The 271,249-nt window shown below is 41.8% G+C and overlaps 3 protein-coding genes and 1 pseudogene across 7 annotated transcripts; 2 read left to right on the top strand and 2 right to left on the bottom strand.

Annotated features, from left to right (window-relative positions):
* The first annotated feature begins 12,879 nt into the window (after positions 1-12,879).
* LARS1 (leucyl-tRNA synthetase 1) lies at positions 12,880-88,638 on the top strand. Of its 2 annotated transcripts, XM_030320745.2 has the most exons (32): positions 12,880-13,057; positions 24,536-24,654; positions 27,392-27,479; positions 28,123-28,203; positions 31,488-31,625; positions 35,792-35,953; positions 36,501-36,613; positions 37,297-37,360; positions 38,780-38,847; positions 38,952-39,177; positions 41,597-41,684; positions 41,770-41,846; positions 44,653-44,706; positions 45,471-45,611; positions 47,176-47,253; positions 52,515-52,600; positions 52,694-52,759; positions 52,858-52,940; positions 53,545-53,683; positions 54,728-54,940; positions 55,796-55,853; positions 57,844-57,907; positions 65,746-65,929; positions 67,687-67,777; positions 68,978-69,118; positions 70,179-70,319; positions 70,571-70,681; positions 74,239-74,349; positions 76,734-76,838; positions 79,208-79,303; positions 83,441-83,573; positions 88,241-88,638. In XM_030320745.2, exons 1-32 carry the CDS (start codon positions 13,052-13,054, stop codon positions 88,444-88,446), a joined length of 3,531 nt encoding a protein of 1,176 aa, XP_030176605.1. In that variant the 5' UTR covers positions 12,880-13,051; the 3' UTR covers positions 88,447-88,638. The 2 variants fall into 2 exon arrangements, with proteins under 2 accessions (XP_030176605.1, XP_030176612.1); XM_030320752.1 differs by lacking the exons at positions 12,880-13,057; positions 27,392-27,479 and having other exon boundaries at positions 24,582-24,654; positions 31,549-31,625.
* Positions 88,639-98,978: 10,340 nt separating this feature from the next.
* On the top strand, positions 98,979-118,490 carry PLAC8L1 (PLAC8 like 1). The gene is made up of 4 exons (XM_030320732.1): positions 98,979-99,103; positions 104,058-104,191; positions 117,041-117,177; positions 118,304-118,490. The coding sequence occupies exons 1-4, from the start codon at positions 98,979-98,981 to the stop codon at positions 118,442-118,444; spliced, it is 537 nt and encodes a 178-aa protein (XP_030176592.1). The 3' UTR covers positions 118,445-118,490.
* Positions 118,491-123,987: 5,497 nt separating this feature from the next.
* SH3RF2 (SH3 domain containing ring finger 2) lies at positions 123,988-251,049 on the bottom strand. Of its 4 annotated transcripts, none has more exons than XM_030320690.2 (11): positions 250,921-251,049; positions 249,311-249,800; positions 197,472-197,741; positions 194,195-194,290; positions 186,019-186,342; positions 154,339-154,430; positions 152,905-153,075; positions 145,386-145,621; positions 141,461-141,822; positions 138,417-138,725; positions 123,988-124,874 (listed from the first exon to the last, which is right to left on the bottom strand). In XM_030320690.2, exons 2-10 carry the CDS (start codon positions 249,686-249,688, stop codon positions 138,450-138,452), a joined length of 2,205 nt encoding a protein of 734 aa, XP_030176550.1. In that variant the 5' UTR covers positions 249,689-249,800; positions 250,921-251,049; the 3' UTR covers positions 123,988-124,874; positions 138,417-138,449. The 4 variants fall into 4 exon arrangements, with proteins under 4 accessions (XP_030176550.1, XP_032449021.1, XP_030176532.1 ...); XM_032593130.1 differs by having other exon boundaries at positions 250,838-251,027; XM_030320672.2 differs by lacking the exon at positions 123,988-124,874 and having other exon boundaries at positions 138,366-138,725; positions 250,921-251,040.
* A 10,485-nt stretch (positions 251,050-261,534) lies between these two features.
* LOC115517708 lies at positions 261,535-267,641 on the bottom strand (annotated as a pseudogene).
* Between the last annotated feature and the right edge of the window lie 3,608 nt (positions 267,642-271,249).

Here is a 271,249-nt window from a genome sequence, read left to right as displayed (position 1 = left end):
TCTCCTCCCCTTCTTTATGCTTATCCACAGGTTTCCTTCACTTTTCTTCCTAGTACATAGATGAAGTATTATCCAAAAATGACAGAAAAAAAATTTTGAAGTGTAAAAGTGATATGATTAGGCCTAAGGCTAGGAAAGAACCTGATAGTGTGATAGAAATTTAACAGGAATTGCTTTCATCACACAACTTTGAAAAGTTATATCCATTTATATGGATCCAGCCTTTTGGGAGCTCACATTCTGGTAGGCTAACAGTCAGGTATTGTAAATAATCATCTGTAGCCACGGTTGTTGACTGCATACTCTATGCTGGCTCTGTGCTAAATATTTCCATGTGTTATTGCTTCCCATCTTCACAGTATCCCTATATAGTAAACACTATTCACAGATGAGAAAATTGAATCCCAGAAAGATGATGAAACTAATGAATGGAAAGACCCCGTCTTGACCATGTGTATTTGACCACAAAGCCCACACCTATAACCTTCACTTAAATATCTCACTAGCAAACACTGAAATATTCACCATGTGGTTCATTCAAAATTCATTCAACAAATATGTATTGAGCCCTTTACCACCATTAGGCACTGTTCTTGGGATAATAGAGAGCAAGACTAATATTACATAAACGTTTTTTCCTTAGTTAAGGTGGATGCTAAAATGGATACTTAACAAAGACTGACTTTTCTCTCAGTTTTATCTTCACAGGAGGAGAAAGAGATGCCAATTTATCTAAGAAATATTATTGATATAAGACATTGAAAAGAAAGTGACTACAGGAAGAATACACGTGTAAACCATCCTTATTCAAATCAAGTTTGCTTTCTTCGCTTGAGGGTAACTGGGCCTCAACCAGGAAGAACTGTTAACTATGCAATTTCACATAAGTGTTGACAGAGGGAGATGGGCCTTCCATAATCAGAGTAGATTTGTCCACAATTTTTTTTTGTCTTATTCCCTATCCTGTGGTTAAGTGCTGTCCCAGATGTATGATAACAGAGGTTGAGAGTAATTTTTCAGATTTAAATTTCTGTGAAATTTACAATCATGATATTTCCCTTAAATGCAATCAGACAAAGCTTTGGTAGAATTTCAAACAAGGAAGTTCATAGTTACAGACAGACTCTCTCATTTCTATACATTTATGGTGATCATCTGATTAAACAACACACCCATCAAAATATCAGCGCCTCCTGAGTCTGGATCCCCATTTGCAGTCCATCTGGCTCAGAGAAAAGTCCCTTCAATAAAAGTCACTTGGGGGCACCTGGCTGGCTCAGTAGGTGGAGCATGCAACTCTTGATCTTGGGGTCATAAGTTTGAGCCCCACGTTGTTCAGGTTGTAGAACCTACCTAAAAGTAAGTAAGTAAGTAAGTAAATAAATAAATAAATAAATAAATAAACAAATATCATTTGAATCTTGTTTATGCAAAGGCAAAGGTAGTTAGCAGAAAAATAGCAAGTCAATTGGAATTGTCTCTCTTCATTATGGAAATGTAGATTTGTTTTCTTAGGAAAACTATGTTATAAGGGTTTTTTTAAAAAGTTCTGTCACACTGCATAGCTATAAGAATGGCTAATATAAATGGCAAAATGGTACAACCACTCTGAGAAACAGTTTGGTATTTTCTCTAAACACGAATGCAGCTACCATATGGCCCAACAATTATACTCCTGAGAATTGATCCCAGAGAAATCAAAACATGTTCATGGACGAAAACCTGCATACAAGTACTTATAGCAGTTTTGTTTATAATAGCCCAAAACTGGAATCAGCATCAGATAGCCTTAAATATGTGAATGGTTAAACACATTATAATACATACGTACCATCATGGAATGCTACTCAGCCACAGAAAGGAAGGAACTATAGATATGGGCAACAATTTGGATGAATTAGGCTGAGTGAAGAAAAAGAGCCAATCCTCAAAGGTTATATATTGGATGGTTCCATTTACATAACATTTTGAAAATAACATAATTTTAGGAGCAGAGGACAGAGATGAGGGTGTGGAGGTAAAGTTGGTGTGGTTCTTAAACATGAGGGATCCCTGTGGTGTTGGAAGTGTTCGGTATCTTGACTATGGGGGTAGACACAGAGGTGATAACATTGTATAGAATCAAGTTTATATGTGGGGCACCTGGGTGGCTCAGTTGGTTGAGCATCTGACTCTTGATTTCGACTCAGGTCATGATTTCATGGTTCATGAGTTTGAGCCCCACATCAGGTTCTGCACTGTCAGAGCCTCCCTCCCTCCCTTCCTCTCTCTCTCTCTCTCTCTCCCTCAAAAGTAAATAAATAAACATTAAAAAAAAAAGAAGAATCTAATTTATATGTGTATGCCCATGTAGACATGTATAATGAATAAGCATAAAACTTGTGTTGATGTAAATATTCTGATTGTGATATTATACTATGGTTTTGCAAATATTACCTTTGGGGAAAATTGGGAAGTGTGCAAAAGTTCTATTATTTCCTACATCTGTATATCACTCTACAAGTATCTCAATTTAAAAACAGTTGCTTTTAAGGGTGGCTGAATGGCTTAGTCAGTTAAGTGACCGAATCTTGACTTTGGCTCAGGTCAGGATCTCACGGTTCGTGGATTCAAGCCCCACGTTGGGCTCTGTGCTGACAGTGCATAGCCTGCTTGGGATTCTCTCTCTCTCCCTCTCTCTCTGTCTCTCCTCAGCTTGTGCTTTCTCTCCCTCCCTCCCTCCCTCTCCCTCTCTATCTCTCTCTCTCAAAATAAATAAACTTAAAAAAAAAAAAAAAGATTCTCTCTCTGCCTCTCTCCCAGCTCATGTGCACGCTCTCACTCTCTGTCACTCTTTCTCTCTAAAATTAAAAAAAAAAAAAGTTTAAAAGAGCTTTGCTAGAAAAAATAAAATAAAAATAAAACCATGGGCCTGGATAAGATCATCTAAGAAGTAACTATATCTCGAAAGGCCACTAGGGCATTCCCCTATTTAGAAGGAAAGTGAGTTATTCAGTAAAATAAACGGAGAAGGCATCGCCATGAGGCAGCAAAACAAAGAAGAAATTTGTCTCAGGAAAGATGGAGTTTTCAACTGTGTCATATGTATAGTTCTTGGGTCAAGTAAGATGAGGATACAGAATTGACCACTGAATTTGGCAGCGCGGAAATCACTGATGACCTACACAGTTCCATGGAGGGGAGAGAATAAACACCTGACTGGAGCAGATTCAGGAGAGGAATTAGAGACAGGAAGACAGTTCTCTTGAGACTTTTACTCTAAAGGGGAGTAGAGCAATGAAGGTACTGGAAGGCATTGTGGAATAGAGAAAACAGAGTCAGCTTGCACGGTGTTCTGTTTTTCTTTCTCTTGTTTGTCTGCTTTGCATTAGGTGAGATGGTATGTATGAATTCAGAGGAGCATGATGTAATGGAGAAAGAAAATCTGAGGATGTGAGAGGTGAGGTGAACAACTGTAACAAAAAAATCTCTTAGGAAAAAAAATGGGATTTAGTGTACAAATATTGTGTAGGTCTTTTTTTTAATTCAGCTTATTTATTTATTTTGAGAGAAAGAGAGAGAGAGCACTATCAGGGGAGAAACAGAAAGAGAGGGAGAGAGAGAGAATCCAAAACAGGGTTCGCACTGTCAGTGCAGAGCCAGCAGTGGGGCTGGAACTCACGAAACTGTGAGGTCATGACCTGAGTCAAAGTCAAGAGTTGGACAGTTAACCTGACTGAGTCACCCAGGCGCCCCCATTGTATAGGTCTTTTTTTTTTTTTAATGTTTATTTAGAGAGAGAGAGAACTTGAGCAGAGTAGGGGCAGAGACAAGGAGACACAGAATCTGAAGCAGGTCCCAGGCTCTGAGCTGTCAGCACAGAACTCAATGCAGGGCTCGAACCCACGACCCATGAGATAATGACCTGAGCCCAAGTTGGACACTCAACCATCTGAGCAACCCAGGCGCCCTGTGTAGGTCTTAATAGGAGCTCTGATTGTGCTACATGGAGAAAAAAGTACATGTTGATAGAGGTATGGTGGTAGATGTAGTAAATGTAACTCACGGATGTTCTTTACTGATTGCTTCCATGTTTTTAGTGAATTAAGAAGAACTCAGAATTCAATTCAGAAGAATATGGGGGGGGGCATGCTGACTGTTTGAGAAGAGAGGAGTGAGGACAAAGCATCTTTGGCTTCTCAACCATTTCTTTCTTTTTTCTTTCCTTTTATTTTATTTATTTATTTTTTTTAATATATGAAATTTATTGTCAAATTGGTTTCCATACAACACCCAGTGCTCATCCCAAAAGGTGCCCTCCTCAATACCCATCACCCACCCTCCCCTCCCTCCCACCCCCCATCAACCCTCAGTTTGTTCTCAGTTTTTAACAAGTCTCTTATGCTTTGGCTCTCTCCCACTCTAACCTCTTTTTTTTTTTTTTTTCCCTTCCCCTCCCCCATGGGTTTCTGTTAAGTTTCTCAGGATCCACATAAGAGTGAAACCATATGGTATCTTTCTTTCTCTGTATGGCTTATTTCACTTAGCATCACACTCTCCAGTTCCATCCACGTTGCTACAAAAGGCCATATTTCACTCTTTTTTTTTTTTAATGTTTATTTTTGAGAGAGAGAGAGACAGAGACAGAAACAGAGAGCAAGTGGGGTGGGGGAGGGGGGACAGAGAGACAGGGAGACACAGAATCTGAAGCAGGCTCCAGGCTCTGAGCTGTTAGCACAGAGCCCAACATGGGGCTCGAACACAGGAACTGTGAGATCATAACCGAGCCGAAGTTGGACGCTTAACTGACTGAACCACCCAGGTGCCCTAGGTTTCTCAACCATTTCAAGCTCCTTCTCACCTCGGGGCTTTTCTGGTCCTTTTGCCCAGAAATCTTTTCCATACATATTTGTTTCACTGACCTTTTCTTGTCAGCTCAAATAGCCCTTCCTTAGGAAGGCCTCCCCTGACCATCTCATCTAAATTAACACCTTACTTCCCTCCTCTAGTTATTTTCTAGCATATAATTCTGTTTTATCTGCTTCATAGCATTTTTCACGGTCTGACATTTTTTTATTTATTCGTTTTTTCTACCTTGTCCTAACTAGAATATAATTTTTCATGAAGTCAAAGATTTTGTCCTCTTTGTTCCTTGGCACTGAAAACAAAACCTGACATGTAATAGATGCTCTGTAAATACTAATAAATGACTACTACAACATCAAAACAATATTACTACCTGAGTACTATTATCACCAACTTCCTGGCTCAGACAAGCCAAGTGATTTGGAACACAACAAATTTGGAATAGAGGAAATGGGGGGGGGGGGGGGGTCCATGATTCATGATTCAAAGCCAGGCTAACACTAGAGCTCACATTCTCAGACACTATATGGAAGAGCATATAAGGAAAGATACTGCCTTCTGGCTACCTAGATGTTGAGAGCCTGACCAATGTTTTAGAAAAAAGAAGAAGAAGGGAAGAAGAAGAAGAAGAAGAAGAAGAAGAAGAAGAAGAAGAAGAAGAAGAAGAAAGAAAAGAAAAGAAAAGAAAAGAAAAGAAAAGAAAAGAAAAGAGAAAAGAAAAAAGAAAAGAAAGAACCTGGGTAGCTTAGTCGGTTGGGCATCCAACTTTAGCTCAGGTCATGATCTCACGGTTCGTGAGTTCAAGCCCCACGTCCGGCTCTGTGCTGACAGCCAAGAGCCTGGAACCTGCTTCAGATTCTGTGTCTTCCTCTCTCTGCCCCTCCCCCACTCATGCTCTTTCCCTCTCTCTCTCAAAAATAAACCTTAAAAAAATCAAAAAAGAAAAAGAAGAGTAGGACTATGATTGTGCCATTAATTTATATAGTTTACAGTAGTCTAATTTCATTGATAGTGTAAAAATAGGGATCTTAAACATCGTAAATGCACAAAATAAATTTAAAAATATAGTCCTTAACACTGAAATCTCAGTAATATGTAATTACTTGTCTTTAGCTCTTTCTTTGCTTTTTCTCCTCCCTTTCTTTCTTCTTTTCCTCCTCCCTCCCTCCCTCCCTCCCTTCCTTCTTTCCTTCCTTCAGTTCCTTAAGGAACCCTAGGACTGCTTCACGATGGTGATGGTAATGGTGGTGATAACATGGATAAGTAGGCTATTTAGGAACTACAAGCAGTGTTTTGATGACTCAAGTGTCACGTTTCCCATATGAGCCTATGACATGGTTAGCAATGCTCTGTGGAATGTTGACAAGATAGCAGGCTGAAGCTTGTGGGTCCTAAGTCTGGAGTGGTGTAGCATGAGTGAACTGTTACTAATTCCTGAAAATCACAAGTATCACTGCTTGAAAAGAAATCTAATTTTTTGAGGAACCTCCACACTGTTTTCCACAGCGGCTGTACCAGTTTGCATTCCCACCAACAGTGCAAGAGGGTTCCCATTTCTCCATATCCTCACCAGCATCTATAGTCTCCTGATTTGTTCATTTTAGCCGCTCTGACTGGCGTGAGGTGATATCTGAGTGTGGTTTCGATTTGTATTTCCTTGATGAGGAGTGACGTTGAGCATCTTTTCATGTCCCTGTTGGCCATCTGGATGTCTTCTTGAGAAAAGTGTCTATTCATGTTTTCTGCCCATGTCTTCAGTGGATTATTTATTTTTTGGGTGTGGAGTTTGGTGAGCTCTTTATAGATTTTGGATACTAGCCCTTTGTCCGATATGTCATTTGCAAATATCTTTTCCAATTCCGTTGGTTGCCTTTTAGTTTTGTTGATTGTTTCCTTGGCAGTGCAGAAGGTTTTTATCTTCATGGGGTCCCAATAGTTCATTTTTGCTTTTAATCCCTTGCCTTTGGGGATGTGTCAAGTAAGAAATTGCTGCAGCTGAGGTCAGAGAGGTTTTTTCCTGCTTTCTCCTCTAGGATTTTGATGGTTTCCTGTCTCACATTCTGGTCCTTTATCCATTTTGAGTTTATTTTTGTGAATGGTGTGAGAAAGTGGTCTAGTTTCATCCTTCTGCATGTTGCTGTCCAGTTCTCCCAGCACCATTTGTTAAAGAGACTGTCTTTTTTCCATTGGATATTCTTTCCTGCTTTGTCAAAGATTAGTTGACCATACTTTTGTGGGTCTAATTCTGGAGTTTCTATTCTATTCCATAGGTCTATGTGTCTGTTTTGTGCCAATACCATGCTGTCTTGATGATGACAGCTTTGTAGTAGAGGCTAAAGTCTGGGATTGTGATGCCTCCTGCTTTGGTCTTCTTCTTCAAAATTACTTTTGCTAGATCTACCCTATGACCCAGAAAATAGCACTGCTAGGAACTTACCCAAGGGATACAGGAGTACTGATGCATAGGGGCACTTGTACCCCAATGTTTATAGCAGCACTCTCAACAATAGCCAAATTATGGAAAGAGCCTAAATGCCCATCAACTGATGAATGGATAAAGAAATTGTGGTTTATATACACAATGGAATACTATGTGGCAATGAGAAAGAATGAAATATGGCCTTTTGTAGCAACGTGGATGGAACTGGAGAGTGTGATGCTAAGTAAAATAAGTCATACAGAGAAACACAGGTACCATATGTTTTCACTCTTATGTGGATCCTGAGAAACTTAACAGAAGACTATGGGGGAGGGGAAGGAAAAAAAAAAAAGGTTAGAGAGGCAAGGAGCCAAAACATAAGAGGCTCTTAAAAACTGAGAACAAACTGAGGGTTGATGGGGGGTGGGTGATGGGTATTGAGGTACCAACAGGTATGAGCACTGGGTGTTGTTTGGAAACCAATTTGACAATAAATTTCATATTAAAAAAAAAGAAAAGAAAAGAAATCTAGGCAACAGAAATTTTAACAGAAAGCTTCTGTTGAGAAACAGAAAGTTTCTCACAATTTTAGTGTCCGAGAAGTGCAACTTCTCCGATTTCGTTACATTTGTCTAAACATCAAAGTGTCCCTAATTAACATGGCTACTTGTCCCTAGCTCATGTCAGTCTGATTTAGAATTTCCATTTATTAAATGACTATCTTAGTCCATTTGAGCTGCTCTAGCAAAATACCACAGATTGGGTGGCCTATAAACAACAAGTTTATTTCTCATAGTCTCTCATAGGAGACTAGAAGTAGGAGATCTGGGTGCCAGCATGGCTGGGTGAGGGCCCTCTTCTGGGTCCCACATTTCTCTTTGTTTACTTACAAGGAGGAAGGGTTTCTCTTTTTTGTTTTGTTTCATTTGGGTTCTCTTTTATGAAAACACTAATCTCATTCAAAAGGGCTCCATCCTGCTAACCTAAGCACTCCCCAAAAGCCCCACCTCTTAATACCATCAGATTGGGCATTGGGATTTCAACCTATGAATTTTAGGGGGGAAACAAACATTCAGACCATGACATTGATCAAACTGGCTTCCAGTATTCTCTTCCTTCCTTCCTCCTTCCCTTCCTTCCGTTTAGCTTAATATTTCTTGACATTCACTTAGTATGAACCAGGTATTGGGCTAATCACCTTGCTTGGTGTAGCTCATTTTATTCTCACAGCAAGCTCAACAAGTAGGTGATCCCAGTCCACATTTTACATACGGCGATCTAGAGTCCCAAGGTTGAAGGAACAGAGCTAGCATGGGACAGTCTCAATTTAGACCCAGGCACTTCAAAGCCTTTAAGCACAACCACCACACACACTCTTCCTTTCCTGCCCATTCAATGTCAAAGACTGCACACAGAGCAATCCCAGGATCAACTAAGCCCATAAGTCCTAGAAGGAGTCTTCCTTTTTCTCTTTATACTCATTGCTTGCATCATTACAAGCAAACAAACAAAACTGTTCACCATTCAGAAACCATGAAAGTAAAGATACAACATTAATGTTGGAGGGGCGCCTGAGTGGCTCAGTTGCTTAAGTGTCCGACAAGGCCCAGGTGAACCTGATCTCATGGTTTGTGGGTTCAAGTCCTGCGTCAGGCTCTGTGCTGACAGCTCAGAGCCTAGAACCTGCTTCAGATTCTATGTCTCCCTCTCTCTCTGCCTCTCCCCTGCTCATGCTCTGTCTCTCTCTCAAAAATAAATAAACATTGGGGCGCCTGGGTGGCTCAGTTGGTTAAGCGGCTGACTTCGGCTCATGTCATGATCTCGCGGTCCGTGAGTTTGAGCCCCGCGTCGGGCTCTGTGCTGACAGCTCAGAGCCTGGAGTCTGTTTCAGATTCTGTGTCTCCCTCTCTCTGACCCTCCCCTGTTCATGCTTTGTCTCTCCCTGTCTCAAAAATAAATAAAACGTTAAAAAAATTAAAAAAAATAAATCAATAAACATTAAAAAAAAGAAAAAGAAAAAAGAACATTTATTTAGGAAAAAGCCAATTTAAGTACAAAAGATGTTTAATAGGGTAGAGAACTGACAACCATGTTCTTTGAGAGCTGCATGCCCGTGAAACAGAAGTATCAAAAGAAGTGCCCTGGGGTGCCTTGGATGGCTCCGTCGGTTGGGCTCTTGATTTGGGACACTTTGATGTTTAGACAAATGGCCTGGCAACATGGAACCTGCTTGAGATTCTCTCTCTCCCTCTCTCTCTGCCCGTTCCCTGTTCACTCTCTCTCTCTCTCAAAAATAAATAAACTTTAAAAAAAAGTGCCCTTAATTCCTTCCTCTGACTCTGCCATCTCAAGATAGGGTAAATATGCATGAAAAACAAATACAAAGGGACTCAGAGACAAGCCAAGGCTAATTATAGCTTTATGGATCTAAATTGAGAAGTGGTGATTCAGTTGAGTTTAGTAGAGTGACTGATGGTGTGAGTTTAGGGGGGAAAAAAAACACAGGAAATGAGTTCTGTTGTGGAGTTTTAAAGAATGACCAGTATGGTCCGACAGTCGGAGAAGGTATAGCACAAAATTATATGGTGATAAGTAGCTCAGTGACATTAGGGAAGAAATTAAAATGGGGCACAGGTAAGCTTTTCTATTTTAATCAGGCTAATGCTTATAGACCAATTTTCCTAAAATAATAATAAAAATAGCTGACATCTTAAAGTTCTTACCCTTTGCCAGGCATATACATAAATATGTACATGTGGTTTATACGTGTATTATTATATGTATACATATTATTTCTTTAATCCTCATAGCAATCCTATGAGGTACTTACTTTTATGACCCTTTTATAACCACAAAGTGGTTAATTGAATTGCCTGAGGTCACCCAGCTGGTAAGTGATGAATTTGGTCAGTCTGATTCAGAGCCTGAGCTCTTATCCACTATGCTACCTTTCCAATTTCATCTGTCTAGAAAGGGTATTCCATATGGCATAGCAAAGAATCAACAATTCTCAATTAAAAAGTGATATTACTACAGTGTAACAAATTTCATTCTCCTAATATCTCTTGAATCTGTTTCTCTTTCTCTCCCTTGACTGCCACTGCCATAGTCCAAACCATCCTCACCTCTTACCTGGACAATCGCAATAGCCTCCTGCTTTTACCTTAGCTTTCTTCCAACCCTTCTTCAGAATGATCTTACAATACATAAATAGGACCGTGTCTCATGTCCTCACTTAAAACCCTTCCATGGGCTCCCATATCTCCACTTGTTTCAATGTTTTCCTCTTCCACTGGACTGCAAGCTCTGTGGTGGAGGCGACTGCTCCTGTCTTGTCCAAGTGTTGTTATCTCCAGCATCTAGCATAGTGACTTATACATAGTAAAAGCTAAATAAATCTTTGTTAAATGAATGGAATCTAAATGACCCTTTAAAAAATATATTAGTCATTTAAAGAGGAAACAGGCTAATAGGGGATAAGGGATGGGGGCATTTAATTAGGGGATAGGTTTTCCATAATTCTCATAAATTGTAATCACATAACAACTTGTTTATTCTCTTCTTCTCTGTCTTGTTCCCTGCTATATCCTAGCTCTATGTCAGGTTCACAGGAGGTAACCAATGAATATGTATTGTATGAATAATTTCAGTTACCAATGTGAATTGGAAGCTGATGAATCAAAGATGACAAATAGTACTGATAAGGACAGAACTGGAATTGGAACAGGAGACTATAACCATAGTTATGGGAGCTGTGGAGGATTAGGATTCTTTTTTCGTTTTAATTAAAATTCTTTTTGGACGTTTATTTATTTTTGAGACAGAGACAGAGTGTGAGTGGGGGAGGGGCAGCGAGAGAGGGAGACACAGAATCTGAAGCAGGTTCTAGCCTCTGAGCTGTCAGCACAGAGCCTGACGGGGTGGGGCTGGAACCCATGAACCGCACGATCATGACCTGAGTGGAAGTTGGACGCTTAACAGACTGAGCCACCCAGGAACTCAGGATAAGGATTCTTTTATTCATTCAATGAATATTTATAAGTCATCTATTATGCGCCAGATTCTGCTAGGCAGCCTCTGCTGTAAAGAGCTTACAGTCTAGTGATAAATAAATAGGCAATTAAATTCAAGGAGAGAACTTTCCTAAGGGAAGACAGGAAGAGTGTGCTTCAGGGAACATTTAGGAGGGGACATATAACCCAGACTTGGGTTGTCAGAAAGTAAATGTCTAAATTGTTAGTAGCTAAAGTAAGAGGGTATGGAAAGTGATGGAGAGGATTTGTATGGGAAAGCCCTGAGGTAGGAGAGCCCTGGTAGTTTCTCCTTAGCCTAAGGTTTCTGGTTAACTTTCTTCCATCCAACAGATTTTATTGAGTTCATACCATGTGCCAGGCATTGTTAGGCCATCATTAAATTTTTATTTCAAAAGTAGTTGTTGTGCTTTATTTTAAAAGCACACACACATATAATTTTAAATTCATTAATTTATTAAACTTCTTATTTAAAAAATGTTTCTTTCCCTTAGTCTTTTAGGAAGACACAATATTTAGCTGGGCACCCCTCTGACCCCAAAAGTGCTTTGCAGATGCTTTATGAATATTTACTGAATTAACAAATAAATGCATGTAAGAGTATCTAATCTGACTCCAGAAAGTAAAAGCCTTGCATGGTTGCTTGTCAGTACATCTTTCTTCCTATGATGGAAACGCTCCAAATCTCCACTGTCAGATGATATGGTAACCACTGGCCACACAGACTGCCAAGCACTCAAAAAGTGGCTAGTGCAATTGAATAACCAAATTTTAAACTTTTTTTTTTTTTTTTTTTTTTTTTTTTTTTTTTTTACTGTTTGTTTATTTTTGAGAGAGAGGGAGCAAGCATGAGCGGGGGAGGGGCAGAGAGTCCAGGCTCTGAGCTGTCAGCACAGAGCCCGTTCCTGGGGGCTCTGGGCTCCAACCTGACTCGAACCCACAAATGGCCGGATCATGACCTGAGCTGAAGTCAGAACCTGACCTGAACTGGGAACCTTAACCCTGAGCCACCCAGGCGCCCCTGAAGAACTGAATTTTAAATTTTACTGAATTTTATTTTAAACTTAAATAGCCACATGTGACGTGGCAGCCTTAGATGGTAGTACAGCTGAAATAATGCGCTTGGCACTGGAACCCGGTAGGTTACCGGCCTCACGCTTAAAAATAGAGATTGTTCATAAATGGCAATAAAACGTCTGAATTCTGGGCTGTTGAATGCCACAGACAGCACTAAATATCTGTGCACAATAGCAAGCCATAATTAGCACTTCAATCACTGAAGACTAATAAACCTTGCAACCTGGCATCCTGACAAGACACCTAACCCAGCGCCATGGGGGTGAAAAGGTTGAAGGCCAGGGAACTGGACCGTAGGCGCGTTCGCGGCAGTCTGAGACTTCGAACAGCCTCATGGACTTTGTAGTTCAACATGCCCCTGACATCACTACCGGTGTCACCACAGCGTGACCTAGAGGTTCAATTTCCGGTAGCCTGTTGCTCTATGGGAGTTGTAGTCAATAGGTGACTGCTAGACTTGGGCTCTAGTGGTCTGGAAACTACAATTCCCGGCGGGCTACGGAATGCACAAGGCAGTAGTTAGCTGTGAGCGGGCGATTGCCTCATCAGGTGTAAAGTGTGTGCTTCAGTGTATTGGGAGGCCTGGCTACCCCCAGACGGAAGGGAAAGGTTGGGATCACTGCTTTGAGAGGATCGCCGAGGTCACTGTCGTGGGTTGCAGAATTGGTTGGGCGGTGCCATGGCGGTGAGTTCTGGCGGAAAGAGAGTCTGCTCTGCCCGGCCCTATAACTAGCTGATCTGTTTGCTTTTGCCAGAAGCTGGCGTCTCCATGTGGTAGCCGTTGTCCTGAAAGGAAAAATCCTTATCTAAACACAGGGAATGCCTTGACCCCCACGTTAAAGGTGTGGATGTTGTGAGGATGCGCCTTTTCTTGCTATCTGTTGAGCCCGGAACTGGTATCTTTAACTTCACACACTACTTAATGTTACGTGTGTTAATTTCACGACGTGTCTAAAACCCATGTGGAGAGAGGGAAGTAGGTAACCTTGTTCCTCCTTTAAAAAAAGTTTTTTTTTTTTTTAATGTTTATATATTTTTGAGAGACAGAGACAGAGCATGAGCAAGGGAGGGGTAAAGAGAGAGAGGGAGACACGGAATCCCAAGCAGTCTCCAGCCTCTGAGCTGTCAGCACAGAGCCCAGTGTGGGGCTTGAACCCACGAGTGCTGAGATCATGACCTGAGCCCAAGTCGATGCTCAACCCACTGAGCCACCCAGGCGCCCCCTTTGTTCCTTCTTTTAACAAAAAAAATTTTTTTAAACAGACAAAAATCTCTACATTCATGGTGTTTACGTGTGTGTGTATGAGAGAGTTACATGCTAAAATATTTGGTAAAATATGTCTGGTGCCAGAAAGTCCTATTGACAAAAATAGAGCAGGAAGGGGAGACTCTTAAGTGTGAGGTGGGGTAGGATTGCAGTTTTAAAACTGTGATCAAGGGGCGCCTGGGTGGCTCAGTCGGATAAGCATCCGACTTCGGCTCAGGTCATGATCTCACGGTTTGTGGGTTCGAGCCCCGCGTTGGGCTCTGTGCTGACAGCTTGGAACCTGGAGCCTGCTTCGGATTCTGCATCTCCCTCTCTCTCTGTTCCTCCCCTGCTCTCACTCTGTCTCTGTCTCTCTCTCAAAAATAAAGATTAAAAAAATGTTTGTTTAAAAAAAAAAAAACTGTGATCAACAAAGGCTTTTCTAAGAAGGTGGCATTGTGGCAAAAAGGAGGTAAGGGAGCAAGCTATGCAGCTATATGGAGGAGACGATATCTAGGCAGAAGCCACACTGAGTGAAAAGCAAAGAGGGTTGTATATCCAAAGGACAGTGATACTGGAAATGATGATAGTGTATGTGATGGATATTGATGGGCAGATGGATGTAGGTCATGTAAGGCTGCTGGGTTCAAGAAAGAATGGGAAGAGATGGACTGGAGATCATGAGTATGGATAACTCTTGAGGAATTTTATAAAGGAGAGCAGAGAATTGGGGTAACAGATGAAAGTCAAAAGAGGACTTTCTTTTCTTTTTTTAAAGGTAGAAGAAATTACCAATACTTGTATGCTCATGGGAATTACCCTGTAGAAAGGAAACATTGATGTGGAAAAGGGATGATTGCTGAAGTGCTGTTCCTGAATAGAACAGAAGGGATGAGATCCAGTGCATCAGTGGAAGGGTTAATAATAACAGGAAAGAAGACAGACTATATAGGTACACAGGCATGTGGGTAGGTAGATGTGATGAGGGAGGCTGTGAAAATTTTCTGTTCACTTCTGGTTTCTTTTTTTTTTTTTTTAATTTTTTTTTCAACGTTTATTTATTTTTGGGACAGAGAGAGACAGAGCATGAACGGGGGAGGGGCAGAGAGAGAGGGAGTCACAGAATTGGAAACAGGCTCCAGGCTCTGAGCCATCAGCCCAGAGCCTGACGCGGGGCTCGAACCCACGGACCGCGAGATCGTGACCTGGCTGAAGTCGGACGCTCAACCGACTACGCCACCCAGGCGCCCCTGTTCACTTCTGGTTTCTAATTCAATTAAGAACCAAGATTAACAGCTAGAAATGAGGATGGAAGAGGAATTGTTGGAGGATTGAGGAGAGAGGAGAAAGCATAAAACAATTGTCTAGGACATTGCCCTCAATAGAACTTTTTATATTTGCACTAATTTGGGAGCCACTAGCCACATGTGGCAACTGAGCCCTTGAAATGTGGCCAGTGCAATTGAAGGACTGAATTTTAATATAACTTTAAAATTAACAAGTCATGTGTGGCTAGTGGCTACTGTATTGCACAGTATACACATTAAAGTTGAGAAGCACTAGTCTAGGAGAAGGAGTAACGAAGTGGATTTCAGAAATTAGTAGTGTGGCTGGGCATCACTTGATATTAGTGGACATGAATTTTTTTTATTTTTTTTTAATTTTTTTTCAACGTTTATTTATTTTTGGGACAGAGAGAGACAGAGCATGAACGGGGGAGGGGCAGAGAGAGAGGGAGACACAGAATCGGAAACAGGCTCCAGGCTCTGAGCCATCAGCCCAGATCCTGACGCGGGGCTCGAACTCCCGGACCGCGAGATCGTGACCTGGCTGAAGTCAGACGCTTAACCGACTGCGCCACCCAGGCGCCCCTAGTGGACATGAATTTAAATGGAGGCCAGTCAGCATGGTTGAGTGCTTATCTCTTGCCATTTTCAGCTGCCTAGGTGAAGGAACAGAGCAGTTGGATGGGACGGATGGATGGAGTTTTGCCAGGCAAGAATGGTAAAGGGAAAACCGAAGAATTATACAGATGGATTTAAGGGACAGAAATGAGGACATGGGGTGGTAGGTGCCTAAAGATTAGTGAAAAAAGGTCATGATCAGTAGGACCCAATGGGGTTGAGGAATTATTAGAGTTGGAATTCTAGCAGAGTTAGGATCAATAATATCAATAACTGACATTTCTTATGTGTCATGCTTTTTCTTTAGCATTTTATTTGAATTGTCTTATTGAGTGTTCACACTAATCTATTTGAGTTAGGCACTCTTATTTGCAGTTTACAGATGAAGAACCCCATGCTTAGAGAGCTTACCTAACAGGTCTGATTTCTTATAACTAGGACAGGATGAAAGTGATCAGAACTCAAAGGGATTGAATCATTTTTCAGTCACTATGTCATCCTGCTTCCCAGGAAAACACATGCCTTCCGACTCCTGGTCCAGAGCTTTTTCTTCTGTCCCAAGTTGCTCATTGCCTCCCACCAACCCCTCTCCCCCATGATGATATCCTTAGCTGATGTGGAATTTGCAGGTCTTTCTTTCTTTTTTCTTCTTTTTGGTGTTAATGGGAATGAGCTTTTTCAGTTTGGAAGACTTTAGTACATTTTTATTCTTTTTATGTTTTGTATAAGGAAACTGGCAATATTTCTGGTAGATCTGATTGTTTTACTTTATTCACTTCGTGGCCTCTGCAGATATTCATGTTTTACACTGTCATGGTACTGGGCTGACATTAAAGTTAGTTTCATTGGAAGAATCCAGTAAGAACTCCCTTTAGAAAGAACAAGTAACAATAAAAATAATAAAATGTACCAATTTTATTTTGTGTTTTAAATGTACCGATTATTCTGTGCCATGCATTAGTGTTTTACAAAAGTTTTCATCTGCACAACCCTATAAAAGTGGGTGCTTTATCCCCATTTTATTGATGGGGAAAATAAGGCATCAGGTCTACTCAGGAAGAATTAGAATTCATTTGGTCCCACACTGGAGTTCATTCTGTTAATCATTGTGTTACCCCCAATTGCAAGCTAATTAGGATATTTTTTTTTTAATAACTTGTTTTATTTTTTATATATTTTTAAATTTATATCCAAATTAGTTAGCATATAGTGCACAATGATTTCAGGAGTAGATTCCTTGGTGCTCCTTACCTATTTAGCCCATCCCCCCTCCCACAACCCCTCCTGTAACCCTCAGTTTGTTCTCCATATTTATGAGTCTCTTCTGTTTTGTCTCCCTCCCTGTTTTTATATTATTTTTGTTTCCCTTCCCTTATGTTCATCTGTTTTGTCTCTTAAAGTCCTCATATGAGTGAAGTCATACGATTTTTGTCTTTCTCTGACTAATTTCACTTAGCATAACAGCCTCTAGTTCCATCCACGTAGTTGCAAATGGCAAGATTTCATTCTTTTTGATTGCCGAGTAATACTCCATTGTATACATATACCACATCTTTATCCATTCATCCATTGATGGACATTTGGACTCTTTCCTTACTTTGGCTATTGTCGATAGTGCTGCTATAAACATGAGGGTGCATGTGTTCCTTTGAAACAGCACATCTGTCTCCTGTGGATAAATACCTAGTAGTGCAATTGCTGGGTCTTAGGGTAGTTCTATTTTTAGTTTTTTGAGGAACCTCCATACTGTTTTCCAGAGTGGCTGCACCAGTTTGCATTCCCACCGGCAGTGCAAAGGAGATCCTCTTTCTCTGCATCCTCACCAATATCTGTTGTTGCCTGAGTTGTTAATGATGGCCATTCTGACAGGTGTGAGGTGGTATCTCATTGTGGTTTTGATTTGTATTTCCCTGATGATGAGTGATGTGGAGCATTTTTTCATGTGTCGATTGGCCATCTGGATGTCTTCTTTGGAGAAGTGTCTGTTCATGTCTTTTGCCAAATTAGGAAATTTCTTTTGCAAACATCTTCCATAAAGAAAGTTTTCTGTTTCCAGAGGAAATCTTATCAATAATGAAGTGTGTAAGACAATGAACATGTGATAGCATGGATAGGATATTAGTTTTTATTTTATAATTGAATTTATAAATAATAAACTAAAATTTTCTTCATATCAGAGTAGTATTTATTTTAAAAAATGTGTTTAATGTTTATTTTTGAGAGAGAGAGAAAGAGACAGAGACAGAATGCAAGCTGGGGAGGGGCAGAGAGCGAGGGAGACACAGATCTGAAGCAGGCTCCAGGCTCTTAGCTGTCAGCACAGAGCCCGATGTGGGGCTCAAACTCACAGACCATGAGATCATTACCTGAGCTGAAGTTGGATGCTTAACCAACTGAGCCACACAGCATAGTATTTATTTTTTAGAGCTTTTGACAGTTCTATTTTTATTTTTGTGTATTTAAAATTTTTATTTGTGTATTTTTGAGAGAGAGGGAGAGAGTGAGAATGAGAGAGAGAGAGAGATCTAAAGTGGGAGAGAGAGGTAGAGAGGGACGGAGACAGAATCCCAACCAGCGGCTCAAGGTCAAGCCATTAGATTATGACCTGAGCTGAAACCAAGAGTTGGACACTTAAATGATGAAGCCACCCAAGCGCCCCAAGCTTTTGACAGTTTTAATCTCTTCTAGTTACATATCAGACTTTTAGAGGGGATCTGGCGATGTGATATAATGAACATAATAGCCAATCTAAAAAAATTATTGTTTTTAAACTTTCATTTGGAAAATTTAAATAGTCAGCATAATAGAGATAATAGTATTATGTACTTCCATGTACCCATCACCCAACTTCAATAATTGGCAGTTCAGGGCTATTTTGTTTCATATATCCCTTCCTGGGACCCTGCCCCTCCACCCCTCAGGATTCATTTTAAGCAGATTCCAGGTACTGTACATACATATTTGACATAGTTTAGTGTAAGTTTTTACATCGATACATATTTTAATATTTTTAATGTAATGATAACTTCTCTTAAAACATAATCCCAATGCCATTTTCATACCTAATAAAATCACATGATGTCTAGATGTCTCTTTGTGGTATTGGTTAACATTATCGTGCATTTACCATGAGTCCAGCCCAAGGTTAAGTCCTTTGTCTGTATTAACTCTTTCTTTTTAATGTTTGTTTATTTTTGAGAGAGAGACAGCATAAGTGGGGGAGGGGCAGAGAGAGAGGGAGACACAGAATCTGAAGCAGGTTCCAGACTCTGAGCTGTCAGCATACAGCCCAATGTGGGGCTCGAACTCACAAACTGTGAGATCATGACCTGAGCCAAAGTCAAACACTTAACCGAGACACCTAGGAGCCCCTTAATTAACTCTTTTAATTTTCATACTAATACTATAATGTTAGTATAATTTTTATTCTCATTTAAAGATAAAGAAATAGAAGCTTAGAAAGCTTAAGGAATTTGTCTAAGGTTCTATAGCTAGTAAGTGGTGGCAGCTAGGACATGGCTAGAGTACTAGGAGGGAGCAGAAATAGAAGCCAGAAGATGAACATTTTTGTCCACCTTGACTTTTTGCTGACACAATGATCTCCGAACTTCAGATTTATTATTTATCATCTTTGAAATGGTAATCACTGGTCTGCCTCCTTCTTAGGGTTATTGTTAAGATGCAAAAAGTTAATGTTCATAAAAGTTTCAAGAACTGCAGAATATTATGAATATATGGAAGAGCTTGTTATCTTTTTTAGTGGTTCTTTACTGGGGAGGGTCTTGTCCTCCTGAGAACATTTGGTCTGGAGACTGTTTGGTTGTCACAACTAGGGGATTCTCCTGGCATCTAGTGGGCAGAAGCCACGGATGCTTCTAAGCCTCTTACAATGCACAAGACAAAACACAAAAAATTATTTAACCTAAACTGTCAAAAATGCCAAAGTTTTGAACCTCTGACTTGTCAAATAACCTTTTAACTAATTATTATAACCAAATGTCTAGTTAAATAACCAGTGAAGAAATTAAGGCTCAGATTGATCAAGTCACTTCTCAAGGTCAAACAACAGTTGGTGGTGGGGCCAATATCAGGTTTCATTACAATTGACGTTGGATGTTTTGATGGACAAGTTTTTCTGAGAAGCAGAAACCTCAAAGAAGAGACTTTGTGCATTTAATGTGCTCAATAACAGTGAAAAAACACATAGTTCTTAGTAATTTGTGGAGACTGTTTCTTTCATGTCCTTTACAGTGGGTGACCTGAGTGGTGCCTGGATGGCTCAGTCAGTTAAGCCTGTGAGTTCGGCTCAGGTCATGATCTCGCAGTTTTTGAGTTCGAGCCCCATGTCCGGCTCTGTGCTGACCGTTCAGAGACTGGAGCCTGCTTCAGATTCTGTGTCTCCCTCTCTCTCTACCCCTCCCTTGCTTGTGCATGCTTGCGTGCATGCTCTCTCTGAAAAATAAATAAACACTAAAAAAAATATATAAAAAAGGAAGGAGGGAGGGACTTGGCAGAAATGAGACAAGAAGGGCCTTAAGTGCCAGGTTTAACAGTATAGACTCTATCCTGACCGCTATAGAGATCCTCTGAAAAGGAATTGACTTGATTATATTTGTGTTGTGATATCATTTCCACTCAGCAATCCGGTAAGGATTTATAGAAACAAAATATTTCCTTGTCACTTTTATTTTCCTTTAATTACTGGAGGAACTTGTTATGTCCATGATTTTTCTTTTTCTTTTTTCTTTCTGTCTCTTTTTTTCAAAGAGTTTATTTACTTATTTAAACTTTTTTTTTAATGCTAATTTTTGAGAGAGAGAGAGTCACAGTTTGAGCAGGAGAGGGGCAGCGAGAGAGGGAGACACAGAAATTGAAACAGGCTCCAGGCTCTGAGCTGTCAGCACAGAGCCCAGTGTGGTGTGGGGCTTGAACCCATGAACTGCAAGATCATGACTTGAGCTGAAGTCCGATGCTTAACTGACTGAGCTACCCAGGTGCCCCTTTAAGATTTTATTTATTTATTAAAAAAATTTTTTTTTTAATGTTTATTCATTTTTGAGAGACAGAGACAGAGCATGAGCGGGGGAGGAGCAGAGAGAGAGGGAGACACAGAATCCGAAGCAGGCTCCAGGCTTTGAGCTGTCAGCACAGAGCCCGACATAGGGCTTGAACTCACAAACCATGAGATCATGACCTGAGCCAAAGTCGGACGCTCAACCGACTGAGGCACCCACGTGCCCCTTTAAGATTTTAAGTAATCTCTACACCCAGCACAGGGCTAGAACTCAGAACCCCAAGGTCAAGAGTTGTGTGCTCCACTGACTGAGTCAGCCAGGTGTCCCCAGGACTTTTCAAAGTAGGGAATTCTTTCTCATTTCTTCTCTGCCTCTCTGGCAAGGTTCTTCCTTTAATCCATCATTTACCTCCTCCTTGTAAGCTGATATTTCATCTTTCTGTTGCTTGTCTTTGTCTCCTGTTTTTAAAAAATTTTTTTTTCAACGTTTATTTATTTTTTTGGGACAGAGAGAGACAGAGCATGAACGGGGGAGGGGCAGAGAGAGAGGGAGACACAGAATCGGAAACAGGCTCCAGGCTCTGAGCCATCAGCCCAGAGCCCGACGCGGGGCTCGAACTCCCGGACCGCGAGATCGTGACCTGGCTGAAGTCGGACGCTTAACCGACTGCGCCACCCAGGCGCCCGTCTCCTGTTTTTTTTTTTTTTTTTTTTTTAAGAAAATTGCCTTTTTTTTTTTTTTTTTTAATTTTTTTTTCAACGTTTATTTATTTTTGGGACAGAGAGAGACAGAGCATGAACGGGGGAGGGGCAGAGAGAGAGGGAGACACAGAATCGGAAGCAGGCTCCAGGCTCTGAGCCATCAGCCCAGAGCCCGATGCGGGGCTCGAACTCACGGACCACGAGATCGTGACCTGGCTGAAGTCGGACGCTTAACCGACTGCGCCACCCAGGCGCCCCCGTCTCCTGTTTTTTAACTACGTTAAAACTACGTTTAACTACGTTAAAAAATAGGAAACCATTCTTTGGTTTAAAATATAGAAAACTGAAAATAATACAACAGAGCTGATACCTTTTAGTAGATTTGTATTAAATCTTAATTTTAATAGTGTTGGTTATTTTATTACTTAATACACAAAGTATATTTAAGATACTTATTGGAGAAATAATGTTAAGTTTGGGGTTTTTTTATTGCACATAATTCCTCTTTGCAAGTGTTCAAATTTGTGTAACCATTTAAAAGTCCAGTATATTTGTGATACAAATAGAAAGCTTATTGATTGATAGATTCATTGATTGAGAGAGAGCAAGAGTGTCAGCTGGGGATGGTCAGAGAGAGAGGGAGAGAGAATCCCAGGCAGGTTCCACACTCAGCACAGAGCCTGATATGGGGTTTGATCCCATGAACCATCAGATCATCACCTAAGTTGAAATCAGGAGTCAGGTACTAAACCAACTGACCAGCCAGGTGCCCCAAAAGTAGTTTTTGTAAGCTCTACATACAATGTGGGGCTTCAACTCACAACACAGAGGTCAAGAGTCACATGCTCTACTGACCGAGGCCACCAGGCGGTCCACTTTTTTAAAAAGTAGTATAAAATATATGTGTGTGTGTGTGTGTGTGTGTGTGTGTATATGTATTAATTTTTTTAATGTCTATTTTTATTTTTATTTTAAAAAAAAAATTTTTTTTTTCCAACGTTTATTTATTTTGGGGACAGAGAGAGACAGAGCATGAACGGGGGAGGGGCAGAGAGAGAGGGAGACACAGAATCGGAAACAGGCTCCAGGCTCTGAGCCATCAGCCCAGAGCCTGACGTGGGGCTCGAACTCCCGGACCGCGAGATCGTGACCTGGCTGAAGTCGGACGCTTAACCGACTGCGCCACCCAGGTGCCCCTTTAATGTCTATTTTTGAGAGAGAGACAGAGTGAGCGAGGGGGAGACAGAATCCGAAGCAGACTCCAGGCTCTGAGCTATCAGCACAGAGCCCAGTGTCAAGCTCAAACCCACAAGCTGTGAGATCATGACCTGAGCCAAAGTTGCATGCTTAACCAACTGAGCCACCAAGACGCCCCTTTTTTAAAAATTAAAAAAAAATTTTTTTTATTTGTAAATTTAAAAAAAAAAGTTTATTTTTGAGAGAACACCGGTGGGAGAGGGGCAGAGAGAGGTGAGCAGAGGATCTGAAGCAGTGTCTGCACCACAGCAATGAGCCTGATGCAGGGCTCGAATTCATGAACTGGGAGATCATGACCTGAGCTGAAGTTAGATGCTCATTCGACTGAGCCACTCAGGTGCCCCAATGTTTTTTAAATGTTTGTTTATTTTGGAGAGAGAGAGAATACTTTTTTTAAATTTAAAATTAAAAAATTTTTTTTTAATGTTTGATTATTCTTGAGAGAGAGGGACAGAGTGTGAGCAGGGGAAGGGAGGGAGACACAGAATCTGAAGCAGGCTCGAGGCTCTGAGCTGTCAGCACAGAGTCCAGCGCGGGTCTAGAACTCACAAACTGAGATCTTGACCTGATCTCACGTATATACATATGTGTGTATATACATTGTGTATCTATTTAAAGTTTATCTGAGAAAGAGAAGAGATAGAGCATGTGGGGAGGGGACAGGGAGAGAGGGAAAGGGAGAGAATCCCAAGCAGGCTCCACACTGTCAGCACAGAGCCCGACATGAGGCTTGAACTCATGAGCTGTGAGATCATGACCTGAGCTGAAGTTGGACGCTCAGCTGGCAGAGCCACCCATGCACCCCTAAATACATATTTTTAAGTGAATTATATGCCCAATGTGGGCTTGAACTCACGTACCCAAGATCAAGGGTTGTGTGCTCTCTGGACTGAGCCAGCCAGTCGCCCCAATGGAAAGCATTTTTTACATTGTTGGGTGAAAGGACAGAGAGAGGCACTCTTAAAGGAGACTGAGTTGCAGTCTTTAGGTAACTTGGCAAGGTCGTCTTGTGTAGTAGGTTGTAAAAGTATGAGTAGAACCCAGAGGCACCTGGCTGGCTCACTTGGTAGAACATGTGACTCTTGATCTTGGGGTTGTAAGTTTGAGCCTCATGTTGGGTGTAGAGATTACTTAAAAAAAAAAATCTTAAAAAAAAGGTATGAATAGAACCCAGGTATTTTCTCATTTGAAAATGCTGCACAATCTGGGAATGTTTGCACATAAGAAGGGGGTAAAATCCAATTTCAGTTCAGATAACTATACCAGAAAATACATTTTAGAGACTAATACTAAATTTCAAAACAGAATTAGATTTGTCTATGGTCCATTAGTATCCAGCTTTCATACTTGTCTGCTCTGTGTTTCATTCCACGCCAGCTTTGGCTTACCTGCTTTTAGCATCTGTTTTTTCACACAGTCACAAACTGAGAAGGAAGCTCTAGCTCTTCCTTTTCAGAGGTAGAATGATCATACATGTTTTTTTGCTTTCGCTTTCATCCACAGGCAGCTTATGGAAGGATGGCAATGTTGCTGGTACATCTGATATATTAGAGACATCCTTGCCATTCTGTTTCATTTAAATTTCATGTTAATAGTCTGTTAACCATTTTGGAGAGGAGTTCTTCATCAGTTGCCTTGAAAAAAAACATGTAGATTACTAACCCTTCCTCAGCCTCTTCCCATTGGGTCTCAGCATCCTTTGATTGAGCATTATTGCAGCTTGGCCATCTTGTACTTTTCTAAGTATTTGTGCATCTTAACTAAATAGGAACAGTATCTGTTTTAGTGTCTCATTTAATAGAAGTATTTCAAAGCCCTTTATATATTTTAGTAATTCATTAACTATCCCTTTGGTGTTTAAAGTAGACAGATTGTGATAGCGCAGATTTTTAATCTTGTTTGTTTAAAGTTCATGATAACCATGGAAAAATTGCCTATCAGTAAACAGCTTGTTCTATGTGAATGTATTTTTTTTTCTTTTTTTAAAGCAAGACTGTCCAAGTATAGAGTGGATTGTTGTATCTCTTTTGTGTCCAATAGGAAAGAAAAGGAACAGCAAAAGTGGACTTTTTGAAGAAGATTGAGAAAGAAATCCAACAGAAATGGGATACTGAGAAAGTGTTTGAGGTTAATGCATCTAATGTGGAGAACCAGACTAGGTGAGTAGTACTTTAAGAAGTTCTACACCTTGTGTTCCCAAAACTGTTGGCTACAGAAACTGCTTTGTGGAAAGGATAAGGCAGATTGTACTTATACTGTCTGAAACGGGCTGAAGAAGGTAACTTTTATTTTCTCAATTTCAAAGTAGGATTTTCTTTCCAATAGAATTCTTTTTTTTTTTTTTTTTTTAAGTGAGCTCTGTGCCTAGTGTGGGACTTGAATTCACGACCCTGGGATCAAGAGTTGCATGCTCTCTGAGTGAGCTAGATGCTCTTCCTATAGAATTCTTAAAGGACTTTTTCTACATAGCTTTTTTTTTAACTAATATTTTTCATATTTAGACAAAAGAGAATGTTTTGAAGTTTTGTCTTTCCTAACTGATAAAATGAGATTATTCTAGTAGAGATTCATATTATGGTGCTAATTATCTTCAAAGACACCAAGTATTAAATTTTGAAGGGTTTCAGGGGCACCTTGGTGGCTTAGTTAAGCTTCTGACTTTGGCTCAGGTCATGATCTTGTGGTTCATGAGTTGGAGCCCCACATCGGTCTCTCTGCTGTCAGGGTGGAGCCCTGTTCAGATCCTCTGTCTCCCTCTCTTTGCCCTTCCCTTGCTTGCTAGCTTGGGTGTGTTCTCTCTCTCTCAGAAATAAATAAATGCTAAAAAACAAAACAAAACAAAAAAAACAACAACAACCCAACTCTTTAAAAAATTTTTTTTCAAGGGTTTCTGTATTTTAAGATCTTATTTCATAAATACTGTATTGCCTTGGTTTTAAGCGTCATTTATAAGACAAGCCACAGGTAATGATATGGTACTAGGGAAAAACAAAAACAAAATAACTGCCCCCAAACAGTAGTGTAATAAATGTATGCATCAATTATAGGAGCATCTCAATTTCAGATATGTTGAAATGTAGAAAAATGTTCTTGTTACAATGACGAAATACATTGACAATAATTAAAATAGTAGCTAATCTTGAAAACTTATTGGTTGTTATGCAAAGGCTTAGGAAATATTCCATTTTTAGTATGCCTATTATCATTTAATCTTTTTAATAACACTTTAAGGTTAGCAGTATTTTTATCCTTATTTTATTTTATTTCTTTATTATATTTTTTAAGCATTTATTTATTTTTGAGAGACAGAGTCAGAGCACAAGCAGAGGAAGGGCAGAGAGAGAGGGAGACACAGAATCTGAAGCAGGCTCCTGGCTCTGAGCTGTCAGCACAGAGCCCAACATGGGGCTCAAACCCACAAACCGTGAAATCTTGACCTAAGCCAAAGTCAGATGCTCAACTGACTGGGCCACCCAGGTGCCCCTATTCCCATTTTATAGATGAGGATACTGAGGTACAGGGAGGCTAAGTAACCAGTTCAAGGTTGCATAGCTAGGAATTGACAGGGCCTGGACTACTTTTTAGGACATTCTGATTTCAAAAGGTACTTTCCTTGCTACTAAGCAACATGCTAGTGGAATCTTCTTATGTTTATTTTTGTGAAAGAGAGAGAAAGCGTGCATGTGCAGGGGGGTACAGAGAGAGAGGAGGACAGAGGATCTAAAGCAGGCTCTGTGTTGACAGCAGAGAACCCAATGCTGGGGTCACAGGCACAAACTGCAAGATCACAACCTGATCTGAAGTCAGACACTTACTGACTGAGCCACTCAGGCAACTCTGAATTTGGACTTTTTTTTTTTTTTTTTTTAAAGAAATTAAGAGTGTTGCTGTAATATAAAGTCTTTGATGTTATACTTTATAGCTTTTGCTGTTTCTAGAATTTTGGCCAACTTCAGGTAAAGTTATCGAGAGTGAACTGAAAACTTTGTTCCATGAAAGAAAATGAAGTGAGGGAACTTAGAAATGTAACATTGAATGAAAAAAAAGTTTTTTTCAGTAATATCTCCACCCGACACGGGACTTGAAATCACAACCCTAGAGTTGCTTGCTTTACCGACTGAGCCAGCCATGTGCCCTGGTGTATAATTTTTAATGAAGCCCATAGGCTTCATTGAAGCAAAAGTAAGTGATAATATTGTTTAAGGACACAGACAGAGATATAAACTATTCAAAATGAAGGAATGACAAAAGTAGATTTCAAGATACTGGTTTTCTCTGCGGGGAGAGGGCTGAGGAGCACACAGTGTAGATTCAGTGGGCTCATCACTTGGATAGCATGCTTACAGGCATTCATTTTATTGTGCTTTGTAACTTTTATAGGTACGTTATACATTTGATTGTAAGAAAAAATAATATAATAAATTAAACAGCTTTAGAGAGACCCTTCTTAAATTAATTTTCCATGTGTCATGTAATACTGAAGATGTTTTATTATAGCTGATGGACTTTGAATTGCTTTATATATATCAAATGAAGGCAAATCTCATTTAATCACTAAAATATGAAATTAATCCAGTTTCCTAAGAGTATTAAAATTATCCTCAGCAAATTATCTTTACTCAGCATTTTTAAGTTAAACCTCCAGTATTTGCTGCAAGGATATTTATTTCTTTAATATCTAACCATAAACATTTTATTTTTTCTAAATCACAATTAAGTTTCAATTTCAGAGGGCTTTTAATTTCCACATTCATATGTTTACTTTTAAAGGTCTTTTAAATAATAAAATTTAAACAAGTTGTTTGTAATAAGCTTTCCCTTCACCCTACCTCCTCATTTTAAAAGGAACTTAACATTTTCTTTTCTGTACTTTGTTTTTTCATGATTGTTTTGCAGCAAGGGCAAGTACTTTGTAACCTTCCCATATCCATATATGAATGGGCGCCTTCATTTGGGACACACATTTTCTTTATCCAAATGTGAGGTAATGTTTCCTCTGTGGTTAACATAATGGGATTGAGGGTCTTTGATAAATACTATTTTGAAGAAAATGGCATGTATGGGATTTATTTCCTGTTAAGAGAACTTAGAATTCCTTCATTTTAAGCCTAAATTTTATATTTTTACCTATATTAAATATTCTTATATTTAATTTGTATATGCTGTGTGTATGTGTGCAGGGTTCTAATTATTTATGCATGGTCATAAGTAATTCCTTTTTGGTGAAAAGACAGGAAAAAAGAACAATGGGCCAGAATTTTGGAATGACTTCCTTCTTTTCTTTTTCTTTCTTTCTTTTTTGTTTTTTTTTTAAATATTTATTTATTTATTTTTGAGTGGGGCAGGGAAGGGCAGACAGAGGGAGACAGAGAATCCCAAGCAGGCTGCACATTGTTAATGCAGAGCCTGATGTAGGGCTCGTTCTCATGAACCTGATATCATGACCTGAGCTGAAATCAAGAGTCAGACTCTTAACTGACTGAGCCACCCAGACGCTCCAGGGAATGACTTCCTTCTAAAGCAAGAGAGGAAGAGGAAATCTGAGCCCATGATCTTCATGAACAGTGAACATTCTGTATTCATCTAGCATTTAAACTTACAATTTAAATTTAGTTTTCTTTTTGTAGTTTGCAGTAGGATACCAGAGACTGAAAGGAAAAACTTGTCTGTTTCCCTTTGGTTTACACTGTACTGGAATGCCTATCAAGGTAAGATTGCTTTTGGGATTGGTTCCTACTCTTTTTAGCTTAAAGCAGATGTAATGTACAATTTAAGAGCTTGAAATAGTATTTTCAGATATTTGTTATAATGCAATGTCTTGGCATGAGCTGAATTCATTATAGTGAAAACTATTTTTTTCAATTAGAAACAGTTAAAAAATATTTTTTTAATGTTTTTTTAGTTTTGAGAGATAGAGAGAGCGTGAGCAGGGCAGGGTCAGAGAGAGAGAGACAGAGACACAGTATTCGAAGCAGGCTCCAGGCTCTGAGCTGCCAGCACAGAGCCCGATGCAGAGCTCGAACCCATGAACGGTGTGATTGTGACCTGAGACGAAGTTGCACGCTCAACCAACGGAGCCAGCCAGGCGCCCTGAGAAACAGTTTTTTAAAAGTTTATTTATTATTTATTTTGAGAGAGATAGAGAATGAGTGGAGAAGAGGGGCAGGGAGAGAGAGGGAGAGAATCCCAAGCAGTCTCCATGCTGTCAGTGCAGAGCTCAATGCAGGGCTCAAATGCATGAACTGTGAGATCATGACCTTGAGCCAAAGTTGGAAGCTTAACTGAGTGAGCCACCCCTGTGTCCCATGAAAATTAAATTTTAAAAGGCATTTGAAGAAGTACTTAAATAAAGGGTACATGTTAAGGTCTAAGTGATTTCTTTTAACAAAAAAAAAAAATATTTTTCCATTTTTTTTAAATTTTTATTTGTTTATTTATTTATTATTTTTTAATGTTTATTTATTTTTGAGACAGAGAGAGACAGAGCATGAACAGGGGAGGGGCAGAGAGAGAGGGAGACACAGAATCTGAAACAGGCTCCAGGCTCTGAGCTGTCAGCACAGAGCCCGACGCGGACGCTCAACCGACCAAGCCACCCAGGTGCCCCCCCAAAAATTTTTTTAACATTTATTTATTGTTGAGAGACAGAGACAGAGCATGAGCAAGGGACAGGCAGAGAGTGAGGGAGACACAGAATCTAAAGCAGGCTCCAGGCTCTGAGCTGTCAGCACAGAACCTGATGCGGGGCTTGAACCTACGAACCGTGAGATTATGACCTGAGCCAAAGTCGGGCGCTCAACCAACTGAGGCACCCAGGCGCCCCAGGTCTAAGTGATTTCTCAGTAATTTTTGTATCTCTATTGGTGACCTTACATATTGATATTTCTGTTTTCAAGTTAGATAATAACTATTAACAAGTATTCATGACATACATAGAGTAATAAACAGTTTTTTAAATGTATAATACTGTTTGTTTTAGTTGTATCATATTTTGATCATGTTTGCAAATGTCTTCGTTTGTCATAAATTTATATTAGAAATAATTCTCAGTAAAGAAGGGGCCAGACAATTATTGTCAAAAGGATTCCTTAAATGTAAGAGGGTTGGGAAATTTAACTTCCCATTTCTTTTGCTTCTCCAACCTTTTATTTTGAAAAATGTCAAACCTGCAGAACAGGTAAAAGGATAGAATGAACAGCCATATACCCTTCACTCATAGTTACCGAATATTAACATTTTCCATAATTCCTTTGGTTCTCTTAATGCACATGTAATACATGCATACTTTCTTTTCTCTGTTTCTGTGAACTCACTGAAAGTAAGTTACGCATATCATGCTGTGTTACCTCTAACTACTTTAGCCTGTGTCTTTTGAGAACAAAGGCATTTTATACATCATCACAGTTTCATTATCCCCTCCAAGAAATTTAACATTGATGTAATATTAGCATCTTCATCTTATCTCTAGTCAGATGTTTCCAGTTGTCCCAAAATGTCCTTTCTGGCCTTTTTTTTTTTTACTTTGTGTGTTGTCGGTCACACGTTGCATTTGGTCATTAGTTCTTTTTGGTTTCTTGTAGTTTGTCATGACGTTGATGTCTTTGAAGAGTGTATGCTAGTTATTTTGTAGAATGGTCCATAGTCTGAATTTTCTGATTGTTTCTTCATGATTACATCTGGGTTAAATATTTTGACAAGAATACTACATTGGTGAGGCGTAAACCTCCCAGTGTATCACATCAAAAGGCATAGAATGGCACTTTGTCCCATTTTAATGATGTTGAGCTAGTAACTGTCAGATTTCATTCTGAAGGTGGGTTAGTGAAAAGTAATCTGCAGATGATACTTTGGGAGCCTCTGAATATCTGGTTATCCAATAACCCAGTGGTTTTAGCATCATTTGATGCTTCTTGTCTGCTTCACTTATTGAATAAGTGTTTATAAAATGGTGACTTTCTAGTTGTGTCATTCTTTCCTTATTAGTTAACTGAAATTCTTCTGCATGGAAGAGTCCCCTTCGTTTTTAAAAGTCATAATCCTATATTTGCATTTTTCTCTTAACTTTAACTTGGTGTCATCTTTGTGTGTGTATATATATATTACATATATATATATGTACATATGTATACATATACATATATAATACATATACTATATATGTACGTGTATATACACGTACATAATATATATACATATATAATATATATGTATGATACGTGTTATATGTGATATTATAGTGTAATTGAGAGGAGCTGGGGTGGAAAGCCAAAGTTCATGTGTTATCTCTGTAGGTTGCTAGATTTATAACTTTTGGATAAACCCCTTCATCTCTCAAGTGTGTGTTTTCTAACTAAATACCTGTCCTATCTACCTCGGAAGGTTGTGATGATGATGGTGATATAAAATAGTAATCTTTAAATTGATAAATGCTGTGATTCATATTGTTATTCAAAATGATAACGCTATGTCTTACGTTTTTCTCTTAAAAATTTTTTTTTTTCATGTATATTTTAGTTTTGAGAGGGAGACAGAGACAGAGTGTGAGCAGGGGAGGGGCAGAGAGGGAGACACAGATCTGAAGCTGACTCCAGGCTCTGAGATGTTAGCACAGAGCCCAACGCAGGTCTCAAACTGGTGAACCACCAGATCAGGACCGGAGTTGAAGTCGGATGCTCAACTGACTGAGCCACCCAGGCACTTCATGTCTTATGTATTTTTGAACTTTTAATGTCTAACAAAGTACACTACATTAAGAACTTTGAGTGTTGAATAAATGCTTGCTGAATAAGAGCAGTAAAATACTAATGTACAAATTAGTGAATTTTGAGGTACATGAATTTTATCATGTGAGTTTTCTATTGTGATCCACATGTGTATAGGTGTATTGCAGAAAATTTCAGAGTCAATTTTAGTTGGCTGTAAAAATATCAAAAAATTCAAATTGTTTCTACCTCAAATTTTGAACTTCACTCTAATGTTGTATTTGTTATAGGCATGTGCTGATAAACTGAAAAGAGAAATAGAGCTTTATGGTTGCCCCCCTGATTTTCCAGATGAAGAAGAGGAAGAGGAAGAAATCAATGTTAAAACAGAAGATGTAATAATTAAGGATAAAGCCAAAGGAAAAAAGGTTTGGTGGTTAATAATATTTATTTTGGTTGAAATTTAAATTTTTTTTTGTTTTCAACGTTTATTTATTTTTGGGACAGAGAGAGACAGAGCATGAACGGGGGAGGAGCAGAGAGAGAGGGAGACACAGAATCGGAAACAGGCTCCAGGCTCTGAGCCATCAGCCCAGAGCCTGACGCGGGGCTCGAACTCCCGGACCGCGAGATCGTGACCTGGCTGAAGTCGGATGCTTAACCGACTGCGCCACCCAGGCGCCCCGTGGTTGAAATTTTATATTTGTCTGATTTATATTTGTCTTTTTTTTTTTTTAATGTTTATTTACTTTGAGAGAGTGTGCATGGGGGAGGGGCAGAGAGAGGCAGGCTCTATGCAGTGAGCACAGAGCCTGAGGCGGGGTTTGATCTCACAAACCATGAGATTACAATCTGAGCCGAAATCAAGAGTCAGACGCTTAACTGACTGAGCCACCCAGGTGCCTTGTCTAATTTATCTTTGTATTTTCAGGACTTAGCACATAAAAAGTACTCAGTAATTTTGAAAAAGTAACAAAGCCAGAAGTTATTTTTCTGACTTTTCGATGGCCCTTCCCCCCCTTTTGCTTTTTTCGGCAATAAATTTTAGATTTAGAGAAGAATTGCAAGGTAGAGCGGAGTTCCCTCATGATCCCCTAAGTTCCCCTAAGGTTACATCTTATATAACCATGTACAACCCTGAAAGCTAAGAAATTAACATTTGAACAATCCTATTTACTGAACTACAAACCTCATTTGACTTTGAACAGCTTTTTCATTAACACCCTTATTCTGTTTGCAGGTCTAATCCAAGATTCCACATTGCATTTACTTGTCACATCTCCTTAGTATGTCTCCTTAGTCTCTTCCATCTTTGTCTTTCTTGATTTTCACACTTCTGGAGAGTGCTGGTCAGATAATTTATAGAATGTCCCTCAATTTGAGTTTGTTTAATGCTTTCTCATGAGTCATGAGTTGATTGAGAGGTGACATGTCCTCCTCATTGCATCGTATCAGTGAGCGTATGATATTGGTATCTCATTACTGGTGATGTTAACCTTGATCATTTGGTTTAGGTGGTGTCTGTCAGGTTTTTCTACTGTAGGGACTCCATTTTCCCCCTTGATTTGTATATATTTTGAGAGATACTTTGAGGCTATCGAAATAGTACTATTTATTCATTTATTTATTTATTTATTTATTTATTTATAATGTTTATTTATTTTTGAGAGACAGATCATGAGTGGGAGATGGGCAGAGAGAGGGGAAGACACAGAATCCGAAGCAGGCTCCAGGCTCTGGGCTGTCAGCACAGAGCCTGACGCAGGGTTCGAACCCATGAACTCTGAGATCGTGGCCTGAACCGAAGTTGGACGCTTAACCGACAGCCACCCAGGCGCCTCAATATCTTCTTTTTAAATATTTTCTCATTAATTTTAGCATTCATCTGTGGATCTTGCCTACTTGCTATAGTTATTACTGTGTTCTTTTTTTTTTTTTTTTTTTTTTTTTTTTTGTTTATTTTTGAGAGAGGGAGAGAGAGATTTCCAAACAGGCTCCACACTGTCAGTGCAGAGCCTGATTTGGGGCTAGAACTCATGAACTGTGAGATCATGATCTGAGCTGAAATCAAGAGTCAGATGCTTATTTGACTGTGCCACCTAGGCACCCTATTACTGTGTTGTTCTAATAGTGATTTTCCATTTCCCTCATTCTTTCTCCATTTATTACCTAGAATTCTTCTGAAAAGAATAGTTGTCCTCTCTTCCCCAGTTACTTATTTATTCAGTCCCTTTTTATATCGGTATGGATTCATGCATATTTATTTTATTCTTTGGGTTATACTCCAGTACTCTCCAGTGTTTTGGGGGTTGTTATTGTAATTACTCAACTTGTTCTGATTTTGGTCATTGAGAGTCTTTTATGCTGGCTCCTGTGGCTATCTGATATGCTCCCATCTTTTTTCTTTTCTTTTTGAAGCCCTTTATTATTTTCTGGTGCCAATATACTACAGCTTTGTCTTATATTTTCCCTGTTCCAGCCCTGGAATCAACCACATCCCCAAGGAGGCCTGTTTCCTTTAGTTGAGAAATGGTATTTAGAAAACTAAGTTCTGAATGCTAGGTATACTCATTGTAGCTCCTTTCAGTAGAAAGAGGAAAGAAATATATGTATTAACCCTGGTAACCCACATATATGCACCTGTCTATAATAGTTCTTTATCTCTATATATGTTTGAAAAGTTCTTACTGTGAGGCACCTGGCTGGCTTATTTGATAGAGCATGTGACTCTTGATCTTGGGGTCATGAGTTTGAGCCCCACAGTGGGGTTAGAGTTTACTTAAAAAAAAAAAGAAAAGTTCATACTGATAACTTTGGCTCCCTGTTAGCACCATAAGGCTCATTCTAGCATTCTCCTTTTGCCAATTTGTGACTTCTTTCTCTGACATTGAGAAATCTGGCCCTCATTATTTATAGTATATGATTTATTTAATCCTAGTCTACTGGTAGTTCAGAACTGCTTAACCCATACTCCTGGGAGGAACAGTTTTACCAACTAAAGTACAGTGTTTGTATATACTTTTTGTCCTTAGAATCTAGTCAACATATTCTTTTCCAAAGTTACTTCTTTTTTTTTTTTTTTTTTTTTTTTTTTTTTTTGTAAGCTCCATGCTGAACATGGGGCTCTTGAAGTCAAAGTCCCTGAGATCAAGTTGCATGTTCTACTGACTGAGCCAGCCATGCACCCCCCCCCCCCAAGTTGCTTTTATTTATTTTTTAAATTGTTTTTATTAGTTATTTTAAAAACACATTTTTTTTTTTTAATGTTTATTTACTTTTGAGACAGAGATACAGAGAGTGAGCAGGGTAGGGGAAGAGAGAGAGGGAGACACAGAATCTGAAACAGGCTCCAGGCTTTGAGCTGTCAGCACAGAGCCTGATGTGGGGCTTGAACCCACGAACTATGAAATCATGACCTGAGCCAAAGTCAGACGCTTAACCGACTGAGCCACCCAGCTGCCCCTTTATTCGTTATTTTTGAGAGGGAGAGAGTGTGAGCAGGGGAGGGGCAGAAAGAGCAGGGGACAGAGAATCTGAAGTAGGCTCTGTGCTGACAACAGTGAGCCTGATGTGAGGCTTGAACCCACGAACCATGAGATCATGACTTCAGCTAACGTCGGGTGCTCAATCGATTGAGCCACCCAGGTGCCACCCACTCCCCGACAAAGTTACTTCTAAAACTCCTTTTTTTTCCACTCACTTCAAAGTGTGGTTGTATCATATATTAATAATACTGTTTGATACATTTGTCACAGTCTGCATTTCATCTTTGGTTCCTCCCATATCCTGGTTGATTTTTTAAACAAATGTATATACAATAAAATTCAATCTTTTTAGCAGATAGTGGTGTTGGTTTGACAAACACATGGAGTTGTGTTTCTTTTTTTTACTTTTTTTTTAAATGTTTGTTTAATTTTGAGAGAGTGAGACAGATTGTGAGTGGGGGAGGGGCAGAGAGAGAGGGAGACACAGAATCCAAAGTAGGCTTCAGGCTCTGAGGTGTCAGCACAGAGCCTGAAGCAGGGCTCAAACCATGAGATCATGGTCCAGCCGAAGCTGGACTCTTAACCGACTGAGCCACCCAGGCGCCCCTGGAGTCGTGTTTCTAACCCCACAGTACCATACAGAGCAGTTCTATCACCTCCCAAATTCCTTCCCTGTCTTTATAGGTTTATAGTTCAACTCCTTTACCCACCTCCAATGCCTGACCTTTGGTTGCCTTTTTGATATTGGTAAATATTAGAAGAGGACAAAACTCTTGTCAGTAGCTTATTCATAACTAAAAAAGATACATATGGCATTAGGAAGAAGGCAATCGAGCTTGGTGCTGACATCTTATCTTTGATGATAATTCTTTATGGTTTCAACGATTTAGTTACCTCTGGTGTCAAGGTCTTAATATCAGACTGTTCGGTTTGACAGACAGAATAGCACATCTCAATTCGTTAGTAATCTGACATATCAACAGTATGTTTTGGAATAGAAAAATTACTACTAAATGGGATTATTTACTTAAAATGATTGTGGTCCTAGAATTTGGTAATCATTTGTTGGTTGGTACTTGATGGAGTTTGTTTTTACTGGTTATTTTCAGAGTAAAGCTGCTGCTAAAGCTGGATCTTCTAAATATCAGTGGAACATTATGAAATCCCTTGGTCTGTCTGATGAAGAGATAGTCAAATTTTCTGAAGCAGAACATTGGCTTGATTATTTCCCACCACTGGCTATTGAGGATCTGAAGAGAATGGGCTTGAAGGTATGTCCATCACCCCTATAGTTTAAGAAAATATGAAGAACACATTTGTATTTATGTGATTTCTGTGAGTTTGGACCATCTCATAATTTAGAATAATTTATTCCACCTGTATTCCAGTAATGAATTAGTTCTGTTATTGTTATGGGCCTTGATGTAAGCAGCGAAGTACTTTAATATTTGTTGTATTGAAAATGTTTTAATATGTTAGCAATTAGTAGAAGGGAATTCTGTTCAAAGACTATGAAGAAGGCAAAGGTTAGTTTGTATATTTAGGAATACACAAAGGTGTTATTTAAATGTTCCTTCTTAACTTATTATAATTTCTATATGTTATATGAATGTGTGCTTAAAAACTTAAAAGTTAAATACAAGTTAATATAATTATAATATATATTTAATAGGTGGAACCTGAATATTGTTTTCTTTTTAATGTTCGATATAATTTTAAGTTGGAAAATAAAGAGTGGAAGAATAAATAATTGGTGGGAGTTTTTATTCATAGAAACTATACACATTTCTCAAAAATCACGTATTTTCTTTTCTGTAGGTCGACTGGCGTCGCTCCTTCATCACCACTGATGTTAATCCTTACTATGATTCATTTGTCAGGTGGCAGTACTTAACATTAAGAGAAAGAAGTAAAATAAAATTTGGGAAGCGGTGAGTTTGTCGTCCTTCAGGATAATAAAGCAAAAATTTCACTCTGCATTGTAATTCAGTGCCCGATAGATAGCTTCTTTTTTTCATTATCCTTTCTCTTCTTATAACTTTTTTCCTTTTTGTTCTCATGTCTCCTTTGTTTTTCTTTTTGTCTTACCAGCATTTTAGTGTTTTACCAGTGTTTAATGTCTCTGAGCTGCTAAAAAGAGGGAGAATAGGAGTATTGGCTGTTATGATCTCCCTAAAGATTCTTTTCAGTATTTTCAGTCAAGCAGAAAAAGAATTTTATATATGTGTTAGTTTATCTACTTTTTCTATAAATTGTTTAAGATTCTTCCTTGATTCTATGGATTAATTAAAAACTATGTGTGCTTCATAACTGAATTTATATTTTAGAATCTGTTTCATACCTACCGGCACAAAAAGAGACACTTCGAATCTGTTTCATACCACCAAGCCAAGACCGGTGCATAGTTTTCAGGGGTATTACCTTTAATGAAGGCAGAAAGCTTTCATTAAATAGGCTGGCCACTACTCATAAAAGCATAAATAATTGATGTAGACATTTGTTCAGTTAAAAGTTTTAGTTAGAAGAAATATTGTAAGATATTAGCAATAAAGGCAAATACATTAGGATAAAACTTGTATATTATAATATTTGTCACTTACTATTTATTTTTTAGGTACACCATTTATTCTCCAAAAGATGGACAGCCTTGTATGGATCATGATAGGCAAACTGGAGAGGTAATTATTTGTGACATAGAGTAGCTATTATAATAATTCTCACTATGGCCATAGAGTTTACGAAATAGATCAGGAACCTAAAAATCATTTTATTTCAGTGCTGAGGTGTATCTGGTGGCTGTGAAGAGGGAAACAGAATGTTACTGTAAGATTCTGTGTCTTGTCTAAGACCTTGTTACTCCAAAGGTGGTCCTAGGACCAGCTGCATCTCATCTGCTTGTGAGAGAAAAGCACATTCTTGGGCCTCATCCCCAAATTGCTGAATAAGAAGCTCTGAGGGTGGAGCCCAGGAATCTGTCTTTAATAAGCTTTCAATATGACTCGCATGTAGGCTAATGTTTGAGGAGCGCTCCCTGGAGAATACACTGCTCTAAAAAGAGAGATGGGGCAAGGTAATGAGATATGTGGCTAACTGATGTACACAGATTCCATTTATACTTGCTTTGATCATGTGCTTGCTTATTTCTAAAGTACTTCTAGCCATGCATGACATCAGTTCATTCTACATTCCTTAGTAACATTATTCTTTGTAATACTTGAGTGAAGCCAGGGTCATTTGCCTAAAGCTGTGGCACAGTAAATCAACAACAATGCCAGAATCTGAACTTAGGATTCCCTATGAGTGCATCTTCCTTTGTTACCATCTTTGAATGCATTTGTAGTCTAGCGACTACTTTTCGAAGTTTGCTTTCAATTATGGTGTAACTTATCTAACAGAAATGAGAGTTGATCAAAATTTTGAATTCAGAAGACCCAGTTTACTGACTGTATTAACTTTTAATATGGTCAACACCAGCAGTATCCTAAATTCCAGTAGTATGCCATAGTTTTTCAAAGCATTTTACTATTCATTTGTCTTATGTGTTCTTTGGGTAAGTCCTGTGTGAGTCACAGTACGGTTATATTACAGTTGAAGGAATGAAGTCTCAGAGAGACTTTGTCTCCCTTGGATCAAGATATTAGTAACAGCCCAAGCTAGGTTTTGAATGCTTGTGCTCTGGCCCCTGGTCCAATATATTTCTATGATGCCTGCTCTGGGGGATTGTTTGATTACATATTCTGACTCCCATTTTGGTAAACACCGTTTTGGGTGATTACTCTAAGTCACTTTTTCCCTCCTCATTCTTCACTCTCAAGTGCATTCTTAGCAAACTGTCCTTACTTAGTAGAGTCTGGGGCTCCTTTACTAGTTCTGATTTGGTGTGGAGTGGGAAGGTGGTCTTTCAAGTCACTTCTTACACCTTAGACATTATGGGAATACAGTCAGCTCCCTACTGGCTGACTCCTCCTTGTAAGAAAGAATTATTCTAACAATGCAAGAATCCATCTAAGAAATTTGAATCCGATCTCTCACTTCTATGTGTGGGTTTAATTCAAGTCTTTTTTCTTCTTAAGGTTTGGTTTTGTTTATTTGTTTAGGGTGTGGGACCTCAGGAATATACTTTAATCAAGTTGAAAGTGCTTGAGCCGTACCCATCCAAATTAAGGTAGGTTCGCTGCAGAGTTATTGCATTATCTTTTTGAAGTAACAGATAGATGCAATAGAATTCACAACACTTTTTTGCGTAAACATATATTTTTTTCTTCTTAGTGGCCTGAGAGGGAAAAATATCTTCTTGGTAGCTGCTACTCTCAGACCTGAGACCATGTTTGGACAGACCAACTGTTGGGTTCGCCCTGATATGAAGTACATTGGGTTTGAGACGGCGAATGGTGATATATTCATCTGCACCCAGAGAGCCGCCAGGAATATGTCATACCAGGGCTTTACCAAACACAATGGAGTGGTGCCTGTTGTTAAGGAATTAATGGGAGAGGTGAGTTGGGTAGCAGATTTTTAATTTTAGTGCTTAAATTTAGAGGAACATTTTATCCATGACACTTGAGAAAAGAGCATTGGAAAATTCATTTTAATTGAGGAATACATGCAATGTGTAAATCGTTAAGTTCAGTATTTTGGTGCAGTTTTATTACATGTGTACACTCCACCCTAATCAAGATACAGACCAGTTCCAGTAGTCCAGAAGGTGCTCCCACGTCCATCTTGCAGTCAGTACCCACCCCTCTTCCACAAAGGTAACCACCACTCTGCTTTTAGTCATCAAAGATTAGTTGCTGTTCTTGAACTTTACGTAATTGAATTATATAATCTGTACTCTTTTGTGTCTGGCTTCTTTTGTTCAACATTAAGTCTGTGAAATTCATACATGTTGTGTGTAGTAGACTTGTTCTTTTTTTATTGCTGTGGAATATTCCTTGTGTGACTATATCACTATAGCATTTTTGACTCGTATGTTTCAGTTCAGTAAGTATCTGCTTGAAAAATATAGACAGTTCTCCCCGAGAGATTTAATGGTTGCAGTGGAATATAATTACCTGTGTTTCTGGTATAGAATTGCAGCTGTTTGTTTTTCTGAAGAATCTTGGTTGATGGTAACTAAATCTGGACGATTATATAGCTTTTATTCTTACACTTTATTTACTTACCAAAATTTCAGAGTATATTTTATTAAACCCTTTAATAAATGCTAATCTTAGGTATCTTGATAAATCATATTTTCAAATTTTTTTAATGTTTATTTTTAAAAAAATATTTATTTTTGAGGCGAGACAGAGTGTGAGCAGGGGAGGGGTAGAGAGAGAGGGACACACAGAATCCGAAGCAGGCTTCGGGCTCTGAGCTGTCAGCATAGAGCCCAACGCGAACCGTGAGATCATGACCTGAGCCAAAGTCAGATGCTTAGTTGTCTGAGCTACCCAGGTGCCCCTCTTCCTCTTTTTAATATACAGATGGCAATATATTTTGGGGCGTCTGGCTGGCTTAGTCAGAAGAGTGTGTGACTCTTAATGTCAGGGTCCTGAGTTTGAATTCTGCACTGAGGGGTAGAGATTACTACAAAAAAACCCAAAAAACAAAAAACACAAATGGCAGTATACTTTATCACATTTTTCTGCATCTTGCTTTCTTCTTTTTTCTTTTCCTTAGCTATGTCTTGGTATTTGCCTTGTGGGTGCATAGCTTCCTTATGTCTTATGTTTTGCAGCCACATAAGTAGTCCATTGTGTGGCTGTACCACAGTGTATTTAACCATTTTCTATAATGCACATTTGAATAGATTCCTGTTGTTTTCTGTTACAAGCAGTGCTGCCACTTCTCATCAGCTGTTGGAGTTGTGTCTGAGAAGTTTTTAGGAATAGTGTTAATAACACAGATTTTTCCTGTTACTAGTGCAATTTCTTTCCCTGTAAATTTGAACAGATTTTGGAGTGAGGAAAATGGGTGATATAAATTAAAAAACAGCTTTTAGCCCTTAAGACTGTTACGATATTTAGCCTTCACCCACGTGACTGTAAGTTCCATAAAAGCAGTTTCTCTTTGAATAAAGTGGGCCGGTGGGAACTGTGTGGAATTGAGAACTGCAGTCTTTAGCTTAGTTTTGAGAGTATGGGTTCAGTATTGTTGAACGTTTGGATTTTTTTTTAAGAGAAACTAGATGTATGTTTTTCATACAGTTTGTCTTCCTAATCATTGTTGTTTTTTTTTTAAGTTTATTTATTTATTTTTATTTGGAGAGAGAGCTAGAGAGCAAGTTGGCGAGGGGCAGAGAGAGAGGGAGACAGAATCCCAAGCAGGCTCTGTGCTTTCAGCGCAGAGCCCTATGTGGGGCTTGAACTCACTGTGAGATCATGACCTGAGCCGAAGTCAAAAGTCGGATGCTCAACCAACTTAGCCACTCAGGTGCCCTGCTAATCATTGTTTTAAATGGATATACAGTATTTTATTTTGTTTATATCTCATATTTTGTTAAATGCTTTTTCTATCATTTAAATTTTAGCTGTTTCCAGGTTTTGCTGTTGTAGTTAACACAGCATTGGGTAGACTTCTCAAAGAAAAAACGTTTTTTTCTTTTGAGGTAAATTCCTAGGACTGGCTGGATCTAAGTTGTGTGAATGTTTTTGTGTCTTGCTATGATTCTTACATCGTTTTCCTCAAGGAGTACAATGCCACCAGCAATGTATTAGTGTGTTAATTTCCTCACCACCTTATGACATCACGTTTGGGAATTATAATTATTTACAACTATTTTTAGTCTAGTGTGTATAAAAGAATGAGTTTGTTTTACTTCATGTATTTTTTAATGTTAGCTTCTCAGGGCTTAAAAATATTAACACTTTTAAATTTGAGTGAGTAAAATAAGTTTTTTCACCTTTTATGCTGATCTTTTTGTTGCACAGGAAATGCTTGGTGTGTCGCTTTTTGCACCTTTAACATCTTATAAGGTGATCTATGTTCTTCCAATGCTCACCATTAAGGAGGATAAAGGTAAAGAGTTTCTTTCTTTCTTTCTAGAAATACTTTGGTGATTGCATTCTGTTGTATTAATTAATTCCATACTTTCTTGTATAAGGCACTGGTGTGGTCACAAGTGTTCCTTCTGACTCCCCTGATGATTTTGCTGCCCTCAGAGATTTGAAGAAAAAGCAAGTGAGTATCTGAGTTTCATGTTGTTATTAATTCTTTATCATCTCATTATGTACCATTGAACCAACTATGAAATGAAAAAGCTATCATATCTTGGAACTGTTATCTCCTTGTTTCTATATGTGTATATATTTGAAACATAATATTTCACAGAATTTTTAAGACTTCTAGAGTTTAGGTTTACAATAAATTGGAGAAGAAGGTAGAGAGATTCCCCTTGTTCCCACACATGCACAGCCTCCCCCCTTATCAACATCCCCCACCAGAGTGGTGCATTTCTTACCATGGATCAACCTACATTGATGCATTATAATTCCCCAAAGTCCATAGTTTACCTTAGGGTTCACTCTTGGTGGTGTATATTTGGGTTTGGACAACTGTATAATGACATAGATTCATCATTATTATATCATATAGAGTATTTTCGCTGCCCTAAAAGTCCTGTGTGCTCTTTTTGTTCATCTCTTTCCCCTGTGACCATGCTGTCAGTGCAGAGCCCCATGTGGGCTCGATCTCACAAACCATGAGATCATGACCTGAGCTGAAATCAAGAGTCGGATGCTTAACTGACTGAGCCACCTCGGTGCCCAATGTCTTTTAATTCTTGGTACTGTCTGTTGCAGAGCAGCTTTTAACTTTAATGAAGTTTGATTGTTATTTCTTTCACGGATTAGGTCTTTGATGTTGTATCTAAAAAGGCACCACCATACCCATGGCCATTTAAGTTTTCACCTACGTTAGCTTCTAGGAATTTTATAATTTTATGTTTTACATCTAGGTCTGTGATCCATTTTGAGTTAATTTTTATGACAGTGTAAGCTCTATGTCTAGATTCATTTTTTTTTTTTTTTTTTTGCACCTGGGTGTCTAGTTATTCCAGTAACATTTGTTGAAAAGACTATCTTTGAATTATTGTATTGCCTTTGCTCCTTTGTCAGAGATCAGTTGACTCTCTTTATGGGCTCACTATTTTGGTGCACTGAACTATTTGTCTCTTCTTTCCAGCACTACACTGTCTTGATTACTGTAACTTTATAATAAGTCTTGAAGTCAGATAGTGTCTGTTCTCCAATTTTTTTTTTTTTAGTACTGAGTTCACTATTCTGGGTCTCTTGCTTCTGTATAAAGCTTTGCGATCAATTTGTTGGTATTCATAAAATAACTTGTTGGGGTTTTCATTGAGATTGTGCTGAATCTGTAGGTTAAATTGGAATTGGTAAGAATTGACATCTTGGCAATACTGAATCTTTCAGTCCATGAACATGAAGTATCTCTCCATTTATTTAGTTCTTTGATTCTCTTCATAGAGTTTGTAGTTTTTCTCACGTAGATCTTATGTATGTTTTGTTACTTTTGTACCTAAGTATTTGATTTTGGAGGGGATGCTAATATCAGTGGTACTGTGTTTTTAGTTTTGAATTCCACTTGTTCATTTTTAGTATATTGGAGTGCAATTAACTTTTTTTTTTTTAAGTTTATTTACTTATTTTGAGCAAGGGAGAGAGAGAGAGAGAGAGAGAGAGAGAGAGAGAGAGAGAGAGAGAGAATGTGAGTGGGGGAGGGGCAGAGAGAGCAAGGGACCGAGAGAGACTCCTAAGCAGGCTCTGTGCTGTCAGTGCAGAGCTTGATGTGGGGCTCAGGCTCACAGACTTCGAGACCATGAACTGAGCTCAAATCGAGAGTTGGTTTTAATTGACTCAGTCATCTGAGGTACCCCTGGAATGCGATGAACTTTTGTATATTAACCTTGTATCCTGCAACTTTGTTACAATTGCCTATTAGTTCCAGGAGTTTTTTTCCCTTCATTCTTTTGGATTTTCCTACGCAGATGATCATTCCATCTATGAACAAAGACAGTTTTATGCTTTCCTTCCCAATCTGTATACCTTTTATTTTATTTTCTTCCCTTATTGCATTAGCAAGGGCATTCAGAACGATATTGAAAAGAAGTGATGAGAGGAACATCCTTGCTTCATACCTGATCTTAGTGGGAAAACTTTGAATTTCTCATCCTTAAGTGTGATATTAGCTATGGGTTTTTTGTAGATAGTCTATCAAGTTTTAGAAGGTCTGCATCTATTCCAGTTTACTAGGATTCTTTATCAGGAATGGGTGTTGGATTTTTTTCAAATGCTTTTCTTGCATCTCTTAATAGGATCATGTGATTTTTCTTTTTTAATGTTTTGCTGGATTCCATAAAACTTTAGAAAAAGTTGTGATATTCATATTCACATTTTCACTGCAACCTAGAATATGAACCTCATTTTCAGTGGTGTATGTGTGTGTGTGTGTGAATTTTTGCTTTTGGCTTGCTCTTTCTTTTTAATTTTTTAAAATGTTTTTATTTTATTTTTTTTTTTTGAGAAAGAGACAGAGCATGAGTGGGGGAAGGGCAGAGAGAGAGGGACACACAGAATCTGAAGCACAGATTGTCAGTCTGTGCTGGCAGTCAGCACAGAGCCCTACGCGGGGCTCGAGCTCACAGACCATGAGATCATGACCTGAGCCGAAGTTGGACGCTTAACTGACTGAGCCACCCAAGCACCCCATTTGGCTTACTATTTCATCATTTAAGCAATTCACTGTAATTTAAACTGTTGAGTTTTTTAGTGACATAGATCTCTTCTTGAGATATTTGGAAAAATTAAAAAATTTCCATATGAAAGGGAGAACAAATAGTTTATATTTTAAATTCTATTTGTTTATTTAGGAGAACAAATATTTTTTAAAAAGTTTTGGAGTTTGTTCTCTCAATGATTATGCCAATAAAGTGTTGATCATTAGTGTTAATTTGCAAAATTTTTTGTAGGCCTTACGAGCAAAGTATGGAATTAGAGATGACATGGTCTTGCCATTTGAGCCGGTGAGTACACTGAGGACTCAGAATATTCATACCCATCTCTTTGTCATTGAAAAAAAGAGCTAGCATTTTCCTTGTAACAAAATTAAATAATTAGTGGATATAAAAATAAGAGGGAGTTTGCTTAGAGTTTATTTACTTTAATTTGCTATCTGTTGTGGCACTTAAGAGTGAGAGAAAAACCAAGAGTAAGTATTTTCTTAGCACCTGGCACCTGCAGTTCTGAAACAATGTTTTTAGCATCACCAGTTTTATAGTAGCTTATTTTGCTAGTAGGGCCAACTTCCAAGCTTCTAAAGACAAAATTTTGCCATGTTAGCCATGAATGTTTATGTTTTCATATTAGTGCCTGGTGAAGAAAAAAAAATTTAGTTACTAGCAAATAACTTTCATGAAGAATCTAGAAGACTTTTTATAAGCCAGAAGTAAGACCATCCTTAGATTTAGTTTTTTATATCGTTTTGCTAGTTTTAGAATTATATGCCAGTACAGGGTTGTGGGCTGGAGAAGGTGTGTTATATAGTGAGGGAGGGACAATTTAGGGGTTGGTGCAGAGAATTTGGGTAGTTCCTGTGGAGGAGAGTAAGAAGACAAATTCACATCTGGATGTTAGTCACAGTGATTACCTAATGTGTGGTGCTGTGGTAATGATATATAAAATCTGAAATGACTTCATTGGACAGTAGAGGCAAATGAATTATGCACCACAGGGCCGTTTTTATGATCATTCAGTGTGAATAAGGTCCTGAAATTGCTGTTCTTTACAGGTGCCAATCATTGAAATCCCAGGTTTTGGAAATCTTTCCGCTGTAACCATTTGTGATGAGTTGAAAGTTCAAAGCCAGAATGACCGAGAAAAACTTGCAGAAGCTAAGGAGAAGTTATATCTAAAAGGGTTTTATGATGGTGTAAGTTATAATTTTTTAGTTTTGCTCTGTGTATTTTTCAATGATTTAGAAGAAAATAGAAAGATTCAATATAGTTTCACCTACATACTGATTTGAGAGATAATATGAGATTGTGTTCTTCTGTTTCCAAATTTATTTATTTTTTGTTCAATGGCACTTACAGAATTATATATTTGTGTCTTTTAGGAATGTCTAAGAAATGAGTTTCTTGAGAAGATTATTTAAAGTTAGTTCATGTTATTATGGAGTCAATTTCATAGGTTTATTGCATGGACAATACCTGGTCCCTTTTGCTCTTTTAATTGAGGAGTTCATATTTTAAATAAGCAGTTTTTCTCATTTAGTTGTTAATGTCCACTAAATGCCAGGGGAGTGCAACAGACGTGTTTGGAACCTCTCTTTTCTCCTTAATTGTGCATGTGTTAATGTGGCTTACACATTTCCATGGAAAGAGGACTAGGCTAGAGAAAGTAAAAATCAAGCCAAGTTGCTAGTGTCTTGAGGTTAAAATGAAGATTTTTAAGGCTATAAATGGGAATTCTTTATTTTTACCTTCACTTTCATTGTTCTGGATAACCAACAATTGGTTATGTGTCTTTTTTTTAAGTGACTTACACATTTTGGGTGGTAAGAAAAGTTACCACTTATATAGATAGCGCTTAAGTGTTAACTTATTTAAATCTCAAAATAACCTCGTGAAGTAGGCACTATCATTCCTGTTTTACAGATGAGGAAATTGAGGCACTAAGACATTAAGTAATTTACCCAAGATCAGCAGATAGGTAGCCAGTGGCAGAACTGGTCTAGGGGAGCTTGGCTCCAGGGTTTGTGCTCTTAACCACTTTACTAACATGATCTATAAGTATAATTTTATAGTGGTCAATTAAATTGATATAAAACACTTCAGCATGTTAGAGGATTGGAAGGTCAGAAAACATCTTTCTTTTCCATTTAAGATAGAAACTATTTCAGAGAGAAACAGGAGTCACATAGCTGGAGGTCAAAATATGAGCTGGAAGGGACTGTGTGGATCTGTGACAACAATGGGCAAGCTAATACCTAGCCCTAGGATTAAATTTCCTCACTACGTTAAAGGCAGAGTTGAAAAACCAGCCTTCCTATAAGGGCCAGGTTTATCACATGGCCAAGCTAAGGAAAATGCTTGCTGGCAACAGGCAGAATTGGAAACAGAAGTCTAACTGGGGCTGAGCTGTGTGAGCTCCGTTCATTTTTCCAAAGACATCAGGAATGAACTGAGTGAGCCTATTGAAATTCTCTCCCCATGGAAATCTGAGAAGTGGGAAGGTAATGAGGGATCCTTCCTCATCTTGTTCGTGATAGCTATTCTAGTCATGGCAAAAGAAAAACCAAGTGTGTTGTATATATTAATCACCCAAGCTCTGGCAAAATAAAAACTTAAGATTACAAATGTGATAGATTTCACACTAAAAATATCTTAGTTGTGGATGGAAGTAAATTTAGTTAGGGAAAAATTTGGAGGGAACGCAAGGCAAATTTTAATTGTTTTGTCTGTGTTTTGTCCCCCCACTTCTCATCCTTTTAGGTAATGTTGGTGGATGGATTTAAAGGACAGAAGGTCCAAGATGTAAAGAAGACTATTCAGAAAAAGATGATTGACACTGTATGTGATAGGCCATCCTCTGAAGGCTGTTTTAGGAGAAAACCCTTTTTTTAAATTTATTTATTTATTTATTTATTTATTTATTTATTTACATTTATTTATTTTTGAGAGACAGAGTGAGACAGAACGTGAGCTGAGGAGGGGCAGAGAGAGAAGGAGACACAGAGTCTGAAGCAGGCCCCAGGCTCTGAGCAAGCGTTCAGCACAGAGCCCGATGCGGGACTCAGACCCACAAACCGTGAGATCATGACGTGAGCCGAAGTCGGACACCTAACGGAATGAGCTACCCAGGCATCCCTTTTTTTTTTTTTTTTTTTTAAAGTAGGCTTTTAAACCAGAGCCCAAACCGGGGTTTAAAGTCACAGCCTTGAGATCAAGACCTGATCTGAGATCAAGAGTGCCCCTAAACTAAATTTTGATTTCTGACAGTTATATATGGCTTTAATACAGAGAGACTGTGGTCTGTAAAGCTTACTAAAATAAAAAACCAGCAGTTTCCTCTCCATCCTTCCCACATTCTCTTCAATTTCTCTTCCTTGGACAGGATTACTTTCAGCTGTTTTGGTTATTTCTTTTAATATTAACCTCCATCTCTCAGATCTCTAATGTAAATGCACATAGAGTAATTTTTAAATTTTGATTTTTAGTTTTAGACATTAGCCATTGACTTTCTACCTTGGAAAACCAAGATTTAACTCTTTCTTCTACCTTGTGTCTTTCTTTCTGACCTCACCACATTTGTGTGCCCTTCTCTACCTCCCATCTTTTTAGTATAGGTACATTATAACTTACATGAGAGCAGTAATTGCGTACATTAAAAAAAATATTTCTTTTCATATGTTAATGTGGGATTTCCATGTTCAATTTGCTAATCTCTTTTTTTAAGGTCTTTTAATTTATTTTTGAGAGAGAGAGAGAGAGAGAGAGCTAGCGCAAGTGGGAGAGGGGCAGAGAGAGAGAATCCCAGGCAGGCTCTGCACTGTCAGTACAGAGTCCGATATGGGGCTCAAGCTCACAAACCATGAGATCACGACCTGAACCAAAGCCAAGTGAGCCACCAGGTGCCCCCATTGTATACATTTTTGAGACATCACTGATGTACAATGAGAACTTTTCTTCCTCAGCTTTTGTTTTTCCCTGGTGTTAATAATTGTCCTTCTTGTTTTTTAATTCCTTTTTTAAATTCCTTACTTTAAATACAATGCTGTATTCCCAAACTCTGTCCCAACTCTTTATTTCTTCTTTCACTACTTTAACACGTCAGTATGCTGTTGGTTCCTTCTTGGAGAAAGCTCTTCCCCTGCCTTCTGGCCTGTTTTAGTCTGGACTGGTTACTTACTGTCCTAGTGCACAAATATCATCTGGGATCTTCTTCCATTACTAAGAATTTTCTTTGCTTCTCTTGAGTTGGATCTCATGTTTCCTTGATCCTGTGGCCGCTGCTTAATTATTCCCTCTCTCATTTGGGTTAAACTCTTACTCTAGTAGCTTTCCTGAAAAAGGGTACCTGGAAGGTAAATTTTTGTAAGCTTCCATGTGTGAAATATCTTGTCTATCTTCATACTTGGTTGCCTGGGGACAGAATTCTAGATTGAAAGTAGTTTTGCCTTAGAATTTCATGGACATTACCCACGGTGCTCTGGTTCAGAATGCTGTTGTGAAGTCTGAAACCATTTTGGTAATAACTCATTTTTTTTATAAATGTCCTGTTTTTCCCCTCTCCTTCTCTTTGTATAGAATCTTGTCTTTCTTCCTGATGTTATGGAATTTCGTGATTTACTGTGGTGTAGGTCAATTTTCATTCATTTTTCTGAGTGCTTAGTGGGCTCCTTCAGCCTGAAGACTTAGGTGCTTTAATTTTGGGAAAATTTCTTGACTTTTTCTTTGATTGTTTCATCTCTTCCTTTCCTTATTTTTTGCTTCCTGAATTCTTACTCAATTATGGGTTCTCTTAGACTCTGGAAGTCTTTTTCTTTCTGGGAGAGTCCCTCAACTTTTTCTTCCTGAGATTTTGTTTGTTTATTGTGCGTTTTTTATATCTGCTATTTGTATGTATGTGTAAAAAAATTATGTTTGGTATGGAAAATTTCAAATTAAAAAAGTGGAGAGTAGTGTGTTGAATTCCTGTATACTTATTATCCAGCTTCATCGTTACCAATGCAGGGCCTTTTTTTTTTTTTTTTCAATATATGAAGTTTATTGTCAAATTGGTTTCCATACAACACCCAGTGCTCATCCCAAAAGGTGCCCTCCTCAATACCCATCACCCACCCTCCCCTCCCTCCCACCCCCCATCAACCCTCAGTTTGTTCCTAGTTTTTAAGAGTCTCCTATGCTTTGGCTCTCTCCCACTCTAACCTCTTTTTTTTTTTTTTCCCCTTCCCCCTCCCCCTTGGGTTTCTGTTAAGTTTCTCAGGATCCACGTAAGAGTGAAAACATATGGTATCTGTCTTTCTCTGTATGGCTTATTTCACTTAGCATAACACTCTCCACTTCCATCCACATTGCTACAAAGGGCCATATTTCATTCTTTCTCATTGCCACGTAGTACTCCATTGTATATATAAACCACAATTTCTTTATCCATTCATCGGTTGATGGACATTTAGGCTCTTTCCATAATTTGGCTATTGTTGAGAATGCTGCTATAAACATTGGGGTACAAGTGCCCCTATGCATCAGTACTCCTGTATCCCTTGGGTAAATACCTAGTAGTGCTATTGCTGGGTCATAGGGTAGGTCTATTTTTAATTTTTTGAGGAACCTCCACACTGTTTTCCAGAGTGGCTGCACCAATTTGTATTCCCACCAACAGTGCAAGAGGGTTCTCGTTTCTCCACATCCTCTCCAGCATCTATAGTCTCCTGATTTGTTCATTTTGGCCACTCTGACTGGTGTGAGGTGATTTCTGAGTGTGGTTTTGATTTGTATTTCCCTGACGAGGAGCGACGTTGAGCATCTTTTCATGTGCCTGTTGGCCATCTGGATGTCTTCTTTAGAGAAGTGTCTATTCATGTTTTCTGCCCATTTCTTCACTGGGTTATTTGTTTTTCGGGTGTGGAGTTTGGTGAGCTCTTTATAGATTTTGGATACTAGCCCTTTGTCCGATATGTCATTTGCAAATATCTTTTCCTATTCCATTGGTTGCCTTTTAGTTTTGTTGGTTGTTTCCTTTGCTGTGCAGAAGCTTTTGATCTCATAAGGTCCCAGTAGTTCATTTTTGCTTTTAATTCCCTTGCCTTTGGGGATGTGTCGAGTAAGAAATTGCTACGGCTGAGGTCAGAGAGGTCTTTTCCTGCTTTCTCCTCTAGGGTTTTGATGGTTTCCTGTCTCACATTTAGGTCCTTTATCCATTTTGAGTTTATTTTTGTGAATGGTGTGAGAAAGTGGTCTAGTTTCAATCTTCTGCATGTTGCTGTCCAGTTCTCCCAGCACCATTTGTTAAAGAGACTTTTTTCCATCAATGCAGGGCCTTTTTTATAGGATGCTATGTTTCATGAATGTGAAATCTTAATCTTTTATTTCTCTGAGGAAGATTGTTGATATTTAAGAGTAGGTACAGAAAGATGATTGGAACCTTTTTGGATGTGAGTAGGGCTTCATTGGGGGAGATCTAGAAGGGCTTTTTGGGTCTTGGGGAAGCCTTTATATTAGCCCTGATGTCAATTAGTTAGAGCTTCTTGGATTTATTAGCTTCCTCCTAGAAGATTCTTCCACTTTCTAGCTTGAGAAGTCTAAGCTAACTGGGAGCTGAAAAAATTGCTAGGGGGAATACCAAAACCCATTGCGCTGACTTTCCACTGAATCTGTCTCTTCCCACTGTGATACCCATATCCTTAACTCTGTCTTTGGTTGAGTGACTCTTGTATCCTTTCCAGAGCATAAACCTTCATTGTTCTGCTGGCATAGGGAGGGGCATTTGCCTCTCTGCATAGTATGGGATTAGGGTATCTGGGGTTCTGACCTCTTCTTTAGAAACTTCAGTTAGTCCTCTTCAGCAGAGTTTAATGTCTGTTTTTAATTTCCCTTCTTTATACCAAAGTCCTAGCTATTTAAGTTCAGTATGAAGAATTGCATTAAAAACAAAGAACAATGAATCATTTTATGAATAATTATGTTGGATTTTATCTTAAAAAATAGCCTGACAAGTGTGGGACCATAATACATTAAGAGGTATTTATATTTGGTAAACAGTTACATTCATGGTTAGTTTTCTAGTGGACGTTTTTCATGACACTATAAATCTTTAGCAACAATGTTTTTCCTGTTTAGTTTTTGTGCATCTAGTTTTTTAAAAGCAGTGGTTCTATGTGTTTAATTTCATATTTTCTTTATATTTTTTTTTATTTTTTAGAGAGAGAGATCGAGCATGAGTGGGGAGAGAGGCAGAGAGAGGAGAGAGAGAGAATCCCAAGCAGGGTCTGCGCTGACAATGCTCACATCTCCCCCTCTTTATATTCTTACTATAACAAGGATAGGGACGCCTGGGTAGCTCAGTCAGTTAAGCTTTAGACTCTTGATTTCAGTGCAGGTCATGATCTCTTGGTTTAAGAGTTCAAGTCCCGAGTCGGGCTCCATGCTTATAGTTCGGAGCCTGCTTGGTGTTCTCTCTCTCCCTTTCTCACTGCACTCACTTGCACTCACTCTCTCTCTCTCTCTCTAAATAAATAAATAAATAAACTTAAAACAAAAATAATAAGGGTAGCTTCCATAGGCAATCTAACCTTCAAACCATAGAATTAGAAAGTATTGAACATCATTCATGTTCCACTGACAAGGAATAATCGATACCTAGGAAAGATGATCCATTTGACAGAGATACACACCTTTTCAAAAGCAAATGATGTATAGAAAGAACGGCAGGGGCGCCTGGGTGGCTCAGTTGGTTAAGTGGCTGACTTCAGCTCAGGTCATGATCTCACGGGTCATGATCTCACAGTTTGTGAGTTCGAGCCCCGCGTCGGTCTCTGTGCTGACAGCTTGGAGCCTGGAGCCTGCTTTGGATTCTGTGTCTCCCTCTCCCTCTGTTCCTCCCCTGCTTGCACTCTGTCTCTCTCTCTCAAAAATAAATAAAGATTAAAAAAAAATTAAAAAAAAAAAGAGAATGGCAGATAACTTATACCGGGAAGACATACTGAAGATGTGGGGTTTTTGTTATTGGTGGTGTAACATTTTTTTTTAAAGTTGTTTTTTTATTGTCCCTGAGTAATAGAGATTGACTTGACATAATATCTGATATATTTTTATTTGCTTTCATGTAGGGAGATGCCTTTATTTACATGGAACCAGAAAAACAAGTTATGTCCAGGTCTTCAGATGAATGTGTCGTGGCCTTGTGTGACCAGTGGTTAGTCTCTCGTACAGCAAGACATTTCCTTCAGTCATTTTACTTATCCTTTTGAATTTTATGTTTTTTTTTAATCAATCTGTCCACTACCAGGTACTTGGATTATGGAGAAGAGAACTGGAAACAACAGACATCCCAGTGCTTGAAGAACCTGGAAACGTAAGAAGGGAAAAAAGTGATAAGGGAAGGGAAAGGAGATCAGAAACATGGAAGACAGTGAGGATGAAGAGAGACACTGTACCTTTTACTCTCTCCAGATTCTGTGAGGAGACCAGGAGGAATTTTGAAGCTACCCTAGGTTGGCTACAAGAGCATGCCTGCTCGAGAACTTATGGTTTAGGTAAGCATGCTTCAAATTCTTCTGTTTGAATGACTTGGCCAGTTACCTGGCAAATTAACCCTTTTACTTTTTCTCTGTCTCTCCTAGTATTTTTCTGAATTGAGAGGTTTTGGTTTGAGGGTGAGGGAAACTGGGATGTGGTGCCCTACCGTCTATCTACCTGCTGGTAGAGTATGACCTCTCAAACCCACATAGCTTTATGGATTTTTTTTAATAGAAACTTTGTAGTGCTTCAACCATTTTGCCTTTTTAAAAAATGTTTATTTTCAAGCAGGGAGGAGGGGGGCAGAGAGGGAGGGAGGGAGAGAATCCCAAGCAGGCTCTGCACGGTCAGCATGGAGCCGGATGCAAGGTTCTATCTCACGACCTGTGAGATCACGACCCGAGCCGAGATCAAGAGCCGGACACTCAACTACTGAGCCACCCCAGTGCCCCCATTTTGCTTTATATTTACTAGTTCATTTTGTTAATTATTTAAGCAAATTTAAGACCTTCTTAAATAAGTAGCTTTGTAAATGCTATAGACCTTGAAGATATGGATTCTCCAGATGAAGTATCTCTTTTAAGTTCCTCAGGAATTAATTTTCTTCTTTTTATCTTGCAGGTACTCGTCTGCCATGGGATGAGCAGTGGCTGATTGAATCGCTGTCTGATTCCACTATTTACATGGCATTTTACACAGTGGCACACCTGCTGCAGGGGGGTAACTTGCGAGGACAGGCGGAATCTCCACTGGGCATCAGGTTGGTGAATGGATGCGGCAAAGAAATGTAGTTTATTAGCAGGAGGTGTGATCTTTTGATTTACACATTGAAAGTTCCTTTTTTAAAATTATTTTATTATTTTATTTATTTTTTAAAACTTTTTATAATGTTTATTTTTGAGAGAGAGAGAGAGAGAGACAGAGCTTGAGACTGGGAGGGCAGAGAGGGAGACACAGAATCTGAAGCAGGCTGCAGGGTCTGAGCTGTCAGCACAGAGCCCAACGCAGGGCTCGAACCCACAAACCATGAGATAATGACCTGAGCCAAAGTCGGACGCTTAACTGACTGAGTCACCCAGGCATCCCTTTATTTTTTAATATTTATTTATTTATTTATTTATTTAATTAATTTTGAGACAGAGAGTATGTGAATGGGACAGGGGCAGGGAAAGAGAGAGAGAGAGGAAGAGAAAATATTCTAAGCAGGCTCTGCATTGTCAGCACAGGGCCTAATGTGGGGCTTGAACTCATGAACCGTGAGATTATGACCTGAGCTGAAGTCACATGCTTAACTGAGTTATTTTTTTATTTTTTAAGTTTATTCATTTTGAGAGAGACAGAGACACTGCAAGCGGGAAAAAGGTAGAGAGGGAGACAGAGAATCCCAAGCAGGCTCTGTGCTGTCATCATGGAGCCTGACCTGGGGCACCATCTCACGAACTGTGAGATCATGACCTGAGCTGAAACCAAGAGTCAGATGCTCAACTGACTGAGCCACCCAGGAGCCACAAAAGTTCCTTTTTTTTTTTTTAATATTTAGTTTTCATAAGAATTCATTTAGCAAATTTTGCTAATGATGTTGTTGCTTTTTTGCTGTTGAACTGAGAAAAAGTAATAAATTGTCCCTCTATTATTGTTACTGTTCTTTATTCTTAGGGGAATCTATTGTCATTTGTTATGGTAACTACATTAAGACAGAAATATCTACTTCATGGTTAGATGAAAATACTGATTCTTTCATGGAAAAATATATATTTTTTTGATGCTGGTTTTTTTTGTTTGTTTGTTTTTATTTTAATTACAGACCACAACAGATGACCAAGGAGGTTTGGGATTATGTTTTCTTCAAGGAGTCTCCATTTCCTAAGACTCAGATCCCAAAGGAAAAGTTAGATCAATTAAAGCAGGAATTTGAGTTCTGGTATCCTGTGGATCTCCGAGTCTCTGGCAAGGATCTTGTTCCAAATCATCTTTCATATTACCTTTATAATCATGTGGCTATGTGGCCAGAACAAAGGTGAGTGCTAAAAAGGATGCAGACTAAACTTATGCCTTGTGGCTTCAAATATTTAAGAAGTTATCGTGCAAGGTATAGTTAGATTTGCCAGTCACTTTCTTTTTCTTCTATTGAATGTATACTGAAGCATAAAGCACACCTTCTCCTATCTAGTGCATCCAGAAATCCTCCTACTTACTTTAGGCTCCCTCCCAGAGAGAGAGGGAGACACAGAATCAGAAGCAGACTCCGATTCTGAGCCATCAGCCCAGAGCCCGACGCGGGGCTCGAACTCACGGACCACGAGATCGTGACCTGAGCTGAAGTTCGACACTTAACCGACTGAGCCACCCAGGCGCCCCTCTAAGATCTTTTTATAGCCATACTTCTAGCCCTGCCTGTATTTTTTTTTTTAATTTTTTTTTTTAACGTTTATTTATTTTTGAGACAGAGAGAGAGCATGAATGGGGGAGGGGCAGAGAGAGAGGGAGACACAGAATCAGAAGCAGGCTCCAGGCTCTGAGCTATCGGCCCAGAGCCTGACGCAGGGCTCGAACTCTCGGACCGGGAGATCGTGACTTGAGCTGAAGTCGGACGCCCAACCGACTGAGCCACCCAGGCGCCCCCCTGCCTGTATTTTTTAAATAGTTACTGCATAGTATTTCAGTGTATGCCTGCATCATAGTTTATGTAACCAGTCCTTCACTTAACGCACACTTGTTTTTATTTTTTTCGTTATGAACAGCACTCAATAAATATCCTTGTACATTTGTCTTTGCAAATTTTTACAGAGCTTTTAGCATTTACCTCAACTTTTTAAGCTTAAACTAGAATGTTTATGTTGTGTTTTCTGTCTTTGAACATTTACCTGTAAAGTGACAAATGGCCTGCAGCTGTGAGAGCAAATGGACATCTCCTCCTCAACTCTGAGAAAGTAAGTAAGGCTTTTGGCCTCTCGAAAGTTTAAAATTCTGCAGAAAACTTTTCAGATACAAGAAGTTGTATTTCTTAAAGAAATAAAGAGTATAAAAATCAGAGTTAGTCTTCCATTTAAAATATATAGGAAGGACTACCAGCATAAATTAGGGAGTAGAGTGAATAGTATTAACTGAGGGGAGGGAGTGGGAAAATTTGTTATGTTATGTTATGTTTTGTTATGTTACATTACGATATGTTAGAGAGAAGGAGGGAGAACGTGAGCAGGGAAGAGAGGCACAGGGAGGGAGAGAGAGAGAGAATCTTAAACCCTTAAGCAGGCTCCACGCTCAGCATGGTACCTGATGCGGGGCTGCATCCCATGAGCCAACTGGGATCGTGACCTGAGCCAAAATCAAGAGTTGGGTACTCAACAGACTGAGCCACTCAGGTGCCCCAAAACTTACTTATTTTAACATTTGTGGTTAGAATGACAGAAGGTAACACAAATTGTGACTAGAGGAGAGAGAGATAGATAAGAAACATAAAGATCCTAGCATTGTGACCCTAGAATATCTTTCTCATTAAGTTGAGAAGATCATTTGGTGGGATTTGTTTTATATTATGACCAGCCACTGAATTATAATAATAGAATTTTGGAATTGCCAGGATTCTTAACAGTCATGTAATATTTCTTCCCAGGCAATGTAATATTTCTGTTTATACTAGTACTGCTTCCAGTATTGTTAAAACTCTTAGTATATATGATTTTTAATAGGCTACGTAAGACTTTATGTCTCATTAATCAATATCTTCAACAGGAGGTTATGCAAACCTCATAACCAAGCCCTTGTTTGCTCCTGTGATGCTTTTGTTCACATTAGAAAGGGGTACCCCTCCTCAACCAAACCTGAAATTAAGTTACTATGTTATTTCTTAGTAATGACAATTGTAGCAAGTTGGATTTGTTACAGTTAGTGAATTTTGCTGCTCCTGTTGGAATATTAATGGTAAAACAGTATTCTTTGCTATAAATATCTGTCATAATGAGAATAGACATAGATTTAAACAAATAATAGATGGTCTGAATTGTAAAATGAAACATCATTTAACCAGTGTTCTAATATTGAAAGGGAATAAAAAAGTTCATTTAAAATAATCTCTATATTAGACCGAAAAACAGCTCTTTGATTAGAAACATGGGCTATTGGATACGCCTGGCTGGCTTAGTCGGTAAAGCATGTGACCCTTAATCTCAGGGTTATGAATTCAATCCTCATATTGGATGTGGAGCCTACTAAAAAAAAAAAAAAAAAGCATGGGCTATTTATAGATTTTGTTAGATCAACAAGGACTTTTGATTCTTAAATTCATTTTTACTTTGTAAGTCAAAGTGACACTATGTATGTTATATATTTATCTGTTTGTATATATGTGTATATATGTATATGAATGTAAATTGTGGTATATCATGACATTCTCTTTGGTCTCAACATTGTTGTACTCTACACTGTACTGAATTTCTTAGAACTAGATACTTTATTGCCATGTAGCATAAAACTGGATAATCACCTCTGTTTGGTATCAGCAAAGTTATGATAAAGATACAACATTCTTAAATAGTAAAGATTGATAGGCTGTGCACAGTGCCTCCTTTGATGTGGTGCCCTCAGGTAGAGCACAGCTTGAAGAAACAATTATTGTGACGCCATTGACAGGAAGTTCCCTAAAAGCCTAACTCTGACTTCATACACTAGTCCTTTCATTTCTGAAGGTGTCTAATTGCTGTAAAGCTCTTCTTTATAAGCAGCTGAAATGAAGTCACTTAGTAACCGGACTTTAGTTTCTATGTCTGGAAAATTAGTGCAAGGTATCTTTTCCATTCCCTCTTTGTAATATTTTTTGTCTGTGTTTATCTGATTGTGGCTAACCCATGTATTTTGATTTGGCTGATTTGGTTTATTTTACTTATATGCTTAATAATGCCTGGTCATTGATTTTTATTTCAGATGTCAAAGTCCACAGGCAACTTCCTCACTTTGACCCAAGCTATCGACAAATTTTCAGCGGATGGTGAGTATGCTTTTTTATTATTGCTATTATATAGGGTCTGATTCTCTTCAGATTATAGAAAACAAGTTAAAATTGTTTCAGTTTTACTGCCTTTTTTTTTTTTTTTTGGCTTTTACAGTAGTTTAAAATAGTCGTGTTTTCTTTGTGTACAAGCAATGTAATATTTAAAATGTAAGAATTGCTGACATGATCTTTTTAGGAACAGATTTGAACTAAGACTATTAGAGTCTTTTTTAAAAAAGAAACTCACTGTAATTGCTACTCGGCTTGCTTCAATTTCTTATTACTTGAAAGATGAAAGAATCGGTTTGTAGAGATGTTGACTGTAAAGCTTTTCCAAAGTATTTGCTTCGTACTTGATATAAATATGGGTCACTTAAACCTGGGAGCATTCATTTTTTAGAACAGTCTTTTCTCCTTGGCCTCAGTACTGTTCCATTTGATCATTACTTTGTCAAGGGAAGACATGCACTGTGTAACCTGAAGGAACCATTCATTACTTTGGTCATCATGGCACTTGTTTCTTCTCATCATGGCTAGCACAGTTTGAGGCCATACTGATGGGAATGGGAAAGAACTAACCTAATTAACTTGGAGAAACATTGCTTTGACTGGACACTGTAAACCAAAAAGAACTGCACATCAGTACTGTAATTGGTAAGACTATTTCTTGCGTGAGGTATAGGATAGCAGTGTGTGCTGGGATTGAACAAATAAATCTATTGTAGATGAGAGCTCACTGTCAAAGAAGATGGAAATAATAAAGGGGGAATGCTAGAAGGCAGCCTGTGGTGTTGGATTGGAATTGGCAATATCTAATGGTTTTAATTTTATATATAGATAGATTAATGCAAAAATTAACATTGGTGTGTGCAGTGGGTTAGTGCATGTGCACACATTTCCCTAGCTGTGTGTGCCAAGAAGGCTTATGAGCAGTGACACCCCAGTGGCAGAGGCACACCTGGCATTCAGATCTTGGTTTCTAACTACAGTTTTCTGATAAGTGGAACTGGGGTGCCTAGGAGAAGTGACTGATTTGCAGGCTGGAGTAGGGAAAATAACAAGATGAGCATGGAACACATTGTTCCAGAAAATAAGGAAATGTTTCAATAAGGATGGGGACATTTGAAGGGCACACAGGTACTGAAGACAGAAGGTGGCAGCAGAGTAGGAGGATTCTCACTTGCCTTGTCCCATGAATACAGCTAAATAACTATCAGATCGTCTTAAATAGCCCAGAAATCTATATGAAGACTGGCAGAACACACTCTACAACTAAAGATAGAGAAGGGGCCATATTGAAGAATGTAGGAAGTGTGGAGACATGGTTTGGGAAAGAAACAGATCATGACCGCTGTTGGGGAGAGGGAGCTGCAGTCATGGAAAAGGATAAGACACAAACTAGCACACAGGGGAGCACATGGGGAAAACAAATCCCTATAGCAAAGGGCTTGGAAAGCGAGAGAGCCTGAATTTTTGAGTACTTGTATCCAGTGGGGCTTAATTAAAGTTTGGAGTTTTAAAGGTCACTGTGCTTGGCTCTGGAATAGCCTGGAGGACACTGGGGCTGTGTTTGGAGAGAAGGCAAGCAAACATCATGCAGACATATGGCAGGGAAACAGTGATCTGAAGAGCACCCGGGACACACAGTGGAGAAGTTAGTTGCTCATCTCATAGCATGTTCTGGAGTGGCAGCATTCACAGAGGGACCCCTCCAGGAACAAAGGAATTGGCAGGTGCCGTTCCCTTCCTCATCCTTCAGCATAAACGCAGGGCCGCCAGTAGGAACTAGTTCAGTGCTGATACTTGCCACCTAACTTGCTTACATCAATCCCCACCACTCTGCATTTTGGTGGAACCACACCTCCTGGTTATGCTTGCCTCAGTCCCAGTGCAGCAGGGCCCCTTCCTCAGAAGACTGGCTCAAACCCCTGCCCACACCATGTCTCTCGAACTGAGAATTTTATGAGGCCTTAGTGCTGGAAGCACCAGGTTTCATTTCACAAGCAGACCAGAGCACACCTAGTTTAAGTGCACCACATTCAGGGACCAAACACTGCCCACAACAGGCAAAGAGAACATCTGTAGATGACTGGCCTGAAAGATAAAGCAGCCAGGAAAAACAGCAGAGCACACGCAGCATACACTGGAGATATTCCTGGGAGCAGCAGGTCCTGGGGAAATGGGGATACTACACAGTAGGACACTATAGGCTTTTCTTCATAAAGCCTTTACCTTCAAGAACAGGAGACATTAGCTGACTTTCCTAATGCACAGAAACAGGCACAGAGACTCAGACAAAATGAGAAGACATAATTTGTCCCAAATGAAAGAATAAGACAAGGCCATGGCTGGAGATCTAAGCAAAACAGATATAAATAACATGCCTGATTAAGAATTTAAAGCACCGATCATAAGGATACTCACTGGATTTGAGAAAAGAGTAGAGAACATCATTGGGACCATCAACACAGAGATAAGGAATAACAGCAGTAAACAAAGTGCAAAACACACTCGAAATGAACAGAAGGCTGGAAGAAGCAGAGGAATGAAGTAATTACTAGATGACAGAGTAATAGAAAGTAATCAAACTGAACAAAAGAGAGAAAAAAGAATTCTGCAAAGTGAGAGTAAACTTAGGGAACTCAGTGACTCCATCAAACATAGTAACAATCGTATTATAGAGTCCCAGAAGAAGAAGAAGAGAGAAAAGCAGGCAGAGAATGTATTTGAAGACATAATAGCTGAAAACTTACCTAATCTGGAGAAGGAAACAGATAGCCAGATCTAGGAAACACAGAGAGCCTCCAACAAAATTAACAAAAGCAGACCCATTCCAAGACATATTGTAGTTAAAATGGCAAAATATAGTGATAAGGAAAAAATATTAAAAGCAGCAAGACAAGGGTGGGTCATTTGGTTAAGCGTCCCACTCTTGATTTTGACTCGTGTCCTGATCTCATGGTTTGTGGGTTTGAGCCCTGCATTGGGCTCTGTGCTGATGTGCAGAGTCTGCTTGGGATTCTCTTTCTCCTCTCTCTGCCTTTCCCCTGCTCATGTGTTTTCTCTCTCTCTCTCTCTCTCTCTCTCTCTCTCTCTCTCTCAAAAATAAATAAATAAACATTAAAAAACAGCAAGACAAAAGAAGATGGTTACATACAAAGGAAACCCCATAAGTTGATCAACAGATTTTTTAGCAGAAACTTTCCAAGCTAGAAAGGAGTGACATGATATATGCAAAGTGCTAAATGGGAAAAACCTGCAGCCAAGAATACTCTGTCCATCAAGGCTATCATTCAGAATGGAAGAATAGATAAAGAGCTTTCCAGACAAAAACTAAAGGAGTTCATGACTAGTAAACCAGCCCTGTAAGAAATATTAGAGGACTCTTTGAGTGGAAAGGAAAGACCAAAAATGACAGTATGGGGGTAGCAAACACAAAAGCAATAAAAAAATGAATATATCTGTAAAAAAAACAGTCAAGGAATTCACAAAATAAAAGGATGTAAAACATCATATACCTAAAACATGGGGAGGGATGGAAGTAAAGAATGGGTTTAAACTTAAATGACCATCAACTTAATACAATACAGACCATGATATGCAGAAGATATTATGTATAAATCTAATGGTAACCACAAATAGAATACTAATAAATATACAAAAAATGAAGAGAAAGAAATCAAAATATATCACTAAAGGAAACCAACAAACCATGAAAGAGAGTAAGACAAGAAACGATCAGAGAAAATTTTCAGAAACAACACAAAACAAGTAATAAAATGACAACAAATACATATCTATCAATAATTACTTTGAATGTAAATGGACTACACACTCCAATCAAAAGACGCTGCATGACCTAATGAATAAAAAAAGCAAGAGCCATTTATATGCTGCCTACAAGAAACTCATTTTTTTTAAGATTCTATTTTTAAATAATCTCTACACTGAAGGTGGGGCCCCAAATCACAAACCTCAGATCAAGAGCTGCACACTCCACTGACTGAGCCAGCCAGGCACCCCCTACAAGAGACTCATTTTAGACTTAAAGGCACCTGCAGATTGAAAGTATGGGGATAGAGAAACATGTCTTGCAAATGGATGTCAGAAGAAAGCCAGAGTAGCAATACTTATATTGAACAAAATAGACTGTAAAACAAAGACTATAACGAGAGGTAAAGAAGGACACTGTGCACTAATAAAGGGGACAGTCTAACAGGAAGATATAACCATTATATCTGCACCCAAATACATAAAACAGTTAATGGCAAACATAAAGGAACTGATCTATAATAATACAATAATAGTAGCGGACTTTAACACCCCACTTACATCAATGAACAAGTCATCTAAACAGAAAATCAACCAGGAAACAATGGCTTTGAATGACACACTGGACCAGATAGATTTAACAGATATATTTAGAACATTCCTTTGTAAAACAGCACAATACACATTCTTTTCAAGTGCACATGGAACATTCTCTAGAATGGATCACATATTACGCCACAAAACAAGCCTTAACAAATTTAAAAAGATCCAAGTCGTAACATGCATCTTTTCTGATCACAACATTATGAAATTAGAAGTTAACTACAAGAAAAAATCTGGAAAAACCACAAATACATGGTGATTAAATACCATGCTATTAAACTTGGAATGGGCCCTGAGGTGCCTGCGTGGCTCAGTCAGTTAAGTGTCCCACTCTTCATTTTGGCTCAGGTCATATCTCACAGTTCTTGGGTTTGAGCACCGCATTGGGCTCTGCACTGACAGTTTGGATCCTGCTTGAGATTCTCTCTCTGCCCCTCCCCACACCTCTTTCTCAAAATAAATAAACCTAAAAAACAAAAAAAACAAAAAAACCCAAAACATTGAATAGACCAACCAGGAAATAAAAGAAGAAATAAAAAAGTACATGGAAACAAATGAAAATGGAAATAAAATGGTCCAAAACCTTTGGGACACAGTGAAAGCAGTTCTGAGAGAAGTTTATAACAATCCACTTCTACCTCAAGAAACAAAAAAAATCTCAATCTAACATTACACCTAAAGGAGCTAAACAAAGAGCAAGAAGCAAAACCTAAAACGAGCAGAGGTTAGGAAGTAATAAAGATTAGAGTAGAGGGGCGCCTGGGTGGCTCAGTCGGTTAAGCGTCCGACTTCAGCTCAGGTCACTATCTCACGGTCCATGAGTTTGAGCCCCGCGTCGGGCTCTGGGCTGGTGGCTCAGAGCCTGGAGCCTGCCTCAGATTCTGTGTCTCCCTCTCTCTCTGCCCCTCCTCCGTTCATGCTCTGTCTCTCTCTGTCTCAAAAATAAATAAACGTTAAAAAAAATTTAAAAAAAAGATTAGAGTAGAAATAAATGATATAGAAACTAAAACAAAAACAAAAACCCCAGTGAAACAGATCAATGAAACTAGGAGCTGGTTCTTGGAAAAAAATCAATAAAATTGATAAACTTCTAAGTAGACTCATCAAGATAAAAAGAGAAAGGACCCAAATAAATAAAATCATAAATGAGAGAGGAGAAATAACAAACACCACAGAAATACAAACAATTAGAATATTATGCAAAACTATATGCCAACAAATTAGGCAACCTAGAAGAAATGGATAAATTCCTAGAAACATATAACCTCCGAAAGCTGAAACAGGAAGAAATAGAATATTTGAACACACTGATTACCAGCAAAGAAATTGAATCAGTAATCAAAAAACTCCCAAAAAATAAAAGTCCAGAACCAGATGTCTTCAGGGGCGAATTTTACCAAACATTTATTTATTCAAAGATTTTATTTTATTAAAAAAAATGTTTATTCATTTTCAGGGAGAGCGCAAGCAGGGGAGGGGCAGGGAAAGCAGGGGAGGAGCAGAGAGAGGGAGGGAGAGAGGGAAAATCCCAAGCAGCCTCTGTGCTGTGAGCACGGAGCCTGATGTAGGGCCCAGTCTCAGAAACGTGAGATCATGACCTGAGCTGAAATCATGAGTTAGATGGACGCTTAACCAACTGAGCCACCCAGGTACCCCACCAAGATGTTTTTTAATCACAAAAGGAAAAACGATTAAGTCTATAGTGGAGAAAAGTCGGCAGACACTACGTCAGTGATGAAAGCTTGCAATACCAGTAAAAAGTCGTATCAGTATCTTGCACCTCCCTGATAGTGATGCACTGAGAAGACACATAACATCGCTTCTGCCAGAGGTTTATAAGCTCAGTCTAATCATGAGAAAACACCAGACAAACCAAGTTGAGAGAAATTCTATTAAGTAACTGATGAGTACTCATCAAAAATGTCAGGGTCATGAAAGACAAAGACGAAGAAACTGTCACAGATATGAGGAGACCAAGGAGGTAAAATGATTAAATGCAATGTGTTTTTCCAGATTGGATCCTGCAGCAGAAACAGAATATTAGAAGAAAAACTGGTGAAATTTGAATAAGATCTGTAGTTTCGTTAATACTATCGTACTAATGTTAACTTCCTGGGTTTGAAACTATGGTTAGGTAGGTTGTTAATGTTAGGGGAGCCTGTTAAATGTCTAATGTTTATGTCTATTCTCTTGCACCTTTTCTTTAAGTGTAAAATTATTTGAAATAAAAAGTTAAAAGTTTAGAGCTTCTTGTGTATTATAATGTATATTTAATGCATACGTAACTTAATGTGACATGTTCTCATCTCCTCCTTTGTAGGCATAGATGGTAGAAAGCAATACCTACTCTTCTGAACTTGTACTTTTTCACTTAATTGTTCATATTTGAGATCATTCCATATAGATACATATCGAGTTTCCTCACTCTTTTGCAGCATTATAGTATTCCATTGTACAAGGATATCCTGTAACTTAATTAGGCTGTTATTAATGTTTTTTTTTTCAATATTTTAGAATAAAGATTCTGGTTGGAAAGCAAAATTTTGTTAGAAAGCTTAGAAGAATCGCTTTTAGAAATAAGAAATTAAATATATTTTTGTACATGGAAGGCACCAGTGTGTGTACTCATGCATTAAAATATAGTGTTTTGCTCCCTCTAAATGAGCCTTAGATGCTGATAGGGATCCCTATTGCCAGTTTATCATTTTTTTCCCCTGCTTCATTAAAGACCACTTTATCTCATTAACTCAGCATGCCTGAGAAGAAACAGCTATTGATGCTAAGTGTATGCAAATAAATACATGTGATTCAAATATTTGAACAACATTGTGGATCCTACTTTTGGTGATTTTTATTTTTGTTTTAGATCCATGGCAGTCCTTTATTATTTTTTAAATTTTTTATATTTTTTTAATTTTATAAAGTTTATTTATAAAAGAGAGAGAGAGGGCACAATCAGGGAAGGGGCAGAGAGAGGAGAGAGAATCCCAAGTAGGCTCTGCACTGTGAGCCAAGAGCCCGATGTGGGGCTTAATCTCACAAACTATGAGATCATGACCTGAGCTGAAATCAACACTTGGAAGCTTAACCGACTGAACCACCCAGGCGTCCCCATGCAGTCCTTTAAAGCATCTGCTATTTCTTAATTTATATGTAGGTTTGCAGTATACCAAATTGGATACATCGTTGATATTTAGTAACCATATTTTGTTTTTAAATTATTTTTTAAAAGTTTATTTATTTACTTTGAGAGAGAGACACACACAGAGCGTGAGCATGGGAGGGGCAGAGAGAGAGAATCCCAAGCCCCGCTTGAGGCTCAGTCTCAGTAACGGCAAGATCACGACTGGAGCCAAAGTCAGGAGTCAGACGCTTAAGTGACTGAGTCACCCAGGTCCTCACCAACCACATTTTAAAATCATCAGTGATCTTCCTTCTTTTTCTTTTTCCTCCTCCTGCAGGAATGCGTTTGGCTCTGGCTGATGCTGGTGATACTGTTGAAGATGCTAACTTTGTGGAAGCCATGGCAGATGCAGGTATTCTCCGTCTGTACACCTGGGTAGAGTGGGTAAAAGAAATGGTTGCCAACTGGGACAGCCTCCGAAGCGGGCCTGCCAGCACCTTCAATGATAGAGTTTTCGCCAGGTAATTTGTGGACTCTGGCCACTTTGTACTTCAGAGTTGCTTAGTCCTTGTGCATTTTTAAGTTTTCTTTTTTTTTTCCTCTCCTAAAATAAATTAGATGTTAATAATAGCTACTATTCACTGAAAGCTTACTATTCACTGAAAGCTTACTTGTTCTAGGTACTCTGCTAAGCTCTTCGCATCTATTATCTGATTTTACCCTCACAGCAACCTTATGTGATAAAGATATTACTAGCTCTATTTTAAAGAAATCGAAGCTTAGAAAAATTAAGTATTTTATTATAAAGTGCCTCAAAACTAATAGTTTCAGATGGAGGATATGAATTTGCTTTTTTCTCCAGAGCTCATTCTCATTACCATTTTACCATGCTGTCTTGGCATTAGAGTAGGACAGAATGGTTAAATGAAAAGTAGATTAAAACGGTAAGAGAATGTCATTTTTTTTTTTTCTTTCTAAAAGCACTTACCATCATCTTTGCATCAGGAGCCATCTTAAGAACTGGTGTTACAAAGTTGAATAGGACTTGACCCTTCACTGTAGTCTAGCAGGAGAAGAAAACACATATCCAACACATTACAAGTGCGATAATATAGGTAGAGGGAATTCAGAGGAGATGGCTTGTGAGTTCTGGGTTTTCTTGAAAACTACATGGATTTTTACAGAGAGGAGAAAGCCATGGAGAGCGTGGTATTTATGTGAAGCACCATATATGGGGGGAGAGTAGAAGATCAAACAAGTTGGGGCCAGATTAGGCTAAATTAAGAAGGGCCATAGGTATGGGAATGCAAGCTGGTGCATCCACTCTGGAAAACAGTATGGAGGTTCCTCAAAAAACTAAAAATAGAATTACCCTACGACCCAGCAGTTATACTACTAGGCATTTATCCAAGGGATACAGGTGTGCTGTTTTGAAGGGACACATGCACCCCCATGTTTATAGCAGCACTATCCACAATAGCCAAAGTATGGAAAGAGTCCAAATGTCCATTGATGGATGAATGGATAAAGAAGATGTGGTATATCTATACAATGGAGTATGACTCGGCAATCAAAAAGAATGAAATCTTGCCATTTGCAACTACATGGATGGAATTGGAGGGTATTATGCTAAGTGAAATTAGTCAGAGAAAGACAAAAGTCATGACTTCACTCATATGAGGACTTTAAAAGACAAAACAGATGAACATAAGGGAAGGGAAACAAAAATAATATAAAAACAGGGAGGGGGACAAAACAGAAGAGACTCATAAATATGGAGAACAAACTGAGGGTTACGGGAGGGGTTGTGGGAGGGGGGATGGGCTAAAGGGGTAAGGTGCACTAAGGAATCTACTCCTGAAATCACTGTTGCACTGTATGCTAACTAATTTGGGTGTAAATTAAAAAAAAATAAAACAAGTTAATAAAAAAAAAATTACTGACACAAAAGTCAAAAAAAAAAAAAAAGGAGGGCCATAGGTAGCATGAGAAAAATTTTTTTAACAGCCAATGTTAGTTGTTTAAAATGCAGCAAGTAAATCTGACTAGCTCCTTTGTTAAGCTGTTTAAATATTGTATTTTGGGCTTCATGATAAAGTTTCCATCAAGAAATTGTTAAACAAGGACATCGCTAACTGCTGTTAACTGGTTTTGTGGTTGAGTGGTCTTAAATGTTTCAGGCGTTCTCATTATACTGCTTATTAGTATACGCAGCAGTTATTTATATTTTTGTGTACTTGCATTTAAACTCAGTCATCTTTTTTTCCCTATTCAATAGTGAGATGAATGCAGGAATTATAAAAACAGATCAAAATTATGAAAAGATGATGTTTAAAGAAGCTTTGAAAACAGGGTTTTTTGAATTTCAGGTAGGCCTTTCTTTTAGTAGCTGTAAGCTGTGTTAGTATGAATATGATGTATTTCACCCTTTTTCCCTCCTGCTATAACATAATAACTAAAATAGAGACTGACGGGGTGCCTGCGTGGCTCAGTCGAATGCATCTGACTTTGGCTCAGGTCATGATCTCACAGTTCGTGAGTTCGAACCCCATGTCGGACTCTCTGCTGACAGCTCAGAGCCTGGAGCCTTTTTCGGATTCTGTGTCTCCCTCTCTCTCTGTCCCTCCCCTATTCATGCTCTGTCTCTCTCTCTGTCTCTGTCTCTCAAAAATGAATGAATGGAGACTGAAATTGTTCCCAAGCAGTTTTTAAATTCCTAAGTAATTGTGATATTAAATATTTCTCTTTGATATTCTTTCGGTTGTGTTCATGTAATATAAGTATTTCTGTTTCTAGTAGAGCTGTGAGTTAATAAAGAGGTTAAGTCTAAAAACCAGCCACATTTTGCAGGAGAACATTTTAAATTGATAAAACATAAAGGCAAAACTGTAACTAATTGCCATTGGTTTGAAAACAAGCGTGTTCTGATGTTTTCCACAAGGTGTCAGTATTTCCTCAAGTTTGGCAGTTCAAGTGCTTAAAGTAAAAATGTAGGTTTCCTCAATCAGTTTTGTAAAATATCACATTGGGATTTATGTAACTTGCTTTTCATAGATGTGGTTAAATAAGGATAAGTGCTGAACATAGCAGTGTGTCGTATTTATAGCCATTTTTGATACTTAATATCTTTCTTATAGGCTATTCAGAGCATCGTCAGCCCTTAATATGCAGTTTAAATTGTGCAGCCTTTATGTCTGTTAATATATTTTTAAAATGTCTTAAAAATTTTTTTTTGAGAATCATTAATATAAAACCATAATATTTTTTGACAATGATTGGTACACATTTAATTGCAAGGTGTTAGAAATGTAGTAAAACTGGGGTGCCTGGCTGGCTCAGTTGGTAGAGCTTGTGACTCTTGATCTCAGGGTCATGGGTTTGAACCCCACATTGGGTGTAGAGATTTCTTTAAAAAAATGAAGTAAAACTTTTATGAAAATTCATTATGGAATTTGGAAAGACTAAAAGCTTAAAAATGCATTAAAATAGAGGTACTGCATTTTTTCTTTTATTGTTTTTTTTTTAACGAAGTATGGGGAGAAAATGATAAATAATTTCAAATTTTGTAGGCTGCCAAAGATAAATACCGTGAATTAGCCATCGAAGGGATGCACAGAGACCTTGTGTTCCGCTTTATTGAAGTTCAGACCCTTCTCTTGGCTCCATTCTGTCCACATCTCTGTGAGCACATCTGGACACTCCTGGGAAAGGTATCTGTATACATTTAAGATTTGGGCAGTTTTGATTTGGCCCTTTTTAAATAAATACAGAATAATGTTACTTAAGAGGAGAAGACTGAAAAAGAATATTTCAAGGCTAATGTTGGACTCATCATCTCGTAATCATTATAGCAAATTAAACCAAGCTACCTTCTGTTTAGACAAATACATCATATATGTGCCTTTATTTATATACACGCAGTGTGTATATTTTAAAAACATGGGACTACGCATCTTATCACCTAATTCTTGTTAGGAAATTCTTGTTATCACCTAATTCTTGTTAGGAAAATACATTTTAATATATTTTAAAAATACATTTAATTTGAATACATAGATAACTAATTCTGTTTTTTCCAACTGTTAAAAGGTGAAAATCCTGAGAAATATATATAAATGACTGTTATGAGCAGCTTTTAACAAGATAGAAGTGTCTCTTTGCATAAATTTTTTTGTTTTATATAAAATTTCTGGCATATGTAGGGCTGCATATTTAGGGCTTTATATTAGCATCCTTACTTACTGTGAAGGTAAATTCAATTATTTCTCCTAGGCTTGCAGATAAACCGATTGGATGGTTTAATAATTTCTTTTCAACTTTATAAGCCAAACTCCTTTGTATTTTTCTAACGCATGAACAATGCAAAAATGTGCTCATGATATATATCCTGAATAGCCATGCTTTCAAAACTGGGTGTATTAATAGGATAAAAACTGAGAGTTTGTATAATTTATGTAATAAAGATTAAATTTAGGCAAATTAGCATTACATAATTTTCTTTGAAAGTGAGCATCTGTGTGTGGGTATTAATACGCTTGTACAAATGGATGCTAATTAAGAATGTAGAGTCAGACTTCACAGCTTGAATTCTAGGGAACATTAGATCAGGGGCTGTGGAAGTGTGTTATGGGTAGTAAGGTTTGAACTTCGAGCACGCAATTACAGATGGTAGCCTTGGTATGGAAATGTAATCAAGAACCATAAAATAGTTGTGTTGTTTAATCCCACTGAACTGTTTTTTTGTTTTGTTTTTTTGTTTTTTTCTTAAAGCCTGACTCAATTATGAATGCTTCATGGCCTCTGGCGGGTCCCGTGGATGAAGCCTTGATACGTTCCTCACAGTATCTCATGGAAGTAGCACATGACCTTAGATTGCGACTCAAGAACTATATGATGCCTGCTAAGGGGAAGGTGAAGTCATTTTTTTTTTTTTAAAGATTATTCTTTAAAAGTTATTAGTTCAGTAACATTTGCTATGAATGGAACTTAAGACAATTATTGTTCAAATGTGTCAGGATATCTTTACTGCTAAGTCCGTTTTGTAGTACGTGTGTGCTTGTTAACGTCCGAGGCAGTAGTGGTATGTACCAGAAGAGGGTTCTCTCATCTTTGATTTATACAAAAGTGATGAAATGTTGTCTTCCCTTTCTTTTGCCCCGTAGAAGACTGACAAGCAACCGCCTCAGAAGCCTTCACATTGCACCATCTACGTGGCGAAGAGCTATCCTCCTTGGCAACATATCACCCTGTCACTGCTCCGTAATCACTTTGAGGTGATGCTCTCTGCAGACTTTCCCCCTACATTGTTGGGTGCTGCCTGTGCTGTTTTGTTTGGAGGGTGCTGACAATGTCCGGGAGAAGGAAGACGGGCGACTTTGTCTAATTGTCTTTAGGCACGGAAAGTTTTTTGTTAGCCTTGCTGTCTCTTAAGTGGATCCTGAGGGAAAAGTTACTTTTTTTTTTTTTTTTATCATTTCTGAAGCTTTCTTACAAAAACAAATTGGATCTAGTCATATGTAATTAAAAGATAATGAGACTTTCTCATATGTGGTTAAAATTATGAAGCCAAAGGACTGAGTTTGCCTTTTGAGTTGATTGTGGCTTGAACCCTGGGATTCATGAAGCCTTAACTTAGTTATGTTTTAAAATAATCTGAAGCTTGGCTCTTGAGTAATTTAAAACAGAATGGTTAATTTGCTAATTACTCGTAGAAATGGAGAGCTCGTTGTTTTTGGCTCCGTCCGGTAAATAGCTATTAAATATGATTGTCGAATTTAAAGGAAACTCAACACTTAACACTTAGTTCTAAGTTTCCCTAAAGAAAAAAGTTCATCTATCTTTTTTCTTTCACATTGGAAAAATAGAAACTAAGTATATGTTGTTGAAGTTTTGCTCAGGAACAGTTATTGATAGACACAGACTGTGAAGGTACACTTAAGAGACAAAAATAGTGATTATGGCCAAAGCATAAAGCAGTAACATGAAGGGAAAATTCTTAGCTTTAATTTTTGAGAATTTTATTGAGCTTTTATTTCAGAAATTTCCATACTTAATTAAAAATTTGTAAAATTTGATGGAAAGAGAAGAGCAAGTGTTTTTGTACTCCTTGTGAGCCTATTTTTATGGAGAGCTGCCTCTTCATTTGATTGTGTGTAATGGAAATAGAACGTGGTCTGTAGAATTGCTTGCAGATTTTCACTTACGCTAACTAAAAAAGTAAAAGCCATTTTGGTAGGTAGAGAAATGAAATTGCATCTAGTGGGTTACATATTCATACCAGCATTTTCAAGGAGGCAGGAGGAGAGCCAAATACAGAATGTAATGTTGCAGATATTGAAAAATGCATCTTTTATTAAAAACTGCTATTCTTTGGGGCGCTTGGGTGGCGCAGTCGGTTAAGCGTCCGACTTCAGCCAGGTCACGATCTCGTGGTCCGTGAGTTCGAGCCCCGCGTCAGGCTCTGGGCTGATGGCTCAGAGCCTGGAGCCTGTTTCTGATTCTGTGTCTCCCTCTCTCTCTGCCCCTCCCCCGTTCATGCTCTGTCTCTCTCTGTCCCAAAAATAAATAAACGTTGAAAAAAAAATTAAAAAAAAAAAAAAAACGGCTATTCTTTGAGAGGTTAATATTTTTATTTAGTAATCAGTGACTAGATATCATATGGTTTCATCATCTTTGGGCATTATTTGGAATGGTCAGCTTTTTAAAAAATGTTTGTTTTCATCCAAAAGAGCTAAATATTAGTTTTTATAATAAAGGAGGATGTCCTTACGTTGTATACGGTACCATTTTGATGACATAAGGGAAAGGAGTGTTTCGTATCCTCTTTTCTCTTCTGTACGTATTTTAAAACAGCACATTGACAAGTGGAGAAAGTTTTTTTCCCCCCTGTACCTTAGTAAAGGTTAGAGTTGAAAGTAAATAGATTATCAGAAATTTTACTATACACTACTTTTCATTTAGATTCATTCCCAACTCTTGGTTTTGATGCCATGCTTTTGGAATAAGGAAAAAATAAGTCACTGAAAATTCTGAAAAGGCTACTTGCTTCATTTGTCACTCTGTAGAAGGGGCTACTTGTGTTTGCAGAAATGAAATGAAATTCAGACAGCACATTTGGGACTCTGCTTATTAGTGATATATGATATAGGCATTTATTTGTGAGTAGATAGAAATGATACTGTTTTTATTTTTATTTATTTTTTCAATATATGAAATTTATTGTCAAATTGGTTTCCATACAACACCCAGTGCTCATCCCAAAAGGTGCCCTCCTCAATACCCATCACCCACCCTCCCCTCCCTCCCACCCCCCCGTCAACGCTCAGTTTGTTCTCAGTTTTTAAGAGTCTCTTACGCTTTGGCTCTCTTCCACTCTAACCCCTTTTTGTTTTTTTCTTTCCTTCCCCTCCCCCATGGGTTTCTGTTAAGTTTCTCAGGATCCACGTAAGAGTGAAACCATATGGTATCTGTCTTTCTCTGTATGGCTTATTTCACTTAGCATCACACTCTCCAGTTCCGTCCACGTTGCTACAAAGGGCCATATTTCGTTCTTTCTCATTGCCCTGTAGTACTCCATTGTGTATATAAACCACAATTTCTTTATCCATTCATCAGTTGATGGGCATTTAGGCTCTTTCCACAATTTGGCTATTGTTGAGAGTGCTGCTATAAACATTGGGGTACAAGTGCCCCTATGCATCAGTACTCCTGTATCCCTTGGGTAAATTCCTAGCAGTGCTATTGCTGGGTCATAGGGTAGGTCTATTTTTAATTTTTTGAGGAACCTCCACACTGTTTTCCAGAGCAGCTACACCAGTTTGCATTCCCACCAACAGTGCAAGAGGGTTCCTGTTTCTCCACATCCTCTCCAGCATCTATAGTCTCCTGATTTGTTCATTTTGGCCACTCTGACTGGCGTGAGGTGATATCTGAGTCCGATATTTGTCTGATATGTCATTTGCAAATATCTTTTCCCATTCCGTTGGTTGCCTTTTAATTTTGTTGGTTGTATCCTTTGCTGTGCAGAAGCTTTTTATCTTCATAAGGTCCCAGTAGTTCGAAATGATACTATTTTTAAAGTTTATTTAGTTAGAGAGAGAGAGACAGAGAGAGAGAAAGAGATCAAGCGTGGGAGCGTGCAGGCAGGGGAAGGGCAGAGAAAGAGGAAGAGAGGGAATCCCAAGCAGGCTCTGTGCTGTCAGTGTGAGAGATCACAACCTGAACCAAAATCAAGAGTCGGACGCTTAACTGAAATGATACTATTTTTACTAGGTTGATAGCCAATAGTATCAACAGGCGTTCCTAAATGATAGTCTTTTTAATAGGTTGATAGCCAAGGATTTTATTTTTTTTTCACATTTGTGGTAACAATTTATAAGGAGTGTTGAAAAGCAGACATTATATAAGTCTTGTATAATGGTTGTGCAGTTTTCATTTTGATATGACTAATGACATGTTTTTACAGGTTTGGAGACAAACAAGATCTTTATAAGACTATTTTGTTTTCTCACCAGATAAGATCTAAAGTTACAATCATGGAGGTGTTTTTAAGTGTAAGGGAAAATTAAATGTTCAACAGGATGCACCTATTTTCTTTGCCTTCCCAAAAAACATATATCCTTTAAATTTAGAGGGAATAGGAGACTCCCTTCCATATTATACATTCATGTTTCATTTCCCCATGATGCTTGGGGCTGCACCATTTTCTACTGTATTCTAACAGACTAGTAGAGGCCACCATCCTATGGCCAACTTCCTGCAGGTACATGTACTATTTCGCATTATTTAAAAAATACTTTTCTCCACATTCTTCTCCAACCTATTTTTTTAGGGCAACAGCAGAAAATTGCCTGATAACAAGATCATTGCTAGCGAACTGGGCAGTTTGCCAGAATTGAAGAAATATATGAAGAAAGTGATGCCATTTGTTGCCATGATTAAGGTAAGCTGTGGACCTCATGTAGCAGTGACTATGTGAGTAATGGTTAGATGGTAGAAGGAAGGGGGAACTTTGAGTATAGTCTTTCCCAGGAAATCTGCTAAAATAGCACTTTTCAATCAGTGGTTGTGACAAATGAGCAATCATTTTGGGGGTTTATCTGTACAATTGCTGAGTATATGAAAATATGCATTGTGGAAGAAAAACTAGTTTAGAATTGTTACACTAAATGATTCTCTTCATGTTCTACCTTCTTTTCTGTTTAGGGGGGAACCATATTGTTTTTGGCTTACATTAGGGTGTTTTTGTTAGCTCCTGTTGCTGGAACCAAGGTAGTACATTTGGATAGGTTTTGCTTAAGAGGATAAACATTGATTATAGTGGTTAGACCAGAGTTTGTCAACAGTGGTCTGTTGATACTGTGGGCTGATAGTTCTCTGTTGTGGGAGGCTATCCTGAGCATTATAGGATGTTTTGCGGTATTTTTGGCTTCTACCCACTAGATGGCAATAGAACATCCTCCTCACGTGCTCAAGTTTGGACCCCAAAATGTCTCGAGACATTGCCAAATGACTCTTGGGGACATAATATGCTCCACCCTCCCCCACCTCTCCTGTTGAGAAATCATTGCATTAGACTCTTAGCTTTCTTCAGAGAAATAACTGATTTATTGCATTAAAAAATTTTTTTTTAACATTTATTCATTTTTGAGAGTGAGAGAGACAGAGCGTGAGTGGGGGAGGGGCAGAGAGAGTGGGAGACACAGAATCAGAAGCAGGCTCCAGGCTCTGAGCTGTCAGCACAGACCCCAACAGGCAGCTCGAACTCACAGACCGCGAGATCATGATCTGAGCTGAAGTTCGACGTTTAACCAACCGACTGAGCCACCCAGGCGCCCCTGATTTATTGCATTTCTTAAAGAGAAACAGATGGCTGTATGTTGCTGCTGATCTCAGGCTCTGGGATCAGATAGATCTTGGTCCAAATCCTTTTTGTCCATCACTTCTTAGTTTTGAGACCTTAGATAAATCACTTAAATTCTCTGGGCCACATGGTTTTTCATCTGTAAAATGAGGAAATTAATAAAACCTACATTTTAGGAATGCTGTGAGGAATACATGAAGTAATATACTCAACACACTTTAATACTTTCTGTCAAAAGGTAGGCTTAGTAAATTTTTTTAATGTAAATTAGTATATTTCACTCTGCTTGGAACATGGTGGTTATTCTTATAGCTTAGATTAATTCTTTAATCTTCTAGGCTACAGATGCCTGCGTGATGGAGACCAAAATTCTAGATTGTCCTGTATTGGAGTAGATCGTATTCTTAGGAAAGCCTTTTCATTCTCCTAGACCAAAATCAACTCTCTGAGCCTATGGTCTTTGAAGTTTCAGAAATAATTTAGAATTTTGGATTGACCTACACCAATCAAGTTATAATATATATGCTGATATGTCCCTAATTCATTGGTTCCCTACTTAGCTAGTGCCACTGGTCAAAATGCCAGATCCATTGTCAATACGTGGATCCAACAAAATATTTCATTATTGATTGCAAAGGCAATTAAGTTTGATGATGTGCTTTAAAGAATCCAGTAAAACTCATTTGACAAGTTCTGTAGTTAAATGATACTAGATCCAAGAGGTGGCTTTTTAGAAAACCAGTGTTAGATTGTTTCAGTAGTAGTATTTTTTTTTCCAGTAATATTGGGGACTTGCCAGGCAAATTAATGGTTTGAAACTTTTTCGAAAAGCGTTTTGTAAATCTGAGAGCTTGGCTCTCGAGGGTTATATTTTGAGTGGCAGATATTTTGTTTCATGTTCAAGAAAATTAAGAATAAATTGTTTTTCATGTGCTATCAGATTATCTCAGTACCAATATAACCTAAATTTTTTTTTAATTTGTAGAAATTTTTTGTTTGTTTATTATTAATTCACTATTCTCTGAACTAGCTTTAAAGATGTATTATTTTAGAAAATTAAAAAAAGATTTTTTTTTTCATTCTTTTCGGTTACCTGAAGGGATATTTCCACACATTTGTTTGATTCCTTGTCAAAGTGAATTCTTTGGGCTTGCATATTAAGTCATTCTAAATAAACAATGATAAAATGCTATTTCTTTTATAAATCTGAAAACCTTGTCCCTCCAGGCTTTTCGGTGTTGCCTTAGTCTTATCATACCTCAAATGATAATTATTCTGAGCCAATAATTTCATTAACGAACAAACATAGATAAGGGAAACCATGAGTCCAAGGCCTTTCCTTCAACTGTTCAAATTTGAAGATTTTATCAGTTGAGAGAAGAATGATTGCTTTGGAGGAAATGTATTCATTTCAACGTATTCTTAATGTGATTTTTATTTTTCAAAACTGTTTTGGCTATTAGGAAAATCTGGAGAAGATGGGACCTCGTGTTCTGGATTTGCAATTAGAGTTTGATGAACAGGCAGTGCTGATGGAGAATATAGTCTACCTGACCAACTCCCTGGAGGTACAAGGGGCCAGGGATTGTAACAACTAGTTCACTGTAGTAAATATAGTCCATTTTTGTTTTATATATATTTTTTTAATGTTTAATTTTGAGAGAGAGAGAGACAGAGTACAAGTGGGGGAGGGTCAGAGAGAGAGGGAGACACAGAATCGGAGCAGGCTCCAGGCACTGAACTGTTAGCACAGAGCCCGATGCAGGGCTCAAACTCACAGACCGAGAGATCATGACCTGAGCCAAAGTCGGATGCTTAACCAACTGAGCCACCCAGGCACCCCATCTTTTGTTTTATAATAAACCTTTTTATAAACATCTTCTGTGTTTAGTACCTTTGCCAAATATACCTGTCAAAAATATTTTTGGAGGGAGGAGAATGGATGGGTATAGAAGTTGCAGGAATTAAAAAATGATTGTGATCTTATTCCATTTCTCAGTTACTTTATTTTTAATTAATTAATTAATTTAAAAAAAAAATTTTTTAACGTTTATTTACTTTTGAGACAGAGAGAGACAGAGCATGAATGGGGGAGGGTCAGAGAGAGAGAGGGAGACACAGAATCTGAAACAGGCTCCAGGCTCTGAGCTGTCAGCACAGAGCCCAACACGGGGCTTGAACTCACGAACCGTGAGATCATGACCTGAGCCGAAGTCGGACGCTTAACCGACTGAGCCACCCAGGAGCCCCTATTTTTAATTTATTTATTTACTTATTGAGAGAGAGAGAGAGAGAAAGAGCAAGAGTGGGGGAGAGGCAGAGGAAGAGAGAGAAAATGCCAAGCAGGCTACACACTCAGTGCAGAGCCCGGTGTGGGGCTTGACCCCATGACCCCAGGATCGCAACTCCAGCTGAAATCAGTATTCGTTTGCTCAACTGATGGAACCTCCCAGGTGCCCCTATCAATTAATTTATACATAAAATACTAATTGTATGTGCCTGGTTTTTCCTCCCACAATTCTCCTTAAAAAAATGAGGGCAGACCTTATGTTTATATTTAAATGCTTTCAAAGTCTCTCATATTATGAGACACACTGAATTGCTTCTTTTTTTTCCTCTCTCCCATTAAGACCTCCAATTTACAGAATTGGCTTAATTAGAATCCTTTGTCCATGAGATAGTATCAAGGTCCATGCCTGGTCCTGTTTTGGATTGTTTTAAAGTTAATAATGTAATGAATATTCCTGAATTTACTCCTCAACTCAGGAACTAAGACACTACCAATAGCTTTCACCTAATTGTGAGTTTCTCCCCATTCCACCTTTCTGCCCCAGTCACTTCATATATAGTTTCTAAAAATGCTCTCTCTCAGACAACTTAGGCAGAAGGAAAGATAATTTGCCCTAGAAAACTGTGTTTGAGGACTCAAAAAAGTGCTTCTAGTGATAATGAAGACATTTGAGTTAAAACATGCAAGTGTAGATTTTGAATGAAATTGTTCCATGAAATATGGTAATAAAGTTATTTCTAAATAAGCACTTTATGTCATATAATTACAAATGAGTTAATAATTAATAATGGTAGTCATTTATTTTGTGCATATTTCTAAATGTTCATATACCTGGAGGTCAAAAAAGTTCTTGTATTTTTTTCATTGGGACAATGGGGACAGGTTATATTGAAGGTCATCTTATATTCAGGCATATACATTATACTACATTTCTGAGGTTTTCCAGAAACCTCTGTCTTTTATCCTGTTTTTCATTTTCTCTGATATAGCAGGTAGATGCTAGATTTCACTATAGAAAATGGTAAACATGACTGTCAATAATACCATGAGACATTTAGGAAGAGTTAAATAATTGATTATAGATTATAGATGTCATTTAATGTTTATTTGAAATTAATAAAGTCTAATGGTCTAATAATTAAAGACCATGTTCTTAAGAAAAAAATTTTTTTGATGGACATAAAAATGATTTAGTCTTTTTCTTTTATTTTTCTTTCTTTGTTTTTTTAATGTTTATTTATTTTAGAGAGAGAGTGTGAGCAGTGGAGGGGCAGAGAGAGAGGGAGACACAGAATCCCAAGCAGGCTCCAGGCTCTGAGCTGTCAGCACAGAGCCTGACTCCAGGCTGAAACTCACAAGCCATGAGATCATGACCTGAGCTGAAGTTGGACACTTAACTGACTGAGCCACCCAGGAGCCCCATAGTCTTTTGCGTTTGAAACAATGTTATCTGTGGGAGCATTTGATCCTGAGTTTCAGAGCGGTCTCTTAGTCCTGTCCTGTGCTTGGCTGGCTTCCTGAGGAATACACAGACCATTTCACGTTAAGTGGAGAAGCTAGTTTTCCTCTTTGGTGAAATGAGGTGATGATTAATTGCAGCCATATTAAGTGATACTAATGACTTTCATTTTCCCTCCTTGTATTTAGCTAGAACACATAGAAGTCAAGTTTGCCTCCGAAGCAGAAGATAAAATCAGGGAAGATTGCTGTCCTGGGAAACCACTTAATGTTTTTAGAACAGAAGTAAGTTGAAATGATTTCACTGAATCATTGTATTTTAGAGCTAGAAGAGACCTTAGATATTATATCCAAGCTCGTCATTGAAAGATGGAAGGAAATGAGGTGCAGAGATGCAAAGTGATTGCTTTGGTCTAAGCCACAGTTTGTTAGATATGAGGCTGGATTTGAGCTCTTCTAATTCCCTGGTTGATGCTGCGCTCACTTTCCTTCACTCTGCTCTTATGGGTGGCATCAGATGTTACATGTGGGTTTAAAAATCAAAATGTGATTTTCTTTTTTTTAAAATTAATTATTTTTTAAATTTACATGCAAGTTAGTTTATAGTGCAACAGTGATTTTAGGAGTAGATTCTTTACTGCCCTTTACCCATTTAGCCCATCCCCCCTCCCACAACCCCTCCAGCAACCCCTCTGTTTGTTCTCTGTATTTAAGAGTCTCTTATGTGTTTGTCTCCCTCCCTGTTTTTATATTATTTTTGATTCCCTTCCCTTATGTTCATCTGTTTTGTATCTTAAATTACTCATATGAGTAAAGCCATATGATAGCTGTCTTTCTCTGACTAATTTCGCTTAGCTAATACCCTCCAGTTCCATCCACGTAGTTGGAAATGGCAAGATTTCATTCTCTTTGATTGCTGAGTAATAACCATTGTATATATATAACTGTTAGGGTTAGGCGTAAGGCAGGGTAAAGATAGGAGTCAGAGGCTAAAAAATTTTAGCAGTCAAAGGCTTTATTTGGGAACTAAGGTCTCTGGCGGGCGAGGTTCCCTGACTCAGGGAGAGAGAGAGAGGAGTCAGGGAAGTCGCACCCAGGTGTGGTGGGGTGGGGTTTTTAAGCTGCAGCGGTTCCGGGTTTAGGTCCGGGTGGGCCTTTTTCGCATTAGGTCGTGCTGTCACTCGGTGATTGGTTGACCTCCAATTTGTTCTGGCAATTTTTCGTTGGGTTGAGCTGGCAAGATGGCCGTCCCCTCTACTGTGGTTCCAAGGACATCCTAACATACACCACATCTTCTTTATCCATTCATCCATTGATGAATATTGGGGCTCTTTCCATACTTTGGCTCTTGTTGATAGCATTGCTGTAAACATTGGGGTGCATGTGCCCTTCAAAATAGGATTTTCAAAACCTGATTTTTTTAACCTTTTTTTTCTTTTTCTTTATTTTATTAATTTTAATTCCAGTATAGTTAACATACAGTGTTATATTAGTTTCAGGAGTGCAATACAGTGATTCAATAATTCTGTACATTACTCAGTACTTGCCCTGATAAATGTACTCTTAATCCCCATCACCTATTTCAACCATCACCCCCAGCCACCTCCCCTCTGGTAGCCATCAGTTTGTTGTCTATAGTTAAGAGTCTCTTTTTGTGTTTGTCTCTTTTTGCTTTGTTCGTTTGTTTCGTTTCTTAAATTCCACATGTGAGTGCAATCAGTATGGTATTTCTCTGACCGACTTATTTCACTTAGCAGTATAATCCCTATATCTGTGCAAGTTGTTGCAAATGGCAAGATTTCATTCTCTTTTATGGCTGAGTAATAGTCCATTCTATATATATTTATATATTTCTATTTATACACACACACAGACACCCCACATCTTTATCTATTTATCAATTGATGGACATTTGGGCTGTTTCCATAATTTGGCTATTGTAAATAATGCTGAATAAACATATGGGTGTATGTATCCATTTAAATTAGTGTTTTCCTATTCTTTGTGTAAATACCCAGTAGTGGAATTACTGGATCATATGGTAGTTCTATTTTCAACTTTTTGAGGAACTTTCATGTTGTCTTCTAGAGTGACTGCAACAGTTTGCATTCCCACCAACAGTGCATGAGGGTCCCTTTTTCTCCATGTCCTTGCCAACACCTGTTGTTTCTTGTGTTGTTAATTTTTAGCCATTCTGACAGGTGTGAGGTGTTCTCATTGTGGTTTTGATTTGCATTTTCCTGATAATGAGTGATGTTGAGTGTCTTTCCATGTGTCTGTTGGCTATCTCTACATCTTCTTTGGAGAATGTCTGTTCACGTCTTCTGCCCATTAAAAAAAGTTTTTTTTTTTATGTTTATTTATTTTCAAGGGGAGGGGGGAGACCGAGACTGAGTGAGGGAGGGGCAGAGAGAGAAGGAGACACAGAATCCGAAAGCAGGCTGTCAGCATAGAGCCTGATGCAGGGCTCGAACTCATGAACTGTGAGATCATGACCTGAACCGAAGTCGGAAGCTTAACAGACCAGCCACCCAGGCTCTCCTGCCCATTTTTTAATTGGATTATTTGTGTTTTGGGTGTTGACTTGTGTCAGTACTTTACATATTTTAGATACTAACCCTTTATCGCATATGTAATTTGCAAATATCTTCTCCCATTCAGGAGGTTGCCTTTTAGTTTTGCTGTTTCCTTCTCTGTGCAGGAACTTTTTATTTTGATATAGTCCCAAGAGTTTATTTTTGCTTTTGTTTCCCCTGTCTCAGGAGACATACCTAGAAAAATATCGTTATGACCGATGTCAGAGAAAGTGCTGCCTCTGCTCTCTTCCAGGATTTTTATGCTTTTAAGTCTCACATTTAGGTCTTTAATCCATTTTGAGTTTATTTTTGTGTCAACACCTGACTTTTATTAAAAAATAAAGTGGAAATTGATATATAAGATTTTTTAAATAGTGAAAAGGAGCTTTCTTACTTTAGATGAGTCTTGGTTCGATAAGGTTATTTAAGATTTTTTAGCTTCTGGCATAAACCAGATTGATGAATCATCTTACATTATACTAGAAATAACTTTTTTTCCCTTAGTTTTTGGCCAGTATTGGTGAAGATAAGCAAGTTTTAGAGTTTTGGGAGATTCTGTTTATTTGCTCTCAATCCATTGCCTGGTAGAGTGCAACTGTGGGAGTCCATAAAATGCCCTACTTTTCTTGATAAGTATCCTGTTACTTTTACCACATTTAATTGAAAATGCAACAAAGAGAAAAAGCCTATTTGAAAGGATGAAGGCCTCATTACATTAAAAATATGTGGTTATTTATTTATTCATTTATTTATTTTAAAGGTTTTTTTCTTTTTTAAGTTTGTTTATTTATTTTGAGAGAGAGGGAGTAGGGGAGGGGCAGAGAGAGAGAGGGAGACAGAGCATCCCAAGCAGGCTCCGCACCATCAGTGCAGGGCCCGATATGGGGTTTGATCCTGTTAACCATGAAATCATGACCTGAATCAAAGTTGGACGATTACGTGACTGAGCCACCGAGGTGCCCCCTATTGTTGCTTTTTAAAGTGCAGTCCTTTTGGGGCGCCTGGGTGGCTCAGTCAGTTAAGCGGCCGACTTCGGCTCGGGTCATGATTTCGCGGTCTGCAAGTTCGAGCCCCGCGTCGGGCTCTGTGCTGACAGAGCCTGGAGCCTGTTTCAGATTCTGTGTCTTCCTCTCTCTGACCCTCCCCGTTTGTGCTCTGTCTCAAAAATAAATAAACGTTAAAAAAAAATTTTTTTTAAAGTGTAGTCCTTTGGCCCATTGGATAGGTACATGAAATAGAGTTCCCTTTACAAATATGTTTCTGTCAAGCTACTTTCAAGCGTTCCCTTAAGCTACTATGTCTTTAAGTTTTTCCTAAGACTCAGTTGACTTTTTCCACTTAAAATAATGAGCAAAGTCTTTGGCTATATAGCTTATATAATGTAGGAAATAGTATGGTATATGATGGGGTTTAATCCGGGCTCTGCTTCTTACTAGCTCTGTAACCTTGTTAATGTTTCTGGTTCTCAGCTCTTATCTGTGAAAAGAGGTTTTAAAGAACTACCTTTCAGCTTATAGGAATCATGTCTATAAAATGCTTAGTACAGTGCCTGGTACATAGTAGAAATTCAATAAATGATGGGAGTTGAAAAAAAGAGAAAATATAATTATTGTTCTCCATCATCGGTATTGATATATATAGTCAGTCATTTTCATCTAGGCATTTGGTTGTAAGCATGAGCTTTTGTACATCTTTTATTTCATATTTGAGTATCCCTTGGTCTTGATATTAGACTACCAGAATTAAATTTTTCATTGAGCATTAAAACTTTTATAGAGATTTTCCCTCCCTCAGCAGTATTCAAGTTTGATTTTGTAAAACAATCATTTTCTCTTTATTTTCCTAGCCTGGTGTGTCAGTTTCCTTAGTAAACCCCCAGCCATCCAATGGCCACTTCTCAACCAAAATTGAAATCAGGCAAGGAGATAACCGCGATTCCATAATCAGGCGTTTAATGAAAATGGACCGAGGAATCAAAGGTAAATGGTTTTCCTGAAATGCACATTTGGCAGTAGTTTGCAGACATGAGTTTTTTTTTTTTTTTTAAATGTTTTTTAATGTTTATTTATTTTTGAGAAAGAGAGAGAGAGAGACAGAGCATGAGTGGGGGAGGGGCAGAGAGAGAGGGAGACACAGAATCTGAAGCAGGCTCCAGGCTCTGAGCTGTCAGCACAGAGCCTGACACGGGGCTTGAGCCCACGAACTGCGAGATCATGACCTGAGCCGAAGTCGGGCACTTGACAGACTGAGCCACCCAGGCGCCCCTGGACATGATGAGTTCTAAGCAGAGGGAAGAAAGGAGCATCTGGTCTGCTGAGGGACAGCAGTGGCATGTTATGCAAAGAGTATTGGGCTCAAAATCAGGAAGCCTCTATTCTCTTTGGGATGTTGTGGCTATGCAGCTTGGTGACTTGGCCATGTCACTTAAACTCTAAACTGACCTCTTTTTTAGTAAAAAGAGGACAGTTGGATTAGATAGTTTTCCAAGACTCCGCCTAGCTTTAAAATTGTAGCAAGCAATTTCCTTCTCTTAAAGGTTTTCAGACGGAAGGTGTACATACACGTAATATTTCAAATTAACCTGCTTACTAGGTCTGTTCCTGGGGAAGGAAGAGAAACAGAGTGAAACTTATTGAGCATCTTCCATGTATTAGCCATTTAATCCTTTTACTGCCCTAGAATGTAGAGGGTATTATTATTCCCCTTTTGCAGATGATGAGATGGAGTTCCGAAAGGCTAAATAACTTGCAGTTTCATTAAGGTAGTATCCTTGAGTTGGAATCCAAACTCAGGTCTGTTTGACTCCATAGCTTGTATTCTTTCTTCTAAACAATATGCTTCCAGTTAAAATATGTAATTAATCTTAATTTCTTACCAAGATTAAGTCTAGATCTTCTATGATTAGATTTAATATAATAATTTACAGCTTCTTGTTCTATCACTCAGCCACGTTTAAGGGGGAGCAGTGTGAAGGGAGTTAGTGTGTCTTTCCATTATTTTTCTTCTAAATTATAAAGACAAATTAATCTCCAGATTCCCTATTTTGCATTCTCACTCTCTCTTCTTGATGGCAATCAAGAGTTGATTGGGTTACATTCTATCAGTATAGAAATTTTCTGAAAAGATTTCGAAATCTAAGACAGTGACCTAATTTATGGAACGATATTCAGGTCAGCCATATCACATTTACATAGAAGACTTAAAATAGCTGTTTGGAATTCATCCTACACGTATTTTTTGTTCTTTTGAGGTCATTCGTTCATCTTCTGTGGACATTTCTTGAGAGACTATGAGTAGAGTGTATGCAGTATACATGTGGTGGCTCGTGTGTGTGTACCTGGGGCTTTGAGGAGCCCACAGAGTGCTGCTCGTTAGGCGGCTGTGTCTAGTGAAGGAGCAGGGTGCGAAGCTATTCACATACATGATCATAACCTAAGGACGAACTGCTGCATACCATAACGGAGGTGTAGATAAAGTTTATAGCACAGAAAGCAGTGAGATTATTTCCAGCCCTGGTGATCAGGGATGAATTTACAGAGAAAACACTGTTTGGATGGGACCTTGGAAGTTACATCCAAGAGGGCGAGGGGAAAGGGCATGCCAGCAGGAGGGAAACACTAATGTCTGCCTGTATAGCAGCAGCGTGTTAGGGCTAGGGAGTTTTCATTTGTAAACATTTAAAAAAATTGTGGTGAAATATCCATAACATAAAATTGGCTGTTTTTGTGCTTTTTGAACGTACAGTTCAGTGGCATCAAGTTTACTTACATTGCTGTGCAACCGTCACACTGTTCATCTCCAGAACTTTTCCATCATCCACACTGACACCCTGTACCTGTTAAACAGGAACTCCCCGTTCTACCTCTCTCTACTTCTTGGTAACCACTGCTGCCCTGTCTCTTTGCATTCGACCGTTGTAGGTACCTTGTAGAAGTGGGATCCTACAACGGTGTGAAGAGATGGTTTATTTCCCTTAGCAAAATGTCAGGGATCGTTCATGTTGTTACAGACATTTATCACATTCCCTCAGTAAACCAGGCAGTGCCATCCTTAGAACTCACGGGCCACAAAATGCAGAACTTGAAAACTGTGCGATGTTAACGTCTTGGGAGCCTTCCTGTGGCCTTCCATTTGGCTGTTTTGTGTTGCATATATTCAGTCACGAGAAGATTTGGGGAAAGGCAGAACTCTTACCTTTGAAGAATAATATGGTGGCATTTAAAGAAAATAGCTGTGGGGACCCACGCGATAGGATTACTCTGAAGTTGTACTGTGTGAGAGGATGTATTCCTCTATTGAACATTGTGTTTTGTAATGTTAAAATTGCCTCCCTTTAAAATATGCTCAGATACAGGGCTGACTAGTTTCTTCAGCATTGTGCTGAAACGTGTTTTCTATATCTTGCTTCTCGCTGGGCCTCTGGCATGATTCTTATATCCTTTGTCATACTGGCTGTGAATAATATTATCATAAAGTACTTTAAGTTTGATGTTTGTAGCTGCTGTGAATTTTTGAAAATGGATAGAAACGTTAGGGTGGAGTTAGAAATGGATATTCCTTCAAGTATCTGCAGAAGAGCTCTAACCTTGAGACTTTTCCAGGAGCCCTCAGGATGCTTTGATACCCAAAGGAGCTGAGTATATTGAGTGTATGAGATGGGAAGGGAGTGAAATTCAATAACGTATTTCTCACTCTGCTGCATAGCCAGTAAGTTGTCCAATTAGTGCCAATTGCATTGAGGGTGATTATAATCTAGGTCCAGGAAGAACTGGAGTAAAACCATCATTTCTGTCCACAAAGGCCACTGAGCAACTATTTGAGGATAATGACTTTAAATCACTCCCAGCCCATGCCCCATATGAACTGATACCATGGAGGTGAAAGGCTCCATTTCACATTATCAGTCCCTAGGGACTTTCAATCACTCTCATCTTTTCTCTAAGTGCCTTAATTCTTGTGTAGTTGCAGACTTAAATTTCTACATTTGCAGTGACCAGAGAGGTCTGGGATAAGAAAAGATAGTAAAATCGCTCCAAGAATTATTGGCAGTAATGAGCTGCATGGTGAAACATCAAAGCAAATAATGTTTTGTCACTTAGATGCCGGATTGAGTATTAAGGTTTCTTTGAAATAGTTTGATTCAGAATTGCTTGGAATGATAAGGGAGGTCTGTTTCAGAGAGGAAGAGAGAGAGAGAGAGAAGGAGGAGGAGGAGGAGGAGGAGGAGGAGGAGGAGGAGGAGGAGGAGGATAGTGAAGGGCGGGGGAGAGGGAAAAAGTGAGAGCGAGAGGTGGGGGTGCAGACCTACAGTATTTCATGTATTTTATGCCTCATGCATAAAACCTGCTGGTAGAACTTCTCACCACATCCGTAGCAAAATATTTAGTATCAATGTGCATGTTGAATTGTAATAGCTGTTAAGATAAATTGTACTCTCTCCCCCAAATAGGACTTGCAGGCAGGGTTTGCCTTCATGGTAGTCTGAGGTAATTGTTCTGTAAGCTTCACTCTCCCTATGCTAAACTTGCCTCCTTTCAGTCTTTGTCTCCCAAAGAAAACATAATGCCTGGATAACTTGTACTCCTGGCATAGCCACCAGCTGCATTAATGTCTGCTTTTATCTCTTATCCCTCTCATGCTAAGCTTCATACTCTCAAGGCAACATGAGAGAGTGTAGCTCTCAGACCACCTAGCAATCTGCTTTAGAGAGGGGTAGGAAGTAAATCAGAAAATATCTTCTATTTCTGTTGATCGGGTTAAGTATAACTAGCCATGCTACACTTAGAATGAGATATAAATGCACAATCAGCATTTGTAGTCATTTGTGATGTTTTCCCACTATATAAAATAAAAGCATTTGATGTTGGGACATCTCAGAATTGCTGAAATAAATTTTTTTTCAGGCTCAGTTGTTGGCAGGATTTTTGGATCATAAATTTGTTCGAGGGACAAGTGCGTTCTTTGCCAGGAGCCATCTTATCAGCTTGCATAAGAGCAGATCAGGAAAATCGCAAGCAGGGTAGGGCTGGAGCTCATCCAGAAGCTCAAACCTCTGAGAGCTGTGCCCTTTCCCCTGTCCTTCCCCGTCTCTCCTTGTCTCTCATCAGCTTGGTAATACAAACACTTTTCATCCTTTGAGCAAAACAAGAAACTGGTAATGCTATTTCTTAGAGTGGTAATTCTTCCTCTAAAAGTATCTTTCCAAAAAAGCTACAACACTTGCAGTTTTAATGTATCCCAGGAGCAAGACAAGAAAGAGAAATAAGTTTTGGACTGATTGATATTTTGAAAAATGGTTAATTGAAGCATATAAAAAGTGATTTGAGAAACCGTATAGGATAGTGCTCAAAAATATACTCCATCCTTCCTCTTGGTTTATAGTTCGAGGAGATGTGTTATGTAGAATCTCTGTATCTCTGAATCTTTGCTCTGAGTAGAAGCTGACAGGATGGAGATGTGTTAGATTTAGCTTGGCTTTCTGAGATGGAGTCTTATTTAATAATCTCATGCAAATATCTTTTAGGTAAACAACCAATGTGTTTAAAACATGAATTGTCAGGTTTAGGCATGGGTTTGAGTCAGTGACTGTAATTAAATGCTCAAATTGATTTTCTTTTTTTTTTTTTTTTTTTTTTTTTTGCTGTAGACCTTTCTAAAGTGAAGCTGATGAGATTTGATGATCCACTCTTGGGGCCTCGGCGAGTTCCTGTCCTGGGAAAAGAGCACACTGGGAAGACCCCCATTTCTGAGCATGCTGTTTTCCACGTGGACCTCATGAGCAAGAAAATTCATCTCACTGAAAATGGGCTAGGGGCAGATATTGGTGATACAATTGTTTATTTGGTTCATTAAACTCATGCAAATTGGAGATATATCCTGGTTTCTGGAGATATGACTATTCTGTGTCTACAGATTGGCTATGAGAACCTAAGACTGAACCTTGATAGACTCCATTTCTAATGATCAAATTCTGCATGTATTCATAATTACACCAAGTCATCTTGGGTTCCTAGACCTAATAAATTATTTTTTTCCTCCTTGGGACTTCTGAGAGAAGTAGTTTGTATCATTTTTTTATTTTTTATTTTTTTATTTTTTGGTCTTTTAACAAATTACTGCTATTTCCTAGAAGCTTCCTTTTTTAAGTTTATTTATTTATTTTGAGAGACAGAGACAGAGACAGAGAGCAACTGGGAGAGGGGCTGAGAGAGGGAGAGAGAGAATCCCAAGCAGGCTCCACACTTTCAGTGCAAAGCCTGGTGTGACTCACCAACTGTGAGCTCATGACCTGCGCTGAGACCAAGAGTCAGACGCTTAAGCAGCTGAACCACCCGGGTGCCCCCAGAAACTTCTAGTCTTTCAGATTAACACAAAAGTGTCAGTATGTTTCTTTCATGAAGGGTGCTTTATCTAGCAACTTTTCATATTATATCCATTATGGAGTTAGCGGTAAAGAGAAAAGTGAATTAGCTTGTTTTACTGTTTTAAAAAAAACAGAACTCATGATGATTTAAAAAAACACATGAGAATATTTTGACTTAATTATGATCACTAAGTATTTTGTATAAAGAATAAATAGGTCTTGTATTTATAAGGATTTTTTTTAACTTTAATATATTTGATTAACCACCAATAATATTTTTTTCAAGGCTAATATCAATGGTTTAGAAGCAGTTTATGTAACCATCTACACTAAATTTAGGTATTTTAATATTTATTTTTTTAAGTAGGCTCCACGCCCAGCACAGAAACCAATGTGGGGCTTGACCTCACAACCCTGAGATCAACACCTGAGCTGATATCAAGAGTCAGACATTTAACTGACTGAGCCACGCAGGTGCCCCGAAATTTAGGCATTTTAAGAAGGATTTTCCCCCAGAAATCTTCATTTATCAAATTTGTCTCAAGTCCAATTGTGTTTAAAGATCATGCCCACTGTATTGCAGATTTATTCCTTTATTCTCGCTGGAATGTCTTGATGATATTGTCTGTGCCGTTCCTTGTCATATGAGGAAAAAATATTAGGTATTGAATGACATTGGAGAAAAACATTTCCATTTCTTGAAGGGCTCAATTTGTGCAGAGACCAATTCTGATAACCCTAAGAAACCTGAATTCTAATCTTCAGGATATGTCAAGAGATTTTACTGAACTTCTTTATTTTGCAACATTTTGACATCACTGGGCCAAAATGAATGCTGTGTCATAGAGTCATTGAAGTAAGTCATAGAGTGTTAGAACTGAAAGATCCCTCAGAGATCAAGTGTAAGTCATTATTTATCTGCTGAAGCCCGGCAGCATAGCCTGGCAGGTAAGCTTACATACTGTCAAGCTAGATAAACCAGGTTAGTTTTCCAGTTTTTCCATTTGCTTCTTGGGGATCTTGTCCAGTTACTCAGCCTCAGTTTCCTCATCTGTAAAATGGAAGTAATAATGTGTCTACTTTCTAGTCTTATTGTGAGATATTTAGATGAAACAATCTTAGAAAATCCTGTATATAGCATAGTAACTGGCGAGTGGTAAGCCTTCAGTAGGTGTTACTTATTAATAATTAATTTAAAAAAAGCCCCAGGATATATTGGCTTAAGATTACTCTCAGCTATAATCATGTCCTTAGTATTGGTTTCTGTGAGGCCACCATCGTGTTGTTTGTCCTCCTTTAGATTCTTTTGCTGCTCTCAATCTGCACAACCTTGATTATTCCCCAAGAAATTATTCCTCAAGTAATCTTTCCTGGTGCCTAAATACAAACTCACTTATGTTTAACTTAACTTACAGGCAAATTAAACTATATGTGCTTGGCAAAAAATCAAAAAGCAAATGAGGAAGGAAAATAATTTTACTATTGTGCATGATTATGCCTATTTTATAAAATGAGCCTGTGAACTTGTGTTGCCTTGGATTAAGTGTGAGTTGGGATTCATGGACCCTCTGTTCCTGCAAGTTCATTTCCTTGGTCTCTCTTAGAATGAACATCTTGCTGGGCTGAACATGCTTCTTGTGTTTAAAGATATCTAAGTTTCATACAAGGAAGCCTTTAAGCATAAGCCCATTGCATCACCTGGTGCTCCACTGAAGGAACAGCAATTAGTTGAAATGCCAAAGTAAAAACAGGTTGCTTTGGGCTAATGGCATTGATAGGAAATTGATACCTTCCTAAAGGATTTTAATTCTTTTTAAGTTGTGAAATATGCCCAGACACAAAAACTGAATAACGATAAGAAATATTTCACATACACACAAAATATTAAAAACATTAAAAGTTAAATTCACAAAAATATTAGCAACAGCAAACCGATCTGCCAATAGATCAAAAACCTATATAATCACCACTCAAAGAACGGCACAATGCTGGCACTTCAGAAGCCTACCTAGTGCCTTCTCGTGGAAAGACAAGCTTGCGTCCCGTTCAGTATACAATCGTTTCTATACATGTTCTATGTGAACCTGAAAACAGTGTCTATTCTGCAGTTATAGAGTTCTGTATATGTCCTTCAGGTCATAGTTGCAGACTGAACTGTTCAAATGTGTACCCTACAGTTTTCTTGCTTTGTTTTTGAGAGGTGTACTAAAATCTACCAAGATCATGGATTTACATTTTTCTCCTTACAGTTCACATAGTTTTCGTTTCATATATTTTGATGCTGTGTCATTAGGTGTGTATCAATTTAAATTGTTATCTTCCTGGTAAATTGGCCTTTTTCCTTTTTTAAAAAAATGTTTATTTTTTTTGAGAGAGAGGGAGAGAGAGCACCAGAGAGTGCGTGTACAAGTGGGGGAGGGGCAGAGAGTGAAGAGACAGCTGCCAGCACAGACCCCAGTCTGGGGCTTGATCTCATGAACTGTGAAATCATGACCTGCACCAAAACCAAGAGTCACATGCTTAACCAGCTGAGCCACCCAAGCACCCCAAACTTTTAGGAAGTGTTCCTCTGGTTTTAGAAGTTTTTTGCCTAAAGGCTATGATATTATCATAATAACATCAGTTCCCTTTTGGTTAGTGTTCCAGTGGAATATCTTTCTCCATCCTTTTAACCTTCTGTAGCTTTATTTTATTTTAACATTTTATTTTGACAAATTTTAAACATACAGAAAAGTGGAAAGATTGACCAACAAGTAGCCATATACCTGTTACCTAGATTTACCAGTTGCTAACATTTTGCCACCTTTGCTTTCTCTCTCTCTCTACATATGCAGTTTTTAAAGTTTATTTATTTATTTTGAGAGAGACAGAGAGCATGAGCAGGGGAAGGGCAAAGAGATAGAAATAGAATCCCAAGCAGGCTCCACTCTGTCAGCACTGAGCCCAGTGCAGGGCTTGAACTCATGAGACATGAGACCACGACCCGAGGGAAAATCAGCAGCTAGATGCTTAACCGACTGAGCCACCCAGGTGCTCCTCTACGCATTTTTATTTATTTATTTTTTATTAAAAAAAAATTTTTTTTTAATGTTTATTTATTTTTGAGACAGAGCATGAATGGGGGAGGGTCACAGAGAGGGAGACACAGAATCAGAAGCAGGCTCCAGGCTCCAAGCTGTCAGCACAGAGCGTGACATGGGGCTTGAACTCACAGACCGCGAGATCATGACCTGAGCCGAAGTCAGATGCTTAACCGACTGAGCCACCCAGGCGTCCCTAAATATGCATTTTTATATAAAGCTTTTATTTTGGGATACTTTTAGATTTACAGAAAAGTTACATCTATTAAACAGAGTGTTCCTGCACACGCTTCAGTTTCTTCTCATGTTAACAGACATCTCATATAATAACCTTGGTTCTGTTGTCAGAGGTGAATAGTTAGCATTGGTATTTTACTATTAACTACATTATAGGCTTTATTTGGATTTCAGCAGTTTTTCGACTGATATCATTTTGCTATTATAGGATCCAACCCAGGATACCATTTTGCATTTAGAATATACTTTTAAAAAATTCTGAACCATTTGACGCTAAGTTGCACACACCATGACACTTTACTTTTCGATACTTTAGCACATAACTCCTAAGAACTAAGACAGTCTCCTGTATAATCACTATATATACACACACATGCATATATTTTGCTCAAGAAATTTAACGTGATGCAATAATGTTAGGTAATAAGCTTTCTTAATAAAAATGAAGTAATAAAATTTCCCGATAACTCATTAATAATTTTTTTAAAACTCTTAGGATCTAATTAAAGATCAAGCATTACATTTTGTGATCATGTCTCTTGACCTCCTTCAAACTAAGAAAATTTCTCAGCTTTTCTTCTTTGGTCTTTCATGACTAGCATATTTGAAGACTGTGGCAGTTATCAGTACTTTGTCTCACAATCTGGATTTGACTATTTTCTCATTATTAGATTCAGATTTAAAATTTTTGGCAAGACCGACTACATGGGTGACATTTCCCATTGTATCACATCAGGATGGCTATATTGATACATTGGTGTGTTTCCATTACTGGTTAAAGTGGTGTTTTCAGGTTTCTCCATTGAAAAGATCCCTTTTCTTTTTTATAATGAGTAAGGTGATATTTTGAGACTTACATGAATATCCTGTTTACCTGCAAACTTGCATGGAATGGTAGCATTCATTGGTCATGTTTTCTGCCATTTATTATTACATTGGTAGTTGTAATAAGTTGATTCTTTTTTTTTTTGTTTAATGTTTACTTATTTTGACAAGGAGAGAGAGGGAGAGGGAGAGAGAATACAAACAGGGGAGGGGCAGAGAGAGAGAAAGAGAGAATCCCAAGCAGGCTGTGTACTGTCAGTGCAGAGCCTGATGCTGGGCTCGATCTTGAGATCATGACCTGAGCTGAAATGAAGAGTCAGACGCTTAACCAACGGAGCCACCCAGGCACCCCAGTAAGGTGAGTACTTAATTTTACCATTTCTTTTACATTTATTAGATATTGTTCTTCTGTGAAGAAGAGTCTTCCCTTTTGCTCTCAATTTTTTTCTTTCATCATTCTTTTCAAATCACTATGTACTGATGGACTCTTTCTGTTCATATATGCTGTAATCTCAATACATTTACTCATTTCAGAATTACCAGTCCAATAACCACTGTTGACAACACATCTACTAAGTAGAGGTCAGGTTTTTTTGAGTAAGTAAAATAGAAGGTTCGAAAAGTCAAAACTTGATCCACTTAGAGAATTTTTACTCTGGTTGAACCATATTCCCAGCTAACCATTCTCATTAGTTTCTGCATTGTCTTTCCTGTGTTTCTTTTTCCAAAAATAAGCACGTGTTCATATGTACTTTTTAAAAACTGTGGTAGAGTTGACACACAATGTTACACTGGTTTTAGGTGTATAATAGAGTGATTCAGCAAGTCTTTATGTTAGGCTCTGCTCACAAATGTAGCTACTGTCCCTGACCATACAACACTGTTACAGTCCCACTGACTGCCTTCCCTATGCTGTGCCTTTCATTCCCATAATGCATTCATTCCATAACTGGAAGCCTGCACCTCCCACTCCCCTCCATCCACTTTGCCCACCCCCCCAATCCTTTTCCCTCCGGCAACCACCAGTTTGTCCTCTCCGTATATGTACTTTATTTTCTCTTTTCTCATGCAAAAGCAGCATGTTATATATAAGTATTTTACACCTTGCATTTTTAAGTTAACATAGCTTGGATAGTTTTTCACTTCAGTTCATAGCGATCTTTTTCTTTCCTTCTCCTCCTCCCTTTCCTCTCTCCCCGCCTCTGTCTCCCCCTGACCTTGTGTCATACTATTGTAAAGGTGTACCACAATTTATTCAACTAATCTATGGTTGGGCGTTTAGATTGTTTCTAAGCTTTTGCTATTTTATAGACTTTGTATAGAATTATATAGTGAGTAACTTTGAGAATACATAGTAGTTTTATATTTGTGGAGGTCTACCTTTTTTTTTTTTTTTTTAAGATTTTATTTTTAAGTAATCTCTTCACCCAACGTTAGGCTCAAACTCAACCCCGAGATCAAGAGTTGCACACTTCACCGACTGAGCCAGCCAGGTGCCCTTATGGAGGGATATCTTAAGAGTAGCTTTCTAGGGGCGTCTGGGTGGCTTGTTAGCCTCTGACTCTTGATTTTGGCTCAGGTCATGATCTCAAGTTTCATGAGAACTAGCCCCATGTTGGGCTCTATGTTGACAGCACAGAGCCTGCTTGCGATTCTCTTTCTCCCTCTCCCTCTGCCCTCCCCCCTCTCAAAATAAATAAATGAACTTAAAAAAATGTCTGTTTAAGAGTAAATTTCTAGAAGTGAGCTTGTAAGTCCAAGGGTAAATGCATATATAGTTTTGTTAGCCTATAATCCGGGCAAAAAGGCATTTTAGGCAGAAGTTACAGCAGGTATAAAGGCTCTGAGGCAGGGGCATGTAGCTGCTGTGCTGAGGGAATAGGCAGAGTCCCCATGAAGCAACAGGGATGAAAAGTGACCTGCTGAAGATCTTTGCACCAGTGGCAGAGCTCAACTGGGGCCCTGGCTTCCATATAGTCAGTCCATTGCAACACACTTATTTTGTTGGTTTGTTTTTTTAATGTTTGTTTATTTTTGAGAGAGAGACCAAGAGAGAGCAGAGGAGGGGCAGAGAGTGGCAGACACAGAATCCAAAGCAGGCTCCAGGCTGTGAGCTGTCAGCACAGAGCCTGACGTGGGGCTCAAACCCACAGACCCCGAGATCATGACCTGAGCTGAAGTTGGACGCTGAACCGACTGAGCCACCCAGGTGCCCTGCAATGCACTTACTAAACAAAGAACACATGCGTGCAAAACAGGAATGTATTTGACCAGAGCCCGTGTTGTCAGGGCTATCAGGGAAGAGTGGAGAGAAGTTTATATGGACCAGAGTCCAGTAAGACTCCAGAGATGAGGCAGAACATAATGTTTAAGATTGGAGTAACAGTTGAAGCAGAGCAGGGCCATATTCCTAACTTTTAGAACTAGGTGTGGATAAGGGCTTGGAGGTAATGCCAAGAGTGGAATCTTTATCTGAGAGGAATGAGAAGAAAACTGGAAACAGGTGAGTAAACTGGGCCGTACTATAAAGACTTTCAGATTCCAGGATGAAATTTGAAGCTGATTTGTCTGGAGAATTACTGCCACTTTTTGATGTGTGGATGAGGTGATAAGTGTCTTCTCTAGTTTGTGGTCGTTTTGTCCATCTCTTTTCACCGTGAAACATTCATTCATTTAGTTGTAATGATTATTTAGGAGACATCTATGTGCCTGGCTCTGGTAGGGTCTCATTATTAGCTGATACTTCGTCACATTGTTTTCTCTCCTTGATGTATTTGGACGTAATTTCACATCAGGGGTGCCTGGGTGGTTCAGTCAGTTAAACGTCCAACTCTTGATTTTGGCTCAGGCCATGATCTCACGGTTCTGAGATCGAGCCCGTGTCAACATGGAGGCTGCTTGGGATTGTCTCTCTCCCAGCTCTCCCCTCTCTCTCCCCTTCCCCTGTTCTCTCCTTCTCTCAAAATAAATTAAAAAAAGGAAAAAAAAAAAAAGACTCAGAGGCCACCTAAGACTTGCAGCATCAATTAAGTTTTCTAATTGCCCACTATTAGGCTTACAGCTCGATTGGTTATAAGGTGGGAACACCTTCTTTAACTTCCAAAAAAAAAAAAAAACCCAACAGGCTAGGACGTGATCCTTGCTCCTAAGGGCTTAAGGAATGTACTGCATTTTCACTTTGGAGGAGCAGGTGGTATTTGTTCTTCTGTCCCTCATTCTCCTTATCCTGGGTCCTGTTTAGAGCTGTCCTGTGCAGTAGTTGAGCTACTAACCACGTGTGTCTAGAGTACTTGGAAGGTTGCTGGTCTGAACTGAGGTGTGCTGTAAAAGTGTAGAACATGCTTTTCATTTCACAGACTTAGTATGACAAAGAGAATATAAAATGTCTCTGTAATAATTTCCTTTGATATCAATTACATGCTGAGACAATGCTTTGGGTAAATTGTGTTAAAAATACATTAAGGGACGCCTGGGTGGCTCAGTCAGTTAAGCGTCCGACTCTGGGTTTCAGCTCAGGTCATGATCTTGCAGTTGGTGAGATCAAGCTCCAGGTCGGGCTCTGCCCTGACCGCATGGAACCTATTTGGGATTCTGTCTCCCTCTCTCTGCCCCTCCCCTGCTCGTGCTGTCCCTCTCTAAATAAATAAACTTAAAAATACATTGAAATTAATTTCATATTTTTTGTTTTTACTTTTTTAAAAATATGGCTACTAAGAAATGTAAAATTGCGTATGTGGCTTGCATTATATTTCTATTGGAGAGTGTGGTCTAGTAACTTGATGAAATTTAAGGTAAACATTACATCATATTGCATCATATCAAGTGGTACATAGGATGAGCTTGTTCCACTCTTAGTAATACTAAATTTGGTATTTTTCCAAACTCTCCATTATAAAGACACATTTTGATAACTTTCAGAACTTTCCATTTTAAAGGTATATATATTTTAAATCACTTCCAGAATTTTTGTTGTAATGATACTAAAAAAAAAAAAATAGCAACACTCAGAACTTTCCATTTTAAAGATAGATTTTGAGTATTTCTGGAACTCTCCAGTGTTAAGATATGTTATTTTCTTTTGCAATTAGAAATCTGTGGAGTGATATTTTGGCACCTTGGGAACATCCTGTTTCCATTCTTTTTTACCTAGTGGTTTTAGTACCCCTTGAAGATCCTTTCCTGAATAAGTTATGTTAGAAGCTGTTCAAAATGGTGTATTATTTCTTTTTCATAAACAGTTGTCATTCTTCTGTAAAGAACACTCCTTTTTCTTTTTTTCATTTTATTTTTTGGTGAATCAGTTATGTGGCATGTGGATTAGTCACTTCATATAATCGATGTTTGATTAGAAAAGTTAGGTACAAGTGAAATTTTTCTTTAATATAATTTATTGTCAAATTGGCTTACATACAACACCCAGTGCTCATCACAACAGGTGCCCTCCTCAATGCCCATCACCCATGTTCCTGTCTTCCCCAGGCCCCATCCACCCTCAGTTTGTTCTCTGTATTTAAGAGTCTCTTATGGTTTGCCTCCCTCCCTCTCTGTAACTTTTTTTCCGCCTTACCCTTCTCCCCTGGTCTACTGTTAAGTTTCTCAAGATCCACAGATGAGTGAAAACATATGGTATCTGTCTTCCTCTGACTGACTTATTTCACTTAGCATAACACCCTCCAGTTCCATCCATATTGCTACAAATGGCATGATTTCATTCTTTCTCATTGCAGGCACATGTACCCCAATGTTTATAGCAGCACTTTCAACTGTAGCCAAATTATGGAAAGAGCCTAAATGTCCATCAACTGATGAATGGACAAGTGAAATTTTAAAATACGGAATCAGGGGCACCTGGGTAGCTCAGTTGGTTAAACATCTGAGTTCGGCTCAGGCCATGATCTCACAGCTTGTGGGTTCGAGTCCCATGTCGGTCTCCATGCTGACAGCTCGGAGCCTGGAGCCTGCTTCAGATTCTGTGTCCCCCTCTCTCTCTGCCCCGCTCATGCTCTGTCTCTCTGTTTCTCAAAAATAAATAACCATTAAAAATTTTTTTTAAATATAAAATATGGAATCAGCTTACATGTACAATGGTTGTTCACTGTTTAAAGGAACCTTATTGTAAGTCTTTTTTCGCAAAGCTAGTAATCACCCATTAATTTCTGCTATCCTTACAAACTTTAATTTTCATGTATAACACATTTATTCAACAAATTATTGAATGCTTATTATGTTGCAGACACTGTGTTAAGCATTTAGAGTGGAGTGGTTAGCAGAAGAAGCGCGGCTGTCCTTCGTGGAGGATGCATCCTTCCAGATCAGGAGAGACAGAGTTGCCCAGAACTCAGTGAGTGAAGGCGAGTAGGAAGCTGTCTCTGCAGCATCTTGATTCGGGAGGTGTTATATAGGCTTTGCCTCACAACCCTGCTTAACAAATGCTTTGAAATTCAGAACCTGCAACAGTCATTCTCCATGGGTTTGATGAGAAGGGTATATAGCAGAGCTGGCAATTCCCTCCTGTTGTCTTTCTAATGTAACGCTGAACTATGATTGTAGACCTTTTCCCTCAACTGCACTTTTTTCTAATTTTCTTTTCTCTCTGGACATTTCCCCAGCATTGCTGGGGTCCACACCTCCATAAGGCATGTCTCAGAGGCTTACTTCGGAGACTCTTAAATACCCTGAACGTGGACATGTCCAGTTAGATGTGTACCTGTCTTTAAAGAAATAAGATGTCTGTTGTTACAGTGCTATGACCTCAGGTTCCAGAATATCAGTGCAACATTCTTTAGAAGGGATGTTTCACTTTGGATTAAGTCTACGTTTGGAATCAGCCTATTGTCAAGGGGAGAAGGTTAATCCCGGTGACAGGAAAACACCCCACTATGAACTGGTTTGGAAATTACTTCTCTAGATTTCCTGAGGATGTTTCCTTACTCAACATACACTCACCTCTGTTGCTTTCACTCAGATCATCCGAAGATGAGCAACATTTTATTTCCAGCACGAGGTAGAGAGTTTGGTGATACCCTTTTCTTCCAGGTTTTTCTCTTTGGGTAGTATGTCAAATCTCTCTCTCTCTCAATCTCTTTAACAATCAGTCTCTTCTTATAAGGATCCAGAGAGAAGAAAACTGGGCTTGAGAAGAAAGTAGTTGCTATCCTTTTCTATGGGTACTTGAAAAGGGACAACCGATGAGTTCCTTCAGGCTGTGCTTGGCTAGTGAAAAGAGAAGGGCTGGCTTGGGTGAAAGAGTGTCTCTTTACCCTTAAGTTACAATGTCGAACCCTGACCAAGTGAAACTTTATTTCTGGTGGCTGCTAGTAATTTCTACCCTTTTGAAATAAAAACTCGAGGGCTTTGGCTTCAGTTAAATTTGAAGTAATCAAGGAGGCCTGAATGGAAGGTGGAATGAAACCTTAGAATTGCAAGTTTCATCAAGGGAGAGAGAGAGTGACAGGAAACCCCCTTCAGGCAGAAGCACCAGGCAAGTGGGGCCATGGCCTGGGGAATGTGTTCTGCTTCGAGAAGAGGAGAAGGACAAAGTGAGGTCAGAAAGGGGGAAGGGTGTGCACCTTCAGTAGGAGCAGAGAACTGGAATGACTTGAGTCAGTGTCCTGCCTCCCACCAGATGAAGCCTCCCTCTGCTTCTGTCTTGGTTCTCCTGGGACTGTCCTGAGGTTCGCACTGGAAGTTCTCCATCCTGGGAAAACTGGGATGATGGGTCACCGTGGCTGAAGTTTTAGGTACTTGGGCAGCACACATGACATCTGGGAAACTGCCCCAGTTCTCTTCCCTCTGTTTTTTCTCAGAAAAGGGTACAGAATGCTCTCGGCTAAGTGCAGTGTCACTAAGCGACAATAACAACAACCGCCATCAACTGCATGTCTACTATGTGCCAAGTGCCTGATCTTGTTTCATCCTCCAGGCAACTGGGGAGGTGAGATGTTTTTAATCCAGTTTTATGGAAGAGAGGCCAGAGCTGAGGGCTCTGACAGGGTGTGTTTTCCGAGGTCAAACAACTAGAAAGCAGCTGAGCCACGTTTGAATTTTAGGGTGCCTGGGTCTAAAACCTGTCCTCTTCCACTAAATAAAGAACTTGCTCAATTTGATGGCAAATGGACCGCTGCTCTGATTTAGCAAAGCTCTGTCACCATCGGCCTCATCTTCTGTTTCCAAACTCTTTCCTGTTCTTAATGGTAGTCGAAGATTCCCCGGGATATGCGGGGAGCTCAGAGATGTGCAGGAAGCTACAGTAGGTGCTTTAGTCTGATACTTGTAGCAGCCCCTGATTAATTATTCAGTTTTTAAAGGACCTACTAAGTGCCTGGCACATAGAAGGTGCTCAGTGAAGGGAAGCTATGCTTGTTGTTTTAATTATGACACATGAGCTATAATCTTGAGCTGCAACTTTTTAGTGAATGCATATCAATTCAAACATTTTAATATTAAAATCACCAAGGATTCAGGGTATTAAGACACTCAGTAATACACTTGCTGAATTCAGAATTAGGCAAACACACAAAAAACAACTTTTTCTCCCCCACCACGGAGAAGGTGCTTGCTCTCTTTGCTGTTTGATTTGGAATAGAGGACAGCCTTCCTTGCCATCATAAAAGCTGTTACACACAGAATGCTGAGATGGAAGCAGAAATTGTTTTCTAGGGCTGAAAGCTGTAAATGGTTCGTTTCAGGGAAAAACCTAATCCAGAGGCTTAGGCCTATGAAATTCCTTTACTAATATCAGAGATAATTGGAAGCTCCCAGTATAAGGACAGAAGCCCCAAGTTGTGAGCGTCACATTGAGAGATAAATGCCTTGGCCTGTATAGAGGGATGCGGGGAGCTCTTAGGCCAGTCTCTGCTTTTATTTCCTCTTTCAACACCTGAGAGTTGTACATTTGCTAGAGAAGGAAACACAGTTAAGATCACATGATTTATAACTAGATTTGAGGAGGACTCAAAGAGACATGGGCATTCAGTTTGGTCCGGTTCAACAAATAACCAACCACATGGCCCTTAGGTGTCAAGGTCGTGTGCTGGATTCTGGGCTTATATGGAGAAGCAGGATGTCCCTGCTGACCCCAAGGAGCTCACACGGAGACGGAGGAAGTAATAATAAATTAATTATAAAGGTGGTTTCCTCAGGGCCAATTTGAAATCTTCATGGTTGTCTTAATCTGCTTGGGCTTCCGTATCACAATACCGTAGACTGGGTGGTCTAGTGGACAGAGATGCATTTTCTCACAGTTCTGGATGCAGGAAGTCCAAGGGTAAGGTGCCAGCAAGCTCAGCTTCTGGGGAGGGCTCTCTACCTGGCTTGTATCCTTCTCACTGGGTACTTAACGTGGGCTCTTGACATGGCACTTCTATCTGACTAGGGTCCTACCCCTATTCCTCACTGAACCTTAATTACCTCCTAAAAGCTTTCTCCAAACAGTCACACTGGGGCTAGGGCTTCAACATAGGACTTTGGGGGAACACAGTTCATATACCACAGGCCCTAACCCACATCATTAAAATGTTTTAAAATGTAACTCATACCATAGGTTATATCCACATCCACATTTTTTTTTTTTTTTTGCTGTCCAGTAAGTGAAAGGATTTTTATAATTACTTCTGAAATTATTTGGCTAGCAGTAATTAATTCATTTTATGATTGGCACTTATTTCTTAGTAATCATTCATACTTGGGATTTTCTGCAAAATGAGAATTCTAAATTGTTTCTCAGTGTAATGAAATATTCGTGGGTTTGTAAATTTGACGGTTAATGAGATCGGCATCATGCTAGATTTTTGTGTTTAGTTGAGCATTAGCTGATTTTGCAGTCTGTCTTATAGTTTTTATATTTTGGAGCCACTATTTTTTTCCAGGTCTCAAATACTTTTGCAGGCTCTTGGAAAGTGTGTTAGCCTCTAAGCATTGCCTATAAATACCTAAGGGATAAAGGGGCTTCTAGCCAGGGAGCTCCTGACCTTAAGCTCTCTTCCAGGCTCTCATGCCTCTCCCAGCTCATGTCTCACGGGCCCTGAAGACTGGCTCTGTTCCAACCGTCCTCTTCCCCGCCAGCCTACCTCCTATTCAGTGTTCCTTGCCATCTCTGTTACGTTGACATCACCACCCACCTAGTGGGAGACTCAGAGGTTCCCGCGGTCATCATCAGTGATCTCCATATCCACCTGTATCAGGTTTCAGGATGGTGTCAGGAGACTGCATAGGTATTGCCTGGCAACTCTGTTATGAGTACTGATTTCTGTACCTCATGTTTGGAGACCTGTGCTGTTGGCTTGGGGCGAGACTTGGGCATTTGTGTTTTTAGCAAGCTCATGTGCTTATTAAAAAGCACACCAGATTTGGGAAGGTGTGGACGTGGGTAGCGTTGGTGGGATGAAACAGAGATATAGATCTTAACAAGAACAGTGCACCCCCGTTGCATTTATTGCCCCAGTTTAGAGATTCTCAGAGGGCCCTTCTGCTGTTTCCAAGATGCCCTGAGGGTGTTGCCTTAAGGGTGCTCAGGAATGTTCCGCTCTGGCCTCCAGGCTCTAGGTCCCAGGTGCTGAGCGTTGGTGACTAGTACCGCAACGACAGCTGTTACGGGAAGAAATTCTGCTGTCTCTTGTTTATTTTGTCTCAAGGATGAGGCAGGCTCTTTAATTCTTCACAGCACACCAGAGACAGGTACAAACTGTTAATGAGGCTTGCCAAAAGGGAAGCACAATCTAGAATAATTACTACCATGTACAGGCTCCCTCCTCTCCATCTGCCCCTTCCGTAAGGCTAGGTACAACTTAGCCTTCACTGTGGGGCTTGCCCCAGGTATCCCCATGGTAGGAGCTCAGGTCAAACTGTCTCCAGAAAGAGAAAGACGTTTTTCCACCTCACTTTTAAAGCCCATCCCCACCTGTTGGGATGAGCCCTGGGTGTTGTATGGAAACCAATTTGACAATAAATTTCATATTAAAAAAAAAAATAAAGCCCATCCCCTGGGCCCATATTTCCTACTTCAGAATGATAGAGTAGAATATCTATTCCCTTCAGTGAAAACGAACCCAAATTGTACTTTGTGGGCCCAGTAGGACAATCTTACAGTACTTTGATATCAAGACATCTTCTTTTTATTTTATTAAAATTGTTTTTAAGTTTATTTATATATTTTGAGAGAGAGAGCAAGCCGGGGAGGGACAGAGAGAGAGGGAGGGAGAGAATCCCAGCCAGGCTCCGTGCTGTCAGCATAGAACCGCATGTGGGGCTTGAACTCACGAACCTGAGTTGAACCTGATCAGACTTGAGTTGAAATCAAGAGTCAGACACTTAACTGACTGAGCCACCCAGGCGCCCCTCAAGATGTCTTCTGAAGTCTTGGTTGTTCACTTAAATGATACTGCATGTTCAACTTCCATAGCCTAGTCCCGATTTCCATGTCTGATTCCTTATTAATCTCTTCAACAAAGGCTCAAAACCCTTGGGGTGTATGTAGCCTCACTCAGGTCACCTTGTTACATACTCTCTGGGCATAGCAAACTAATTATATGTCCTTCATTTGACATAATAACCCTATGAGGTCATTTTTCTTTATCTCATATTTGGATAAACAGAAACAGGTTAAGCGACTTCACCAAGGTCACTTTTCCTGGAAGTGGCATGCTGGGATTTGAACTGAAGCCTCTTGGTTCCAAATTGTGAATTTAGCTATTAGGAAACACTGAGGAAATAGGCTGGGCATTAAGGTGGAGTGACAGGATCTGGAATAATCATGCCATTAACAGAGATAGGGCACAGTCAGTGGAGAAGGAGTGATGAAGTAGGAGGGGAGTACATGGTGAGGAGCTTGGGCTATGAAGTAAGAACCACTTGGCATTCTTGGGTCCCTTTCTCCTCTTTATCACTCTGTCTTGGCTTAATGGTTATCCTTCTGAACCATTATCTTTGTTTTCAAGTTAATCACCATTTTGACTCTCCAGGAACCATGCACCAGCCCAGGCCGTGACGAAGCAGCCTGTCTGGGGAGATACCGGCAGGACCACAATCATGATTGTCCAGACAGGTGGAGACTGGAGCACTGGCCTCTTCAGTGTCTGCAGGGACAAGAGAATTTGTATGTTTTTCCTGTTCATTTTGAGTTCTCCTTTACTATTTTCTTTCCCCAGGCATCAGATGGGTGCAAAAGCTATGTCAGGCACAAGGACAGAAATATAATGTTTTTAGAATAACTGGACTGATCTTCTAGTGACTCATATGCACTTATTGGCAGGAAAAATCCTGCTTTTCAGTGATGGGAATGATTTTATAGAGTCAGTGGTGACTTCAGAGATTTTTTTTAGATGACAAAATTCACTGTTGGCAAAGATGCCTTAGTGGGCCCCCCCATCTGCTGCTGGTGGGAGTTTAAATTGGTATAACCTTCCTGCCGGATGGCTTAGCAATACATATAAAAAGAACCTCAAGTGTTACATAGTGTTTGACCCAGTAATTACATTTTTAGGTGTTTAGTCTAAGGAAATAAATCCACGTGCAAAGATTTAGCAACATTAAATTTTGCGGCATCGGATATCCCAGCAACAGTCTGGAACAACCTAAAATATTTGATGGGGGCATGCATACAAGGAATTATTATACAGCCATGAAAAGTCATGTCATAGAATAACATTTAATGGGATGAAAGATGTCTTGGTATTTTTTAAGTTTAAGAAGCAGACTATAAAGCCAAGCATGATAGATACCATTTGTGGAAGGGTGGGGGCCATACTTGAAAAATGCCAGGCGGGATACAAATACAAAAGTTTATGACATGTCTCCAGATGGTAGGCTAATGAATCATTTTTATTTCCTTTTTTTTGCTTATCCCTTACTAGTATTTCTATGAGGAATGTGTGGTACTCTTATAAGAACAAGAATAATCACAAAAGAAGCCCCCTTTGTTGACTGAAATATTTTCATATGCTTGTTCAGCTATAAAGATGTACCAATAACACTGTCCACCAGCTATGTGATTTTCCTCTGGGAATGAAAGTTCAAAGCACATTGATTTCATTTTTATCTTAGGACATTCTGATGTGTCTCTGGTACCACATGTCAGCATTCCCTTCCAGGTCCTACCTTTGCCCTGGGGAGCAACTCGGTCACAGGGTCTTTCTTGTATATGTTGGGGTGAGGTGTGTGTGGGGGGTCCCTTTGTTGGATAAGCATTAGCTACTAATGTTGAAAATCCAACAGACCCTGGATCTAATATTTTGGAAGAATATGGCTTTCCGTGCCCATTGCAGGTTTCTGAGAAGGTCTGAATTTGTTTCTAAAGCCTCACAGAGTTGATCAATCAGCAATTGATCTCAGCCGTTTTGTGGTCCACATCCCCATTCAGCCGAGAGTCTTGCTGAGACCAAAGCTCTCCCACCATGTTTTGGTGATCTGGTCATCCAGCCTTGAGCCCTTCACTGTCTGCCTGGGCCTCACAGAGGAAAGACTGCCCAGTACAAAACCTTGCCCTCCATCCTGTTCCTTTGTCCATCTGACCCAGAGCTCAGCAGGCTTCTTCCTACCTCTGCTATCTGTGTGGACTTCTGACCAGATAATGATGGCAGCCATTCTCTGATTCTCTCAGCATTCTTCTTTGTTCTCTTCCAGATACTCTGACTTTGGCTGTCCCCCAGTACTGAGGTACAGAGAAGACAGAATAGCCATGTGGAGACATAGCATTGAATTGGGAAGTGGACCATTTTCCTTTCCTAGCTTGTAGGTGGTAGTTGGGGGACCACCAGTGCATTTTCTAGTAGGACAAAGCCTCAAATATACTGTAGTGGTGAGGAGAACATGATTATATGAGATAGACCTTGCCAGATAGAGATCTTAACTCTGCCTCTTACCGGCTATTTGGCCTTGAACAAATTCTCTGGAATTTGCCACCTCTAAAGTGAGGATAATAAAGGTGCTTACCTCAGGGGTTGTTGTTAAGATTAAAACATAATGTCTGGAACTTATAAACACTGCCTTGGAACTTAACTGAATCAGAGTTTTTTGGGTCGCATGCTATCGTTGAATAGTCCTTTCAAAATTCTTGTCTACCTACAGCTTCTGAATGTGACCTTATTTGGAAATAGGGTCTCTGCAATGTAGTCTAGTTAAAAAGAGGTTATAGTTGATTAGGGTGGAACCTAATCCAATGGCTGATGTTCTCATAAGAAGCAGGAAATTTGGACACAAACACTCAGAAGAGAAAGCCAGGGGAAGAACAGAGGCAGAGATTGGGGTAATGCATTCCCAAGCCAAAGAATGCCAAAGATTGCTAGCATCACCAAAAACTTGGAGAGAGGCATGGACCAGACTCTTCCTCCTGGAGGAGGAACTTCTGGAAAGAATTAATCCTGCTAACACCGTGATTTCATACTTCCAGCCTCCAGAATTCTCCAGTGAGAATAGTTAAAAAAAATTTTTTTTTTAATGTTTATTTATTTTTGAAGGAGAGAGACAGAGCATGAGCAGGGGAGAGGCAGAGAGAGAGGGTGACACAGAATCCGAAGCAGGCTCCAGGCTCCGAGCTGTCAGCACAGAGCCTGACATGGAGCTTGAACTCATGGACCGCGAGATTATGACCTGAGCCAAAGTCAGACGATTAACCGACCGAGCCACCCAGGCACCTGGAGAATAATTTCTTTTTAAAATTTTTATTTAAATTCCAGTGAGTTAACATACAGTGTAATATTAATTTCATGTGTATCATATAGTGATCTAACAATTCCATACATCACCCAGTGCTCATCACAAGTGCATTCCTTAATCCCCGTCACCTAGTTTACTCATCCCCCCACTCACTCACCCCTTCTCTAGTAACCATCAGTTTATGAGAGAATAATTTCTATCTCTTAAAGAGGCCCCGTTTGTGGTATTTTGTGATGGCAGTGCTAGGAAACTAATACACAAACATTGGACTTCATTAGAAGGCTTTGGGTAGCTCACAAAATAAAAAAATCAACTAAAAACTAAGCTCAGAACAGACAACCTGCATTATCAGGAGCTAGCCGACTGTCTGGTTAATTCCAAACATTTCGATCCCTTTGAGAATAAAAGGGATAAAAATTTCCTGTCTGAGAATTGATGGATCAGATGGAGTGGAATTTGCCAGGTTTAGGTCATTTGGAAGGGCAGTCCCATCAGTATTGTCCACAGTAATGAAGGGATTATTTCCCAAAATTATTGTCGGGTTACTGTTAACAGGAAATGTCCAACAAATACCCAATGAACTTAGTGAATCTAAGGTATTAATATTATCGTTCCTGTAAATTGTTACTATTCTCCGCCATTTTGGGAGCAAAGAGTAGAGTCAGGAGACTTCAACTGGCTGCTGCACCATGATTTGTACTTAATCCCAAGAGCACCTAAAAAGTTGGCTAAAGCAATGACCATCCTCACCATCCCCTCTGCCTTAAATGTTGCTTCACTGCTTAGCTCTGTTCTCCATGCTCATTAATGTTCCAACCAACTGCACTAGATCTCCTGAGGAGTCCTAGCCTGTTCGTTTGAGAGCCCATTCTGGGGGCAAGGTGAGAAGGGAGAAAATGCGGAGAAATAGAATATTCTTTACATTTTGGCATGATCCGTGGAGAAGAGGCCCAGGATATACAGTACAAGGTGCTCTTGAATGTTCTATGTTCCAATTGTTATAACCTGGATGGGCCCCCATTTTATGACTGCGCAGTGTGTCTCTAATCTGACTGTCTCAGAAGAAAACTTAAAGATAATATCACTTTCCACCCTCGTTCACTGCACTGTGATTCCCAGGACATGGGTGGAGTAAGAGGGCTATGCATCCTGGGTTTCTTTTCTTCGTTGTTAAAAAGGGCTACTTTATCCACAGAATTCCGATTCGAGCAAACCACTGTGAAAATAGTTAACAAACTTGGGAACAAAAAGGAGAGCTGCTTTCCATGACCTTGTCCATGCCAGATTCCCATCCTGGGACAGTTTTCCATTGAATTTTGAGAATTATTGCTACAATTTGTCCTCCATTAGACAAAGGTACATTATGAACAGCAATGATTTCTATTTCTTTTTGACATTTTGCTTCTTCATTTTATTGCAATTACTTTTTTTTTTAAATGGCCTCTCTCTCCCCACCTTGGTGCTTTTATGTGAATTCACAGTGCGCTGCGATTGGCAAATGGGTGCTTCTGCGTTCTTGAAGATGGGGTTTCTGAAAGCTCAGCTGTGAAGATAAAGTTGAGGGGAAATGCATGGCTGCTAAATGGCATTGTGAGTAGAAGGTGAGGTGTCCCAGCGTTGGGAATGTTTGTGATGTTGCCCCAGAGAAGGTTTATATAGAAGGTGTAATCAACATTGGTTTGTCATTCAACCCCTGTTTACTGAGCTCCTACCTGTGTGCAGACAGATGGTGGGTGTTACAGATGTAATAGTGAATAAGACGGAGATGGTTTTGCAGATAGACAATAAGCACGTAAATCAATAAACAAAAGCATGGCAGTTGTGATAAGTGCCATGAAGGAAATAAATAGGGTGCTGTGGAAGGAATCCATAGCGGAGTGGGGTCAAGGATGGCCTCTTTGAGGAACTGACTTAAGCGGATTCCTGAAAGATGGGAAGAAAGCAGCTACTCAGGCAACCTCCCTGTGGAGGGCACCATAAGCACCAGGGGGTAAAGAACTTGGTGCGACTGGTAACCATCAGATGCCCAAGATGGGGAGAATGAAGAGGGCCAGGATTTTTGTGCCCTAGAAGAGGAAAAGGCATTGAAAAGCCTTCAGCCTGGGATTTGTGTCCCTGAACTGTATCTTGGGTAAACCATAGACTCCCTGAAGGCAGGGACCACTGTTGTCTCGCTTACCACTCCGGTGCCCAGCAGAGCACCTGGCCCACAGGAGGCACGAAGAACTATTTCCCGGACATTCCATCAATGAATGAATCTTAACCTGTATTCTCAATTCTTTCTTTCTTGCCCTTCATTGAAAGAATAATAAATCCTCTGAGTTGGAAGGGCTGTTGGAGTCAGCTGGTCTGGCCCCTCACCTGCTTGGCTAAATCTCCTCTGCATTATGCCTGGCGAGAAGAACCTGACAAGTTTGGCTTTCTGAACATTTCCAGGAAGGAGGGCTTCTCTCCTTTGGAGCCAACTCAGTGCTTTGAAGGAAAAAAAGAAAAGAAAGGAAAAAAAAAAAAAGAGAAGATTTTGAATAGGTTTGCCTGCACATGATGCAAAATTCAAAAGTACCTACGCCTTTGATATATTTGCCATCTGTCCACCCAGTTTCCACCAGAGGCACCTGCTCTTACTTGAGGCCAGGTAGAGTCTATATGCTTGTAAAGATATAAAATAGTTTTAAATGAAAATACATTAATCTTTTTGTTATAAAGCTATCATGTAACATCATAAAAAAGGAAAACACACAAGGCTTATAAATGAAAAAAGCAGAATCCTGTAATCCCAGCTGTCAGAGATAATCATTGTTAATATTTTGGTATGTGTCCTTCCAGAAGTTTTGCTGAATGTGTCTGTGTATAATTTCCACAAATAGTAGAATTGTAAACACACACCGTTCTGCACCTTTGTTTTCAATTTAACAGTATATCCAGGGTATCAGACCATATCGGCACTTCTGGAGCTAATATTTTAAATTGCTGCATAGATTCCCTTGTATGAATGTACCATGATTTATTTATCCAGAAATCCCCATTGGTGCACCTTCATGGGGCCTCCAGACTTTTTGCTATTCACACCAATGCTCCGTGAATGTCTTCGTACAGATGTCACTTTTGCATGTGTGTGAGTTTACCTGTTGGGTAATTGCTGAGGAATAAACCTGCTGGCCAAATAGTATGTTCCATTTTAAATCTTGATAGTTGCTGCCAACTGAGTCTCCATTTGGAAGTTGTACTAATGTACACTCCCGCCCACATTGTATGAGTGTGCCCCATTTCTTTTTTGAGCATCTCTTACTGGTAGATGGTTCTGACTTTTTGTAATAATTGATCTGAGCTATTGCTTCGCTGCAGCTTCCTCCCACCTTCCCTACCTTTGCTCTCTGGGGCTCCGCACTCCAGTTTTGTGTAGGCTTTTTCTTTTTATCTTGCCTCCCCTGTGAGTTAGGAGGATGAATAATGAACCACATTTCGTGCATGAGGGTGGAGCCCATTTAGGAGGACAAGCCAGGAACATTTAAGCTGTGGGTGCTTACATAACTACCAGGCCTCTGGGTGTAACATAAGAAGAAGAGGCCAAATTTATGGTTCAAATCCCCTTTTGAGCCTGAGCTCCTCTAAACAATACATATATATAAAACAATACATTTTTACATATATGTATATACACAACACGTGAGTGTGTTCACCTTATAAAAAAAATGGAACATTACAGAACAGAAAACTATGTCTCCTCTTTTTTATTAAATCAGTTTGGAGGGTTTCCTTCCAGATATTTTTCTCTATATATGTATCCACAAGTAGTATATACTATTGTTTTGTAACTCTTTAAACAAAGCATCAATAGTATTACGCTGTACATATCATAATGAACTTTGATTTTTAAAATTTTTATTTTATTTTTATTTATTTTTGAGACAGAGACAGAGCGTGAGTGGGGGAGGGACAGAGAGAGAGGGAGACACAGAATCTGAGGAGGCTCCAGGCTCTGAGGTGTCAGCACAGAGCCTGATGCAGGGCTTGAACCCACAAACTGTGAGATCATGACCTGGGCCAAAGTCGGCTCAACCGACTAAGCCATCCAGGTACCCCCACTTTTATTTTTCTTAACTCAAAATATGTCTTAGAGATTTAACTCTGTTGGTTCTGAATCTTCCACTGAACTCTTAATTATTCCATAGTAGGATTTATACCATCATGGCCTATTTACACTCTCATCTATTAGTGCACATTTAAGTTTTAAATTTCAAGCTGCAGATAATGCTGCAGTGGACATCCCTGTGTTCCCTCTTTGTGTGCACGTGTAAACATTACTCTAGGGTAGATACCCCTAAGTAGAATTACAAGATCCTAGAGTGCTTAAAATTTTACTAGATTCACCCAATTGCCTTCCAAAGTGATTGTGCCCATTCCTGCTTCCAGTGGGTCCCTGTTCTCTATGGTTCTCAGCAATTTACAAATTTAGAAACATTTGGCATGCTTATGGGTTTCCAATCTGTCTTAACATGCATTTCATTGATTACTACCAACAATGAGTAGCTTTTCGTGTCTTGTTATTGGCTGTTTGTGTTTCCTCTTTGGTGAATTACTTGCTCATGTCCTGTGCCCATTTTCTTCCTTCCTTTCTCCCTCCCTCTTTCTTTCTTTCTTTCTTTCTTTCTTTCTTTCTTTCTTTCTTTCTTTCTTTCTTTCTTTCTTTCTTTCTTTCTTTCTTTCTTCTTCTTCTTCTTCTTCTTCTTCTTCTTCTTCTTCTTCTTCTTCTTTGTTTAGTTCTTTATCTATTGATGGGTAGGAGTTCTTTGCATGTTCTGGATACTCACCCTTAGCCTGTGATGTATGTTGCAAAATTTTCTCCTACAGACTCTATGGGACAGGGTTCCATCTTCCCACCTCAAGGTGTGAGCCAAGAGTGTGTGTCCTGCTCACTCCATCACACTGGAGCAGTAACATCTGACAAAAAGGAACTTTCCTAAAGTTGCATGGTGTAAGAGTGTTGCACAGGAATAAATACAAAGTAGTGGTAGTAAGGGTGCTGTCTTGGAGCAACAAGCACTGTGGCAAACTATGTACACAAAACATGAGGACATGTGGTGTTATGTGTAGTGGTTAAAACTTTGGGGCCAGACTGCCTGAGTTCAAATCAGGTCTGTGCTCTTTCCCTTTTTTTTTTTTTAAGTTTATTTATTTATTTTGACAGAGAGAGGGCGGGAGAGAGCATGGGCAAGGAATGAGTATAGAGAGAGGAAGAGAGTGAATCCTAAGCAGGTTCTGTGCTGACAGCATGGAGCCCAGTGTGGGGCTCGATCTTATGAACCGTGAGATCATGACCCCATGATATCATGACCTGAGCCAAAATCCAGAGCTGGATGCTTAACAGACTGTGCCACCCAGGTACCCCTGTCTATTCCTAATAAATGTATGGACTTGGGTGGATTACTTTTTTTTTCTTTTCAAATTTTTATTTAAATTCTAGTTAGTTAACATATAGTGCAATATTGGTTTCAGGAGTAGAGTTCAGTGATTCATCACTTACAACACCAGTGCTCATCCCAACAAGTGCCTTCTTTAATGCCTATCAGCCATCTAGCCCCTCCCTCACCCACCTCCTTCCATCAACCCTAGTTTGTCCTCTATCATTAGGAGTCTCTTACGGTATTTTGTTTCTTAAATTCCACATATGAGTGAAATCATATGGTATTTGTCTCTCCCTGACTAAATTATTTTGCTTAGCATAATACACTCTAGCTCCATCCACATTGTTGCAAATGGCAAGATTTCATTCTTTTTGATGGCCGAATGCTATTCCATTGTGTGTGTGTGTGTGTGTGTGTGTGTGTGTGTGTGTGTGTATCAACCACATCTTCTTTATCAATTCATAAGCTGATGGAAATTTGGGTTCTTTCCATACTTTGGCCATTGTTGATAATGCTGCCATAAACATTGGGATGCATGTACCCCTTTGAATCTGTACTTTTGTATCCTTTGGGTAAATACATAGGAGTGCAATTGCTGCGTTATAAGGTAGTTCTATTTTATTTTTTTAAATTTTTTTTTTCAACGTTTATTTATTTTTGGGACAGAGAGAGACAGAGCATGAACGGGGGAGGGGCAGAGAGAGAGGGAGACACAGAATCAGAAACAGGCTCCAGGCTCTGAGCCATCAGCCCAGAGCCCGACGCGGGGCTCGAACTCACGGACCGCAAGATCGTGACCTGGCTGAAGTCGGACGCTTAACCGACTGCGCCACCCAGGCGCCCCAAGGTAGTTCTATTTTAAACTTGATGAGGAAGCTCCACACGGTTCTCCAGAGTGACTGCACTAGTGTACCTTCCCACCAACAGTGCAACAGGTCTCCCCTCTCTCTGCATCTTTGCCAACAACTGTTGTTTCTTGTCTTGTTAATTTTAGCCATCTGACAGGTGTGAGGTGGTATCTCATCATGGTTTTGATTTGTATTTCCCTGATGATGGGTGATGTTGAACACCTTTTTATGTGTCTATTAGCCATCCGGATGTCTTCTTTGGAAAAGTGTCTGTTCATGTCCTCTGCCCATTTCTTCACTGGATTATTTGTTTTTTTGGGTGTTGAGTTTCCTAAGTTCTTTATAGATTTTGGATACTAACCCTGTATCAGCTATATCATTTGCAAATATCTTCTCCCATCCCGTAGGCTACTTTTTAGTTTTGTTAATTGTTTCCTTTGCTGTGCAGAAACTTTTTATCTTGACTAAGTCCCAATAGTTCATTTTTACTTTTGTTTCCCTTGCCTCTGGCAACATGTCTAGTAAGAAGTTGCTCCGGCCAATGTCAAAGAGGTTTCTGCCTGTGTTCTCCTCTAGGATTTTGATGGTTTTCTGTCTCACATTTAGGTCTTTCATCCGTTTTGAATTTATTTTTAAATATGGTGTAAGACAGTGGTTCAGTTTCATTCTTCTGCATGTTGTTGTCCGGTTTTCCCAGCACCATTTGTTGAAGAGACTGTCTTTTTCCCATTGGACATTCTTTCCTGCTTTGTTGAAGATGAATTGATCCTATATATCTATGAGTCCATTTCTGGGTTTTCTATTCTGTTCCACTAATCTATGTGTTGGTTTTTGTGCCCGTACCATACTGTCTTGATGACTACAGCTTTGTAATAGAGCTTGAAGTCTAGAATCATGATGTATCCAGTTTTACTTTTCTTTTTCAGGATTACTTCAGCTATTTAGGGTCTTTTGTGGTTCCGTACAAATTTTAGGATTGTTTGGTCTAGCTCTGTGAAAAGTGCTGGTGGTATTTTGATAGAGATTGCATTGAATGTGTAGATGGCTTTGGTAGTATACACATTTTAACAGCGTTTGTTCTTCCAATCCATGAGCATGGGATGTTTTTCCATTTCTTTATGTCCTCTTCATGTTCTTTCATAAGTGTTTATAGTTTTCAGAGTACAGATCTTTCATCTCTTTGGTTAGGTTTATTCCTAGGCATCTTACGGTTTTTGGTGCAATTGTAAATGGGATCAATTCCTTGATTTATCTTTCTGCTGCTTCATTATTGGTGTATAGAAATGCAACTGATTTCTATACGTTGATTTTTATATCCTGTGACTTTGCTGAATTCACATATTAGTTCGAGCAATTTTTTGGTGAAGTCTTTCAGGTGTTCTACATACAGTAATGTATCATCTGCAAATAGTGAAAGTGTCACTTCTTCCTTGCCAATTTAGATGCCTTTTATTTCTTTTGGTTTGATTGCTGAGGCTAAGACTTCCAGTATGATGTTAAATAGTAGTAGTGAGAGTGGACATCCCTGTCTTGTTCCTGACCACAGGGGAAAGGCTCTCAGTTTTTCCCCATTGAGGATGATATTAGCTGTGGGTCTTTCACATATGGCCTTTATGATGTTGATGTATGTTCTATCTTTCCTTACTTTGCTGAGGGTTTTTATCAAGAATGGATGCTGTATTTTGTCAAATGCTTTTTCTGCATCTATTGACAGGATTATATGGTTCTAATCCTTTCTTTTATTAATGTGGTATATAATATTGATTGATTTGTGAATATTAAACTGCTTGGGTGAATTACTTAAGTCCTCTTGCCATCAGGTTGCTTATCTATTAAAATGGATATAATAAGAGTATCTATATTATAGGATTATTGTGAGTATTAAGTGAGTTAATGAATGCAAAGTATTTTTAGCAAGGTGTGGCACATGGTGAGGTCTAATATTAGCTATTACATAATAAGAATTTGGCTTTCATATTGTTTTTGATCATATCTGTCTTGTGTACTGAGGTAATTGGATGTGTGTTTTGTTGTGTTGCCTTCAGCATCGAGTACTGCACCCTAATGAACACTTAGACAACATGATTTTATGATGGAAAGGATTAAAAATAAAAATAACAGCATGTATTTTTTTAAAAAGACTTAATAGTCACAAAGATAAGGTATAGGAATTCCAATGGACAAAAGAGCTTCTTTACAATATATTTACTGAGGATGGTGGGCATTTCTCTTTTCCAATTAAAGTGTACAGCTTGGGCAATTGTGTAAACACAATTTATTATTCACTTAGTTTGCCAGCTTTATAATTATACAATTTTGATTAATTTTTTATTTGCAGGCATTTACACTATTTCATAATCCATGCATAAAATGAGATTTGATTGATTTTTTTTTTAATGTGCCATTGATTTCCAAGTCTCCTAATTCAGGGTTGCATACAATGTGACTACTGTGAACTCACAGTAAGTTTACTGGGCCATCTGTCCTCTGGGCTGTTCATGCCAGGGGTCAGTGCTCAGTGGGGCCCTCTGATTTTTTTAAAAAAATTATTTATTGGGGCGCCTGGGTGGCGCAGTCGGTTAAGCGTCCAACTTCAGCCAGGTCACGATCTCGCGGTCCGTGAGTTCGAGCCCCGCGTCGGGCTCTGGGCTGATGGCTCAGAGCCTGGAGCCTGTTTCCGATTCTGTGTCTCCCTCTCTCTCTGCCCCTCCCCCATTCATGCTCTGTCTCTCTCTGTTCCAAAAATAAATACACGTTTAAAAAAATTATTTATTTATTTTGAGAGAGAGAGAGAGAGAGAGAGAGAAGAGCACGCAGATGTGTGAGCTGTGGTGGAACAGAGAGACAGGGAGAGAATTCCAAGCAGGCTCCATGCTGTCACCATAGAGCCTGATGCAGGGCTCGAATCCACATGATCTGATCATGATCAGATCACGATCTGAGCTGAAACCAAGAGTCAGATACTTAACGGACTGAGCCACCCAGGTGCTCCTGTGCATTTTCTTGTGTATAAATTATGTCTGAATAACATTTATTACATACATGCTTTAAAGGTTATGACTAGCTTTTTGGTATTTAATTGTTTGTTATTATTACTGCTATTTTTTGCTGTTTCATAGTCCTAATTATTTGTATTCTTCAAGGTCGTCCTCTTTTGTGATGCTGGATGACTTAACATCTTAACTGTATATCTGGGATTCTTAACCTGCAGTTTGTTGATAGCTTTCAGTGGATCCTTGGACCCCACAAAACTGAATGCACAATTTTGCATGTCTGGGTATCCTTCTTTTCCCTTGAGGAGTGACTTCACAGTTATTATCATATTCTTAAAAGGGTCTGTGACCCAAAACATATTTAAAACAGAACCTCTGTGTTAGATGTTTCATGCAGAATATGTAGGAAACAGTATCAGGAGTTAAAGATCAGTGGCTGAATAAATGAGAGACTGTTTCCAGTTGATGCTAAAGGAACCAAGCCTCTAATAGTTTACAGATTAAAACTGGCAGATGTCGGTGGCTCCATGAAACTAGCAAAAATTAGAGTAACCTTCTGGCCTGAGAAATAGAATACAGTCCTGATGAGAACAGCAGACAGAATCCATGCAGCATAAAAGATCTTTTAATCACATTGACAGAAAAAGATGCCTGTTATTCAAAAGTATCGTATACTGGGTCTATTTTAAATATTGAAAATAGATAGATGAACATAATAGAAGCAACAGCTACAATTCAACTGTAAAAAATTATTTAATGCTTTTCTCTTGACAGGAAAAAACAATTACCATCATGAACGCTAACAGAATTGTATCAGGTTCAGCTTTGCCAGTGTTTAACAAAAGAAGACAATTTTGATGTGGCTCAGTTATGGCAATTTTCATACACTGAGTTTTGACAATTGGTTATTCATTCTCAGTCCCTGATTGCAGGGAGGCAATGTAGCATTAAATTGATGGCACGGGGTTGTAAATGCTCTTTGAGATGTGGAGTTGCTCTGAGCACATCTGAGAACCTTGGTTTTCTTTTATGTGGTTATTGACAGGTTTCTGTGGTCTGTTTTGTCCAATGTGCCTCGAGTGTGACATCGCCAGGCATCACGGAGAGTGCCTTTGTTGGCCATTGTTACCTGGGTCCACCTTTGCACTGAGAGTTGGCACCAGAGAGAGACATAAAATACGGGTAAGTGTGTTTGAAAGTATATGTGAACTTGGATCTCTATAAGAACCTGGATGTCTTTCAAACCTGCGAGTTTCAAAAAAAAAAAAAGGTCTGGATGAGGATGCTTAAAAACACCACACTTAGTGGAAGCCTTTGGAAAAGGAAAGGGAAGAAATTTCTGATTTCATTCATTACGAGGATGTATGTTAACCAAAATGCCACATTATGAAGGGTACTTCAAGTGGCACCTATTATAATGCTGATCACCAGTCACTGGGCTACTTCTGTTTCTCTTTCTCTTACTGCATCAAGAGAAGATGATGGGTAGAATTGCACCAAATTTGGAGGATATACTTGGGATGGTCTGACTTCAAATGAAGACTATGTGGCATATGCAGAATTCGCTTTGGGGGTTCCTGGGGGATGCTTCAGAGTCCATCAATTTCCAGGGCAGCTGAGACTGAGGCACAGTGAGAGACTGAGCCCAGACAGATCAGACCTACCAAGATGTGGACAGTTAAAGATAAAAAAGACATCTCCTTATATATTCATGTGGAATGATCCCTAAAATATATTTTGAAGTGAAAAAAAAAAAAGGACAAGGCACAGAAGTACGCAACTATTTACATAAAAGGACTCTATATATACTTGTGTAGACACTGAATTTGTGTGGAAGTGCATATAAAAACCTGCCAACAAAAGTTACCCCCAGGCAAGTTCACTGGGTGGCTGGGGACAGCTGTGGAGGAGGATGTTCTTTTTACTTCCTGTGCCTTCTTACTGTGAGAATTTTGAACCATACGTACTTATTACCCACTCCAAAGAAATAAATAATTATACATATTAAGTCCTAACAGAAAAAAAATATCATGGACAGAGAAATCAGTGGCTTCCAGTATGAAGTCTATGTCAGAAGCCCTAAGTAAGGACCGGTCTCTGAAGTGCAAGGATGGATAAGCGGTTGAGCTGCTTGGCACTTGGGTATCCTGGTGGGTCAGTGTCCCTGGGCATGGATTTAGGGTATTGACTTGGTGGATCTTGGAAGCCATGGGTGGGCTAGGGCTTCAGGAAATATCGTAGAGGCCCCTGGGTAATGGTCATGAGTCTGTGTGGTTGGGCCACAACGGAGACCTGGGTCTCGCCCTAGGGCACACTGTGTGAGGACTGGCTAGCGGTGCACTGCTGTTGGCCCTTTTCCATCTGTCAGGTGGCCCGGGAACTCAAGATGAGGGCCTCCCAACTCTACGAAATCTGTGCAGCTCCGTCAATCAAGGACAACTTTATCTGACAGAGCCAGAAAACTCTTCCTCCTCACCACCGCCCCCACCCCCTCCCTCCTCTCAAACCCCTCTTAGAAGAGAGAGTTCTTTTCACTGAAATAATATGAAAATAAAGGATTTCTCCCCTACTGTCTTTCCTGTTGTTCTCTCTTTACATGCGCCTCCGGGGAAGTCTCTCTGTCATTTGTCTGGATTTGCTCTTCCAGCCTCACCACATAAGGCAACTTCCAGAGGTGAGTCTGTGCCTTCCACACCCGCCTGGAGTTTGAGAAGGTGGCATTTCCCCCCGGTCTTCCTTCTACCATCCTTTCATGGGAAGCTTTCTTTTGCTCACCCCCTGTTCCCAGAGCGCCAGCAGTGGGGCAGGAGATGGTTAATCTTAGCACCTGGACTGGACGTTGTCACTAAAGCAGAGAAGCATTGTCTCTCCCTTGTCCTGACCCCTTCAGTCCCCACGGTGCAAAGGAGACCGTCTCAGGTTGCTGCTGCTCTTGAACGCCTCCCCACCACCGGCAGATCTTCGGCCTCAGGCTTGAAGTTTTAGGTGGGCAACTGAATTGTGTCTGCCCCATCCGCACCCCCCCCAAAAAAAAAGATGTGTTTGATTTTACTCATATGTGATATTTGAGAAACTCAATAGATAATCATAGAAAAGGGAAGGAAAAATAAGGTAAAAACAGAGGGAGGCAAACCATAAGAGACTCTTAAATACAGAAGAATAAACTGAAGGTTGCTGGAGGGGAGGTGGATGAGGGGATGGGCTAAATGGGTGATGGGCATTAAGGAGGACACTTGTTGGGACAGGCACTGGGTGTTCTATGTAAGTGATGAACCACTAAATTCTACTCCTGAAATCATTATTAATATACCTATATGCTAACTCGCTTGGATTTAAAAAAAAAAAAAAAGATCTGTTGAAGTCCTAATTCCTGGGATCTGTGAATGAAACCTTATTTGGAAATAGGGTCTTGGAGATGTAATTAAGTTAGGTTGATGTCATTAGGGTGGGCCGTACTCCAGTATGACTGCTGTCATCACAAGAAGAGGAGGAGACACGCAAACATAGATGCACAGAGGGAAGCTTCTGCAGAGCTGAAGGAGGCGGAAGAGATTGAAGAGATGCGGCCACAAGCCAAGGAGCACTGTGGGCGACGGGCAGCGAGAAGAAGCAAGACAGGATCCTCCCCTAGAGCTCCTTGCCCACACCTTGAGTTTGGACTTCTAGCCTCCACAACCTGGACAGAGCGAGTTTCAGTTGTTCTGAGCCACCCTGTTTGTGGCCCTTTGTTACTGCGGTCCCGGGAAGCTGCCACACCAGCTGTCTGCCACGTGAATGGCACACTCCTGCTTCTGTTAGGGCAGCAGCATGGAACAGGGCTGGGAAGTCCAGGTTCTGAAGTCCAGACTACCTCCTGCATTTGCTAATTGTGTCACGATGGGCGCAACGTCCGTGCCTCAGTGGTAAAATGGTAATGCTGACCTCACAAGGCTGTGAGGATTCTAACAAGTCAAGACTCTTAGCGTGGTGCCTGGAAAGGCACAAGGACTCTGTAAACATAAGCGGTTACACCTGTTTAGATGCTACTTCAGATTCACAGCAAATTATGCTGGTTTTCCATTTACAGTTGAGATCTACAATTATCTTTTCAATTAAATTTTATTTTTTTTTTAAAATTTTTTTTTTTCAACGTTTATTTATTTATTTTTGGGACAGAGAGAGACAGAGCATGAACGGGGGAGGGGCAGAGAGAGAGGGAGACACAGAATCGGAAACAGGCTCCAGGCTCTGAGCCATCAGCCCAGAGCCCGACGCGGGGCTCGAACTCACGGGCCGCGAGATCGTGACCTGGCTGAAGTCGGACGCTTAACCGACTGCGCCACCCAGGCGCCCCTAAATTTTAGATTAAAATGGAATCCATTAAAATAATATTAAGTAAATAATAATCTGGATGGTTGGTGGATGTGGCAAACATTTTGAAGGTGGTAAGGCACATTTTATTGACTACTTGTGTATGTTCAGAGTGCTCTACACGTTTTAAGGCATTTAAACCATACGTCCCTCAAGAAGATGCTATTGTAGCTCCATTCTCCAGAAAAGGAAGCTGAGCCACATAGAGGTTAAGTGACTTGCCCAAGGCCACATAGCTGCTAGGTGACTGGAAGTTTAGGTTCTCTAGGCTGTGCTCTTGACCTCTGCATTCTGACTCGAGCAGAGATGGTTTCTGGCCAAGAGGCCTTCCTGGGCCCATGTGGTTGTACAAACTGGAAGTTTGCTTTACAGAGATGAGCTGGCCTGGCGAGTGCTGAGAGGCCGAGGGGGCCATCCCCACCCTTCCTAAGCAGTGGCCGTCTGACAAAGTGATACCTTCTTCTCCTCTCAGCCCTCCCTTTTGGATGTCCAGAGCAGCTGCCAGGAACCAATGCCCTTTGGGAAAATTAAATGCTCAATGTTGACGTTTAATCTGTGATAAAATGCTCCCCCTCCAAGCCAGCTACTGAAAGAACCAGACCTGAGGGACGACTAAACCGGTTTTATTGTTCCATCCTAAAACACACATCGGGCTTCACAAGCTTACAGCTGGGAACAATACGCATCTCTGACGATGGAGAGTTGGGGAATGTCCCCACTTTGGCATATGATGGGCCTCTCCCTGCGTGGAGAGCAGACGGCAGTGCAGGCCCTGGTTTCTGGTGTGGATCTCCTGTGTCAGTGGGAGGTGCAAACGGACCTGTCCAGCAAGGGGGCCCCTGTTGCCTTTGCTTCTTCTCCTCAGTCTGGCTGATAAAGAGTAAACTCAGCACTTCACTAGAGCCACAAACCCAAACAAAACTCTGAGCTCTGAAAGTCATTGAATCTACCACCGAATCACAGAACAGAAAGCAGAATTAATATGTGGACAGTTCTTTGGAAACTGATGGTGGAGAGTCGTCCTGAAGCAAGGCAGCTTAGGGCCCTGTCTACCGGTTTCCTCCGGAACATGTCATGTCCAAGAAAAAAGGACTTAACAAAAATATGTGCTTCCTTCCCAGGAGAAAAGTTAACCAACACCCAATATTTAAGTGAGAGACAATAACTTTGGTTTTAAACTTCCCATTTCCTCAGACTTGCAAAAAGCTACCAGTGGTATAAATCTGAGGTTTTCCCAACAGTGAAGGCATGTTCTAGGTATTTTTCATCTCACTAGAAAATTCCTTTTGGTTTTCCAAGATGCAAAGTGTGGAACAGATCTCTGATGACTCCGCATGGGCAAACAACACCAACACACAAGCAATAGACATGTCAAAGTAATCCATACGGATTATTATAAATTACAGAACTAGAAAACACATAAAACCCCACCAAACTTGTTGCCTTTACAGTGGAATATACTAAGGAAATAAGCTGCCATCATTGGAGCTTTCTATTTTTTGGAACAAAGATATGAAACTTTGGAAGTTTAAGTGTCCACTGCTCCATAAAATAATTTTTTATAAGATTATGTATTTTATATATCTCAGATTTATTTACACAATAGCCCATAATAGCTAAGATATTACACCTTATTTTATAAACATCATTCACATACGTATTACCACATAAAGATTCTCTTTTGGTCCATTAAAAATACTAAAAAAACCCAAAAGACACAAGAGTCTATAGCTTTTCTGCTTATATTTCCATGGAGGAGTGAATTTTTCTCCCATTTTTTCTTTCTGCTTTTTCCCCTAAACGATACCCTCTTCCTGGACCCATGTATAGTAATAAGAAACAAGAAATGCAGACTTTGTGGTTAGTAAACTCTTTGAGGGTCAGTTTCCGGGCTGACCTCATTCTGACCATCCTAATTCATCCTCACCTCCTCCCCCATCCCTTATGCTGCTTTTCAGCCCATGACTATTTGGAATCTATATGGTGGGATTGACAGTCCAGAGATGAAAACTTTAGGAAATGGGGGACAGGAGGGCAGCGGTACTTTTCTTAAGCTTCTGGGTTTGGCTGGGAACAAATCAGATTTGTTGTTTGATGTTTTAAAAAAGTATTTGGTCGGGGCACCTGGGTGGCTCAGTTGGTTAAGTGTCCGACTTCGGCTCAGGTCATGATCTCATGGTTCGTGAGTTCGAGCCCTGCGTCGGGCTCTGTGCTGACAGCTCAGAGCCTGGAGCCTGTTTCAGATTCTGTGTCTCCCTCTCTCTCTCTGACCCTCCCCCATTCATGCTCTGTCTCTCTTTGTCTCAAAAGTAAATAAACGTTAAAAAAAATTAAAAAAAATAAAAAAGTATTTGGTCTATTGGCTAAGCAGTTTCAGAGGAAGAGCTAAATTTTCATGAAACCCTCCACTTGATAAGTCACGGAAAGTTCCCAGAGACTTAAAAAAAAAAAACAGTGTAAAAACTAGGAGTGGTGATTTCCTGTCACTGTTAACGTGAGAGGAAGAAGAAAGAAAATGTGAGAAGAAAACAGGAATGAGAGGCTCCTGAACACAAGGCTTTAATGAGCTGATGTGATCTAATGGTTTCTGGGGATTAGAAGTAATGCTGTGTGTTCGCCTCCCGCCCCGCTCCACCCCCCAGTTTATGCAGCTTGCTTTCGTATGGGCAGCTTGCCTATACTTCCCTTTTCATACATCATCTACGAAAGTAAAATTCCTTCCAACTCTGACATTCTATGACTTTTCCTTGGAAAATGAAGTCACTGAAACCTATTTATACGTGGGCTATAAGGCCTCACGGTAGTAACAAGTCAGTTCCAGAATATGAGGGTAGCATCTCTATATTCTTTGCTGCTGAGGCTAAAGAGGGGCCAACCAAACCTGAACTCATTCCAGAGGAAATGGAACTAACATTTAGTCATAGCAGTTAGGAGACAAGGGATGATGGACAATTGGCAACAGCATCACTGACCATGTGTGAGAAGCAATGTCATCACTGTACTATTGTCTCTGCGGTCTCTCCCTACTTCTTGCCTTCTGACTCACCACCTCGCAGATACTGCCAACACAGCAGGGCATGTTGTTGCTTATTACCACTTTCCACCAGGGCTGAGAGTAGGTTGTGGTAAAAAGTCCAAGTTATTCATTTAATTAGGAGATGGGTGCTAGGTTGAGTCCTCCATGTGGCACCTTCACATAGAGGAAACCATTTCTGTAACCACAAAATCTATCCCTTACTCTGCTCACGATTTGGCTGATGCTTGCTCCTGCTTACCAGCAGGGCTGGATGAAAGACTCAGCTGTTTCAGTGCAACATAATAATTCTGAACTCTAAAACAACCAACATATCCAAATACTGCTGTGCTCTTGTCATTGTCTTTAAAAATCAGGGCAGAATGTGCTTTGAAGAAATTCTCACTGATGTCTTAAGATAGAGGAGAAGATGAAAATGCACAGCTCAGAGTCTCAGAGTATTTCCAAATTGCATTTATCTGTGCCATGTCTCTCTCCAGTTAACAGAGACAATTTAAAATTTGTATTTTAGGGTCAGGGTGCCTGGCTGGAGCAGTCAGTAGACAGACCATACAACTCTTGACCTCAGGGTTGTGAGTTCGAGCTCCACATTGGATGTAAAATTTGTATTTTAGAGTTTTTTTTTTTTTTTAAACCAGGCATAGAAGATCTTCTAGTGACTTGCCCTTTAGGATGACTTACTCTGAACAGAAAAGAATGAATGGTTATAATTGATTTTTGTATCTTTAGACTTGAAATAGCCTCACTGTGATCACTGTAATCTGTGGTATCTCTATTATTACATCATCATTTTCTTCTGAGATTCCTTATGTACCAATTCCTCATTTCTTTGATCAGTATGTTGGAACAGAAATCCTCTGGACCAGAGAGTGTCAGGGGGAAAAGACAGCATGGAATTGGAATGGAAAAGAACAAAGATGTGGTGGATGGACACAGGAAGCTTGGTGGGAGTCAGGAGAGGGGGTGAAGGCTAGGGGTGTTGTGAAGAAGCATTGGCTTGTCTGGCTTGAATATCCAAGAGGAGAATGTGATACCATCCCCTACCTGCACTGCTCCAAATGTGAGCTGCACAGACTGGCCAGTCACAGAGTTGGAAGGAATCTGAAGTCTAGTCTTCTCATTTGTCAGTGAGGTGCCAAGGTGTGAGAAACTGGCAAGACAAAGCCTGGCTTTGACAACAGAACAGAGAACAGAACACCTCCCAGGAGAGGTGGGAATCTGCTGTAACCTGGAACAGAACATGGCTCATGTGCTGTTCCCCATCCTGGCTCACCACCCACGGATACTCTGGATGAAGACAGATTTGTTGTTTCTCCTATTGCCTTTCTGTCCCAGAGGCCAGCCTGTTGGTATTCCGGTACCATCCCTGATGTCCAAGGAATATCACGTGGTCCACAAACTCTCCACTGAGCAGTTTCCATCCCAGCAGATCATTTATGCTCTTCAGCATCCCGGTTGTTGCTAGCTCCTCCTGGGAAGATGACCAAGACCGGGTCTGTGAAGGTGAAAAAGATTTCAGAATGTATTGTGTGTGAATGGACCCTGGAGAGAATGATAGCTCTTTAAAATTCTTAAGCCTTTTGGACAGAAATCTGTCTTGTCATTTCCCAGAAGAGGTGTTGTGTCTTCAGTTCATTGTATTGGGAGGTACATGGTGTCTATTTCCCCACTACTGGAGATGCTAACTGGGGTCTTTTGGTTACAGTGGTTCTCTACCAGATTTCTCCACTATGAAGTTGCTCTTTTCCCCTCTGTGATTAGTAAGTATCATGTGAGGAAATACTCTGAGTTCTTCAAGCTTTCATCCACTGATTTTAATACCTGTTGATGTTTCTTACCTGAACCAATTATTAGTGTGGTGGTTGCCAAATGGTAATTTAAAAAAAAAATTCCATCATTCCTTCTACATTTAGTAGTTGGCACTCTACTGTAAGGAAGAGCTTTTCCTTATATTTATACAGCATGGACTCAGGCATTTCTATCTGATGCTGAGGATTATTTTGTTACTGACAAAAATGAATAATCTGAGTCTAATGATGGAGGAATATCAGACAAACCCCAACTCAGAGAGATTCTCTAGAATAAAAGGCCTCTCTTCTTAAAAATGCCAAGGGCATGAAAGGCAGTGAATTTTTCTTAAGTTCATTTATTTATTTTGAGAGACAGAGAGCATGAGTGAGGGATGGACAGAGAGAGGGGGAGACAGAATCCCAAGCAGCTTCTGTGCTGATAGCATGGAGCCTGAGGTGGGGCTTGATCCCACAAACTATGAGATAACGACCTGAGCTGAAATCAAGAGTCAAGACGCTCAGCTCACTGAACCACCCAGGCGCACCAGAAGGTGGTGAATGTTGAAGAACTGCTCCAGGTTAAAAGAAAGCGAAGAGAAATGTGGGGCACCTGGGCAACACCCCGGGCTGCCCCTGTGCAGGTGGTTTGAATGCTCATCCCAGGAACTGGCTCCTGGCCCTCCTGGGTGCAGATGAAGTTCCAGCTGATCCTGCTGAAGGGGGCAGGAGAAAGCCAAAAGGATGATGGGAAATTGGTCCAATAACATTTAGAAAGACTTGCCTTCTGAAAGACAGCCTCACGCTTTGTCCGTGAGTGAGTTCCTATGAAAATCCAGTAAAACAGGAAAGGAGCAGGAGAGAGACTTTTCCATCTTTTGGACAATTTCTTTCATCTGGGGCCTGATTTCTTTCCTCTCCGAGGACTCGAGCTGATTTAACAGACCAGTTTTCTCTTTGGGGAAACTTTCATGATGATCCCAGCCTCATTCTTTGCAGGAGGGTGTGGGACTGATCTTGCGAGGGGTTTATGGGAAACACCGATTTTGGGGAGTCTTCCCCAAACCCTCACTCTCCAAAGGCAGAGTTCTGATCCATCGCTACAGAGTCAGCACTGAAGAACCCTGAGCTTTCCAGCAGGCAGTCATGCTTGGGCTCAACACCGAGCTGCTCTGAGCTCTCAGGGCCTGCAAAAAGGAACGTGGCGCTTCCTCGTTTGCTGACGTGCTCCGTTCAGCACAACAGCAAGTAGGAGCTGTGGGAGTCTCCAGGTGTCTGTTTCCGTTCAGCAGGAGAAGCAGGCATGAACACAAAGTCTGCGATTACTAGGATGCTTTCTGCACCCCACCATACCAGTAAATTCCCCCGGATTTCGAATTAGGCTCTCTTCACTCTATACCACCAAACGTAGGCAGTTTTATCCTGCTCTTCATGACTGTTAGCCCTTAAAAGAGAAGGCACCTGTGTTGGATATAGCCTGCTTGTCTTCCCTCTGCCTAAATTGGTGCCAGCGCTAGTGCTGGGCACATGCCTTTGGGGATGCGTTAATATCACTTGGGTCTGGAAATGGACGCTCTCATCTGTAGATCGGCCCAGAGTCAGCAGCCGGAGTCTGTCCCTCGGAGACTGAAGGTAAGGTTATTTGAGATAACCGCATCTGGGTCCCAAGGGAGTAGTGGTGGTTTGTCTGCTCTTTTGAGTACGTTTATTGTGACGTAGCATTTCCGAGAGGGAGTGCGGGGCCCTCCCGGGCGGAGAAAGGTAACTGCCAAGGGAAGGCTGACTGCCATGTGGATCTGACCTTCCAGGTTGTGCTAAATGATGTGGAAAGGACTTCAACTCTAAGATCCACTGACATTTTAACAGGCACCCGAAAATCCCATCAAGTGGTAGGAGGTGTGAATGCACCTATGGCTGGCGTTGTGTAGCACTGGGTGAGAGCTCTTATTAGTGCTGTGTCTACAGGCCTGCGGTTTCAGGATTAGGCAGGTAATAATTCTTTGTGGACTGAGCACTCAGAAGACAAGTCTATTTGAAGTAGAAAACCCTGATGTCTTTAGGAAGGCTTTTGGGTTTCATCTTAAATGAGGTGGCAAGCTGTAAGCAGAAGAGACTGGAGTCAGGCTGCCTGGGTTTATTCCTGAACCCCACAGATTCCTAGCTGTGTGGCCCTGCGGAAGTTATTTATTGTCTCTAGGTCTTAGTTTCTTTATCTGTAAAATGGGGATAGTAATAGTGCTTACTTTGTACGGTCGTAGTGGGATGTTTAAATCGGTAAATGTAAGTAAAGCACATAGAACAGTGGCTGGCACGTAGCAGGTGTTCTATGATTATTGGCACCAAAGTATTATATATTAAGGGCCCTCTTGAACGCTGTTGATTGTGATGCTGCTTCTTATCCCAAAGAACGGAAAACGCCACAGGTGGATACAGATCATTAAACTGGCTCCTTGCTCCGCTCATTGCTTGAGTTTCTTTTGCCTTAAAGACTTAAATCTCCATTCTCTAAGCCGGTTTGTTAGGGTTTTACACACTTTCTAAAAATAAGGATAATAATAGCTTAGTGTTTACTTTATCTGGTTGTTGGTGAGATGGCCTCCATCATACAGATGAGAAAATTAAGACTCTGAGAAGTGAAGCAACTTGCCCAAAGTCACACAGTCACACCTGAGATACGACTCAAGTGTTCCAGTTCTATAGCCTGGGCTTGTTTGTTTGTTTTTCACTGTGTGATCCTCCTTTTATTGAGGAGGAAATTCAGGTACAGAAGTTAAGGAACTTAACTCATTTAACATACCTAGATGGTAAGTGGCGGGGCTAAAGTTTAAACCCATACAGCCTGGATCCAGGATGTGATCTCATAGTCAGTGAACCATAGTGCGTTCTTAAGTGGGTCGTAAGGAGAGTCCTTTAATGCAAAGAATGTACAGTAAAACCCTGGATTGCGTGTAACTTGTTCTGCGAGTGTTCTGCAAGACAAGCAAACCTTTCTAATAAACTTTAATTTGATAAACGAGGTATGTCTTGTAATAGGAGTAGAACGTGATGCCAAACATCACATGATCACAACTGAACCAATGGTTCTTTTTTCTCTCTCTCTCTTTCTCTCTCTGCGGGGTTGTGGGTGATGGATTGTCTCCCATGTTTGGAAGTATAGCCTGAGCTCTTAACTGCTCTGTCTGAGCAAGATTGGGGTTGGAATGGGGGAGGAGCAGAGGAAGGAGGTGGTGGCAGTGGGGAGGGACACTCACAACAGAGCAATATTTTCAGAGTAAGTGGACGTGGAAATTCAGTCAGAATGTCCTAATGGTAACAAAGCAGATGACAGGCCTGGACTACACAATTCCAAACAGCCATTCTGACTGCTTCTAAAAAAAAATGACAGATTGCTTTTGCTTGCTGTGTGTTCATTGCTTAAAGAGCTGTGAGTGAGAGGCCCTTGGAAGGTGTTCTAATCCTGTAGTCCCGGAATGTAGCGTATAGGCCCAGCACCCTGTCTTCGAGATGGGGCACAGGGCTTGAGAGAGGCCAGGCACTTGCCTCTACGCTTGTGGCATCTCACTGAGTTCAACCTTCCTGTGAGGGTCCTTCTTGGCAGGAACAAAGAGGAAGTATCTATTCTTCCATTGTTGGTTCGACGCACATTTGTTGCCATACTGTGTGTCTGTATCCTTCTTAGCCTTCAGTCTCAGCTCCCATGTCACCTCCTTGGAGAAATCTTTCCTGGCCACTCTACCTAATGTAGCTTGTCCCTCTCAGCTGTTCTTTGGCGGATCATTTTGTGTCCTTCATAACATCTGTGCTATGGAAGCAGTCCTGTGTATTTAGTTGTTTATCATTCACTCCCCTTCGCGAAGGCAGGGACTTTCCTTGCACCGTTCACTGCCATATCCCAACCGTATGGAACAAAACTGCACATCGTGGGTGCCCATTCAATATTTGTTGGATGGAAATAAATGAATGAGGGGACACTGATTTCTACTCAGGAGGAAAACATTCTGTGCCTTTAAATGGAGATGGGGTGAGGGCAGGATGCTGGCCTGCAGCCCCTTGGTCATAATGGTGTGTCCAGCAGGAGATTAACTAATCAGCACATACATTTTCTGAATTACAAAGTGTGCCAGGGACATTTCATGTCTGCTAATTGGCACCAAGGAGGAGGGGTTTTTATCGAAATCACAGCCAGCTGGAAGCATGTCCGTGTCAGACCTACTTGCAAATCAGAATGGACATTTCATAAGCCCTGGCCACCTCGTGAACCTGCAGGTCCCCACAGATGCTTCCACCGGCTGTGCTTAGGGTCACAGAGGACCCTACACCTTACACTGTCTCCAGGTGAGGAGGTGAGGTCACGGGGGGCAATCAGAAGAAAAAAGACTGATGAGGGTTATGGCATAAGGTGCACTTAAAGTAACTGTCATATTGCCTCAACCCTGGGCCATTTACCAGCTTACCTAAAAAGTAAAGAGAACAAAAATCCGGGCTTTCTAGTTTTACGAAACCAGCCCCGTGGCTTCCTTACTGTGACCTTAGCCAAGTGATTTACCCTCTGAGCCTCAGCTGTTTGATTGAGTGAACAGAAGATACTAACACTTAGCTCCTGAACTGTTGTGAGGGCTACGTGAGCCACACACATGTCAATACTAATGACAGCTAACACCACAAGCACTATGTGTCGGGCCCTGTGCTCGTGACTTGTGTCCATTCTCCCGTTTGCTCCTCGCCGCACTGCTCAGGGAATGCACCCTTGCTGCCTGCCCTTTACGAGCAAGGGGACTAAAGGCTGGCGAGATTCAGTGTCTTGCCCACAGTGACACAGGGAGGAAACACAGAGCCTAGATTTGAATCCAGGGCACCTAACTTGCTGGGCTCTTAACTGCCCTTGTAAGTCACCCTCTGAGGGGTTAGCTCAGTACCTGGCATTCAGTACACATGTAATGAATGGCAGCTCATGAGATTCTGTTCTTAGACTTAGCATTTCTCCTGCTCTCCTGCTTTTAAGCCTGCAAACTCCTCCAGCAACCACCACTTGTAGGGTTCCTTGTGCACGCCAGCATCTGGCCTCCCTGGCTCAATCGACGTTGCCAGTAACCCTCTGAAGTGCTGATGGGTGTTTCCACTCTTCAGGGGTTAGTTAGCTTGGTCCCAGATCAGAGAGCCAAGGAGACCGGGACTTGAACACAGGGACTTGGGATTCCAGAGCCCAGATGTTTTCTCTGCACATGACACTCCTCGGTGCTAGCATCTCTCAGAATGTGTTTCTCCTCACTGAAGCTCCCCGACGTCCGAAACCTGCCCTGGTTGCCCCCCTCCCACTTCTGTCTGTACTTTCGAGCCTTGTTTTTTCCTGTACTCTCTGATGTGGGGTTGTGCCTCCATATCCATTTCTCGGTACTCCCCGCCGCTTATTAAACACTTCAGTGTACCCCATACCATGATCAGTGCATGATTTCGTTTAATCCTGCTGAGAACCCCACGATGTGGAGGTTCTGATCCCCATTTCACAGGCGAGCAAACAGGTTTGGGGAGATATCATAACTGTCCAACTTTGTTTAGTCATTTGCCAAAGGAAACATAACTGGAAAGGGACAAAGCTGGGATGAAACCCCTTAGGATTTGATTCCAGAACCCATCACCTGAGCTATTATATTATATGATTTTCCATATCTTGTAAAAGTTCTAGTGGATTGGGAACATAGCTGGTATAGCTACTCCCAAATCCTGGTTGACCAAAGCTTTAAAATCTAGTCCTTTGTTTGAAGTCTCCATGATAAAGAAACCTAGGTTCTCAAAATTGCCAACATGTAAAAACAGCGTACGCTTAAAAAAGAACTCGGCTTATAAATAGAATGTGCAGAATGGGCTATTTGGAAATGTGGTTCTGATATCTGAAACTCCCTTCCAACCTCTGACTGACTGCTCTGTTCCTTGTCATGGAAGCTGGTGCTTCTCTCTCTCGAGCTGTGCCTGACATGTCCTCTTCATGCAGTGAAATTTTTTCCACTTTGTTCTTGACAGAGATGCAAAACATCTCCCCAAGAAACTGGGAGTAGGGAAGGGTCAGGAATCAGGGGCAGGTACAACCCTCTGAAGACCATATTTGAATTTCTCTTTGGCCCCCCCACGTATTTTTGCTGCCTCCTTATTTTTAGATGCAGTCTGCTGAATGCCACTAGCTGTCACGATCCTCTTGGGTGGTCCAGGGAGTCGCCGTTTTCATGGTGGTGGCATCAGGACGGCTCTGACCTCCAGGGCATGTGTGACCTACAGCAATCGAACTCTGACATCACAAATGTCCTTCATCAAGCCGGTCGGTCAAGCTACCATTGATTCTAATAGCATTAACGGAGGACACACAAAATGGCTTTTGCAAATGCCCTTTGCCTTTCTCCCTGGGTCTTGGCTAGCATCCTTTTAGTTCTTACTGGGCCGTAGTTCTTGTCCATCCAGCAGCGACCCTATTTGCATAATTAGCTTGCATCTGTGGGTGTGTGTTTACCCCTGAAAGTGATCGCCTTTGAACTTTGGATGAATACCAGCATGGAACACTGGAAGATGTTCTTGCTTTGGAGCCCTCTTGTTCCCACAGAGCAGGTGAAAGTGGAAGATCATTTTGGAGGTCATACCCCATCTTCAGGGTCTCTGCATGTGCCATTTAGAGTGAGGGCAGGCAAAACCAGAAATAAACTCATGAAGAGGGAGGGGTCGAGGGGATGCAAAATGATTATCGTGTTTTGACGTCAGCGATGCAGAACCACATTGTAAGCTTCGGTTCTTTTTAAAGTTGTTTGGCTGTATCTGGCTGCCCTTGTAGCAGGGGTACGTTTGCTTCTTGGATATTCTGCTCAGAACACCCTCAGTTACCTTCCTTCCCACCCCTGCTTCTTGATGGCAAGACCCTTACAGTTTTTCTCTTGGAGGGCCTGACCCTCTGAGTTAAGCTATCCCCTGACCCCGACCCCGACCCTATCCTCATCCCCATTTTTCAGAAGCACATGCTCATTTTCCATCCTCTCCAGTCTCATCCATGTTGTGTGCTACTGGTTGCCACTGAATAAGAGGGACGAGGTGATTTAAGATTAAGGTTTGGGATTAGAGTGCTGGGTTCCAGTCCTTTTTGCCTTAGACGGGTCATTTGACCTCTGAGCCTTAATGGTAATCTCTAAGATGGGATAATGCAACACCTCCCCTCATAGGGTTGGATGGAATTACATGGTATAAAGCATGTAAAGTTCTTGATACATAGTAGGTGCTCAGTAAATGGTGACAATTATTGCTGAATGGAAAGTCATAGACACTTTTTTTTTTTTTTTGGTCTCCCTCCTATCCTAAACTAATTATGCAACCTTGCAGCATTGAAACATTCCGAGTCTCAGTTTCTTGATCTGTAGTCAGGGGACAAAAATAGCTTTTCCCTGTAGACTTCACAAAGTGGTTGTGAGGGTTTTTCAGCAGCAGCAGGAGCAGCCAGATCTGTTTTAGCATCAGACTCTGAGGACCTGCTTCTGGTTTCTGCAGGTGGCTCCCCAGAGGTGCCAGGCAGGGCCCGGAGGAGAGCTGCCTGGAAAGTCCTGTACTCAAACCATTTGGCCACAGCCACAACCCATATTTTCTCTATTCAGGTGCAGCAAGGTCTCTCTGTAAACAGCTGTACTGGGAACAGTTCTTATAAAAACCCCTCTAAACTAGAACTTCTTAAAACCTGACATGCTGTACATCAAAATCTCAATTCCCAGCCATGACCCAAAGCCTTAGAATCCTAGTGACAGAAGCCAGATGGGAGTTAAAATATTCAGCAGGGTATCTGTGGCCTCAGGTTGTAATAACCGCTATGACTAGTGTTTACTGAGCAGATCTATGAGCGGCACTGAAAATTCCATATGGTACACGTGTGGAAAGCTCCCAAAGGAATGATGAGCTCTGAGTTCAGGATAGTGGTTGTGATAGAAGTGGGGAGGAGGGGAAGAAGGAGTGAGGTTAGATGAAGCACACAGCAGGCTTCAATGGGATTGATAATGATTTTTTTTTTTTTTTACAAAAGTTGATGGTAGGTATATGGTTATCTGTTTTATGATCAGTCATATATATGTACGTGTGTGTGTGTGTATGAGAGAGAGACACACACACATACCATTTAATTGAATAAGGGGAGAAGGCAGAAAAGAGTCCTCAAACCCAGTAAAATTAATAAGAAACAGCACTCTGTGAGGCCCACATATATTTTCTCTCTCTTTTGAACCCCTGAATCCCCACTGTGTTTCACAGAGCCTGACTCAGAGTGAGTGGTGGATGATTGTTACTGAATGAGTGTACAGGTGAATCTGCAGCGCTCCCCCTCCCGCCCCCCCCATTCTTGTCACCTTTGGTCCCACCTCTGCTGCGTTTTATTTGTCAAAGTGGAGGTCAGTAAGCAGAAGGGCTTCCTGAGAACATTTTGTGTCTGCTCTGGTCTAGGACACAATACTATGGCCTGGCAAACAGATGGCTTGCTCATTTAACATTGTTCTATTTCAAGCAGAATGTCCTTGTAAGATTTATTCTCAGGGACACCAACCCGCTGGAAAGGATCTTTGGAGTTAACTCCTCTGATTTGGTCTTGCCTGCCAGATGCATTCCCCCAGTGACTGTCATTCATGGTCACCTGAGAGGTTGCTGGAAGTGCTAACACTCCCTTCTCTTCGCCAAAGGCACAACTGGGGTCTTGACTGTCAAGACAAAACAAGAGAAGCACCCGTGGCAGCAGCTGCCAGCCCTGGGATAGCCTAGCTTGCTCAGCACTTGCTCCCAGTGGGGAGGCTTGATAGGACGCCGCTCCCCTGCCTGCCACAGCTGTTTACTTCCTGGGAAGGGAGTCCAGGGGCTGTGAGGCTGGTCTGTATGGGCAGAGGCGAGCGAGCGGATGAGGATCATGTCTGCTCATCGTACTGAAACAAATGACTTCCCTGACTGCCTGGTTGATGCCAGAGGAGCTGGGAAGCTAACGAGCATTGCTTGTACCTATGAAGATGTTTGGCAAAAAAGGTAGAGCGGTGAGCAAGGAACTGCCCGCCCTCTAAGTCTGCGCCTTTCCTAAGCCAACGGCCTTGATGGAAGTGATTGTCAGGGAGCTGGACAGTGGCTAGGATTTGGGGGGGAAAGAGTGCTCCCGATATCTGAGGGACCTCTCTGGGCCATGTTCTTTCTGTATAACAGGGTAACAGTGGAGATACATAACAACCAGTATGGTGTAGTCACTAGCCAATGAGAATGAAAAAGGCCTTTATTGCTGAGGTCTTAGCTGCACCTGGCCTGAGCCCTTTAGCGGTTGGACGATGGGGAAAATGGCGAGAAAGGGCAGGAGTGGGGAGAGGCCTTGGGGAGCTCAGGGTCCCTGTTCACCTGTCACTATAGGCAGAGTTCAATATATTAGCCACCAATGTGGCCACATTCCCGTCTGACTATATGGTATGAGGAAGGTGGATTTGATTCTTGTACATCAGAATCACCTGGGGAGTACGTTGAAAACACAGGTGTCTAGTCTCCGCCTCAAAATTGTTGAGCCCTGTCAGGCCATGAGACCTGAGTGCCCGAGTCAGCTGATCTCTAAGGGTCCAGCTCTAATGATTAGTGCATCACTGAAGATTCTGAAGTGAAGTCCAGCTCACTCTAGGACTCTAGGAGAACACACCTCATTCAAGTGTAGGTCATGTGAGTGAGTGAAGCAGGCTGTTGGGACTGGGACAAATTGAAGAGTCCATGTCTGTCTAACTACAGCTCAACCCTGACCCAGCACCCCTGGATTGCTGCTGCTCTGGAACGCTGGCCTGACACGGACAGACCATGTATTGAGTCAGTCCTGAAGCTCACCAACCCACAGGTGGGGCACTGTTTTAAACTCTTCCTGCTCCAAAAGCCCTGTCTGTGGAGGGTAGAGGAGGTGTCACTGGTCCCACATGAGAAAGGAAAGGAGACAAGATCTAGGTGAGGGTCCTGATGCCGCTTAAGGAGACCATTTCCTCAAGTGTGGCCCTGAGAGTCTGTCCTCAGCTGCTTGTGCCCCTTCATCACCTCTCAGATGTCCCCCGACCCCGTCCTCCCCAGTCAGAGCCTACCCTCAGCAGCTTTCCTAGCACTGAGATTCGAGCTGCTTATGAGGTGAGGGGGCACTTTCCTAGCCACTCTGAGCCTTAGCTGAGGGGTGGAGCTTGCACAGGATGGGATACTTGATGTGAAGTGCTTGTTTCTACCTAGGATCCCTGGAATGTTCCACAAAGAAATGGATTCCTCTAAGAGAACTTGGCTTGATTAATACATTTAAATCCAGATGTCAATGCTTCTATCTCTGCTTGGGATGCCATTCTCCCCACACTTTTTTCTGACTCCTATATGTCCTTCAGGACTTAGTCTAGTCTATGTTCTGACCTCCATGATGGGGCTACACTGGTTTCCTCCTAGCACCTTCACCCTGGCCATACCCTTGCTTTAGATTTTCTCACCTGGAATTTCAGGGCCCCGCTCCCTTAAAAACATCCAAGTTTGACATGTGTAGGGTGTGCACGGTGTCACTTTATAATATTATGTCAGTTAATCCTTATAATAGCCCAATGAGTTTGGCACTATTATCATTCATAGGTAGGAAAACACGGCTCAGAGAGATTAAGTAACTTGCCCAACATTACATGGCTAGTAAGTGGTAATTGGGAATTGGATCTGAAATTATTCTTTGTGTAGCAGAGACTACATTTGTAACCACTGTACTATGTCATGTCCCTGCAGCCTGAAGTCAGTGGCTTGAGGCCAAGGATGGTCTCTTAGTTCATAAATCATAGTCCCACATTGGGCTTTGAAATCATAGACTTTGAACTCAAGGGTGTGGGCAGCTGTCAAAATCACTCTGCTACAATCTGTGGTTACCCTTTAAGCCTTGGTTTCCTTGGCTCTGCACTGGGACACTTACAGTTGCCTTATAAGGTTACAACAGACATTATAGAAGAGGATGTATCTGTTGTTCTCACTGCAGTGCCCTGCTCACAGGAAATGTCTGAAACACATTGGTGGAATAAATGATTGGAGGTGCCAGCGGGTTCACCTTTTACTTGGAAATGACACTCTCCTGCTCCTTTCAAATCCTCATATAACCCTACAGACACGGGGTTTAGTTTGGGAGGGAGGAAGTGGGATGTTGGGTATTGGTGAAGAGCCTGGATGGAAAGGGGGTATCAAACTTTTGGAGTTGTTCACGTTTCTCAGAAAGGCAACCCTCTACAGAGAGCGCACAATTGGAATAATATTCTTTTTCATTTGGAAGTCAAGGATCGTGTCTCCACTACTCCTGTACAACCCACTTGTCAGCCACAACAGTTAAAAATTAACTGGATCCATTGTTACTGAGGCACAGAATAAATACTTAATTGGCTGGTCATCTCATGTACCTGCCACCCTGGTAGTGGAGCAGCTTGCTAAACTCATCGCTAAACTCACTGAGGGTGTTCTTTTGAATAGAGAAGAAGCTTAGGTACTTAAATTTTGACAAATAACAGGATGCCTCCCTGTCCTTGTGACCTTCTCCCAATTCTCCATGTGGATTATTTTTCAGCTCAGTGAGGTAAGAGTCGTTAGTGTTGCTTCTGCAAAGTAGGCAAGGGTCACATCTCAAAGAAACACTAGAATGTGTCACCAGGTTGGCTCTACCAACTCCATAGGTGTGACATACGTGCAGTGTCCTTGGCAGGATTATGGTTTTGTTTTTGCTTTATTAATATCTGCAAAAGTATGTGGACAATTCAGTTGGCTCTGTGTGTGTGTGTGTGTGTGTGTGTGTGTGTGTGTGTGTGTTGGGGGGGGGTTATGTAAAAGATAAATGTTTTTAATCCAGGATTTCAAGAACTGTCCAGGGAAAAGGTCTAATTAGACCAGCCTTGTTTTTTTTAACGACACCCAGCCTTAGTGGCAAATGGCATTTATGTACTAAGGTGCCCACATTGATGGGCAAGCAATAAATGTTAAATCACAACAGTTAAGTCTAATGAGAATTAATGGGTTGTCTTACAACATTGCCTCAGCTCTCTGGGGTGCCCCCTCAGCCCTGTTTGTAAGGCTTTCGCTTCAGTCCCGTCTCAATGCGGTCATCTGCTTTTGCAGACTCCACCCTTCTGTTCCCAGTTGTCATGAGTGTCAAAAGCCACTCTTCCCCTTTTCCCTTCTTCCCTGACAGATCCACCCAATCTATCTTCCTCTGTTCTATTCACCACCCCCACCTTTTCTCTGACTGCTTTTGTTTGTGCCTCACCCTTTCCTCCTCTGTTCCCCCTTTCCTCTCCCACCTTCTCTGCTGGGTCCCTTTGACAGCAGCTGTTCTCTGGGGAATGTCTCCACTCCAGCTTTGGACTGGCATCTCCTCACTGACCCTGCTGCCTTATCCCACAACCCAGTGAAACAGCTAGTCTGCCCCAAACAAATCGGGAACAAATCGGAGAAGGTAAAGAATGTTGTCATGCAAATGGAATATATATCTAAACTCAAGCCCCTTACGGAGTTCTTTTTAAGCATGTCGTGTTTTCTTGGGGAAGTCAGGCTGGAGCCAGGAAGAATGAACTATCCATAATTCCACACAGGACTCTACCCCCAGCTCTGTGCTTCCTGCTTTATGTGTCGTGTAGGATTATATGTAGGGAAACAGATCGAGAGGCTTAAATTGTGATCGATCATCACTTTCTCTCTGACCTTCTTGTTTGGACCAAGTCCACTAAGCTGACTCCCTTTGGTTTTAGAGGGTTCTCAGAAGATCAGAGTATCCACCACACATCCTTCCCCCAATTTTCCCTTGGCAGCCAGGGTGATGACTCTGTGGAGGGAACAACGTATGGCAGCCACTAGCGGTCAGCGTACAGGCCCCAAAGATGGCAGAAGCTGTCCTAATGCTCGTTGAGAACACGGTGATGAGGTCAAAGAAGCAATGCCAACATTTCCACCATTGTGAAGCCCCTGGCTGAAGCCCCTTTGAGAGCGCCATAGAGATGCTACACGGAACACAAGGGATGAGGGAACAGGGTGGGCAAGACTGTCTCCCACTCCTTGGTCTGAGTAGCGGCCTTGCTGCATCAAAGCATTATGTGTAGAAGGCCGTGCACTCTATCTTCCCACCCAGGGCAGGAACCCTGCTCCCGGTCTTTCCTCTCCCACCTGCTGGCGGAACAATGACCCGAGCTCAAGAACCCAAAGAATGGCAGGATGCCACCAGTGGAGGCAGACTGTATTTAAATGCAATTCACCTCTTTGGGGTCTGGGAAAAGCCACCCGTAGATTCATTTGCTGGGAAACACGGTCTGTGTGGCCGAAGCAGTGGACACTGGGGTGGTGGTCTTGCCCAAAGTCGACTTCCTCCGGAGGTCTGTCTGCTGTCCGGAATGGCAGCCGCTTCGGTGGGCGAACAGGACGGTCATCTCTGGGCCTGAGGGGGCGGCTTCGGGCTGGGACCCCTTGGGGATGGCAGGCTGTTCAGGCTTTCCTGACGTGGGGTGGGAGGTGTACTGTTTGGCCGGAGGAGGGCTGTAATTCTGAAATCGCACAGTTTTGACTTGCTGCAAGAGAAAGGAGAGCACAGGGGCCCAGGTGAGGCAGGAGCTGGGAGGTTTTCCCTGGGACTTGAGTCCTGCTGCTTCTCCACACATGTCCCTACTTAAAACACCTCATTTCTGTGTTCCCTCGCAAACGCCTGTGTCTACTCTGAGGGTCTCAGATACACCGCGCTGTTAGGTGCTGCGGACCCAAGAGGGAACAAGACTGCCCTGACAGGCAGTGGTAACACATGCGGAAGCCTCTAGGGGTGCGCAGGGGCCTATCTAGCAGCAGTGGGGCATCTGGGGAAGGCCTCCGAGAGCCACAGCTATTTAAATTGAGAACTGAAGAACGATTAGAAATTACCTAGAAGAAATGGGAGAGGCAGTCACTTGAGAAAAGGGCTGAGGCAAGAGGTTATGGCTCCTTCCAGAAAGTACAAGAGGTTCACCTTCTCTCTCTCCACACCACCTGCCCTTCAGGCCTATCTCCAGGCCCACCTCTTCCTTGAGGCCCCCCCACCTGCTGACTCCCAACTCAAAAGTCTCATGATGGCCTTATATCCTCAGAGCAGAGGTTGCAAAGTGGACTCCTGCTGTTTGAATTTAGTCTGCAGCATGTTTGAGAGTCTGATTTAGTTGCCAACACATAAAATTGGGAGATTGCATATAAAAATTAGAATTTCATATGTCTCTTAAAAAATCAAAGCTGGTACATTGAGGCCTGTGCCCCATTCTGGCAATAGCTGTCTGGAGCTGATGAGCAGGACTCCTTCATATGGGAGGCATGGTCTCCTGTCGCCCAAGCCCCTTCTCTCCCTCCCTCCCTTTTATTTTATTTTTTTAATTTTTAAAGATTTTTTCCTCCCTCTTTCTTTCACCTCTCCTTGTCTCTTATATACCTACCTTGTACCAACAGATACTTCTTTAGCGCAGCCCTGATTTAGGGCTTAATAGTGTTCTGTGCTACTGCTTAGAAATTTCTTTTTCTGGGGCGCCTGGGTGGCGCAGTCGGTTAAGCGTCCGACTTCAGCCAGGTCACGATCTCGCGGTCCATGAGTTCGAGCCCCGCGTCAGGCTCTGGGCTGATGGCTCGGAGCCTGGAGCCTGTTTCCGATTCTGTGTCTCCCTCTCTCTCTGCCCCTCCCCCGTTCATGCTCTGTCTCTCTCTGTCCCAAAAATAAAAATAAAAACGTTGAAAAAAAAAGAAAAAAAAATATTAAAAAAAAAAAAAGAAATTTCTTTTTCTTTCTCTCTCTCTTCCTTCCTTCCTTCCTTTCTTCCTTCCTTCCCCCTTTTCTTCCTTCCTTCCTTCCTTCCTTCCCTCCTTTCTTCTTCCTTCCTTTCTTTCTTCCTTCCTTGCTTTCTTCTTTCCTTCCTGCCTTCCCTTTCTTTCCTTTCTTTCTTTTCTATGACATTGGATCCTAGTGCCCCCCACTGAAAATCCAAGTTTCTTCATACTTTTGACCCTCACCACATCTCACAGAGGTCTGGGCGCTTCTTAAATGCTGACAATGTGAGGGCTGTGTCTAACAGCTTGGGGTAAAAGGCAACTGGGGCCTAGAAAACTCTGAATTATTTGAATGCTAAAATCCAGAAAAAGAACTCCCAACATTGATATCAGTCAACACTTTTTTTCCACATGCTTTTCCTTACAAGCTTACAGCTCAGTGTTAAGAACATGAGTTTTTATATCAGATCTGGATTCTACTCCAGACACTCACATGTGTCAGCTGTGTGTCTTTTGGTAAAGCACTTTAACTCCTCAAGCCTCCTTTCCTCATTTTAAAACGAGGACGACAATAATAATATCTACTAGAGGGCGTTGTTGAGAATTAAAATAACCACTTCAGAGGGTTATTGTCAGGATTAAATGAGATAAGGCATGCACAGTAGTCGGCACGGTGCCTGCCAAGTTGTTAGTATTCAGTAAATGCTTAAAAGAGGAGGAGACCACATCATCTTTCCTTTTGGCCTGGAATGGGTCATGGTGGGGCTGGTGGTGGAGGTGATGGTCAGTAAACTAAAAGATAACAGTCACCTAATTTCCTTAATGTCACCTCCTCTATCTCGCTGTTCCTCCTGCCTTAAAAGGATATTATTGAGAACATAAAACTTTTACAAAAACCCATGGCTTCTAGTGGGAAAAGCCCAGGACCAGAAGTTAAAAGATCTGAACTCTGCCACAGAGGTTACAGTAAAAGTTAGTTGTTGGAATCATTATAATTTGGTGTGACTTTGATAAATCCCTTAAATTTCTCCTGTGTCTCAGTGGCCTCTTGTATATCATGAACGCTTATGATCAAGCCCCGTTTAAGTACTTTACACGTCTCATCTCGTTTCATCTCCGCATCAGTCCTAGGAGGCTGTTCCCGTTCGTACTGCTATTTTACAGATTAAGCAAAAAGAGTCTAAGAAAGGTGAAGTGTTTTGGCTAAGACACCAGACAGCAAGCAGCTGATCTGGAATTCAAATCAAGAGAAGGCTGATGACAAAGCCACGTTTTTTCCAACTTACCTCTGGGCCTCGAAAGACACACGTACGAAACGTTCAGGAGGCATGAAGGAGAATACAGTAACACATCTGCAGAGGGTGTCAGTGGCCTGAGGGGTGTGTGGGGGGACACTGTGTGTGAGGATTCTTTTGAGGCAATTTTGATACCTCGTCCAGGTAAAACAAACCTCGGGAGCTGGGACGCTGTGCCAAGTTAGGGATATAAAGACTCCGTACGCCCCACCCTCATGTCACCTCACTCCTACCTTTTCGCTGCCATTTCTGGAGTTTTCTGGTTTCACTAGGATGGATGGTGGGGCGGATGCAGGTGGTTTAGGTAGAGGCTCGCTCTTGACGGGGATTTCCTTGCCTTCCATGATGAGGGAACTGGCGGCTGAGCGGGTCCTGGTGTCGCCGCCTCTGCTGACACACGTGAGGGCAGGCTCCCCGGTGGGAGTGGGCTGCGGTCCCAGTTCCGCCGCCACCACTGTGGAGGGGGCAGGGGGGACCCCCTGCGGCTGGTAGAACGGGAACTGCTGAGGCCGTACCACCATGGTGGGGCTGCGTCTGAGGGAGCCCACCACCAGGGCGGGGATCCCTGACTGGACGGGCCTCTGCAGGGATCCATCTGAGGAATTACAGGACACAGATATCAGCACCGGGGGCTGCTGACAGTGGCTTCGCTTGGTCTTGTGTGGGCCGTGTGTCCTGATAGCCCAGAATAGTTAAGTACTTTCCCCATTTGAGTGTGCTCACATTCTCGCAGGGTCTTTCAAAGGTGACATTATTCTTTTTTTAGTGCTGTTTGCTGATGCTGGCAGGAAATAACTGGCTAGCTGAATGTTTGGCGGGGGGCGGGGGGGGGGTAGTGTCAGAAGGTGTATTACTTCCATTTGCCTCCTCTCTCTCTCTCTCTCTCTCTCTCTCACACACACACACACACACACACACACACACACACACCTACTCTCTCACTTCGGGGCCTATAAGTTGTAAAGTGAAGAACACAAACCTGAGGAGACAGCTTCACAGTGAGAAGCAAACAGAGGCGTGCAAACCAAAGAGAAAACAAAAGAAAGAGATGGAAGGAATTGAAAACACAAGAGTCAGTCAACTGGGAGGGATGAGAGGGTGGGAAAGAGGGAAGCAGAGAGGGCAGGAGGGGGCTCTGACCAGCTACTTGAAGACTATTCTAACAGGAGCGGTAGGCATAGGGCGGCGGGATTGCCCTTGCTGGGGGCGGAAGGGCAAATGGAATTAAGGGAGAGAGTGTGCAGGCAAACGTGACACCACACGGAAGCAAATTTGGAAAGATTGTTCCAGAGTGAGGGCTGTGCATGGATGAGCTTTGCAAAGTCCCATGACAGAGGTTCTGGAATCAGACTTCCTCTCAGGGAGACTGGGACAGGTCAGCCACATTCCTTCTCTGTATCTCAGCCCCTCGTGTGTAAACCCAGCACCTTACAGGGCTGCTGGGAGGCCGACATTTTACGATGTGTGCAAGTGTTAGGACAGTGCCTGGAACATAATAAATGCCCCGTGTTTCTAACTCTCACTGTTTTTGGGTAAAGGACAACAAATCCGAAAAATACAAGGTCCAGGACTATGGTTTTATCCCTTCCTTGGGCTTTTTTTGTTTGTTTTGTTCTGTTTTTGTTGTTAACGGAGATGATCTTCCCTCAGTAAAAGGAAGCCATTCCTCCCCCTCAAATTCTCTGGAAGACAGGACATACGTTGTTTTCATCTCTCGGGCATGTGTCCTGTACATGATAGGGACTTCAGTGCACTCTGTGGGGAGACAGGAGGCACACCCCTGGGAAGCACCTCAGTCCACTTCTCCGTAAGGGTCTCCCAGCATTTAGGGAGCATCAGTGACGTCCGGTCAGAGTTGTTAGTCCTTTGTGATAGCCTCTAGACACGTGTGTGAATCACAGACATTTGTGTCCAGCACAGAGGGCCTGAGCCAACACCATGTTCTGCTTCACGCCTCGTCTTCAAGCCAGATGTGAACATGAAAAGCAGAAGGCTCACTAAACGCAGTCGGTGTTCTCAGCTGCCGTGAACAAGCCAGGCGCCATTTACACAAGTCTGCCCTTTCAATGTAGACATTTATTTTTCCACTGACAGCCCTATGGGGTGCACAGTCAATTCTCCTGTCATGTGTCTTTGCTGTGGTGAGATTGATAGCTGGACCAGCCTCACCTTGGGGAAAAGGGAGAGAGAAAGCCTCCGGGACTTGAGAAAGTCAAAGCAGCGCTGTGCAGGCCTGTCCTTAGGCTCCTGGAAACGTGTGAAAAATCGGTTTTATGCCTCATCTGTTGATCTTGTCAGTTCTTATTACCAAGAGATTTAATGCTTTCTTATTTACACGTGCATCCAGTGCAGTCACAACTCCAAGTCCGGCAAGATCTTTGCAAAGGTAGAGGCAGTGTGTGAAAGGAAGTGTGAGTGGTTGCCAATGGGGTACAGGCCTCAGCACTCATAAGTGGTGTGGACTGAGTGTGAACGTTTCAACACTGAGTCACTCACACACTGGATGGGCCAAAGAGAACCTGCTTAGTTGTAGTAGCAATGATAGTACTGATAAAATGATCACTCTATAAAAACAGCTATTATTTCTTGAGCCTTATTATGTGCCAGGCATGGTGCCATCAGTCTTACATGGATTCTTTTATTAAATTCACACAATACCCTGATTTTAATGTTTGTTATTATTTTATTTATAATAATTATAAATATTTATAAATAAATATATTATAATTATAATGTTATTTATTTTGAGAGACACAGAGACACAGAGAGACAGACAGACAGGCAGAGTGTGAGTAGGGGAGGCAGGGAGAGAGGGGGAGAGAGGATCCTAAGTAGCCTCCATACTGCCAGCGTAGAGCCCAAAGCAGGGGCTCGATCTCACAACTGTGAGATCGTGACCTGAGCTGAAGTCAATAGCTGGATGGTTAACTGACTGAGCCACCCAGGTGCCCAGGCAGGTATTATTTTTATTTCCATTTTACAAATGAGAAAACTGGAGGCTGATGAGGTCCAGTCACTTGCCCCAGGCTTCTGTGGTGGGATTATTTAGGAGGCGTTTGCGTGTGGGCAGGGAGAAGGAGGTGGAAGGTCAGCAGGGAGGAGGGAGGAGGGGCAGCTGGGTAGAGGCAACACAGTGGGAGGTCAAGTACATGGTGGTGGGGCAGGTGGTCAGGTGAGAGCCCCGGGAGAGGGCAGGACTAAGATACCTATTTTAATTTTCTTGGGACCTTTTCCTGTGTGGCATACTGACCCACATGTTACCCTCTTGCTTTGAGTGGTCATACTGCACTTTCATATTTAATCATTTTTTAAGATAGAGAGACTGTGGAGCCCAGTTTAAATCAGAAAATGTAGAATAAATCAAATTTACTTGGCTTGGCTCGTGGTCTTCTAGAGAGGTATGCAAATATAGAACCTTTGTGTTTTGTAGAACAATGGGTTCCAGACGCTTTTTAAAGTGCCTGAAAATGAGGTCTTATGTAGTGGTTCAATATTTTAGGGGATGAAAGCATTGCCACGTGAGCAGTGTGGATGTTACACAGGTAAAATATCAGCAAGCTGCAGAACAGTGCATGTGGTGGGTATGATTACGAGATACTATGTATATACACAGAAGAGCACTGGGGACAGGGGTTATGGATATGAAGGAGACTTCCTTTTGTACAATAAAAATGCTTTTAACCTCATGTATATATTAGTCAAATAACAAAGCAAGATTTGGGGACTCTCAGCATTGACTCTTCAACCCTCTTTACCCCCCTCCCCCACCCACCTCCCCGATATTTCCCATGTTTCCCTTTTAGCACCCCTGCGGGGTTCCCTGGAGCAGAGAAGCCCTGATCCAGCAAGTACTTTGCTCGTTCTGTCTTAACTACAGCCAGCATCCACCTTGGCTGTGTTCTAATTATATGCTGGCACTCAGGGCTGCTACCATCCCCACCATTCAGTATACGTGTGTGGAGTGACCAACGGCAGTGACCTTAAGTCGGTCTGGCTTCATCCAATAAGACCAGTCACTATTTGGGAATTAAAAGCACTCTTTACGGAGGCTTGTTTTAAAGCCAGTATCCTCTTTTTGCAAAATGTACTCTGTCTACCCCAGAGCCAGATTCCCCCCATCACTTAGCTGTAGGCACGTACCTCTCTGCCACCACTTACTCTTTCTCATGCTGCTCCTCCCGGATCTCCGAAGAGAGCCCTGTCCTAAAGTCCCCGGGCTGGTTGTGCTCCTCACGGGGTTGACTATGGCGGTGGGCACAAAGACGGACTTGAAGGGACGGTTCTGCCGGGGATCACCTTCTGAAATGCTGCCTTGGGAGGACACAGAGGAGTTGGATAACGTCCATGTGGCGTAGAGACCAGGACTCCGAGAATCTGGAAAACTAGATGTCTTTCTGGTTGTTGCAAGCGTTTTAAAGAGAAGAAATAAAGAAAACGTTCAGTTATGAGTCCTATTTAAAAAAGCTCTCAACCATATACTGAATGTGGTCTCTCTTCACCCCCTTCCTATCATATATGCTCCCTTTATTAACCACACAGGCTTGATCATGTGGGTCTCACGATTTACAGCTGGGCAACTGTGCAGGTGTGCAGAGGGCAGGGAGAGGGGCTCATACTGAGGCCCCACTGGAACGAGAACACTTAGGTCATCTTTCATTCCAGCTCTAATCACTCCTAACCCCAAGAGTTTGGAGCACAAGGTCTTGTACATGTTCAACTCGTTTTGTGGTTCTGATTTCCTATTCATTCTGTGACTTTCCCCTTTGATTCTAAACTCAGGGAAGGCAGAGATATTTTATGCCTTATTTTATATCCTTTGTGTTCTGCATCTATTGCTTATCAAAAAATGTTTGTTGAATGATTTCCATGATGCTTTCAGCACTGATGCCAGTTGTTTGGGCTAACACATGTTGAGCCCTTACTGTATGCTGGGCATTGGGCAGTGCTTTGCCCCCATTATCTTGTGGGTTCTTCACAACAGCCTTCTGAGGTACGTACTATTAGTGCTACTATTTTTGTTTTAATTTTTAAAAACGTTTTTATTTATTTTTGAGAGAGACAGACAGACAGACACTGAGTGTGAGCAGGGGAGGGGCAGAGAGAGAGGGAGACACAGAATCTGAAGCAGGCTCCAGGCTTTGAGCTGTCAGTACAGAGCCTGATGCAGGGCTCAAACTATTGAACCACGAGATCATGACCTGAGCCGAAGTTGGACGCTCAACCAACTGAGCCACCCAGGCACCCCAAGTGCCACTATTTTATGGATAAGAAAATAGAGGCTTACAGTTACTTGGCCAAGCAGCTACAAGACCTGAGATTTGAACCTAGGTCCAGGCTGGCCCTCTCCTCTACCACTGAAAAGATCACTGTCTTACCACTGAGCACACTCCCTCCTGGCTAGGGAGAGTGTTCATCATTTAGGTAGCAAGGTAAGCCCTGAATCCTGCTTGAAAGAAACAAACTGAAGCAGTGGGGAGGCCCTACACATGCCTTTGGAAGACCCTCCCTTTTCAGCCTTGGGTTCTGACTTTTAAGACTAGTATTAAAGTTTTATAAAACACCAATCTCCAGTCACTCGCTTCCAGATTGCTACTCCCTGAACCCTATGGGGAATGGCTGCCATTTTACATGCCCTTCTTGCCCTTTTACCAATCCTACCCCAAAATCACAGCCCCGATTGAGCAGTCCATCGATCAGCTTGTCATCGGATGATGAAATAACCTCCCTGGGAACAACCAACTCAACCAAGACCCTGGCTCAGAGATGCCCTCCCTGATGGCCTTCCCATTAATGCCTACAGTCATTTCCCTTTATTTCTTCTCCTCCTTTTCTCTCCTTCTTTGGCTGAAAAAAGTGATGTGGAGCTTAACAACGAGCCAGCCAGTGGTACAAAGATAGGTAAGGCGTTATTTAACGTGACCAACTCTGCCCAAGAAGCATATACAGCCAAATGCCCAGGAATGATGCTTACAGTGATGGGACTTCTATCCACAGCCATCAACCTGCCTCTGGTCCCTGGTGATGTCATCAGTAAAGGGGTGCAGGCTTCCTGCCAGTAAGAACTCCCACTCTATTCTGGAGCTAAGGGCTGGCAGTGGAGAGAAATCCTTGGCCTTGGCCTCCATGGTCATGTGCTAGATCTGCCTGTTTTTTGAATGGGGGGCCTCAAGGTGTTGGATGCTGTAAAATGGGCTGGCCACAGGAAAGACAGGTTCCATAACCATTCCCAGCAGCAGCAAGCACAGAATACAGTTAATTAGGCCCAAGCCAGCCTTATTCCACAAGTCTCTTCTCTGAATGACTGTTGATAGACCGAGCTGCAACCTGATTTTTCTGAGCCCAGCACTAGGTCAGGTTCCAAAAACTCTTAAATCCAAAGTCGTCCTTCCAACAGGAGTCCCTCTCTGTCTTTTGGCAAAAAGCTCAGCACTTACCCAGCGCTTTCTTCTAATATCAAAGTACTTTGTGAACATATATTAATTAATCCCCATTACACTCCAGATCCTTGTTTTCCAGATGGAGACACTGAAAGAGGGGTTTGGGGGGGAAGGAGTGCTATTGCCTCCAACTTGCTCCATTGTGCTGCTTTGAGTGTGCAGGTCTGTGTCCCCTTTCCTGTCTGTTATAGGAACCCATAAGACCTAGCCCCCTCCCCCCGCCGTACGTGAAGGGGCATTTGCGGCTCTACTGTACTTACCACTGGCAGCAGCCTCCTGGTAAGGGAAAGCTTGCACCCTGGCAACTTTATATAGTTCTGTGTAGAAAGTTCAAAGAACCGAGTGTTGGCCCCTGTATTGCTTTTTCCATCCATAAGGCACCAGGGGGGCGCATGTGCCTGGTGAAGGTTGTAAGAAAGAGGAATATCCTGGCTACTGGACAGAAGGGACTGTGTTGGGAGAACATGAGGGGCAGAGAGGCCTTGGAAACAGGACCTGAGGGAGGCTGCTGAGAGTCTGGCAGCAGATATCTGAGATAGGGGGCAGGGGTCTGATCAGACGTTGCTGATTGTGTTCTTGCCATGAAAGGTCTTCAACTGCAACCACATTCTTTCCTCTCTGGTTCAAGCTTCCAAGCCCTAAGAGAGAGCCTCAGATGGGCTGAGCCTGTTTCTTAGCTGGGGTGATGGGAGGAGGAGGAGAGGGAGGATAAAGAGGAAGAGCAGAATAGAGAGGAGGAGGAGGGGGACATGAGAAAGAGGAGCTAGTTTCTTAAGCCTCTGAAAAGAGAGGAAACTTGTGCCTCCCACCAAGACTATGCCTGAAGGAGGAAAAGTATGTTGACACTAGTCAGAGGGGATTTAGATGGAAACTTGACAAACGTTCTGCACAGTCTGAGCCTGTGGCTGCCTCCAGGGCCTGGGAAAGCATGTCACAGTGGCAGAGATTTACTTGTGGTCAACTCGGCTGGACAGGTGGGTGTCACTATCTAGCATTGAGAGAGGGCTGGCGCTCTGGAGGGCACAGCTGCCTTTTATTCTCTTGGGAATTAAAAGGCTCACTTGCTGAATCTTAAAACCCTGGTATTTGGGTCAGCACTAGTCTTTCTATAGAGTTAGTCCCCAAGCTCTGGCAGGCCCAGTTCATTGGGGCATAATGCTAATAAAGCAAAGGTTCCAGTGCTCAGGGGGGACCTCATACTTTCGAGCCCTGGCTCTTTTATAAAAGGCTGCCTTCTAGCCCAAGGGGGCTGCTGGTGGTGAGAGGCATCGCTGCAAACAGAAAACAGAGATGGGAAGAAAACCTCACACACATGCAGAACCAAAGAGCAGAAAGGGGCCTTGCACATGTAGTCCAACCCACTCAGTCCTAACACAACCTGCTAAAAGGAGTGGAAACTAAGCTGACAAAGGACCACATCATTCAGCCCCAAGAAGCAAAAGGAGAGGGTGGCTAAGAACAAGGATGAGCTGCTCCCAGGTAGATAAATAGGGCATCATAGACCCATGTCTAAGATTACTGGTGATGGGACCTTCCTTTGCATCAGGGGACCATCAAGGAGAACTTCACACAGAGAGAGCACCAATCCTCTGTCACTTAACAGCTGTCAGGAGAATATACTCTGACAGGGATTTCCTCTTTTTGAAAATGTTGGTTCCCTAGAAGCAAAACCCACATCCATGTAAGTAGCACCTCAGTATACACGTATGTTCAAGATTCTATCAACTGGAGGGGAGGGACAGATTCAATGGCAATCTATGGCTGAAACTCCATCCACTGTCTGATGTGGCTGTCTCTGAACAGGTGAGTCTAGATGGCTCATGGCTTGCCTAAGGACACAATACATGTACCTAGGAGAAAAGCCAAGGAGAGAAAGGGAAGCTGGAGCCTTGGAATACACTGGAATGGAATCCTCCATGCATTCTAGTGAGGGTAACCATTTGTCCAGATTTTCCTAGGAGAGTCTTACTTTACATCTGCTCTTCTGGTGTATTAAAAGTGTGTGTGTGTCTCTCTCTCTCCTTCTTTTCTTAAAAGTGTCCTAGTCTGGGGGTGACTGATTGGTTAAATCAGTTAAGCATCCGACTTTGGCTCAGGTCATGATCTCGTGGTTCATGAGTTCAAGCCCCGCGTCGGGCTCTGTGCTGACAGCTCAGAGCCTGGAGCCTGCTTCGGATTCTGTGTCTCCTTCTGTCTCTGTTTCTCTCTCTCTCTCTCTTTCTCTCTCTCTCTCTCTCTCTCTCTCTGTCTCTGTCTCTCTCTCAAAAATAAAGAAAATATTAAAAAAAGTGTTCTAGTTTGGATGATCAATTATATGGTCACACTTATTCTAATGGTGTTTTCATGGAATAACCAGGACACTGGGCTAAGGCGTGATGCAAGCAAATGCTTTAGTAGCAGACATGGGCCTTACAGAATTGATGTCAGATCCCATGGAAGAAAGTGTTCCTGAATTAGGGTAGATATCCTTCTTGCTCTTCAATGGCACCTCTAGACCATTCCCCCACCCTCCTTAATCCTTCCCAGCTTTGACTCATAGTATCAGACTTGACCACCTGTCCCATCACTTTGTCACCATTTCCTCTCTCAGCCTCTCTCCACTCATTCCATGAAGATTTTACCCTCTGGCCATGGGGGAAGGGAAGAAAAAAAATAGTTACAAACAGAGAGGGAGGCAAAACATAAGAGACTCTTAAATATACAGAGAACAAACTGAGGGTTGATGGGGGTGGGGGGGAGGGGAAAATGGGTGATGGGCGTTGAGGAGGGCATTTGTTGGGACTTGGGTGTTATATGTAAGCAATGAACAAGGGAATCTAATCCTGAAGCCAAGAGCGTGCTGCATACACTGTATGTTAGCTAACTTGACAGTAAATTATATACACGCGCGCGCACACACGCACACACACACACACACACACACACACACATAAAATTTGGCTTCTGGCTCACTGTCATTCTCTCTAAGGCAATTGATCCTACCACAATGGTCTCATCTAGTCCTAGGGTTTTAAATACGTTCTCAAGCCTGGACCTTCTTCCTTAAATGCTGGGCTTGTATACTCAACCATTTGCCAACATCTCTACCAGGACTGCTAACAGGCATCTAAGACTTAATCTGCTGCAAACTGAGCTTTTGCTTCCCCTCACATCTCAGAACCCATTCCTTTTGGTTTCCCCCTCTAGCTCAGTAAAAGGCAACTCCATTTTCCAGTTACTTGGGGCAAAAAACTAGGACTCACCTTACTCCTCTATTCTTTCACACCCGATATTTGATTTGTCAGAAAATCCTGTGGTGTCTACCTTCAGAGTATATCCAGAATCTAACCACCTCTCCCTGCCTCCTTGGCTAATGCCTTGGCTCCATTCACCATCACTTATCCCCCAGAGTATTACAGTATCTTCTTAATTAGTTTCTCTGCTTCCACATTTCCTTTCTACAGCTTACTCTCAACCCAGCAACTACAGGGATTTTGGTTAAAATGTAAGTTAAATCATGTCACTCTTATGCTCAAAACCTTGCAATAGCGTTAAAGCCAATTCCTCATTATGACCTAGGAAATTCTATATGATCTGGCTCACCTGTTACCATTCTGACCTCATTTCCTGTTAACATCCCCCTGACTTGGTCTAAACCAGTCTTACTGGTCTTCATGTCAGGCTCACTCCTACTTCAGGGCAATTGTACTTGCTGTTCCTTGGTCTGGAATACACCTGCCTCATTTCCTTCTTCTCAGTAAGGCCATCCCTGACCAACCTATTAAAATTTTAATCACCACCTCTACTAATTCAATCCTTTTCTTGTTTTTCTTCTTGGCCTTTACCATTAACACACCATTTACATTACTTATATACCTTGTTTATTATCTGTACCACTAGAATGTAACTTCTGGTGGGCAGAGATTTTGTGTGTTTTGTCCACTGGTGTTTCTCCTGTGTCTAAAAGGTGCCTGACACATAGTTTATGCTTGATAAATATTTGTTGACTACAGCATCAGCTATAGACACCCTTAGTTTGCCTTTGGAGATTTTGCAACTTTCTAACAAATTCCAAGAACCTTCCACTGAAGGAGATAACTTCCGGTTCAACTTTCTGCCATGTGAAGAAATCTTTTTATCTAAGCCTGGATCTATGGAAACCCAGACTTTGCCTGTACTCTTCCTAGAAAGGGGGTCCTACCACCTCACCAGCCAACCTTATTGGAAAAAAATCTATGTGTTAGAAAGTGCAAACTTTTACGGATCCAGCTTCTAAGTTGTATCCACTGGTTCACTTTCCCCTCATGGAACAGATTTCCTGTCTCCACGGCTTGTTATGGTCCCTCTGACCCTGTCTTCTCTAGCTTCACCCAAGTGTTTCTATAACTGTCTACTGTGGTGTAGTGTTCTGTCTCCTCACCATCTTTGTGGCCCTCCTCCGGACACTGTGCCCCACCTTTATGAAGCTCCCCCAAACTGGACATAGGACTCCAGCTCTGACCCCCCCCCCCCCCGCAGAGAGTACAATGGGTTATCACTTTCCTTGGAGTTATGTCATAGAGACAGTGTTTGATGTGTGGGGATGGCCTCACTGCCTTGTGACAGGCTGTGCCTGGGTGGATGTGGGGTGGAGGAAGGCGGAGCCATGGGCAGTGCAGGGATCTGTGGTGGTGGTTTAAGTGAAAGGGTCGGGTGTGCTGGAGAATGAAAAAAGTTGGGAACACTGTTAGGGACAGGGACCTACAGGGTAACCAGCCTTTGGCCTGGGGTGTGGATGGACAGGTCGTAGTCTGAGTCATGGAAAGTCTGGCTACTGGCCTAGTGTCTTACGAAGTTTCCTGAAGTGCTCTGAGGGGTCTTCTGATTATCACAGGCTCCCATTATTCGGCTATACAGGAGAGTTGGGGTGCAGGATATGAATGGGATTTTGGGGGTTCGTACTATAGAAAACCTGAAACCCAGCTCTTGAGCGGGTTGCTTAACTCTGTATATCACTTTCCTCATCTGTAAAATCACATCTCCCTTACAGGAGGGACTCTTGAACACATCCAATGAGTTAAAAGATGTGAAAGTGTTTGTAAAATGTGAAGAACTCTAAAAAAGATAACTTTCTACAATTAAAAAAAAAGTTTTAGGGAGTTACTAAGGCCATTTCTTGGCCTACGCTCCGAAGGAGCACTGAGTCCTTGAGCAGTGAAACCACAGATGGCCCCGGGCCTAGTGGGCCCGACCTCCGCTGCCTGAGAATAGAGGGCACGCACCTGAAAATGGGGATGACATAGTTGTTGGGGAAGGTGCCAACCCGCCCAGTGACCAAGGAGACGCCCCTGAGCCAGCCGTCTGGGTACTTGCCCAGGACCCTGATGCCTTCTCCCTTCTGTAGGTCCAGCTCATCGGGTCCATGGGCTGAGTAGGAGTGCAGGGCCACAAACCTGGGGAGACAAGGGAACTGGGTGAAGAAGGGGAACGTGCCTGGGGGAGGGCATGGAGCCAGCAAAGAGTGAAGGGAAATGGAACCCCTGACCCAGTGGTTAGAAATAACTAACTTCTTCATGGTGAAATGTCGGTACGGAAGGCAGGTGATAGTGATGGAACCTATAGTGATAGAAGTAGCACTGGATGAGCCAACATCCCTGCTCTTCCACAGAGTGCCACACAGCTTCAGATCACTAATTTAGGCCACCTTGGCGTTTTGACAATGGGGAAACTGGACTAGGATAGAGAAAGGAGTTGGTGACCCAGAATTAGTGGCAGAGCCTGGTCTCAAACCTAGAAATTACGGCTCTGCCCAGGATGCTTTTTCATACTGCTTAATGTATCACCCCAGAACATGTTTGCAGCCAGCAAGTGAAGGGAAAGGAGAGGTCAGAACAGAAGACTCTCTGATCCGTTCCCTCTGCTGAGAGCGGGGGCACATTTGATTCCCAGGAATGGCCAGAGGAGCTAGCTTAATGTAGGCAGGGAAGCAGACATTGGGGAGGGGAGGTAGGAGTTGATTTTAGTTTGTTAGCAGACAGTGGAATCCTGGCTGCATGGCAGGATGGAGGGCGATGATGCATTTGTAACATCGCAAAATGTCCTTGGGTTAGAGTCGTGACTTTCCAGTTTGCAGTCTACACAGGCGTCAGGCAGATAACATCTAGTTATGAGCCAGGGGTGAAGACACAGCGAGGGTGTGGAAGTGAGAATATATGCTTGACTAAAAGCATTAAAAGTAACCCATGTGGGCTTCCCAGATTCAGGTTACCAATGTATGGCCTCAGGCTGGACATCAAGAAGTCCCTCTAGACTCCAAAGACTATGAGACACTGGAAGGTTTTATCAAAGGGGCTGGGCAGGGTATTCTCTTCTACAGGGTTTCCCTCCCCCAAAATGCTATATTTCAACATCTATTTATGACCCAACATTTTGAATCTAGAAGACGACAACAGAAATTGCTCAGTATCCAATCTCCCAGCAATGTTTTGGTGTCTAATCTTCCAGTTCCTTTCTACTTTTGTAAAATAATGAGCTAGGATGATGTGGCTTGCCAATCTGTTTTTCAGCATTATTTCCTTTGAAGGATATAAAGGAAGGGGATTTGTTGTCTCTTTGTATGGGATGGTCTGGGAGTGGTGATGCTTGAAGGCAGAGGGGTGGCAAAAGCGGCCTCTCTGGCCAGGACCCGGGGGTGGAGAGCTGAGCTTGTTACTCACATGTTTGCTGAGAGGTGTTGCTGGGAGCCGGACAGATTGACGATGGCTGCGGAATGTCCTGGGGAGCCAGGTATGGGATGGTAAGTGCTGACCTACACAGAAAAGACAGCCAAGCAGAACCAGTGAATGCTACACGCCAGGCCCACAGCAGAGCTGCTGCAGAAAGGCCCGATGCAGCTGGAAACCAAGAGCCTTGCCCAGTGCCACGCATCATGCATCTTCTCTGTGGTTTGTGGCTGGAGGCAGTGAGGTGGGGATGGACTGGTTTATGGCCTGCCAGGGTGGCATGCCAGGGCTGCCTTCCCAATGACTGCTCCAACATGGTAGAAGATGAAGAGTCATCCAGTCGCTGGTCAACAGGACACTACACGGCTGCTTGATCTATTCCCCCAGCCTCTCCTGACCCACCTCCTAGTGCACTTGCTCCCTCTATGGAAACCTACATTCAGAAAATGATATCATGGCTACTAATGAGAACTTGACACTGGCTAGGCACTTTTAAATGCTTTACAAGTATCAGCTAATTTAATCCTTACTAAAGGTACTATGGGCATCCCTAATTGCGGATGAGAATTTGCGGATCACCCAATTTGAAAGAAACCAAATTTTAAACCAGGGTAGTCTAGGTCCTGAGCCCACACTCTTAATAATGCTAGTATTAATACACACACACACACACACACACACACACACACACACACCAGTTTATCCAGTGACTTATGGAAGGTGAATCTGAATAGTGTTCACTTCGCCAGGACAAAAGAGTGAGCAACACTGCTAAAAACACTTGGAAACTACTATCCTGGCACCTTGCCTATTTATCATATTACCTTATTTATTTCCTTCTTGACACATACCACAGTTGACTGCCCCACCACTAGACTATAAGTTCCATGAGGGCAGGGACTATGTCTTGTTCATCACTGTGTTTTCTATGTGCCCAATATACACTTGTAGCTTAAAGAACAAATAAATGAATGAAAACATCTTCCTACCCAGTACACCAAGCACGAAGGTAATCTCAATCATCTCCTTGTCATCCAGAGTAAATACACTCAATTTAGGTTCAGTTACCACCCCCGTAAGTGATGATAACTATATATGTGTGCCTTTTTTAGGACTCTGCTTTTGTGGGCACAACTGTCATTTGTATACGTGTGTTCAGGCAAGAGTGAATGCGTTATTGAGTGCACATGTCTCTGGTTCTGTGTGCATGCTTGTTCACAACCCATGACAATCGTATGCACATGTGTGACAGCACTGGTCTACTGTACATCTGATTACATTCCCACATGTGAGTCTATGCACTCACAGGCATGTGCACTGTGACTGTACATGAGCTTGTGATTGTAAATGTCTATGCGGGGTTCTATGTATACATATGTGAACTCTAGAGGTATGTGCTGGTATATGCCGGTACGCATGACTTGGTAGTTTTGTGTGTGTTCTCTGGTGATGATTGTCTAAATATATGTGTGCTGTGCATGTATGTTTGACGTTTTGAAGCTATAGTTGCAGGATCAAAAAACCATTCCAAACAGATAACAAGTGTTGGTGAGAGTATAGAAAACTGAAACTTTGATGCAGTTTGAAGGTAATAGGGTGTAGCTCCTTTGGAAAATAGTCTGCTGGTTCCTTGAATGATTAACCAGAAGTAGCATATGATGTAGTAAGTCTACTCCTAGTCCATACCCAGGAGAAATGAAAACATACGTCTACGTGAGAACTAGTACAACAAATGTTTAGAGCAGCATTATTCATAATAGCCAAAGGGTGGAAATAACCCCAACGCCCATTGACTGACGAATGGACAAACAAAACGTGGTGTATCTGTACAGTGGCATGTTATTCGGCCATAACAGGAATGAAGTATTGAGACATGCTAGAACATGCATAAACCTGGAAAACATTACACCAAATGAAAGGAGCCAGGTACAAAAGACAGTGTTATATAATTCCAGTTATGTGAAATGTCCAGAATAGACAAATCTGTAAAGATAGAAAGTAGATTAGGGGTTGGGGATGAAAAGGGTTTTGGAGTGCTGGTCACAGAGTACAGGATTTCTTTTGGAGGTGAGGAAATGATATAAAGTTGTGGTAATGGTTGCACATACCTGTGACTATATTTTAAAAAACACCGGGGCGCCTGGGTGGCTCAGTCAGTTGGGTGTCCGACTTTGGCTCAGGTCATGATCTTGAGGTTCCCGGGTTCGGGCCCCACATTGGGCTCTGTGCTGACATTTCGGAGCCTGGAGCCTGCCTCGGATCTTGTGTCTCCCTTTCTCTCTGCCCCTCCCCGACTCGTGCACTCTCTCTCTCTCTCTCTCTCTCTCTCTCTCTCTCTCAAAAATAAATAAAAATATAAAAAAAAAACCCACAGAATTATACACTTTTTAAAGTAATCTCCACACCCATTGTGGAGCTCAGACTCATGACCCCGAGATCAAGAGTTGCACACTCTTCTGACTAAGCCAGCCAGGTGCCCCTGAACTGTACACCTTAAAATGAGTGAACTGCACGGCCTGTGAGGCATATCTCAGCAAGGTCTTAAAAAAAAATTCCACAGTCACCCATCCTATGTTCTCTATCACTGTGTAAAGTGCTTTGTGCTTTGCAATCAAATATTGTCACACCAGTTCTCTTGAAGAGAGAAGAAAAGTTTGCCAGCTTTGGGCTGGGCTACTCCTTCCCTGTGACTCGACAAAACAAATCCCTGCTGGGCTTGGGACTTGTGCCAAGGGAGAGCCTTGTTATGAGAACAATTAATCTTATGTTTGTGGAGACTGTTGGACCACTGATTAAGCAGGATGCACTTAACACCCATGACTTTCCAGTGTTAGGCTTGAGTAAAATAAGCCCTTCTATCTATAAACACTATTAATCATTTAGGGAAGAGAAAGATGTCAGAATGCAAAGCCATCCCTCCATTACACTAGGCTATGTCTTTTTACTTCTCTAGGTCTTCATTTGGAGGGGGGGGGAAGTCCTTCCTCCTATTTGGAACACTGAACCTAGCCAGGACTGAAATCAGTGGGCTTGTGTTTAGTGGGTTCTTTCTAATATGGAAGAGGAAGTGAGGCCAGATTCTCAGGTTTTGAGATGTCTTGGAGGTGAAGGGAGAACATCCATGAACAAGGAGGAAAGAGGCCAAGAAGGAGGGAGGAGAGAAGGGGAGATAGTGGACAGCTCTGGGGGTGGGGGAGGTGTCAGAAACTGGGACCGGGACACAGTGGGAGAAAAAAACAGAGCCAGAGGGATAGAATGAGGAAGAAAGAAGAAAAGGCAGATGAAAAAAATATCAGATAACTCTTACAACCCACAGAGAAAACGACAATCCAATAAAAAATGGGTAAAAGATACCACAAAAGGAGATTGAGTGGCCAAGAAGCACATGAAAAGATGCTCAACACCAGTAATTATCAGGAAAATGCGAGTTACAACTACCATGAGGTACCACTACACATCTATGAAAATGGCTAAAATGAAAACGACTGACCCTACCAAGTGTTGGTGAGAATGTGGAGCAACTATAACTCTTACATACTGCTGGTGGGAAGGTAAAATGGCGCCACTGCTTTGGAAAACAAGTTGGCTGTTTGTTATAAAGTTAAATATACACTTATGCACTACTCAGCAACCCTACTCACAAGCAGTTATCAAAGTAAAGTGAAAACATACGTCCATACAAAGACTTGACATGAATGTTCTTAGTGGCTTTCTTCATTTTAGCCCTGAACTGGAAACAACCCAAATGCCAATCAACTGGTGAATGAATAAACAAATTGCGGTAAAACCACAGGGTAATGTTCCTCAGCGATGCATGCAATGGCATGGGTAATCTTAACATCATCCTAAGTAAAAGAGGCAGGACACATAAGACTACATATTCTACTTTGCTATTTGTAGGACATTCTTAAAAATACCCAAACTAGTGACAGAAAACAGATGGAGGACTGCCAATGGCCAGGAGTGAGGGGAGAGGATTGACTGATGGCAAAAAACTTTCTGGGGTGATGGAAGTGTTCTATGTCTTGATTTTGGTAGTCATCATATGCGTTTATGCATTTGCCAAAAGTCACTGAACTGTGTACTTAAAATCGCTGAACTTTATTGGATGTGACTATGCTCAATAAAGCTGATAAAAAATAGGAATATATTATCTAGTTGGCAGGAAAATCCAAGGAGCCTGAGCTTGACCCAGCCCAAGCTCTGGGATTGGTCAGAGGAGGGCACAGGGATGGTTCAGCTTATTACTGGGCAGCTAGCAAGCAACCCTCATAGCAGAGGGCCACCTGAATAGGAGAGAAATCAAGAATGGAAACCTATGTATCAGACACAAGCTCAATAAATAAGGTGCAAATGAAAATGAACAAGAATGAAGGAAGAATAAAAGAGGTGATAAGGGAAAGAGCAAGATAGCTAAGGGCAGAGAAGAGAGAGCCTGGTAGGGAAGGAGGACAGACAGAACAAGACAGAAATGAAGGCCCCACTGGAAAAATGGGGGACAACCAGGTGGATGGCCAACTTCTGAGGAGGCATGTATGTTCCACCAGACTAAGTGAACAGGCCTCTGGCAGGTGGTTCCCTGCGGTCAGTTGTGACCTCAGGTCCCTATATCAACAAGGAACCTAAGGCCAGATGCAAGGCCCTCCAGCAACTGGTGCTTCCTGGCATAGTGTTTGGGGGCTTGAGCAGGGTCAGACAGGATGTGTATTTGAGGGTGGGGGTGGATATTTCTGCTACAATGTGAAAACAGTTTTTCCTCTTTTTTGAAGGAAATGACTCATTTAAAAGAAGTCTTTATCAGTAGCAGAAGAATCCACAGCTGTGTGGCTTCTAGGCGTTTTCGGGTTCTGGGGTATTAAATGAGGGAGGAAACAGGCCTGCAGCCTGCAGAGTTGTGGCAATGTTCTGTTGGCCTTGCACCTTCACCATCAGCCATACAGGGAGTGCAGGATGTGGCGCTATCTCAGAATCTGGAGGGGAAGTCTAGCTTAGTATTCAGCCATGTGGTTCTAGCATTTACTAGGGTTTGTGATTTGGGCAAGTGACTCTCTTCGGAGGGTCCTCCACTTACTCATCTATAAATTTTTTTTTTTTTTACATTTATTCATTTTTGAGAGACAGAGAGAGACAGAGCACAAGTGGGGGAGGGGCAGAGACAGAGGGAGACACAGAACCTGAAGCAGGCTCCAGAGCCCAACTCGGGGCTCGAACTCAGCAAACCGCAAGATCATGATCTGAGCCAAAGTCAGATGCTTAACCGACTGAGTCACCCAGGCGCCCCTCCACTTCCTCATCTATAAAATGAGGGCAATAATGGTATTTCTGTCGGAGTTGTTAGGACTAAGTGAAGTAATCAATGTAAGTTATTTAGCATACTGTAAGAGCTCAATAAGTAGTACTTATTTCCATCTGGAAAGAGATTAGCTACTGTACAGGGTGAGGATGGAACATCCATCTCCTTTTATGCAACAGCTCTGCAAGATCTGGCCTGAAAGTGGGACCCAAGAATGTGATGGGGGATAGGAAGAAGCAACCCTATTCTGGAGGACAGTGTCCCCAGCTCTCCGAAATGCAAGTTTGCTGTCTCTCTCCAACTCATATGGTGGCACTCAGCTATTTCTTCCCGGGTTCATGCCTTTCAGTAACTTAGTGGGCACAGGGTGACTGTCTTCCTCCAGTGTAAACTACTCTGGAGCCTGTTGTGTTTCTGTATCTCAGTATTCCCAGGAGCTAACAAGGGCCTCGAACCTACAGAGGGTTCACTCAGGGTTAGGAGAAGGGCTGCGTTTTCAAGACAGAAAATTAGGTATTTTTATGATAGTTTTTGTACCCACCACCATGGATAATCCAGAGTTGGCCATCAAGCTTCATAAAGTTAAAAACCCATTTTCCTCTACAGATTAAAGGAGTCTTAAGAGTCATATTCAGCACTTGCCTTGTGTGGACCTTATATGGTTCTAGCACTGGGGTTAATGCAGTGAATGAGACACATGGGGCTCCTTCCTCATGTGCAATTCACCACATATACCAGGGAAGACAGTGAAATCCATAAGCATATAAGCATGACGTGTGCTGGGGTAGGGGAAGTTCAAGGTGCTCTGGGCACTGCCAGGAGAGGCTTGCCTTGATCTCCAAGAGGTATTTCACTCTCACACCCTATGATTCCAATGCTAACTTACATAACATTCTCATTGTCATTATCCCCATTTTTCCCAATGAAGAAACTGAGATAAAAAGATTCCATGATTTTGTGGAGGTGGCCAGCAAATGGGTAGCCAGGAAGAACCCCATGCTCAGAGCGTGTTCTGTAGGACACCAAGGTTAACATTTCTAGATCTCAACACGGCTAATGCGGTCATATGTATAAGGCAGATTTGTATATCCTAGAAAAAAGCCATCCAGTCAAATTCAGTGTTCTGTTTTTATGCTCATAGATCTATTCTATTCATGATGACTTCCATCCATGCCCAAGGCCCCATGTAATGTGGAATAGATCTGACAGCAGGTAGAATAATGGTTGTTTGTTTGTTTGTTTTTCTTCTTCCTTCTCTGGCAGAACCAAGGCCCAAACAGAGTCAGGGCTCCTTCTGCCAGATTGCTCTCCCCTTCCTTCCCGTCTTAACCTATCTCAGAGGCAACCCAGCCCAATGAGTAAAGAGTGGCCACCTAGTGCTACTTATCTGTCCTGTGAGTGAAAACACCGTCTGAAAAAGAGAGCTCATATGTGAGTTGGCAGCAGTCCCTTTAGCTCTACCTCAAAAAAAAAAAAAATCTTAAGAACATAGGTCAGCCAAGTATCTGTGAAGACCACTAATTTTACATCTTCGAGGTAGTCATCAAAGCTTAGAATATCCCCTGTGATCTGGCTCCTGCTTTTCTCTCCAGCCTCACCTTCCTACACTCTGCCACTCACTTTTTCACCTCCTTCAGCCTTGGAGTCTTTTCTCTGCTCTCTGAGCAGGTCACACTTTCTGCTGCCCCTGATTTTTGTGTGCCTCCCCTCCCCCATCTCTGTTATTTCCCTTTGTTATGGAAAATTTAAATTACATTATGCACACAAATAAGTGCATATAATTTTATGTATCATTGAAAGGAGAAGAATAAAACTAACACCTGTATACATACCGCCCAACGTAAGAACCAGAATAAAAATGGAAATTGAATACTACCTTCTGCATATTCCTCCATAATCAGATCCCCTCCCTCTGGCCCCTGTAACCACAGGGTTGAAATTGGTGCTCATCATCCCAGTGCTTTTCTCTGTAATTTTACCACCTTGGCATACATCCCTAAACAACATGTTGTTTAGATTTGCCTGTTTTTGAACACAGTATGAAAGCATTCACGTTGAGCGTATTCTTCTGCGAGTTGCACCTTTGGCTCAATCCTAAGTTTTTGTGGTTGATTTTCACCACTGTCATGTATTTCATTGTATGCATATGCCACCTTTTAACCATTCTATCATTTATGTGTCATTTGGGTGATTTTCAGTTTGGGGCTGTTATGAACGATGTTGCTATGAACAGTCTTGTATATGTCCCCTGGGCCCCTGTGCAAGAGTTTCTCCACGATATATACTGACAAATAGAATTGATGGGCCATAGGGTATGAGCCTGCTAAGTTTTATTAGGTAATAACAAATTGTTTCCCGGTGTGGCTGTAACAATTTACACTTCCACCAGTAGCAAATGGCAATTCCTGTTACCCCATAATCTTGCCAACATGTGGCAATGCCCAGCTTTTTAATACCTGTCTATGATGGGTGTGAAATATCTCACTGTGGTTTCAAATTAATTTCTCTGAGTACTAAAGAGCTTGAGTTTCTTTTCAAACATTTATGGGCCATTCTTGTGTCTTATATGAAATTCTTGTTCATATCCTTTGTCTATTTTTTGCCCTCTGTTGGGTTATTTATTATTTTCTTATTAAGTTATAGAGTTCTAATATTTTGGACATGAATCCTTTGTAGCTTATATTTTTACTCTGTGGTGTCTTTTGATAAACTGAAGTTCTTATTTTTAATATAGTCAAATTTACAATATATTCCTTTATGGTTTATACTTTTAAAAATCTTGAATATGATTTTTTTTGTCCCAAGGTCATAAAGATGTACTTCTCTATAGTCTTCTAAAAGTTTTATAGTTTTGCCTTTCACATTTAAGTCTTTAATCCACCTGGAATTGATTTTTGACAAGGGAGGAATCCAATTTCATCTTTTTCCACATGGATACCCAATTAGCCCAATGCCATAGTTCATCCTTCCCTTCTGATCTGCAAAGCCTGCTCTGCCATAAATCAAGTCTCCGTGCTATGTCTATTTCTGGGCTCTCCAGTATTTTCCATTGGTTTAATAGAATCTCTATGCTAAATCCATGCCATCTTAATTAGTACAGCTTTGAAATAAAATTTGGTAGTTGATAGGGTAGGTCCTCACCACAACCAAATTCCATCTTCTTCTTTAGAAACATCTTGGCTATTGTCTTTCCTTCAATTTGAATTTTAGAATTACCCTTTAAGTTCCAAACAAACAACTCACTGGGACTTGAATTTATAGATAAATCTGAGCAGAACCAACATCCTTAAGATTACTGAGTCTTCTTACTCAAGAACATGGCACAATTCTTCATTCATTTTAGGTCTTCTTTAATGTCTTTCAGTAATGTTTTACAAATTTTTCCCACAAAGGGCTTGCACGTCTTTTGTTAGATTTATTCCTAGAGATTTAAAAAATTTGGTTGCTGTTTTAAATGGTATCTTTTTAAGAAAATATTTTTCTGTGTGTTTTCTTTTTAGAGTACAGAAATGTAATTAACTTTATTGTATTGATTTGTATCTAGTAACCTTGCTAAACTCATATTTATTCCTAATATTTTTTCCAGATTCTTCTGTGTTCTCTATATAGATGGTATCATTCACAACTAATGACAGCTACATTTCTTCTTTTCAAATACTTAACCATTTACTTCTTTTTCTTGCTTTTACTATATTGGCCAAGTATGCCAGAAGGGACAGTGTTGAGCAAAAACACAATAGGCATTCATTATGTTCTTTTTCTGGACCTAAAGGGGAATGCCTTTAACACTGCAATATTAAATACGATGTCCGCCGTGTATTTTTATAAATACCATTTATCATATTAAGGAAGTTCCTTTTTATTTGAGTTTTGCTAAGGTTAAAAAAATATATATCTATATAATGAATGGATATAGAATTTTTTCAAACATTTTTTTCTATAGCTATAGAAAAGATCACATGTTTTTTTCCCTTCCATCTGTTAATGTGATAAATTATATCGATTAATTTTGGAAAGTTAAACCAACCTTTCAATCTTGGGGAAAAATCTACATTAATCATGATGTATATTATTTTCATACCTCCCAGGTTTGGTTTGCTAATATACACTTGAGGGTTTTGCATTTATGTTTAAGAGTGAGGTAGAATTCAAATTTTCCTTTCTTACATTGTTTTCTGGTTTTGATATTAAGGCTACCTTAGCCTCATGAAATGAGTTGGGGAATGTCTTCTTTTCTTCCATTCTTTGGGAGAGTTTGTAAAGAGTCAAAAAGCTCACCTGTAAACCTGTCAGAATCTGGGGTTTCTTTGTGGGAAGATTTTAAATTTTTTTATGGGTTATAATACTATCCCAAAGGGCTGCCGATGGCTGTTTACCAGATGTCAAATGTTTTTCATAAATCCTGTTTGCTGAAGATAAGTTCCTGATTAACTTATTCCCCTGGAAGACTTCTGTTGGGGAAAAACGGTGGTGCTTGGAATATCTGCATAGAAGCTTGGAAATCCTAGGGCGCCTGGGTGGCGCAGTCGGTTAAGCGTCCGACTTCAGCCAGGTCACGATCTCACGGTCCGTGAGTTCGAGCCCCGCGTCAGGCTCTGGGCTGATGGCTCGGAGCCTGGAGCCTGTTTCCGATTCTGTGTCTCCCTCTCTCTGCCCCTCCCCCGTTCATGCTCTGTCTCTCTCTGTCCCCAAAATAAATAAACGTTGAAAAAAAATTAAAAAAAAAAAAAAAAAGAAGCTTGGAAATCCCAGCCACCATGGATCCCCATAATGCCAGTTCAAGTCTAGAGTCTACGGAATCCTGCTCTTTTAGTCAAGAAAAACCCTATGAGACAGTCACTGATTAGAGGGATTTCTGTAACTCCACGAGACACTATGCAGCCATGGCTAAGAGAATGAACTATTGGGCTGTCTGAAGTGAGTTTGAATTCTGGCACTGTAACATACTGGCTGCGTGAAGCTCAGACTTAATTCCTCTGAGCCATAGTATCCTCATCTATGAAAGGGGGCAATAGTCATAGCTATCTCATAGCATTCTTGTGACCATTCATTCAGAACATGCATGCAAAGTACTTTGCACAACGTCCGGCTGATAGGAAGTACCCAATAGACAGTTGCCATTGTAACTATGATGTGATGGGAAGCAGACAAGACCGATTTGTCAGAGGAGGGCAGTGATAGGACTTTCTTACTGGGACTGGATGTAAGAAGGAAATGTTCATTCTCTAGGACACAAGGGCCAGTCACAATAGTCCAGACTCCCTTTGAGGAAGACTAGGTGACAGGTGACTGACTGTGTGTGTGGGACAGGAATTTAAGAGTCTCTTTCCTGACACTGGATTGGGCTAATCACAAGCATCCTAAGGCTTCCAAAGAAAGGTAAGGTCTGGCACCTCTATGTAGCTGTGCTCTGCATCGGCGGCTGCTTCTTCTTCTTCTTCTTCTTCCTCCTCCTCCTCCTCCTCTTCCTCCTCCTCCTCCTTTCTTCTTCTTCTTCTTCTTCTTCTTCTTCTTCTTCTTCTTCTTCTTCTTCTTCTTCATGTTTATTTATTTTTGAGACAGAGAGAGTGAGCAGGGGAGGGGCAGAGAGGGAGGGAGACACAGAATCCAACGCAGGCTCCAGGCTCTAGGCTCTGAGCTGTCAGCACAGAGCCTGATGCAGGGCTTGAACCCACAAACTGTGAGATCATGGTCTGAGCCAAAGCCAGATGAGCCACCCAGGCGCCCCTGCATTGGCTTCTTGGGACAAAGACGAAAATGCGACCCACACTTAAACCACAAAGACAAAACACTCTTTTTCTTTGTTTAAGTTTATCTATTTTTGAGAGAGAGAGTGTGTGAGCAGGGGAGGGACAGAGAGACAGGCAGAAAAACAAATCCCAAGCAGGCTCTGCACTGTCAACATGGAGCCCAACACAGGGCTTGAATCCATGAACCATGAGATCATGAACTGAACCAAAACCAAGAGTCGGACACTTAACTGACTGAGCCACCCAGGTACCCCCCAAAATCTTCTTCTTTAAGCTGGGTCTTTTGGTTGGGCACAGTGATCCTGGCCCCACCACTCCCCTTTCCATTTTTCTATGTCATGCTTTCCTGAACTTAGAAGCCTGCTGGTAGGTTTTAGTACCAAAGCAGAGTCTGAAGGGGTACATACTATTAGGGCTTGTTCAAATGCTAGGGTATATCCATACCTTAATTATGACCCTTGCCCTCCTCCTAGTCATAACAGTCCACTTGAGAAGGAACTGCATAGCAATAATTACAATTAAATCTTCTCATTGGGCTTCATTAAAGGTCATAAAAATTTAAAGAAGCAAAGTTCCTCTTAAATTTGGTGTGGGTCCTTTCATGGCATTTATTTGCAGAAGATGCTTGTTATGTAGCTACTAAGTACCGAGTGCCATGCTTACCAGGATAGTGCAGACTGTGCAAGAAATCTTCTATCTGTCCTACACCAAGGTCCTGCCCTCACATTTGCCAGATAAGAGCATCCCAAAGAAGAGCAGTCTCTGAATATTTAGAAATTTAGAAATACTCTACTCACTTCTGATAGGCTGCACATAGTCTTAAGAAAGTAGCTTTTCACAGTGGAGAGAGTGGGGCTGACAATTCTTTCGTGGGCTAAGGAAAATGGACCCACAGGGAGAGTTGGATAGGGACAGTAGCAGACTAAAATCAGCCAGGAGACAATATAGCATAATTGTAAGGAACTGGGGTGCTGCATTCAGATTTCCCTGGGTCTGGCTCCCACTTTGTTACTCTTTTGCTGAGGAACCCTGGGCAAGCCTTCGAACCTGCCCATGCCTAAATTCCTTCATCTGGTTTAGGCTAAGTTTGCTAGGTTTTCCTCCAAGGACTTGTCAATTTTTATGGGACTTTGGGGGAGATAGCTGGACAGGCCAACTGAAGTAGGACTAAGAATTAATTTTAAAAATCCTTTCCAAAGAATTGAGGAAGGTCAGAAATCATTTGACAACGTCAAATTCACTTGGTATCTTCAGAAAGTTAACTTCTTGCCATGTGTTTGCTGTCTCTTAATATTTTTTAAACTTTCTCAGTGGATATCACCACAACCACAATGGACATTTTTATTTAAAATTTTTTTTTAATGTTTATTTTTGAGAGACAGAGAGACATAGTGTGAGTGAGGGAGGGCAGAGAGAGAGGGAGACACTGAATTCTAAGCAGGCTCCAGGCTCTGAGCTGTCAGCACAGAGCTCTATGCGGGGCTTGAACCCACGAACTGTGAGATTATGATCTGAGTCAAAGTCAGATGCTTAACCGACTGAGCCACCTAGTCACCCCACCATGGACATTTTTAAAAAGAGAAAAAAGAGAATTGCTCACTGGCCCACCACATTATCAAAGCAGTTGTCCTTGCTCCCTTTGAGTAAGTAAGTCCCTTCAGTAAATGAAGGATTTATGATCTTAGAGACCACAGAATCTGGAGCTCTCTTGGGCTGATACCCTTTTGTTGGCAAGTCTGCCTTTCTTCTGCCTTGCTATCATAGGTGACACTTGGGAAAGCACCCCATACAGAAGCTAAGGCCTCTGATGTGGTTGGTCATGTGACAATTTTTCCTTCTCATGGGATTGATAGAATGTGGCTACGAAGTCCTTTCTAAAGACAAACTCAGGTATCTACAATGTGTGAAAAGGACATGTGATATTTTCCAAGCCAGTGCTTTAAAGCCCCCTCTGGATATTGTGCTTGTTGTCTTTGTGATTCTGCTGAAATCAGGAGAAGCTAGTCCTCTCATGTATCAAATGAGATTTGAAAAGTTTTGATTGGCTGCCACTGCAGACCACCACCCCTCCCCAGGGGGCCCAGCCTGTGGTACTGAAGAGGCTGACTACCCTTTGGGTGAGCACTCTGCTGTCTTCTCCCTTCCTGAGTGAACCACACAAGCCCAGGGCCCCAGGCTGTTTGTATAATTGATGCATCTCACCTTCCAGGGCACTGCATCTGACAGGAAATAGAGAGTAAAACCTTTCCAGATGTCATGATACCTGCTAAAAAGGGATGAAGACACGGACTTGGATTCAGAACGGGATCCCTAATTTTGTCCTGTCCTGTCCTTGTCCTTAGAGCAACACTAGAAGTATTTGTATCCCCAGTCTTTCAAACAGTACCTCAGCACTCAATAAAGAAGGTCAGTGTCTAAACCCTCTGGGGCAGATGTGAGGAGACCTATCCCTTCTCCCAATTCTCTCTTCTGCTGGTGGTAAGAATTTGGTAACATCAAACAATCAAGGTGTATTTTTTTGGGAGAAGTTTTACTCCTTGTTCTTTACCTTCCCTAGATGTTTCCTAACTCAGCCTCTTCTCCCAACAACGGTTTTCCACAAAATGTGGATGTCATTTGTCTCAAAAGGAGGCTGTGTGCCATTGCTGTCGAGTTTGACTCACAGACCTCCATCAACATTTGGAGAGCAGCGATTTGTGAATGTCTGATGCCTTCCACTCAAGAAGCATCCTGAGTGTTCTGATCCCAAGATGAGGCAAGGTGAGCATGAGGTCCAGGTCGAAAAGAAGGCATAGTTGCTGCCCTTAAGAGGTATATAATCTCACTGAGATAAAATGGGAACACCCAAACAGATTTTGGAAATCACACAACCTCAAAGTCTAAAACATACTCAAGTAATTTTCCCAAGGCCATAGAGCCATCAAAGTAGGCTGAGCTGGGAGTCAAACCTAAAAATCCTGAGTTGAGAGCCAGCCCTCTTAGAGGTCCCTTCAGTATGCAAAGCAGTGTGTGTACTTTGGAGGTTGGACCAAGTGGCTCTGACTGCGAGGGCAGGGGGGTTCTCAGGGTTCAGGAGACAGTGAGAGCTGAAACCCCCAGATGAGCCCTCTTTAGCTCCCTGTACCTCATTTGCTGGGCTGAGTCAGGAAGAGTGTGTATGGTTTCTGGAAACTCTACAAAAAGGTCTGAGAAGAGATTTCCCAGCCATGGTGTCCTTTTCTTTTCTTTTCTTTTCTTTTCTTTTCTTTTCTTTTCTTTTCTTTTCTTTTCTTTTCTTTTCTTTTCTCTTTTCTTCTTTCTTTTTTATTTATATTCATGTTACTTAACATACAGTGTAGTCTGGCTTCAGGAGTAGAACCCATTGATTCATCACTTACATATGATACCCAGTGCTCATCCCAAAAAGTGCCCTCCTTAATGCCCATCATCCATTTAACCCATCTTCCCATAGACCCCGCCTTCCAGCAACCTTCAGTTTGTTCTCTATATTTAAGAGTTTCTTATGGTATGTCTCTCTCTCTCTCTCTGTTTTTATCTTATTTTTCCTTCCCTTCCCCTATGTTCATCTGTTGAGTTTCTCAAATTCCATGTATGAGTGAAATCATATATCTGTTTTTCTCTGATTGACTTGCTTTGCTTAGCATAATACCCTCTAGTTCCATCCATGTTGTTGCAAATCAGCCATGGAGGTTTTATGGCATCCTTTTACAGCTTTCTAGAGGCATGGGCAGCAGGATCTCAGGGTGGGCTTTGGCCCTGTGCAGAGGCTAGGCAAAGCCTTAGAGAGAGGACTGACTACCTTTGGATAGTCACACATGATGCTCAGATGGCCACTGGCCAAAACAGAGATGTCACCACACCCAGGGTCACTTTACCCCATCACAGGCTGGCTGTCCCTTTAATAAGCAAACTTTTTTTTCTTAAGTGCTGAGGCCAGGGCACTCAGGTTCGTACTAACCATGTGAATCTTAAAAAATCCAAAGGCCCCTCCCTTGGCTTTAGAACCCTAGTATGTGGGAGCTGAAAGTGACCCTGAAGATAATCTCATTTGGTCCCCTGAGCCTCAGAGAGGGCAAATGGAGTGCTGAAGGTCACACGTACCAGTTGGTGGTAGAGTTAGGTCAGGCCCCTCACTGGGCGAGGGAGTCATGTTGGGGTAGCTGGTTCAAGGGGTTGGTTTACTTGTTTTCCAGACAATTTTTCACTCACTTTCCCCAAATATTTATTGAGATTTCCATGTACCTGTCTCTGTCCTCATGGAGCTTACATGGTAGCGAGGGAGCAGGCAACACAACAAAAACACACAAAACAAAAAGCAAGAAAACAGACAAAGTATGCACTCTAGAGGCCACAGAGTTAACTGTAGGGACCTGCTTTATATAGGGTGTTTTTGAATCCACATTTTCCCACCTTGTTAGGATGACCTTGGCCATGAACTTCACCCCAAATCAACATGTTGCCCATCCCTTGTACCTGGAAAGTGTGCCTTTGTGGGGCACTCAGCTTTTGGGGTAGGTCCTGTTCACCCTGTAGTACATGGCAGAGAGGGGCCTGAGGATGCATCAGCTGAAGGCTTATTTTTTCCACATATGGGAGGGAGACTGTAGTCTCAAAGGCAGGGCTGTCTGGCTTCCAGCCCATAGGTGCAGGTGTTTTTGTCCTTCTGACAAAAGCCCCAGACACTAAAGCTGTAAAGTATGGGCACACCCTCAGCAAGGGAGAGCATTGATTAAGTTCAAAACCCCATGGCTGGCAGGGTATGAACAAGCCAGGCAGAATGACAGCAGAACTTGGCAGTGACACCCCGTGTCATTGTTATGCGGCATCTGTAGAGACCCAGTAGCCTGCGCTCACTTGCTCACCCATCTGTCCCATAGATCTCTCCTTCCTACATTCACTTACATACTTATTTCTTTGTTCAACTTCTCACTTTTACGAGAATCTCCTCACTCATACACTCATTTCTGTCTTCTTTCATCCAGTCCCTTAGTCACTTAATCATTCATTAATTCACACATGTATTCTGTTTCCTGTTTATGTTTATGGACTCACATACATTGGTACATATACATTCACTGGGTTTTGCTCTCTTCCTCACTCAAACATTCTCCCGACATTTACTAAACATCTCTCGTGTCAAGCTCAACTGGGCTTAACCCCGGAGGGGCCAGGAGGCACCACTTATGCTGTCCTTATGGAGTTCTTGGCAATAAAGCAGCATTTAGATAAATGCCAAAATGAGGTGTGAAATGACAGATGTGCATCTGGAGGCAAAGACCACTTACTGTGGGGGTTTGGGTGGCGCCCTCTCAGGTGATTCTTCTTCCCTGCAATGCCAGAAATGACCAGATACACATGGTATCACAAAGGCATTAAGGGCTTCAAAAGTTGCTAGACCAGTGGGTATTTGCATTTTAGAGAAGCAAAGAGGGGGCAATGTTTCAGCCCAGGGGTCGGTATGCTCTCTCTGTAGAGGGTCAGATAGTAAATACTTTCAGCTGTGTGGGTCTCTGTCACAACTACTCAGTGTTGCCACTGTGGTACCAAAGCAGCCACAGACAAGTCATAAAGAATGAACATGGCTGTAGGCCAACGAAAGTTCATTTTTGGACATGGAAAATGGAATTACATACAATTTTTGCATGTCATCGAGAATTATTCTTCTTTTCATTTCCCCCTATATAAAACTGTAAATACCAGGGCACCTGGCTGGCTCAGTCGGTGGAGTGTGCGACTCTTGATCTTGGGGTTGTGCATCCGAGCCCCATGTTGTGTGTAGAGATGACTTAAAAAATAAAATCTTAAAAAAAAAAAAAAAAAAGTAAAACGTTCTTAGATGGTGGGCCATGCAAAACCAGGCTATGGACTGCACTTGGCCTGTGGGCTGTAGCTTGCCGATCTCCTGTTAGCTTAAAGAAATGAACGTACAAAGGATAATTTTCAGGTGCCACTGGTGCAAACAGTTTGGGATGGGTAGTCCTTCTCCTGGTGGCCACCTTCTCTGCTTATGTAGAGAGATGAGAGCCCAGCGAGCCCTTGATTCCAGGCATAGGGAACGTGGCTTTGAAAATAATGGGATAGGTATTCTCCAACCTCATTAATGGCCAGCCCACTTGAAAGTGACCCAGGAGAATGACTGAAATAATGAACTCTCTCCATGACCCAGTGCATGCTGGTTCACATGTTTAGGGTTTGTCTCCTACTGCTTGCCTAGAACTTGGTACATAATAGGGACTTAGTAAATCTTGAATGCCTGGCATGTGGCAGTTACACTATGCTTATGAACGGGACCACAAGGGTGGTGAGACTTCTGTAATCTGTGTCAGCTCAGGTCAAGGCTGAGGTGGCAGAGAAAGGCCTAAGAGCTCAGTTAGGTAGACTGAGCTGAGCCAGCGAGTGGGGATGATTTATTCACATTTCTGACTCTGCCCTCTGTGTCCTCAGGGTGGCCCCAGATGCGGCTGTGAGAAAGCACACCTTCCCTAGCCCAAGTGTCTGCAGACAGACTGGTGTTTGCAATAGTCTCTGCATATGTAAGCAGGTTTTATTATGTATCTAGTTGTGCAATTTTCCACCAGGGCTTGATTGTTTTGGAGTGGGAAGAGAGGATGAAGGATGGATATTATATGCCCCAAAGCTTATGCTTTGAAATATAATAAACACTTTTTTCTCCGAAAGAAAATGGCCCATTTCCTTGGAAGTTTCCTTTTTCTTTTCTTTTTTGAAAACACTGTTCCTCATCAAAAACAAAATTCATGAAGCATTAACAAAAGGTTGTGATAGGAGCTCCTAACTTGCTTTTGCATGGAAATTATCTAAGAACGTGGCCCTTTTGTGCCTTCTGTAGAAATCCTCACCTGTGAAAAAGACCTGTTTTTCAGCTTATGTCTTGAGAAAGTATATAGCAAAGTAGCTTTTTTGCTGAATAAACCCAGGGATGCACCCTTAGCTCAGTGTAGTCCCCAGATAACACCAGAGAGGAAGGTATAGAATCACTGAATCATGGTTTATGGGCCTGTACATGGATGGCAAACTCATGGCACATGTACCTCCATTTCCTCTTCCTGGGCCCATAACAGACACTGCTACTCAATCCCATCATTCTTCCTGGTAAGCCTGGTTCTTGTCCCAGAACTGCTCCTAAGTTAAGTCAGAATGTGAGAAGCCCCACTCTAGCCGCTTGAGTGGGGAAAGAGGACTTGGAGGACAGTCAGGCCCAGGTTCTGACCCAATCCTAAAATGTAACTTCTGAGTAACTGTGAGTTAGTTACTTAGCCTCTCTGAGTCTTTGTTCTTCCATCTAAAATGGAAATAATAACATCTATTCATAATACTCGGACGCCAAGATGTACGTAAGACCCTGGCACTGGGTCTGGTACCTGCTACCCATGATGTAAAATTAGCTCCTTGAGCAGAGTGGAAAGTGGGCTTGTTCCAACAACCTACTCAATATATAGCTCCCTCCAACTTCTCCAGCCAGGGACACATTAATCTCTGCACATTTCAATGACGGCACTGGCAAATCTACCCATCCCACCTTTGGAAAGTTCCAGCTTTCTCCAAGGCCCTTATAATTTTGGCTTGTGTTTGGAAAGAAGGGTCTGCTGTAGCTACCCAGAAAGGGCATTTCCCTTGCACAAGCCTGATGTTAGCTGCCATCCATTCTGCATTTACTATATGCCAGGCCCTGCCCTATGTCCATTACATCAGTGGTTCCCAACTGTGGCTGGTTTTGACCCTGGGGAATATTTGACGATGTCTGAAGACATTTTTTTATTGCCACAACTGAGTGGTGGGTGCTATTGGCATCTAGTGGGTGGAGACCAGGGCTGCTGCTAAACACCTGACAAAGCACAGGTCACTCCCGCCATGAAGAATTATGTGGCCCAAAGTATCAACATTGCAGAGGCTGAGAAATCTTGTATGTGAGTATCTCACTCAATTCTCTAATAGGTCTATGTGAAAGATGCTAGTAGTTTTACCACTTTAAGATGAAGAAACCGAGGCTTTGCAGTGTCCAGCCACACGGCCAAGGTCATTGTGCCATTAAAGGATAACACTGCCCCATATGTTCCTGTATACTGTCCTCCTTGTCTCCTGACTGTTGCCCTGTACAGCCCTCTTTTTCTTGCCCTTTTAGTTTTCTGATTTGGGGAAGGGGAGGGGGAGAGCGAGCAACGGGGTGTGCATGCACATGTGTTGAAGCCCCAGTGGCCTTGGATATCAATTACCCCTGCTTCTGGCTCCCAGAGCTGAAGAGTCTATGCTAAAATTCCTGAGGTACAAGCTTGGCCGCTCTGTCTTTCACCTGGGCAGGGGCGGGTCTCCTGAGTGGCTCACCTGCTGGGATTAATTAGGAAAGTGATGATGTAAAGTTCAACTTCTCATTGGAGACATGCTGAATCAAGGAAGCAAGCTGAGCAGCAAGGTTAATTAGTGAACCTGCTTTGGTCACCAGAAACCAGAGAAGCTTCTCCCCAGAGGACCTGAGGGAGCTTGGGCGGGGTTGGGATCCAAGTGCAGGTGTGGCAGGTGGACCGGGAGTGCTGGCATTTGCCGGTGAGACTTCGGGATAAAGGCAACTGGACTGCCGGAGCTGAGGGGAGGTACTTGTGAGGCCTTGCTTCACCTGTGTTTCTGCTTGTTTGTTTTAGTGAGTTTCGTGCCCATTGTGGGGCTCGAACTCATGATCCCAAGATCAAGAGTCACATGCTCTACTGACGGAGCCAGCCAGGTGCCCCGCTTCACCTGTTTTTGTTTGTTTTTTGTTCTTTAAACCTAGCTGCCTTCTGTCATCCTTCAGTCTCAACCTGGAGATCCTTTTGTCAGGCGGGTTTCTCCGACCTCCCAGATGAGGTGGGCCCTCTCTAACAAACTCCTTTCGTTCCTCATCCTTAGCTCACAGCATTTCACACATTCACAGTCTTGGAATCATGTACGTACAGTACTTTGTTTCCTATTGCTCTTCCCTGTGAGCCTGCAGGCTCGTAAGTACAGGGACCACATCTGTCTTGTCCACTGCCTCACGCGTGCCTAGTGCATGGGGGGCACCCAGAAATTTCTTTGTTGGCTGCTTCACTGATGGGTTGTGAGGAGCTTGGGCAACCACACAGGGAAGGACGGGGCCCACACAGAAAGCTGAAAGGTATATGCAGAAAATGGTGGACAGGTGGCCCTGCCTCAATCTTCACCTGGTCTCTCATCCAAAGCCATTCTTCCTGGAGTCATTCTTGGCTTCCTTCCCGTGGGTTCCCCCTCGGGATTACAGCTGAGGGTCTGAGCCGAGCAAGGAAAACTGCCCCAGGAGTCCCCTAGATAGAAGCCAAAAGTCATGCCCTTCCCCACTTCGAAATTGTCACTGCTTATCAAGGGAGCATAGGGGCTTTTGGAAGCATCTGCTCTGTGAGGCAGATCATCCTTCTGAAGTATGTGGCTCGTGAATGTTATTCTCAGCAAGGACTCGGGATGGGGGATGGTGATAGCTTCCTGACTTGACCTAACATTAATAGCAGAGTGAACATTTGTTGAGCTATTTACCACTGCCAAACCCGAGCCATTATCTCATGTACATGTATTGCCTTGTTTTATCCTCATAGCAACGTTATGCGGTTAAAAAAAAATTACCATCAGTTCCATTTCACAGATGGAAAAATGGAGGCCCAGAGAGATTATATAACTTGCCCCAAATTATACTGCTCAGTAAGAAGCAGAGTGAGAGTTTCATCCCAGATTTGGGGGCTCCCCAATCCCATGATTTCTCACTATGCTGCCTGTGCTGAGAAACATGGCTAAAAAAGCTCTTTGCCTCAGAGAACTCTACCTGATACCTGATGGGGCTGAGAAAACTTTGCAGTAGCCAGAGAGAAAGCAGGTCTCTTATGTGATGGTGTGCCTGAGCACAAGGAGGGACTGCAGCAATGACTGTCATTAACTAATAACAGGAACAGGTTTTCACTGTGTTACCTAGCTTTAGAATGCACTGTTAACTAATTAAGCAACATAATTCTCTATCAGATGAGTTGTATCATTCCATCTCAATAACGAGAAAACTAGGATCTGGAGAGGCCGTGCAGCTAATGGGTGGGAGTACTCAGATCAGATTCTCTTTGGCCTCCCTGGTGACATAATGGCATGTCAGATGATGACGGCACCTGCCTTGTGCTAATAATGGCTACTGCAACCTGGGACTATATGACTCAAGGATGAGACATTAAATGATATGTCGTAAGGACTCCTAATTCTGTCTTAAATTGTAATTGCTTTTTTTGGAAGACCTTGAATCTGTCATAGAAATACCTTTCTCTGCCAGTTTTCTTTTGTATGAAATGAGACAAGAACCTCTCTCATCCCCCCGTATCTGCTAGTAGTTGCGAAAAATGTACTTTAGGAAAGTCAAGTGGAAAAGGACACCAAGGTTTTCGAAGATGTTTGGCTTGTTGCCTGCTTTAAGTCAGGGGTACTGCTCAGTCACACAAATGATGATATATTCTAAAAACTCTGCTTGGAGGAAAGAAGGTAGTAGCAATGGCTATAGGTAGTAGCAGTAACCCTGCATGGAAGGACCTACCCCTTTTGCAGATGAGGACACCTAGGATCAGTGGGGTAAGGTACTCAGTTCGTGGTTACTTCGGTATTAGATGGCAAAGCTGTGGCATGCAGCTTTGCCTGACTCATAGCCTTCTTATTTGTACTAAACTTCCTTCCTCTGTAGGGAAAAATAAAAACCAAACCAAAACCCAGCAGTATTAGGTTCCATAAGCTCCTTCAGCATTTTCACTATTTACTTTCTCACAATCTGTGTGATGGGAAAAGTTTTTCCTTGGAACTCGTGAAGTCCTTCATGTTCTGATTTATGTTCTGTTCCTCTTCTGGACCCCAGGAGTTTAAAACCAGTACATAAACCTAGGTTTGGAAAAACAAAATCAACACTCATTCCCACATGAATCCTGAAGCCCTTTGTTCTTCAGGCTGGAGAAGCCTAGGCCTGTTCTCCTGGCCTTAGCCCAGGGGTGGGATCCAGACCTCAGGAGGGGCAGAAGGGTGACCATGTGGCTGAGGAGGCCAGGATGCTGAGGCTGGCCTGAAGGCAGTGATAAGGATGTAAACAAGAAGACTGGCACAGGCAGGCAGCGGGAGATTAGCTCTGCTGGCAGCGGTCAGTGGAAAAAGGGGAGCAGTTTAGGGATGGTAAACACGCCAAGCCAGAAGGTGGTGAGAAGTGAGTCCTGTCTTTGAGCTAGGGAAACGCCCAGGAACAAACAAACAAGAAAGACACAGAGAGAGAAACAAAGAGAGACAGAGATAGAGGGGATATAGTGGTTGAGGCATGAACTTTGGCTTCCTCAATATATGCTGAGCACCTATGATATACAGGTTTGGAAATCACTGTGAAATAATTTAGGTACAACTCACAGTATAACATCTCGCGCATATTAGCTCTTAGAAAGTAGTAGTCAATCTTGTAGAAGAACTGTAGCTTAAAAAAATTTAGGAGGAATGATAGATTTGGAATGTCACCATTTTGCAACCCCAAATGAATGTTCATGAATGGCACCTCAAACCATTAGATGAAAGGCTGATGGGGAACCTTATAATGGGTGGAGAAGGCTGACAACACCTGAATCTGAATAAACTTTAATGCAAAATGAGAGACATTCTTTTTAGATGTAAAAGAATGAATTTGGACCCCTACCTCACAACACATACAAAAATTTACTCCAAATGTATCATACCCAAATGTAAAACTATAAAATTCTTAGATGAAAACATAGGGGTAAATCTTGTGGACCTGGATTAAGCAATGGATTCTAAGATATGACACCAAAAGTACAAGCAACAAAGGAAAGAATAGATAGAGTGGATACCATCTAATTAAAACTTTTGTGCCTCAAAGGATACCACCAAGAACATGAAAAGGCAACCAGAGAACAGGAGAACATTTTTGTAAGTCATATATTTGATAAGGGACATGCACCTAGCATATATGTACATATGTACAGAATTATTTTTGGGGGGGGAGGGTTATTTATTTTGACACAGAGGGCCGAGAGAGAGGGAGAGAGAGAATCCCAACCAGTCTCTGGATTGTCAGTGCAGAGTCTGTTGTTGGGCTCTCCCTCACAGATTGTGAGATCATGACCTGAGCTGAAATCGGACACTTAACTAACTCAGCCACCCAGGTGCCCCCATAGGTACAGCATTCTTAAACTCAGTTATAAGGTAAGTGACCCATTAAAAATATAGCAAAGGATATGAATAGACAGTCCTCTAAAGAATGCATATCCAATAAACACATGAACAGATGCTTAGCCATCAAGGAAATGCAAACCAAAACCACAATGGATACCACTTCATACCCATTAAGATGGCTATAATAGAAAAGGAAGATAATAAAACAAGTGTTGGTGAAGATGTGGAGAAATTGGAACTCTCATAAACCATTGGTAAGGATGTAAAATAGTGTAATCACTTTGGAAAACAGTTGGCAGTTCTTCAAACAGTTAATAAAGTTACCATATGATCGAGTAATTCCACTCCTAGTTGTATAACCATATGAAAACACGTGCCCACACAAAAACCTGTACATGACTGTTCACAGCAGGATTATTTATAATACTAAAAGGCAAAAAAACTCCAGATGTCCATCAACTGATGAGTAGGTAAACAAAATGTGGTATATCCACACAATAGTCTATACAAGGGAATGTTATCAATCGTAAAAAGGAATGAGGTACTGATACCTGCTCTAACAGATGCACTTGGAAACAATGCTAAGTGAAAGAAGCCAGCCACAAAGGACCAAAAACTGTGTGACTCCACTAAAATCAAATGAACAGGCAAATCTATAGAGACAGAAAGTAAATTGGTGTTTCCTGGGGCTGAGGTGGGGGTGGCGGGAAATGGGGAACTGGGGTGATGGTGCAGAGGTGTGAGGTTTCTTTTTGGAATAATGAAAATGTTTTACATTACGGTAATGGATGCATAATGTCTGGATATATTACAAGTCAGTGAATTGTGCCCTTAAACAAAACAAGACAAAAACCACAAAAGAAGTACTTAGCACTATCCATGAGGTATTCTTGCCAAAAACCAAGTCTGAAGCTGATTAAGCCCCTAGATGTAACTACCAGTTTACAGAAAGCACAGGGGAGAGAGGCATGTGTTAAAAAATGCTGCAAAGAGGCAACTAGCAATACCCAGAATGCAAAAATCCAACAAGACACACAACTTGGCTTCTGTAACACATGCATGGCCAAGGACAAGACAAGGAGAGAGAGGGAGCTTGTGGAATAAAAGAAATCTAAGAGACATATCAACCCAATTCAAAGTGTTTACCTCATTTAGATGCCATTTAAACAAACCAACTGTAAAAAAAAATTATAAGGCAAATATGGACATGTGAACACTGGCTAAATAAAGAAATTGGGGCAAGTGCTCTCAAAAATAACTAAATAAACATTAAAAAAAAACCCAAAAGAAATCATTGCCCATTTTCTAATGTGTGATAATGGGATCATGGTTATGTTAAATCCTTAGAAATAAATACTGACTAAAATGTGTAAAGAGATGCTGAGATATGTGTGGATGAAGTGATAGGATGTCTGAGCTTTGCTTCAAAATAACCCAGTTGGGGAGCAGGTTCGTGAGTGGGGATATAACTTAAATAAGACTGGCCCATGAGTGGATAATTGTTGAGACTTGGTGTTATGTATATGAGGCTTCATTATACTCTTCTTCTTTTACAATGTTTAAAATTTTCCATTACAAAAAAGCTCAAAAAAAATGTACAGCATAGTGATTGAAGAGAAATCTAAAACTTGACCTCTAAGAAATTTTGACTGCTAAAATTTTTAGTAATAATCACAACAATCCAAATGCTAACCAAGCACTTTACATCCACTTTGCATCTTCTGATTTTCCCAACAACCTTTCAAGGTAGGAAACCCTTTCTGGGTTCAAGGCCAGAGGAGGTTCTGCAGCACAAAACACTGCTTGCCTAGGTGGCTCCTGATGGTTCTTTCCCGGGGAGGGGGGCTGGGATCTGGCAGAGTAGAGGGCAGTAGATGCCCTGTGGTCCCAACCTGTGTCCGTTTTTGCTTTCAGATGTCCACCAGGGAACTCCTGCTAAGGCATTACTGATAATTTATGAGAACAGTTAAAGGGGCTGTCTCTAGCCAGGGATATACTCTTGAAATTTTAACAAATTTCAAGCACCTGTTAGACTCCACACAAGGCACTTTGGGGCAGATAAAGATGATGTGGAACAAAACGGTTTGAGGGGACAGGTATCAATAAAATGGAGCCTTCCCAATTTTTACCCATGACCCTTGGGGACCATTCCATCAGTTCAAGAGTGCTAGGATAACTTAATTTATAAATAGGGATTTACTGAGTGAAAATTGTGAAGATGGAACATTTATATTGGGAGATATTAACATAAGACTAGAAGCATAGGATCAATCTATTTCTGTAAATTACCTTAGAAGGAGGGTTAGCTAGAGTCTTAAGCATAAATTTGCATTGAGACAGTGTCCAAAGGAAAGAAATTTTCTTAATGCTAAGTCAAAACCATCTCTCATGGTAGTCCTGAGTACCATAAATTTGGGCTGAGAAACTCCCATCAGAGAGAGAAAAGGTGAGGGTCCAGACTTATAGTTCAAGATGCTGAAAGTTACTTTATCCAGAATATTTCAAATATGGGATTGAAAGGAAAGCTAGCTTTATAGACTTCAGAATTTCCCAAGATGTGTCACAGCTCATCTCCCCAGGAGGCCAGGAAAGATGCTTGGACTTGTCATTATCAATGGGATGGAAGAGGTGTGGGGAATGGAATTACACTTCACTGATCTGCCTTTGTCCTTTCTTTAATCAGAAGAAGGGATGGGGATTGGTAATTATTTAAAAATTTGTTTTTAATGTTTATTTATTTCTGACAGAGAGAGAGAGAGAGAGAGAGAGAGAGAGAGAGAGAGAGACAGAGCATGAGCAGGGGAGGGGCAGAAAGAGAGAGGGAGACACAGAATCCGAAGCAGGCTCCAGGTTCTGAGCTGTCAGCACAGAGCCTGACACGGGGCTCCAACTCACAGTCTGTGAGATCATGACCTGAGCCGAAGTCAGATGCTCAACTGACTGAGCCACCCAGGCACCTTCTGTTTTTTTAAAAAAAAAATTTTTAATGTGGTAATTATTTTAAAAAGTCAGAAGTCTCTGACTTTGTTTTTAATTCTTGAGGCAAAACATGTTATTAGAAACCTTTGTTGGGGTTTTGGAAAGTGAGCAGTAACATAAATGAATAAAACACCATCTCCTCCCTTAAGAAGTATTCAATCTTCGTGAGCTTGGTGAGAAGATATATGTGGGGTATTGACAGTACAAAGAAGAATGTGTTATAACTTGAGTAAAAACAATGTGCTGTGAACACAAGGGGAGATATTAATTTTGCAGGGGAGAACTGGAAAAAGGTTCCTTGCAGAAATGATATGCATATAGGGCTTGGGGTGTGGATATGATTGTGACAGGTGAATGCACCAAAAATAAATTCCAAGAGAAACAGCCTTTTGTTCATTGCTCATAATAATGCAGGCACCATGCTGGGTACAACGACAAAAAGCAGAGAGGTGGCCTAGAATAGATGTACTGTGCTTAAAAATGTCAAGTAGATCAGGCCGCCTGGGTCGGTTGAGTGTCTGGATCAGGTCATGATCTCACAGTTTATGAGTTCGAGCCCTTCATGGGACTCTGTGCTGACAGTACAGAGCCTGCTTGGGATTATTTCTCTCTATCCCCTCCTCTGCTCATGCTCTCTTTCTCTGTCTGTCAAAGTAAATAAATAAACTTTAGTCTATCCTCAAATCCTGACTCTGTTTCTAACTTTGAGACTTTGGACAAGTTACCTAATCTTTCTGTCCCCGAGTTTTCCTATTTGGTAAAATGGGCATACCAGTGCCTACTATGAACAGTTGTGAGGCTAGTCATAATGTCTGTAAGTTATCAGTACACATGCTGGCTTTTAGTGGCCATTCAATAAACGGCAGGTATCGCTTCTTCTGTGGATTGTAGGGAACCACTGGCAGTTTGGGCAAGAGAAGCAGCTTCATGGATTTGGGCTTTCAAGACATTGTGATAGAGGCCATGACTGGAAGAATGCATGGGGGTGAAGGGGTGGGTGGGGTGAGGTGTAGTGATTGAGCATGAGCTCTGTGAAACCAAGGAGGAGGCTGAAGCAACAGTCTAGGCAAGAGATGAGGACCAAAAGTACGGCACTGGGATGGAATGGACAGAAGCCATGACAATTCAGGTGGGAAAATGAGCTTGCTGACTAACTGATGTAAGAGGTGAGGGAAAGACAAAACTCTGGAATGATGACAGGCTTTCTAGTTGTTTAGCAGTTCCACTAACCTGCATCTGTGATACAGGAGGAGGGGCAGGCTGAAGGCGAGGGTTAAGGGGATTAGTAGGGGGGTGGCAGGTGAGGGTAGGAGATAGGGGGTATACTGAGGGAGCAGAACCTCTTAGGAAGCCCAGCTTTAGAGAAAACAAGAATGCCTCATTGTTCTGTGAGTGTGGGAGACAGTGGGCAGGCAGCCTCCACATCGTGAACAAGTGAATTTTAGAATCTCTAGGGTGGGCCTGGCAGTTGTGACTTCAACTGTTCAAGGACATCTTTCTAATGCGTGCCCCATGCACTTGACTTTCTCCTTCTAAGGCGTCCCTTCTCAGTGTAAACCTTGAGATCATCTTCAGGACTCTCCCAGAGGCCAACTACATGAGTTCCAATCCTCCTACTTAACCTTCTCACCACAATTTCCCAGGGAATCTACTCACCCTCTTCAGGTCTAATCCTGAATTATTTACGAGTACAGTTGTATTTAGTGCAAAGTTCATCTTTGAGGCCATTTCCTGATGTTCTAGCCAAATGTGTCAGGTGGTTTCCCACAGGTGAGAAGACACAAAGACAACAGGAAAACAAAATTCCTTACTCTGGCTTCTCTTTTCATATACCGCTGTGAACATAAAACTGATACCACTTATATGGAAGATAACCATCAGACCACATAATAAAAACATACAGTGTTGTTCAGTTCAGAGATGGGCAAGAACTTGCCAGAAGCCCTGGGCCCCAGGCCTTGCTCTCTCTTCCTTACCAAGGCAGACTGTCAAGTGTCAGTACCAAATTGGGACCTTCTCAATATCATCAATGGACTTGGTTCTGGAAAATTGGAAAGGAAATGACTTTCTCAGTCTACAGTTCTGTGTTGTTAAATTCTGAGTCTCTGTACTGCTTAAGTCAGTGCGGGTGCCAGCAGGTCCTCAACCCATGTTAGGAAGCCCTCACTCCACTATAGGCAGTCATTTATTTTTTGTGTCCCTGCCAGAGGGCGTTCCTTGATGGTGAGAGTTTACTCTTGGTACCTCAGCAGCATACACAATGGCTGGACACAGTTGGTAGTTCATAAAGGAACAAAATGATAGTAAACAAAAACGTTTAGATGTAAAAGACTTAGGACAAATTCTTTACTGGAGAAGGGGGTGGGCAGGGAAGAGAATGCTGGAGGGCCTCGGTGTCTAAAGGGAGTCAGGTGACAAGTCTGAAAGAATAGAGGCTACAGATATCCGATATGAACTGCACTGACATAACACTGTTGCTTGATGAGGTCTCTGTTGATGGCATAGTGTAGTGACAAGAGTGTATGTTCCAGCATCACACAATTCTAGGGGTAATCCAGACTCTGATTGTTTACTAATTACATGAACTATGGAAAAACTATTTTTTTGGGGGGGCAGCTTAATTACCTTAAAGTAGTGAAGTACTAAAGTACTTTAGTAACTACCTAAAGTAGTGATAATATCTCCATTACAAAGGCTCTTACATCTTTCAGGATAGAGGGCAGGACTTAGGAGACTAGCAAATAAAGACTTTGCTATCAGAGTATATCATCCTATCTCTCTATTTCTCTATCCATCAATCATATTAGTCTCAGTAAGTGTTCAAGATGACTATTGTTCCTGTTGTTTTGGTAGTAGAATCCCCAGTACTCACTATGGTTATGAGCATACTGTAAGCACCCAACAGATGTTTATTGGTTGAAAAAGCTACACTGACCTGTGAGATCTCTACAGGAAATTATTCCTCCTCCCGCCTTCCTGTCTGAGTATACATCACAACTATCTGCCCACATGTTTAAGTCAAAAGTCTTGATTTCCTGATTTACTAAGTGCCTATTACAGAGTAGACACTGTGCAGGGTGCTGGGATGGGGAATAGAGGGGAAACCTGAAAAGTTAGATCCAACCTCAGCTCTCAAGGATGTTAGAGGAAAAAGGAAGCAAAAGAACTTGTCATTTGCTCAATGTTTTACCCATCTTTAGATGTAGCTTGTAAATGAAGTATTTTAAGAGCATTTTTGACAACACTTGGGCAAACATGTAGAAACACTTAAAATCCACGGCCATCTGAATTGAGAAAGGCTATTATCAATACTGTGCAAAGGTTCCCTGGGAATAGGATATGCAAATGCCAAATTTTGGAATTCTCACCTCTGTGAAAACTAGGAAGAAACACTATTTTACTTTATATTTTTTAATTAAATTTTAAAAAATACTATTTACTTTAAATCCTACTAGGATTCTCCACTCTGCTCTAGCCTCTCTATGGATGAGGTAAATGACTGGAAAGAAGAATTTAAAAGGCACATGAAAAGTGACTCTTGGCTAAATCTCTTGGGAAACCAACTTACAGCTGAGTGAGCTTGCTTAGATCTTCTGAGTGTGGGCTGTACTTTATAAATATCTACCTATCTCTCTATATATATAAAAACGGCTTTAGAAAAATTCTGTTAGTCTTTGGCTTAATTGTGAGTCACTAGGCCCCTCATTTTAGAGAGAGAGAGTGTGTGTGTGTGTGTGTGCGTGTGTGTGGTGGAGGGAGAACTCTGAGCACAAAGCGTGTATGTACTTGTAAAAAAGCATTTGGAATGTGTGTGTAGGAAGGGAACGTTATAGTTTTTTATGTAAGGAGAGAGTATGTGGAGGGGAAAATGTGTATGTGTGTGTGCATGTGTGTGTGTGTGTGTGGGCATGTAGTACGGGTGGTGGGCTGAGGCACGTGAAGAACCAGCCTCTTGGAGATCCAGACAGTGGTATGAGATAGAAAATGTTGTTGATGGTGATTGTTTTCATTTTCGACCAGCATACAGGTCTTTGAGAAGCCCTTGACTTTCTCCTCCTCCTTGTCTTGTTAAAAAGGGATTAGAGTCCAATTAAGTCCTTTAATCCCAAGGTAGAGATTCATGTTTAAAAACAAGATTTACAGCTTTAAAAAAAATACATCCGTGCAAGTTGAAGTTTGTCCTTTCAAGCTGCCACCTGCCCGGTTCCAAAGAGTGTTTTCAGCAGAATCCCCAACATGCAGTTGTTCTTAATTACTTTGCCTCATACCTCCAGTCCTTCATCTTTCAAAGTACCCTCCAACCTAAATAGCCACATGCTGTTAGAAGTACTTCTGTTTCTGGATTGCTACAATCGCCCCTTGGTGTATCTCTCTTCATTTGGCAATTCAGTGATTGGGCTGAATAATAATAGTATTAACAGCTAATGCTTACTGGGGGCTTAGCATGTGCCAAGCACTGGCACTGAGCACTTTCCTGTATTATCTTATTAGGTACTCCATATAAAAACACGCAGGGCTGGCTTTGTGTGTGAGTGTGTGTGTGTGTGTGAGTGTGTGTGTGTGTGTGTGTGTGTGTGTGTGTGTCCATGTGACACATATAGTCACATGGGGCTCTGTATTGAGAAGGGCCCTTCACTCGGTTTAATGCTCTGCTGTTGATGTATCAAAATTCTTTAAAAAATTTTTTTTAACATTTATTTATTTTTGAGAGACAGAGAGAGGCAGAGCATGAGCAGGGGAGGGGGAGAGAGAGAGAGAGATACAGAATCTGAAGCAGGCTCCAGGCTCCGAGCTGTTTGTTAGCACAGAGCCTGATGTGGGGCTTGAACTCTCGAACATAAAGACCATGACCTGAGCCGAAGTCGGACCCTCAACCAACTGAGCCACCCAGGGGCCCCTTGAAATTCTTACTCATTTTTGAGCAAGGGGCCTGCATTTTCACATTCCACTGGGCCCTGCAAATTATGTAGCCAGTCCTGAAAACACCTAGTAACCCACAATTTCTCTTTCCCTCTTTTCCTTCCTTTCCGCATGATGCCTAAGACATTGTCAGAGGATAGAATGGAACAGTGAATCTCTAATCATGATGCCAAAACTCTCTCTAGAAAATGGGTGCTATTGTCTCCTGGGAGAGAAGTTCTTTATGGGACGGGAACTATGTCATGGCTTTCAGCATGGGAAAGCACAGTGTCTGTGAAGATCTCGCAAGTTGTTTAACTCCTCTTGGCCTCAGTTTTCTTATCTATAAAATGGGGAGAACAGTAATAGTACCTAACTCAAGAGGCTGGTTCAAGGATGACATGGAATCATGTGTCTACAGCTCTGACATATAATATACACATTAGTTGTTATTAGTGCATTATGGATGCTCAGCAGGTACTAAATATCCAATACTGTTTATGACATGGTGTGCATCACCTGCCTGACTCCAAGGTGCCCTTATCCCAGGGGTTTGTTTCCTACCTGCCCCACAGAGCTGGGAGGAATATCTCCTTTTTCCGTGTGCTGGGTGATCACAGAGGGGTTGCTGGAGCTGATGAGCACTGGGGTGCTGATCTCCACCATATGGCGCCCCGAGGGAGAATGGACCATCCTGTTGAGAGTGTTCAAAGCTGTTGTGATAGAGAACTGCCCGGGCCCTTTCCTCCTGGACCCAGGGCCCCTGCGGAGGGTGGGCGTGTTGGCTGCTTTGCCTTGGGAGGATGAGGGTACCAGAGACAGGTTCTTTGTGCGGACCGATTGACGGCCTTTGTTCTTCTCTAGGAGGTGTCTTGCAGTGAGGTTGGGCTGAAAACACAGAAGGTCCATGAGAGGTTAGTCTTCCTGATCTGGTGTGAGCAGCTAAGTCCTACCCAGGCTAGTCTGAAGCGGGTTCGGATGCCGCCACCTCAGCCATCACTCTTTGGTCAGCTTCCTCCTTTTATCGATATGTCCCAGCTACTTGGCTGCATCAAGAAATTCCGACAAGTCTCTTGCAAAGTAGATATTGCTCTCCTTCCTCACTGAGGTCTCCAGGGGTTAAAAATAAGTCATGATACTCTTCCCTGATCGGGAGCACTCTTCCTTTACCCATTTCTCCCAGGCACACCCTCCCCTTTTCCTCCTTCACCCACTCCTGAATGCCACTGCGTGGGCTGCAGCTTCTATCCTTTTCCACCATGGCACTTTACACAACACACTGCAATCATTTCCTTCCCCCACTGCACTGTTAGCTACCTGATGGCAGCGAGCTCATACATGTTCGTCTCGGCCCTGTCCCACAGTGGATGCTCAGTGAGTCCTTGTGGAATCACGCATGGATGGACTTGGTCAGGTTTTCTCATTTTATAAGCATTTGAACCATAATGTAAATGTATTTGGGACTTTGAATCTTTATGCTACTTTTACTACTTTCTTTAAACACTTTTAACTCCTCACATTTCTCTCCTGTTCCATGCCCCTTAGTCTCTCATATGCTGGTGTATGGAGAAAGAAAAGAAACGAAAAGAAAAAACATAAGTGCAAGCCGTGATTTGTCGAGTTTCCCAATTTCTTTGGTGCAAATACCTACCAATGGTTTAACAACTAGCTAGCAAAATTCCTGAAAATATAAAAACCAGCTCTGACAATCTAGTACCAGCTAGGTCTAGCACAGCCACCAGCTGTGTTATATTTTGGGTTCAATTCCTTTGGAAGGCTGGAATACATGGACAGAGTTGTCCTCCAAAGCCATGTGTCTCATTCCACTTTACAGATAAAACTATAAAGATAAAAGGGAATTTGCCCATTTAAGAACGTTTTAATGACAATATGCAGATGATTAACATAGCCAAGATAGAAAATTTTATTTTATTTTTAAATGTTTATTCATTTTTGAGAGAGAGGGAAAGAGAAGGGGAGGGGAGGGGCAGAGAGAGAAAGGGACAGAGGATCCAAAGTGGGCTGTGTGCTGACAGCAGCCGGCCCATGTGGGCTTAAACTCACAAACCATGAGATCATGACCTGAGCCTAAGTCAGATGTTCAACTGACTGAGCCACCCCAGGCGTCCCCCAAGATAGAAAGTTTTTAAAGAAGATACAATTTCTACCTCACGAAGCTTGTAATACTGTGAAAAAGAATCATTGAGTAGGGGAAGGGGCATTACTATGTCCAGTTTATTTTATTTATTTAAAAATTTTTTAAAAATATTTATTTATTTTTGAAGGAGAGAGAGACAGAGCATGAGTGGGGGAAGGGCAGAGAGAGAAATGGAGACACAGAAGCTGAAGCAGGCTCCAGGCTCCGAGCTGCCAGCGCAGAGTCCACTCAGAGGCTGATGGGAGGCTCGAACTTACAAGCTGTGAGATCATGATCTGAGCTGAAGTTGGATACTTGACTTAATGAGCCACCCAGGTGCCCCTATTATGTCCATCTTATGTATGTATGTATGTATGTATGTATGTTTATCTTTGAGAGAGAGAGACAGACAGAGCACAAGTTGGGGAGGGGCAGAGATAGAGGAAGACACAGAATCTGAGGCAGGCTCCCGGCTCTGAGCTATCAGCACAGAGCCTGATGCAGAGCTTGAACTCACAGACCATGAAATCATGAGCATGGCCGAAGTCAGATGCTTAACTGACTGAGCCACCCAGGTGCCCCTATTATAACCACTTTAAAGATAAAAGGGCTGTGGCCCAAAGGGGTGACTTATAAATGGCACAGCCAGCAAACAGACAACCAAACAAGAAAATATCAGACAGAAGTAAGTGCTTTGACGTGATAAAGACGGGTTGGGGGAGATGCCTACTTTAGATGGGGGTGGGTGGGTCAAGGAAGTTCCCCTGAGAAGGTGGCATTTAACTGAGACACAGATGACAAGAAGGAACCAGCTGTGTGAAGATGGGGGTAAGAACATGCCAAGCAGAGGAATTATAATCAAGTAAAAAGATCCTAAGGAGGGGGAAAAACAGTCTGAGAAAAAAGCAAGAAACAGAAGCTGGAATGGAGTGAGGAGCAGGTGGTAAAGAGACCACAGAGACAGGCAGGGGCGGGGTCACAAAGGTCCTGGGAGGCTCAAGTTTATTCTAAGTGTAAAGGAAGCCTTTGGCAGGATTAGGTAGAGGACTGACACAATCTGATTTCTGCTTTTAAAAGCTCATGCTTTGCTTTGGCAGTTTCTTACAAAGCTAAACCCACACTTGGCATCTGACCCAACCATCTCACTCCTAGGTAATTACTGAAGAGACAGGAAAACTTATGCCTGCTCAGAAATCGGTATGCAAATGTTTATGGCAGCTTCACTCGTAGCTGCGGACAACTAGAAACAACGCATTGTCTTTCACCTGGTGCACGGACGGACTCTGGCACATCCATGCAGTGGAATGCGGCTTAGCAATAAAAAGGGAAGAGCTGCTGATATACCTAACTACATGGATGAATCTCCAATGCTTTGTGCTAAGTGAAAGACGCCAGACTCCAAGGCTACATGTTGCAGGATTCCATTGCTATGACATTCAGGAAAAGGAAAACTATAGGAGCAGAAACCAGATCAGTGATTGCCTGCTATTGGGAGTCAGGAAGGGGCTGACTACAAAGAGTCAGCATGTTGTTGCACTTTTTGGGGATGTTGGAACTATTCTAGATATTTTTTTTAATGTTTATTTATTTTTGAGAGAGGTGGGATGCAGAGAGAGACAGAGAGACAGAGAGGATGCGAAGCAGGTTCCGCACTGACAGCAGACAGCCCAATTCGGGGCTCAACTCACGAACTGTGAGACCATGACCTGAGCTGAAGTCGGACGCTTAACCGACTGAACCACCCAGGCACCCTGGAACTATTCTGTATCTTGATGGTCGTGTGGGTATACTGGATGCATTTACCAAAATGTATAGAAGTGGACCCGAAAAGAGTAAATTTTGCCATATGCAAATAAAAACAAATACATAAAAGTTTAGACTTTTATGTATTTGTTTTTATTATTTTTTTTGTTCAGAAGTACCAGCGTACCAGCGTAGAAGTAGGGAGACTACCTAGGAAGTTACAGAAGTTGTGTCGGCAAGCTCTGATGGCAGTGTGGGCTCGGGACAATGTCTACATTCCCCAGAGCACCTATCCCTCCATTGTTGATTTAGTAAGAGGGCAACATATACTCTTTGAGTTGAGTGAGTAAAGTTCTTTATGGTCATTCACAGCTAGAATGAAATCAATTAATTTTTTTTTCCTGCTTCCTAATTGTTCTTTTTCCCCTGGTGAGCAACACCTTCAGTGTTTTCATCAGCAACATTGACAAACGGCTTTGTGTGACTCTTGGTCTGCCTGTGTTCCGCCAACGTGATTAATAGCTCGGTTGGGGAAAGACTGCACATCTCTTAAATTTGTACCCACTCGTTTGAAACAATATCCTTGAGGTTCATTGGGCTGAGCAAGGTTCACATAACCCAGGCAGGCCTCACTGGAGAAGTCCTGACAAGAATGGGTATAAGCTCAGCATTTGTTTTACCACCTTTTTATTCAGGTGTAATTCAATAAATCAAGTGATGCATTAACAAGAAAAATCCTGTTTATGCAAAAAAGAAAAAAAAAAAAAACCAACCCATGCCACTCTTACCAGAAAGCTTTCCTTCTTTTCAGTTGCTTTGCATGGCACTGATAATTCAAAACTTGTTTAAAGAGTTCTTAGCAAGTGCTAGTCTTAATGAAATGACTGGAGTCAAAATTTAAGTACTGCTTTAAAAAGCTCAATTTAGATTTCAAGTAATTTTTGAAAATCAGGTTTCCAGATTAGAGCAACCACTTGATTATCTTTTTCCCCTCCTAGCAATTAGGAGAACAAACGAAGCAATGGCTAGTTTGATGATAATCTTGAGGGTTCTCGTAATCACTAATTTTAGAGGTGAAGGGGTGGGGAGAGTGTCCAAATGAATAATCATTAAATGTAGAAATTTTCGAAAAAAGAGTACCAAAAATGGGTAATAAAATCAATGGTGCTTTTTTCCCCCCAGAGCTATGGAGAAGCTTCTTGAAATTATGCAGGGGACCACGCAAGCTCTAAAATGCAAAAATGTAAGCACCTCCTATGTATCCAATTTGGTATTGATTGTAGCTGATCTCTGTCCTTGGAAATTTAACCACTGTCTCCCCATCACTGTAATTGTCCCTCTTTGGTAGCGGCTCCACCACTAACCTAGGCACATAAAGCAGAAAGTGGGGCATGCATTCTTGACCACTCCCTCTCCCCTGTTCCTCACTTTTGTCAACCTCCAAGCCCTGTGGATCTACCTCCTAAATGGTGTTTGAATCTGTCTACTTGTTTCCAATTTCCCGGTCCAAGCCACAGTCATCTTCCAACGGAGCCATGCGCCAGCTTCCTAACTGGTCTTCCTGCTTTTTCCTCTCTCCTCCTCAAATTATTCTTCTTACTATAGCCAGAAGAGCAGACTTTAAGAAATCCAAGTCTGGGGGCACCTGGGTGGCTCAGTGGGTTAAGCATCTGACTTTGGCTCAAGTCATGGTCTGGAGGTCTGTGAGTTCGAGCCCCGTGTCGGGCTGTGTGCTGACAGCTCAGAGCCTGGAGCCTGCTTCGGATTCTGTGTCTCCCTGTCTCTCTGCCCGTCCCCCAGTCTTTCTCTCAAAAATAAATATACAACAACAACAAAAAGAAACCCAGGTCTGATGGAGTTACTGTGTCCCTTAGAATCTTCCAGTGGTGTCTACTGACTTCTGGATCAAGCCCAAACTTCTTACCATGTGGCACAGACCACCATACTTATCAGATGTTCCTCGTGCTCCCCTGTACTTCTCAGCTGCCTTGAAGACAGGTGGGGCTAGGGGACTGGTTCAGGCCCACGGGCCATGAGTGGAGTGACAAGTGTCAGTTTTGAGCTGAGGCATTTGCTGATACACAACTCAATCCTCCTTACTCCTCCCCTGCTATGAAGACTGGGGAAGTCCATGTGCTCCAGATGGCAACTACAAGGTGGCCCAGCCTCAGTGTGGGTTTCTAGAGTGACTATGTGAGCACAGCTTCCCACTGTTCTGTGCCAAACATGTAATGTGGGTGAGAAGTAAGTTTTTCCTTGCTAAGTCACTGGTGGTTTGGGGCTATTTATTACCATAGCATAACCTAGTTCATCCTGATGAATACAGGATGATTTATAAAGCCCTCAGTGACCTGTCTCCCACTCACTTCCCTGGTGTGTCAGGTTACTGTCTTACTTTCTAAGCTCCAGCTCTAGTATTCTTTCGGTCCTATGGATACACTACGATTCCTCAACCTGCCAGACTTTTGATTATGTTACCTCCACTCCCTAAAACACTCTTCTCTCTGTGCTTACCTACATAACTCCTATCCATCTGGGTGATCTTGGCATACAAGGTATTTGCTGACCTCCTTCCCAGGTCAGTTGCACATCATTCCCTCCTCCCCCCATTTATTTCCCTCCCTTTCATTCTTTGCATCATTCATCACACTTAAAAATTACTTGATTAATGTCTGACTTTATAGTCCCTGCAAGTAGGAACCCATTATCTCTTTGTATCTTTAGAACTTAGCATAGGACCTGACTTAGCAGGTACTCAGTGAAACATTAGTTGAGTGATTGAATATATGTGTACAGGACAGGGTCACACTGAATGGTTTGTTTTCTTTTCTTTTTTTTTCAATATATGAAATTTATTGTCAAATTGGTTTCCATACAACCCCCAGTGCTCATCCCAAAAGGTGCCCTCCTCAATACCCATCACCCACCCTCTCCTCCCTCCCACCCCCCATCAACCCTCAGTTTTTCAGTTTTTAAGAGTCTCTTATGCTTTGGCTCTCTCCCACTCTAACCTCTTTTTTTTTTTTTCCTTCCCCTCCCCTATGGGTTCCTGTTAAGTTTCTCAGGATCCACATAAGAGTGAACACCTAAGGTATCTGTCTTTCTCTGTATGGCTTACTTCACTTAGCATAACACTCTCCAGTTCCATCCACGTTGCTACAAAAGATTTCATTCTTTCTCACTGCCACGTAGTACTCCATTGTGTATATAAACCACAATTTCTTTATCCTGAATGGTCTGTTTTCTAATTTTTTTCTCTTCATTTTTTTTTTAAGTTTTTTTTTTTTTTTTTTTTTTTTTTACAGAGAGCCTTTCTGTGTCAGGCTAGCCTGTGAGGAATAAGCAGTACACCCCTCAGGTGTTTGGAGAAGAAAGAGACAACTGAGTGTTCAACTAGTGGTTAGAAATTTTATGGAGAAAGCAGGTTTCTAGTTGAGCCTTGTAAAATGAGTGAAATTTGAACAAGTAGAGAGAATTGGGTGTGTGTGCCTGAAAGGGGCCTCAGCAAGATAAAAGGACTGGTAATGAGAATACTGTTGACTAGAGTTGGTAAGATGACCAGACTCTCTGGACCCTTCCTCTATCCTTCCCTTCCATTTTTCATCCCTTCAGCATCAAGTTAGAAGAGCTATAGAGAACCTTGAAAGCTTAGAACCTGCTTTGGCTCTTATGAATGAAAGAACTTGCCCTTTTTCTCCAACTCTGCCCCATTCTATTTTCACCCTGCCTTCCTAGAGGGTGGAAAACATGCCTTTTCCTTCTTTCATAGCTCCCCCATGCTCACTTTTAATGCTTTGTGCCTGGTAAGCATCCAATTAATGCAGTTAAACAATGAAGCCTCTCTTAAATTTGTAATGACCTGCCTCAAGCTAGGGTGAGGCTCAAGGCTAGAGAGGTTGGGAACTCCAGGTTATAGTATTATACTTGAGAAATAGGCAGATAGGGTCTAGTATGTGCTCTTGTTTTTTAAGGGAGCTTAAAAAACCTCCAGAAGTAATATATGCTTATTTCAGAAGATTTACAAAATACAGGGCAGCAGAAGAAAATGAAAATTATCTAGAATCTCACTATCTGGTGATCACCACTGTTAACAGTTTTGTACATATCGTTCCACCCCCTGTCCATTATATACACACATATTTATGAAGCTAGTTTAATATAGCTCCATTTGTTAATTGTGGCAAAAAACATGTAACAGAAAATTTACCGTAACAACCATTGTAAAGTGTACAATTCAGCAGTGTTGAGTATGTTTATATTGTTGTGAAACAGATCTCTAGGACTTCTTCACCTTCTAAATCTGAAACTCTATGCCCATTAAACTTTACTTAATAACAAATCATAAACGTCTTTTGATAATATACCAAATACTCAAAAATACTGAATTTTCTTTAACATTATGTTTAATGGGTATATATATATTTTCCTCACCATAATTAAAAAAACCGAAATCCTTATTGTCGGATGTTTAGATTACTTCTGGCTTTTCACCATTACACACAACGCCATGGTGAACACATATATCTTTGTGTACTTATTTGAATATTTCTTTACAGTAAACTGTCAGATTGATGCAACTGCTGAATCAGAGGAGATGTAGGTTTTTAGTGTTATTGACATGGGTTTCTTTGAGTTTGGGTATGAGACACTGCACTATTTACACTCCCATCAGAATAAAAAGGTCCATTTCACCACACACTTGCCAGAACTGAATGTTATCTTCTGGAATCTTTTCCTTGGAGACTTTAGTTACTTCTGAAATAAGCCTCATATCAAAAAGGAATTTCTCTCAGGCATCCCGGTGGCACATACATACTTCTGAGTGGGCGTGAATCAGATGTAGACTTGATACTCACGTACCTCTACAAACAAGATTGGGAAGATGCCGACTTTATCTCCTAACTTGCCTTCTGCCCAGTTCTCATCCACTCGGCTGATCACGGTGATGATATCGTCCTGAAAGAGAGAAAGTTTCATGGTCAGCATTTGCTCTCAGTTTTCAGGTGGTGAAAGCTTTTAGTGGAGAGCAGTTTGGAATCCCAGATGGTGTAAGGTACAAGAAACGTAACTCTTTCATAATTTATTTGTAAAATCTTCTTCCATAAAGGGCATAAGTATTGGGCCACCAAGACCACAGGAGGAGTAGAAATAATTTGGAGGACCAGTGGAATCCAATAGAAAATTTGGAAATGTTTCTAATTTTCAATCACCAGCAGATTCTGAGCTTTCATTTATATTAATCAGATGGAGAAATCAATATGGGAGCCACAGGGAGATAGATCTTTAGCTTAGCAAAAGGAAGAATAAATTTCATTCTAATTTTGAAGAATTTTCAGAACCTATTCAATTTTTAATGTATCAAATGTGAGGTGGCTTTTTATTCAAAATTTTCCTATTATAAAAGGTTATGGGGTACCTGGGTGGTTCAGTTGGTTAAGCATCCAACTCTTGATTTTGACTCAGGTCACGATCTCACGGTTTGTGGGATCGAGCCCTGCATTGGGCTCTGTGCTGACAGCACAGATGCTGCTTGGGATTCTCTCTCTCCTTCTCTCTCTGCCCCTCCCCTCTCCAAGATAAATAAATAAACATTTAAAAAAGGTTATATGAAGATTTGTAGAAACATTTGAAAATATAGTATGCAAAACAAAGAATTCTACCACAGTATATATACACTCATTGTTAACATCCTGATTAGCACATTTCCCAGCCAGAGTCTTCTCTCTGAGGATAAAACATACCCAAGTATACATATATATACATTGATTTTTAAAAACTTTGATGAAAACATACATACATATATAAAATAAAGTTCATAAAGTTTAGATGTAAAGCTTGATAAATGTTAACACTAACTATACGCACGAAACCCCCATCCAGATCAAGAGATATAGATCATTTCCAGCACCCACAAGGCTCCTTTGTGCCCTTTCCCATTGCCTAGCAAGAAGTAAGCACTATTCTGACTCCTAGCATACACACTCGATTCTGCCTCTCCTTATATTTCATACAAAAGGAGTCATGTAAGACACACTTTTCACTGTATACCATATCAGGAACACCTTTCCATATCCATACATGTTCATCAATCCAAATCTGAATATCCATCCACTGATTGCTCTGGCCTTCTGATCCATGCCCCTCAGCAATTTAGATGAATCAGAATCTAAGTTCATTACTGTATTATACCTTTTCTTACCTTTCTCTGCCCCATCACAATTTACAATTATCCATTTATAGGTTATGATTTCTTTAATGCCTGTCTACCCCCTCAGACTATAAACTCCATGTGTTCAGGGCCTGTGTCTGTTCTGTTCCTTTCTGTGTCCCTAGCACCCAATACAGTGGTTCCCACTTAGTAGTCATTCAATAAATTTCTAAATGAATGTGTGCATGCATGAATAAGTCACTGTGTGAGTAAATTGTACAATTTACTGAGATAGAAAAACACTAGGAAAAGAGCAGCTTTGGGAGGGAAGATTTTTGGTTTAATTTGGACATGCTGAGTTTAGGAAGACCATGAAATTTCCTAGTGTAGCCTAAGCCTTTCATAGCTTCCAGAATGGATCAAATCTTCTCTTCTGGTTCCTTTATCATAATTTTCCATTCCCATGTCTGTTCTTTCCACTAGTCTGTCAGCTCTCTGAAGGTAGGAACAATGATTCATCACTTTAATCCAGCAGGCAGCTTGGCACATGGATGAGCTCAATGAATGAACAAGCAGGTGGAGTAAGTGTCCCAGTTTGCAAAGTCCCACAAAGGGGCAGAAAAGGAAGATGACGCTTCCTGCCTCTGCCTTCTTCTGGCAGTGTCCCCAGGGCTCGGTGTTTAATGCCTGGCCCAAAGTAAATACTCAATAAATGTCTGTGGGATTGAACTCCCCTTCCTCTAAGTGTGATTGAAACACAGACTTTGCAGTTTGGGCTACAGAATGGCCTTCCTTAAGGGGCTCATGCTGAGGGGGCTCAGTGTTGAGTGTTGGACTCTTGATTTCGGCTCAGGTCTTGGTCTCATGGGTCATGGAATCAAGCCCTCACTGGGCTGGCACGGTGACTGGGATTGTCTCTCTCTGCCCTCTCTTGCGTGTGTGCGCATACTCTGTCTCCCTCTCTCTCACAAAATAAATAAATACACTTAAAAAAAGAGGACTCACTCTGAGGTGCCAAGGTAACAATGATCAGTATTTCAAAATATGGGGTACAGTGAGGTTATCGAGACTGAGGCAATCTGCAGCAAATCTCATTTCTGGTAGTGGTGGAATAAAAATGTTTTGCAAAAGAAAAGACCTTTCCTGAGCTGCTATACCAGTGCCACTTGTAGTATTGATGTACTTCTCATAAGCAGCGAAGAGTGAAAATCACCTCAACTTTGGCTTCTGTGAGAGAATTTGACTGTTTAAGGAATCATAAATACCGAATACAGAGAATTAAAGCAGTCTAGACTTTAGTAGAAGTGTTGTTACTTGTACATGTGAAGAATTTTCTGATAAAAAAAAAGGCAGAAAAAAATCTTAATTAATGTGCTTGGAAAATACAACTTGTAAGAGGTTAGTTATATATAAAGGTATAATTATGTTATTGTATGTGTTTGGAATGTTTTGAATACAGTGTTTACTATAAAATAGAATGTTGTAAAGAGTAGAATTAGATGCTCAGAACTTGGTCAGCAAGAATGTCCTTAGATAAAAGGGTAAAGAGGTAAGATTTGTAGTTTTGCACAGCACACTGTCAAAATGTATTTGTAAACTGTTGTCCACATATCTGTCTGTCCCACTACTCTGCCTATGGGCAGAGACTGGGACTTGTTCAGGCTGCATCTCCAGGGCTTGCAAAGGGGTGTTCAAGAGTGACGAGAATGAATGAATGAATGAATGAATGTGTGAATACCTATTTTTGTAATTGCAATAGAAAAGGTTTAAGGATTTGCATCAAATTCTTTAGTAGATTTCTCTGGCAACTTCCATTTAGTTTTGAATTATACACACACATGCTTTACATACATATGCACACACACACATATATAAACATTTCTGTGTAAAATATATATGTTTTAAAAATTAGCAAGTGTTAAAAACTCCAGGTTGTGGCACAGTATCTGTGTGGTCGCTGGTGACCTCCACGGCTGCCTAGAATTGTACCTTGAGGAAGCTCAGGCAGTCCTGGCTCTCACTCTTGTCTTTGTCTCGTAGGTCAAAATTGTAGAGGGCCCGGCAGAGTGGGGGTGGCTGGGGCAGCTGCTTGATGACTTCCACGGAGCTGGCTGGGAAGATCCCACTGATTCCATTGATCTCCCCCTGGTACCAGTTCTCATCCAGCTGTCTCCGCAGAAGGATGACATCTCCCTTATTAAACCTCAGGTCACCGGGATTCTGCCCTCGGTAGTTGCATAAGGCCTTTGCTCTTGGCACCTGCAGTGGCACAGACCAGTGAAATATGTACTTAGCTTACAGATTGGAGGGACAGAAGTATGTATAGCATTATTAACTGATTACTGAGCACTCCCTATGTGCTAAGTGCTGGATGTAGATCATCTTCTTTAACCTTTGAGATAGACATTCTTATTAGTCCATATCTAAGTAGGGCACCTGAGGCACAGAGTGGGTTAGTACCTTGCCTAAGGGGACACAGCTGGGAAAAGGCAGATAGTGGGTCTGAACTCAGACTATCTGATTTTAGAGGCCCTGTTCTTAATCACTCTGCAGGAAACAGGATTTTGGCCACAACTCTGTGAACTTGAGTGAGTCAGTGACTCTTTCTGGGGCCTGAATATTGATTTGGAATTCTGGCTTGACCTCTTTCCTGTCATGTGACCATGATCAAGTCATTTAATCATTCATAAATCTATCCATTTATAAAATGGGATAATAATAGAATATGTGCTTTGTCAGGTCAGTTGTGAGGACTACATAATACAATGTATTTAGCATATTGCTTGATACATAGTACATACTCCATAAATGGCATCTCTTAGAAATTTTTTTTATTACATTTCTTTATTTTTGAGAGGCAGAGAGAGACAGAGCGTGAGTGGGGGAGGGGCAGAGAGAGCGAGACATAGAACCCGAAGCAGGCTCCAGGCTCTGATCTGTCAGCACACAGCTCGATGCGGGGCTCAAACTCAAGAACCATGAGATCATGACCTGAGCTCAAGTCAGACGCTCAACTGACTAAGCCACCTAGGCGTCCCTAAATGGCATCTTTTATAATCATCGTCTGTAGGGAAAGGTTAATAATATCAGTTCTACCTACTCCTCAGTGTTGACAGGGAGACAACTGAGGTGAGAAGTCCCTGAAAATACAAAGTGCTGTATGAAGGGCATCTGGCTGGCTCATTTGGAGAAGCATGAGATTTTTTTTTCTTACATATTTATTTTTGAAAGAGAGAGAGATAGAGTGTGAGCAGGGGAGGGGCAGAGAGAGAGGGAGACACAGAATCCCAAGCAGGCTGCAGGCTCCGAGCTGTCAGCACAGAGACCTTTGCGGGGCTTGAACCCACAAGCCGTGAGATCATGACCTGAGCCAAAGTCAGACGCTTAACCTACTGAGCTATCCAAGTGCCCCAGAAACATGAGATTCTTGATCTCAGGGTTGTGAGTCTGAGCCCTATGTTGGGTGTGGAAATTACTAAAACCAAGCTTTAAAAAAGAGAGACAAAGTGCTATATGAGAGTGATTGCAGCATGATTTGTCCTCAGCCTTGTCTAGAAAGTGTAAACCTTGTGAGGGCTTGCATCATTAGGGAGCATTGAGACAAAGAAACATTTAGTCAGAGATCAGTCAGCACTTTAAAAAAAAGCAGCTAAAGAACTGTCAAATTAGTTGTCTATCCAAATAATTATTTTAGTGAAGTGCATTTTTTTCTAATTGAAACTGGTTTCTACACAGAGAAATGGCCTCACTCTCGTCTTGCTTGGAGTCAGTTTGGCAAACTAAAGGTTCTAATAACTTATGTTTAATAGCCCTTCAGGGTCACCTGCATTGTATTTTACTTTGTGCTTTCCTCAGCAGTGGGGTGACATAGTCCCCTTTCTCGGGGGGTGGTCTTGCTACTCATAAGGGGGTGTAAGCAGACAGTGTTCCAGTTCTCCAAGAACCTTCCGAGACCGCAATGTTACTTGAAAAGGTATTTCAAGCAGTTTAGGGGTAGAGACAAGATCTGAATAGTCCCTTGCTGATGGGATGATAGAGAAGTGCTTTTCTGCTGGTCCCTGGATACAGTAAAGGGAGCCTAGGGAAAAAGAAAACCACAGGAACACAGCTCATCCTCGGGAAACTTGGGGACACGTGAGCAAAGATGCGTGGGCTAGGAGGTTTAGCACAGCGTTATGGAGATTATAAACGGAACTGGTTGAATAAATTATGATACACCCACACAGTGGAAAACCCTGCAGTCATTAAAATTGATGAGAGAATCTATATGAGAATTACTCCTGATATATACTAAATTTAATAGAAGAGGTTAAAAACAGTTATGTTTTCATTATAAATGAAAACTAGGCTTTCCTTGTAAACACATACGTATATTTTTACCTTGAGAAAATGCTGGATGGCCAGACCAGCATTTTAAGAGTGATTATTTCTAAGCAGTGATATTTTTGAAAATTAAAAAATTGTTTTTCTAAGTGCTTAGCCATGCTTTCTAACTATTCTACAATGAAATAATTGTATTGTCTATTAAAATTGAATAGTAGAGGGGTGCCTGGCTAGCTTAGACAATAGACCATTTGGCTCTTGATCTCTGGGTTGTGAGTTTGAGCCCCATGTTGGGTATGGAGATTATGTAAAAAAGAAAATTGAAAAAAATTGGATAGTAGGAATAAAATGAATGAAACTGGGGAATGAAAAGTAAAAGGTATGAAAGCAATTTAGGAAGAAAATAAGCCAAGCTGAGTAGGATCCACAGATTATGCAACTACCTCTTTGGAGAAGTTTCTTATCTGAGAAATAAGCAGGTGGAAGCAGAATGAGAGCAGAGGATTTCTGAAGAATGATTTGAATCTGTTAGACTCCCTGGGCTGGGTATAGCAGGGAACAACAGTTGTCCCTCCATATTTTTTCTCCCAATTTTCCACTGTAAAATAAATCACATTTTGGGGGGTACATGGCCACCTGGAACGCTGATCACATTTGCCAGCCTCTCCGGACAGCTAAGTTTTGGCCAATGGGATATACGCGAATTTTAGGAAGTGTCGTTACTGAGAGAGATTGATTTTCTCTTTCCTTTCCTCCACTTTGCCATGTGGAATGCAGACATGAATGCTGGAGTTCCAGCTGCCATCTTGAACAGTGAGGATGAGGGTCACACTGAAAGAGGGAAGGAAGTAGTCTGGGTTGCAGAGCTGTCACACAAGTCTGGAACTACTTTCACTTCCAGATTTTTGTCTGGAAGCTAAATAAACTTCCGTCTTGCTTAATGCACTGTTAGTATGGATTTGTAAAAGAAAAGGGAGGAAGAATGAAAAAAATTAAGAAAAGAAAGAACCGAAGCCCTTTTCTTTGACTTTGCATAATCATGATAGTGTCAATAATTAACATTTACTGAGTGCTCCTTCCTACGGGCCAGGCGTTGTGCTCGGTACTCCACAATATATCTCAATATATCTTATTTAATCTCATGCCAACCTGTGATTAGACTCCCATGTATCAGAAGTTACAAAGTTGCCCAAGTTCGTGAAGGTAGGAAGTGGTGGGTTCAGGATCTGAGGTCGAGTTTGTCTGTCCCGAAGAGCCCAAGCTGGTGTGTTTTTCAAAATGAAGTTTGTGGTTCACCTGTATCAGACTCCTGGACCACATCCCTGATCTATTTGACCAGAATCTCTTGGAGTGCGATTCGAGTAGCTACTTTGTCATCAAGCTCCCCAGCATCCAAGTTTGATGCCCTGGTCTGAGTTACATCTTATTCTAACTAAAACGGGAGCAATGGAATTTTGATGTAGGCTTTGTAAATGGCTAAGCTGCCTTTTTTCTTTCGTTTCTGGAAGATACTCCAGTGCAAGTGGCTACATATTTTATTTATTTATTTTTTTTTTTTAGTGGCTACATATTTTAATGACTACTAAGCAAGTATATTAAAACTGAAATTGCACAGAATGCTTACATCTTTTTGAAGATGTATGTACGTTGAAACCCTGAGATAGTTCTAGTTGCCTGGCCACCTTCATCTTTGTGGGAGCGAACTGTCAATCCATTCTTAACATCTTTTTACTCTTCAACCTCCCCTGGCGTTCTCAGTTCTACATTCATACTTATAGGAACTACGGACTTCCTGCTGAAAAAAGGTCGGTGGGGCGGGTGGGTGCAGAGAGAGGGAGAGAATCTGAAGAAAGGAAGGAAATTAACGTTTATTGTGGTACTGGCAGGCCACAGAAATTTGTCTCACATTACCGCTTTACTGCACTCTTCATGTATTGTCATTTACATCATCTCAAAATCCTATGAAGTCGGTGGTGTCACCCCATTGTACTGATGAAGAAACAGAAGTTCTGAGACATTCAGTGTTATCGCGCAAGGTCACACAGCCAGCGTGTGGCAGCCCCAAGACTGACTTAGGCTCTTTTGACCTCAAGGCCTGGTGTTTCTATCATCCTCATTCTCTTTCATCCAGCTGAAGTCACCAAGTATGTTTTTCCATCATAAAACTCATTTGGGTCTCTGTTTTATAATCAAAATCTGAATAGAGTGTGAATGCAATTTGCTTGCTGCTGGCTGCATTAGCATGAATTATTGAACTCCAGAGCCCTCACATAAAAGTTAAGCACCTGAAGAGACTCAGCTGGTTGATTCTATCCGGTTCTCAACTGTTCTCTCGGGGGAAAATGACTCTGCGTTCCACATCAGCTATCACCCGTCACATTGTTGGTAATAGGTTTTATCACCCACAATTGTTTTCTGTCTCTACAGGTGTGGGTGGGAGGGGAATGGGGATAAAGTGGGTGTGGAGGTCTCAAAGCCAAGCCATTACCAAACCCTTTTTCCTGTTGATTTCACAAAGCCAGATGATCCAATGGAAGCTCGCATGTACCCCCGAAGCTTTCCTTCTCTGAGATTCCAAAGGCTCAAGACTTCTATGGTCCTGTAATTTGTCTATTCATTTGTCACCGCAGTAGGGTCTGAGAGCCATGAGGGCCATGCTTTTGATGGAGGAATAATACATGGAACCAAGAAACAAGGAAACACGGAAACACGGTCATGCAGAGACATTAGCAGTAAAAGGAGGAGGGAACTTGTCCGGATGAGCACTGGGTGTTGTATGGAAGCGATGAATCATGGGAATCTACTCCCGAAGGCAAGAGCACACCATATACACTGCATGTTAGCTAACTTGATGACAAATTATATTTTAAAAAAAGTATGTTGTAGTAATGAATGTTAGTAATAAAATTATGGCAAGCATTCCTTCTTTGAGGAACCACCTGTTTGCTCTCATCTTCTGAATGGCATAGCATTCACTCTGGTCATATCACACACACAGGGCTATGTGGCCCAGGCCAGCCAGGGAACCCAAATCCCCCTAGCATAGTGCTTTGTACAGTGCAGTCATCTGCCACAAACAGGGCCAACTAGAATCTTCTCAGAGGTTTGATATATAGATGCTCTCTTGAATCACGTGCCTTGAGGAGGTAAGCCTTGGAGTACTAGTGGTGATATTTCCCGCCCAAAAGACACATCTTCCTGAATGAAGACACAGGAAGCAGCAGAAATAGAGATATGGATAGATAAGAGAACTAGACAGACAAGAGACTTGACAATAAAATTTGAATGCCTAGGTCCAGCTGTGCTTGAAGGATACTTAGTTAAATAAGATCAACTTACTTATCTGCAATGTTTTGTTTATTACTTAAACTACTTGGGAGTTACTTTCTGACACCTGACACTGTACAAGTCCGGACTAGGACATATTAAAAACCCGGAAACAATAAGACTGCATAACAATGAAATAGCCAAATAGTAGAATCCAGAAACAGCAGGAAGTCTCGTTGCCAATGAGCTCTGAGCTTATTTCCAATTTGAAAATACGGAAGGAGTCATGTGGACTGGTAACAGGGTCAGAGAAAAGGAGCCCAAGTGCAACAGAATCACCACAGTACAAAGGAAAAGGCTGAGTTGGGATGAGAACTCCATCTGCTACTATGTACTGAGCTCTTCACTGTGCACTGGTGACACTCCCCACTGGTTTAGAAAGGGTTTGGCCTGCTTCTCTCTATTCCTGGAATCAGGTGGGGCCAAAATCAACATGCGGAGCTAAGTGCTTACCTTCCTGAGCTGGTTATGAGATCGCCCATCACTGGAGAGTGGAGCCAAGAAAAACCATCCTGGCCTTTGGCTCAAGTTATTATTCAGTAGGCTATGAATTCTCTGCTGAATAGTTCAGAATGTGTGTGTAAAGCACCTCTGTATCTCTGTCTCTGAGACCTGGAGACAAGCAGGTATTTGACAGGTGCTTGAAGAATGAATGAATTTGTGAACTAATCAAGAAATATCCAGAAATTGTCATTCCTGGAAGAAATGGGTATGTGCCAGGTGAATCAATATGACTGATAATAACAATTTGGAAGTAGGTTTATGGGCATAAGCTGGGAAACAAAAAAAAAAAAGAGAATTTGGGCTATATTTTCCAAATTGTCCTGAATTTTAATAATTTGGTCCTACACATGCTCGAAAAAGCGTTCTATACTCAAGTTCAGGAAACACTGAGTTAAACAAAGTCACATAGATTTCTTTGCTGACTGGCTTCTCAGGAGCTTTATCTGCTAATGTGATTTTGCATTTGCATCTGGACCACTCTGCCGGATTAGCAGAACAGGCCGTGGGAATGCTGGGTAAGATAAATGTGATTTTACTCTACTGGTGAGAAAAGAGTCAACTGACTGTCCTGGATCTTAACTTCCTAGTTGCTGCTTAGCCAGTTGGGCCACCCTCCCTCCTTCCCTCCCTCACCATGATCATCCTTTTGGAGCAGATTTTGGGCATTGGAGTGTATGTTAGAATGTGCTGGTTGGCCCTTGTGCACACGTTTGTCTCCTCTGGTGAGAAGGGAGAACATGCCAGTGCCCAATAGGATCAAGACCATCTGCTAGTTGGGGACTTGAGATCACCAGAAGGTTCACAGTATTATGCTCTTCCTAAGTGGAAATCCCTGAATCTGGGCATTCATATTTGAGGCCAGGCTTATGAGATACTCTATGTGAGTTACTTTTCTTTTTTTTTTTTTTAATTTTTTTTTCAACGTTTATTTATTTTTTTTGGGACAGAGAGAGACAGAGCATGAACGGGGGAGGGGCAGAGAGAGAGGGAGACACAGAATCGGAAACAGGCTCCAGGCTCTGAGCCATCAGCCCAGAGCCCGACGCGGGGCTCGAACTCACGGACTGCGAGATCGTGACCTGGCTGAAGTCGGACGCTCAACCGACTGCGCCACCCAGGCGCCCCGAGTTACTTTTCTTCATAGAGAACTTTACTTCTTTAAGGGAGACACGAGGGCACAACAGAACATAGATGTTACATTCAAGTAGGATGTCTGTTTGCATTGTGGCTTTTGTTACTTTGACCAAATCACTTAGCCTTCATGATCCTTGGTTTAGATCATCCACAAATTAGGACTAATACCATACCTCTGTGTGCAGTACACAGCAAGTCTAGGTTATTCAAACCCAGCCTGTTCCAGCGAAACGTTTGGCAGCTGACGTGCGAGATAGCCTCTAAGCCCTAGGAATATCCTGCCTGTTTAAGAGAGACTTTGTATACTGGGGTCCTCGGGTCACACCAGAGAGTCTAAACTAATAATGTGATTTATGGTGGGAGCCTGGAGCCATGTGCTGGTAGAACCCTGACCTCTGGAGAAGCTGGAGACTAAAGTCACCCACACAGGAGGTCGGTCATGCCTACCTGACTGGCTTCCAATAAAAACCCCAGACGTCAAGTCTTGGGTGAGCTTCCCTGGTTGGCACTACTTCACGGGTGCTGTCATGCATTGTCGCTGAGTGAAGCTAAGTGTTGTCTGTGCAACTCTTCGGGGAGAGGACAACTGAAAGTTTGTGACTGGTCCTTTCTGGATTCTGCCCTGTGTGTGTGTGTGTGTGTGTGTTTTTTTTTTTTTTGATTCGGACTTTAATCTGTATTCTATCACTGCCGTAAACTGTTAACTGTGACTGTAACAGCTTGCTGAGTCCTGTGAGGTCTTCTAGTGAATCACTGAATCTGAGGGGGGTCTTGGGGACCTATGAACACACTTCCTCATGGGTTTGCTAGGAGGACTAATGAAATAAATCACATAGAGTACTTGTAGGATGCTTGGCAAATAGTAAGTGTTCAATAAATAAGGATTTTTCGCCCAAAGGAGGAGAGAGGAGTGATAAGCTTGTTGTTACATCTTCTGGCCTGACTTTTCCAGTCCTACTTGTCAGCCATTCAGTCTTTCAGTAAATGGATTTTTGAGGGACAACTATGCCAGGTATTGTCTAGTTGTAGAAACAAAGATTAAATTTATAAGTAAAGATATAATTACAATTTTAAGTGTTATGGAGGAAAAGAATAGGGTGATGAGAGATGGGAAAGGAACCAATGTAAGGAAGGTTCTTTTTAGTGGCCCTGTATGTCCATCTAAAACTCCATTCTCTTCTGTGACTTTTGTCATATAGCTTTCTCTTTATATCATCTTCCTTTAGTCCTTTGTCTCAGACCTCTCTTCTTCCAGTCCTAGGTACAGAGCTGGGACACTGCAGCTTGACAGTTTCCTTTGTTATCTATCTCTTGCCACTTTTAATCAGTGGGCATGGCATTCCTGCCTTCTTCTATCAATCAAATATCAATCAAGTATGCCAAGCTTCTTTCCCTTGGTTCCTCCTGCCTCTTTTCTGGATTATCAAGGGTCTTAGAGCAGGAAAAAGTGCAAGAGGCAGGAGTCTATGCCAGGGGACAGAGAAAGAACCATTCACAATTCTTAGCCCCATTTTAGGGTCACCCTTAGCATGCTTTCGTTTTTCCCTGCAAATATTTCTTTGAGATTGCTTTGGGGTGATCTCATTCCCCTATCATAGGAGGTAATCCCAGACATGTTCATAGCTATATCCCTGACTCCTAACATAAGCTGGTTCTTAGTAAATAGCTTGGGATTGTTTTTGAAATGGGCTGGGTGCCAGGTCCCAGAGCTGTTCAGTGGGATAGCACTGAATTCTTCAGGGAATCAAAGCATTTCCATTGTAATCTCTTCTTCTAGGAGGGCATAGGCACCTGTGAGGAGGCTCCAGAGGTACATGGGAGCCTAAGAGACAAGGGGGGGGGGTTAGTTTTCTCACATCCTTGGAGGCGATTCTGCTCCCTTCCATTATCCTCATTTCCAGAGTGAGCTTTTCCAGTTGGTGTGGCACATGGTGAATGAGTCTCTTTCCATATGCTCTGAGAGTCTGAGCCAAATCCAACATGCACAGGGAGGAAAGATGAATCAAATGACTGTCCCACCATCACTACCTTCCCTGGCTTAGGAAAAAATAGTAAAAAGCTCTGGTTACATGTACACTGGCTTCTTCCCCCAAGCCTTTTCTCTCTTCCACCTCCACGTGAAGATTTCTGCAGCCGAAGGAGGAATGGCGAGGGACAGTATGACCCAGGCAAACAGCAGACATTTCTCATAACAAGGCAATATGGTTGGGGGTTGGAGGTAACGCCTACAACGTGATACATAACTTATAAATTTGTGTCTGTGAGTGACGCCCTGAACCTCTCTGAGCCTCAGTTTCCTCAACTTCAAAGCAAAGACAGTAATTCTTACTATTCCTTCTCACTCTAAACACAATAGGATACTAAGGTGAATGGTCAAAGCTCCAGGGACATCTTTAAAACATTCCAGAAATAAAGGTGATGTATGAGACAAAACCAAATGAGCAAAATGTTGGTAACTGTTGACATATGAGTCATGGAAAAAATGTGATTTATTATGCTACTGTTCTCTCTACATCCGTGTACGTGGTCCTTCTTAGATTTGCCAGTGAAGTCAAGGTGTCACCAGCAGGATAGGCTGTTGTGGTGAGGCATGAAGTGATGGGAGTGCTCCCAGACCCTCGGCGAAAAGGACTTTGAAGACAAACACTGAGGTGGCTGTGCTTGCCCTCTACTTTCACAAGTTACATCTTGATTTCAGTTTGCTTCTTAGTTCATCTCAATCCCATAAGACTTGCATGTTGTGTGTGTGTGTGTGTGCGTGTGTATTTATACCTATTAGCCCTTTAATTTGGTGATACCAAAGAAAAAAGCCCGCATGAACCCTGTTGAAAACAGCAAGCTCTGGGAGGTTAGAAATCTTTTCTTTCAGTTCAGCTCTCCTTGAAGCTACGATTTTCATAATAAGGACCTTCTGCAAATCTCCAGTTTGTCTGTCTCTGTCAAATGAAAATTTAGAGCATTCCTCTCATTTATACCACTGGGACAGACATGACCTGGGAGAAGAAGTACCTGCCTGCCTATGGAGCTGGTCCCCATGCTGGGAGTGAGGGACGCTGGAGACCTTCATGTCATCTCTCGCACTGGGCACAGGGTCATTTAAGTAGAAATCCCGAATTTAGGAAAACTTTCTGAAAGTCCCTGAGAAATCAAAGATGTCTCTGATGATTAAGCTACAGAAGTATTCTGGAAGTTATTTGCAATCATTTTTCATTCTAAGATAGAGCCTGTATTCCTCCTAGGAATACGAGATACTGCAAATTACGGGAACAGTTTTCTTTTTTTCCCATAAAGTCATATCCAGATAGGTGCCAAAATCTTTGGTATTGCATCTCTGTCTTCAGAAAGCCTTCACTGTCTCCTCCCCCAAGGCTGAGTTGGGTCTCCTTTTCTTGTGAGCCATTGCACCCAGCAACCCTGCCAGTCCCCCTGTCACAGCACTCTTCACCCTGTGGTGTAATTGCTGGTTTCCTTGTCTGTCTGTGCTCCAGACATTGAACTCTGTAGCATCAGGGCCTATGGCTTGTTCATCTCTATACCCATGACTACTGGCAAAGTGATGCCATCCATGCATTCCTCCAACAGAAATGTATGGACACCCCTACAGTATATAAGATAGGCACACTCTCTGCCTTTGTGGCAGAGAGTTTACATTCTCAGAGCACCCAGAAAGCCCAATAAGTATTTGTTGAATATATAAATGAAACAAACAAACAAATGAATAATATGCTACACCATGTCATTTGAACTGATTCCAACTTCGTCTTTTGCCATCTCTGGTCCTCAGGTAAATTGCTAACATGCTCAGCTAGTTATTTCTCCAGGATTGGGAGTGTGCAAGTGTGTTAGCCTCAGATATCCACAGATAAATATAGTATTTTTCTAGGTCACCCTTTAGAAAGGCCCCATTGTTTCAAATGTGCTTTGAGCTATATCCATGTCCCGGTTTTTCCAGCAGATACCTGCCTTAGACCCTCCCACTGTTGAAGACTCTTTCTTTCCCACATGTTCTCTTCACCAAGCGTATAATCTCCACTGCAAGCAACCATGATGAGTGACAAGAAATACCAGCTGGCAGCTCCAGGAAAGGGAGCAGAGGGGAGCAAGGAGATATCTTTTTCCGCCTATTCAGAACATTGAAATCCAATTTATCGTTGGCCACACGAGCCAAAGAAAGCAGCTCTCAGCAGCTGTTGATCTGAGAGGCTCCAATCTCACTTCTGTGACCTGGGTGTCACTGATACTCCTTGGTCACGTCTGGGAATGGGTTGGCATGAAGGAGTGGCTCTCCCGTTCTCTTTCCTAAGGGCTGGTGTTGGGTAGGCCTGTTGCAGGTAGCAGAAAGTGTGAAAAGAGTCACTCTTTCAAAACTATTTTTTTTCTGTTGTGGATGGACATTCCTTGGTAATTGCTGGGCAGGTTCTTATTCATTTCATTACTTTCACCTTCACTGAGTGGTGTGCTGGTAAACCAGCTCTCAAAAGCAAGCAAAAGGCTCTGATTTGCAGCGTTTGCCAGTTTTCATGGTGTAAATACTCCTACCTTGGCTACCAACCTGACGTTACTGAATATGAAGTTGGGAGGACATAAGACGTGCATTATTGCATTTTGTGAACCAGCAGTAGCTTGTTCCAACACTATTACACAGCTCCCTAATTCACCCATGCTCCAGAGGTGAAATTGGACCATATTAGAACCTCTTGTCTTTCTATAACTGGGATTTTAGGATATAGTTTGGAAAATACTTTTGCATTTGCTATGTCATTGGGCTCTACCCACAACATTGGATGGTCATTATTATGCCTGTTTGGTGGAGGAATAAACTGAGGCACAGGAAGATATGACTTACATTGTGGGATTTACTCAGTTCTTAGCTATCTACTCTTTTTGTTTAAGTTTTTATTTTAATTCCAGTTAGTTAACATACATATTAGTTTTAGGTATATAATATAGTAATTCAACAGATCCACACATCACCCTGTGCTCATCATGACAAGTGCACTCCTTAATCCTCATCACCTACTTAACCCATCCTTCCATGATACTAACCTCTGGTAAGCATCAGTTTGTTCTCTACACTTGTCTGTTTCTTGCCTTCTCTCTCCCTTATTTTATTCCATTTGCTTGTTTGTTTTGTTTCTTAAATTCCTCATATAAGGATCCTGAGAAACTTAACAGAAACCCATGGGGGAGGGGAAGGAAAAAAAAAAAAAAGAGGTTAGAGTGGAAGAGAGCCAAAGCATAAGAGACTCTTAAAAACTGAGAACAAACTGAGGGTTGATGGGGGGAGGGAGGGAGGAGAGGGTGGGTGATGGGTATTGAGGAGGGCACCTTTTGGGATGAGCACTGGGTGTTGTATGGAAACCAATTTGACAATAAACTTCATATATTGAAAAAAATGAAATAAAATAAAATATAAATTAAAAAAATTCCTCATATAAGTGAAATCATATGGTATTTGTCTTTTCTGACTAACTTATTTCACTTAGCGTTATACTCTCTAGATCCATCCATGTCATTACAAATGCCAAGATTTAATTCCTTTTTATGGCTGAATAATATTCCTGTGTGTGTGTGTGTGTGTGTGTGTGTGTGTGTGTGTGTGTGTACAACATCTTTTCCATTCATCAGTCCACGGATTATCTCTCTACTCTTGACTCTGGCCATTCTCCTCTCACACTGCCTGCTGCAGCCAAACCATACTTTGTCTTCTGCCAGTGCCTCATGCATGCTCACCTCTTAAGTTCTTCCCAGAACATTCTTCCTGCACTCCACCCTCTCCTTCTGTCCAATTCCTACTTGTCTTCTAGGTCTCAGCTTCAACTTCATGTCCCTCCACATTCATGGCAGGGTCAGGGATCTCTCCCAGTTTTATGTTTTATGACACTCTCTAGCATCTTGATCATGGTATCTGTCAGGGGGTGTTAAAGTACTGATCTGTCTTCTTCAGTCTGGAGATTTTATGAGGGCAGAAACTTTAACCTAGCTCACCACTGATCCTAGTGCCAAGTGCCAAGTCTGGCCCAATGAGTACTTCCAGGATGAATGAATCCATGAATGATGGTCTCCTAACCCTCACTAAATGCTTTGTTTTCTATACTATCTCCTATGGACTCAGAAGCATCCATGTCCTCATAGTTTCGTTAATGTTTTATTGGATACCTGTGGAGGCCCCTGCTAAAATGCACAGCCAGTCAGATTTCTCCATTGTCAGTTGCAGCTGACCTCCCCTACATCCCCATGGCCCCTCTAGACTTTGCAAAATATCACAGAAGCAAGTTAAGAAACCTGTCTGGTGCGCTATGGAATATGCTCATTACCCACATGCCAAGACAAAGGCACAATTCAGAAAGAAGGCTCCAGCCAGAAGCACCTGCACCTCTGACAAAGGAGAAATGTTTAGGAATATCCAGGAACCAGTGTGTCTTGTAATAATTGCAAGACTAAGCCCTCACAGATTCGCACTGATACCCTCAATTTCCCTCCAAGGAGGCGGGAAAGGATCAAGGCTGCTTGCATGCCGGGGAGCTGCTGACCTCTGACACCACAGAATCTCATACATACCTGAGGCACTCATTATAAACATCTAATCATCTTCTGAAAACACAGCCAGCTGCCACTTAAAACAGGCGGAGTAGAGTCTGACACACATAAGATACTTCCCTTATATTACCTGAGACTGCCTAGTAATGCAGACTCCAGGGTGTTCATCTTTGCTCTTAAGCATATATGAGAAAAAAAATAATTTACTAGTCACCATAGAATCCCATGATGCCTTTAGAAGCATTCTGTCCAATAGAACTTTCTGTGATGATGGAAATGTGCTATTCTGTACTAATACAGTAGCCACTAGCCACATGTGGTTACTTAGCACTTGTCATGTGGCTAATGTGACTGAGAAACTGGACTTTAGGTTTTATTTACTTTAATTAATTTAAAGTTAAAGTAAAATGGCCGCATGTGACTTGTGACTCCTATATTGGACAGCATAACTCTAGATCTAATGATCAGTTATAGGAAATAGAGGGGATTGAAGAACATATTAAATGATACCAGAGGGATACAACAAGAAAAATTCACAAAATAGGAAACTACATGACAAAATGACCCAATTCCTCTCATATATTACAAGAAAAAAAAAGAAGAGGGTATGTGTGTGTGTGAAACCTACAGATTAAGACACTTAAGAGGCATATCAACCAAATGCAACATAAGGACCTTGGTGGATCTTGATTCAAACAAACCAATTATTAAAAAATCATAAGCTAATTGGGAAAATTTGAAAACCAACTGGATCTTTGATATCAAGGAATTTTTAGATGCAATAATGGTACTGAGGCTAAGTTTAAAAAAAAAGAGTTCTGGGGTGCCTGGGTGGCTCGGTCCATTGAGTGTCTGACTCTTGATTTCAGCTCAGGTCATGATCCCAGGGTCTTGGAATTGAACTCCACGTGGGGCTCTGGGCTGAGTGTGGAACGTGCTGGAGGTTCTCTTTCTTTCTTTTTCCCCCTCTGCACCTCTCCCCAGCTGGCGTGTGTGCACTCTCTCTTTCTCTCTCTCAAAAAAAAACAGGTAGAGGGGTGACTGGGTGGCTCAGTTGGTTAAGCGTCTGACTTCGGCTCAAGTCATGATCTCGCGGTCCGTGGGTTCGAGCCCTGCGTCGGGCTCTGTGCTGACAGCTCAGAGCCTGGAGCCTGTTTCAGATTCTGTGTCTCCCTCTTTCTCTGACCCTCCCCTGTTCATGCTCTCTCTCTGTCTCAAAAATAAATAAATGTTAAGAAAAAATAAAAAAAAAAAAAACAGGTAGAGTCCCTACCTTTTAAAGGTACTCACTGAGTTGTTGATAGATCAAAGAAAAGAACACATGGGCTTTGTCTCAATTTAACTTTGAGGGAGAAGGTGAGTGAGGTTTAGATGAAATAAGATTGGCCTTGTGTTCATTGTTGTGGAAGCCACATGATGGGTACACAGTGATTCAGTACTATTGACTCCTCTATATTTTATGTGTACACACTTTCATAATGAAAAGTTTTAAAAAATCATCGGAGGAATGCCAATGTCTGTGAGAGGATGGACAAACAAGACACTTCCCTTCTTGAATGTTGGGAGCTTAAAATTTTACTTTGAGAAGGCAATTTGGGTATATTCATCAAGATTTAAACTGTATTTTCTTTTTGACTTAGGAATGGTAGTTTTAGAAATTTCTCCTACAGATCTTTGCAGGAATCTATATAAAAGATTGTCAAGTGCAGGATTGTTTAGATAAATGATGGTGTGTTACTACTGTGGAACGCTAAGCAGATTTAAGAGAATGAGATATATCACTGTGGACTGCCATCAGAAAGATGTCCATGATGTATTCTTATGTTAAAAAGAAAAGCAAATTGTAAAAAAAAACCTGCTACTATGTCTCAGTAAGAAACTACCTATGAGTATGTGTACATATATTGGTATATAGGCACAGATAAAACTTGGAAAAAAACATATATCAAATTGATATGGGGACAGGAAGAGGAGCTTACACCTCTATCAAGATGAGTCTGAGTTGCTGTATTCTCTGTGACTATTAGACGCTCATCCTCTGTTTTATGAATAACCAACAGCCGGTTCTCCCATCAGGCAAACTGGCTGACATGGTCTGAATATTGTGTGTCCCCCCAAATTCCTATATTCAAATCCTGACCCCCAAAGATTATGTTCTTAGGAGGTGGGGCGTTAGGGAGGTGCTTAGGTCATAAGGGTGGAGCCTTTAAAAATGGGGTTAGTACTTTTATAAAAGAGACCACACAGAGATGCCTAGCTCTTCCATCATGTGAGAAGACACTGTTTTTGAACCAAGAAGATGGCTCTCAGCAGAACTTGACCCTGCTGGTGCCTTGATCTTGGACTTGCCAGCATTCATAACTGTGAGAAATACATTTCTGCTACTTATAAGCCACCTACTTTGTGTGTGGTATTTGTTAGAGTGGCCCAAATGAACTAAGACACTGGTGCTTCCTCTCGGAAGAAAATGAATGTGGCTTCTGTGACTGAGAAAATACATTTAGCATAAACTCTTGATCCTTCCTTCCAAAAGAATAGGGGCATTTAGGAAGTTCATTTCTATCAAATAGCTACCACTTACTGAGTGATGCTTGGTGCCAATCACTGTGCTAAGAAGTCTGTGCACATGTCTCTCACCCATAGGCTCTGGAATCAAGCTGAGACTCTCCCACTTGGTGGCTTTGTCCCTTTGGACATGTGACTTCAGCTGTTTCCCCATAAATAAATTGTTAGGAATAAGAGCTGCTATCTCATGGTTATGAGATAGTGCATATTCAATGCTTAGCACATGGTAAGTGCTCAAGAAAAGCCCACTGTCATTATGTTTCCACTTCCACATTCCAACAACCCTATGAGGTAAATATGACATTTCAAACCTATGACAGATGAAGAAACTGAGTCCTAGAGACAGTGGTGTGCTGACAGCAGCTCACATGGGTAGAGCTCACTGTTCAATTTTCATGAATTTTTTCACTTGACTGACCATCACGTGGGTAGCCAAGATGGGAGTATTCACACCATGGAGATGGGCAAACACCCTACTTCCCACAGAGAGCTGTTCGTTAACCAGCTGCTAGCACACTGCTGCTCAGAGAGGTTCAATAACTTGTCCAGGGCTCCATGGCTCCTGAGTGGAAGAGCCTGAATCTAAATCGCTCTCTGCTCAACTCCAGAGGTCTTAGTGTTTAGATATGCATCGTTTGAATAAATCTCTCTTTAAAAGTTAGGACTCTCACCTGGACAAAGCTAAGTAGGATAATGCTCTTCAACATCATGCCCCTAGAAGCAGTTCTCAAATTTTCGCGTGCATCAAGCCTTGTTGCTGCACAGATCGCTGGGGCCTGCCCCCAGAATTAGGTTTTTTGTGGGGCCGGGTTCAATAACTTGCGTTTCTAACCAGCTCCCAGGTGGTGCTCATGCTGCTGGTCAGGGACCATACTTGGAGAACTACTGTCTAGTAGGAAATCTGAAGCTTTCTGCTATACATCTTGCCGTAAGCTTATTGGGACCATGGCTTTCTCAATTCTTATCTGATCTCAAGATGAGAGGATTTAGGTAGTAGTTCTAGGCCCTGAGCTTCCCACAGGAGACCATTTTGGTAAGATATTTGCCAGCAGTGTGAGCGCAGGAAAACAGGAACCAAAGCTGGGTGCCTCCCTCTCTAGTTGGCCCCCATTTAGCTCTGGCCTGTGTCCCAGGAGCCTCAGCCACTCCCCACACACAGCAGGAGGCAAATGAAAAAAGCAACATTTCAAAGTCTATCTTTAAAGCCTGGCAGAAAACTGCCCTATAATTACATGAAGTGAACTAGTTACAACTTCTCTCCTATTGATGTAGGATTATTAAGAGATTGCTCACACAGTACCACGGAATTCAGCGAATGAATTTGGAGATTTTTGTTTTAAACACGCTTCTCTTCGAACTACCTCCTGCCTCCTAAATATTATAGAAACAAAACCAGGAAGGAAAATGAGTTAAACCCTGAGTTAATGTTTCTCATCAGAACCTGGCCGCTGCTTTTAGGAGCAACTTTCCCAGCTGAGTTTTCTAACTTAAGTTTCTTTTTGTAAACCTTTAGACAGGGGAGAAGGTAGGAAGGCATGGAGGTCCTTATAAAAACTGGCCTGTGGCCATCACTTCAAAGGAATCTAGAGAAGCTAGCATGGGGATCTCACTATCCAAGTTTGCACAGATTTAATTTATTCTCCCCACAACAGTGTTCTATGAATACACCCAGCAAATGGTGTATGCAAGACAATAAACGAGGCCAGCGGACCTTGGTGGGCCACTTTTATAATCCTGGGTTTGGCAGACAGGACAGGCACTCTTGACTTAAAATGTACCATGGGCTTCTATCATTTGGACTTGTAGTGTGTGAATAAGGGAATATGATTCCAGGAATATGGATTCTTGCAGACAATTGCTATCCCATCTTTTTGAGAGTAGGAACTAAACCTTATTCATCTTTGTAGCCCCAGATTCCTGAGCCCATAATTAGAGATCAATAAATTCAACAAATGGCTAACACTGACAGAATGTTATTTTGGAAAGAAAAAGAGCTTTTTTTTTTAAATTTTAATGTTTATTTATTTTTGATAGAGAAAGAGGCAAAGAGACAGGGAGACACAGAATCTGAAGCAGGCTCCAGGCTCTGAGCTGTCAGTATAGAACCCGATGCAGGGTTTGAACCCACAAACTGCAGATCATGACCTGAGCTGAAGTCAGACAATCAACCGACTGAGCCACCCAGGCGCCCTGGAACAGAGTGGTTTGCATTCAAATCCCAGCAGTTAACTCCTACTATCTGTGTGACCTTAAGCAAGCCATTGAGGGGGTTGGTTAGTTAACAAAATTTACTAGTGCCTGTGTGCACTGACCCTGTTCTGGATACCAGGACGACGTCAGTGAATAAGGCATTCGGAATTTCTGTCCTCAAGGTATATGTAATATTAAAGCTTATCTGAAGCTGCTCTCAAAAGGCCATTTATGGGATTAGAGTCAGAGTACCTGGATTCAAATCCTGCCTCTACCACTGTCTAGCTATGACAGATCAGCAAGTGAATGGCAACAGGAGCAGCCACGAGGATGCCGTCAAGACTTCCACCATACCTCCCTGCGTGCCTCTGCGTATCTTTGGAAAGGACATCTCGTTGGGCAGATGAGTCACACAAAGAGGCACTCCTACCACAAGGCTGATGTGGTCCCATTTCAGGGCTTAGTACATGTATGCTGCATTCAGCCTCCAGTGTACATCCTTGGCCGGGTACCTTGTGCAAATACATGTAAAGTCCCTAGAACAGCACCCAGCACATAGTAAGTAATCAGTAAATACCAGCTTTTATGATTGTAGGCGTGTAGTGAGAATTGAATGAAGCAAGGCATCAGCTGTGTATAGCTGGTGGACGGTAGTTGTCAGTTCCCTCCCTCTCAGGCTGTGGAGAAATGGTAAGCGTACAGGTCACAACAAAGTGCAGGTGATGGGCACCCATTAGCTACATTGTCTTTTCTGCATGTGCGGGAGACATTTTGACCTAAAAAAAAAAAAAGAGCCCCAGGCCAGCAATCAGAAGCCTTGAGTTCTGGCCCCACCTCACCCACCCATTGCCTCTAATTGCCCGGCCCAGACCTTTACCAAACCCCATTTCTCTCATGTGTAAATGAGATGAGGGTGTGGGTTGGCCTAGGTCACTTGCAGGTGTTATCACATGAATGTATTTCACTCTAACAAGTTCTTACTTTGCCTAGTGTGCGTACAGACAAAGAGGGGTAGGAGCCAGACTCACGCAAGTGGTGAGTGGGTGAGCAAGCCTTAGAGGGACTTTCTGTTCCAACATGCTTGGTTATAAATCACTAATTGAGATGACAGAACTTGCCCAGCATCACATAGTGGGTCAGTTCTGGATGGTTTCAAATGGCCTTTAACTTGGAGAACCATGGAGGGAACTGGCTAGAGAGCCTGGCTGCAAAGTAGATGGCTTGGGCATGTGAGATTCTGTTTCACGTTCTAGGCTTGCTTTGGCTAACTGGGTGACAGTGGCTACATCACTTCTGGCTAATTTGGTCTAAGATTCTATCCGGCTCAGATATTCTATCAATCAGTGACTAATATCTTCTATTTCTCACTGACTTTTCCAGTTAGAACATGACTCTTTACATTCCCATTCAGGCGCATGAATGAGGCATTCTTTGTCCCAGTTTGGGGAATGCAAGGTCGTTTCTAAGCACTTAGAGATTTTGGCCTTTAGGCAAGTGCATTTCAGAAAATTCCTTTTTGTTTTCCCTCCTTAAATCCATAAGTCTGTAAGACAGCTAACGAGAGCCACCATTTATTAAGTAAGTGCTTACTGTGGGTCAGGAACTGGGCCAATATATATCTAGATTGAATATCTCATTCAATCCTCACAAGCAGCCTATGAGGCAGGTGTTACTGTTATTTTACAGGCGAAGAAATTTGCGATTCAGAGAGAAGAAAGCTGCTGCGGGTCACATAGCTGATAAGTAAGTGGTGGAGTCTGAGGATAAGACTGGCCTCCTTCCTCTGCAGCATCCTGCATTATTAATGATCTCCTTCCATGTGGCATTATAAGAGTGGCTTATCTGTTGCAGTTGCTTAATATTCCAGGTCAATTCATGTTCCACAAATATACACTAAAAATCACCAAGTGCAAAGGAGGAGTCTTTACTGGTGTGTGTGTGACCTTTTACTATCTTACTAGAGTTGCATAATTATGTATTTATGTATGCTGTTTGTTGCAGACGTTGAACGTTTAAAAAAATCAACACCATTCATTCCTTACTGATAGCCTCTTATAAATTACATTTATTGGTCAACTAGTCCTGTCTTCTAATGCAGTAGCTCATGTAAGCCTCGCAACAGTCTGTGAGGTTGGTCTATTATTATCCCCGCTTTCAGATAAGGGGTGTGAGGCACAGAGCAGGGATCAATGTACAGCCCACAACTTGCAAATCACAGGGCCACGTGCTGTCCCAGGTAGGAGAACGCATGTCCTCTGTTGCCTCTCACTCTCCACCAAGGGTCTAGGGCTTTGCATAAGGTTTGAATTTAAAGTAAGTTTATGGCTTGATGGCACTCCTGCAGGGTTGACCGTAAAACATGAGATCAGTGGTTTTACTCATCTTGCTCTGGGCAGGTGGGAACCAGCTGGAGGGCTTTGTCAAGTCATATAGCCCAGGCAGCCAGGATGGGGGCTGGGATTAGCCAAACTGCCTGCTCTGAATTGGTGCAAGAGGGATCCAATTTCTAAGCCCTTCCTTTGCACTACACTACAGTGAGTCACCTTGTATTGAAAGAGGAGGGTTCCCGTGGTGCTTGCAGCTGCCGCCTCTTTAAGACACTAAGAGGTGCGTCAGGGGTAGGCCATGTTCGGCCATTCTTCTTAGAGCAAGTGTGGGAACATGCTAGCTTCCAAGGGCTTGACCCTGAGCAGCACTTTTGGAGCCATCTAGTTAAAGTAGCTATTGGGAAACTGACTCCAGTGTCAGTTGGAAGGACGGAGTGTCCAGGAATAGAACGGGACATTGCAAATGAGCCGTGAAAAACAAGCCCAGGCCCCGCTCAGTCGCCTGGGCCCAGATGTGCTCCTGCAGACATTTGGCAGAATACGGGTATAGATGCTGCCTGGATAAGCCGGGCATTTCTGAGGTCCTGGGTATGGCTTGGCTGTAGTGTTTAGTTCTAGATTCTGAAAAACTCAGGTGGGTCAGCAAAGGGTGCAGAAGCATGAGACTCCATCTATAGGCCCACTGGCTTTAGCTCAAGAGAATGTTTTTCTAATTGGCCGCTTCCTGCTGAAACCAAGCCAGTATTGTAGACCTACAGGTTTTCTTACTGATTGCCAACTCTTTTAGGAACAAATTTGCATTTGTTTGGAAACTATGTTCTCTCTTATTTCTCCATTCTCTCTTTTATCTTCTTTAAATCTCCCCTCCCTTCTCTCTTATAGTAGTTACAAGCTGAGGCTGTGGAATCTAACAGAAATGAGTATGAATTCTGGCTCTACTTTTTACACTATGTGAACTTGAGAAACTCACTTCTCTGAACTCTAGTTTTCTTTTTTGTAAAACAGAGATAATAGTAACACCTACCACACAGGGTTCAGAGGAAGATTAAATTACAAAATGCCTAAAGATAACTGGTATAGTACCTTGCACATAATTCATAGTTAATAAATATTACATATACATAGATACATTTTTCTTATCCGTCCATTTCTTTTCTTCTCCTTGCTCTTTTTCCTTCCTTCCCTTATCCATCTGTGGCAGACAGACTTGAAAATGACCCTGTGGTCTTGCACCATGAACATGGGTGTTCATGACTTTGTGTAATCTCCTTCCTTTGAGTGCAGGTGGGATCTGTGACTTACTTCTAAGAGAACATAGCAAAGGTGATAAAAAGTGCCAACTGTGATTGCTTTGCACAACTTTCCATCTTGCTACAGATTCTCTCTTTTGCTGGTTTTACAGAAGTAAGTAGCCATGTTAATGGGTCCGTATGGCAAGGAGCCAGGGGTGGTTACTATGTAGGAGCTAAAGGCAGTCTTTGGCCAACAGCCAGCAAGAAGCCTGGGCCCTTATTCTTAGAGCCAAGGAAATGAATTCAGACAACAACCTCTGTGAGCTTGTAAGTAGATCCTTCCTCAGTCAAGCCTCCAGATGAGAACCCAGCCCTGGCCAACCCCTTTGTTGCAAAGGATCCAGCTGGTTGTGGATCAGCTGACTGAATGAAATGGTGAGGTAAGTGTGTATTTTTTATGCCTCTAAGGTGTAGGAATTTGTTACAGAGCATAAAAATATGTATTCTTTTGCAATTATTTCTGTCTTCACTACTTCAAAACTTTCATAATTGCTACATATAAGCCTTAAGTAGAAAATGTGGTAGAACCACATCTGTATATCTCTTGCTGAAGTATTTAGGAGAATACAATTTGGTCTTAAAGTCAAAACCAAACAAACAAAAACAACCCAAACAAACAAAAAACTAAGAACAAACTGAGTTGGGTTAAATGCGTCAAGTATCCTTGCAGAAAGACCTAGAGAAGCTGAGTTATTTTTATGGCAAAATAAAAGTGGCATCTCTTTCCTCCTATATGGGTCTCTAGAGATTTCAGCAATTTCTCGTCTTTCTCAAAATGATGCATCTATTTTCAGACACTTCAACAACTACTACACACATAACGAAAAGTTTGAAAGAGATTTGAAAGACTTATTTTGGAGAGAATCTCAAATGCTTTCAGATCCACTTTCTTTCTTGGATGGTGTGGAAGATAACATTGAAAAATGTCCAATTCCTAAGTGGTCATATCACTTTTTTTGATCAGAATTCCTTAGCAGTCTCCTCATTGCCCCCAAGATAGAGTTGGCACTCCTTAATATGTCTTAAAGGCCAATGTCAACTTCTTTAGCTTCATTGTTCTTCTTTCTTCCTCTGATGTTCTGAGTTCTCTCATTTCAGAACTTTTGCACATGCTGTTCCTCCACTCTTACCACTCTTTCAAGTTCCAGTTGAGAGGTTATTCACTCCAGAAGGCCTTTCTTGACGCCTAAGCACAAAATCAGGTGTCTCTCCTTGGGGCCTTGTACTTCTCAAATCACAGCCCTCATTACAATGCATTTTGCTTGCATGTTTACATGTCTGTCTCACTCCAGCAAACCATGAGACCCTTAAGGGCAGGGTTCATACTTGGTTCCTCTTGTATCCTGCAGGCCTAACTGTGTGCCTGGTGGTATGAATAAGGCAGCAAACAGGACAAAGTCCTACCCCCATACAGCTCAAACTAGGACTAGACTAACATACATTACCAGTCCAAACTCACTTTGGCCTCAACAACCCTCTATCAAATAGACCCAGTAGCTTCCATGATGGTATACCATTAGTGGTAAAGATAATACATGCCGTAATATCCTGCAAAGGTGCAAAGGTGCAAAGAATGTAGGAGAAATTGCAGAGAAGATGCCTATCTGTGGGGGTGACATGGCCCAGCAGATACTTGTGCTTCCTGTGACACCCAGCCCTTGAGGCAGTGCTCAGGCTGGGAGAGGACTTCGTGTCCAGTCCATTGCCCCTCCTGTGGCTCTGGGTCATCACTAGTGATTGCCATGTGAATGGCACTCTGGAACCTAATCTACAGGGAGCAGGCCAAGTGTCATGGTGGGTAGTGGTAATGATGGTGGTAGGGTGGGGTGGGGGTGGGTTCTGCATCTTTCTAATGACTTTGCTTCTGCACTCACTTCTTTAGGAGGCAGCAAACCAATTTGTCCTGAAGACAAATAGAAACAGAACCTCTGCTATTCTGATGGCATGCAAAAATACACTTTGTCCTCTCTACCTAGTTTATATAATTAACATGATCATTGTTTTCTTTCTTTTTTCTTTTCTTTTCTTTCCTTTCCTTTCCTTTTTCTTTTTTCTTTTCTTTTGTTTCTTTCTTTCTTTTCCTTCCTCCCTCCCTTCCTCTTTTTGAAGTTTATTTTTGGCAGTGAGAAAGAGAGAGAGAGAGAGAAAGAACAAGTGGGGGAGGAGGACAGAAAGAGGAGACAGAACCCCAAGCAGGCTCCCTACTCTCAGTGCAGAGCCCAACGCAGGGCTTGAACTCATGAACCATGAGATCATGACCTGAGCTGAAGTAAAAAGTTGGATGTTTAACCAACTTTTTGTATTATTAGGTTTATTTTATTTTATTTTCTAGATGGATTGATGCAAGATAAGTTAAATAACATTCTCAGAGTCATCAGATAATGAGTGGTACAGTAAGGATGTGAACAAAATCTATTTGGTTCTGAATCAAAGAAATGTATTCTGTGAAGACAGACCTTTTCCACTTCTAGTTGGGTGACCTTGGCCCCAGGCCCTCTTTAAAATGAGGATGATAGGGGCACCTGAGTGGCTCAGTAAGTTGAGTGTCTGACTTCAGCTGAGGTCATGATCTCCTGGTTCCTGAGTTCGAGCCTGACATTGGGCTCGCTGCTGTTAGAGCAGTTTACTTTGGATCCTCTGTTCCCCTCTCTCTGCCCCTTCGCGGCTTGTGCTCTCTCTCTTAAGAACCAAAAAGTAAAATGAGGATGATAATGACATCACCCTCATACAATTTTTGTGGGACTAAATGAGCTGGTCTATATACAATGCTCTGAGCTTGGTAAATGCTCAAAATTGTTACCCATTATCATTATTATTATTACTTCTTGACTATTTCAAGCCTGATGTTTCATCTTAAGTCCTAACCTTCGGGACTGATCTTAGTCTGGCCATTCCAGAGTTGGCAGTCTTGTTTATCACCGCTGGAGTCAGCTAGGACCATGCAGTTTTCTTCCTGGCACCCACCATAACACCTAGCACATAGCTGGCCACAGCAGGCCTTGTGGACTGATAGAATGACTGAGTTTCTTTCATTCTGACTTTGGCTTGGATGCTTTGTCTTCCTGCTTGGCCTCCCTTGTCCTAGAAAACAGCACAGTATTGAGGAATAAACAGGTTCTGGGGACATTTGCCATGTAGGAGACTTTGGAAAAATAACCTATGTCTTCCAAGCTCCACTGTCTACACTAGTCAAGTGGAAATAATATCCCCCACCTCGTACAGTCACTGTGAAGGTGAAATGACACATGTGAGGAGAACTGTATGTGATGGTCCTTCCTCCTCTTCCCTCAACCATCTCCTGTGACTACACAGTCACCTTCTCATGCCTGGATCCATGGTGAAGGAGAGAGGCAGACTATTGCTTATTGCTTCATTTACTTACAAACCAATAAAGCCTGCTCATCAGCTTTTGGCAGGTAGGAAAAGTTTCCAAGCCCAAGGGCTCAGTTTGTAGATGGAACAAATATGGCTTCTTGCAGAGCTGTCAAGTTCAGACGCAGCCATGCAGGTAATATTCACAGATTGTTTAGGGCTGGATTTCTCAGTTCTTACAAGAGAAAACAGAGCCCCGGCCTAAGGAGAACCAGCCCAATGCAAAGGAAACCTCTAGGCTAGAGGCTGTTGAGGTTTAGAAGTCCTTGGAACCAGGTCCCATTAATATTACTTATGGCTCAAAAAATGACTCAAAAAAGTTACATAAAGAGGTTGCCCCGGGGCACCTGGGTGGTGCAGTCGGTTAAGCGTCCGACTTCAGCCAGGTCACGATCTCGCGGTCCGTGAGTTCGAGCCCCACGTCAGGCTCTGGGCTGATGGCTCAGAGCCTGGAGCCTGCTTCCGATTCTGTGTCTCCCTCTCTCTCTGCCCCTCCCCCGTTCATGCTGTCTCTCTCTGTCTTAAAAATAAATAAACGTTGAAAAAAAAATTAAAAAAAAAAAATAAGAGGTTGCCCCTCCCCCTTTTTTCCCAAATGCTCTGAGAATAGTATGGAAATAAAATTGTATTTCTAATCCTGTCATTCAAAACTGGGTGTTCATTAATTATTAGAACATCTGATATACATCAAGTCTATAAAGTTCACTTCCCTCTTTAAAAAAAAAAAGTTCTCAAAGCTCTGAACTCAAGTAGTTTCCAGTGGGCAGAGAAAACTGAAAGAATATTTATTTTTCTTATACTATCTTTTCGTTTTATTAGGGTAAGACGGGAGACAGTGAATACCCAATAGGAAAGGAAAGCAGATATAGCAGAGTGGTGAGGAGGACTGGTTTGGGTGTAGATTTTATCAAATACCAGCTCCAGCTCTTGCTGGCAGTAGGAATTTGGGTAACCAAGCCACTTAGTGTTCCCGAGTCTAAGTTTCCTAAAACCTAAAATGGCATAATGATGGTACATCTGTCAAGGGTTTCTGTGAGGATTAAATGAGTTAATGCATGTAAGGCCAAGGTGAGTAAGGGCTAGGTCACAGTTAGCCATTATTATTATTATTTGGCAATATGAGCAGATTTCTTTTGCACTGGAATCTCTTCTTTCTTGGTAAAGTGGATGGGGCACCTGGGTGGCTCAGTCGGTTGGGCGTCGGACTTCGGCTCAGGTCATGATCTCACGGTTTGTGATTCGAGCCCTACGTTGGGCTCTGTGCTGACAGCTCGGAGCCTGGAGCCTACTTCAGATTCTATGTCTCTCTCTCTCTCTCTCTCTCTCTCTGCCCATCCCCCACTCATACTCTGTCTCTCTCTCAAGAATGAATAAATCTTAAAAAAAATTTCTTGGTAAAGTGGAAAATGTTCAGATTAAAGGGATGTGGAAAGAATAACAGCATATATACTCATGATGTGCAATGCCACCACGTGACCTTGGTCATTCAGAATCCTAGGAACCACACAACAATGTTAGACTATGTACTGACCACCCCCAGCCTGAAGTACTTGGTCCACTTTATCAACGAATGGCTTGGGTCTCCTTTACTCTAACCTGCTTTGCGCTCTCTCTTCTGTAGCTACTCCATCCACAGATAGATAGTCAGGAAGTGTTGGAATCTGCCCTCTGTGCCTTCTCCATCACCACTCAGTGACACAGGGGAACCTGGACTCAACCTGCCCCAAGATGCACATAGTGAAGATCTTTTGTTTCTCCTCTCCCTTCTCCCTTTCTTCCTTTCCTCCCACCTCCCACCAAACCCCTTTCTTTGAATTCCCATTGCACTGTCAGACCTACTTGATGATGATATTCAGCCTTGAGTTTTTTCTCTAATTTTTCCATAAATAGGCCTTTCTTCCATCAAAATTCTAAATTCAAAGGCAGGAATTCTGCCTTCTGCTTCTTCATAACCTCTATGGGGTCTAGCTCTCAGTGTGATTCTTTTCACACTGTAAATTTTTAATAAACACTTGATAGCTTGATTTATTTTCTTGGAGATGTATATATGTATATGTGTATGCATAGGTATAGGTATAGGTATAGATATAGGTATAGATGTACACATATTTACATACCCTTGCTAATGAATCCTTCATATTATTAGCCTGGGTGGGTTATCTGATTAGAGAAGCAAATTCATGTACCTATATGTTCCTCCTGACAGTTATATGAAATATATGTAAAAAAGAAAATTTTCTTCCCTATAAAGAAATATAGGCACTATAAAATGTATAAAGAAAATACAGCTCCCTTTTTTGCTCTCTCTTGAATCCTACTTCCTGATCAAGATAACTTCCATCTACAGTCTGGCAAATAAGCTTCAAGGTTTTCTCTATCTAATATGGAAGCCACTAGCCACATGTGAGTATAAAGGGCTTAAAATGGAGATAGTTAAATTATAATGTGCTGTAAGTGAAAAATGCACACTGGATTAAAAAAACTTAGGAAGAAAGAATGTAAATTATCTCAATAATTTTTATATTGATTACATGGTCAAATGATAATATTTTGATATATTGGACCAAATGAAAAATATTTTTAGGATTACTATCACCTTTGTCTTATTTAACGTGGCTACTAAAATTTTTAAATTAGATGTGTAGCTCACATAGTATTTATATTGGGAAATGATGTTCTAGATTAAGTGCTATGCATATACAAATCTGCATACATGCACAAACACATATGAAACATAATTTTAAACAAATATACATATATAACACATGTAGATATGTTCTGCAACTCGTTTTTCTCATTTAGTGGTAGTTTATGGACATGTTTTATTAGTATATGTAGAGCTACCTTGTTTTTCAAAATGGCTATAATATCTATAATGTATCATTGTTTTGTTAAGTCCCTACCTACGGGATTTGGGGTTGTTTCCAGTGTTTTCTTTTAGAAACAATGATGCAATGTTTGAGAATGTGTGCACAAATATTGTTAAGCATTTTGCTAGTGTTTCACAAGTGAAATTATTTAATTAATTAGTACATATATCTTAAATTTTGATAGATGAGGAAAAATGTTAACATTTTGTAGGGTCATGAACTTTTGGACAATCTGAAGAAGGCTATGTATGGTCTCTTGCCTCAGGAAATATCACAGAGGCACACATCCTTATGGTTTTTTGTAAGATGTCAAGAATCCACAGATCCCTTGAAATTAAAGTTGAGAAGTCCATTTCTAGGGAAATAATTCACCACAAATTCAGCTCCTAAGTGTCCTCATTGTTGACTATGAGACAGAGAGAGAGAGAGAGAGAGCTACAAAGTAGTCAGCAGATAATCCTACAGAGTGGTCATTCTGCACCCCGGCATTAGATAGACCTGTGTTCAAATCCCCTTTCTGCCACTTTTAATCTCTGAAACCACAGGGACATCCCTTAAACTCAATAAACCTCAGCTTCTTCCCCCACAAGGCAGAGGAATAGTGCCTACCTATGGGGTCTGGCACTTGGCACGTAGTAAAATAAATATTACTTTATTTTTGGCACTTCTGTGGAATGACTTTAACTTAAGGCACCTTGTTCCACCGATAGAGCTAACAGACGGCTTTCAGTGTCCAGCCACTGGTCACTAACTAACTTGGGCAGAAGTGCTAAAAGGGAAAATTAGGAGAGTCAACTGATATCTATTTAGAGTTTACTTAAACACCGGAGCCTTGTCTCCAATAAAACTCCTGTTTTGAAGGAGCTGCCTAAGTCGGAACCTTAAACAGTATTCAACTTATATCTGGACTTCTATTTCATTATCATTGCTCTTGTTGGCAGGTTTTAACCTAAAGTATAAAAGCTAAACAGTTCTTATTCCCTTGAAGGGTCTACTTATAATTACTCCTGTTTGTGTCATGAGTTTCTGTCTTACATCTCTTCATTCCCACCTATAAAATTTAGATTGTTCTCAGTGTCGGAACCCTATGTCATCTTTCTTGGGTTCCTCCAAGTGTTTGGTACAGTGCTGGACATAGAATGTATATTTTAATTCTTGTAAACTAGAACCCGTCTAGATGGTTCTTAACAGAAAAGGGAATTTTTAGTCAAAGCATTCCCATCGGTCTGAAAATAATGACAATAGCTAACATTTACTGAGCACTTACAATGTGTCAAGCATCATTATAAACTCATCACATACACGGTCTTCCTTGATTCTCACAACTTCATGATATGGCTTCTTGACTACAGCTGAGGGAGCCAAGTCTCTAAAATGGATCTCAAAGATGTCACTGCTCTCTGTCTCTGCCGCCACCCCATCTCCCTATACCATGTTCTCCTAATAGGTCTCCCTATTTCCATTTTGCCCTCAGCCAGTCCTTCTCACCAAGGCAGCCAGAATGGTCTTGAGAAAATGTAAACTGGATCATACTGTTCTTATCTAAAATGTCAGTGGCTTCCCATGGTCCTTAAAATCTGACTGGGTCCCTGCTGCTTTCTTCCCTCCCCTGAGACTCCTTTTCCCTTCTTTACAAGGCCTGGGTCCTGTCCTCTACCAGTTCATTATTCCCTCCTCAGCTGCACAAGCTATTCCCTTTGTTTCAAATACCCTTGCCCACCTCTTCAATTGGCTCGTCCCTACTCAGCCTTTACTTCCTCAGGAAGTACCTTTTTTGGTCTCTGATCCTCATTTTAATTATGTCTTCCTCCTCAAATATTGTCCAAATATCCCTCCCCTAGAGTAAGCCACAGCTTTCAAGACTTTTCTTTCTTATGACCAATTACACCTTAAATCACACCTTAAAATTATATATTTATTTGTGTGTTTCGCTACCTAACTCCAGACTGCACGCTCTGTAACAGAGGTAACTAATTGCATCTACACTTTTCTCCACTGTATCTCCTCCCCACCAACCCGCCCCCCCACCCAGCCTAGCAATCTGTCTGCCATATGTTGGTGGCTGATAAATAAATATTTGTTGAAAGGATGAATGACACTTAGTGTAGTTCATGTAAACACTGACTGTATTAGTTCTTTTCAGCTTTAAAAGCCCCACAATGCAGTCTACTGCTGTCTGTGCAAAAGGCAATGTTTGTTGAAATGATTAAAACTGAACTTCAACTTTCTTTTTCTTGTCTTAGTTTCACAGAAGACTGCCATCACCCTCATCCAAAATGATGATGGCTCTAGATAGTAAAATGATGATTGCTCGGAACAGCTTTACAGTGATTTGAAACACAGTGTGTGAACTGACTGTTGACCATGGGGCTAATATAGCCCCAGATAAACAGTGAACTCACATCAATCTTCATTTGATGGCCACTTACAGAATCAGATATAGCCTGAGGGTAAACACCCCCGAAAAAACAGGGCAGTGCTATTTCTAGGAGAAAAACTGAAAAGCTGCAAATGGCTGAAACAGGGTCTTCTAATTTTTGCTTTTTGAACGGCCTTGTCACAAATAACAAACCCTCAAAACTGAGTTTACTACTTCATTTAATTGTTCTCAGAACCTACAAAAAAATGTGTTTTTCTACTGAAGCGTTTTTCATGGAAACTATGTGGAGCCCTGACGTGGATCACTCAAGGATCCACAGTCAAAACTGACAAAGGCAAGTCTCTACAATCTGCTTACTTCTTTTTCTGTAAGCAGAACTTAACCAAAACTGCACTTTTTGGATGTTCTGGTGATACGGAGATGCTGTAATAAAACACACACACACACACACACACACACACACACACACACACACACACAAAACCCCCAAAAAACCCCAAACAGTTAGGGGGAACTCCAAGGAATCAAAGAACTGGGGGTGAGGGACATGGTTACAGGTCACTTGATAATATTTACTCCAGTCCCTGTTGTCAGGAAACTTGGAAAGTAATTACAAGTGATGGTAGGAGGGGTTCTCATATTTAATCAGCCTGACAGGAGGGTAGTTTGTCATTATGTTAAAACAAATTCTCTTTTGCAATAATTTAAATGTATTATGTCCTATTTGTCTCAGTGTGGTTACGACACTTGGTACTATAAAATTTTTGGTTGCTCACTCAGCTGATCTTAATCCCTTCATTCTTTGGAACTCTTTCTTATTGGTACAGTGGGAAGGCTTATGCTAGCCTACAATTACCTCCAAGAGTCTTCCATTTATCCCTCCATCCCTCCATGCATCCCTCCCTCCCTCCCTCCTTCCATCCTTCCCTCCAGCCATCCATACCTCCACCCATCCCTCCCTCCCTCCCTCCATCAATCCCTCCCTCCATCAATCCCTCCCTCCATCCATTCATCCATGTACTCAGTATTTATTTTGTGCAAGCTCTAAAAAAAGGAAGAGTTGAACAACGCAGAATCATTGCCCCACTAAGAACTGAGTCCAGGAGGAGAAACAGACAAGAAATACTCACCCTCTTTTTTTCCTCCTTCACTTGCCCCCTTATTTCTTTTTCTTTTTAAAGAATTTTCTGGGGCACCTGGGTAGCTCAGTCATTAAGCATCTGACTTTGGTTCATGTCATGATCTCATGGTTCATGAATTTGAGTCCCATTGGGTGAGCTTGAGCCCCACTCCAGGCAAGAATGAGCCTGCTTTGGGTGAGCCCCTCTTCTCTCTCTCTCTCTCTCTCCCCCTCTCCTCCCCTTCTGCCCCTCCTGGAATTCTCTCTCTCTCTCTCTGTCTCTGTCTCTCTATCTCTGCCCTTTGCTCACTTGCACCCTCTCTCTTTCTGAAAAAATAAAAAAGTATCCTCTGAGTGCAGGGGGCAGAGGGCATAAGGCAAAACCATGCATATATAATACATATAAAAATGTATTTTTTTATATGTATTATATAAAATACATATAAAAGGCAGGGCAAGGTAGTGCCAGTTCATACAGGAACAGAGCAGGGAGACAGAGTCTCACGGGACCAACTGAGAAGATTTTCTAAAGAGGCAGCATTGGAACAGGACCTTAGAAAGTTTGAGCAGGATTTTGATAGACTGATTTGTGCAGTGATGAAGAGGCTGGATGGAAAGTGAGAAAGTTCGGGGAAATAATAAGGTGTTGGTGGGGTACTTTGAATTTTGGTTCTTTTTGCTTTTAACTTCTGTGCATAAAAAGTTAATAACCTAAAAATGTACCCAGGATTTAAATGTATTCTTACTGAGACATTGGTCTGCACAGACTCTCTTCTCTCGTGAACTAACTTTCCTTTACTCTCTAGTAATTCTGCTCAGTCCCTGAGGTGTTTAGGTGGGCTGACCCTGCTCTGCCCTCTGGCTTCAGAGTTGGCCATGTGACCTAGTCCTGACCAATCAGAGTATTCCTTCTATCCTATTCACCTCAATCGCTCTTAGAGAAGCACTGGAGACCAAGGTAAGCTAATTGGAGTCTCCTTGGTAGAGCTGTCATGGAAGAAGAAACCCTCAATTTGTCTAAGATTAAGAGCTTTAAGAATGACATAGACTTTGGCTGCCAATATCTTTCTCCAGGAAAGAACTTTCCTGAGAATGAAGAAAGCTGCAGTAGGCAGAGGTGAGAGCCAGAGAGTTACATACAGAATTCAGATGACTGTGAACTCCTAGATACTGCCATGCCTAAGATCCACTTGTCACATCTCCACGAAAACATCTCCCATTTTTTTTTCAAGTTAGTTTGGCAAGGAACTTTTCAAATTACAACTGAAAAGGCCCTCATACATACAGCTGATAAATTGGGTTCATGCAGAGGAAATTTCCTTGGATACATTGGTCTAAACAGTATCAATAAAAATCGACACTTGAGGTTAACGACTGTGGCTTGGCCAACTTCTCTTTCTTGCTGAATTGACAGCCTCAGTCAGCAACTTCACTTAAAATGACAAAACCACTGTGGTTACAGTGCATGTGCCCAAGTGGATGCCCAGACTCCTTCTATTTTTAGATCAAAGCTAAAAAAAATTCTTGTCACCACCAATCACAATGATTATTTCCTGTATTTCAGAAATTGGAGTACTTTCATTCCAGAGAATCCTGAAATAGTTCCCTGTCTGCACCTAGAATACTGAGCATGACGGCATCTGCCTCTGCAATGTTCTCTCTCATGGGCTCTCTCCCCTTCCCCAGGCCAGAGTCAGGAGTAGTCTGGAGAGGAGTCGAACAATGTGCTTTACTGAGAAATGAGAAAATTCTCATGACTCAATATGTTCTTATGTTTACTACCAAATTAGGGAAACTGTCACAAGTGACATCTAAGGATGACCCCCTCGGGACTTTTCCCCACCACAAACTCTTTTGAACTGACATGACGGGCGAGAGGGGAGGATAGAGGCAGGAATGCAGTGGTTCCTGAAAAATCCTCCTGTCTTCAGAAAATGTTATCAGTTAGCCCTCTTCATTTTATCTCTGTGGGCAACTTTGCAAGAGTCAAGGTTGGGTAGTGCTCACCACAGGAATATGTGTTAGCAAAGCTAATTTCAGCATCTGTATAAAAATTTCCATCAGTTGCTTGCTGCTATCAAATATCACACTACCTGTGAAAGCTCTTTGAGGGATTGCATTTTAACTTCCTGCCCTGTTTTCAATGAAACTGAGAATTGTATGTGCCATCTGCCTTGCCTATTGAGTTCTTTTTGATCCCAGTTTTGACCCTGCTAATGTATCTTGAAGTGCCAATAGCAATCTTACATCCTGTTAATATTCTTCCTAGGTAAGAGTCTCATTTTCTATTTCAGTAGACTGCCATTGGTAAAAATGCCAGATTTCCATTTGTCAGAAATACTATGTCCCTTCCCCCTACCTCCAAAGAAGAAATTAAACAGCCATAAAAGTTAGACCAAGTGAGGTAGGTCAACCTGGCCATCTTAAACTAAAGGTCAGGGAACAAATCTTTCAGACACAGGGAAATGAAGAGAACAGATGACTTTAATTCCATCTTAGTCTCCTCAGCATCAGACACAAAGGAGTCTTAGGATTTGGAATCAGGCTTTAATTGTTAAAGCTTCTGGGTCATTTCAAACTGGCACATATTTACTAATTGCTAGGCACTGATCTAGGTGGCGCTGAAGGAGACCTTCCTTCTGTCCCCATTGTAGGGGTGGAGCAGTGTAAATCTGAGCTGTTGCCATGTTTCTTACAGTACGTATTTGTGATTCCTTTGAATGCCTGTATCTGAACCCCCTTTCTATGTTTGGGAAGACGCCCACCTTATAAATCTTGGTGGGTGGCAGAAACTGCCTCAAAATTGAGAAGTGAAGATGCCTTGCTTTATCGGTATGGCTTGGACTCGGGGGTTTAGGCTTTGTCAGTTGCAGAGACCTGACTTGAATTTGAAGTGGGAGCTCGTGACATGAAGAGGGGACCAGGGTAGACTTGCCTCCACTCTGTGGGACGGTGGCAGAGTTTGCTAAAGCCAGGGTGACCTCCAGCTGCAGTATTAGGAGCAAGGCTGGGAAGGGCCTCAGTGTTCAGTGCCAGTCAAGTCAGCCCTGGAGGTCAGCCTTTGATCACCGGGGGGGCGTTGTTCCTGGCAAGGTGGCCTCAAATCAGGCTTTGCGGCCCTCCTAGAAATTCTTTGAACTACTTCATATCCTCTTTTTTTTTTTTTTTTAAACAAATCCTGTCTCTTAAATCTGTTTTTGCAGTAGATTCTATTGTTTGTCACTAAGTACCTGGGAGGATGCACCTTCTTCTATGTGCATCATGGAAAATGGCCTTTGCACTTGGAGTGAATGATGCCAATATGTAGAAAGAGGTGGAATCAAGACAGAGGAAAGTGATCTGACAGGACAATCTGGGTCTTTAAGAGGCCCTGCGGTTCCCATTCTTTGAGCTAACACATTCACACTTGTAGTTGAGCTGGTTTGAGGTGGGTTTCTGTGACTTGTGATTGAAAGTGTTTTGTGAACACAGATGAAAGCAAATTAATATTATGTAAGGGAGCCTCACAAATATCATCCCCTGTGACCCAGTAATCACTTCCATTCTTTGGAAATAATTTTGAACATTAAAAAGCAACACTAAAAGAGTTGGGATTAGGCAAAAGGTTGCTGACAAAAGTGATTTTTACATAATGGTGTCCATGAAGTCGGAGGCATTTGCTGCCAATTCCACATGTACCGTTTTCAGACCTTTTGCTTTTCATTTGAAACATGTTTTCATTGCCACTTAGTTTTATTCTCTGTCTCTCTGTATTGCGTCTCCCTTTTTCTATCCCCTGAGTCTTTGGAAACTGCCTTTTGAGGCTCAAAATTGGCATAAACTGTGAGGCTACGTAAATGGTTATTTGCTTCTCAAACCAAATTGCAGTGGGCGCCAGAGGTCTGAAAGTGCCCTGAAGAGGCCACGCTGCAAAACACTAGACATGATCTGAATGTGTTCATGTTTCTAAAAATATTCTTTATGCTGAAATCTGGTTTGGAGGCCTCTGACCCAAGCCCAGCAAACTAATTACAATGACACGGCAAGATGCAAGGCAGTTTGGTAAAATACAAGGTGCTCGGACTGAGATTCAGGAGACCTGGACTCTGGTCCTTGTGCCTATTTACTGGCAAATGTGAGGCCTTGGAAAGTCTACTCCTCTCACTAAGCCTTAGACTCCACGTTTGTGTGAGACATTGGACTAGATGTTTTTTACAGTCCTTGGTAGCTCTCAGCATCTATGCTTTATGATCCCTTATAAGGTGGCATTTTTCAAAAAAGCCTGAGATGAACTTGGTTCAGGAGTGCCTTTATGCAGTACCCAGTCTAGGTCAGGCCGCAGACAGAGTTGTGGGAGGAATTTGCTTAGATGAGTTCCCCTTTGAAGGAACCCCTCCCCGAGTCTGCTCAGTCAAGTCTTCTGAACCAACTCTTAAAGGAGGGAGCCTGACTTGGCCCCAGTTCTGCTCCCAGGTGGGGGCACCTGGGGACACGGTCTGAATTGATGCTGGGATACCCTACTGATTGAGCTTTACAACGTACCACTTAATCTCAAGAATAACCATTTGAAGTGGGTGTTATGTGACTTTATTGGGAAGGAAACTGAGGCCAAGAGTTATAATGATAGAAAGTGAGAGAGCTGGGATTCAAACCCATGTCTTCTGTTTTTAATGCCTATGATTGTTCCTCTGCCTCATAGACATCCTACAAGTGCTGCCACTGAAGTGAACGGTGATGTGCACATTCCAAGAAGGGGACATGCAGCTGACCCCACCTCTCTGTTTTAGTGCTACCAGAGAGCTCTTTAAGAGCATCAGCTTTGGCCACATCCACCTTTGTCTCTTATTCTTGGTGTGACCTCCAGCAAATTAATCTTTCTGAACCTTGGTCTTCCCATCTGTAAAATGGGAATGAAGGTAATACCTCATGCAGCGGTTGCAAGAGTCAAATGGAAGTGCTTATTAGCACAGTAAGAGTTAGTGATGCTTAGAGTCCAGATTGCAGCAAGTTCTCCTGTTTCTACTTCCAGATTTGCTCTCATATCCATCCACTTCTCTCCATCACTGCCACCATCTTAGTCCGGGCCACCCATCGAGAAGACTAGAATTGGTCTTCTGCTACCATTCTTGTCCCACAGATGTTAATTTCTCACACAGGAGCCAAAGTAAATATTAAACTGAAAATCAGGTCAAATTACTTTCCATCTTTGATCTTTCTGATTGCCAGTAGGATCCAATCTCTTTGATCACCACAGCACCTTGGTCCTCTAGACCTTCCCCTGTAGCCATCTGGGTCTCCAGTCAGTTCTCTAGACTCACTAAGCTCCCTCTGCCCTCTGGGAACAGAGCTCAAGATGTTCTCCAGAGCTGTACCCCAATTCTCTGCCCTTCATGGAACTGTCTTCCTCTCATTCTTCAGGTCTCAGCAAAAATGCCTCCTCTTAACAAGGCATTCTTTGACTACTCTGGTCAGAAGCCTTCCCTTTCACCCTTTATTTTATACCTTTGTGTAGAGTTAGTTTATTCAGTAAACTGATCACAATTTGTGATTATTTTGGTAATTTGGTATGTGTGCATGATGCTGATGGTACTCTACCCTCATCTTTTCAGATCACTTTACCATTTCTGTGTAATCCAGCCTCACTTCCAATAGTCAACATCTACAATTTTGTAGGAAGCCTTCCCTTGACCCTCTAGAAACTATTTTGGCCCATGGGGCAGTTCTTAGCCAATGAGTGACAGGTACATGGGCATCAATACCCCAGATCTTTCATCTGTTGGCCAGGATGATTCTGAGGTCTGAGTTTTACACTGTTTCCCAGAGCTTTCCTGAAGGATTGAGCTCTAGTCATCCCCTGTGATAAATGGCTTCATAACATCAGCCACCATCCCTCCTATGTATGATATCCCCACTCTCCTGCCAATGCCATTATACTTCCCAAATAATCTGTAAGCACTCAGTGTTCATGACAGGGTCTGATTCTGGGGGGACCTAAGACCATGGGGGGTCTTGGTTCTTTTTATCTACCCCAGAAGAGTGTATATTATATGTCTGTCTTGCTTATGGTTATAGCACTCAATACATATTTATTTAAGCACTCAATATATATTTATGTAATGAGTTAATACTAGTGGTATTATTATTTCAGTGCACAATTTCTTCCTTTTATTGAGTTTATTTTATACCAGTAACCTACCATGCACCACAGAAAGGTTAAATGTGCCCTCCACAACTTAGAGCATGATGAAAAAGGTATTTTCTACGGTGTTTTTAAGAGTAACGTTCCTATAATACTGTTGTTGTAGCAAGGCTTGTTATAGCTAGAGGCTCTCTACCAGGAAGAGATCCCAAGAGAGACTCTTGAGGAGTGTGGCAGTTGTTCCTGAAGCTACGTGAAAGCTAGTGTGGACTTAATTTGGAGATCTTTCATAGGATGAAACTCTGTTACGTTTCTTTGTGGGCAGTTTAAACAGACAGCAACTGGACTCTGGAGCAGGTGCCCTCCGTGAAATAAGATGGGTACCAATGCAGAGAGACTGGCAATAATAATAGTGAAGAATAATAAAAATTATTAACATGTCTTAAGTATGCATTTATGGATCAGTCCTTGAATGTGTCACATGTACTATCTCATTTAATCCTCAGAACAAATGCATATGGCAGGTACTGTTACCCCATTTTCAGAGGAAGAGATCAGGGCTAAGGGGGATTAAATGACTTGCACAAGGTCACACAGCTAACAAGAGGTAAAGCTGGGATTTTCAATCAACTATTATGACTTCAGAGCCCCTGCTCCTCTTCTTGGATCTCACCCCCTGGGTTAAGACCAGCTCACCAGGTGACTTAAAACCTGCTCACCAGGTGAGCTAAGTGAAGTACTTCAGCCTGGAGAAAATAAGACGTAAGAATAAAATGCACACCTTCTAAGTTGCCTTCAATGACCTTTGGTCTCCCTATCCAAAGAAAGGACAGCTGTGTCTTGTTGGCTCAATTGCAGGAAGACTTTTCTAATACTGCTGCCTAGAGGTTGGGGCAATAAGAGTGGGTTCAGGCATAGAAAACTCTCCCACACTGGGGATTTAAATGCACCGGTTACGTGGGAAGTCCAAGAGAGGACTGAAGCATAGGAGAAATGGTTGGCTCGGAGGACTTTTAAGATCTCTTTCAGGCATGTGATTCTAGAATATTAAAGGAATCAGAGGGCTCACTCAATCCTTGTACATGTGGTTGGTACTATGTAGTTCTAGAGTGACAACATTTACAAAGGTAACATGACTTGGAGAAACTTATAAAAGCCACGTTAATAAGTTACAGAAGTATGTTCTAGATATACTCCTTGCGCAAGAGAGGGAGAGCTACTGTTGCTGCACGATTAACCAGTATAATGTCAAGAGTGGTCAAGAATGTGGGCGTGCACTTAATCTATGTACTCACATAGTGGCAAGCTGTGGGCAAGCTACTCAGTATTTCTGAGCCTCAGTTTCCTTATCTGTTGCTCTGTGGATTTAAAAGCCTTTGCAGGTAAAGTATTTAGCACAGTCCCTTGAAGACGGTAAAGGCTCAAAAATGGTACCTATTTTTCTGAAAACCTTTATATTTTATTTCTTTAAATTCCGATTCTTGTGTATCGTTTGTATAATCTGTAAAATATAAAAAGGATAAGTTTTAAATTTGAGACGCTAGAATCTTGAGATTTAAAGAATCTGGGACTTTTCCTGTAAGTACAGTAATTGCTCACACGTTAAGCGCTCAGGTACATTTCATGTCACATGGTTGGTTTTCAGCTAAGGCAGGATTAGAAGCTGACTTTCCTGAATTTCAGGCTCTGTTTGTCCCCACCTAGGACCATTTTGCCAATCCAGATGACAGGTTTCCAAAAGGAACAGAGCATAAATATTTGTTCTGACTCTGTTTGCATTTCTAGGCAAAGCAGACTGGTTCTGGATCAGAGCTTGTCCTAACTCCTGATAACATATCTCTCCAAGTACTCTGCCCTTGTGCATGTGGTCCCTTGATCAGCTTTCCTCCCTTTTCTCCTTCTCCCTTGTTGGTTTTTGTTGCCCCAGTGTAGATCACAGATGCAAACTTTTCTGCCTTTCTCTTCTCTACCCTCCTCTTTTCTCTGACTCCATTCCCTCCCTCTCATTTCCGTCTCTGTTCACCTTAACTCATATCTACCACTTAAAACCTTAAATTTCTGACCAAGAAGCACCCAGTTAAGACACAGCATATCATTAACGTGGAACTGGGTTGGCCACAGATTACATCATGCTCTGAAAGCTTATCAGCAACATTAGAATGGTACTTTTGGTGCCAACAGGTACCAACCAGCTGTGGTAGAGAGTGCAAAGCTGTGTGGAGCTCCAAGGGAACAGCCATACTTGGGCAACCAGTCTTGGTCACCTGGACTGATCTGGTTAAGAGCCCAGTCCTTGGATGCAGGCAGACCTGGTTCATATCCTGTTTCTGACACTTCCTAACAGTTTCCTCATCTATTAAGTGGGAAAATACCACTGACTTGCATGGGTTGTTAGGAGGATTCAAGGAAAACCATGTTTATTTCGCACAGTGTCTGGCACATGGTGTAAATGATGTGATGGATGTTGTTATTAAGGTGCTAATATCTATTTCCACCTCCTCTCTGGCTTCTCTCCTCCCTGGTCCATCACTCCTTGCCCAAGCAATCAGGACAGTCACTCCACACGATGAAGTCTGCTGGATTCGCTAGGCCTTGGGATAGCAGCTAGAATGGCCAAATTAGGAAACCCAGAACATGTTTTACAATAATGAAAAAAAAAATCCTAGTGTTTCAAAATCTTTAGAAAACAAAAATAAAACAATAAAAAGATATTTAATCAGAAATTCTCTAATACCAAAGGAGGGGATGGGACATCTTCTTTCTGTTAAAATGCAGGCTCCTGGATCCTGGATCCTTTTAGGATCTCTCAAGAGGAAGAGAACATGGCCATCTCCTTCCATTCTTCAATCACCCTATTCCCCCTCCCATGGAACCAATTGCATGGAACCAATCTACTTGGATTTTCCTCATCTATGGGAATTTACCAGTCCAAGGAGAAATTTGAAATCCAGAAGACTGTCTTTCCTGCTTCTCCAGAGAGCCAGCAAGGGAAGATTTCTCCTCTGCCCCTCCTTTTCTCTGCCATTCTTGTTTATTAAGCAAAAGTCCCAGATAAGATTTATTGCAGCCTTGCCTTTCTCAGCTCCACGCAGCTTGTTAATATCACAAACACCCCTCCTGAACACAGCTCTGCAGAGTTCTATTCCTGCCCCATGCCCACTGATTCTGCTGCATTGCCTTGGCAACCAATTAAAATACTATATGCACCAATATCATCTTTAATTCTGCAAAACCAGGGCAACGTGCTCAGAGGTTTGTGGCACATCCTTCCGTTGGTGTTCTTACCTGGCTCCATTCTGGTTGGACTTCTTTTTTCACCTCCCAATTACCTCTGAAACCCCTGAAAGCACCTATGTGCCATTCCTAACACACCTGGCTTGACATCAAGAAACACCCTTGTCAACGAGACAGGGGCTGGAGAGGATCCTGGGGACAAAATGGCTGGTATATCCCCTCTCCTCTAGCCTCAGGGGAAGACACCAGGAGCTCCTCAGCCATGAAGCTGCTGAATCTAATTGCAGTTTCTTGCAACATGGCAAGCAGTATGCATTCAGTAATTAAATACTTACTGAATGCTGTTTGCATTTCATGCACTGTGTGAGCTACAGAGGAGACAACATACCTCCTTAACCACATGGGGCTTATGGTCCAGTAGGAAAGAGAAGTGAGTGGAAAACGCCATATAGTCTGATGCGTGCTGTGGAGGCCGGGGGACGACAGCACTGGGGACTCTGGGGACTTGAGGAGGAACCTATGGCCAGCTACACTGAGACCTAAGGATGGGCTGCAGTGGCCACATGGGCCAGGTTTCCTGGCTGCCAGAGAGTTTCATTCTTGCCTTCTCTAACACTGGTAGTTTGGCTGAAGCCCTGAGCTTGGGTGATCTGTTTCAGGCACCCCAGGAGTATGTGCCTTATTTCTCGTGATCTCCAGGCTAAAGTTTTCCCATTAGCCTCTCGGGGAAGGGTAATGGTGAATAGTCCACGTTCTCCCACCTCTTCTCTTGGCTTTCTATGCTGTGTCTGTGAATGGTGGCTGACAGGCCCATTTTCCAAAACCAGCAGCATCAGGACTGTGACACCAGAACTCACCACCCAGTGTATGTGCCTCTCACTTATTCTGAGGGTTGTAATCCCCAGTGTCATGGGTTTCTGTAAATGCTTGGGCACTTAGGATTAGACCATCTGCAACCTCCATAACTGCCCCCAAACCAAAGAGAGGATGTTGTAAATTTTTATCTGTAACCATTTTCTACCCTTTTTTTGTCTTACACGAACTTGTATTGAGCACAAATCTTTTATGAGAAAATAGAGACAACAGTTGTACCCATCTCACTGCCTTAATTAACTGCATCATAATGATTACTTTGCATGGCTCTCTCAAAAGATCTTAAGTTCTTTGAGGACAAGGATCATATCTTATTTATTTCTGTTCATCACTAGAGCCCAGCCAAGAGTCGTATTCATAAAAAGCATTCTGTACGTGTCTGTTGAATGAATGGGAAATAGTAACAACAGTTCCTCATATTCACTGTCACTGGGTTTACCATGTGTCATGTCCTGTGCTAAGAACTTTACATGAAGGATCTTGATTTATCCTCCAAGTGATGCCCTGATTGCTGTAGCTCCGTGTTTACATGCAGTAAAAAAGCAGTCCAAATGCAGGAAATGTGGTAGTACTTTAAAAGAGACTGCAAGCGGACAGTTAACCTTTACTAGAACCTTTCTTTGTCCAGACCCTGGCTAAGCACATTATAGATATCACCTTGTTAAATCCTCCCAATAACCCTGTGAGGTGAGCTGTTTCTGTTTTATAGCAACGATGCCTGGAGTCACTAAGTAATTTGCCCAGAAGCACACAGCCAGTACATGAGTAGAGAGCCGTTGTCCTGAATCACAGCATTGTCTTATTTACTTATTTTATTGGAAGACTAAGGTCAGAAGCAACAGAAAATTGAAATACATATTTTAAAAATGATACTAAAATGCCTATTTCTCTTATTTGGAAAGAAGTTTTTTTTTTTTTTTAAAGTTTATTTATTTATTTTGAGAGAGAGAAGGAGAGGGAGAGAGAATCCCAAGCAGGCTCTGCGCTGTCAGCACACAGCCCCACGCAGGGCTCAACCTCATGAACTGTGAGATCACAACCTGAGCTGAAACCAAGAGTCGGATGCTTAACCGACTGAGCCACCCAGGTGTCCTGAGAAAGAAGTTGAAAAATAAATACATATAGGGCGCCTGGGTGGCTCAGTCGGTTAAACGTCCGACTTCAGCTCAGGTCACGATCTCGCGGTCCGTGAGTTCGAGCCCCGCGTCAGGCTCTGGGCTGATGGCTCAGAGCCTGGAGCCTGTTCCCGATTCTGTGTCTCCCTCTCTCTCTGCTCCTCCCCCATTCATGCTGTGTCTCTCTCTGTCTCAAAAATAAATAAACATTAAAAAAAATTAAAAAAAATACATAAATACATACTGAGGGCAATGTAGAGTTACCACTTAATTGGTACATTTCAGTAAAGAATGATGAACAACTTCTGGAGACCAACAGTGGCAACGGTTGCACAATAATGTATTAATTAACAATATATTAATGGTAGCACACCTAAAATGACGGAAATGGTAAATCTTATGCATGTTTCATATATGCACGATGTAGGTTTAGCAGCATGAAAGGTACAAGGGCCATGTTCCTACTTGAAATGCTGCCTTCCCTTCATATTGGGGGCCAGGTCAATTCAGCTCATAACTCCAGTGGCAAAGTCTTTTAGAGGCTCTACCTTTCTGTCACTGGTATCTCTGTGACTCAGTGTCAATGAGCTCCAGATAATGTTTCTCCCAAGATCAAAGGAGCACATAAAATTTGTGATAACTGACGTGAAAGTTTAGCCATACATGGAGTGGCATTTCCTATGTTCTTAGGGTTAACAATTCATGAGCCAAGTGGTTTTGAACTCGGACACTGTTTTCTGGACAGTGCTGTCTGTCACCCAAAAAGGTATTTCATGAAGTGATTCACCTCTAGAAGGTTTCAGTCACTGCATGACTTTACACCTAATATAACGTGCTGCTCATTCCTCACATAGCTCTCTAATGGCTTGATCCATGAAGAATTCATTTCTGCATCATTAGGAGTTATTTCATGATTTCATGAGCTCTACCATAGACATGAATGTATTTATTTATTCACTCATCCACAAAATATCCGGGGGTTCCTAATATGGGTCAGGCTGTAGGCTGGGTGCTCTCAGCACAGTATGGAGACATAAAACAAGTCGCTTGTTCTCTCTGTCCCTTGCGTGAAAGACTGGAGCAGTGACAGAGATGGGAGGGGAACTCAGCTGCTATTTGAGTCCCGCGGTCTGAGTCCATGAGCACCTCTGGTATGAGGTTTTGATGGTGTGAGCTTTCAAGACAGAGCCTGGTACAGAGCAGGCACTTAGGAGCAGTCTGTTAAATGTCCTGGCCTCTGAGCGTGGGGATCTGGAGCTGTTTGACCCTGGGGCTGACAAAGACCCAAGTTGCAGGAAACTGCTCATGACAAATGGGCTTGTCTGTCTTTCCTTGCCTGTGTTCTACCACTTCCTTTGTACGTGCTGGCTGGCATTCCTACCTGATAGGGGTATTGGGTACCCCAAACGTGTCTATGGGAAAAAAGTGGCTTTGTCTCTGTCAATGAAGTGGAGGCTGCTCCTCACTTGGCCAGTAAGCTCAGCCGTCCCCTTGGAGCATTGTCCGGCTGCACTGAATCCATTAGGCAGATACAGCCCATAGGCTGTGAAATGACATGGAACCGGTGTGGCTGCGGGGAGACTAGTACAGAGTCCCCGACATGTGTCTTCTCAGTGGTGGTTTGAGGCTAGGGATCCACTCACCTGGTCTCTTCTCCATCTGTTTCCTTCTCTCTCTCCTCCAACTTTGATTCTATTTGAGATATCCCTGTCCCGTCCTGCCTTTCCTAGTACCCACATGCCCAGAACAGATGCTGCCTTTTCACCCGTTGGCCATGTTTTTCTTGATGATTAAAACAACTATTTTTTTCCTAGGAAGATTCTTTTTATTGGCTAAACTTCATTTCCTTCAGAATGAACCACCTCACTGACATTTTCAAAACCATCATTTCTTGAGTCTAAGACTTCTGTATCTTAATTGACTTTACTGGGTTATAATTTATACAGAAAAAAATGCACTCTTTTTTAAGTACAGTTTGATGAATTTAGACAAACCTATACACCATCATATAAAACATCTGCATTGTCCCCCAAATCACTATAGTTGATAGTTTTGCCATTTCTAGAATTTTATATAAATGAAATCAGACAGTAAGACACTCCTTTTTTCATACCTTAACATTTCTAAAATTGGCTGTATCTTAAAATGAACATCTAACATGGTACTGTTTCCTTTTTCCCTTAGGAGATATAACTAAAATGATAACGTATCTTCTAATGGGTAATATCTTTAAATCAGGGATATATATGTGTGTATATGTATACATAAGTGTATTTACATGTATACTGACTAGTTGGTTTTACACCTAGAGAGTAAGCACTGGGAAGGTGAGAATCTTGACTTTGCTGTGTTCCCATAGTACTTATAGCTGGACATCAGTAGGAGCTAAATAAACAGTATAGAGGGTGGTGATGGTGAGTTTTAAATAGCACTCCTAAAATATCTTCTAATGGCAAGGACTTGCCTAAAACTCTTCTTGGAAAGAGTTAGTAGTCCTAACTGCCATAGGGGTTCTCTTTGGGGGCTCAGCTGCCTTTGCATTAATATGAGACATTTTCCAAAATTTGTTGCATGGACAATCAATATTATCCAAGGTAGTAATAAAAGGGAGGAGAGGGGCATGCCACTACCACAGAAATCTGGGGAACATTTCTTACTATAATTTACCACTTAGAGACTCACAATTCATTAGCTTGCTAAAAATTCTGAGAAGTGTTGTCGCAAAGAAACAATGTTCGGCTCTGTTTTAAGCTTAGGTTTGTTTGACCCTGGAGCTCTGTGGAACAACCATTCGTAGTTTGCAGAATATACCTTATGAAAGACTTCTCTAATATATATGCATGATTTTTTTTTTTTTTAATGAGAAAGAGAGAAGACAAGGAAATCGAGAAGAGCTGTATTTGAGCTGGTCCCATGTAAGCCTAAAGCTATGTAGTGGCATCTGGAATGGGCCAGATGAGGATGCTTTTTGTGAGCAAAAGGGCTGAATAAGCACTCTCTGTGTGCTCATAATCTCTCTTTATCCTATGAAGGGACATGTGGGCAGGCAACCTTTCCTAAGAGGAAAGGAAAACAACAGAAAAATAGGCATTGGCTAATCCCTTAGGTGAGGTGGATAATTGAGGTTGCATAAGGAGAGCTGCCCCACCCCTCTGGTCGCGCCATCCTGTGGGGACTGAGCTGTTGGGTTTGTCCACACTTGGGCCAAACAGCTTTAACTGATAAGAAAACCTGAAAGAGGTAATAGAATGGCTCACTGAAACACAGAGAAGCCCACCGGCAGGAATTTTCCTGATCATTCAAATGATGGCAAAGTCCTTCTCAAAACCAGCACTAGCCCAATATATAAAGAGATGAAAGGAAATCAGAGTGGGCTAGGTGAAATCAGGCAGAGACTAAAAGAAGCGTACAAGAGCTAGCTCCCTTTCTGTTTTGAAAAATATTTTAAACATCATTAGGCAGCAAAACCGACTTTTTTTCTCCTGGTATATATGCCTATGAATTTTAACAGATATATAGACTCCTATAGCTGCCACTGCTATCTGGGTACACAACGGTTCCCTCACCCAACCAAACTCTCTTGTGCTATCCTTTTGTAGTCACATCCTCTCTCACACTGTAACCTCTGCCCACCACTGAGAATTATTTTCCATCACTGTAGTTCTGTCTTTTTGAAAACTCCCTTTCCTTTTGCTCTCCCTTTTGCTTCATGCATGTTTAAGTGTGAGTGCAAAGGACTCCAGATCCCATGCCAGCAGACTGTCTCCTTTACAGTTATTGTTTTGTTATTTTCTGTTGCTAACATTTATTAGCATCTGTGATGTGCCAGGCATTTGTGCTAAGCTTTTTACATACATTATCTCATTTTAATCTTACAAGAGCCTGATGATATATGCACGCCATTATTATCTCCACTGTACAAATATGGAAACTGAGGGTAAGAGAGGTTAAGTGACCCTGCCTAAGGCAAATAATTGAATCCCAGCACAAACCCAGCTCCATCTGATGACATATCCTTAACATTATGGTAAGCAATAAAAGGGAAGGGATTGTGACTCGGAAGGAGGTACACAGAGAGAGGTTGAGGGCAGAGCCAATTTGGTGCCATATGGTCTTTTGAAAGATCTGCAAAATGTGTGTGAAGGTGGAGAACCATCTGGGTCTTCTGACTTCTCAACCTCAGCTCCTGCCTTTATGTGTTCCTCCACCTGTCACATGTGGTCCTTGCTGACCCAGGTGGCATCTGCTTGCTGTTTTCAGGGGCTTCAGACAGTCTCACTCCCCTTGCAAATTCAGCAGAAAGCACTGTCTGTGTCACAGGACACAGCAGCTGAGACCCAGGAAAGGAGTTGGATGCCTTCTGGTTTCTACTCAGCCTCAATTCCCTCATGTGTTTTCTGACCTGATTTTCCCCCCCTCGGGGGCTTGCAACACCAGCTGAAAAAGTTTCCAGGACACAGTCACCTGGTCTGTGTGCTGGAGGTGGCAGGTATGTTCTCGCTGAGCTGGGGCAAGTGAGACAGAAATGTATGTGGTTGGCATGATGTGTAACAAAGAAGGGAGAAAGTCCGGCCTTGCAAGACCTGGGGCAGCAACATTTGTGTCAGGGATAAAGAGACAGGAGAATAAAAAAGAGAGAGAGAAGTTAATGAAGAAGTTGGAGATGTCGGGAAGTGGAAGGTTCTTGCCCTGCATATGTGTTCATTTGAGCTTGTTATTTGGGGAAGTGAAGTTTGCTAGCAAGTTACCTTCTTGAATCAGTTCCTGCCTCCTTTAGAGTCTTGGAAATGTGCTGCCGAGCCAGCATAAGTTGGGGAGAATCACACATCTGAATCACAGCCATAGGTCATTTGGAGAAAAATCAAACAGGCTGGAAATCAGGGTACCAAGGGCCATCTTTGGATGACACTCCATTAACAAGCCGGTGGAAGAGGATGTGCCATTTAGAGTAAAAAATATTAAGTCACTTCAATAACAACAACATTTACTGAGCACTTAGTATGAGCCAGTCCCTGTGCTGAGAGCTAATTGGCATGAATCATTTCATTTCTTTCTTGCAACATCCCTCTGAATTAGGTACTACTGTTACCTCCAATTCACAGATCGGGACTTGGAGGCCCTCAAGTTTAAATGACTCACCCACAGTATACAACAACTGAGCAGCACAAGCAGGATTTGAATTCTTCTATTTTTCAAACCTAAGTTCGCAAGCTTCGCTGCTTTCCTGCCTGTCTTAATTCAGAAATATTTCTAAAAATTAACACAGCGAGGAGGAGAGATCAATTATTCAGAAGCCTGTAATCTTCTGGAAGACTTGCCAAGATCCTTTGGCTTGACTGCTGTAAGGGAAGGAGTAAGAACCTGTGGGATTTGCACAGCCAGGGGCCGTCCAAGAGTCTTTCGATCTCACCTGTTGGTTTGAAATAATTGCACGCTGTAGAAATCTACAGCCATTTCCCAAGCTTTCTTTTTACCCAGTAGGCTTGGGAGGGTTTCAGGCAGGTAGGCACAATGGACTATTTTGTCTCTCTTGGGCTGGCACCATGAGGTGTGACTGTTGGCTCCACCCTGGCATGCTGGCTGGCACAGAGAGCACCCGGCCTCTTTGAGCCAACAAAAAATTCTCGATGAGCCCGTTTATTAGATGAGCCTAGGTGAGCACAACAGTCTTCGGGCTTAACAAACTCATAGGCAGGAAGTTAAATGAACTCTTTCAGAGGGCCAGGTTAACATCGGGTTCTCTGGAAGAGGTGTTTTACAAAATGGTACCCTGGGACAACAGGTTATTTATGCCCTCTTAGGGCAGTACTTTATACTTAGTATTATCCTGGGCTGGACTCATCACAGACTCAAGTTCAATAATACCTATTACACTCTCCTGCAAGGGCTATCACTCCTTCTGCATTTTGTAGAATTCCTCATGCACGACAGGGCACAATAAACAGTCAATAATAATGTTTACTATGATAATGATCTTCCAAATGCCTTTCATCTGAGGATCCCAAAGTGCTAGGTAAACACTAATTAGTTAAGCCTCACAATGGCTCTCTGTTTTTACAATACATTTTCCTATTTTATAGAATTTTAAATTGAGACCCAGCAAACTTAAGTGGCTTGTCCAAAGTCATACAGCAGGTTTAAATTAATGATAATGATGATGCTTTGCATTCACACGGCATATGTTTTCTAAAGCAATAAGAGTATGTTGCAAAGATAATTTTCACACCATCCCAGAGGAAGGTGGGTAGCAAGTATTATTAGCTGTTGACTAAATTGGGTAAACTGAGGAGGCAGGAAGGGTAAGTAACTTGGTAAGGATTAGACCGAGGATACAAGTGCCTCCTCTGACTCTCAGGGCAGTGCAGCGTCCCAGACAATCCTCAATTCTCTGAACTGAGGGGTGCATGTCTGCTTTTGCCCTTACGGAAAAGGGCTACATTCGTGGAAGCAGAGACAGGTTGCAGAATGACAGCCATATTTACATCCAGGAACGGGTTTGTTCATAGTCCCGGTGAGAGAGGCAAAAGGGAGGAGATGAGCCACTTCAAGTAAGGATGGCTTGGAAAATGAAGGGAACGGGGGTGGCTGAGGGAGGCTGCCAGCACCGCTCTCTTACAGAAACATCTTTACCAACCCAGGGCCTGCCTGAAAGCAGTAGCCTTCAACAGCCTTCTTCTGTGTTTCAGCCTCATGACAGGACTTGCTCCGGTGCAGCTTGGATGATGGGCACAACCCCGTCACTGGCACCTTCGTCTGATGTTACAAGTCCTTGTGAAAGAGTTCCAGGGACATGCAGTATCTTACCAGCTGTCTCTTACACATTATCAGCTCTTAATCCTACAGCTCCCTGTGCTAGGAGGGGCCTGGGAATCTTCTATGTTCAAAAACTTGGTAGCTGGGGATACATTCACTGCACCTTTTCTTAGCAACATAGCCACATAGAAAAAGATGAAAACATGAACGAAAATATATGAAGATGATGGAGACTTGCCTCCTGCCGGTCTGGCAATGCTTTCTTAGTGAGTGATGATACTCCACCAGGAGGCAAGTCAGACTTTGCTGGGTGGGGGAGGAAACAGGCTGCTGGGTCTTAGGAATTCACAGGGGGATTTGCTGACCCCAGAAAGAGCCCTACTCTCTACAAACAAGACACTTGAGATAAGTTTGCTGCCCTACCCCCACCCTGCCTTCTCCAGGCGTGTGGATTCTGATTGATGACTAGACCTTGGGCTAATGGGAAGCCTGAAAGGAGGGCGCCAAGCCCTTTTCTGGAATGTGGTCACACATACAAGCACAATGGCAATAAAAAGTCTGAAGTGAAGAACTCACACCAATGCCCACGTCTTCCTGCTCTCCTTTTTGACTGTTTCCACTTTCCCTTGCTGCATGGGCAACTTGGAGGTGCAGTGACCGGAAAGAGGGGTGAGCCGCTGGAAGGAATAGTTTAGAAAAGTGTCCTGAATGCACATCATAAGCCTATTCTGCTGTGCGGAAAGGAATGTGCAGAAGACCCTCCCACCCACTGTTACTCTTCACAATGGAGTTGAGAGACTCTGCTGTCAGCTTTAAAGAAGTTAGCTTTAGGTAAGAACTTCACAGAATGCAGCCTTGACTTTCTAAGTATGCCAGCGACCCAGGTCACAGCTTCCCGTGTCTACTTTGACATGCTGACTCGTGGGGTGACCGTGCACAAAATCTCGCTGGACTCACAAGGACTGCATCATCCTCTTGAGATGTGCCCTTAACACAGCCTCCCACAAAAGGTTTGCAGCCAGGTCACCCAGTCCTCAGGATCCATTCGCATGGTTGGCCAGAGTGATTCGTATTATCCAGACACCAAAAGCATTAGCGTGATCTCCTGCGTGCCACTACCGGGTCCTTTGATTTCATGGCAGCCTTTCAGGTGCATTTTATGTATGTTTGATTCATTTTGTAAATGAAGACACCTGTAGGGCTCCTGTACACATGGGTTCTACTTCACAGCCCAGCCTTCCTGTCAGTCAATCCACCCACAGACACGCTTTCCTCCTGCACAGTCTTTGGGCATCAAGTATCAGAATAGCTTTGAACGGATCATGAATGAGCACTGTCATAATAGCGCTTTAGGACTTGGGGTGGGAAGATGGGAGTTGGGTAAAATTGAAACAAAACCTGACATTTGCAAACTCCTCCAAGATCTCAAAAGCAAAAAGCAGCTGGATTTTTTTTTTCTCTCTTTTCCCCATCCTCTGGTTTGGCCTCAAACAGCAGAAGTGAAAGATGAAGAATAATCACGAAGGCTTTCTTTGTACTGTTACCTTCTAGACAAGGGAGACAACCTGGGAGACTTTTAACAATTCTAAGAATTCCTGGATGGATTAGATAGGCTCAGGATTCCACCGAGTTTCCGTAAAATGGCCACTGCCCACAGAAACTTACCTCTGGGGAATCACTGGCAGACCTCTTTGAAATGTAACTAAAGAAAGGAAGATGTTCCCTAACTGCTGGTATACACAGACCCAACTTCCAAATGGACACGAAATGAACAAATAAGATCTCTCTTACCCCATCCATGTGGATCCTGATATTAGGCACCAGCCGGAAAGAGCTGGACTGTAGAGCTCTGGGGTTACTCTTGCCTCTCCTGCCGTCCTGCGTGGTCAGCACACCAGGCCTGCGGAAGGAGCCCCCTCTCCCCAAGCTCTGCCCCGAGCGCACACCGTCTAGAAGACGCACGAGCAGCAGGTTGGCCGGCAGTGCCTCGATGCTGCAAAACACCAGGGTCCTGCATTCCGGGCACCTCAGCTCCTTGTGGGCCTTGAAAATCCTCTGGAGACATGGTTTGCAGAAGGTGTGCTGGCAAGGGAGGACTTTGGCTGTGACATCGAGCTTTTCAAAGCACACGGGACACTCCAGAAGATCAAGTAACGTCAAATCATCCATTTTATTTTAACACTCCACTCTTGACCTGGAGGGGCAAAGTCCGCATGGTAGGGTGAGCTGAGCCGAGGGGGCAGATCCGGGTCTATCCTAACGGGAGCTTCAGAATTCCTGCCTGTTTGAATGAGAAAGGAAGAGAGGAAAAAAATGTGACTGCTCAGAGAGGTATATCCCACCTACATGGAGGCAGTGTCTCATAAGGCAGTTTGCAAGCACTTTGTTCCAGCACCCAAGTTTCAAATGACTCATTCTGATTCAGTGCTAGCAGGTATAAGGCTCAACTCCTGCCTGCTGAAGGATCTGAGGGAGCATTCAGCATGGTGACCGACTACTTACTCATTGCCTCTCGGCATGCAAACAAGAGCAGAGACAAAATGGGCCTGCAGAAGAGCCCTCTCGGCCTCGAAGGGGGTCCCCCCACCCCCCCCGCCGCAGACAGTCAATTTCAGTTCCCACAGCAAGACCCCCATGGAACACAATTTCTGTGAAGCTATCTATTCCTCCTTCTTCCCCTACTTTTATCTGTTATCTGCAGCACATGCAGACAAGTTGTGTAGATAAGTTTATCTGAACCTCCTGCAGATGTAGAATTATTTCCTTCACAGTGCACCTTCCCCCATTATTTTGTTCTAGCACTGCACAAGAAAAATTCTTACTAGAAACGCATTTTCAAATTGTTTGCCTTAAGTACAGGCCAGGGTGCTTGGAAGCTTTTTTTCTTTTTTTCTCCTTCTCTCACTCCCTCCTTCCCTTTCTTTTTTTCTCCCTCCCTCCCTCCCTTCTTTCTTCCCTGATTATTCTAGCCTCAGAGACGATATTCCACCCACAAGACGACGTCACACAGCCTGTTTAGTTTCTTGGACAATTGTTCTCAGTTCCACCTGAAGCAGATAGGAATTCTGGATTGTGGTCACAACCTGCAAAAATCCAGACAGAGCAGTGTATACAGGTGTGCGTGTGTGGTCTGAAAACATCCTTACTCCAGTAACAATTTCCTTTTAAATGTCTGAAAAGAAGTCTCCAGTTGAGATAAGTCTCCCCGGAAGAGGTCACCTGTCCTCACAAGTGCCAAATTTTGGGTAAGCACAATGCCCAGGAGGTTTGGCCGGAGGGTGGGTGGCCCCGCCAGTAAGGGAAGCAGACATGACTTACGGGGATGAGAGATGGCGCTGTGCCCTCCTGAGACAACTCTCCAAAGATGTCAGCTCTGGGGAGACGCGCGGGGGGCCACTAACCTTGAGCTTGTAACCCCAGCTGTGTGCAGCTCAGCACAATCCTCTGATCCTCTGCTTGGCCAGGCTTCCTCCAACTGGCTTCCTTTCCCCCAAGAGCGGCTGCCACGCTTTGAAAACTTTAACAACTCTGAGTCTTACTCATTTCAAGGATCGCCTTACTCAGCCTTTGTTAACCCTTTCACCGCCTGGCAGCTAGCAGCAATTTCTGACTTCACTCTGCTGACTGATCCTTCCTTCATGTAACTGAGTTGATGTCTGGGAAAAGATTGCAGGGGACAAAATATAAGCCAGCCCCCAAGGCTAAGTATTTACAGTTTATATTTTCACTTTTCTCCTTGTCTCTCTTATCCAAGAAGTTGAAACACAGCTCAGTTATAAACATGCCAGGGTGATTGTGTTTATTTTAAACCTTTATAAGGATTTGCTGGAAAGGTCAAACATATTAATGGCAGCTATAACAAAGATAAGCCAGTCACCTAAAAAGTACTGCTCCTTAAAAACCAGAGTCAGTACTTGAATGTGTGGATTTGAGACGGACTTCAGTGGTCTTTTTGCTCAATCTCTTTAAATAAATTAAAAAAAAAATCTCATTATGGTAGTACATACACCTCTTTGAAAAATCAATGCACAGAAAGGCTTTGAAAAAGGAAAAGCAATGGTTCCAGACTCTCTCCCTGCCAGTGCCTATTGGAATCTTTTCGCAGCACCACATAATACTTATATTTTCGTTTCTTGATTTACCAATAATAAAGTCACAGAGGTATTCAATAAAGTACATAATAATAATAATAATATTACTGAACACCACAGTAGCCCTTATCTTCACTAAGCACTGTTCTACCTTTACCTGTATTAACTCATTTAATCCTTTTAGCAACCTGGTAATTCACTATACTCTTCTTTACCCTCATTTGCAAAAGAGGAAACTGAGACACAGAGAGGTTAAATAACTCATTCCAGGAGTCACAGCCAGCAGGAGACAGGTGTTCTGTGCTTTTTACTACCATGTCATATGGTGATACAGCTTTAAGGGGAGGAGAGATGGTTGAAGGGAGCTAAACCTCATCTGAGATGGCAGGAAGTCAAAAGATAATGACCCAAACTGACCAATCAACTGCTTTTGCAGGTGAGACGGCTATGCCCACAGAGATCAAGAGATTCCTTGAAGTTGCCCAGTAAGTTAGGTAGAGCTGAGAGAAGAAACTGGTGTTTGTTTGTTTTTTTTAAACTATATCTTCTCTCTCAACTTAAGGATGACAGTTCTTTACTATGCGGAAAGCACTTAGCCACAACTCCATGGGAAAATCTTAAGAGGGGACCAAGAGGCCTGAGAACGGATGGTGATGGATTACATGTTTTACAAAGTTCTTCCATGTTATTTCTGAAAAAGCAAAGACGCATGGAGCTCCAAACAGAAGGGGGCTTTAGAATGGAGCAGACAAAGTCACATGTCTTCTGAGCACAGACACCAGATTTGAGTACGTGTCAATTTCAGAGACCATTTTCGAGTCTTTTTTCATCTCTCTTTTATGAAGGTTTTTTTGGGCTTCAGTGACATCAAATCCCATTCTGTTGCCTGTCTCCTTCAATAATTTCCACTTTTATAGGTTCTGTGCTCATCAGGAAGCCCCTTGTAGTCTGACACCCTTGTTCCTTGCTCTTTTTCCCACTTGGTAAAGCTGGGCCCTCTGCTCTGTAAGCTGCTCCACAGTGGCCTCACCCTCTAGAAAGGTCTGCTCCAGTGCCAGAACTCCTGCTGCAGGGGTGGGCGACATTTTCCCTCCTTCCCTCTCTTGTTCTTAAACACTCCACCTCCCTTAGATGTCCATACCTGCACCTACAAGCACATGTACACACATAACTTGCATAAACATACATATAATCGTAACAGTAACTTTTATGAAGCACTTGCTGTATGCCATGGACCAGCGCTAAGACTTCAAACAGATTGCTCATTAAATCCTCCCAACCACCCAATAAGATAGGTGCTGTAACTTTGCCAAGATTGCAGAGCTTACGATCTGAACTCAGGTTGGCCCAATCCCAGGGCCTATAAAGTTATATGCATGCCGCAAGTATACTGATACATCTTTACTGTTTAAATCCATACACATCTATACATATGTCCAGACTGTACATATCAGCTGATCTCAGATCCACCCTAAGCCAAAATGATATAACCTGTCCAGTCTCATGGCTCCTCTATGCGACTACATAGTCAGTGGTCTCAAGTAACTTCAAACCCTCCCAGCCCTGACAAAACTCAAAAACCCAGTTCCATCCCAGGAAGGCGGGATAGATCCAGTAGGCTGTTCTGCGTTAGCTTATCTGGCAGTTGATGATTCAGCAGAATAGCAACGTGATGGGAGAATGTCAGGCACTAGTGAAGGACAGACAAAGTTTACACTGAGCAGGAGTGGTCTTTTAGCACCTCTCAAATCAAACCCTGTAGGTGGTCCCTTATACCACCCACGGATGGGGTTATCTCGGTAGAAACTTTAGAAGCTTTTGAAGAAAGGGGAGACTTTTAAATGGGGATTTCATCCTGGCTTACCCAAATACTACCTTGGCGTCAAGTCAGATGAACAAGTAGTTCCCCAAAATAAACAGAAAGGTGGATGATGCCTGCCTTCCCAGACTCCAGGCTCAGGCCACCACCTCCACTGCTCCCATCCCATCAACACACCTTTTTATATTTATACTGTTACATAATGAGTACAGGCTGTACTTTTAAAATACCTGTGTGATATGTTTAGGAGTTTTCTTGCTGCTTATATTTACAAGTATATGTCCATTTATGTAAAAAAGAAAAAAAGAAAGAAAGCAAGCAAGCAAGCAAGCCAATCTGATCATACTGCTACCCTGTTCACAACCTTTTAGTAGGTTCCCACTGACTTTAGGTAATACCCAAATCCCTTTTCTGGTGTAATCTGGCTCCTGCCTACCTCTCCTGCCTCAACTTACCCCACATCTCTCCTTCACTCACCCACACCAGTCCCACTGGCTTTCTCTCTTTACTGAGGAGTTCAAGGTTTTCTGCCATGAGGTATTTGTTGTGCTCTTCTTTCTCTGTGATTCACAGTTGCTAGTTACACTCTTCCTCTCTTCCTACTTACTCTCCCCCACCCTTTGCTTTTTTTACCCCCTCCTCTGCAAGTTTTAGCTTAAATGCCACTTCCTCAGGGAAGCCTTCCTTGATTCTCATGACTAGAGAGTTTATCAACCTGTACTTGTCCTTCATAGCAGTTATCACAATCGTAATTTGGTAATTATGCTTTAATGATTTAATGCCTGATTCCCCAAACAGACAAGCTCCAAGAAAGCAAGGCACTTATGTGTCTTGTCACTGCTCTTTCCCTCAAACCTAACACAGTGACTGGCATGTGGTTGTTTAATAAATGTTTTTGAATGGTTTATTAATGAATGAATGGTATTCTCAAAAAAAAAAAAAAAACGTGTCTGGACAGATGTACAACAAACTGGTTTTTGTGTTTGTTTGTTTGTCTGACTAGGCTCCACGCCCAGTGTGGGGCTTAGAGTCACAACCAGGAGTCACGTGCTCTACTGACTGAGCCAGCCAAATGCCCGCACCAAACTGTTGATAATTGCTTTACCTTGGACACCTCTGGGGAGCCACTTGGAATATTGTTAGGCTCATCTCTTAGTCTAAGAAATTTTTCAGATTCGGGTATATGCTACCTGGAAGTGTCTTTGCTCAGGACCCTGCCATACATCTCTTGCCTCCTGCCCTGCTGCTTCCCTGATGCTGCTGTATGGGATACCCTCAGGAGCTTGCTATACACCCACATATGCATGATCCAGAAGTGTAGACCACCCTTGACTAATGGGGAATCTATGGATAAACACCTTCCCCTTTCATCTTTTGGAGCATGTAGTTCTGAGATTTCATAACGCTCTTCATAAGGTTCTGTGGGACGAGTACCATGCATCCCCTGAATGGCTAATGCAGTAATGTACCCCTGTACTGTCTCTTCCTCATTCTCTGTATCACTCCACCATCCCTAACCCTTGCTCTCAAATAAATTGCCCTCAAACAAGCAACCCTTTGTTTCAGGCTAAGATAGTTTCTTTCCAATTTAAAATTAGGTCACAAAAGAAGTATGCCTTTTTTGTCAGATTTACTTATTTATTGGAATTATAATTTTAGAGTTGTGTTATTTTCATTTGGCTGGCTCTTAACTCTTTGGTGGTCTCAGGCTCTTTGCCCTAAAGTTAATCATTTGTAAAGCAATCCATAAACCCACCAGAGGGGTTCAAGCAGTTAGAAATCTAAAGCATTGTAACAGAAGGGGTCAGGAGGACTTTCTTGACTTACTGGACTCTCTATGGCAGAGGCCAAGTTTTGTACTTCTTCGCCATCTTTCCTCAGTACCTAGTATAAATGTGGAAATGTTTTCAATATTTAAACGAAACTTCATTTTAATGTTCCTCTGATGCTAGGTTTGCCTCTGTGAAACCTTTGGAAGTATCCAAGGAGAGGAATTATTGGAGGAAAATGGGAAGCTTTCCAGTAGTGGAAAAATGGAGGAAAGCAGAATGGCAGGGGTTGAATGCCTATTAGATATTCTTTCCTTCTTTGAAAGATGCAGGCCCCAAATGAAGTTGATTGTGAAATTTCCTCCCCAATCAGGAGGATGTCAGTAGGTGAGCAGTGTACTTTAGGGTAGTGGTATGCAATCACTAGACCCACAGTCAAATGACCCAAACTTCTAGCAAAGAGAACTCCAACTGACATTTTATAGAGATGACTTAAGGTCCTTAAGTTTAACGAGAAACCAGCAGTCAAGAGTATGGCTTTAAAGTCTAATAGACCTGCTTTGAATCTCAGCTCTGCCAGTTACTAGATGGAAGACTTGGTCAAATTACTCCATTCCTCTGTTCCTTGAATTCCTTATGTATAAAATGAGGTTACTAATGAGCCTGTCTCATTGGGTTGTTCTGAGGAGTCAGTGAAATGATGCATACAATAAATGCTTAATAGATGTAGGATTCTTCTTATCTTCTTTTTTTTGCAGGCAGATCCTATAAGAAAACCAAAAATCAGATGGTTCTCCTCTAATCCAAACTAAACCCAAAGAAGAATATGCCAGAACATGTGGTTGGTCAGTTCTTTACGGACCAAGATGCTCTAACCCCGTATATCCCTAACTTCAGTCATTTGCATCCTATTCTTTATGCTGTTTACCATAGACACACACTGAGGCTTTCTCTTTGACATAATCAGAAGAGTGAAGGAGAAATTAGTAACTTCCTTACTGTATGATTTTGTGTTAAACATTTTCTGTTGGGGTAACCCAGGCTTTGGGATACTCTCTTCTAGTGTATTCTAAACAAATTACAAGCACTGTGAAGAACCAAAAGAAGGGCAGAGCCCTACCCATTTTATGTACCATAAATCGTAGTTCACCATTTGCACACCTGGGGAGGGATTCTTACTTATAGTTCTTCATCTTCATTTTTAATAGAAGACATTAATCTACTTTTTAATTTTTTTAATGTTAGTTTTGAGAGAGGGGGAAAGAGAGAGAAAAAGAGAGGGGGGGAAGGGAGAGGAGAGAGGATCTGAAGTGGGTTCTGCACTAACAGCAGAGAGCCCAATGTGGGGCTTGAATCCACGAACCACGAGATCATGGCCTGAGCTGAAATCAAGAGTTGGATGCTTAGCCAACTGAGCCACCCAGGTACCTTGAAGACAGTAATCTAATAAACACAGTTGCATTTCTTCCTCTAAATGATTAGAAGGGAATCCTAAAGGCAATTGTGCAAGAAGGGAAAGTAGGAAGGTAAGTAAGAATGCATCTTACCATTCTGTTAATATTAAAATTCAGCTGGTCAGGGGCGCCTGGGTGGCTCAGTCGGTTGAGCGTCCGACTTCAGCTCAGGTCACGATCTCACGGTTTGTGGGTTTGAGCCCCAAGTCGGGCTCTGTGCTGACAGCTCAGAGCCTGGATCCTGCTTCAGATTCTGTGTCTCCCTCTCTCCGCCCACCCCCCAGCCCCCAACTCACACTCTGTCTCTCTCTCCTTCAAAAGTAAATAAACATTAAAAAAATTAAAAAAAAATTCAGCTGGTCAAATCCAAGTAAAGTCTGTAGCAACTTATTGTATTGTGCCAATGTCAATTTCCTAGTTTTCACACTGTATTATATATAAGATATTACCACTTTATATATAGAAGCTGGTTAAAGGATGTAAGGGACTTCTCTGTACCATTTTTGCAACTTCTTATGTTCATTATTATTTCAAAATAAAAAGTTAAACAAAAAAAGAAAAAAGGAAACAAGTAAAAAAGATATACTCAAAACCCTGTAAATATGTCCCTACCCTTTGACCCTAAAATAGTACTTCTAGAAGTATATACTAATGTAAATAAATTTATACCCCAGTATGTTCCTCATATAATCACTTTTAATAGTGAAATGTTAAAAACATTCTTAATGTTCAACAGGGGAGTGTGTAAACAGTATATATATACATATGTGTGTGTGTATACTATCAAATATACATATACGATCAAATATATATATATATATATTTGATATATACTATCAAAAATGATAGTGGAGATGTATATTTATTTTAAAGTTAATTTATTTATTTTGAGAGAGACAGAGAGATGCAAGCAGGGGAGGGGCAGAGAGAGAGGGGAACAGAGGATATGAAGCAGGTTCCACACTGACAGCAGAGAGCCCAACGTGGGCTTGAAGTCACGAACTATGGGATCATGACCTGGGCCAAAGTTAGACCCTTAACTGACTGAGTCACCCAGGCACCCCTGGGGAGATGTATATTTAATGACATAAAGGACATTCATAATGAACTAAATACAGAAATTTATAAGCTGTATGAGCCTAACTTATTTAAGAATAATACATAAATATATAATATTGAGACTAGAGGAATGTATGCAAAACCATCAGCAACAATTATTTCTGGCTTCTAGACTTATTAGTTGATTTAAATTTTTTCCATTTTGTTCATGTGTTTTTCTAATTTTTCTACAATGAGCATATGTTACTGGTGTAAAATTTTCAAAGATAATTAAGATGGCTGAAATCACTTTAGCTTTACTAAAACATTTACAACAGGGAGAGTTAAATCCGGTAACACTAATACCCTATGCATTACCATTGATAACACAGCCATTAAAAAGAAAAATAAATTACAAAGCTCCGAAACTGCTGTATGTAGATGCTAAGCCATAACAGATACTGTGCCTTACAAAGGGAAAGGGCTATGATCACTCCTAACCGGTCTTCCTCCTCTTCCTTTACTGTTTCCTTTCTGATGAAATCAGTAAATGTTTTGATTCAAAACCATGAGCAGGATGCAACCTTAATTCTTATTAAACTCGGGGCAAGTCTGTGCAAAAGCTGACAGTTTGCCTAGGCTATTGGGTAACCACAATCTTACACTTTTGATCACAGGTGGGAAAGTTGCAAAGCCGAGTAATCCCCTAAATACCCTGATTAGTCCTAGATGTCTCTCTTCATAGATGGGGTCTGCTATGGTAACAAATACATGAGAAGAAAATGTCTTTTTTTTTTTAAGAATTAGAATAATTTTCCTATAACTGACTATAAACATTTGTCAAATCAATTAGACATTTCTTGAGCCCTGTAATGGTGTTAATTATATATTAATTATATAATATTATGTTATTTACTCACTTGGCCTTATAAATTGTATCTCTCTTCCACATAATCTCTGTTCCATAGTGCTGGAACCATCTCTGTATTGTTCATTTGTGCCTGACTCTCTAAGTGCTTAATAAATATTTGCTGAGTGATGAGGACGACTCATTTGTGTTTGGAATTCTTAGTGCATTCCTAGGGAGAAAGCCTGGGAATGCTTTGGAAACCCACCTCCAGTATTAACAATTCTGTGACCCTGGGTATTAAACAGCTTAAGCCTCATCCATAAAAGTGCTCTCAGTAATAAGTACTTCTCAGGCTTGCGGTAAGGAATACGCTTCCTAACATGTATTGGTACCACTTAGAAAAGCGTCTGGTGCGTAAAAGTTGCTTGAATGATACTAGTTGACGATATCTGAATTCATCTTTTTTGTCCTGTGATTTACTTTTTTTCTGTGATTGCTTCTAACTTAATATGGTGGTTAAGAGCAGAAACTCTGGAGTCAGAAGGTCTGTGTCATCTTATTAAATAACAGTGTGACCTATAGCAAGTTGATTAAACACTCTGTACTTGGTTTTCTCATCTGTAAAACGGGGTTGATAATAATAGCACTTACTCCATAGGATTATTGTGAGCATGTAGTGAGAAAATGCTCATAAAATGCTTCAAAGAGTGTGACAGAGAGTAAGTGCTCAGTAAAGGTCAGCTATTATTCTCTTACCAGGCCTCTTATTATCTGTCGTTTTGCATCTAAAGTATAGTTTCAAACTGAGCCCAACTCCTGGTTTCTTTTCCTGAAGGAGTTATTCATTCTGATTTAGCCATGACATGAATGTCAACTCAGAGTAGCTGCCTAGAGGCTTATATGGTTTGGGGCACTGCAGCACCCTGCAGAACTTTCAGAGGGGGTGGGGCTGGCTATTATGCTGGAATAAATAATAACAATTAACATTATTTTGTGCCAGATTCTGTGTGAAGAACTATAACCCTATTATTACTCCCATCTTCATAGATGAGGAAACAGAAGCATAGAGACAGCATTGCCCTCGACAGTGCTTGGGGAAGTCAGGCTTGATGCCCAGGCAGTCTGCACTTCTAACCTTCAAGACATCCCATGTGCTGCATTTATCGTAAAAAAGAGGCTATTTTAATCAATACTGTATTGCAATTTTGACTGCAGATTTTTATCTTTACTTCCATTCAGAAGAACCCAAACCTTGGAAATATAAGTGGCCTGCACACAGTAACATCAGGTTAATCTACTAGAAACAGAAAGGGAAATAAGCCTGAAATACAAACAGAAGGAATATCAGAGGGTACTTCCTATTTATTTATTTATTTATTTATTTATTTATTTATTTATTTTTATTTATTTTAATGTTTATTTTTGAGAGAGAGAGAGAAAGAGAGGGAAGGAGACAGCGTGTGAGTGAGTGGGACAGGGGCGAAAAGAGAGAGCGAGACACAGAATCTGAAGTAGGTTCCAGGCTCTGAGCTGTCAGCAAAGTCCAAAGCGGGGCTCAAATTCACAGACCGCGAGATCATGACCTGAGCTGAAGTCTGAACGCTCAATGAACTGAGCCACCCAGGCACGCCGGGGGGTACTTCCTTTTTAGATACAATAATAAGAATTGCCAAAAAAACTAAATCAAAACTGGTCAAATACACTGGTTTATTATTTTACCCAAATATATTTGGATAAAAGGTTGATTTTTAATAACAAATGAAAAATCTCATAAATATAACTAGAGCTGTTAGCTCATTTTGTTTTTCAGGCCCCAATTTATGACAGAATTAATTTGTCAGCCAGAATCCTAATATATATTTGTCCTGTGAGGTCTAGTTCTCCATTCACAGTATTATCTTTGTAGTCGTTAGCCAGGGGTAGAGTAGGAGTATACGGGTATGGGTGTTGAAGAAGAGGGCTCCAATGGTGGACATTTCATCTCTCGATGCCACTCTTGAACCTCAACCACTCCTTATCCCTTGCTTTGGGCTAAAAAAAGTCTTAGATTCTAAACCAACTCCAGCATATTGGCATTATCTATTGAAATTTTATACGTGCGTCCCTTTGACTCAGTAATTTCCCATTTAGAAGTTGATTCAAGAGAAATGCCCACAAGATATGCAGAGTTACAAACAAGGGCATTTATTGTTACACTGTTTGTAACTGAAGACAAACGGAGCTGACCCAAATATCCAGCAGGAAGAGACTGTGCATGTACCATAATGTAGTCATAACAGAGGAAGAAATAGGTAGAGTTGTATATATTGACATGCATATAATGGAAAAGAAGATGGTAGGCGGTGCTCATATTATTCACAATATTATAGAAGGGCTTCGTAAGGAGAGACATTGCAAACTCAGATGCATAACGGGGCCAGATGCATAAGGGGGCCAGACTGGTTTTATAAACGGGTCAGGTGGGGACTGTGACAACCTTGAGAACACACTCTATGTGAAACCAACTGACACCACTCAGCCTCAGCTATTCTTTGCTAATGGGTTGACAGAACTTAGATTCTCCCAGAAAATCTATACATCATGGTCCTGTTCATGCTACTTTGTGATAGTCTATTTACCTCTCTTCCACCTTGAAAGCTCCACGAAACTATTTCAGTTACATGAATCTCCTGATTTTTATTTTGTGGCAACCATTAGAAATATTAAAAAACATATATTCTAAGTGGTCATCTGCAAACTAGATGTGTCTTGCAGGCTCACTGCCCATCAACCTCTAAAATACTCTTACTAATGGCCCTCTCTGGGGAATCATGTTTTGGGCCATTATCAGAGTGGGGTCTTTCACTGTACCATCTATATACATTGCTTTATATTTGAGGGTCTTTGGGTTTGTTTGTTTAACCATGGCAAGAACCAGTTTATTGGTCCAGGGGAGAGGCAAAGGATGTATACAATGAAGAGTGAGGGCTCAGGCCTCCCCAGTGACCTAGAAATTCATTCCTCCACCAGGTCCTGGAGGCAGGCCTTGTATCAGTGGAGGAGAGGGAGAGTGGGTGGCTGTTGGAAATATGGGGTCCACAGCGTTCTCCAGTAAGGAGGCACCCCCTAATAGGTCCATGTCTAACAGGGCCCTGAGTCACGTGGGAACAACTGTGAGCATCACAAGCCTCTTGATCCACACCTGGTCCTGGGGCCATGACTTCCCCATGAAGAAACAGAGCGTATAGCTTGGGGAGTGTCCACTTCCTTGGATGAAGACAATCGCATCTGCCAGGAAAGGGCCGTGGTCAAACATGCTTCCTTACTTGTTCCTAGTGACCTCACCATTGGCCTGTGACCACTACCAGGAAGGAGCTTCTCACTCACAGCCCAGCTGATCTGGCTGGCAATGCCCCAGCCTCTGTGGCCAGAGCTTTTAGCTTGCCCTCCACAGAACCAGCTTCTCCTCCCCACCCACCCTGCCCTCAGGGAGCCCAGCACAAGCCTCACCTGGCAGGTCATGGCCCCATCAAGGGCACCCCAGGTCTGGCAGTCTTATTAGCTGCCCAGGCCATGTCCTATCCCCTGCTTCTGACCCCACCAACCAAGGGCTCCTAGGGCAGAAGACAGTCGGTGGAAGACATGGGGGCCAGGGGAGAAGGCGGTAAAAGGTGGAACTTTCACTCTGAGCAGCTGCAGCAGCGACACGAAGGGGGAGACTTTGAAGTGTAGAGGGCCCATCGCCCTGGTCCCGGCCCCTCCTGGCACTCACCCTCCTCGGGCTCCAACAGCCTCCTCAGGTGGGTTTTCAGTGGGTTCCGAGTTTGAGCAAACAGCAGAGATGCCCAAGTTGGGGCTCAGCAAGAACTGAGGGTGGTGCTCAGGGGCCACAGGTAGGCCCGAAGGCCCCGCATCTGGGAATGGGGCCAAGACCATGTCACTCAGCACCTCTTCCAGAATGTTCTGCGGGGTAGCACAGGTACTGCTCTGCTCTTGTTGTCTGGAGAGGTATCTGGTTCAGGAAAGTCCCCAACTCCTGAGGTGACCAACTTGAAGAACTGGCCCGCAGGTCGTGGGGGTCCTCACTGGGTCCTCGGCTGAAGACTGCGCTCTCTTCCGGGGGAGGGCGGACCGGAAACTCCTTTTCCGGGGCGAAGGGTCAACGTGCAGGCTCTGCGTGTCTCGTCTGGGTCGGGGCCTGGAAGAGGCGAAGTCCGCCAGCCCAGGGTCCTGCAGCCAGCGGGGCGCCCAGGAGGTGCGGATGTGGACGCTCCTGCGGCCCCGGGCCCGCCAGCGCCCCTCCCCCCTCCCTGGCCGCACCTCAGCCAGGTAGGATCCTCGGCCTTCCCCACGTGGGGGTGGGGGTGGGGGTGGGGCTGGGGGTGAGGGTGGGGGTGGGGCTGGGGGTGGGGGGCGGGGGGGGCTGGCCCACCCAGGTCTCTGGACTCCCGGCACCTCTCCGAGTCGTGGGTGTGCACCCCCTTACCCGCAGCAGAGCTCTAGCGCGGTGGGGCTTTCTTGTCTATCTATCGCTTGTATAATAATCTACACGTGTATAATAAAAAAATAAGAATGCTGAGAGCACATTTACACTGGCCTATACTAACAAGGTCTGAACCAAAGGGAGTTTCCAGATTAGTTCAAACTAAAAGCAGTTCCAGGAATTTGACCTAGCTTTGGCTGTGTTACCGACCTCAAGAGTCTTGAATTGGCGGTGGGGGGCGACCTGGATGGTTTGGTGGGTTGAGCGTTGGAGTTCGGCTGGGGTTAGAATCGCCCGGTTGGTGAGTTCCAGCCCCGCATCTGCTTGCTGCTGTCAGCGCACAGACTGCTTTGGATCTTCTGTCCCCCTTCCTTGTGCCCCTTCCCCTGCATGCATTCTCTCTCAAAAATAAACATTTGGAAAAGAAAAAAAATGGGGGGGCGTCTGGGTGGCTCAGTCCGTTAAGCGTCTGATTTTGGTTCAGGTCATGATCTCAGTTTAGTGAGTTCGAGCCCCACATTGGGTCCCATGCTGACATTTCAGAGCCTGGAGCCAGATTGGGATTCTGTGTCCCCCTCTCTTTCTGCCCCCCCCCCTCCACTTACCCATTCTAGCTCTCTCTCTGGCTCTCAAAAATAAACATTTACACTTGATCTTAGCCAAAAGGCCGAGAAGCGATCAAAAATAAACATTTAAAATTTAAAAAAAAAAAAAAAATCTTGATTTGATGGATACCCCTGGGCTCATCTAGATACATCTAGATAATGATAATGGGCTTATCTAGATAATATTTTGGACTAGGGTTTCTGTGGCCTTGAGATACTTCTGACTATGTTGGACTATATGAGTTTCTGGGGGGTGAAAGTAGCATCTTAAGGATATACTGAGAGGACAATCACATCTCTCATTTCCAAGGTGTATCCTGGGCTTGTGGGAAAATGAATAAGGGATCATCATTCATTAATTTACTCATTCACTCGTTCATTCCACAAAGATGCTTTGGGTGTTTACCATGCACCTGTTTGGCTTTGGGCCACAGATACCTTCATGGAGCTTGCGTCATTGAAGGTGTTACCAAAGTAAATAGACGATCACAAAATAGGGTGAAAAGTAGTGTCGTGAGGGCCAGCACACTGTGTCGTGAAGAGACCCCACTGGAAATCCCTAAAAAGGTGGCACCTGGGCTGAATTTTGGGGGATGAGCTGGAGTTGGAGTCAGCCTGGTAAAGAAGAGGAGGTGGGGATTCCAGGTGGAGAGACCCACAGGTGTGAAGGCGTGAGGGCAGGAGAGGACTTGGGATCTCCTGGGAACAGCCTGTGTTCTGTATAGCCAGAGCACGCAGTCTGGGGCAGGGCAGGCTTCAGGACTGCAGGGTGGGTCGCCATCTGATCACAAGTGCTTACGAAGTAGTCTGGGGTGCCTGGGCTCTATCCTAAAAGCAGCCCAGAGCCAAAGACAGATTTTAGGCTAGGGAGATTTGGGAACTGTTTTATATATTTATGTCAACACATATTTTCGCCCAGAGTTTTCACTTTATGTTTCTTTGATTTTATGAACCAAAGGGGAAAATACTGTGTATTTAAGCAAGACAGAGAAGTAACTTGTTTTTAAAACAAACAAACAAACAAACAAACAAACAAACACACCTCTGGGGCACCTGACTGGTGCAGTTGGGAGAACATTTGATTCTTGATCTCCGGGTCATGAGTTGAGCCCCACGTTGGATGTAGAGATTACTTAAGAATAAACTTAAAAAAAAAAAAAAAAGCTCTGCAAACTGATGGCTGAGAAATTGTAGCTTCTAAGTTTTACACCTTCCTGTGCTCTTGGATTTTAGAGACATTTCATGACATGGCATACACAGCCCACAAGTTAATTAAGCCATCGGCTTAGAAGGTTGTTGGTAGATTCCAAGCCAGTTTCGAGGGTGTGTATGTATTCTCTATGGGGAGCTGGTTAAAGGCATCCATAACATTATGATAATCCTCACTGAATATTGCTAGCGTTCCAACTGGTATTTCATGTCATTCCTGGCGTCCTTACCCACTAAGGGCCTTGCTTCCCTGGAAAGGTAGGTGAATACTCAATTAATAGGAAGAGCATAAACATGTTCAATTTGGTGAGAACTTGACTTCCCTGTCTCTCAAGGTGAAAGGGAAAAGTCTGTGGTTTTTGAGAGGAGGGAGGGGAGGGAGGAGCAGACTGGGGTGACTGATGACGCTATGAAAGCCACACAATTGCTGTCAAGGTGGTTTTTCACCCCTGGAGCAGGGTGATCTCATTTGCTGCTGCATATGCATTCATCCTTGGTTTTCTGGTCTTTTGGCCATGAGGACATGTGTATCTGCTGAATGTGTGAGTGTGTTCCAGGGAGGCTGTGACGATTTTAGAGACAGACTAAGCAGGATTCAGATTCTTTGCAACTTGCTTAAGCTGTGAGAGCCTGGCACGGTTGCTCTCCCTCCCTGATCTGATTGCAGCATGCTTACATGGCATGAACTTTTGTGAGAATTAAATGAAATGAGATATGTATGTGTAGCGACTGGCACATAACTGATGTTCCATAGATGTTAATTTCTTTTGCAACCCTGGACTGAAGCTGCCTTTAATTGGTTTCCAGGGGACTAGCCATTTGTCTCCTTTACTCTCTGTCACGCTTCCTTTTCACAGGTAGGGAGACACATTTAGGGTACTCGGAGGGACCTGCCTTCCAGTCCTCGTTACTACTCACTTTGGATAGGTGACTCCGTACTTTTGTGACTTAAGATTCCTCCTCCTCCTCTTCCTTCTTCGTCTTCTTTTCTTCTTTGAGAGAGAGACAGGGCACAAGTGAGCGAGGGGCAGAAAGAGAGAGAGAGGGGGAGAATCCCATGAAGCACAGATAGAGATTGGGGGGGGGGCCGAGAGAATGAAGTGGGGCTCATCTGGGGCTAGTGTTTTACCTAAAGTGCGGTGAGATGTAGATTCCTTCCCTATAAAATGGGAACAGTAATGCTCGATGTTTCTGTACCTTTCTACAGTCATTGTGAGGATTCCGTAAAGTAAGGCAGGGTTCTCAGACTTTAGAAGGCACCAGAATCATTCATTTAAAGCTTGTTAAAACAGATTGCTAGACTCCCTCCTCAGGGGTTCTGATACAGTAAGTCTGGGGTGGGGCCTGAAAATTTGCATTTCTAACCAATTCCCAGGCAGTGCTGATGCAATAGTCCCAGGGCACACTTGGAGAACAGTGCCTGGCACACATTGAACCCAGATGGATGTGAGCGACTGTCACCCATTGTCTTTTGGGGCAGGGGTGATACTATAGACACCACAACATGGCTATAATTCTAAGTTTAGGGTCCTTATTTTGACTATGTGAAATAATTGTTTAATTTAGTGTGTTTAGGGGGTTAGAATTTACAAGTCATTTCTGTCGAAGGTATCCATGTGACTCAGACACAGGAATGAAGGGCCCAGACTGACCAGGTCCCATTGGCAGTTTTATCAGTCTGGTCCCCTTGAGGCATGCCTGGGCTCAAAAGACAAATTCCTGGAATATTCTCCTATTGCTTTCTACCAGGTGTTGAGGACATGTCTGGGGGGAACTGGGGAAAATGACAGGAGACTTCCACACGCCCGAGTCTCCTTTGGTCTTGTATAAAAAATCTCATTATCCTCAGGGTTTTTAAGTCTGTGAAGGAAGGATCTTCCCACTGAGGAAATCATAGGCCCCGACTCTTTTATTTTAGAAGGTGGATGGCAAAGATTAGGGGCATGGTGACACCCCTGCCACTTAATGAGCAGTCTGAGTTACAGATATAAAATTAACAGCTTCTCCTCCTCCCTCCCTCCCACCCACCCAATACTTAAACTCTCCTTTGTCATTGCTTCTCAGAGCCCTCAGAGTTGCAAGAAATGCTGCCTGGATCCCCAAACCTTCAAAAATGGCCAGGCGTGGGGCTCAGTGTTGCATTAGGGTTAACATTCTAGGTCTTAGGGGCTGATAGATGGGGGCCCTTCTCCTCATTTTGTGGCTTGGAGTGTGATCTCAGCAAGTGACCTTCTGAACTCCATTTTCTTATCTGAATTGAGGACAGTAACAGCACTCATTTCAAAGAGTTCTTGGGAGGGACAATTAGATAAGAATGTGAGGACTCAAGGAGTGACAGCTATTGTTACTGTGGGGGGATTTTTAAGAGTTTGGGCACCGACTCCTGCATGCCGTCCCTGAGCTGTCACTTTTACAAAGTTATCCAGTAGTATTCATTTGGTTTGTGGGGCCTACCTAGACTCTCAACTTTTCTTCATTTGTTTATAAAGCTTTGGGCCACAGAAGAAGGGAGAAAACCCTTTGCATGAGGCCTGGGGAAAGACATGGGGACACGGACGGTGGCAGGTTCTGTGAGGATCCCAACCCTGCCTGACCCTGAGAACTTCTTCTCAGTCCCTGTGAAGAAGGGTTAGAACCATGAGCTAAAGCATCTCTTCTCACCTGGTGATGTGGGGTACTCCATGGCTACAAGGCCAAGCGGACAGAATGCAGAGCTGGGGAAAGGGGTGCATTGAGAACCTAAGGGAACCCAAGTCTCTTAGCAGTCCCAGGAGGCTGAATGCTCGGTGGCACAGCCGGGTGTTCATAGCAGCCACGGCGTTCATGGGACAACAAGGTAATTCCTATAGAAACCCGTAGGTGGGTAGGACATAGGAATGAATATGAGGGGGTTGTTCCGGGGTTCTCCCTCTAGATGGGGAGAAATCCATAATGGGGGCGGGAGGGACTGCAATTATACGGTGTGCATAGGTGAGGTGAGGGACGTTTGGGTGATGTGGCTGAAGCATGTTGCAGAGTGCTGGGTACATGGTGAGCACCCAGGAACTAGTCATTATTACTAGCTGTTCCCTGACACCCTGCTCTCTCCTTGTGCCCACAGGGCAGGGCAGTCTGAGCTGTGAGTATTGGAGGACGTGAGAGCCCTTATCCCCTCACAGACCTCTTTGAAGGATGCAGAGTGGGATGTTAACCCTATTTCAAATTGATTTTCTCCACCAGAAGCATGAAGTATCTAATTTTGAGAGGAAAGAGTAACTTTTCCTTAGTTGATAGGAAGTAATGATGGTCCTGGATGGCTTTGAGGAACAATAGATTTGAGTCAGAAGACCTGGGTTCAAGTCCTAGCTCTGTTATCTTTGAAATGTGAGGCCACAGGCTAATTCTTTAATGTCCTCATTTGTACAATGGACAAAACTGCCTGTCCTGCCAACAGATAATCAATGTAACAATGTTTTGTAAATGGTCACGTTCTGATAAGGCAGGTAAGGAAAGTGGTTTTGGTGTGGCTGATGATGTCTTCTAGGGCTACTGGCCTTCAACGAGGGGATGATCTCTTATTCCAAAATGAAGACTAATGAGGGAGTTCGGGCATGGAACCAAATGAGGGATATAGACATATGTTGGGATATTCTTGGGTATTCATTACCTACTCCTAAGGCTGGTTCACAGGACATGAGCCTAATAGTCTTACCAGAATGTGTCACTGGGCCAAACCTGAGGACGTGACAGGTTCCCCTCCCACCCCCCTTCTGCTATGGCCATGTATGACAGTCTACCTTCCAGGCTGGGAACTTGTAGGCTGTTAGCCCAGGGCCTGTAACACAGCAAGGTTGCCATCAGGGTTCACAAAATGACTCAGTAAGTGAATGAGTGCTTGGAAGATGTGGTTTCTTTTTTTGGATCACGCTCCTTGACTATATTCTGCACACTTGCTCTCATTCTCACACCTCTTCACACCTCATCAAATATCCTCAAAACTGTGGATACAGACTTGAACATGGAAACACCCCTACTTGGGTCTAAAAAGCAGGAATACCTGAGAAAGAACAATATGAATTGCTTTCTTTCCTGAGCCATTGGTGCCTTGGGGATCAACTTTGGGGAAGAAGGGAGATTTGGGAATTGGTTGCTGGTGACGGGATGGGGTGGGGTCAATGGGCAAAATCTGTGGAGAATGTGTCTGTCTTAGCACAATACCGTTTTGTAACTTAAAAAAGAGATGTGGATTCTAGGGACTTCCAGTGTTTTCTTAAGGCTTTTATGATTTTAAGCCAGGGCACATCTTAATTTTTTGCTGGTTTCCGTTGTTGCTCGCATAACCTCTTAGAAATGGTGATAACAATGACATCAATGAGGATGTGATTGAGGGCTTGCTCTGCACCTCCCCATGCATACTTTGTCTCATTTTCCACAACAACTCTGTAAGATCGGTTATAATCTCCACCCCATTTAACAGATGAGGAAACAGAGGTTCAAGGAGTTAAGTGATTTCCCCAAGGTAACATAATCAGTCACCTTAATTTGAATTATATTCAAATCCTGGTCTGATAGTTGCATCCATGTCCTTCTTCACCCCCTTGAACTAACTCCTTCAAGAAGTGTAAGGTTTTGGGGCTCCTGGGTGACTCAGTTCAGCTTCTGACTTTGGCTCAGGTTATGATCTCATGGTTTGTGAGTTCCAGCCTGCTTTGGATCCTCTGTCTCCCCCTCTCTCTACCTTGCCCTCTCTCTCTCTTTCTCGCTCAAAAATAAACATTAAAAAAAGTTTACGGTTGTCTCTGAAGTATTTTCTAAGCAGTTGAAATAAAGCCCTTCACAATGTAGATTGTGTTTCCTTGACAGGAAGGCCTCCCCCTCCCCAGTACATCCCTTCAAGGGCTTTTTCAGACAGTCCCCCACCCCGGAGTTCAGCCTAGGGCCTGGGGGAGAAAATGGGACAAGAGAACAATAAAACGAAAGATCCCAAGGCCTGTAACCGATCATGACTGAAACACACTTTCCCAGCTTCACAGAAATGTCAATCTGAATCTCTTTGTTCTAAAAGTTCTAGTTTCACAAAGCATCAATTTCCCCTAATAATAAGCCTTTTTATTCTTCATCTAATGATGCAGCTAGGTCTTGAGAATTCTTATGATCTCTCTTGCTCATCCAGGATGACAGGTGCATGCACAGTGAATTTATCACTTCCCTCCTTTTCCTTTACCATCATACATGATTTCCACCCCAGCACAAACAGGGGTTCTTAGCAGCCCCCCATATCCTCTGCCCCCTCGCTCTCTTACAGCCATGCACAGCTCTGAGCTCTCTGCTCAGCACCATCAGTTCTCCATGAATAAGCTTGTCCTATTTTCTTTGCCCACCCCTCCACGGTGACTCTTGTGTCAGCTGAGTGTGCTGTGGGCACTTCCTCATGGCGGGGGTGGGGGGGCGGTATTTTTGACTGGTTGTATGTTTGAACTAACATCACTCATGAGCTCTGTTCCAGGCACACTCTGAGAGCTTTGAACAGATGATCTCATGTGCTGCTCACAACACCCTGATGAGGTGGGTCCTGATAGTAAACCCCCTGTACAGAGGAGGAAACTGAGGCATGAGCAGCCATCCAAAGACACAAAGCCCTCTAAGTGTCTAGATTCTGGAGACTGTCTTAACCACTGGGACTCACTGGCTTAGGGTTGTTCTGGAAACTTCTATGTGAATGTTGGATGGTGTTGAGCATAATACCTGGCTTTTGAAGTTTTCAGCCCAAAGGGTTCTAGAGAACCAATGTGGACAATAACCTTGAAAAGGTCAAGCCAAGCAATAACAATGACTATAGAGGTTTACAGAATAGCCATAGACCATTTGAGATTACCAAGAAATGACAGAAAGCAGGGCACAGGAATGGTAGTGGGAAATGCCCCTGCTCCTGCCTCCACCCGTCATCACCTGCAAGACCTTCTCCCAGTCATCTGCATCTTCCCTCCCCTTCTGTCTTGTAGTGGCTATCCCAAGATAGCTAACAGGCCCTTAGGACAATTCTCTAGGTTTCAGGTACATCAGTAGCACTTAGGGAGCCTATCTAAAATGCAGATTCTGTAAATTCTGATTCAAGAGGCCTGAGAAAGGGACCCATAGTTTTTCATTCTTACTGTGCACCTCAGAAGGTCCTAATATAAGAAGTCTCCAAACCACTGTTTAAAGTCACCAGTGCTGTTTGGATTACAGCGTTAGGGGAAGGAAGCAAGGAGTCCATTTGGTCCATGGCCTGGCTTGGCCTCGAGCACTCCCTCACGGATGGCTGTGAGCATAATTAGTCTCGTGACCCCATTGTTGTTGTTATTTACCTCTGCTGCTGGGGAGGATCCACCTGAGTAGCTCTTCATCTTGATCTGTTCTGCTTATTGTGGGAGCTCAATAATATTTGTTATTATTTTTTTTTTTAATTTTTTTT

The sequence above is a fragment of the Lynx canadensis genome, chromosome A1, assembly GCF_007474595.2.
Source record: "Lynx canadensis isolate LIC74 chromosome A1, mLynCan4.pri.v2, whole genome shotgun sequence".
NCBI lineage: Eukaryota > Metazoa > Chordata > Mammalia > Carnivora > Felidae > Lynx > Lynx canadensis.
Note: the sequence above shows the minus strand (reverse complement) of the source record. Positions and strands in the feature narration are given on the sequence as shown.

Bases quoted from the DNA above. Each gene is read 5' to 3' on its own strand.
- SH3RF2 (XM_030320690.2), bottom strand. From the start codon at position 249,688: ATGGATGATTTGACGTTACTTGATCTTCTGGAGTGTCCCGTGTGCTTT. The intron at 153,076-154,338 runs GTGAGTAACAAG...TTGTCTCCCCAG, and splicing joins CAACACCTCTCAGCAAACAT to GTTTGTGGCCCTGCACTCCT. The intron at 145,622-152,904 runs GTGCGTGCCCTC...TGCAACAACCAG, and splicing joins TATGTCATCCCCATTTTCAG to AAAGACATCTAGTTTTCCAG.
- LARS1 (XM_030320745.2), top strand. The intron at 24,655-27,391 runs GTGAGTAGTACT...ATTGTTTTGCAG, and splicing joins AATGTGGAGAACCAGACTAG to CAAGGGCAAGTACTTTGTAA. The intron at 57,908-65,745 runs GTGAGTATGCTT...CTCCTCCTGCAG, and splicing joins CGACAAATTTTCAGCGGATG to GAATGCGTTTGGCTCTGGCT.
- PLAC8L1 (XM_030320732.1), top strand. From the start codon at position 98,979: ATGAACTGGTTTGGAAATTACTTCTCTAGATTTCCTGAGGATGTTTCC. The intron at 99,104-104,057 runs GTAGAGAGTTTG...TTGACTCTCCAG, and splicing joins CATTTTATTTCCAGCACGAG to GAACCATGCACCAGCCCAGG. The intron at 104,192-117,040 runs GTATGTTTTTCC...GGTTATTGACAG, and splicing joins CTGCAGGGACAAGAGAATTT to GTTTCTGTGGTCTGTTTTGT.